Source organism: Phoxinus phoxinus, assembly GCF_949152265.1.
Source record: "Phoxinus phoxinus genome assembly, chromosome: 14".
Taxonomy (NCBI): Eukaryota; Metazoa; Chordata; class Actinopteri; order Cypriniformes; family Leuciscidae; genus Phoxinus; species Phoxinus phoxinus.
This window is the reverse complement of record NC_136889.1, coordinates 6,184,550-6,425,156: the sequence shown is the minus strand read 5'-3', so window position 1 is coordinate 6,425,156 and position 240,607 is coordinate 6,184,550. Positions and strand designations below refer to the sequence as shown.

At 37.1% G+C, this 240,607-nt stretch overlaps 7 protein-coding genes and 2 long non-coding RNA genes across 17 annotated transcripts; 6 read left to right on the top strand and 3 right to left on the bottom strand.

Moving 5' to 3' along the window:
• Positions 1-6,411: 6,411 nt before the first annotated feature.
• On the top strand, positions 6,412-8,686 carry LOC307011028. The gene is made up of 4 exons (XR_013800335.1): positions 6,412-6,556; positions 7,088-7,153; positions 7,345-7,433; positions 8,574-8,686. It is a non-coding gene; the product is annotated as an uncharacterized lncRNA (long non-coding RNA).
• Positions 8,687-21,001: 12,315 nt separating this feature from the next.
• Positions 21,002-120,304, top strand: col13a1 (collagen, type XIII, alpha 1). 5 transcript variants are annotated; one of them, XM_079634140.1, is made up of 43 exons: positions 21,002-21,723; positions 26,448-26,525; positions 68,853-68,879; positions 71,471-71,506; positions 72,953-72,979; positions 75,052-75,102; positions 77,410-77,445; positions 77,903-77,929; positions 78,229-78,255; positions 79,601-79,627; positions 79,761-79,787; positions 79,896-79,922; positions 82,714-82,776; positions 85,730-85,819; positions 86,087-86,128; positions 86,241-86,258; positions 86,745-86,771; positions 87,185-87,229; positions 89,264-89,290; positions 92,211-92,255; positions 97,677-97,721; positions 99,254-99,289; positions 99,377-99,421; positions 100,532-100,609; positions 100,770-100,796; positions 100,922-100,957; positions 101,101-101,157; positions 101,297-101,320; positions 101,983-102,027; positions 102,202-102,246; positions 102,381-102,515; positions 103,166-103,237; positions 103,389-103,433; positions 103,586-103,636; positions 103,856-103,882; positions 104,326-104,412; positions 106,293-106,328; positions 107,314-107,367; positions 107,449-107,502; positions 107,622-107,657; positions 110,670-110,756; positions 114,604-114,642; positions 118,268-119,525. In XM_079634140.1, exons 1-43 carry the CDS (start codon positions 21,439-21,441, stop codon positions 118,298-118,300), a joined length of 2,226 nt encoding a protein of 741 aa, XP_079490266.1. In that variant the 5' UTR covers positions 21,002-21,438; the 3' UTR covers positions 118,301-119,525. The 5 variants fall into 5 exon arrangements, with proteins under 5 accessions (XP_079490266.1, XP_079490268.1, XP_079490269.1 ...); XM_079634141.1 differs by lacking the exons at positions 97,677-97,721; positions 106,293-106,328; positions 110,670-110,756 and adding exons at positions 60,200-60,252; positions 111,237-111,314 and having other exon boundaries at positions 21,105-21,723; positions 26,448-26,517; positions 85,727-85,819; positions 118,268-120,304; XM_079634144.1 differs by lacking the exons at positions 21,002-21,723; positions 26,448-26,525; positions 72,953-72,979 and having other exon boundaries at positions 68,845-68,879; positions 82,711-82,776; positions 85,727-85,819.
• Positions 120,305-122,212: 1,908 nt separating this feature from the next.
• Positions 122,213-139,124, top strand: prkg2l (protein kinase cGMP-dependent 2, like). Of its 2 annotated transcripts, none has more exons than XR_013800234.1 (19): positions 122,213-122,339; positions 123,513-124,042; positions 125,538-125,704; positions 125,797-125,910; positions 126,707-126,812; positions 127,164-127,227; positions 127,339-127,416; positions 128,703-128,797; positions 129,190-129,258; positions 130,062-130,160; positions 130,252-130,402; positions 130,538-130,677; positions 132,191-132,280; positions 132,467-132,608; positions 133,428-133,591; positions 134,376-134,498; positions 135,706-135,802; positions 138,351-138,417; positions 138,884-138,954. XR_013800234.1 is itself a non-coding variant. In XM_079635548.1 (19 exons), the coding sequence occupies exons 2-19, from the start codon at positions 123,555-123,557 to the stop codon at positions 138,977-138,979; spliced, it is 2,316 nt and encodes a 771-aa protein (XP_079491674.1). In that variant the 5' UTR covers positions 122,213-122,339; positions 123,513-123,554; the 3' UTR covers positions 138,980-139,124. The 2 variants fall into 2 exon arrangements, 1 of the variants encoding a protein (XP_079491674.1); XM_079635548.1 differs by having other exon boundaries at positions 135,740-135,802; positions 138,884-139,124.
• Positions 139,125-141,508: 2,384 nt separating this feature from the next.
• LOC307011008 lies at positions 141,509-156,192 on the top strand. The gene is made up of 3 exons (XR_013800324.1): positions 141,509-141,708; positions 142,443-142,565; positions 155,943-156,192. It is a non-coding gene; the product is annotated as an uncharacterized lncRNA (long non-coding RNA).
• Positions 145,178-174,829, bottom strand: LOC307011007 (uncharacterized protein). Its single transcript, XM_079636237.1, has 8 exons — positions 174,467-174,829; positions 166,235-167,031; positions 158,575-158,739; positions 153,005-153,173; positions 152,329-152,456; positions 151,617-151,738; positions 149,082-149,185; positions 145,178-147,728 (listed from the first exon to the last, which is right to left on the bottom strand). The coding sequence occupies exons 1-7, from the start codon at positions 174,543-174,545 to the stop codon at positions 149,092-149,094; spliced, it is 1,554 nt and encodes a 517-aa protein (XP_079492363.1). The 5' UTR covers positions 174,546-174,829; the 3' UTR covers positions 145,178-147,728; positions 149,082-149,091.
• A 12,492-nt stretch (positions 174,830-187,321) lies between these two features.
• Positions 187,322-198,498, top strand: hells (helicase, lymphoid specific). Of its 2 annotated transcripts, none has more exons than XM_079634379.1 (23): positions 187,322-187,448; positions 188,579-188,676; positions 188,783-188,886; positions 189,207-189,329; positions 189,716-189,769; positions 189,856-189,880; positions 189,969-190,030; positions 190,108-190,146; positions 192,378-192,602; positions 192,911-193,093; positions 193,218-193,361; positions 193,694-193,890; positions 194,045-194,141; positions 194,289-194,450; positions 195,713-195,864; positions 195,951-196,095; positions 196,184-196,267; positions 196,860-196,979; positions 197,065-197,181; positions 197,309-197,468; positions 197,592-197,688; positions 197,783-197,859; positions 197,989-198,498. In XM_079634379.1, the coding sequence occupies exons 2-23, from the start codon at positions 188,673-188,675 to the stop codon at positions 198,078-198,080; spliced, it is 2,463 nt and encodes an 820-aa protein (XP_079490505.1). In that variant the 5' UTR covers positions 187,322-187,448; positions 188,579-188,672; the 3' UTR covers positions 198,081-198,498. The 2 variants fall into 2 exon arrangements, with proteins under 2 accessions (XP_079490505.1, XP_079490504.1); XM_079634378.1 differs by lacking the exon at positions 187,322-187,448 and adding an exon at positions 187,784-188,492.
• A 224-nt stretch (positions 198,499-198,722) lies between these two features.
• On the bottom strand, positions 198,723-201,395 carry cccdc110 (coiled-coil domain 110 molecular ruler complex subunit). 2 transcript variants are annotated; one of them, XM_079634375.1, is made up of 3 exons: positions 201,172-201,395; positions 199,285-201,074; positions 198,723-198,857 (listed from the first exon to the last, which is right to left on the bottom strand). In XM_079634375.1, exons 1-3 carry the CDS (start codon positions 201,270-201,272, stop codon positions 198,805-198,807), a joined length of 1,944 nt encoding a protein of 647 aa, XP_079490501.1. In that variant the 5' UTR covers positions 201,273-201,395; the 3' UTR covers positions 198,723-198,804. The 2 variants fall into 2 exon arrangements, with proteins under 2 accessions (XP_079490501.1, XP_079490502.1); XM_079634376.1 differs by having other exon boundaries at positions 199,285-201,195.
• Positions 201,396-201,959: 564 nt separating this feature from the next.
• On the bottom strand, positions 201,960-215,724 carry atl2 (atlastin GTPase 2). The gene is made up of 13 exons (XM_079634377.1): positions 215,592-215,724; positions 212,708-213,045; positions 211,328-211,462; positions 211,134-211,238; positions 210,967-211,017; positions 210,828-210,884; positions 208,652-208,744; positions 208,435-208,573; positions 208,218-208,345; positions 207,386-207,442; positions 207,051-207,122; positions 206,278-206,709; positions 201,960-202,851 (listed from the first exon to the last, which is right to left on the bottom strand). Exons 1-13 carry the CDS (start codon positions 215,662-215,664, stop codon positions 202,732-202,734), a joined length of 1,800 nt encoding a protein of 599 aa, XP_079490503.1. The 5' UTR covers positions 215,665-215,724; the 3' UTR covers positions 201,960-202,731.
• Positions 215,725-218,028: 2,304 nt separating this feature from the next.
• On the top strand, positions 218,029-223,632 carry galm (galactose mutarotase). 2 transcript variants are annotated; one of them, XM_079634459.1, is made up of 8 exons: positions 218,063-218,407; positions 220,530-220,684; positions 220,794-221,000; positions 221,666-221,747; positions 222,131-222,281; positions 222,368-222,542; positions 222,932-223,030; positions 223,207-223,266. In XM_079634459.1, the coding sequence occupies exons 1-7, from the start codon at positions 218,227-218,229 to the stop codon at positions 223,007-223,009; spliced, it is 1,029 nt and encodes a 342-aa protein (XP_079490585.1). In that variant the 5' UTR covers positions 218,063-218,226; the 3' UTR covers positions 223,010-223,030; positions 223,207-223,266. The 2 variants fall into 2 exon arrangements, with proteins under 2 accessions (XP_079490584.1, XP_079490585.1); XM_079634458.1 differs by having other exon boundaries at positions 218,029-218,407; positions 222,932-223,632.
• The last annotated feature ends 16,975 nt before the right edge of the window (positions 223,633-240,607 follow it).

Genomic DNA, 240,607 nt, shown 5'->3' with positions numbered 1-240,607 from the left:
TCCAGGATTTTTACAATACAGATTGTTTCAAAGCAGCTTTACAGTGATAAAGGGAAATTAATGCAACAAAGATTGTTTTGGCTGTACAGCCGCTCTAGAAGAAAGTCATTGTCAAGCTAAAGTAAGTTTTTAATTGATTAATTTCCATTGTAAAAATCCATTAGTTATTAACTTAGGGGGCCACACACACAACACCGTTTTCAACTGAAAACAGAAGAGTTCAGTGCAGAAGACACTGCGTTTTGGCTGCTCATTTACACGACAGCGGCGTTTTGGTGGCCTGAGAACGCAAACTGTCAGTAGGTTTTAAATTGCACGTTTTTGAAAACGGGTTTTGTTATCATCTCCGTGTAAACTTAAAAAATGTGAATCTGAAACTGGTGACGGCCTGCACATGTATATTACGCGTTTAGTCTAGGCATGCGCATTGGAATGTGTATGTGAGCAGGCGTGTAGTCTTTCTTTAAGTGACATTGCCACTTACTTGTCTGTCATGCATAATACAGCGGTTTTAATAATTTCTGTGGGTGCGTGTGAACGGGAATCATTTTGATAACTTACAGAGGAAAAACGTTTGTCGTGGGAAAAAAAAAACATTTTGTCGTGTCGATGAGGCCTTTGCAGGGGATAGTCTAGTTGACACAGTCTCTGCTGACACTTCAGGGCTGCGTTGTCGTTGTGTTTAGGCGCATGTCCTTCATCTGATCTGGATACGGCCTGGATCCGGCTGAGTATGGTAAACCTCGGGATAAACAGAGGGACTAATATTAGCGTAGATGCCATTCTTCTTATGACGTAACAATAGAGAGATACAACCACGATCGGATAAGAGCAATTTATTTCAGAGCTGTCTCAGTACTTTGATACGGCCTAAACCCTGACTGGAAATTCTCACAGCATTTCCTTCTAAAGGAACATAGTTGTGAGAATACTGCCTAGTATCTTTGATCATGAAATAGTTTATAGCAAACTACAAAGGACATTTATAGACACAGTGTTATGTTTAATATAGCGAAATATTATGTTTTTTTAAAGGAGTTAGCTAGTATTATGTACCTTGCTGAAAAAGTAATGTAGAAAACTATTGTAATCTATACCATAAAACGGACACTTCACTACAGGCATTTCACCAGCACAGTTTGGTATTCCTGGCTGGGAATGATTTGTAATCATACCGTTCTGAACCGTGCATGTTTCTTACATTTCTACCTGAGTTAAAGGAATAGTTCACCTAAATATTAAAATTCTGTCATTTGTTATTCCAAACATATATGCTGTTATTTTTGGTGTGGAACACAATGACTGTTAATAGCGGCAATCATGATTCACACAAAAAAACATAAAAGTATTCTAAACTTGGTCCATAAGACTCATGCCCTACATTAAAAGTAAAGTGACAACTTTGTGTTAAATTTTAAGTTGTTATTCGTTATATGTTTAATGTCTTTCAAAAACTCTCCTTTTGTGTTCCATTTAAAATAAAATGAAAGTCATACAGTTTTGGAATGACATGAGAGTAAGTAAATTATGACAGAATGTTTGCTTCAAATTGAATGTGCACAAATCAGCAGTGTTAACGCATTACAAGTTAACGTGAGATAACGTAATCAGATTACTTTAAGTAACTAGTAAAGTAATGCATAACTATTTAAATTTACAACAAATTACAACATTTATGAGTTACTTTTTCAAGTAAGTAATGCAACTGACAACTGAAACCTCTCCTGTCTCCATGTTGAGAGACATCGGGAGCCAGTGCAGAGGTGTCGTGTGCACTGTGTCAACATGATGGTTATTGTAGTTCTACTCTATAAGAAATAGTTATAACAACTCAAAGTGTTGTAGAGGATGAATGTGGTCAGGGTGAATGTCTATATGCTGGTATTTCACTGATCCCCGCCAATCTAATTTGTTTCTCGGGGCGTCTGATTAGGCCTTGAATTGCTGTGATTACAAGTAAAGCTCTCATGTTTTCTCAGCTGACAGTCAGTGGTATCTTGCTCCAGGCTAGCAATTAGACATCCTCTGCCCTCTAATAGTAAAAACATGGCCCAGCATTCAAGAACTGCATTTAACCTGAATTATCTCTCTGTAAAAGGCCATGTTTACTTTATATTGCTAGTAACCTTACATTATAGAGTGCATTGTGTTAATGTAGTGTTTTCTGTTAGCATGATATATCCGTTTGACGAAAGTGAATTTATTCACTTTTTACATTCAGTGTAAAGCCTTATCCTGTTCTAATGTTAATTTTTTCATGTTAATGTTGCAACTTTCCTTTGTGACAACTAGCCCCGGATTCCTCTATTCCCCTGACTCAGTCCTCCTGAGCAAAAGCTTAGAATTGGCCGTTATCTCAAAACCAGCTGGGAACAAATGTGTCCTTTGTCTCTGCTGCTACAAAAGGTGTGTGAAAGTGACCAGGACATTTGTTTATTTTAATTGCTATAAAAATCTCCTTTCTCCCCTGAAACACAAACATTGTTGTTCAGTGCCTATGAAGGGATGAGGTGGGTTTGGTATTTGGTTTTTAGAACATTTAATTTTATATTGCCAAAACTGACTTTCTCTATAAATGTGCTTCTTTAAGGCTCATGTATATTGATGTGTGGATATTTTAAATTTGCCCTTATATATCCTCCACTGACTAAAGGGTGACCTCACAGTACCAAATGCAATTTAGTGTAACTTTGCATAAGGAAATATATTCTTATGTGCAAATTTGTGGGGGTTTTTTCATGTCAAATCCTGTGTGAGATTTCTTTACCAGGCCCTGATTCTTTTTATATGTTTTTTTGGAGGAAAATCTGAGGAATTGATTTAAACACGGTACCATGATGCTAACTACACCCTTATTAATTGCTGAAGGAATAAGTGAATTAGTTCAAATAATAATACATTTTTAGAAACATGCAAGCGGTGGGGGATGTACCCTTGTGAAAAATAGGTTGCTTACTTTTAAAATGAGTGCTTATCATGGAAATAATATTATTAGAAAGAATTGACTTAAGTATAAACTAAGTGTAATGTAGAGACTTAAAGAGATAGTTCACCCAAAAATGAAAATTCTGTCATCATTTACCCACCATCATGTCGTTCCAAACCCATAAGTTCATCTGCGGAACACAAATGAAGATATTTGAATGAAGTTTAGATATTTCTGTTAGATACACTTTAAAAAGTTCATAAAGAGGTCGTAAAACTAATCCATAAGAATTGAGCGGTTATATATTAAGAACTAATTATATTTAGGCTTTTATTCACATTTATCAACTCACACATCAGTTGTGGTGATTGGAAGCTCAGGCATGTTCGCTTGACGTGTGAGAACCAATGAGATTAATTCTCATGTTACGCAGCACGTTTGACCTTCCACAAGATCCAATGAGGTTTGATCTCGCGTGTCAGCCTGCTTCAGTACACCTGTGTGTGTGTGTGCAAGTGATCCTGAAGAGCTTTGCTGTGCGTGAAATCACCTCCTATACCTTTAAATAGGGCACTGTTTGAGGGGACAGCAATTCGTAGTGTTGTCCGAAACCACAGTGGACGTAACTTATCGAGTGCCCTCATTCAATCCCACAATGCACTGCAATAACAACAACCAATGTACGCTCAATGGCTAGAGAATACCCATAATGCACTGTGTGTGTCATGCCGAATAAATTCCCGCATCTGACCAGAAGATGTCGGCCGCAGTTGAATCATTCATTTTCCAAACCGCTGGTGCAATGTGGCTACAGCATAATATCATACAGGTATAAATTCCCTTTTAAATGATTAAATTATCTAATTAAGGTTTATATATCTTTTCACGACAAATTTTGCCCTTGATTAGCTGGTTCAGGTGTGTTTTATTTGTGGAGCAAAACTCTGTTTTGATTTGTGGAGCAAAACTCACTGTGGAGTCCCCAGAAACAGGGTTGTGGACCTCTTAAAAGACTACAGAATTTACTAATAGACCTATCCATCGATGTGTAAAAATAAAACAATGATGCTGCCATCTTTCTAAAGTAATTTTCTGTCTTCTGTAATTTCAGTTTAAATTGTACTGTAAGTGAAAATTGTCATTCTGACCCCCCGCTACAAAATATTTGGATCACTCAGTTAATATCTATTAATGGCATTTCATATTTTGGCTTTAATCACAAGATTTTTTTTTTAGCCGGGTACCTCTGGTTAAATTGACACTGAACGTCCCTAAAGTACTTTTTAAAAGTGTACAGTACTTAAGTGTGTTAAGAAACATAGTTATGAAAGTGTACTCTCTTTAAAGCTAGAGTAGGTAATGTTGGAGAGCTAGCCAGGGGTGCGTTTCCCGTACAACTATATAGCTCACTGCTTAACTACCATAGTACGATGCATCGTTGGAGAAATCAACTAGCTCGTCACGACTGTTTCCCGAAACCGTATGTCGTAAAGTATCGTTCAACCACGTTGGTTTATGACGTCTCGCGCGTGGTGGACTAATAAATTATTTTAATTCATCTTTTTGAGATCGAATTAACGCTAGATTTTGTCATATAAGTTACAGACATGTCATCTGAAGATCATTTCTAATTTTTCTCAGATATTTTGCTTTATTACCAGACTCAATATTTGGCTCGTTCTTACATAGTAGAGCACGTTCGCACATGCGCAGTCTTCACCCTTGTGAAAAAGAAGTGTGCTTAATTGTATTGAAAGCGTACTTTTTGTGTGCTTAATATCATAAAAGTATACTTTTTGAAAAGTGCACTTGCAGATAATATAATATAGTTCAAATTAAATACCACTTAAGTGTACTTAAAGGGAATGCACTTTAATGACAATATTTCTTAACACACTTAAGTGCACTTTTTACAAATGCACTTTGTAATAATGTCTAATTAAGTTGAACTTAAAGTAAGTACACTTTCATCACAATATTTCTTAACACGCTTAAGTGCACTTTTTACAAATGTACTTTGTAATAATGTCTAATTAAGTTTAACTTAAAGTAAGTACACTTTCATCACAATATTTCTTAACACACTTAAGTGCACTTTTTACAAATGCACTTTGTAATAATGTCTAATTAAGTTGAACTTAAAGTAAGTACACTTTCATCACAATATTTCTTAACACACTTAAGTGCACTTTTTACAAATACACTTTGTAATAATGTCTAATTAAGTTAAACTTAAAGTAAGTACACTTTCATCACAATATTTCTTAACACACTTAAGTGCACTTTTTACAAATACACTTTGTAATAATGTCTAATTAAGTTGAACTTAAAGTAAGTACACTTTTATCACAATATTTCTTAACACACTTAAGTGCACTTTTTACAAATGCACTTTGTAATAATGTCTACTTAAGTTGAACTTAAAGTAAGTACACTTTCATCACAATATTTCTTAACACACTTAAGTGCACTTTTTACAAATGCACTTTGTAATAATGTCTAATTAAGTTTAACTTAAAGTAAGTACACTTTCATCACAATATTTCTTAACACACTTAAGTGCACTTTTTACAAATACACTTTGTAATAATGTCTAATTAAGTTTAACTTAAAGTAAGTACACTTTCATCACAATATTTCTAAACACACTTAAGTGCACTTTTTACAAATGCACTTTGTTATAATGTCTAATTAAGTTTAACTTAAAGTAAGTACACTTTCATCACAATATTTCTAAACACACGTAAGTGCATGTTTTAAAAAGGCACTTTGTAATAATGTCTACTTAAGATTTACTTAAACAGTTATTTTGATGTATTGACTAATATACTAAATAAAATAATAATTTTAATGGAAAATATGGAAAATAATTGTTTTTAATTTCAACTCAAGTGTGTTGTCCAAAATTATTTTGTTGATGTATTATAAATGTGTTTAGTCTATAATATATTGTGTGCATTAATGCACTTGAAATGTATTTTTCCTCTAAACTGCAATACATTTGTTTATACAGTATACTCCAGTACAACTTATTGTTGACATTTTTATCACCAGCTTCTGCTCTATGAACTCAATTAAAAGTGTCAGTTTTCTACATAATATTTGACAATAAAATGTCATTTATGAGAGGAGTTCTTAATGTAATATTAACGTATTGTACTTTACATCTGTGTAGAGAATACTTTTAATATCATTATGTTGATCTAATTAAATTAAACACATTTAATTGTGAGCAAAGTTAAACAAATCTAAACAAAATTAAACTGCATTTAAATGCAGTTAAAATACATTTAATTTAAATTAGACTACACTACACTATAAAAATGATTGACTTTTAGTTAGGTGAATGAATCAAGTTTTGTGAACTTACAGAGTCTAACAACACAATGAGTTTGAACAGAAATTAAAAAGCTGAAATATAACCATGCATGACATATATTAGCTTTATTTAATGCGCATGCGCCAGATATACTACGTCACGATGACGCACTACTTCACTAGAGTTTGAAAAATGCACTGTTATGTTTCTGTAATCGCGATTCGTGAGGAAAGGAAACTGAAGCTGCGCAATCAGGAAGAGAACGCCACGTTTGATTACAGATGAGACGTTATACTGCAATAATGAGTCAAGTAAGTATATCTTGATGCTTTCTTTATTTTAACATTTTCACCGTAACATGGCAGTTGTTATTGCGATTAAGACTGTGTAACACATTACATTATTTTAATCGCAGACAGACGCAATAGACTCGGGAGGTGAATTAATCAGGTTTTCAATAATTTATCTATGATTGCATTCTAATAATTTCTTACATCATAATATGTTCGCGTGTGGGTGTGTTCGACGAATTTGGCTGCTGAAAATATATATAATTTAATTAAACCGACTTTTTAAATCATTTAAAAATTACTAAATGACTTAGTCAAATTTGCTAAATACAGATCCAATATTGTAACACTCGAAGACATTTATATACATTTAATACATATAATCAATGTTATAACCACCATAAAAATGTAATATATCACTCTAGAAATAATGCTTGTAATGTAGCATTATTTTTTTATTTTTGCATTTGAAGAGTGAGTTGTTCAGTTACTATTTGTTTTGGAATATGTCATTTTTTTGTGCTTATCTGGAGTTACACGTTCATTTTGCAGGATCAGTTCATATGTGATTGGAGATACAGTGCAAGCGGTGTGGAATCACAGGCCTTTATTGATGAGGTGATGTTAACGTTACATAATTTGTCATGAATTGTTGCACAGACAGCACACCCTGATCAAGCTGAAACACTGCTATCAAGTCACTTACTATCCCTATAGCTTTTAAATACTTTGAATCTTCTCCATTTGCAAGTAATAAATTCCCACCTGTGCATTTACAGATGCCCCTATAATCATCATATATTTTACAGGTATCAAACCAAAGGAAGAGGGCCGCAGAATTGCTGTGTCAACCGTGGTACCAGTAAATACAGGAACATCCTTCATGAAGATGTGCGCGGTAAGCTGAAACTTACCATCCAAGATGAGGAAACATGTGCATGGGTCTTGGGTATGGAAGTAAAATAATGGCAAATGTTTTTGAAACAAAAAAGCCTGTTGAATTGCACTACTTGAACAAAAAAAAAAATGCATTGCATTAACTATGCTTGCATTTTAATGCATTGTATTTTTAGGGCTTGCATTTTGGGTTGAAATTTAAGCTGTGAATATTTCGATTAAAAACATTTCAAACCCATTTTCATTATTAAAAATCCAATAATCCATATTCACCTTTAATATTTTACTTAAAAAATATTCAAATGGTTTAAAAATACAACCTATAATATTTAACAGGTGATTTTTGGTCAAAAACAATTTTCCGCTTCGCAAATTCAGTGGTTCGAATTGGACAGTAAATTCAACTTTAACATCCAGGAACTGCTAGCCTGGAAATCCAGACCCAAATCCGAAAGATTAAGGGTCTGGCATTGAGTAATATAAATCACCCAACTCGAGGGGCGGCACCAAGCATGTATTTGAAAATCTCACTGCACGCAATTGGATAATACTAGTACGACCAATCACAACTAAGCCCCAAACGCCTAGCTACCAGCGGAGCTAACTGGTAGATTAGACTCTTGCCGGCAAAACAGTAAAAACATCCTTCTTACAAAGGAACGTTTCGAGCACCGTCTTCGGTTCCTCTTTTAGATAAAAGTCTAACTCGTTCATTGTAGCGGCCAAAGCTGTTTCAAACAACTGGTGTTCATCCACAGCCATCTTGCAATGTTACTAATGACGAATAATTTGTATCATTATTTTCGTCACCAACATTTTTTCACAGACGAAAACGAGACGATAACTAAATAAAAACCAGTTTTAAATGACGACAACTATGACGAAAATGTATTGACATTTGATTGGGGAATGAATAAACTGCTTCATCAGGGCAGTACTAAATAAAAAGAGAACAACATTTTTTGTTATCCCTCTTATTACTATAATTATTAACATTTTGCAGATACTGCAAGGTGTATATAAACTTTAAAGCGCAACTGTATGTCTATCACTTTCATTCAATTGAGCCAAATATAATAATGGACTGGATCTGTTTTTATAAACAATTGTTTTCCTTCTGTTTTTGTTTTCTTTCTTCAAGGTATTTTTTCTGACTTTCCTGCTTCTCTGGAACATTTCCATTCACATATACTCTGGAGAGCTTCTGGGACATAGACATAAACAGCACTTTCCAACAACTTCAAAACATTTGGTGACAAAAGATTTTGGTTTTCTTGTTTTTATGCCGTTGGAGTTCTTCAGATTTTGTTTTGTTTTTTGTTTTTAGACAAACTTACATTCACTTTAATTGAGTAAGATTTTAGAAGAAACCATTTGGTTCTGTTGGTGCTAGTAAAGGTTTAAGAGCTTTAATATTTTTACTTTAATATTAAGTCTCATTTGCTAACATTAGTTTATACATTAGCCAAAATGAACTAACAATGAACAATTTATTTACTGTATTTATTCATCTTTGTTAATATTAGGTGTGTGTGCGTGCGTGTGTGTGTGTGTGTGTGTGTGTGTGTGTGTGTGTGTGTGTGTGTGTGTGTGTGTGTGTGTGTGTGTGTGTGTGTGTGTGTGTGTGTGTGTGTGTATGTGTATGTGTTTTTTTTTATGGGGACCAAATTCCAAATTACCCCAAAAGTAGTAGTACCAGTAAATTACATGGAAACAAAAACAATATTATATATCATACAGAATGTTTTCTGAAAATGTAAAAATGCATAATGTTTTCTGTGATGTTTAGGGTATTTGAGGAAGAAAATGATTGTGCATATAAGCTTCATTGTCCTCCAGACTCTTTCTAAAGGAGTTAAAGTGTTGTAACTGTTTGTGTTTATGTATAGTGTTTCTTTTGATTGTAACTAGGTTATTAAGAGATTTTTTTTTATTAAAATTTGAAATGTACTAAATTACAAATTTATTATAATTTTTTTAAATTATAAATGTATTTAATTATATAACGAACGATGTACATGTATATTACATTAAAGTATATTTTAGTTCACATTAATTGCATGTCAGTATATTGTGTAGTGCACTTAAAGTATATTTTAAAGACACTAGAAGCTGTAATGAAAGTAGATATAAAGTTGTATTAAAGTCCCACTTAAGTTGTTCCAAAAAATCACTCTTAATGGCAACTTATTGCATTTTATTTCAACTTAATATGTGATACATTTGAAATTAATTACACTTAATGTGCATTGAGTGCGCCCAAAACAATACATTTAATTCACACTTAAGTGTATTTTTAACTGACATTAAAGTATATTTTAGTTCACATTAATTGCGTGTCAGTATATTGTGTAGTGCACTTAAAGTATATTTTAAAGACACTAGAAGCTGTAATGAAAGTAGATATAAAGTTGTATTAAAGTCCCACTTAAGTTGTTCCAAAAAATCACTCTTAATGGCAACTTATTGCATTTTATTTAAACTTAATATGTGATACATTTGAAATTAATTACGCTTAATGTGCATTGAGTGCGCCCAAAACAATACATTTAATTCACACTTAAGTGTATTTTTAACTGACATTAAAGTATATTTTAGTTCACATTAATTGCGTGTCAGTATATTGTGTAGTGCACTTAAAGTATATTTTAAAGACATTAGAAGCAGTAATGAAAGTAGATATAAAGTTGTATTAAAGTCCCACTTAAGTTGTTCCAAAAAATCACTCTTAATGGCAACTTATTGCATTTTATTTCAACTTAATATGTGATACATTTGAAATTAATTACGCTTAATGTGCATTGAGTGCGCCCAAAACAATACATTTAATTCACACTTAAGTGTATTTTTAACTGACATTAAAGTATATTTTAGTTCACATTAATTGCGTGTCAGTATATTGTGTAGTGCACTTTAAGTATATTTTAAGGACACTAGAAGCAATTATGAAAGTAGATATAAAGTTGTATTAAAGTCCCACTTAAGTTGTTCCAAAAAATCACTCTTAATGGCAACTTATTGCATTTTATTTCAACTTAATATGTAATAAATTTGAAATTAATTATACTTAATGTGCATTAAGTGCGCCCAAAAGATTGCATTTAATTCACACTTAAGTGTATACTTTTAAAGTATATTATTTGTGTAATAAGTACACTTTATAAAAGTACACTAAAGTGCACTTTTTTTCCACAAGGGCAAAAACGGTGTTTTAAATCTCTTGACAAACTAAAAGACGTAAATTACATTTGTATGTATTCTAAATAAATAACACGGGTTGTACTGAATGTCAGCTTGCTTATTTTGCTAAAGATAAGGATTTATTCAGTCTATATCTCATGTAAACTAGAAACTATGCTTCTAACCACAGCTCGAGAGCTGTCGTTCCAACCACACAAGTTTGCGATGCTGTTTGCGAACGTTCGTTGGAACGATGGTTTCGGGAAACACCAAATCGTTGAACTATGCTGATAATGACGGAACTTGCGACCATAGTTGGCTAACGATGCTTTCGGGAAACGCACCCCTGATTTGAAAGTGGCACCTCTTCTAAGCTCCGCCCCCTCCTGTCAGTGCTCCGTCCAAAGCTACGCCCCCCCACAAACATGAACGCGCATCCACATTTGGAGTCAGCTGCATGTACCTACCAGTGATGCGCGGGTTGATCCAAAATGAGCGGGTGCCTGCGCCCGCGGTTACGAGTCATCCAAAAATATTTTTAATGATATTCGGGTCGCGGTCGGTCGGGTCGTTTACCTTTGTAATTTATATAGTACTAGACACAATGTTCTATGAAATACATAGGTCTACACTTTATTGTCTGAATGCGCGAGGATGACGCACGAGCAGTCTGCAGATGAAAGTGGGAAATCCTTATTTACCTTTTGAATGTTGAGCGCGTTATTAACTTTTGAATAAAAGCTGACGCGGGACAAAATGCCCGATTTCCCAACGCGTTGAACTGAGCAATGCCATTGTGCCATTTTAATAGGCTACTTTTAAACGCATAGGCTATAGCTCAGTAATGTCAGTTATGTAGCCTATTTGCTGAGAGGGGGCGGGATTTTTGTTGGGAAAGTCCGGGGAGAGACGCACACGTCGATTAGACTGGATAAACACATGCAGCATCTTAATTGTTAAGAAAATGAAACGAAATAAATGAATAAATCAAGCCTTTATTACAAAACACTAGGCTATATCATACAGCATTCTGAAAAATGCGCACCCCTAGTTCCTCCGTCTAAGCGGGCGGGTTAGTTGAAAACGTCGGTCGGGTGCGGGTTGTTTATACATTGACCCGCGCATCACTGCTGTGCACGCAGTGGTGCTCGGGCACGAGACATGAAGTCATCTGATTGGTTCTTTACATTCGCACCGAATGGCAGTGATTGGTCAGAGTTTTTACTGTCCTACAGCTGCTACAGAGGTCAGATTTGTTTCATTCCTTTTTCTGAACACATAATGTATTGACTACTATCAGAATGGAAGGACCATTTCACCCAGTATAAAAAAAAATGTTTCTGAACAGGATTACCAACTTAAGTTTAATTAATATAATATTATTTGCAAGTACAGTTTTTTTTTTAAATACACTGTATACTTTAAAGATTTCAAGTACACAAGTGCACATTCAGTACAGTTAAGCACACTTATTTTTCACAAGAATGTACATCTACACTGCAAAAAAACTCATTATATTTTGTTTCGTTTTTGCTCAAAAGTTGAGATTTTATTTCATAATACTGAAAAAATGCGGGGTCGAGCTGAATGAGACAGTAAAGCATTGCTGTTTACAGTGCCATAGAGATTGTGGATCATAAATGAACGGCGCAGAGGAAAGAGTCACTCGTAATGCATTGCATCATCATCAGAAGTACTTTTGCAGCTCTCAGAGAAAATAAAGTCCCATCAAGATGGTGAGGAAAACAAAAGGGATGCCGTTTCCCTTTATGAATAGATAGACAGATAGCGGTGTAGAGTTACAAAGCTTTCAATGCCCATTCCAGCTGAACTTTGTTCAACTCACAGCTGTCAACTCCGAGATGCAGAGAAGTCTTCACTTCAGCTTTGAAACCTATTATCACTCAAACATGTGTCATTTCTTGTGAAAGACACGGCAGGCCCATAGTAAGCCAACACTCCTACACTGGACCCATCTTCTTTCTGTAATGGGGGATACGATCAGTCAGAAGAATGACAGGCTGTCTGCTTCACGTATCATGGAGGTTAATGTTGGAGGTGCCGGAAGCATCCATTTCTCTGTCCTCCCCCTCTCCACACCTGTTCAGACTGCTTCCTGTACAGCCAAGATGATCTGAGCAGCAGCAGGTTGATGGAAAGCAGCACACATGGTCACACACACACAGCTAATACATTGCATATGGACAGTGTACAGTGCAGGGAGAGCTTCTCAGTGTCTTCTCTTTTTCTCCTTTCACTGATTGGAAGCCAATGCATTTCACACCTGTTCATTAACATGGCTGGAGAGAAATGCTTGGCACATAGCTGAACATTTCACTACACAATGGAAGAGACAATCTAAAGTTTCTAATGAGAAAATGTGTATTACAATGTCACTGCTGTGGGAGAAAAAAAAATCCCTTTCAAGGACAGTCTGTTCACTCGGCGGCCATATTTGCAAAGGCTCCAACAGCTATTTCGGGCATCCAAGGCCAAGTCCCATCTATTTGAATGGGGGAATCCTAAAATCTCCAAAACTGCTTGCCGAACTCACAAGTAAATAACATATTTCAAATCAGCAACAAAATCAGACATGAACTAACCCTAACCCTAACCCACAATGACTTTAGCAATCAGCGATTGGCTCTTTTAGAAGGTGGGACGTGGGGGCGGGAACATGTGTGATGTAGCCATGCACTCTTGGCCGTCTCTAGCGTTTAATTGCTGAGGATGACACTAGCCAACAAGCCTCAGAAGGACTGAACTAGGAAGGACGCAGTCTCGGTAGGATGCAGCCTTCCCTTTGAGAAACACCCAATGACTAAATGGGACACCCTACGATCTCATGGACTCATGGACAGCCATTGTTAGTCCACAAGACCGAAAGGGCATATTAAGTGTGCCATTTGGGACAGTAGCTTTTATAAACATGCCTTGGAAGAAAACATTACTGGTGTGCATCTTGAGACAAAACAATGGCACTGACATAATTTAAGATATGTCAGTCCAAGTTACTTTCAGTTAAAACCGCTCAAACAGGCATTTTAGTCTGGGACTAGGCTTAAGCCTTGTCTGTGAAACTGGGGAATACTGCTCAAAATCAAGTCAAAAGGGTCTTGGACACTTTGTTGTAGTTGTAAAAAACGTTAGTGGATCATGTTGATGGCTAATGTGATGAATTGCACTATTACTCTGCATGTGTGAAGTGAGAGAAACTGGCTTCATACATCCAAGGCATTTCAAATATGGTTCAGAAAAGTTAAATTAGTTCTGAGAAAAGATCTAGGATCAATGTGCATTTTTAAAATTGTATTATTATTTTATATCTATCCAGATGTCAGTTTTTCCAGAGCAGAAGTGATGACAACTTACATTTCCTGTTCTAGAACCCATATTACCTGAAACATAATCTATCATCACCTGCCGTTCATAACCCCTATGCATTGAGTAAACTGGTAATTTAACTGCACAATAACTGCAAGAAAAGGACATGGAGTCATGGGGAGGAGCAATGAGGTGAGAGATCGGAGGGAAAAATACAGCTGTGAAAATAGCCCATAGATCACATGTTACCAGACAAATAAGCAGAGTGATTCAAAGGATGCACTTTGACGTGATATAAAGGATACGCAGTGTGAGAGATTTCAGCAGCATTAAGGCAGGGCTATGCAGTTTCGGGAATTTCTTCGCTGTATTCTCGCTTTTTGCTCGCAGGTTTCTCTATAGAGCTCCCACAGCTTCGGAATAGATTTGACAACACTGTCGAAAAACTTGTTGTCGACTCTCAGATACCAGAGGCTAGTAGATCAACCACATCAAAGCAGGAGGGACATTCTTTAAAACGTCTTCTTCATTCGGTTTCTAACAGCCTGAGGGAGCGCAATAATGACTTCTGGGATACATTAGCGTAATGTATTGGGGCGTAAAGCAATTCGTTGCAACGCGAGACCTGATATCACGCGATACTTCCTGACGCCGCGGCCGGCGGCCCAAACTTGCAAGGGTGGTTTTTCCGCTCACAGGCGATAGGGGGGTGCGAGACGACCACCATTCAACCCGAAAAAAAGTAATATAACCATTCCAATGACTCCGAAGCTGTTCAGTTAAGGTAGAAGACCTTCATAGTTCACCTTTAAAATAACACACTGATCATGTTCAAATGATTTTCACTGCACTGTTTGTTGTCCTTTCTTCATTACACTAACAAGTGCTCCACATTTGCATGTGTACCTGGTTCTAATTTGTTCTAACTCAAACTTTACTAACCCTGTAAAGTCTGACATATGAAACAATAGACCTAAATATGGAACATGCTTAGTTATTGAACCTTTAGACAAAATATATATGCAGCATATTTTAATCCGTATCATATGTGATACATCAGTCTTTTATGGCTGAGCAAAAATAAACAATTAGTTGCAGTTGCTGATATTTATATAGCTAAAAAGTAAGATGAAATTCTTTTATCTTGTGATGTAAATCAATAAGATCTTTATGACTGTAGACTACTTGCATAAAATGCATATAAATATCAGATGTCACTATATATATCCCAAGTAGATGATATTTAAATGCTTAGTTTTATGATCAAAGCTCTATAGTTTTAATTCTGGTGTGGAAAACATGTCTGGTGTCTATCATCATGCATTGATGATAGAGAGATAAACATTCCTCAAAAGCCAAATGTATCATATATAATATTTTTTTAACATGATAGTGTTCATTTTGAAATATTACTAATAATACAAAATGCATTCTTAGGTTTGCATTATAAAAACTAGTAAAGGCGGAATATTTTAGGGTGTTTAACAACGATGTGCAAAAAACCGACACGTTTTTACGCAGCTTTTTTCGCGTACTTGTAAAAACGCTGTATTATTCATGCCAGACCAATAGTCAGCGACGCCACTTTGTTTATGAACATTATACGAGTGCAATTGCAATAGGAAGAGTGAGAACCAGAATGAATATATCTAGCAATGACTTCAGGTGGAGCACCAGCAAAGATGAAGAAAGATGAACAGGTTCATTTAAATGGTCTTTAAAGTCACACACTACAATAATAAAACAATAGGATCTGATTGAATATGCATATGGCCATTAAAGTGCTTCAGGTGAAAAGCAGTGAATGATGTTTTTCCCCTCGCAGTCTTTTTCTTACAGCAGTTTCCAACATGATAGATGTGCCAATGAGCATTTAGTCAAAACCTCCAGATGAGTTTTGAGTCCACCTATTAGTTATGCTGTCGACGCTCTCTTCTGTTTTGCACAAAAGAAGTTGGCAAATGTTCAGAGCACACTCATTTGTACAGTAGATTAAGAGCAGACTGTATTAGGAATCATTACTTTAGGTCAGATTGTGCCACAGGCAGACAGGTGCGTACATATAGTGAGAATAAAATGAACAAAATCCTCTCTCAGGCTTCCCCTTAAAAGAAAAAAAGACGAAATTACCTGACCATAAGTGCTCTACAGCCTGTAATTTATTTGATGTGGATGTCAGCAATACTTTAATATCCAAAAAGAAAAGAAGTTTGAGGGTGGAGCCGGGGGCCTAATTATAGAAGTGTGAGAGAGCCATACAGACTAGAAGGGGCCTGAGGCTTGAGCTAACCACTGGAACCCAGGACCAGCCATCCTTTGCACCTCATGTCACTTAAAAAAGAGGGCAGCTCTGCGTTTTGGCCACTCTTCACTGCCGAGGGGCAGGGGGAAATAAAACGAAAGAGGCGGGCACAAAAGCTTGCACTCATTAACATCTGCACATGGATTAGGACACTCTTTTAACACGTGCAACCCATAACAGTCCCAACATGTAATAATACAGAGCTGGAAGCCGAGGTAGCAATTTTGATATTTAAGAGCCGCAGCTGTTTGATAGGCTGGTTAGCAGTCATGTGAAAACGCAGAGCCAGGAAGATCAACATGTTTTGCATGATGGTTACTCAGCATCACGAGAAGTTCAAAGGAGTCACAAGGAATTTGATTTTCCTTGATCTTTGATAAATATCCGTAGAAGAAAAATGAACAGTGCCTATAGGAGGTGTCAAGCTCCTGAAATGATGGGAAAAAACACCGTAAAAGTATACCACAACGTGATCCAATATGTGAGGACAGTCGAAAAAGGGACTTTTTCACACAAAGGGACTGACGCTCACATTAGCAAAATTTCGCAGGTTCATTGTATCTTGTCAATAGTGTGTATGAAGATCACACAGAAGTCACTTTCAAATCAAGCGGCTTTCTGTTGAACCCGTTGCAAAATCTGCGTGTATGGGGAAATTTAAAATTTTTGGCCGATATTCGTGTGCGGATCTTCCTTCTTCTTTTTGATCTACTTTTGGATCTACGCACCACTAAAAGTCTTTATTCGTCAGTTTGGGACTATTGTTTGGTGCTACACCTGTCCATCTCCTTGCTTTGAAATATTTCACCCTCACATGAACTTTCCAAATTGTGTGGATTTCTATTGAAATGACTGGATTTTGAAAATTTGCTCAATAATTTGAACCTCCCCTTTAAAGGCACAACATCAAAAAGGGAGAGAGTGAAAAATGGCCATGAAAAATTTTGGAACAAAAGATTTCACTAACATTATTATAGGAGTAAAGCATAGCTGAAGACGTATTTGTCCCTTCTAAATATATAGCATCAGAGTCATTAGATAGAGAATACGATTTTTTTTAAATATTAAAAAATATGTTAGTTGACCTGAACAACTAATTTTTTAAGGTCGACCATCTGGGCCATTATTTGTGTTTACAAAGAGCTATTCTTAACAGCGTAATAAGCGATTACATTTTAATAAGATATCATCAAATGCATATGTGGTTAGTGAGTCACTGGCCTGAATTTGGAGGCATAAAAACCTTTGAGAATCACTTCCCATAATATTTATCCTTCAGCACCACACTCTAAAAGATCTCCTGACCACACGATAAATGCACCACAGATCTGATTTCTCAATCATCACCGGGGTGCTCTTGAAGCAGACTGTTTAGTATTAAGTATTAGTTTAGCAGGCAAACCTGTCTTTAGAGACCTAAATCTTTTTTTCCTATTCAAATGCAAACATGACCTGTTCTATCTATCACAAGAAGGATGGAGAAAAATATTAATCCTCCTTCAAAAATGTGATATTGCAACAAATAATTGTAGTATGAGAAATCTGGAAAACACATGTCTCCCTTTAGATGGACGTATAAGCTACATTTCTTGTATATGGTAATAAAGTATAAACACAATAAATGTTCACTCAACAGATCATTACTGCTGGAAAACGTGCTGTACTCTCAGAATAGTAATAGCTTATATTGTCACACACACAAAAAAAGTGAACGCTTTCTTTCTAACAAAGCCTTGGCCTAGATTAGAATATTACAGCAGTTTGGAACTTTGGCAGCTTCAGGAGAGACTTGAAGATTGAATGATATAAGCCTTGTGTAGTTAAGCTAGGACAGTATGACGGGAGATTTAAAATGATATGCATATCTAAGGTGTTCAGACTGGCTGATATAGGAAGTTGCTTGGGTGTTCAAGGTGGTTGCTCAAGTGTTGCTAGGTAATTGATAGGGCATTGCTAGCTGGTTGTCAGTGTTTTGGCTGGTTGCTATGGTGCTGTTATAGATAGAATAATAGATCTAAGATATATCTAGGCCAGTGCTAGGGTGTTCGGAGTGGTTGCTAGGGTGTTGTTAGGTGTGAGGATAGATAGTTTGAATACTTGGGATGGGGACTGACATTGAAAACATAATTTTGTTTAATTTATTTCATATTATTGAAGAAATTATGCAGAGCTGCACTGAATGCAAGACATTAAATTATTCCTCTTTACAGTGCAAGAGAAATTATGGATCATAAATTAAATTCAGATAGATAGATAGATAGATAGATAGATAGATAGATAGATAGATAGATAGATAGATAGATAGATAGATAGATAGATAGATAGATAGATAGATAGATAGATAGATCTAAATTTAGATCGAGAACACACTGAATCTTTAAAGATCTTTCACTGTCAGTGCCCATGCAAGGACATTGAACTCACTGCATGATTACTAAGTAGTTGACCAGAAAATTGTCATGTTCAAATTGTGTCCAGATGCCCTTGCATTATGGTGAACCAGATGAAATGGCTCTGCTTTGAGAATGTGCTGGGATGTACTAGAGAGAGAGAGAGAACAAAAATGAATAGCAGGGGCTTTTCCTCATGCACTGATACTCTCTGCAATATCGAGAATGTAACCTGTCTGTTAAAAGACAAGTTTCCACAATCTGTCACAAATGTATCTGACAGTTTGTGTTCACATTAGTATTGCTTCAAAAGTGATGTCTTTATATTCAGCAGGGTATGAATAATTGTGCAATACATTGCACAACAATATTAGATCATTTTGCACAGGCAGTCTATCACACTCATGATTCATTTTTCATTCCTAAAATCAATTACATTCAGTTGATTCGGCTCCTTGCACTCTCCATTTCACGTGTAATGAACCTCTGTGGGACCATCAGAGCCTCAGATGTGGAAGGACATCTCTTAGTTAGTAGACTAAAATCACAGCTGCACAACGTGGGCCAGGAAATTCTCTATTAGCTTTTTAAAGCTTTCTGTGGGCCTGTGGAAAACGCACTATAATCGAATCTGCCCGTGTGGTTTTGTAAATGTAATTAAAGCAGCCACTGCATGAGGTCGGCGATCTTGATTCTGGAGGTCCAAAGCTCATCTGCTCAGCTAACCACAGGCCCAGTTGCTACAGACAGCGAAACAGCAAACAAATCAAGTAGTAATTATGACTGGCATGACCTTTAATTTACAGATTAATGAAAATCTATTAAAAGAGGTATTTTGAAACCAATGTAAAAGCCTCTACGCATAAATATATGGCTGGCAAAAAAACACAAACACACTCTGAGCTGCTAGTTTGACAGAAAGGCAACGCTCACATCCTTGCGCTCAGGAGCAGAATTAGATATCATTCATACACTCTATCAGCCCGTGGTGCTGAGCCAAACACACCCCTAGCCAACTCGCATGTGTTTTGTGGACAGAGGACAATTCTTCTTTTGTCCTCGTGCATGGACTGCCTTGCTCTGGCTCTTGTTTTAGAAAGCACTATTTTGTGTCTTCTTTCTTGTTTAGCCTAGAAACATTCTTCTTTCGAGATATTTGGTGATTAAAAATGCAACGTTTACTTTGTTTGTTTTTCAAATGAAGAGTCCTTCCAACTCACTCAACACAGATTGCAATGAATGGAGAGAATAATCAGAGTTAGTGGGTGGAGGTGGTAAAGATTGACAAGGTGGAGACTAGTTTTTTACCTCTTGCTTATAAAGTTTTCTCAAACAGATCAACCAGATTCATCAGGAATGTACAGCCACCTGTCAAGAAGATACAAATTGCTAGATGAATGTTTTGAAAGGAGGGACTCTTATATTGACATAAACACAAACTCATGAATCTCAGGTCAAAGCAATGATCTGGCATTTCATTTAACTGTTTTGATGGTCTGACACCATATGCTGTGCAAGGCAGCCAAGGCTTATCATTTTAACATTTGTGTTGGCAATAAACTGGCAGCTTATAGTTACACTATCTAATGCATATTGTGACGCACTGGTTAAAGAGCTGGAAAGGTGGCAGGTTTGAGACTCATAAAGTCAATGAACCATCACTGCAGTGTCACCCCAGGTTGTTCCAAAGGAATTGTCCCTGTAATAAGTGTACGGTAAGTCATTTTGGATAAACGGATGTCTGCTAAAATGACTACTTACTTGTTTCCAAGGCATTCATTAAAAGGAGGGACGGGAAATCAGACATAACCGTTAGCAGTGGTAACCTAACTTTGTTCTTTGGCTACAAAAGAAACCTTTAGTTCCAAATAAACAGACAATTTTAGATTTTGATTGACGGATCTCTCCATCGTTTACTCTCAAGTTTGTCCAAACATGAAAAAAGAAGAATATGGGTAACCAAACAGTTGATGGGCCCCATTGACTTCAATAGTATTTTCCCCCATATTATGGAAGTCAATGGGGCCCATCAACTGTCTGGTTACCAACATTCTTCAATCTTCTTTTGTGTTCAGCAGAAGAAAGAAAATCATGTTTGAAACAACTTGGTTGAGTAAATGATGACAGAATTTCCATTTTTGATGAACTATCACGAAAAAGAAAGATTAGATCCACATTCATTTTAAAGCTATAGGCTACTTTAACTGAATTATCAATTGACAAAGTTTATATTAGTTTAGATATTTACAAGTTAGTTGCAACAGAGCAACTTCTGAGAAATAGATCACGTGGTTATCATGTCCACTTTACGCGTTGATTCAGTGAGTTCACCTAAAAATATGGTATAGAGCAGCTCAGCAGGATCAAAGCCGGGGTCAGCTCCTCTGTCAATCCCGCCCTACCGTTTAGCCTAAATAAACCGAAAGGAGGGGCTTGTCCGCGACAGAGAAGCGAAGGGTCCCGTGGTGAGCGCTGCAGAGCCGTGTAGTGTGTGTGTGTTTGTGTGTGTGTGTCAGGTTTCATTCTGAGAGAGACTCAGGCGCGCAGCAGTCAGAGAAACCCGTCAAATGGCACGAGCGAAGCACTCGGACTCCCACTAGAGCCGGACCTCACTGAACCAATATCTCCATGCACTTCAATGAGCAGCATGCCTCTGTTGAGGTCGTTTTGAAGATTGATATTTTCACGTGAAAAACGGTTCAATTACCTGGAAGGAAAACTTTAATCAGTTTATTTGAACACGAGCCTGCTCAGCCTGATAAAGTGGTGGATAAATATTCAATTGACTATATAAGCTACGTCTCACAGACATGGAGGGCACGAAATTGCTAGTATCACCTCAGTCCAGTCAGGAGAGGACCTGCGTTCAGCATCCCTTCCAAAAGCGCATTTTGACGAACTGGAAGGACGTGTGTGCTATCTGCGTGTGTTTGATCTCGTTTGGAGTTTGTGTGTTGCTTTACCTGAGGACGTCGGATCTGCAGTCCAGGGTGCTCAGTTTGGAAAAGGACCGACATCCCCTTATCTCCAGTTGGATCTCTCTGGAACAGGTGGAGCCCGTCCTGTGGAGTCGACTGGATCAGATATTAGAGGAGGTGAGCGTGACTTTTATTCTTCAGATAAACTATTATTCTGCGGTTTTAATAATATCTAGTCATATTTTATACAAGTTATTTGCATGAGTCATGTGCGAGGGCAGTGAAAAATAACATAGCCTACTCATGTTGTCCCACCTTGTGTTGTGTTTTAACGAGAGGTAGAAGTGCGTTACTCAGAAAGTTTGAGAGACTTTGTGGTTGAAGATGAGGAACATATGTTTGGAATACATTCAGGTGTGTTAAAATATGAATGTAAAGAAACTGACGAGCTAAGCTCTGTCTCCTCGCCCCCGTCTTAGTTTGTTTATTGGTCCTCCTTACGCGCGTTCACTGAGCACTTTCGAGCTCTGGGAAGTTGGAACAAAAGCGCATGCACATGGATCAAAATAATTATTTTTTCTTGGGCTTTTGTTTATTTTTGACTAACAACTAGTACATAAAAAAATGTTAATTCAAAAAAGTACTAAATACTAATTTCTAAAACTAACTATTTACTTACTTTAAAAACAAAAAACTAGATACTATTAATTAGCTTATTAGTTGATATTAATATTTCAACCAATAAATGTAATTCAATATCTCACATCATAGGAAATGATTAAATCCTGATTATTAAATTACGTTTGTTAGGTGCTGTAGCTTTCCAGATGCCAGATCAGACTCTTTTACATGGCTCAAATTTTTCACATCCTATTTAGCATTGCTCTAGAACAAGTGTCTATAAATAACACAATAATACAGCCAAAATTTCCTTCTGGCATTTTGACACATCCATTAGTATAGCTGTCTTAATAAAAGCACACTGATGTGATCCGGTAGCTGCACATGTATTTTTCACATTTGAGCCAATCTGTTCAATGATCTGCAAATCTGCTACTGTAAGCAAACTATTATTTGCTGCATGCAAAACTTGCTGAAGTGAACACATTGTGTCACCATACGACCACCTGTTTTATGTCAACAATCAAGCAGTTAGTGCTCTCACCAGCTTCAGCACTGATGGCTGAGGTGCACGTCGTCTGGATTGAGCTTGAAGTGTTGAGGTGGAGGAAAGTAAGATATATATATATTCAGTGCATCACCTGCGCCCGTGGCCCCTTCACACTGGCCTCTGGTGGATCATCACTTAGCTGCATGTAAAATATTTGCTGTATTAAAAGAATCTTGGGTAAAATTTTGCTCTGGGAAAGGCTACCATCTTATCTGCGGTTCATAAAATAATAGAGTCTGCAGAGGATGATGCAGGTGAATATTAAGTGTATTAACTAGACTAAGCAGACTGTAGAGAAAGCCAAGTGTGAGTCAATCTGAGGTTGAGTTTGAGTACACTCGAGTCATTTACAGGTGAATCTCACTGAAATCTTTCAAGAACATGTCAAAGAAAGAATTAGTTTTGCTTTTTCTTTTGCATTATGACATGACAATTAACCATATTTTGCCACACTATTTTAATCTGCGTATGCAAAAAAAAAAATAAGATAAAGAATGATAGTATTATTGTAATAAGAATCTAATGAGAATTATACTTCAGAATTTCAATTACAAAAAGTAAAATTCCCAGATGCATTACAGTACTGAGAATTTTGCTGGATAATGTACTTAATTGTAATGAAAATAGGCTTATGAATGGGCTACTATAATTTAGTTTTGTTTAATACTGGGCTTTTGAAAGCATCCGAAGTTTATCTCAAGGGTGTTCTTTTATCAAGGGCATATGTTTCTCATAGAGATATTGACTACTGACATTTCAGCATCACCATTAAATTGCATCTATAAGTCTCCATTAAAGGTGAGAAACATATACATTGGAAGTGCCTGTTGAAGTTTAGAAAGGTGCTGATTTCACAATTTATAACAGAACGTGCCAGAATGTCCTTTAGGGGTTTAATCAAGATCTGGTCAGTGGGAAAGTAGCGAAATGAGAGGGAACGAGAATGAAAGAAATGGAAAGAAAGATAGTTAGCCCTCTGGGCACAAAGTCTGTGGGTCTTAGAAGTAATCAGACATTGGAATTGTAAAACGTTTTGTCATCCTTTCAAAATAGATTGTTAAAACCAGATCAAATACTGGGCATCGAGTTACCATTAAAGCTGGGAGGCAGAGAATGTCCCCTCCCTCCTATCTCATCCCTGCAAGCACTGGGGCATCAGCTGTCTCGTGTCATTACTGCAACCTTACCATTTACATCACGTCATCTTAAAGTCCCCATGAAATCAAAATTGTTAGTATGAATATATTAGAAAATATAAGCATTCAAAACTCGTTCTCTCAATTCCGCCAATATGGATCAGTGATTTTCTGTCCAATCAAATGCTCTCTAGAATCTAAAGCGTCCCGCCCCCTACATTATAAATAGACACTAAAACTGCAGCTAAAATCGGTCACTTGTTCACACATACCATTTTCTACATGGTGAATGGCACATAGTGCACTATATAGGGGACATATACCTTTCCATTGAGGCGAATGAAGTCTGGTTTCATGTTAGTATCATGTGAACCGCCGCAGCGCACACACACAGTCTGATCCGGTCCAGAGACACGATAGCGCACAGCGGATCATATGCGTGAGTCGGCGCAGACCAGAAAACAGCGAACCCATTTGAATTCTGCACAGAATGCTATATTTTAAAGCAATAATGGATATTTACAGAGCTCAACGGCTCTGGCCGAGCTGTGATATTAACCAAACGCTATTGGCTATTTAAAAAAAGGGGAGGAGCTGTTCCATATGTCCCGCCCTGTCTTCCTGTTTCAGTGGAAAGTACGTCAACACATTGAATAATGCTGCGTATTTCACGGCACTTCAGTGAGCCTTTAAAGTCAGCAAGAAAAACTTTGCAAACCATTTTACTTCCATAATTCCATTCCACTTTTTCACAATTGGTAAATGACTGGATTGTGAAAAGTGAGTTGCATTCCAAAAAGTTGTTGAAAAACATTAGTGTATTCGTGACATCAAAGTGGTTTCAGAGGTGAGCAAGTTGTTACTTTTTGATGAAAGATTACAAAAAATTCTCTTTGGAATAACAGATGAATCGTGTGCACAATAAGTCCAGAGAGATGGGTATTAAGAGAGTAAAATGGGGTCATTGTTGATTTCATGTTGACTTAAAGAACACGTATTTGAGCATAAAGAAACACACCCTAGCAGAATTAAATGCATCGGAAACGTCATGTGCTTCAAAGTGAAAGCTAAGTCTCTTTCTTTTGATCTTGTTCACTGTGCTTCCACTCAATGCAACTCTTCATGCTAACTTTTCATCACTGGTTATTGTTTTCTCAACGTCACGCTGCATTGCTGTTTATGAGAGCACTTAGCTGGAAGTGAAACAGGGTTTTGCGAGCACTTTCCAACGGTTTGATGTAAAAACATTCTATTTTTTCAAAAGAAACCTTTTATTTGGACATAACCTGGGAATGCGGCACTGGAAAATCACGAGTTAAAGCTCTGGGAAACTGTAGCGTGTGCATTTATCCCTGGACATTGCTCCTGTGGAAAAGCTGTTTACGCACAGCACATGGTTCCTTCCAAACTCTAGTGCATTTTCCACGGCTTTCGTGCTTGCAGAGCAAACGTCTGTTGGTTAACCCCGCTGTCACATGCACTGTATATTTTCATCTTAACATTCTTCAGGTTTTCCTTTTCTTCTTAACCTCCATTAGTTTATTTTCTGTTTTACAATATCTGTGGTGCTGCCGAGTTCAGTAGTGTGGAAAAACTGCTACAAAAGCTTGTAGTGTCTGAGAGCGGTCAGGGTAAAGACTTCACCAGCTGGGAAGAGGCTTTGCCAGTATCAACCAAATAAAGCCCTGGAACGATCGTGGATAATATAAACTGGGGCAAGAAAAATGTCCAATAGCGGCCCCAGAATTATTTAGCTTGAGTGTTTCAATGTTAGATGGGGATGGCGTGACCTATAGTACCACATTGTAGACGTTCGACAAGCTTTACAATTCGGTCATAAATGCAGCCGGTCAGTGATTGTTCTACCATGCATAAAGTGGGTTTGTCTATTTTAGCTGCGGTTTTGTAAGTTTAGGATAAAAACGGAATAGTAGCTCTGTTTAATGTTATTCACTGTTCTCTAAATCCTATTGATCTTTAGTTAATCGTTCACTTTGATACAATACACTGACTGGGGTGTCCGTCTAAAATGTACAGTATGAATTGATTGGTTCCAAACGGTGACCTATGGACATACATTCTTAATCAAATGACCAGTAACAGCAGCACCTGTCAATGCTTCTAATAGAGCGGACGGCTCCAGAAGCTATGCAGAGAATAGACATAGTGCTTCTGATGATGGTTAAAGTGCCAAATTTATATGTTTAGCTTTTGAGGTCTATTCAAAAATACGTTTTCTTTTTAATTTGAATCTGATTTAAATGTCATGTAATATAGTTTTTAGTTTTTTTTAAATGCAGCCTTGATGAGAATAAGAGACTTCTTGCAAAACCATTTGAAAATCTTACCGACCCCAAACTTTTGTATATTCTCGTTTAACTCTACTTTAACTCTAGTTTAACTCTACTTTAACTCTACTTTAACTCTAGTTTAACGCTTGATTGTGTGGGAAATGTTTCCTTGAAAATTGAAGACCGAAAACAAGGGAGACAAACAAACGAACACCAACTAAACTAACTTTTGCATTATACCTTACGTATTACGTGGTTTGTTTCTGCACAGCTGACTTTAATGTCCTGTCTGTTTATTTCCAGAAACTAGCTGCACGTCTACCGAAGATCCGGGCGGCTCGGGATGCACCTCACGGCTGCCTCTGTCCACCAGGTATGCCTGTTAACTCTATTCATCCCCAGCTCACCCTCCCTGATCGCAACACACCTGGGACACTGTGATCCGCCTGTTACTTCTGATATGCATTTGAATGTGTGTTGCGGTTGAGCCTTTTGAGCTTCCCTTTTGCAAAAAAAGCCTTTTTGCCTGCAGGTATGAGGAGATTTTGTTGACCCAACGTTAGATAGAGACGTGATCCCCGTCGACTAGATCTCATTTCCCATGTAATGTAAATGAGTGAAAAGAGTCTCCTCTCCCCAACCCTTTGCTGTCCACTTGTGCCCTCGGACTGGCATTGCTATGGTGGCAGGTGCTGTCATATTTTCGTGTGCTGTTGGCAGTCATTGGCTTCACTTAGTGTTTGAGTGGTTCGTGATGCAAGCCGCAGTGTTGGGATGGCGTCATGTGGGTGTTCTTGAGCGCAGGGAACAGTCAGCAAGGTTCACAGCGTACCACTAACAAGTGACATCCATGTGTTTGACAGCACTAGCCTTGTTCAGTGTTCATAACATTAGATGAGATGTTTTTTCAGGATTCTTTGATACATAGAATGTTCAAAAGAACAGCATTTTTTTTAAATGAGAAATCTTTTGTGACAATATAAATGTGTTTACTGTCACCTTTGGTCATTTAAATGCATCCTTGCTGAACAAAAGTATTATTATTATTATTATTATTATGCAAATCTTACTTATATCATCATGTGACATTGAAGACTGGAGTAATGGCTGCTGATTTTTACATTTTAAATATATTAAGAAAACAGTTTCTGTTACTTTAACAATATTACTGTTTTATATCAAATAAAAGCAGCCGTGGTGAGCATAAGATACTTGTTTCAACAAATAAAAATATTTTCAAATGTATATGAGCACAAATTAAAGTGTGTGTGTGTGTATGTGCGTGCGTGCCTGTGTGTGAATTTACACATCTCTGAGAACCAGGCCAGATGGTACAGACATCTCCGTGTTAATGAGGCTAGTCAGTACTAGTCATTGTTGTGTTAACTGAGTGGGAAGTGACTTCAGACAGCGTAGTGAAACCAGTTTAAGATGGACATGTCGTGGACAGGCACTCTTGAGCCAGGTGTGGGACCGTTTAACAGCAGGAATCCCAGATGATGGTCGTGTTTGTTGTTGTTTGGTCTTCTTTACTGCTGTGCCGTGGGAGAGTGTCTGATCTCGCAATACAGACTGCGCTTTTACTTCATTTCAACCATTTGATCAAAACCAGGCAAAAGATCAGCAGCATTATTTATTTTGTTTGTTTATCTGAAAGCTGAAGTGACTAGATATAGTGCATTGAAAGCACAGTTTGTACATTGTGCATGTTTTTTTTTATAATGCATGTATATAAATAATATGTGTATGTAAAGCAGTGTCCACATATATGTGGTTCTCCATGTCGCCAGCTGCTGCTTGTCAATCATTCCAGCACGCAGTGTTCAGATGGCTTCCATTCCATTGTTTATTTTGAGTGCTCAGCAGTGGGCAATAGTCTGTGACTCCTTCATCAAGCGTATGTATGTGTATAGCATTGATGTAATGTTTGAGCTAGAGAAGAGGCATAATAACTTTTCTATTGGCAAAGGTATAATTGTTTCAGTTGTTTGCATAGTTAGCACCACCTCTTCCAAGTTCATAAAGAATGCTTTGTGTTTGTCATGTGCAGTTCAGCCCAAGGACAGTGCATTATTATTCTTGGCTCGGCGTGTTTAAGTGAAGATGATGTGTGGTGTGACTATCTGTAAGACTACCTCTGGTGGTTTTATTAATTCTCTCTCTTCTCTGAACTGTGATTAGTCTGAGCCTGTACCTTTTGCAGCACTACCACAATCTCAAAACACCTCGCATATGGGCTTGGGGAATGTTTCAACACATCCAAATGAGTTTATTTTTTCTGGTTTTGCAAATCCCATGGGGCTGCAGAGGTTAAATTCACTCAGCTCGTGTTTAAAAACCCATTTGGCCCATTCGCGTTCACTCGGAAATCCTCCAATATTTGTTTTTATTAACAAAGTCAGAGTCAGTTCATACACACAACTGTTTACCCTCCAGCTCTGCACATTTCAGCACTGAAGCGGTAACAGTGCCCACGTTTCTTACTGTGAAGAGAAGCATTTACCTTCTCAGTGTCATCTTTACATTGCAGGGATGAACTAGCCTATGTGGATTATAGAGGATGTGACATCCTCATTCTTAAAAACATTAAAAAATAAATAAATCCAGATCGCATTAAATACGGGTTCACTTGAAGTGAGGATAAACGTGATTTTTGCTGACCACAACATGCTTTGTGTGGTGATTTATTAGCTGCCAAGAGCATGAAACCATTAAAAGAGACATTTAGAAACCAAACACTCAAACAAACCAGTTGAAATTACATAATACTTGAATAAATATTTAAATACATTTCTATGTTTGATTTTGTTTACTTTTGTACAATAAACATTTTTGTTGTTGTTGTTGTTGTTGGTTTAGTCGCCGCATTGTAAAACCAGTTAAGAACTGCTGGTTTATAAGTGTTATAAGTCTATTTTCAGTGTACATGTTGCTTAGCTGTGCCCCTTTGAACAGATGTGTTTATATAAACATCATTATTAAAAAATGACATCTGCGGCTTATCATAGATGTGTGACAGTTCTGTTAACAGTGACTATTTAGTCATCAGAGAAAACAAGAACGTAGTATGTATACATAAAGACAATGATTTATGGCTCTAAAAAATGTTTTTGGAATGGTGTGTTTATCCGCCCTGGTATGGAAGAGTCACAATGACGTGAAAACCAAATGCACGCCGCTCAAGGTGTGAATGAACTGTGTAGACAATTGTGGCATGCTGATGGATATGATGCTCTTTGTTCTAGCAGAGATTTGTAAAAATGATGCCAGAGGCGCTTACTGCCAACAGCTTTTGTCAGTGTACAGGAAAACTCCCATGACAGTTAGATTGAATCCAGGCCCAAGCGTCCAGAACACTCTTGAATCCACACATTGTTTCCCGAGAAGCTGAATGGCACTTTCTTGGATGTAGTAGTAGGAAACCGAGAAAAAGAAAGAGACTGCCGCCCTCTTGGCTTCTATGCATCACACACCCACAATGCTCTTATTTCTGAAAAACCAAAGACCCGATTCCCCAAAGGATTTAGTGCCTTTGTGACTGGATTCCGATCCGCGGGCCAGCATTGGCGGCATTAGTTGAGTCACCAGGGGTCGTAAGGGATTGAGTAAGAGTGCTATCTTTAAATGTGTGCATCACGGACACTGGTTTGACTGCTTGTCTGTTGGTCGTCAGTTGGATTGTTGTGGCTGCCATGAAGAGCGGGATGAGGGGTTTCATTGCATGCTGATCTGAGGGGATTAATCACGAGTACAACAGGAAGGGTGAGAGGCTTCTAAAGCCTCAAGCTTCACTGCAGGAAGTGACATTTGACAGTTTACCTGGATGCAGTCCGAAGAGAAGCCATATCCAGTGTGTGTAATCGGAGCTTGACTCCGGGAACTTTATGTATGACATATTTGCCATATTTAACATCCTCATCATCCCTAAAAGTACAACACAGCCAAGAGGAAGTGTGTATTGCTCATAGGTTAATTGAGTTCTCGGTTGCACTTCAATTATGTATCATCTCAAATGTTTTCCTGAATAGAAATAAAAATACACACATTAGGCAACTGTCGACAAACAGCAAGAGTAAATGCAATAGTAGCAAAGCTCTGGGTGAAATTGATGAGAAATATTTGAGAGTTTTGATTGCAGACTTTGGTGTCTTGACATATCTGAGCACAGTTTGAGACGTTGTTGTGAAACACTTGTGAGATTACTGGGGTGTTTTCTCTTGAGAAACATCTGAGAAGTCAGAGACTTCAGCGAAAGTCAAATTTTGCTCTACATTTAATCTCATAGCTGTCTGTAGGATAAACAACTGAGATATTAAAGAGATATAATTTGTGGGAGAGACTGTTCACAACTCATTTAGGTTTGTACATACCACAAACAAAAACAACTAAAATAGAATAGTTAAATATTGCAAATGCCATGTTTAAGTGTGGTAACTAGAATTGCTGTGATATCAAAAGTTTCTCAAAAAAATGTTTTATATCAATAAAAGGTTCTCAGGACCATAACACAAACTACTGCAACTTCTATTTTACTATTTGAATTTAAAACAAATAAATTCAATAAATGTGTTAATTCATTAATAATGTTAATAATAATTCTAAGTAAATAATACATTATAACATTGGCAAATAGCATTCACTGTCAATCTTTGACAATTTAGGATTGAATCATGCATTTAAATACAGAGATCACTCCCAAAACGTTGCATTGTGTACTTGGTAGGATAATAGTAATTTTGTTGTATTTCACATACAGATAGCAAACAAATAGTCACTGAAGCTGTCAATTGCCTCAGTTCAGCACAAGCTACCTCTTGCAAAAACTCCTGAAAATTAATTTTGAGCGGCATTGAGTGGATTCTGACTAACTTAAACACCTCAGATTGGTCATTGTGTTTGGCACACAGCAGAAATATCTGTGATTGGCTACAACAGGGATGGAAATTAGCACCAGCCACCAGCCAAATGCTGGTGATTTTGTGTTGTGGCTGGTAAACTCGCTTCACCTACCAGCCACTGTGGCGGGTAAATAAAAGTAGCATGCGGTTTCACCCGGACACTTTTAGAGGAGGCACATCTTGAGATTTTACCTTATGGAATAAACGGCTTAAGTATTGTAGATCTTGTAGTATTAATTTTCACATGCAGTTACACATTGTCGGTTAAAAACAAGAAAGTGGCTGGTAAAAACTTTGAGTGGCTGGTAGATTTTGGAATCCACCAGCCACAGTGGCAGGTGGACAAAAAAGTTAATTTCCATCCCTGGGCTACAATGATCAATACTTCAAACGCACCTTGTAAATAGACTCTTTTGCCACTCTTTACAGAGCACTCACACTAATACACAAAAGTGTTTGAAAGCAGCCGATTTCTAGTCACATTTTTTAAATTTCAGTATCGAATTGGTTCTGAAGTACCGGTACTTTTGACAATGCCAACTGTAATTCCTTATACAACATTTATGTAGCAGGATTTTTGATCAATGAGATTTCACTGTGGACGGAGCTACCCAAAGAAATAGAAAATGCACATAATGTCCTACAGCTCATTGGTTCTCTGTCCTGGTACAAAAACTTTGGGATGACTTGCTGCTTTATTGTGTCACACTTGTTAGAATACAGTGTTATGTTATTATAGTATGGCTGTTGGATATGGCGCACATTGTCCGAGTGGTCAGAGCGTCTCCAGAGCTCCCACAGGGAGACAGGGTGCACACGGCACATGGCATTCTGGGCACTCAGAGAACGCCCAGTGCATTGCCTGATGACAGACCAGTGCAGACCCCCTGGACTGGATCAAAGAGCACTGCGGTGTGTGTTGGTTTGAGAGAGAGAAATACACCGAAAGATTAGCGGCGACCTTAAAGTAGCTACGTCTTGCATGCTCAGATTAACCCAGTGCATTAAAACCAGCTGATACTATCACTTGAACAGCACACGAGAAGGAGGAAAGGAAAAACGCCAGAGCAGTTGCAGTTAAAAAACACCTTAATGCTCTTGTAAACAAGAGGCTTCTTCTGATCCTCACAGCAGGGTCAGGTGAAAGGGTCGTGCTGCTGGTTATTTGAGGAGTTCCAAGTTCACCTTGACATGTCTGCTGACAGGAAGAGGGGCTTTGGATCTCGTTTCCTCACCCGTGATTACTTTACACTGCAGCTGCCAGAGAGCAGTCTTACTCGGGAGAGGTGTAGTCTGTGAGTCATGACCGACACAGACGAGAGATCTTCAGATGGACAGAGAGAGTGTAAGGGAAGCAGAGAGGATGAGACTATGAGAGAAACATGGTTGGGCAAAATTCAGAATTAAGACTTTATTTAACTCATTTAACTGTGCTTACGAGGATACTCGACAAAACGGGCATTTGGGCATCATTTGGTGTGTTTTTGTCTGTTCAAGCAGACATTGGGCGTTCTCTGAAGCGCCTTTCTGTGTGTGTGTGTGTGTCACACAGTCAGGAGATTCTTATCTTATCTTATGAATATACTCTTATCACACTTAAATGGTTTAAAAGCATTTGCATGATTAGGAGCGTGATCATATATTGTAACTCTAGCCAAAGGATTATGTGAAAAAGCAATTGTGTTAAATATTTTGAAATGAACTGAAATTAATCATGCATTAACATGTTAATTTTGACAGCACTACTATATTCTTTAAAAATATGGTCCCACTTTATATTTAGTGTCTTTAACTAGTATGTAGTGTACTAACATTTGAATTAAGACAAGTATGACCACGAATACTTTTTATTTATATTTTATGTATTATTTATTTTTAATATGTATTTATTTATTTAATTTTTTACTACCTAAATTCAAATTCATTATGAGTTCAATTCTAAATGATTCCCAACCGGTGACAAAGCGAGAGAAATGCTATCAGTCATGAGAGTGAGTGATGTGTCTGTTTTTCACATACCACATCTTGTGCTGGATATTTATTCCTGATGTTCTCACAGAAGATATTCACATTGTATATTTGATTCTAATCAGTTGGAATCTCGGTCGTACAAATATTTGTGGCATGAGGAATCTTCATTCGAAAACAAAGGAAAATGTATTATGAAAATTCTGTGGTTAAATATCTAGGCTAAAATATTCCATGTTATTCTGGGAATGTTGCTCAAATAAGTAGTTTTAGGAAATGCACGGTCGTTCTGTGGTTAGCCAAAAACGAGCAGCGTTATTTTTGTTTCTACAGATGCATGATAGTGAATCTGTAAGGGTGAAATTAGGTGTAATAGAAACCCAACTCCATTATGTCTGTCATAAAAACATTGTTGGAATGTCTGTGATGAAAAAATCTTTGAGTATTATTTTATTTATAACAATGTTATCTCTCAATTTAAAAATTCAGAGAGGTATGAAAATCGTTTCTTAGAACTGGGTTTACATAAAGGCTGAATTGAAGCATATAATTATGCACGTAGCTCAATGAGAAAATAAACCAAAAGTGCAAATAATTTACCAAAATGTCATCAGTCACTCTCTGCTTGTTTATCCTGATACATAAGGAATCCAAAGATAGACACTTCAAGACAAACAAACAACAACATACAGCGTGATTGTGGTTTACAAACAATTGTGTCACTGTTAGTTTGCTTGAATGAACTTTAAAGTAAGCATAACATGTTGAAATCTTTGCAGACATCATCTCACCAGTCTGCTCTCTCATTCGTAGCAGCACAGTCTTTTTTTAATAATTGAATAATTGAGTTATTCAGGCATTAATGTCTCCAGCTGCTACAAATGAGAATGCAAATGGTGCATATTTTTCTATAAAAAAAATCTCTCACAAATATTTTGAACAAGACAGAAATTCATGCAAGTTTTGATTTTCTTTGGACATGAACCAACAAACACAAACATCTTCCCACCACGTTTTAAATTCAGAGAAATTGTAAGTATTTCTGCAGATGGTGATAAAAATTAGCAGTAAACCGAACCGATAGAATCTCCCAGCTGAACATAGGAATGATATCAAATGCTGCACAAACTCATTGTGGTCACTTCTACTTTTTTGGTTTGAAATCGGACCGTTTAGTCACACGCTGGAGGAATAGTTTCATTTTGGAAACCTGGAGATTCTAAATCTTTCTGCCTCCTAACAGATCATGTGTATTTGCGTCCCCTGCTGAATTCCTCTCATTGCACACACTGCACACTCAGCTTTCGGAAGATACACATAACTGAAGAAGTGTGCACTGAAAAAGCATTTTAGTTGGAAAATAGTTTTTGGCTGTTTAGCAGTAGTCACATATATAATATAATATAAAATATAATATAAACACTGGGATAGGTTCCAGCATCCCTACATATAAAGCGGCTTGGGGAATGCATGGATATTATATTATATTTATATTATATTATCATATTATATTCAGACAGGTAAATGCATCTATTTCTTAAAAGGCAAATTTAAGGCAAAGGCCATGGAAAGGAAGATTTTCATGATTAAATTATTCATTTACTTATAATTAACATTTATATTTGTGAAATTGCATGTTAAATTCTGAATGAATGTCTTTATTTGGTATATCAGGCACTGAGGTCAGAATTGTTGCCAAGGTACAGTAAAGTTCTTGGAAAATGTGGTTACTGCTAATGTCCCTTACGATAGATGTTAAATTGAAAATGTATTGAATGGGACTCTTAGCAAAGCCAACACAGCAAAATCAAAACCTAATGTGTATTTGCATTATGTTCCAGATCATTGAAGCACTGCAAAGCAGTAAATTCCATTGTAGGCAGGCTTGCATTCAGTCCAGGAGTCTGATAGTCTGATATCATAAACCAGTGCGGTCTGTGTGCACATATGTGTATCAGTGTGTGTGTGTGATCCATGGTCCTGCTCCCCCGAGGCCAGGTGTGTGCTGGCATCATCATGAGGCCCCTGCTTGCTGCAGATTTCCTGTGGGCATCAAGGTGCATTCCCTCACTTCTGCTCACAGGGAGCTCGCTCACTTCTTATGTTAACAGCTCTGGGCAGACGTCCAAAAACAACAGTTTTTATTGAATTTGAAAGGAGAAGAAAAAAATCCCCTATTGGACTATTTTTTGTTCCTCGGGCTATTGCCTTAACGGTAGTTGAAATTGTAGTAGCACATTTCTAAAGGTTGTGTGTCACCTTTGAGAGTCTAAGACTAATTAAGTGCTTGAAAGTCTTAGCAGAAGAGGATGTTGCCTCCCGCTCAGAGGCAAATCTCACTCTTTAACTCCTTCAAATAAGTTTGTTTTATGCTGCGTTTAGATAGCATTCACCCCTCCACACAATATTTCTCACTCTACTGCTGGCCTCAAATGATAAGCCTACCATTTATTTGCACAATATAAACCAAAAATGACTGAAAATGCTCAGTCTTGCCAAGTATTTCACTGCCTTTTTATAGTACTTTTCCACAGACATGTTATCAACTCATATTTGTCACTTATGCTCACACGAGAATTATGCATTTGTTTTCTCCTACAGACATAATTTTTTTTTTTTTTATTGACTTCCCACAATGGCGGAATTAGATACTCTTGGGCATATGCAAATATATCATATTATTTATCTGAATAATATAATACAAAAATAAAAAAGGTAATTTCAGATTACTAAGAACTGGAATTTTGGAGTTATCCGGTTATGCATGTTATGGTGATGATGCATTTGAAATCAAAATACACATATCAGTTGATATTCATAATATACTGTATGTATTCAGAATGCATGAATTGTGCTGAGAAATGTTGTGTTTGAGAAAGTTAATTCATGAAGACGTTTGTATACAGTATAAATGTGATTGTTCATTTTTTTTAAGCATTAGCATGAATTTGTGGTCGTGGCCCAGGATAGAGATAGAAAAGTGGCATGCATTATAACCTTTTGTTTGGTACAGAAGCACATGCTTGGCTATTGTGTATTTTGGAGAGACACAGGATCTCTCCAGTCAGAAAAAAAGAAAACTACACAGACTCATAAAACATGGCTTTTTTTGGCTTTGTCAGTAATTCTAGTATTCTAGTCAGAGTATATTACATGCAAAGTACAGATTTGTTTTCTCCTGCTCTATGGAGCGAATCAGGCAAGTGTTCACCTAGAACTAGTCAGATCCAAATCTGATTTCATCAAGCTTCTCGCTAACAGAATTTGATCTTCAGTGACGGAGCAGGTCAGAATCTGTGCACCTTCTGATTTAAAGATTGTTGTTACTAGATGTTAATCTCCCTGACCTGGTCTCTGGATTTTAAACATGCCCTATGCGAAAAGGTTAAAAGAAAAGGTAATTTGTTGTCATATGAAAGTAGAATATCTTCATGCTTAATCCTCCAGTTTTTCAAGCATACATGGTCCAAAATAATGAAGAAATCAGCCCTCTTCTGACTAAACCCTTGGCATCAATGCTGCTTTTAAGCTAATAAGGACTAAAACAGATGGCTCGGTATGAAAAGACTCACGTAGATGACTTACCTCTCTCTTTTATGTCCACATCAGGCACTTATTTGGTAAATCGTCCTTGGAGTCATGCTTATGTCATTTCCTCTGAAGTTCTGAATCGCCTTTTCATATGAGACCAGAACTCATTAGATCAGTGACGTGCATATCTGCGTTATTATTGAGAGGCACTAGAAAAGGATTAGGTCACATGAAGGTAGCAATTTTTAGTTATTCATTTAATGGCATGTCAGTTTAATATGAGATTAATTTGACTTTTACTACTAGCAAATGTATTTCACATTATTCTTACATTTTATTTCATCTACATGTGTATTCTGTTAAAAGGACACAATTTTTGACCAGGATAAAACTAATTGAGGTGTCCAAAAGTACCATGGGATATTATTTACAGTGTCATTAGTTTAGCTGGATAACACTGAATACCAAGAATATGATTTGGCCAATATAAAAACATTTTCCAATTCATTATTCAATATAACATTTTCATTTGTCCCTCAATTCCAACCATGTCAATGTAAAACCAGTTTTTTTCCTGCTATATTTCTTGTGGTAGTAATAGAAGATTTCCATTCCAGAATCCTGTTGACGAAATGATGGCAAAGTGACAGGTTTAATGTTGCACTGGTTTAAGGCTGAAGATAACCACAAAAGACTGCTGCTAATTTAGTAAAACAATATCTGTTTCACACTATAGAAAGCCCTGAAGGCTCACAGTGACCTCTGACCTCTCACCCCCCTGGGTCAGTGCTGATTACTTATAATCCCTATGAAGTATTTATTGGATTGGACAATGGAACCTTTTTATTGTCACCTCGACACAAATCCAACAATTTTTTTTAAAGACCCGGTTTTGTACTTCTTTTGATTAAATTAACTTTATTTGCCCTGCTGTTTTTTTGGACAGTCGCCTCTGTTTACAGTGTCCAGCCCCCATCCACCCCATCCCCCTCCCCAAACCCAAGTAAAGCAATTGGGAACTAATTACGCCCATTAAACAGATAGACATCATTTCCTTTCCTTTGTTTGTCCTGTCAAGTTTGAGAGCTTTTGTCACCTTTTTTCTTTCTATTGTCTTTTACTGCGTTTACCTGAATCATCCATTTTCTCAATCCCTCTACTCGTCCGTGCTTCATCCCTCCTTATCTCCTTGTTTTTTTTTGTTTTTTTCTCTCTCCATCTTTTACAAGCACATATTAAAGAAGATTTCTACCCTTAAGTCAAAACGAGGACAGAATCTTAAAAGAAAAACTTTTGGCTTCAATTCTTGTGATTTGCTACAAAGCAACGGTTTTCTTGAAGTTCTTTGATGTTTTAATTAGCATAACCTTGGGACATGGACATTTTATAGGCAGCGGTAAGCAATAAAATGACCCACATATTTGTTTTTTATGTGTTACACGACCAATTAGTCATGTAATTTCAGACATTTTTAATAAAGTACAAACACATTTATAGACTATGTGAAACAAAAGTGAGCACATTTTAAAATTGTTTTAATTGTTTTTACATTATTTTGTTTATGTAAATATAATTAGAAATTTTGTCTTTTAATTATTTATTTTTGTCTCACTGTTATTATTATTTTTACTACTGTATATGCTGCCAATGGGTGGCTTTATCCTTCCCCATTTAAATGAATATATAAAAAACATAAATTTTTCATCTTTAGGCCAGATATTCTAAGCATGTACGCCAACACGCTTGCTTGGCCAACAAATTCTTGAATACAGTACCAAAACCTCAGCACTCACTGTGCGATAGAGTTACTTTCAAATGTCTGTGCCATTAAACGGATGTGTCATTATTCGGGTTGCTAAATATAAACTTGTTTATGATCTTGTTGCTTCCGAATTACAGTTATTGACCTAGTGCCCCCTGTGGCAACACTGAGATTACAACTAGCGCTTGACGTATACATTGCTCTGACCCATTTCAGAAGGCTACAATGTTCTGAATCGAGCTGCCACTGCTAGAAATGTGTGTGTTAACGTGTTAGAGATGATGGCTGCATTTATCTCTGTTTTCCTGAATGTATTGGCTCCAAAAACATTCTCAAAGTCAATTTTCTTCTTGGACGAAGAGCTGTGGGATTCCTCAGTTCTTGGTTTTTGGATGACCAAATTCATTGAATTGTAAAGTAGCAAGTAATTTAGACCTCGGTGGAGGTTCATCGGTTATATGGAACTATCTTTTTTTTATTTTTTTTATTTTTTTATTCAAGTATGTATTCAAATACTCCCACAAAGAGTTTTTGTCTTGAAAAGACTTTAGAAAGTTCCACAGATCGAGTATGAAGGACACAAAAATGAGGTATATGTGTTTAACAGGGAGACTTAACTTCCACTCTAACGTCAAAAAGCTCAAGACCTCTGGTTGACTTTCTGGTCAGGGAGATGGGGAAAAGAGTGAGGAAAGCATGAGGAAAAGAAAGTGGGAGAGAGTGAGGGGAAAAAGTTGCCTGATATTTTTGGGATACAATTACTTTCAATCAAAGCGTTGAGAGGCCTGAGACTGCCACGTGACTTGGTTTGTCCATCCAACATGGGTGCTTGTGAATGTGTCTATTTGAGAATCAACACACCAGAGCTCAATTAACAGTTAAACTGCCAGTGAAGCAAAACAGATGCAAGCTCAGCGGAGGGTCGAAATGCGGCCAGAGTGTGATCATTTCACACACCCCTGTTGTTTCTCCATCTCACTGTGCAAATGACTGACACTTATCAATGCCAATAGCCCAGACAGGGACGGAGTTCACGAGCTGTGGAATCAGACGAGCCTCCTTCACTGTCAACACGCTTTAGGCTTCCCAGAAATCTGCCCGTTTACTCATTTTATAAGACCCTTGGATCTTGCCAACCGGCATGAATTTTAAGAGACTCTGTGGGAAATTACGTAAAATACTCAAGAAGGAAAATAAGACGGCGGCCAAATTGTACAGAAGTTTGCTTTGCTGAAATAAGGGAAAATCTGTTTGTTAATGCTAAACATTTAGGTATGTCATTTGTCAAAGGGCATTTTCTCAGACTCCTTTACGAAATATTTACTTTAGACAAATGAGCTTTTCAACCTCTTACACAGCCAACAGATGGTTTATCAGTTGCTCTGGAGCAGAGGACCTTAAAGGTGCTTTAAATTTATGTTGTTTATGTTTCACAGGCTCTTTTCCTAAACAACTAGTACGATAGTGGTTTATACTGCCACTTATTGGCATGGAGGCAGCATTGCACAACAGAAAAGGTTTTCAGACACAGCTATTATTATTATTATTGAATAACCCTTTTCTCAGGCATATTTTTCACCCATTATTAATTTATTCTACATCTTCAAATGTTGTCTAATCTCAACATGGTGCTCAGACCACCGTTATGTGGGAGAAAAGTAATTGTAGCACCCCTTGTGGCAACACTGAGAATACAACTCACGCTGGATGTATAAATTGCTTTGACCCATTTCAGAAAGCTACAATGTGTGAAATTGAGCTGCCACTGCTAGAAATGTGTGTTCATGTATGTTGGAAAAGAAAATAACTGAAGTAGTTGTTTTATATCACTAATACGACTTAACCTTCATCTCATGTGAGTAAAGTAGTTTAAACTTACATTTAATTATTTTTTTATCACACTTTAGATTTAGGCCAATTCTCACTATTATCCTACTTTTAACTAAGACTTTTGCCTCAATAAACTCCTAATTACTGCTTATTAATAGTTAATGTAGTTGTTAAGTTTACGCATTGGGTAGGAAGAAGGGATGTAGAATATGGTCATGCAGAATAAGGGATGTGCTAATAAACAGGCAATATCTCAGTAATATGCATGCTAATAAGCAACTAGATAATGGTGAGAATTGGACCCTAAACTAAAGTGTTACCGTATTTTTATTACAGTATGTAACCTTTTCTGTGTGACACACACACAACTCTGGGTTTTGTCAAAAACAGTTTATTATTCGCCTCTGGCTTTTCTTCCGGGCAGTTAATTTGGTGGCCTTGCTATCTAATTGATTTTGTGGTAAGAGCCGTTTAAACTGAAAAGACTGGTTGTGTTTACTCCAGGTTGATTGCGTTCTGTACCTGAGGTCAAAGGTCAGCTGTAGCTCTTCAACAAGCCGCTGTTGTTAAGGCATATCTGATGATGCCCTACTGGGAATGATTTTCCCAGCTGTGAAACAGGAGTGCGAGTCCCCTCTTAGTTTGTGTGTTGGGGGAACCGATAGGAGCGATCAAACATGTAGAGGCCAGAGAAACGGGGAGGGTGTAATCATCTACAACTCCTTAGCCACCCTACCTTCCCCCAGCAGAGCCCCAGTTGGTTTGCTCATCTTGCTGTGAAGCATCCGTTTGATGTCCTCAAGATAAACAGGGTTATTTACAGTGCCGATGGCTTTTACTGAGGGGCCCTCTCTGGGTTGTCAAGCAGAGGTGTGTGTATAAACGTGGGACTGTGTCAGAACCTCGTTCTCAATTGGCTTGCTCTGAGTAGACTAGTCACATATACACATGATCCATCAATGCTGACCTCAACTTGCCCTGTTGACCACAAAACGCTTTGTAGACTTCATTTTCTTTTCATTTATAGAATAATGAAAGGGCGGTGTAATGAGTGGATAGTATTTAGTATGATCTCCCCTTTAATCAGGATGCTCAGCAAATTAGAGCAAACCTCAAATAAGCACCGTAACACACATGAGCAACCCCTATGACAGTAAAGTGTAGTCTGACTACAAAGTACTACTGACAGTTACGGTTTTCAGAGACTACACAAATATTCATATAAATCATAGGCACCTGTGTCGTTAATTTAGTTGTTCAAGGTTTTTGAGTTTTTTTTACTGGTCTTTGACACCTTTTTTTCTCCCAAGTCCCAACATGATGCTAATGATAGAGACATTTCCACCAAAAGGTGGTCCTGTTCTGGAAAAATAGACCTTGCACCTTTTAAACTGGCAGGTACTGAAAGTGGAACCAGTGAGGGCAGAAGTCCGAATAGGGAGCGGATAATATCCTGACAAAGTACAGTGCCGTTGCTGTAATTAAAAAGCAAAACCAAAACTAAATGGTACTAAATTTACAGTGCATTTAGCGTCCAAAATCTTGATTTCGGGAGTAGTCGTAGCATTATTAGAATAAGGTTGTAATGTTTTGAGAATAATCTCAAAATCTGTCTACGCGAAGAAAGCAAACTTTCAAGAATATATTTGCAATATTTTGCTTACTTTATAATAGTAAGACTTTAATATCATAATGCTACTTTTTCCTTTATTTGGATTAAAACACCTTTGTAAAAACAACAAATCAACAAACACTAAATTATTTATTTGTGATTACTCCAATCACTTTATTTCTCCCCTTGTGTAAATATGATTCATTAAAATCTATGACATTTATTTGTTTTATAGTTAACTTTTCACCATTATACGAGAGTCCGCCTATCATGACAAATACTCAGTAAATTAAAATATTGACTTAAATCTAGGAATAAAACCAATAAGACATGTTGCTGTATTGTTTGTGGTAAGTTAAGTATATCCATTATGTCATCATTCGGCTCCCTAGGCTAAGTCAGGGGCCTGCCGGCTGAAACTGTGAGTGCTTGTAGATAAAATCAAGGCTCCAAACCTATATTTACTGTACTCCAGCCCAACCAATGCCGCAGGGGAAGAGAAGGGGATTTAAGCTTGGTCTTTCACAGTCACAGATGAGCTAGTGTGGGGATTGTGTTATCAACTAACCAAAGTGCACTATGATAATCCAGGATTAGAGCACAAAGTGACTGTGTGCATGTGTGTTGCGGCTTTCTTTTTATGTGCCAACCCTCTAGATCCCCCATGTTTGCCTTCTATCAGTTACAGCTCTAACCATGGCAGGAACCTGGTAATTGATCTTAATGCAGAACTGAAGGTAAAGATGGAAAATCAGACTGACAGGAAATTTCTCTGTACTATATGTCTTTCTGTTTTTAATGAATTTCTTGAATAAATGTCTCAATTGCAAGGCCTATAGATAACACTTATCATATTTGTGGCTTTAAAGCAACATATTAACTGGTGTAAATAAATGCACCGTTACACGCTCGTGCAAATATATCTACATCACTATGATCAGATGCTTTCTCACCTCTGTCAATTTTGTAGTGTGTTCATTTTGTTATTGAGAGGAAAGTGTGCAGCACATACAGTATTTACATATTTAAACATCGCTCTCAGCAGCGTGGAATATTACCACTCCGCTCCTTATCACATGTTCTGCTGTTGGTAATATGTTTTGTTGATAACATTAATGGTTGCTCTTGTGATTTCTGCACTAGTGGCACCTCATGGAAACGGTGGATGGCAATTCTTTCCTCGTTAATTTTGTACAGGATGAGTTGATTTTTGACGCTTGCCATATTAAACATGACAAATCATTTATAGCAGTGTCAGTGTCTCATTGCAACGTCTTAATGCTCTGTTCTTGGAAGGCAGAGAAGCAACTCAGCACCTTTGTCTTTTAACACCTGATGCCATAATTTCGACAGACTGTCGAAAATGTTTGGCTAGGGTTCATGGGTATATGTCACACCAGACATGAGAGATACACAAACACCTGCAGTTTTATTTCCAGCCAACACACACACACACACACACACACACACACACAAATAAACTCTCATACACACTTGCCAATTTCTAATGTCAATGTCAACATTTGCTAATGACCATGTGTTTTTCTTTCCTGATGGACGAAGTGATCTTCATAAACTTGAATGAATAGTTCCCCCAAAGTTCAGTGTTGATTCATGTTTCAAGCTGCTATACAGTTTTTTTTCTTGGAGCACAAATATAATTTTATTAAAGAAACATTACACTTTTGAAAAACTCGCATCATAAAAGATTCATGAAAATAGAAGCAATGTTTCTTTTGTTTTTGTTTTTTTGCTGTCAATGACCTTGATACTGTTGGCGATTGAGTGAATAATAAATGTATGTACTTTTAGGTCTTTTTTGTCTTTTTTTTAAGTTTAGCAATCTCTGACTTCTCACTTGAACTGAAGATTCTAAAAAAAAAATAATAATAATTTTGTAATAACCGATTTTCATTTTTTTAGTCCTTTTTATCTTGTTAAGCCTGACATTAAATAATAGTTTGAAAACAAAATTATTTTAAATGCAACAGTTTATTGAACCTTGAATCCTTGAAAATTATGCATCAGGCTTTTATGGCTCGTAAAATATGATAAAAGAGAATATGGTGGGCATACTCGAGAAGAAAAAAACCCACCTCGGTTCTATTCAGAGGGCCAAACTGAGCAAAAATATACAATTTGGCACAGTTGCTAATATTTATATGGCCAAAAAGTAAGATGAAATTCCACAACCTGAAAATGGGATGGAATACCACAACCTAAAGGTAGACCGTTTGAGAATTATAAGGGATTTTACTTGTTAATATAAACTATCAATCAAAAATGGACAAAAAGCATGTAGTAGATTGTGTAAAAAAAAGTTTTTCAGCAAAGTTTTGATCATTTTGATAATTAAGAGGTCTTAGAAATTTGTGTTTTATAAATGATATAGTGGCTTTACAGAGATAAAAATCAAACCACACGCATTTACTCGTCCTGCTGAAATGATGGTGTCAACACACATTCACCTTCTCTGTCAGTCTGCTGTGTTTACAGTCAAGTGACTTCCGAGAGTCTGAACTCTTATTCCTGAAGACTAAACATTGCTGTCTTTGTTAGGAGTTGGTGAGTTTGCCGTCATGGCTGACACCTCCACCTCTCGCTGTCTCTGTGTGATTAGTGGTGTGTGTTAAGCAGGATTTCCCCACGTGTGAGGCCCAGACGATGGATTGGGGAGGTCTCCGCTGAGAGCCAGCGGTGGGCCCGTGCGCTTGAGCAGAATATATTGGCGTCCCATCTAACTCGTATTGTGCATGTGAGGTGCTGTAGTGCAGAGCAGCCGGTCAGCAGTGCTGGTTTTTGGTTCAGAGTTCTGCATGGCTGATCAGAGGGACTGAGAAAAAGAATAGGCCACGATGTGAACAGGGGCTCACATTGTTCTGTGCATAACAGGCCAACAGCAGATGGTGGATGAGCCAATATGGCTTACATACACCCACATGTTGACATGAGCATGCTGGATGTCAGGTATATATTGTCATGCTGCCTGCAGGAATCCAGAACCTGCAACTGAGCAAGACTAGCCTTTCGCAGTTCGATGTTTTTATTGGATTACGAGTTTCACACTACGCACTTTCAGTGCTTTGAAGGTTGATTTTTTTTCCCTGGACTTCATTTACTAGGGCTTAAAATAGAGCCATTCATACTCAGGATGTTGTATTTGAATAAAATGTCAATTCCCATCTGTTCTTTAGTGATGGATTTAAAGGGATATACATTTTAAATTCTGTCAGTATTTATTCACACTCAAACCTCTGAGACTTTCTTCTGTGAAGCACATAAGGAATGTTCACACCACCCTATTGCAAACAATGAAAGTAATTGGGGCCTTTGAGCTCCAGAAAAGCACCATGAAAGTAGTCTGTATAACTTTTGTGCAGTGTTACAAATCTTTCAAAGACAACTTGGAATTTAGAGATGAAGTTGTCACATCCATAGGATTATGATGATAAGACACGCAAGAACCAATGACATTTGGGTCTCTGATTCATGATATGACCATGATATTTCATATTTGAATGAATGCAAAGTTTTATGGGTGCCTTTTGAGGTACTTTTAATTTTTTACAAATTAAAGGGCACCTATTATGACATTTAAAATGTTCCTAATGTTGTTTAGGGAGTCCCCAACAACAGTTTTACATGCATGCAATGACAAAAAACACTTTTGTTGTCGTATAATATGCATTTATTTTTACCTGATTTGCTCACCAACTCCCAAATGATTCGTTCAACGACTCGTTTTTCCAAACCCCTCCTCTGCGCGACGCTAATTTGCGTTGATTGGTCAGATGACCCAGCAGTGTTTACAGAGATAACACTTATTTTTAACACGGAGTACAATGATGCTTTTATCAATTAAATTGTGTTATAATAATGATTATAGTCCACTGCTTTATAGTTTGTAGTAAAAAACGAAAAATAAGATAAATAATTTAATGTTATGTTAGCGAGCATAGCCCAGAGTTCATATTGTAAAAGCACAATCAGTCTTTGTTTGCATTAGCCCGATGCATAAACATAACGTTTTTACACAAAAAAAAATGCAGTTACGTTACTACGAGGTATTATTCTATTCTTTAGACAACTCCGAAAACAACGACAAACACTTCACATATCTCAATACAATTGCCATTGAAGACCTAGAAGCTAAACTGTGCTTACACAACAAACAAAATCATTATTAAGCATGCTACATAAAATATAAAAGCAAAAATTATTAATAACACTTACAGGTTGTGATACGGAGGAGGAAGCTGATGCAAATACACTTGGAACTGAACCTTCCTTCAATATCAGCCGGCTCGGGAATCCAAGTTTGATTGCATTTAAGTTGGTAAAGCAATCGTCTTCAAAATGGCGCGAACAAAGCACAAGGCTCAGACTATACTTCTGTGGTATAGTTATATGAATTGTAGCCACTTAGTCTTCAAATGCTCCTCCTTGGGCAGATGAACAAAGTTGGCTTTTGAGTCGCACTTCAGAACACAGCGTCTTGTCGCCATGATATTTTCCCTGGCCTTGGAGCGCAATAAGTGGGCGTATCGTATTCAAATAACTTGACAAGTTGACGTCATCTAGTCAGAGAAAAAGCTTCGGTCTTCTAACGATTCATAAAAATGATTCAGAGTCGACTCTTACTTTTGAAAGACAATAACTTTATATACGGTGCACTTTCATATTTCAAACTTTGCAGGATGTTTTTGTTCACTTAGATCTATGTTACACACTACATGAAAGGTAAATTTCAAAATTCCATAATAGGTGCCCTTTAAGGGATGCATATTATATCTGTACCAAATTAGATATTAGCTGATATTTCTAAATTTATTGGAATTGTTTGATATTAAATATTAGATTGTGCATGCAAATTTTTCTGTATTTTACAATAATGTTAACTCTGATGTTAACACACACTTAATCTTAAATTTATCTTAAAACAAATAATTTAATACAGTATCATAATACATGCAAATGTATCATTCTTAATAAGATAACATCCTGTACATCCCTAAGTTTTGGAGCTCTACTTTTGTGTTCCACTGAATAATATACAAACATATGGTTTGGAAACAACATGAAGGCGAGTAAATAAGGACAGAATTTTATTTTTTGGATGAACTATTCCTTAAATGTAATGCCAAAACCATGATCTCCTTCAGTAGCATTTAATATAATATACACCGCAGCCTGAACAAATATACCCAAATATGAATCTAAGAGAACTTTTGTATTGACACTGCATGACAACATCTGTCCCTGTGCGTACAGTATATCACACATCTCGTGGCCAAGAATACAGGCACAATGTAGCCATTAGGATGGTGGCGAGGTAGTGTGTTACTTGATTTCTGTGAAGAGCTTTCTGACTTCCTTCGCTGCTGGAATGCCTGGAGGGTAAACATATTGTGGGCCCCCTCGCAAGCTGGCCTATGCCTCTCCACCAAATGTGAGAGCCTCCATATGCTTAACTCTGAGAGGCTCTGGACAAACAAGGCCTGTTCCCCGTTTATTTATGTTGTGTTATGGTTTTTTGAGTATGTGCGTACACATTGTGTATGTGGAAGAGTTCACAGCGCTGGGGTCACAGCGTTTTTCTCTCTGTGATATAGACACCCAAAGCATCTTAAGCGATCAACTTTGTGTTATAAGGATAGTTGAGTCAATAAGGCCTGTTTGCTGATAAAAACTCAAAAGGTTAGTTGGATGAGAGAATTTTCAATCTTTCGAACAATTTTAATTTAAAAATGTGGCTTTTGGTCTGGATCTATTCATTTATTCAAAGAAATTAAGGTAAGATTTTACAATAAAGTCCCATTTGTAATGCATTAAATAACAATTGACTAACAATGAGCAATACATTTGTTTGGAATGTATTAATCCTTGTTAAAATAGAATACATCTATGCATTGTTAGTTCATGTTGGCTCAAGTCCACGAAATAACATACAGCTTTTGATTTTAATAGTGTATTAGTAAATGTCAAAATTAACATTAAGATGAATCAATTATTTATAAGCATTTTTTTTGTTAATTCATGTTAATGAAATAATGTAGTTAACCCTTACGTTGTGGTCTGGTCATTTTTACCCGGATTTGATGTTCTTTTAAACTGAAAATGCTATTTATCACATTGGACTAAAACGTACTGCTTTGCTCACACATGGTATAACAATTCCTCCACAATCTGTGAATGTTTGTGAATTTTTGTTTTGAGAATCTTGTTACACTTGTGGTGTTCCGGGTCTAAAATGACCCGCCTTAAAAAAATGCTTATAAATCTCCCGTTATGCTATATTGTCACCAAATATTGGATTCAATCTTTCTGTCAACTTGTTTTCTTTCAATTAGCTCTGGTTTAGTATTTCTTTTTGGAGCTGATTTGTCATAGTTCACACTGATCTGAGCTCATGCATCTCAATTTTTTTGAGGTGAATAAGCTTGAGTGAAATTTCTTCACTCATAAAGTGCTGCGGATGAGCTCAGATCAATGAGGCCTGCAATCAATCAGTTCCAAAAAGAAATACAAAACCTATGCTGATCGAAAGAAAACAAGTTGACAAAAAGATTGAATTCAATATTTGGTGACAATATAGCATAATGGAAGATTTATAAGCAATTTAAAAGGTCGGTCATTCCTTTACCAAATTAGGTAAAGTATTTTCAGCACAGCACATGGGTTAAGGAATGTTAACAAATGGAACCTTATTGTACAGTGTTGCCCAAATTATAATGTATTCCTATAATGGTCAGAATCTCTCTGTGATTAGCATGTTCCTGAATTAACAATATTTTTAGGGGGGCATGAAGTAAAAAATATCATGGTGCTACAAGATAAAGACCCCTGACCCTCATTACTGTGTGCTAAGTTCAGAAAGTCTCTCAAAACATCAGGCAATTTAATCTTTTTAGCTTAAGTTCAGGTTGTAATGTGGTGCAATTTTTCCCAAAAACGTAATGAGATTTTTTTTTTAAAACCTTTTTTACTTTGAGAAAAATGTCAAAAACTGTTTGAAAATGAATGATTCATTGGGAGCGTGAACTGTAACACGCTGAACTTGATTGGCTCTTTTGGAATGTTGAATTTCATTCCATCATCTTTACACCCACTACACACTGACGCCTGTGTCTGCAGTAGCTGTTGGCTCTGGCACCCGCTCCAGGTCTGGTGGAGAGAGGACGTCCTGGCCAGTTGTACAGGCAGGGATGGTTTATGCCTTCAGTGAGACGGCGTGTTTGGATTTCAGGGTCAGGGTGGCACGCAGTGGTGTAGGGTGACCGCTCGGCCAACTGAGCAGTGAGTAGCGTCTGGACATTGCTGGAGCTTCCAGTGGGTCTGATGAGCAGATGGACTGAAGGCAGTCTAGAAAGATCAGCGCTGATCCGAGGCAGGCAAAGAGAGGAAGATAAAATAGTGGAGGGGGGGAAAAAAGAAAAAGATGGGGTTCATAGGGTTGAGGTGTGTTTGTGTGTGTTGTTGGAGCACGTTCTGGGAAATGGCAGTGTGTGTGTTCTTGCAGCATGTGACAGGAACTGAGCTGAATCAAGCCTCTCCAAAGCACAGTACATCTCAGACTAAGTACTTCCCCTGCTTGAGATCTCCATGGCAATGTAACATACAGTATGTAAATCAAATAAACACACATGCATATGCACGAGTTCTCATATCATGCTTGAAAAAAATACTATATTCATCATTTTAATAGGATTTGATGTCTTTTAGCATAAAATCTTAAAGGAATAGTTCAAGCTAAAAAGGTTCTGTCATGTTGTTCCAAACCTGTATCCCTTTCTTCAGTATGGATTTACATGGAAAAGCATGCGCTTTTAATAAACAGAACATTATTGTCCTTGGGGTGTAAAATAATATAGTTACTGGTATAGTTATTTTTATAGTTATCATTATTGTTGAATGGGCCTAAAGAATGGGCACTGTATTCCAAGTTTTTCTAATAGCTTTGTGTAAGAAACAGATTTGTTGAAATTCATGTTGATATATAATCAGTATAGCTAATGCTGCCTTCACGTGCTATTGTAATTATCGTAAATACGAGTTTTATAATCGGAGATTGGACATGAATTCCCAATTAAGTCGTATTTACTGTTGGGAAACTGAGATAATTTGGATACCTGAGTTTCCGAGTCTTCAATACGTTTTGTCCATGATTACTATTCTTTCCGACAACAAAGCGACAAGAAGTGGAGAGTAGGAAATTTCTGATAACACGTGAAGGCAGCATTAATCTTCCACCAACACATTAATTACATTGCAGATATGGGTTCATTTGGAGTGTTCACATACAAAATTGTGTATGCAATTCTTGCAGTGTACCCTGAAACTGCCGGAAGCAGTGAGTAATCATGCGAGCCCTGTTTTTTTCACATATTCTTCATTCTGGATGAACGTTTTTGATGTTTGTGACCCAAACAGATTGTGACAGTGCAACGAAGGATACTGGTTTTGTGCCACTGAATATTATTTTGAGGCGTAATAGAGAAGGGTGTTGAAAAGTCCCTTGTCCCCGTCAACAGGCCATAACTTCGGCGTAAAGATCCGAGCACACCGCAGCAACAATTTACAAGCACATTGCACATGCCTCAAGTTTGATTATTTGGGCTTTTGATTCAGTTTAGTCTCACTTCAGTTTTGTTCCCAAATGTAAATCCTGGATAAATGGGAGTTACAACACCACACTTACCAGCTTTGGGTTTGGGGAATAGAGGAATGTCGGTATTCCGGTCGCTCCTGACTCATTGGATGCTGCTCCGTGTTTGTGGCGGTGCCTGTTTATCTCATTTGAGTTAGAAACATATAACGGAAACACAATCCTTTGTGATTTCTCCCTTTTATTCCGGTTTATTCTTTGTTCGGCCATGTCATCTTTCACCAAGACTAGGTTTATTTTGATATCCTGTTCGGTTTATAGATTTGTACATATTGCTGATTGGGGAACAAACTTGAGGTTTCTATAAGAGGCAAAGTTGTTTACAGTTTCCCCAAACCTTTATAGATTTTTTTTTTTTTTTCACATCTGCTTAATGTTTTATATTTTTGTATCACTTTAAAGTATGCATACTGTACATTCCCAATTTGGAAAGTACTCCACTTCCTTTCTGGCACACATGGAATTCAGATCAAGGAAACAAACAAAAATCGGGGGAACTAAGCTTATCACAAAAATGCATTTTACCGTGGAAAGATGCGTTTAGTTTCTTTCCCCGAGTTCAGAACCGGAAAGCATTATTTTATTAGTTTTGCAGATATAATTACTCTTCCCATTAGATAATACTTGAGTTGCTTACTTTTTGTTGAACTATCAACAATTTCTAAAATGCATAATTAATTTGTCTCTCATAACTTTTCATGTAAAAAAAAAAAGTATTTTTTGTTTCCTTTTTCAGTATTCTGATTGGTTGACACATGAAATAAATCGGTTAACGCTTTTGTAACATGTCTATAAAGTAATGAAGAGGACTTGGAAATGTTGTAACTAGGTAAAAATATCCAGAAATTTTCCTGTAATTGTTTTTAACCTGTGTTTTTTACCAGTGGTAAACTGGGACTTTTAGAGTTGCCAAATTGCCAGAAGATACCAGAAAACATGTCCTCAGTGTATGGCTAGTTATTTCAATTTCAGGGCTTTATTTTACACAAAAAAAGGACAAGCTTATAGTTTTTAAGTCACCCATTGCTTTTTGTGTTATGTTAACTATTTAATTATTTGTTTTCGTACCATGAATAGAAACTCATTGTTTATTGTTTGTATGGCTTAGCTAAACTTTAAATATACCTATACCCTACACATATTTTATATATTTATTTTCTTCTATGGTTCCATGAAGCATCTTTAATGTCCATGAAAATTTCCCAATTGCACAAAAGGTTATCTATCATAGAAACAGTTGTTTTGTTGTACAGCTGTAAAAACCCTCTATCGGAACCTTTATTTTTAAAAGTGTACTTCCATAAATAATGACTGGACAATTCGTACATTTTCCAGGTGCACTTGAAAGCAGCATAATTCTGTGTTTTCTGGCTGCATTATTGTTGTATATCACTTTTCCTCAGTACCATCACGGGTGTGTATGAAAGGTGCAGTAAGCAATATATATAATTTTTTTAAATGCCATGCATACTAGGCTACGGTATGTCCCTGATTGTAGCCTTATTTCAGGTATGATAGAAATACACAGGTCTCTCCTGCCTAGTAACCCGACATTAGCCCCGTTAGCAAAGCCAGTGCATGGGTATTTTAACATGTTTTTAGCTGTGTAATGTTTATTTCAACAGTTCTGCTTTTGTAATCAGCCGACAGGCTGCATTTATTTGATGGCCGCTTTTGACACACAAGCCACAGTGTGTGTTGAGAGCCGCTGGCCAAACGCCAGCCCTGTAACACATATGGTAAAGACATTGAGCTGCTCCCTGTTTATTTCAGCAATGCCACTGAAATCTCCTTGTCAGATTTCTGTTTTAATAACTCTTGGCATGGCATGCCTTTTTACCCTCAGTAACCCAATATCGGCGGACGCCGGCTCTCTGAGCTCTCATCGCACTTCATTTTTTCGCTCTCGGCCGCAGCGTGAATAGGAGCGGTAAAACCCTCAGCAAGGAGGTCCTATGGGAGTTTAGCAGTCTGCAGTTTTTCGCTTAACCGATGTGACAACGCTCAATAACGGATTTGTCTGCCTCGAGTCTCGGGAGAAAACTGACGCCATGTTGGGGGAAACCTCCCCTTTTTAAGTCAGTTTTTAAATTTATTTTTTAAGAATGTGTGGTAAGTTGCAAAGCTATACAGATTGATTGGTATTTATGAAAGGAAATTGTGCTGTCCTTTTGCAATCATGAAGTCAACATTAATAAATGTGTTGTTTCTTCATTCTGATGAATTGTGTTTTTTTCCTTTCAAGCAAGTGTACTTTACTGCAAGGTCAGGTCTTTTTTCAAAACAGACACACCAATCTTGCCCTTTTAACACCATTTTCATATACAGTAGTTGTTGCATTCAAAGCTCCCAAAGGTCAAAGGTGGGCTCGCAAGCGTATGCATCGCAATTACAATTGTCAAGGCAAAACCATAAAACATCCCTTAAGCTTCCCTCAAGTGTCAGATTTTCTGTTCACCAGTAGTATAGGTGTTGGTTTAACCCTACCCTGATGACCATTTGTCTTGCACAAGTAACGTGTTTGTTGCTTTGGAGGATATGGGCAGGGTTGTGCAGAGAGTTCCTCAGTGGCTCAAATGTACAAAAGGGTCACCTATAACCATAATTCAGATATATAAGGGGCAAGTTCGTATCACCATTTTGCAGTTCTTGACCGGCCTACATTTCACATAATACTAGGCCTATAGATGGCACTTGAACTTAATTTAACCAACTCTGATAGTTTCCTCAAACAATAAATCAATATGCAGTACACAAATAAGAGTAAACTGAATACTACTTACCATTAACGTGATTTATTTTACTGCATTGTTTTGTCGAGTGCTTTGTAGTCAGTTCACATCCAATTTTTAAGCGATGGAATTCAATTGACCGTTCGCAAAGACCCGCCCCCTTTAGTTACTGTTGCTATATCCGACAAGCTACACCATGTTCTCACGCAGTGAAAAATACATTGTAGAGCAGAGAGGACACTGCGCTGACAGACAAGACAGACCAGGTTACTTTTGGGTTACTTCTGATATTAAACAAAGTCTCACCTTTCAAATTTGGTAAAAAAACAAAAAAAGAAATTTAAACATAAAAAAAAACGTTTTTTGGCTCTTTAATGTGTGACAGATCGCTGTAGAGCCTCAGTTAAAGCTGCTCGTGAACCGATCATCTCTTTCTTCTAGTTCATTTATAGCATCAAATAAACATGAATGAACATAAGAAGGAATGTTGTTTTAACCGCGGAAAGGCGTCAGTACACTCCGTTTTTCCGGAGTTAAAATCCTCCCATGTTAATCTACTAACCCTCCTGACTGCTTTGTCGGACAAAATGGTGGATGGCGAAGTATGATTGGTCAGATCACCTGTCAATCAAGCTCCCTGCGAAGGGCCAATTGTAAAATGAGACAAAACGCGGATCCAGTTCGCTCCCGTAGCAACACATTATGGCAATGACATCTCAAGCCCATGTCATATTAATTATAATTCAATTGCTTTTGTTGTGACCATAATGTTGTTGTTGATAATTGTTGCAATTTTGATACATTTTGAAAAAGGGGCTTTATTTATCTATTTATTTAAAATTAGTTTCCCCCACTTCTGGATATATAACCATTTTATTGTAAGTGTTTTAAACTCTTCATTTGAACAATCTTCATTTTGACCCTTTAAATCACAAGATTGATCTTTTATTCAGTGCCAGTGTTGTCCTTGCAATATTTTTTTAAAGTTCCTGTTTGTTATCAGTAATTTAGCATTTTGAGTTATTTTTAGCTGTGCTGAATAAGCCCAGACGAGACTTTCTCCACTGTTACTACCCACACAGCCTGTCTTCCGAAACTCGTCCTGCTTATTGGGCAGAGATCCAAATTCACACTGGATATTTTCACACCATAAAGGCTGTTTGATGCTTTCTCACGGTTACAGTGAGCATCTGACACTCTGCAAACAGCTCTGAGGTTACTGGGTACATTCAGCATTCTCCTGGTTAGTTCACGCCGGGTCAAGATGTATCATAATTTCAAAGAATTGCTTCATAAAGTTGCATATGTGAAAGTTGAAAGTGTGAACACCTTTTTTTTCTTTAGACACATTTATTCACATATTCATCTAGACTGACTGACTGTAACACACACGTCCACACACACGCACACACATTCTTTTCATTTCATAGCACTTTTGCTACTGAAGTATAATGACTTCAGCATCTGCGAAGGCTGGCAGGTGTTAATGCAATTCTCTCTTTATAATCTACATTTTATTTGTAGTAGATAAGATGACCTCAGGGCCAGTAACAGAGGATTTTTCCAATGGGTGGGGATAAAAAAAGTGGAATTCAGTCGCTCTCAATGGCCCTATTGAGATTCTTGACGCTTCAAATCCGTCCTGTTTCTGCTAATGAAGTCAAATGCTTGTCCTGCTGGCCTTGCCTCTGTGATTCATTGAACAGGACCCAACAAAGGTTCAGAGCAAATAAAAGCCAACCATATCTGCTTAAGTGAAATGTCAGTGGATCTCAATTCAGTCCAGCAAATTGGCCAATTAAAGAGGAAATAAAGCAAACTCTATTTAAACCAAATGCCCCTTGCACTTCCCGGCCACACTTTTACTGTGCATAATAGCTCAAAGAAAATCCTCCCCTTGATGAATTATCCTACACTACTGCTTTGTTTCTTTTAATCTGGTAATTAAACTAATGAGTGTGGGATTGTAGTTAAATTTATATACATTTACAGCTTAACCAAAATGGAGAACTAAGAGTGTATTAATTTAATGGTAATATTACTTTTAGACAAAAAAAGACTCTCCGAAAGTTAAAACTGCTGCCTTTGGTAGGAAGCCATCAAGCCACATCCGAAATACAATGTTGGATCTGAACACTGCAGGTAGTTAGATTTCCATGACCAGTATTGGGCATCCCTGGTCTAAATGTATGTTTTTGACCAATGTTTTTATTTTTTGTCATTTTTATCAAGAAATTAGTATTGTAGTAATTCAACATTTGCTTAGTTATCGCCAAAGCTCTCTCTGTTTTGTCAGATCAATAAACCGCTATGCTTCCTCAGAAGTCTGCCTGAATCAGTTTCAAGAGGTATTTTTGTGTGCAAATGCTGCTTGCAAAGTCATTGACTGATAAGGCAGCGAGGAAACAAGTCAGCTGCCTAACCTTTCATTCGCAGCCCAATACTTTCTTTGGTTATTCAGGTTATGCCAGCATTGCTATGCTGACCAGCTCAAACCAGCTTGGAAATTCATACTGATCTACACTGTTTTTTTTTTTTCAGCAGACTAGTCAATGGTAATGCCTCTGTTGGGCGTTTCTCGGATTGCGAATCATGAATGAATTTATTTGGGGCCAAATTTCAGTCGATGACTATCTAAATCACCCATTTAGATGGAAAAACAGCCAAAGAAAAGTCACTGAAAGATTTATGTGGTGCACTCCAATTCTCCACTTCACCACCTGGTACAATTGGAGTAGGAAACCTTTCTTCTGCTCAGAACGAAGGAGACGATGTATATTGATGTATATTTTTTCCTCCTGGGAGCAATTTGGGAGAATAATGGTAAAGTCAGTGTAATAGTGGTTTTTCTGGCAGCATCACAAAAGAGTCTTTGTAGTGATCTTCTGTAAGTGGCTCACCGTAATTATTTAATCCCGCCCGTAATGGCGCACTTTTTCTGCTCTATGGATTGTTGGGGAAAATATTTCTCCAACTAGCCTCATCTTGGCATGCGAATGAACAAGAACTCTGCACCAATTCAGACTTTCTGGGAACTCTACAATTGGCAAGAATTACGATAGACAGGGTGAGGTGCACATTGACTTGGCTTAGAACTGTGTGCCCTTAAGGAAGCTTGCAAGGTTAGTTTCCCAGCCTTCTAATGTTGTATGTCTCTTTCTCGATTTTATTAGCAAAATACTCTAAAAAATGCTTTTGAGCCTATTGTATGCATGTCAGATGTTTTTTATTGACCGGTAGGTGCAAGTGTTGTCAAGTGTTTTCCAAACTCTTTCAGCAGAGAACTGGCTGGTGTGCTTCTGAATTTTGAATCGTGGTATGAGGTTAATACAGCAGGGGCCAGGAGCGAGAATGAAAAACGACTTGTGCTGTGATCCTTTTTCAAACTGTGACTGCAGTTTAACGAGGCAACAAAGCGGCGAGGGATCGTCGTGAATGGGCCAACTGTCATCAGTGGGCAGACGGGAGCAGACACACTGCCGTTCGGCTCCTGTAACCGAGCCTGCGCTCTCTTTGGAGTGGGAGCTGTTCAATGAGACGTCAGTCATCTGGATTGCACCAGGTTCAGCATGGGATGGAGTGTGTGATGGACTGTATGCTTCTCTAGGCTTGAAACTTTTGTGGACCTATTGGAACTTGATAGGGCCTTTGTTTAAGGTTTATTGGTTCCCTTAGGATACTGGAGGTGCATAGAGCACCACATCGCTTTTTCAAATAAGTCAACTAATCTTCTCGGCCTTCTGGAATTGCCACATAACCGTATTTTTATTTGGAGACCAAGAGAACTTATATTTGACAAGGTTATATATAACAGTTGTGAAAAGTCATGAAATGCATGCAGCGATTTTTCCAGATTTCAAAAGGTGTGGGGAAGACTTGGTTCATCTTAGTAGAACAAAAGTGCAAAAGTTCATTTATTTTCCTCTGACAATCACACAACTGAAGCAGACCTAGTTTACTTTTACTAAATTGTAGATTTATCTTTCTTGAATTACTCCTTCCATTATCAATAAGATTTAAGATTTCATAAAAAAAAAAACGTTTACTGTGCATTTTAAAGCGTTTATTGGTGGTTAATGTGACCTGTACATGTCCAGGTACATAAACATCATAAAGTCATTCATAAAATGCATATGTGTAACATTTGTGGAACTACTTGAGGGAATTTTCATTTTGGGGTATCCCTCTAAGGACACCATATCCCGTCACAGAAGCAGTGCTTCTGCACTGAAGTTATCCATGTCTGAAAAGGAATCCATGCTTTGTTAACACAACATTTGCTGTTTTATTCATGTCCCGGTTTCATCCTCTGCTTGGACTTTGCTGTGCTGCGCTTGCAGTTTGGAGGTCTGGAAGCTGAAGCATTCATTCTCGGGCACTATGGCATGTGTACTGGGGCAATCAGAGGACAGAGCATTTGGAGAAATTGGCAGATGATAAGGGGAGTGGAGCTGGCAGTGGATGGGTATTTTAGGTTGTATGGTATTCTTGAGGTTATTCCTGGGTCTATATAACAGTACTCAACCCAGCTGAAATACTGTCTTAAGATGATCTGAGTGTGCCTCACACAGAAATGGTTAAATGTATTCTGGACATTTTGAGATTCACAATATGGTTATGGTACCATAGTGAATATTTTCCATTTCTGTACACTATATAAAAATGATCGTGACTTATACCGCAGAAAGATATTTTTCTGCAAGCCCCGTCAGTGTGCAATCTGAATGCAGCGTGCCTAAATCTAGCGCGAGAACAGAACAGAGCGGGTTTACTGTTATGACATGGAAGAAAGCACAGAAACAGGGAATGTGAATTCAAGGCAGAATAAAGACTTGGCCAAAATAAAAAAATCAACATCTGTGGTTTTGGAATATTTGGATACAGGAAAGATAAATATTAATAATAATCGAGTCAGATAATTTGCAAGACCTGTCAAACAAAAACAGAATGGGGCCATTGACACAGAACGCCGTCAAAAACACGAGGCGCAGGTCTAGAGACTGTTTAAAGGTTGAATTTTTACCTTGTGTGCCGTGTAGAACAGCACGTCAACAAACGGGATGCTACAAAAGACGTGAACGCAACGGTTAAGGACATCTGTCTAGTGTGTATTTACATAGAAAAACAATGGCTCATTCCTAACCAGGTAAACAAAAAATCGATGATACAGGTATTTGCGATGCACAACATACGAAAAGAGTTCAAAAAGGCATAAAGATATAACTGACACGTCACACGTATCATTTATTCAAAGACATGGTGTTTATCATCATGGCAAATATCATCAATAAAGCCAGCTTCCAAAAAATATTTATACTGTATACGGAAAAGTACAGTATGTGTGTTAGGAAATCGTGATTAAAATCGTAATCACAATATTGGAAAAAATAAATCATGATAGTGTTTGTTTTGTCCATATCGTACAGCCCGACTATCGATGCAACATTTTGTTGCCAGAGAAATCTTATGAAAGGGTTTCCAAAGGTCTATGCAGTACCATAGAAGTTTTTTAGGGGGAAATGATACCAAACTATTTGGGTGGTCCTCATAGTTTAATATTCAGGGTTCAGTACTATGAAAAGGGGTGGGGCCGGTGACTCGAGTGCCTGCGTGTCAGCATTCAACAGAAGATCTCTATTTCCTATCACTTTCCAGTCCTCTTGCATAAGGACGGTAACAGGTGGTTGTGATATGCGGCTCGATATTAATACTTTAACTGGCATAGCACTGCCTAAACATTTAATGAAAGCATTAAATGTTCCTTGTGTTTATAGTTCGGTGTTGTTTGTTGTGTGTACCACCTCTCGCTCTCTCACACAAACACACTCCCCTAGACATGCATAGTTTTACACCCAGAGTCCTCTAGGCATCATCACATGGGGTATTTTTGACGCCCCGGCTCAATTGGCCTTTGGATGAAGGTTGTCTGTAGAGCAGGAAGTGGACTCAAGTCCAGAATGCGTCAGGAATCAGAACACATGCTTCCACGTGTCTGTGTGCTCGGTTTCGACTTTCACTTTGGGGCTTTAAGGATCTCCACACCCAGTATACAGTCTACCAAAGTGTCCACTCATCCTGCTGCTGGCTGCACAGGCACAGTTTTTGACACGTTATCTGCTTCTTGCTACTGCCGCTTGCCGCGACTCTGTGGTGATGTATTTTTAGTCCCGTTTTTGCCTTTAATTATTGCAGCCACGGGGATCTTGGTCCAAAGAATTGTGATGAAGTTATTACTAACCAACATTATATAATGTTGGTTTAAAACGTTATATAATAAAGTTTTGAAATACAATTCTTAGCTCTGCTAGTAAAAACCTTGCAAAACCTATAGGGGTGCAACAGTTTGTCACTTGGGTAGTACCCTTAAAAGGACACGTTTACCTTATCTACCCCTAAGGCCGTGTGTCCACCAAAGCATTTTTTCACGCGGCTGGCCTGTTTTTTCAATTGTTTTCAATGGGAGCGCCGCGTTTTTAAAACGCCATGAGCGTAACGAGGCGCTGAGCGTCTTTTTCACGCTGAAGCGCTGAGCGTTCTGCGTTTTTTACAGGTCACCAGGAGTTAAAGAATGTTCAACTTTGGGTAAAACACAGCGCTCATCACTGTCTTTTTACCCAACCGTCCAATCACAGTGGAGGAGGGGAGGGACTAATACCACACCGACCAACGGATATTCTGTATCGTAGCAACGAAGTGTCTCAACTGAAAAAAAAAAATTGCGCTACCAAAACGCTCTCAAGCGCACATAGCTCTGTGTTTTCAGCAGAGCTCCTAGCGTTTTCAGCTGGCTAAAAACGCTTTGGTGGACACACGGCCTAAATGTGAATTTTTCACATACGAGTAGTAATATGTACACTTAAAGTACTGTTAACCTTTTAGGGGTATATTCTGTAAGGTGCAACATTGTCCCTCTAAGGGTACTGTCCCAGTGAAAAGCTGTTGTACTCCTAAAAAAATTTTTTGAGACTGTAGCAGGGTAAGGCTTTACTATGGTGTAGAGCTATTGCTTTCGAGATTCTATAACTTTGGGACTGATTGTAGGTTGTTTTTCAATCAGGACCTGGTTTGAGGGGAAAGAAAGGCCGTGATGGGGCTCAAGGTAGGTCTTTAGTAATCATATGCCTGTGCCTGCAACTCAATGGATTGCTGTTTTGTATAAGCTGCTACGAATGTGCTTTTAATAGCAATAGAAGCATGAAAACAAGCTTAAAGCATTCAGAGATGCTAGCACTATACAGAATCTATTTAGAGATTAATTGAGTCCTAGTGCAAAATTAATATATTAATACAAGAGAAACCTTTGGACGCAACACTGAAAGGTGTTTGGGGTCACTTCCATCAAAATTGTATTTTTATTTCACACGATTATACTGTAGGAGTTGATAGACTTTTGACTTTTAAAAAAATGAAGACCGTTACTGTCTGCAGCTATAACTTTATTAGTTAACTTTTTATATACCCTAAAAGGTTCATATTGGTACCTTACAGTAATATGTACTACCATGAATATGTTAAGAGTAAATAAGATATTTACTCTTACCCCCTTAAGGATATAATGTAAAAATAGCACAATAAATAAAATAGCACTAATTTTCATTTTCGTCCCGCAAGTTGCATAAAGCCTACCAATGAGATGTTTTTGTGTGCAGGACAGTCTGTAGCTGCTCCATTTGAGTCTGCTACTATACGACCTATAGATTCCTCTATATTTTTGGCTTATGAAGTGGTTTCATGTAAAGAGTCATGGGATCACATGGGTAAAACGAGAGTGTTTATGATGACAAAGATTGATCTGGAATGTTCAGAGAGCTATTCTTGCGTGACCACACATATATTGTGTGTGTTGTTCACTTGTTCTCTGACATTATTCTTGCTTTTAGGTCTAAAATAGGGCTTGCTGTCTCAGCAGCAGCTTTGATAAATGCAGGTTCTAATTTCTAAGAAAATACAGACTTCTCAAAACAGGAAAGGAAAGAATAATGATGGACCCATAGGAAAGCTTCGTCACCAGTGTGACTGCACCATTACTTAAGGCTGCCATATTTAATGCACCATTCAGACTCACGGCGATCCACAGAGCTCAGTTCAAATGTAGATCTTCTTCTTGTTGAGGAATACAGTAAAAATTTGTTTTAAATGAACTTTTGTTCTCTCTTGCATCCATTATAGAGTTTTTGTTTTTTTCTCGAGTCAAATATTAAAACTGTTACTCCCCTAAGTTTCTGGCCACGAAAGAGAGAGGTGTTACCTTTTCAAACTCTTTAGAGGAACAAAAAAGTTCCTGGATGAAAATCCTGGAACGAACCCTTATGATTCTGGTCAAATAGTTTAATAGTTCTGTAAAAAATTGCTTCGACAGACTGATTTCATTCTTGCAGTTGTCCTGACTTAAGAAGCTATAAAAGAGAAGTCCTGGGAGATATTAAGTTAGATAAGCGTAAAAGATTTGTCATCGGCAATTTTGTGTTTGCTCTTCCTTGATAAAGTTTGAAGCTTGAATCATACTTGAAGCTATGATCTAGTTCTGCTTCGATTGAAGTTTCTTGGTTAAAGGATGTAAAAGAGGCTGTAAATCCTACTAATGCATGTGCTCATAGTTTGAGCTTTTATAATACTTAACATATGGCTATCTAACTCATTTTGATCAAGCTGCATCATTGTTTGTTCAAAGCCAAGATATCCTGCTCATGATTTCTACAGGATTGGAACAATGTTTTTCACAAAGTTCTCACCCTTGCGTGTTCGTTTATTAAATATTGAAGCATATTTTCATTATGCTTTCAGCAAACAATAAGAGTGTAAAACCATAGTTTTATTTAACACATTTTCCCATAGGTTTTAATCTATCCCACATTTTCCACCAGAATCACTGTGGAAAACTGTGTTTTTAACCTTGTTTTTGACTAACGATGTTAATGAAATCTGTTTCCACTGTGTACTACGCTGCTAGTGTATGATTTAGCATTAGTTATGAAGGAGATGGACAGTTTGTGATGTCTGGGTGGGGTTCGCGTGCACAGAACAGGGGTGTGTGTGATTTATCTGTGCCGGCAGTCTTCCAGTGATGTGGCGTATTCTCCCACTCAGTTCTCAGTGGTCTGTTGCTTGCGGACTGACTGCTCATCCCTGTTCCAGAGACCGAGAGCTTTTCAATCCTGTCATCTACTAAATTATAAACATATTTTGTAACGCCTTTTTTTAAACGCTGTGACGCACTTCGTTAAACTACCTGCATGTGAGCTGTAATCTTCCTCAGAGATTGTCCTACGGTAAAAGAAATCGGAGGCGGTGTTCATCAGTTTAGACTGGGCTGAACAGCCAGAACACCCACTTCGGATTCTGGTTGAACTACGGAAATTCAGACTTGCGTGACGTTTTTCTTTTCCTGTTCTTTGGGAAATAATATCAGTCAGTGTCAAATGTTTGATGTAATGTGCACATGGTCCAAACAAGATGAGTGTCTTTTTTTTTTTTTCAGTGTGACTAATCTCTCTTTCTCTCTGTTTTTATTGCAGGTCCTCCTGTAAGTAGACGTTGTCCCTTCATTGACTGGATTGTGGTAATGTGACCCAAACTCTGTGGCTTTCTGTGTATTTGTGTGTGTTTTGAGAGTGAATTTATCTTTCATGCGTTTCCTTATTGTCACTGCTGATGGAGTGCTGATTACACTACTTTTATTTACATAATGGAAACTGTTTGTTACGTTTCCTTCCGCCACACATATAAACACCCACACTTCCATCCGTCAGAAGAAGAGCTTGTGTTCAAGGTGAAGTGGGCAAGTTTTAGATTTTTAAATACTTTCTTATATTTCTATTAGCTGAGATTCTGTGGCTCTATCAAAACATTGCTTTGATTGTTTTAGGCATTCTAAGCATCACAACATGGCAACACTGATTCAACCAATAATGTGAATGTAGGGCAGGGTTATCTGTTTGGGCAACCAATGACATAGAGGGAGACTATTCAGAAGACTTTTCAATTTTGTTTGGTGACTCTAGTGCCTCAAAAAATACACTTTTCCTTTAAATCGCATGGCATTATCTTGAACATATCAATGTTTTCTTCTCCCTCTTGGACGTTGGGAATTTGGCTAGACACTAATATAGAAGACTACAGCATTGGTAGACACAGTCTGTTCAACTGAATATATCTTTTGAGGGCTAATGTTGCTGAATGAGTTTATAGTGAGAAAGAGAAATATATATATATAGTAGAGGAGAAAAGAGAGTTGGGCCGTATAAAATTAGGTGCGGTTGGACAGCTGCAGTAAGAGAGAGAAGGTCGAGCTTGAGTGATTAATGAAATAACAGCAGCCACAGGCAAACACTCCTCACAGAAAAGACAAATTACAAATAAGGTCTCTTTAACTGTTTCTAATAGAAATCAATGAGAGTAAATGAGGAGAAAATTAGACTTCTGCTAAAACCTACCGTTAAAAATACTCCAGTAATCTCACATTTGTCCACAGTTTTAGAAGACTTCACTGTCTCAAACTGCTGTCAGATTTGTAGATTCTCCATAAACTATCTTATTCTTACCCAAATAGGAAACTCTGTCCCGCTTTATATTAAGTGTCTTTAACTACTATGTAGTAACATTTAAATGAATCATTATATACAATGCCATTATTGTGTATGGAGGTATTTTTTTTACTTTTTATAAGTACAATATAAAAACATGTATGTATTTACAGCTTCATTTCTGTATTTACATATACAATTACTCTGTTGACCCATCCCTTGCACCTTAGCCTACCCATACCTCCAAACCTGTCCCTAACCTTACCTCAATAGCAGCAAAAGTGTTTTGCAGTACAATTTGAACACAACAGGTAACCATTTTTATGTACTTATTAGTTAAAGACACCTAATACAAAGTGTGACCAGAAACTCCCTGTCATCATTTACTCTCTGTTGCAACATATTCAATAATCAGTGATGTTCATTATCATTGAACCTCAAATCTGGCATGACATGTCTTCACGAAAAGACCCCTTTTTATGGTGTTTTTATGTGATTGTTGGATCTGGAATGAGTGTGTCCCCTCTCCCTTTCACTCACTTTTATTTTAGTTTTTGGGTGAACTGTTCTTTTAAGTCTTCTGAGTTATGAAAGTGAAACTTGTGAGCAATAAACTTTCCCTCTGGGTGAGCTACAGTTTCCAGAACCCAAAAAACACACATTAGTATACAAACATTCCAACACCTGCTCGAATAACCCATAAATTGAAGGTAAATTGAAAAGAACTGAAAGGCAGGTGAAAGTACTGTCAAACAATGCATACAGACTTAAACATTAAGTTGATATTTCTACTGTTGTCAAGTGAGAATGTTTAGATCTAGTTAGTGAATTCTTTTAATCAAGTCAGTCTTCTTTAAACAAGTTTGGTGATCTATTGGCAATCAGTGTCAGTATGTCTTTAACTACAGTGTTTGTTTTCAGTAAAGGGAGTTTGGCAAGCCTGGTCCCTGATCAATGGCCCTATAGAGGGCCATCCTGTTACACTGACCTATGGAAATTCTTAGGAGAGTATATACTGCAGATTATCCAACAAGAACACTAAGACAACACTCTTACTGATGTGATGGCAACTGTAAACTTCACCAAATTGGCCTTTTCCTGTGCGCTGAAAGTGAATACTAAATGTTTAAATACATAATAGTCTGGGGTTCTTCACAGGTCACCTCACAGGAGCATAGGCCTTTGCCCACTTTTGAAGGCACGGCTGGCCCAACCCAGCCTTAAACAATTAGTAGTGACACGAAACATTTTACATTGACAGAAAGCACTTTCGTTAGTGTGTTGAAAACTCCTGTGGAACGTTGCAATGGTCATGTCAAGCACATGCTGAACTTAAGAGGTGAAACACTTGAAAATAGGGGTGGGAATCAGCAGGGACCTTGTGATTTATGAATAATGTCAATTATGATTTTTGCAATCCTTAAAGGGATAGTTCACCCAAAAATGAAAATTATGTCATTAATAACTCACCCTCATGTCGTTCCAAACCAATAAGACTTTCGTTTTTCTTTGGAACATAAATAAAGATTATTTTTGATGAAATCTGAGAGCTTTCTGTTCCTCAATTGACTGTTCCTGCCGCTTTTGACGCTTCAAAAAGTTCATAAATAGATCGTAAAACGAATCCATATGAATTGAGCGATTTAGTAACTAAGGAGTAATTAGTTGAGTAATTAATGACAGAATTTTCATTTTTGAGTGAACTATCCCTTTAGCACATTTGTTTCTCATTCACCTGCATTGGACTTTATATATGGATATAATATCGATTATATTTTTAGGTGAGTCTGTGTTTGTTTAAAAGAATCAAGTATACACTGACCTCCACAATAATGCGTCCGAAGTCACGTAATCTCTGAGTAGGTAGCCTACTTCTTTTGTACAATTAATTACCTTGCGATCGTTAAAGAAAGTATGTTAGTATTGTAGTGTGTGTATTGTATTGTAGTATGAATGTAATTCAAACATACTACATTCACAATGCTGACATTGTCATGTGATTTATGGTGTCAATGCGTTGCTTCACTGTTTTTTACAAATCCTCTCCAGTGGCCTCACAGGTTAGTTACGTGTTCATCAAATGTGCATCTTGGCGGAAGTACTTTATGTTGCTTTGTTTTAAAAGAACAGCATAATTAAATTCGTTTTCCCTGGTGATGTACTTGATGATTTGTCCGCTGAATATCTCTTATCCATGTAATGTTGGGCTCTAGGGAAGCGTTCGCCCCCGGTTTCCTCTGGGGTGCCCCTTCATTTACCCAGCAGCGCTGTGGGCTAAATGAGAGCCACATGTACCCTGCTACCGTGGATCTCAAATGAAGTGTTCTTCCGGTGGGTGACCTCTGACCTCGCCAGACGCTCCTCTGGGCCGGCCTGAGCAGTGCCCAGCGGGCCACAGTGGCCTGCTCCCACTCACCACCTGGGTCTGCACCTTAGACCTGCTATGCATACTTCAACACGTTCATATACAAGCCAGCTCACTCGTACGCAGCATAGACCACTATACACACTCCTAATGGCAGCTAAATCCAGCAGAGATCTGTTCCTTTCTCTACACACACCGCCGCTTATAAACACCTTCCAGCTGCGTCCAGGTCCCATATACCTTACATGTGTGCCTATGACCTTTGAACCTATAGATCCTATTAGTGGTCTTTCATTGTTTCCCACAAACTTCAGCAGTGATACAAATTAGATTTAAAGAGAGCAGGATTTTTGTGATTGCCCAGGTACATAAATACAAAATAATAGTTTTTTTGCACTTTAAAGGGGTACTTCACTGCTGACAAAATGGGGTTTCAATAAAAATTATTTTCGCCTTTCAACTGCATAGGCGAAAGGCGAAAATAATTTTGAAATCGGTGCTACCTGACTAAAGAAAACAGAGAAAAAGTGCTGTTGTCTTCCCCTTTTTGGCAAATATTAGGAAAACTTCAACACCCATAATGCACTGTGCATGTTGCCGTCAAAAGCCACTCCCAACGTTTGTAGTCAACATTTTAAACTGGATGACCATGAACAAAGTGTTTAGTCAAACGGAGGGGAAAAACTGAAAGAAACTGGCGTTTTCACGAAAAGCCTGGAGTTGTCAAATAAACGTGTTTTAATGTGTTTCACACTATCTTTCAAATGTTTGGGGTCTGTAAAATTTTTAAATGTTTCTTATGCTCACCAAAGCTGAATTTATTTGATTAAAAATACAGTAATAACAGTAATATTGTGAAATATTATTACAATTTAAAATAAATGTTTTTTATTGTTAATACATTTAAAATGTAATTTATTCCTATGATGCAAAGCTGACTTTTCAGCATCGTTACTCCAGGTTTCAGTGTTACACAATACTTCAGAAATCATTCTAATATGCCAATTTGATGCTTAAGAAAACTTCTTAGGAAGGAAACTGTGATAAAAAAAAAAAAATCTGAATTATTTGATGAATATGTTTGTAATGTCACTTTGGATCAATTCCATTCATCCTTGCTAAATAAAAGTATTATTTTCTTTAAAAAATTCGCTAAATATTTAAAGAATCAGTAAGATGAATGATACACACACACACACACACACACACACACACACACACACACACACACAGGTTTCCATGTTTTGTGGGGACTTTTATATAGACATAATGGTGTTTATACTCTACAAACAAACTATATATTCACTGAAAACTTTCTGATAGATGCTGTGTGTAACAAAAAAGTAGTTTTTCAAAGTTTTTTTTCTGCATACATTAAACAACACAAAAGAATATAAAAAATGTGTTAACATTTTTTTAATATTTGAAAGGTGTATGGTCAAATCAAAGTGTACAGACAGAAGACAGTGCCACGGATGTTTTTGTCCGTCTGCAATAGTTTCCTCCCCGGGGCTGAGGCTTGATAGATGGCTTCCCTCTCCACACTGTAGTCCAAGAGGAAAGCCAACACACACACACACACACACACACACGCACACACACACACACACACACACACACACACCCTAGTATGCAGTTTCACCGGCTCATGAAATAAACTATAAATGCATCATCATATAATGAAGAGCGTCACGGTAGTCTTAACAGAAAGGATCTTTCTTTGAATGATCAAACAGCTGTCAGGTTTTTACCACTAAACCTCTGTAATGACAAAATGGAAGAAGAAAAAAACACAGTGATGCAATAGCTCACAGTGAAGGAAGTAAACTTATTTGATTTGATTTAAACCAGAGCGATCTCCTCAATTGACTCTGAAGTCAAGCATGATATAAAGGATTCTCATCTGTGAAACTGTTTTTCATGCATGCTTGGGCCCCTAAATGAACATCTTTTTTAATCAGACATGTGGTACTGTTCATTGTTCATACTAGCACTAAATGCTTATTAAATACACTCAAATGATCTTACTCAAATATCAATCATGATTAGTCATGACATGAACTGAATTTACTTTTACAATGAAGAAAATCAGTATTTTGTCTTCTTTTACAATTCTTACACGTTTAATAAAAATATTTTACAGGGGAAAATTGTGAGACAATTAGGCTTATTTTCAGGAAATATTGCATTTTTTATTATTATTATCCAGACAATATTATATATATTTGTATCTCATTGGCATGTTTTTTTTATTATTGTTTTAACCATAAACATCACTAAATTTATAATTAGTAATGTTTAAAAAAATACCAGTGGAGTTATAAAATTAAACTTAATTTAAGATGTATTCTTTGAAAAACAGTTTTAATAACTTATACAACGTTTGTTTCTTTTGTGATAAAATCTTGTTTTACAAATGTGTATTTTTACTGGGGAAAAATATCGATTAAAATAATTTTGTGTGATTTTCTTTTTAAAAGTTGAAAGCCATTTAATAAAAAGAAACATGTCATTGATATTAAAAAAGATTTTCTGGGGTCCAAAGAAAATGATGTTGTAAAAGCATTTGATGGTGTTTGCATTTGTGGAATGCTTCTTTGGAGTGTTTTCCTGCTGCTACCTTTGAGCCTTGCCACAATGAAATGTAATGCTTGATCACAGAGTTCCTCAATAATTGTCATTATTCAATTTTGAAATCAACATCATTTGTAAAAGCAGACTGAATTTTATTATGGCTTGGCAGGGTGTTGTGTTCTTCTTAATCAGTAATGTTGACTCGTTCTTTCTTTATTCTGTACCCATTTCTCTCACCCCTTTCTCAGGGTCCACCTGGACGATCAGGCTTTCCGGTAACTGTCTCATAACGTGTCCTATTGTCTGTCTTGTTTGGTTTTCTTGCTCTTTACCTTTCTGTGGTAGTGTCTGATATTTAAGAAGCTGTATCGAAACAATTCAACCACAAAACGAAAAATACAAAATTATTTATGTAGCATATTCTTGAAAAGCATATCATATACAGCTTCTTTATTAGGACACACTGAGACTACCTTTTAACCAAAGGACTTAAGAATATACAACCAATGTATTACGTTGAGAGTATTTTGCTTATTTTCTTAAATTCTTAATATTGCCAATGAGCGAAAAAGCCTACAGTGTATGACTAAATCTAGGAATTTATATGATGACCAGATAAGCTAAGCTAGACTTAATGCAATGAGTCTCTTAGCTTGGCTTTGTGGACGAGTCTCTTTTCTTTCTAGTTATATTGTATTTTAAACATTATTGTATTCTCTCTGGCCCTTTGGTGTCTGTCTGGATCCACTCTTCTGAATTTCTGCTGAAATTCTAATATTACTAACCAAAACTTAAACACATCTGTCTTTCATTATAGCATGTTAGAAGAAGTCCATCTCATTGTATGTGAACTCTAGTCCTACCTGCCAATTATAACCTACAAACCCCCATCACTCATAACAGCTCTTCTTGTGAAACTTTGCCATAAAATCTTTTTTTGTGTACGTTTTGTTTAAATTGTTGACAGGTCTGGTCAAAGTGTGAATGTGATCCCTTGCCAAAGCTTTTGATTGATTGCGTCGTCAGGAAATTAGTATTTTTGTAGGATGGAAGGTAGGGGTAGGAAGGGGAGGGGGCAAGTATTTTACACAAAATGTGTCCATTAGATTAGCACTTCAAAAAAATATTGATATTGGCTTTCACGCTCTGTTGAACTATTAGGGGATACTTGTGGTTTGTATATTTAAGCTTTGCTGCACATTCACATGTATATATGGCTATTTAACACTAGTTAAGGACTTTGGGGCTCATTTGGATAAGTCTGGACTTTGTATTGTACTTCAAGCTATTTCTGATTTAAAGCTCTAGATATATCTATCTACAGTTATTAAATAAGTTATACTTTGTTATACTAACAGTTCAAAGTGTTTCTAATTAATGCCATAAAGCTGTATTAAGTTTGTCTCAAATCAGCACCTTGGACAGAGCCAAGATTATTCAGTCAAGTGACTTTCCTCCTGGGACATTCAGCGGCACTGGCAGGCAGTGAATTAACTCTGAAGGTCAAACTAAATGGACACTTCTAGAAACGTTTATCTGAACAGCTTTAAAAATGTAAAAACTAGGCAGGCACCTGCAAAGCTACAGTCCAAGTGCTCAGTCATTGTTTGAGCAAATGTTTTGTTGACTTCTGATGAGCTATGGAGTCTTACTCGCCTCATCGCCCATCCCCCCCTTCCATTACGTGTTACTCGAGTGAGTCGTCAGCAAGCTGTCAACGCTCCCAGCCCTTCTAATACACTGACCTGCAACGTCAGGAATGCAAATAAAAACAGCTGTAGGAATGGACAGCCTTGCATAATAAGTCACTTCAACATTGCAGGAGTTTATGGCCATGTTACATAGTGTAAAATGTTTGGAAAAGCATTAGTCTAGGACTACAAATGGTGAATCCGTATGACCATTTATTATATTAGGATCTCATTTCCCATATATTCTGGGGATTTTCTCCATAGTTAAAAAAAGTGGTGGGATGTATTAGTGTGGATAGCTAATTATGATAGGATGGGTTGTTTTCATAGTTCATAGTTGTTAAACAGATATTTCACCCCAACATGTTTTTATTCTGTCATCATTTAGGACTCTAAATGTTGTTCTAAGCTCGTATGGATTTCAATGGAACTTAAAAGGAGAACATTCTATTGTTGATTCCATTGATCATGATACCTTTTATAGAGCTTTTGCAAACTTTTTCAAGCTTGATGGCTTCAGTTTCTTTGTAATTGCATGGAATGAAGCATGGAAATCCAAGTTTTGTTTAGTGGAAGAAAGAAATCATGCGGGTTTAAAGTGACATACCGATGAAGAAATGATGACAGGATTTTCATTTTTAGGGGAACTATTCCTTTAAACCCTTCCAAATGGAAACTAATTCCTTTAAACCCTTCCAAAAGGAAACAAACTGTCATGCTCCCACACTTTTTCAGTCACTTAATCATCTGTGATATGGTCAGCTAGCAAACATTGTCTAATGCAAGCACTGTGAAATGGCCCTAAAACAAATATTTGCTGCATTAACTCCATGCTTTCATTGGGATCATGTAATCACTGATGACCCTTGATGTCTGTCGGCTACATGTTCATTTCAAATTCTTAAGTAGTTAACTTTTAGATTTTGAAGAAGTCTGGCATGCGTGCATCATCAGCTTTCAATTTACCAGTAGGTGAATGTTTAGTAATATAGACATTAAGTTGGCGTCACACTGGTCAGCTTAACATTTCTAACTCTCCGTAGCCATACCACTTGAATATGTGGCTGAATGTAATTTAGTCTCTAGCGGAAGTGGTAGTAACTGCAGATTGTAGAGATTCAGTCTGTCAGATTTATTGTTCCTGATTTTCCTCTTGACTTTGCATTGACCACTAGGGAGACAAAGGATCAATGGGCATTCCTGGAAGAATGGTGAGTGATTTGATATGCACTAAGCCCAACAAGCCTTTGCTTTGACACCAGTAATTTATGCCAAAGGCCATACTGATTCTATCAGGTCCGATTGGACAATATTTATGTTTGCTTTTATTGCTAAAGTATGCCATATACAACATCCAGTATAATTGATTATCACTTCCTAATTTGTTTTGACCTGTTTAAGCTTGCACTGTGAATGTAAGCATTCACAAACTTTCACATGAATTTCTTCCAAATGTGTAATGTAGCTTTTCAGCGCAACTATATAATATAAACCAAAAACTAGATCTTATTTATTCAGCCAGAGAATGGTTTCCACTTCATTGCCACCATTGATAGTTAAGGAAATGTCTTACTGAGATGTCTGAAATATTTCCCTGTCACATTTGAACAAGGGCTGAAGAACAGAGTTCTTTCTGGCTGCATTTGATGAGAAATTCTCTCTCCTTATTACTCAGTTTGTTTTGGCTGCTCAGTCATGTAAAAATGATTTACTTGTTGAACTTTAAATAGAAAATAGACCTCAAAAAGCACTTTTTTTTCTTGTCAGTTACACTCTACATGCTGAGAAGGTAAAATTTGCAGCCAAACCTAGAGGAGATCTTGGAAGAAAAGTTTTGTATGTATATATATCCACAGAGAGACAATATATATATATATATTCAAAACGAGAGAAACAGATTTGAAAACCACAGACAGTTGTGAGCTCTATTTTACCTCCTCATTCATAAGATTTGTGCATTTGGAATTGGATATTTTTCAGATTAGCACAATACATGATGTGTCGCAACACAATTCAGGGTCATCCAAAAACCACATAGTCATATAGATGTCCCCCTAGAGCATAGCAGCTACTCTTCCTTAAACATTTTCACTAAGAAACCGATAAAACTGCATTGTCCTCAAAGGAGACATTCCAGAATCTTGACCCTTGTATGGTTGCATACTCTAAGCTCACCCTAATGCTTTCTCTTGAAAAACAATCCCTACCTAAAAGCAGTCAGCAGCGTTCAGCTCAAACTGTGAGCCCCAAGCCGAGTTTTCCATATTTCACCCAGTGTAAAGCTACATTGTGCTCCATTAGATTCTCACAGGAAGCGTTTTTTTTTCTTCACTCTTCATGGCTTATCCTTCCCCCCTCCAACCTCCTCCACTGACCAGTCTGTCTGTGAGAAAAGTTAGCAGCCCCCTCATCTACTATCCATTACTCCCCACAGGCCAGCAGTGTAACACTCCAGTGCTTCCGTTCCCTTGTAGCCTCCACCCCTCAACAACCAAAAATGCTCCAGTACGTCAGTGTGTCCCATTCCCCAACCTCCAAACGCTCCGTCTCAGGCTGCTGCATGCCTGTGTCCTCTCAGAACCTCGCTAACCCTGGTTCCTCTTTCTGTCTCTCTCCTTCTCACTGTGCATGTGACTGTGTCTGCTGTGACTGACCAGGGCTTAAAGGGAAACCTGGGGGAGAAGGTAAGTGCAGGACGTCAGCCTGCATGTGCAGAATTGAGACTCTCTCACTGTGGGTGGCTGTGTTGATGCGGGTGGGGGGGAACGACCTGAATCCATTGCACAAAGTGCATAGGTATCGTGATTTATATCAGGAAGGCTTCAGGCTTTATTTTGAAGGGCCTTGGGGGTCACATTCGGAAGACGTTTCCCACAATGCTTGGATTACCTGTGTTTATTCTTGTAGCACTGTGAAGTTTTAAGACTCCCCAATCTAGACAAAGAGATGTTTGGAATGAAGCAGCATTCAATATCCTACCACTTCGGCACACGTCCAAAACTATCCAAATGTTGTGTAGTCACTAGAAGTCTCTTCAAGTCTGTATTTGGTATGACTGAGCACTCTAGACGGAATTTAGTACATAGAGCTTCAGTTCCTGTTGTGGCAAATGTGGTTTGAGCCATTCTTAAACCAGTCCCATTTGGAAGCTTCGCTCAGTGTTTGTACAAGCCAGCAGTTCTGTGGCCTCCCTTCATCAAGCTGGAATGATATGTAATGTCTGAGGCCGAACAAGCAATGTGAGGAGAAACATATTCTTCATCCTTCATCATCACAGAAAAGTAGTGAAACTTCTGGATGGTTACCCTCGCTTGCCAGCAAAACACTGTGGTTCTAAAGAACTTGGATGGGAAATAAATAGTGATGTGACCACCGGGCCGACAAGTAGAGAAGCAGACAATATACGACCTTGGAAAGACCCACCACATTCTCATCCAGAATAATCAGTGGGCTTCCCTTGTTGTTTCAGGGGTTTACTTTTATCCCCTCTTTTTAAGTGCGGTCATGTTTTACCTTCCAGCAAGGGTAAGCCTTGACCCAACAAATTTTGGGTGAAGAACTTCACGTCATTTGATATCAAAACAAACCCCCTCAAGATAAATGGGCACTCTAGCCCTGAAACTGGCAGTCTTAGCGCCTCAGTCCTCGAGCAAATAAATTCAGTTGAATCATAAGTGGTTGCGTTGGAAAGCTCAAGCCAAATGAAAATCAGGCGAATCGGTGATTGATTGGTTGAACTTAGCAAGGACTGCAGAACTTGAGACAATGTATTCTTTAGACAGAAAGGATTACTTGTTGAACGAAATGAAATCTGTGAAGATCGTATCATTCATTAGTAAGACCAATTCTTAAATATCAGCAGAATTTGCTCCTGCTTTGGCTGAATATATTTGGACTCTTTGTCCAGTACCCATACCTAGCTGCCAAATGCTTGTAATGTAAGCCTGTTCAAAGGGATATCTCTAGATCTTCAGTTGTCCTGTTGCACAGATCTCTGCAAGATTCTGTGGGTAACCATAAACCTTGGGGGCAAAGCTTAGGAGTCCTTTCCTTTTCCACAACCTGAAAATTCTTGTACGTCACCCCTTTCACTCTCTAGTAACCTTTGTAGGTGACTCAAAAAAGTGCTAAAACAAATACTCCTTCGTCCCCTGATAAAGTGGGCATTGAACCAGAACAATTAAAAATTGTCCACAATTTGATGGATGGCTGAGTCATCAAAGGTGTCTTCCTGATAAAGTTTCACATGAGAGAGCTAATTAGGGAAAGTGCTGGAAACCTGAGAGCTTTCCTGTCTGACCACAGAGCGTAGCGGGATTGCGCTTGGATGTTTGGTGCAGTGCTGCGGACAGGCAGACACCGTGCAAATCACCTAGTTTACGCCAGATAACCAGCCCGCAGGGCCGTTTGCTGTTTACTCAGCAGTGCTCCCTGACCCTCTCAATTCGCTGTCAAGATGTAAACTACAACTCTGAAATGAGAACCAGGGTCTGCTGACATTTTACTTACAGACCAAAATACAGTGTTCACCTCTGAGCCACATGCAAGCGCTCTCCGCGAGGCGGCTTAGCGAAAGAGTTATGTTAAACAGATGTTATAGGGTATTTCAGAAAGGGTTATTCTATTCTGCAGATGCAATATATTCACTGATACGTTTTGGCTTTGTATACTAGGTGTAGTTTAGCGGATATCATTCTTTCTCTTTTCTGTCACTTCCTCTCCTCACTGTCTTTCTACCTCTCTTATCTGTCCGTAGGGAGCGCCAGGAGAGCCAGGTCTGTCTATCATTGGCCCACGAGGACCTCCTGTAAGTGTTTGCTCTGTCACTGCTTAAACTCTTCTACATCTTCCTCTAATGTCAGATCTCCAGAGTAGATACAGGTTATAGGTGCAGATTTTAGCAGCTTTTGGCCTCAATCCTATGATTCCAATAGTTCTTGGCAAGGGGTTGTTCTATTGTTTTTCTTTCCGCACTTAACTTACAGACCACCCCAAAGTGAGCTCGATAAATATATGGTCTAGGGTAGATAAGCAGGATCAGCATCATCTAGCACACTACTGTATGTGGAGAAAGTCCAATGAATCTTGTCTAATCAAGACTTGATCTCTAATGTGCACGAATAGGACAGGAATCCCACTGCAGCTTGTATGGAAGCACTTACACTTCATCAGTGTATTTCGGGGCTGTGACTCCCACGTAATGACGCCCATTTGGAATCTCATCTTCATTAGCAAGAAGGAATGAAAACATCCCAGCCCTTGTCATTATAATCCAGACATTAGCGTGCAGATTGGGCTGTATCTGTTAATGAGTGGTCAGTCATCAGGCGAAATGGGGCTTGTCCCCAAACTGGCACTCTTTCCCTTTCTTTGCATTCCATTCAGCAAGACAAAACTGTAATGTTACGCCGTCAGAAGCGCAATTTCCTTGTTGATTATGCCGTGCAAAACTTTGTCCTGTGGTTTCCCCATTCATCCAACACACTCTTATGGCAGGGCCGTCAGACTGTTCAGACATCTGTTTTTCTGCTTGCTGATTATACACTTTTCTATACCTCTGACCCATCACCTCTAATAAGGCGTCAGGAGTGGACATCAGGCATAGAGAACTGGTGACAGGTGAAGTTTCATTGCAGGGCTGCCTCAAAGGGAATGTCTTCAGCAGTTGTTCTGAAAGCATAGGCTTTGTCCTCACCTCCAAAAGGGTCACAGAGGTTGATTTGAGGCAGAAGTGTGGAGAGGCCAGCAGAAATGACTGCTTTAGCCAGGCAGGTAGACCTGATAGGGCGGTAAAAGTTTCTTTCTCACACATAAGTGGAACAGTTATGGAGTAAACAGAGCGATCATTAGATGATGTGTTGAGTTTTCATTACATTTACAGTTATTGTCTTAGCTGATCAGGTCAGGGCCAATGTTTTTGGAAGTTATAAAGATAAAACATAAATACAAGCTATTCTCGAATACGCAAAAGGAAATAAGAAATACTTTTTATTTCTTACTGATAAAAACTGAGGCTATCAAAACAATGAAATAAATGTGATTATTCCTATGATTTCATGATATCAGTCTTTAGAAGGTCAATTAATTACATTAGGGTAAGGTAACATTATCACTTTGAAAACAAAAAATGTTTTGCAAAAATCCTGTTTGTAGATTCCTTAGTACCACTGGACCCCAGTTTGAAAACCCCTGTCTTACAGTATTTGTCTTTGTTTTTGTCATATTTTGGTCAAAGGTGCACTTAGAAAAATTGTGTCTGTCCTGAAAACGACTGAAAAGTGATATTTAATCTGGGTTTAATTCCGAGATCAGATTGCGGTCAGAAAATTGTTGTTGTATCACTCCTGAAGAATGTTATGAATTGCGTCCATAGTGGATTTTTGGTTTAGAGGATTTTTTTTTTTGTTTTTTTTTTTACTGGACTTGTATTCAATTGTTTTCTATTACTTTTTGTTACATTTTTGTGCCAACAAAATGAATGTTGTCAGTCCTGTTTTGGGTGATTCCGAGGGGGGCACATGCTGCTACTTCCATTATTCCAGACCTTTAGGTTCCCAAGGCAGAGAAAATCAGCCATGTTCCAATAACTACCTGAGACCCAGACACACAATCCCCTTCATTAGCTCCGTTCACCTCTTCCTTGTAATTTTCTCTCAGGTTGCTCCAACGCGGTCTTTTTTTTGCCAGGCATATTGAATGACTTCCTTTTTTCCCAAGGGCTGCAAAAGTTTATTCAGGAAAGCAAACTTAGTATTGTTCACAGGAGAATGTAGCACTAATGATTACTGACATTTACTTATTCAGAATGTGAGTGCCAATAAGGCAAATTAAATAAGGACAACTCTAATGTCTTCCAGTTAGTTCTTTCCAGTGTTGAATTTCAGTCAGTGTCCCACAGTTTTTAGAGCTTTATTTGTCTTTGTCTCCTCATCCCACACAAAGTGCTTCCTACAGAGCAGGAAGGCTCCTGTCCTTCAACCTCAATTACGACACAAGTTTGGAGGAACAATACTCCGTCTCTCAACACAGACCTCCTTTCATCGAGTTCACATAATCCTCATGTTTTTCGTATAGAAAATAACTGCTTATCTTTTTTCTTTCTGTCTCCCCTCAGGGTCAGCCCGGTACTAGAGGATTTCCAGGCTTTCCGGTAAGTGACTTTTGTCTGAAGCCAACGGGACAAACCTCTTGTTTATTCGTGAGTTTATAAAAGCCATCAATTAGCTACTGGTTGCCTTGATCCCTTATTTAATTAATGCACATGGAAAGGACTCAAGGAAGTGAGACTAAATGTACAGTAGGCTTGTGCAGCTGTCATATAAGCACTGTAAGGTATATAAATGTCCTAGAACCCTTTCTATAGGCTGTCTATCTCCTCTGGATATTAAAGGCCCTTTTCAGGTGTTTATTACCCATGATCACTGTTCAGCAGGACACATTGTTAAAATACAGTACCCTCAGTTAGTGTTATACATTGACTCAAAGCAATTGTTTTTGTTATTTTTTTAAATAAACACTGTCATATTAGCTTGTCTAGACAGGAGAATTTGAGCTGTTTTGTGTCTTTACAATTTCGCCAACCTGCTGTTCTCCCTCTTCTTTTCCAGGGCCCCATCGGCTTGGACGGGAAACCCGTGAGTTTCGCTTCATTCCTTACAAATGTTTGAGTAATTGACACTCATGCAGGTTTGGAACCTCCGAACCCTTGCACCAAATTATTTGGCAGTAATTGATAATTGACGGTCATTTTGGCAATGAAGAGAATAATTATGGTAATAACAATTATGCCAATTATCGTAATAAATTCACTATTGTCGCCATCTTGACAGAAATCAATTATGATATGTGTACAAAGAATGAAGTAATTTGTGCTACCTAAAAAGACTAAAGAGAATGGATATTTTGCCTTTGCCTTTTTTCCCCAACCTTACAGGGACAGAATGGTCCAAAAGGTGATTTGGTAAGTATTTTTTTGTAACCATTTTAACCTACCATTGTTAACTGGCTTGAGAGATCCAGTGCTAAAACAATTTCCTATAAATGTGTTCCTAAGAAAACACACCTTGGCTGGAATTAATTGAAGTGTTAAAATACAAATCTAAATACTTTTAGTTTAAAGGGACACACATAATGAGATCTGTCATGTTCACTTTTACTAGTGAAATACCGCTGGAATAAAAAACATTCGTCATAAAGAGAAATATGTAAAGAAGTAAAACATATCATAAAGAAAAATTTGTCAGTGTCCATAAAACTCACCAGTAGAGCCATTTGTTTTCAAGATGGCTTGTTACACTGATGTTTATCTAGGCTGTAAGCATGGCCATATAAATTCACAAGAACAACACTCTTGTAGTTTGATTTATGGCTAGAGTGACTGAATGGCGTGTGCGCGTGTGTGTGAGAAAGAGATGAGAGACCACGTTTCATTCAGTGGGGTTTGTCAAAAGTAACTTTAAGTGTAGCCGCCTGTGGTATTAAAACAAGGACATTGGGTTGGCTCTGTCCTCTTCAAAATGAACTTGAAAAATGCAGTCAACAGTTTTCTTTTTCGTGATGAAAGACAATGGGCAGATAGTTTAGGCTCCCAGGCTGTGCGCTTTAAACCATTCCTTATGAAATATAGTACAACCTCTGTGTTCCATCTTTTATAGCATCGTGAGAAAAGGCAAGCGTAGAAACTATAAAAGAGAAGCACTTTTCTGAAATGACACCTTTATAAGACGGCATCAGAGCTGAACGACCCCTGCTGAGCTTTTGAACATGCCTCACTGAGCTTTCAAAGTAATACAGTACATAGCTTACACAAATATACCCTAAGATGGATTTATATATATGTATATGTATATTATATATTTATATAATTTCATTGATAAGTTTCTTCTCAGAATCATCACACTCCATATTTGATTTTAGCCTTATATGGAAGTATTACAGAAATTGATTTGTTGCTATTTCTGAATGAACATTATGACTTGGAATCAATCTAACTGTCATTTCTAAGGCTGTGGGTTACATGTTTTTCAGAAGGCATGATGAATTGTGGGGCATTGATTTATTAAAAGCAGCCACTGATGCTCTCCATACACACAATGATACTTCTAACCTACTGTAGTAAAAACACTTAAAAATTGTGTTTGTTTTTAGCAATTAGCCTTTTTTGTATTTCATTTTCATCATAAGAAATTAATTTATAAGGAACTGGTTTGCGCATGTTTTGACTGAGAGGTTTGGCACTGTTGGTCGTAAACAGGAAAAGATAATCCAGTTACACCTCCGTATTGTAATTGTGATTATTTCCACAGGGTCCTCGTGGTCCTAAAGGAGTACCAGTAAGTATTTGCTTAAATATATTAATATATCATCATAATTCCACCAGTTTGAGTTTTTATGTGGCAGTGGAATGTCATGCATGAATTACGTTGGATGTATTTTTAAGTGTTTTGTTCAAATCTTATTTTTCAGGGTGAACCTGGTCCAAAAGGAGAGAAGGTAGAATCATGCGAAAAATTATTTAAAATAGCAGCTAGTTTTCTTATAATTTGTGAGGACGACACATGACAGATTTTGTTTTTCTTTGTTTTTCTTTTTTTATTCTAGGGTGTATGTGGTGACTACACTCACAGGGTGAGTGAATGTTTTATTTAACTTATTGTTTTTGCGATATCATGAACACTGCGAATGTTTCATTTATGGTTTAAAGTAAGCTACCAAATATGCTTCAAAGGTTGCCTGGTGTTGAAAAAGCCTAAGTATATGTTTTCATTATAGTTTGTCAAAGTGATTTCTCTTGTTTACCCTCAAAAAGACATGTACAACATGTTTTGCGGTTAATTTAGAGACATTAACATAGAGGGGGAAAAGGGAAGGAATAATGGATTGGCAGCTTGTATAGCCTCAGATAGGCAACACATGAGCACATGCCAAGGCAGGGCCTCAAATTTGATCAGCCCTCTCTCGGGGAAATCACAGTTTCTTGTAAACACAGCAATTTTACCAACAGCCTGCTGAATTAGATTTGATAAGACTCTCTGTTAAAAGGGGTCTTGGTAACAGCCCTAGCCTATTTAAAAGTAATTTTGGCCTTTTGAAGCTATATCAATTATGTAATCTCAAAAACAACACGCAATATAGAAGCAGATAAATAGTCTTGGCAGTAGATGTTTCTACTGAAAGTACAGAAACAGCAGCAGGACACGTACAGTTGATAGATTTGTTTCTAAGAATGTAATCACTGCTTTTATTGTGTAGTATTGTGTTTATAAGTGTAGTCAGTGTACCATACAGATATATCACAGTTATTTTTCATGCATGTCAGTCAGGCCACGTGCACTATTTTAGAAAGCTGCACATAAGGGAGGTCTTTTTGGGTGGTTGTAGTACTGTATTTGCAGTTAGGGTTAAACCCATAGGTCACTGCGTTAGACTAAAAGGATACACCCTGCAGTGATGGAACAAAAATGGGTATTATCACTTGAATGTGTGTGTGTTCATGTATCCGTATCCATGTATTTGTATGTTGGGCCGTTTTAAACAGGGGCTCCCAATGAAAACGCTGGCAGCTTTGCGCTCCAGTCAGGCTCTGATGTTGAAGGTTTGTGGGCTGTTCGCTGTCCCTCATCCCTAATACCGTGATATGTGTGTTACAGTCCTGCTGCAAAGAGAGACATAGCTGAAAACTGTGCTCTAGTTTATCCACATGCACTGTTGGAGGTGCAGAGAGGTGCCTGTTATTATAACTGATTGAAAACTCTATAGGAATTTATAATGACACATTTTAACACACAGCTGTTTTCCTGCTTTTTCTTTGGCCTTCTCGATGAACTTTTATGGTTGTGGTATATCATTTTAAGGTACACTATGCAGCTGTAACTTTATATGTCATCGAAAATGCATCCAAATGTTTTTTGGATATGTTAAATACATAAATACCATGTGTCTTTTATATTTTGATTGGCCTCCTTATGCATAGAGTACCTTAACACAATGTAACATTCTGGTTAAATTGGTGAACAACCTTCTGCAGGGAGATAATGATACTCGAAAACACTTGCCTTCCTTATTTGTATGTATTTTTCTCTTACTCGGACATTCAGTGAGACAATCGGTGCGCTTATATATATGATATTATAGATTGTGTATATTGCTTTTTTATATATTACGTTTATATATTGGAATATGTACACTACGTTCAGAAGTTTGAGGTCAGTATGATTTTTTTACAAGGATGCATTAAATTGACATTTATGTTACAAAAGATTATTTCAGATAAATGCTGTTCTATTCTATTTATCAAAGAATCCTGAAAAAATTGTGCCACTGTGTTCACACACATTTTAAGCAGCTCAAGTGTTTTCAACATTACAAGAAATGTTTCTTGAGTAGCAAATCAGCATATTAGAATGATTTCTGAAAGATCATGTGACACTGAAGACTGGAGTAATGATGCTGACAATTCAGCTTTAACATCACAGGATTAAATACATTTTTTAAATATAGTAAAATGTAAAAAAAAAATATTTTCTTTTTTAAATAAACACCATCTTGGTGAGCATAAAAGCATACAGACCTGAAACTATTGAACAGTAGTGTATATTCCATGTACATTAAGGTCCAAAAGTCTGAGACCTCATTGAAAAAAAGTTTAAATTAAATTAGATTAACTATTGACTTTTGGAACCATAGATGTACATTTTTATGTGTAATTCACCGAGTAGAAATATGAAATACAGGCAATTAACAAGAAGGCAAGTTGTATTTAGGGTAATATCAACTGTTAGTGGAATATCTATGGGTGAATAACTCTTCAATCTGTGCTTTGCAATGATGCTGATCTCAACAGAAACGCCGTATTGTCAACGTCTGTGCTGGAGGACAGGCCACAGTAAGTCTGTTGCGAAACTCTCTTTGTGGCAAGACTGAATCCAGCCTGATCTACACAGCATTGCTGCAGAGTTACAGGTGGAGATGAAAAATGGAGATGAAGCATTATCATTGATAATGTTTGATATGTGAATTAAAAGGGGTGTTAGTCGACTACAAATGATCAAATCGAATCTACGGCATAGTGTGTATAGTCTTTTACCTGCATATTACTAAACATAAATCTTTTATGTTTAATTTGAGATATTAATTTGATAATTGTGAAAATTTTTACATTTATAAATAGCAAACCTACAGTACTCCACTCCACTGATGGACCTGTGACTCTGTTCAGTGATGCTGAATCCCTTTGGCTCTGTCTCTCTATCCCCTTGCCTTGCTTTTTCCTTACTGTTCACTTTCTTTTTCATTTGTTTTTCTGTTTTTCCCCTCCTCTTCTATCTCTGGCCCGTTTCCTTCCTTTGGCCTCCTGGTGAACTTGTTGGCCTGGTGGTTTTGTGCACTGTGGCCCACCTGTGCTTTGTGACCTCGGCAGATGTTACCCATCACCGTCCGCAACATGCCCTCAATAAGCCCTCTAATCCTAAAGCGCCTCAAGGTACATCTCTCTCTGCCACCCTCGCACCCTTTCCTTACGGATGCCAACCTCCATCCACCCACTGCCAGCCAGGCCTCTTAGTGCCACCTGTGTTGAGTTCATTAACAAAGCTCGAACAAACAGCCGGGGTTGAATTATCTTAGCCAATAGTTGAATTGTCTTGATATGACATAGTCCACTTGAAATACACTTATTTCCTAAAGTAATGTCCAATTCACAAAATTTATAGGCTTATAAACTCTACCCCACAGCTAGAACTTCTGTCAGGCCCTCTCTTTCTTTTATGTCCATCTGGACATTATCTCAATAAAATTCTCTAATACATAATGGATTGTCCTCATATGTCTAGTCCTATGGTAATGTTGGGTTTAAGGATCGTTCAGGTATTTTTGAACTGATTTCGGATATAAAAGATTAATATAACTACTAGAGAATTTTGGATGCGATTAAATGTTTAGAATGATTCAAATTTGGAGTCTTTTAGTCCATGTCTGTTTTAATCAGTAACATTTACAATAATAAAGTTTGTTAACATTAGTTAATGCATCAGATATCATGAACAATAAACAAAAAACAATTGTAGCATTCATTATATTCATAATGTATTAAAGGCCACATTTGTCCTGGTTACGGTGTAATTACGCAAATTAGTTCTGAGTAATATTAATTGATATGCATTTACTGTAGGTTCAGGTTTAGGGTTTGTTTTAGTGTTAGTTTCTTGTAATTATGCATAATTTACTGTTAGTACTATAGTAAACGCATTTAACATGTATTTAACACATTAAAATAGTGTTCCCATGTTAACTAATGTTAGTTTATGCAAATTGTTAAAAATGTATTTGTATAAGTTGGAATTAACCAAAATTAAAGTATTTTTCTTTATTTAATTTTAGATATTGCATTAACTAATGTTGACATATTATCGTTGAGTGTTAATAACTGACTTTCAGACTTTCAGAACATATGCATTTCAAATGAACAGTCTTTTTAGGGAAACAGACCAACAAAATCTTGTGACATCAACTTGCACTCATAGGCGTGTCCAATTTGTTTGTCCAATCAGATGCTCTAAAGAAATGTTTACAAAAACACTCGTTAGGCCATTTCATGGGGTGTTTAAAAGTTCAAATTGTATATATTTTATTCTTCGTCAGTCTACAATGACTCATCAGATTCCTTAAGAACAGTAAGCAGGGCTCCAGACATAATAACAAAACAAACAGAAGTTTAAAAAAAAAACAATGACAGTCAAAAGATAACACAAAAATTAGACAGCTCAGCAGAAAAGTGAGGCTGTCTGTTTTTACTGCCCACTCCAGGAAGTGCCCCTGGCACAGGTTGACCACGGTTGGCACCCGTCCTCCATCTTAATTCTGCAGGTGTGCACGCCAATTTCGAGTACCATGCTTGGAGACAATGGTACATACTGTGGAAGACAAAAAGTGTGAGGGAAAGATCTTTGCAGCTGATTGGATGGGTCTCCGAGTTGGGTCGGGTCTGTGCATTGGATGGAGATCATGGAATGTCTCCATTTAATGGATCTACATCTGGCCTCATAAATCAAATCTCGACAAGTCCTGTCAAGGAATAAATGGATAAAATATGGATCTGAAGCTGATGGATGCGTTTCGGATTTCTTTGAGCTTCAGACTTTGCTACTGAACAGAGACCGTGTTAAAGAAAGGGTTTTCTTTGTCACGGTATCTACTCTCTTTGTGGTTAATCAGTCTTGTACACGGTTGCCAGTATGTAGGAGGTCTTCATTTTCTGTCTATAGTAGCAGACTTAGAAATAAATGCTTTTAATGGGAGGAAAATTATAAGTTCTAACACCAAATGTTCCGTTTTGCAGACTAAGCCTCTTTAATGTTGAAAACAGACATTTAAAAAATTAATTACACAGCAGAAATCTTAGATAATCAGTTTTCCTCATGGTCTCTTCTCAGGAAGAGTAGGATATTGTTTAGTCGAGTCTTATTTCCTATTTTCACATCCCTCTCGCTGTGTAAATACTGGACACTTTCCTGTAGATGATTTTGTTTAGTCTCTTTTGTATTGAAGGTCTCGTCTTGCTCATAACTGAGAAGTACCCGAGATAGTTTTAAAACAGCCATAAGTGGATCAGGTAGAGCAGTGGTTTTCAACTGGTCGGACACCTGGGAAAAGCTATGCTAAATACAATTGATCAAATAAATCGGCTTAATAACCTTTCAAAGGGAGGAGAAAAATCTTCTCATATATTTTTGTTCTTTGTTCTTTGCGTCAAAGGCTGTGCGTCCAATCGAACTCACCGGAAAAAAACATGACCCAGACTACATGGATTTTGAGTTCACTTACAGTGAGGATAAAATTCGAGGATTCAATTTTAAACAACAAAATATTTTGGGTTGCCACTTCATGTCCAATTCTTAGCATCTTAAAAAAAACTCAGTTGGGAACCGCTGGTGCAGACCTGACTGAAGAAGATTTGTGAGACCACTAGCAACATTGTAGGGTTTGTTAAGTTTGAGACATTACTGTAGTTAATGGTTAGTGGGCCACTAAATAGGTTCTTAAACGCATTAAGTGAAAATTTTCCTAACTTTTTTCCCTAAATTCCCCCCCACTATCTTCCAAACATGGTACTCTATAAACTAGAATAACATCAATCATTTCATCCTGACACTTGACTTTCTACTCAACCTTCAAACTTGGGTTCCTCTCAGCTTCAAATCCATTGGTTCATCATTTAATTATTGTAAATATTTTTTTAAAGAAAATCAAAATCACATTTTATCAAAGATTTTGAGTAAATATTCCATCAACAAATTTGCTCATTCTTTAATTTCATATCTCATTATTGTGAATTACTGGATTTGAATCGGAGTGGATCATGCCACTGATGTTATGAATTGTACTTTATATCCAAATGATTTCTTTATCTCAGATGCTAACTTCCTGTCTCTCAGCAGGGCGAGCCTGGAGCACAAGGACCACCGGGACCTCCTGGCCCCCCAGGGCCTTCGGGGACTCCTGGTCTAAATGGTGCTGGTGGCCCCCCGGTAAAACTCACTATTTATTTATTTATAGCCTGGACAATGTACAGTCAGCTTTTTTTCCTTTTTCTCTTTTTATTGCAAAATAAACCCCTTTGTGTCATGTGCGATGAGGAAACCAGCTTATAAATCATTCTATATGATGTTTTACAGAAAGTTTTCTCTGAATTGGTAGGTTTAGGGGACAGAATATACAGTGTGTACCGTATAAAAAAGTGAGTGTGTGTTTTAACTATCTACCTACTTTTTTTTTTTTTTTTTTTTTTGAAAAAGGGTAAACCCGGAGAACCTGGAAAACCTGGAAAAGACCCAAGGGTGAGTATTCGAATACATGCATTGTCATCTTTACCTTCCTCGCACGGATACTCGACATCAGAAATCTATAATCCTTCAAACTGAAATGTTGTTTCTTTTTCTTTGATTTTAGATGCTACCGGGGCTGAAGGTAAGCTTGAAAACCACACAGCTGTCCAGCTGCACTGCAATGATAGTATTTTCCACAGGCGAGTCATAAACAGGCTCACATGAAGTTCACACACAGTTCAGCAGCCTACAGGGTGGGTCCGCTCTGTCTTTGCCAGTACAGAAGGGGTGGATACGCCATAATTGATTAACCGTGTTGCCGTTGGATAAGTATGTATTTCCCCTGATGCGTTAATTGCCACTGCGTTTATACTGGGGAATATTAATTGGGCTCCATTTAGGAGCACTAGTCCCTTATAGGAGCGTACTTCAGCTCTCTATAACGGTTGTGTGCTGGCGGTCTATATAAGAGCTGTAACTGGAGGCTTACTCCTTTGGACATGAAGTTCCCAATAAACGCATACCACTTTGCTCATAGCCCCTTTTAAACAAATTCACGATAAAAGCCACAGAGCAAATAGGTCTTGGATGGATATCTGATTGTTTTTTATTTTTATTATTTTTATAGGGTGAACCCGGTGTACCTGGACATAAGGTGAGTGTGTCCATCAAAGTTCATGAGTAGACATTTATTGTTTGTGTTATCCGAAAAGCCATTTTTTAAATCCCACATCTTAGAACTGGAAATTTGGCTCTGCTGCTGATTGCTTAAACAAAACGGATCCTCCTCCTCAGAGGAACATTCAGGAATTAAGCAGAATGACGTATCAATTAATCATTCGGCAGAGTGATTGAAAACCTCTAAGTTGCAGGGCAGAGCTCTGAATGTTAGGCTTATTAATCGCTAGATGAAAAGTTTGAAACTTGGAGAAAGAAGCTTGGCACGTCATGCTAGACCATGGATAAAATATTAGTGGATTAGAAAGAACACAATTCATCTGGTCAAACTTTACCATTTGCTTCCTGCATGGGCTTTTTTCTCGTACTGATTTTTTCCTTATCTCTCAGGGTGATCGTGGTGAAGGAGGTCCAAGTGGACCTGAAGGCCCCAAGGTAAGAATCTGTAACCTTTGACTGGTTTAAGCAGCTTAAATAATTAACCTGCTCCACAGGTCACCCATCACTTCTGGGTCAACCCATTACATAATCCCATACATCAGATTGACAGCCCCCTTTGAGTCCGATTCCTGTTGTTTTGTCAATCAATGTCTTGAAGTATGTAATTTGAATACTCCTTTTTCTGCACCCAAACTTCATTTAATCAGGCCTCCAACAGAAGAGAGGCGGATTTCATCTAAGAGTGTCATTAGGTGTGACATCAGATACCCAAAACATATAGTTTTGATTAAGCCAGTGGGACGGCACCTTTATTGGTTGAGTTTAAATACCACTGGAGCACTAGAGGATTTAGACAAAGTATCGGCTGATAACAGCATCTGTTTGGGGTTTTACTGTCTTCCCCTTCAGCAATGTGCTTAACTCTAAAGTCATTGAGTGCATTATCCCTGAGGTAATGAAAGATTAAATTAAGATAGTAGATGGGGCTTAGTGTAATGCTATGAAAAGCGCAAAACACACTAAACTAAAAAAAAAAAAAAGTATGTTTTTGAAAACGGCCTCCTATGCTTACGAAGGCTGGATTTATTTGAACAAAAATATAGTAAAAATGGTAATAGTGTGAAATATATTTAAATCAATTGCTGTTATCTATTTTAATATATTTTAAAATGTAATTTATTCCTGTGATGGCAAAGTTGAATTTTCAGTAGCCATCACTCCAGTCTTCAGTGTCACATGATCCTTTAGAAACGTTTCTTATTATCAGCAATGTTTCTTAATATGTTTTTTTTTATTTTTTCAGGATTCATAGATAAGAATTTATTTGAAATAGAAGTATTTTATAGCATTACAAATGTCCGTACTGTCACTTTTGATTAATTTAATGCACACTTGCTGAGCATGTAACCATATATTGTAGAGAAAACTATCTTTTGGTCTTTTTTTCTTTCTTGAATACTTTCCTGCTCACAATCAATCTTTCCGCACTTGTTTCCAGAATAGCACAGAACAGTGGGTCAAACAGCTTAGCCTGTGTGAAGTTACAAGTGCATTGATTGACACTTTGTGAGGGATACATGTTGGCACAAAAACCACATATAATTTGTTCCATGTGAAATTGAATTTGCTTTGCTTTGAAACTACCTATATAGTTCGCAATCTTGGATTTGTGTTTCGCTTTTACCCGTGGGAACTCTGGAACAACCTGCATATCGATTCCCATCCAATCTACCTTAGTGAACTTGAGCTTTCTTCCATCAGCCACATAGTTCGTGTCCAACACACGCACCCAGTCAATATCTAAAGCTAGATTGATAGTAAGCATGTCACACAGTGAGATTATGGAAAATAGCTTATGGAAAATAGCTTTGTGTTTGTCACTTTTTTAATCTTAGCTCAGGTGAAATGTTTTGTGCTACAGCAGAGAAGCAGTTATTTTGCACAACTGCACCACCTTCTGGATACTGGCAAGTGTTGCGCTCATAAAAACTCACAAAACCAAAGATTTATGAAGGCAGGTTAAAATGCTTTCTCCCCCTGTGTGCTGAGGTTGTCTCCCGTCAGGCCTCTCGTTTCTATTCAGAAAAGAGACGTCTTTACATTCATCTATGAGAGAGGCAAAGGGCCAAGTCAATGGCTTTACAATTAAAAGGTTCAAATCAGAGGAGACATGTTATCCGGCACATTACCAACGCCATTAATCAACATCGTACTTTGTCTTCCTCCCACGAGACTTTATTTCTGAAATATTACTGTCTGTCGCCTTCATGGTTGTTTAGTTATTTACTCGGCACAGCCAAACCACACGGCATTGAATAGCACAGAAAAGAAATGATTGTTCGAATATTTCCTCCACTAAACAGGAGACTGAACTGGTTGTTTAGATAAATGATGTCATGGACTGAAACTGTTGTCCTGTTGCTGTGATAGACGTAAATTAGTTGCAAGTTAGTTGTTTTTGGGCTGAGGAAATGTTTATTTTGCATTTCATTGCATATTGATCACTTTATTTGCTTTGTTTCTCTTTAGGGAATTAAAGGAGATGAAGGACTGAAGGTAAGAAACGCATTTGGTTCTGCTTGCTATTTAAAAAAAAAAAAGTTTAAAAGTGATGTAATTTTGACATGTTAAAATACTTTCAGCGGTAAGTAAATTATTCGTAGGTTGATTAACTCCATAAAGTGTAAACACTGTCCTTATGGTGCTATCAAATCATTGATCTGTTTGTTTGGTCTTGACCAGCCCAACATGGCAACATTGACTCAACCAATAGCATGGGTTTGGGGGAGGGGCTAACTGTTTGTTTAACCAATGGCAGGCCAACTTGCAATTGCGTGTGGTGGTGACACATACACTTCACCTTTACATATTTTGTTGTTGTTGTGTGTATGCAAATATTATATTTGCATTCAGTTTTGATTATCATGTCATCTTTGTGGTTTATTAAAGTGGTTACACTTTACAATAAGGTCTCATTTGTTAACTACATCAGTTAACATGACCTAGCAGTGAGCAATATTTTTACAACATGTATTCATCTTTGTTTATATTAGTTAATAAAAATACAGTCGCTAATCTGATTGAGGCATGAATGCGCAGGGAGTTCTTGCCCAGAACGGGACCATAGGCCTACCACCACCCATCCAAACTGTATGCTAATTAATCATCTTTGACAATAGTAGTCCTGACAGAATTTTACAGCCTAAGCATACATTCATGCCTATGTATAAAACAAATTTATAAGGAAAAAAACTGTAAATAATAAATCAGCTCAATAGCCGATTCCAAGTGATCAAGAGCTTAGGGATTTCCATTTAAATACATCACAAGGGTTCCAGAAGTAGTGGTCACTTGTGCAACATAAGCAATGACATACATCCGAGTGAACGAGAGGGAGGGAAGTTACAGAGGGAAGGGCATAAAAAATGGGATTTAAACACTGCCTTGTTAAACAAGTGCCAACTAGTCTCTCCCCTGTGAAGGATCCCTTTACCACTCTACAGATAAAGCGTTGTCGGGATCATTTCAGTTTCGCGTATCCTGAAGTGATAAAATTCTGTAAAATAAAATTGAAAAACAGACAAGTAGTTTGTTACGGCTTGTTTGTAGGGAATTACAAACCTGTGAAAATATATTCAAATGCGCATAACTATAGAACTAATTATTGATGCGCACGTGAACGCTTAAAGTCTGTGTCGAGAGAACGGAAATTTAGGGAAAAAAGTTAGGACAACGATGTCGTCTTAGCGGTCTCTAATTTAATAACTAATGATCGTTGCGACGGAAGGGAATCAATCAAAACTAACTTTAGCTGGAAAATATCTTTATTCAAGAGCCGCTATAAAGCCAAAACAATCTCTGTTACCTTAAATTATCCGTTTATCACTGTAAAGCCGCTTTGAAACAGTCTACATTATTAAAAGCGCTATATGAATGAAGAAGACTTGACCCTGTGCTTTGTCTGAAATCGCCTCCTATACCCTCATTCACTATTCCCTACATTAGTCCACTAATATAGTCCACTTGAAGGAGTGAATGAAAACGAGTGCGCTCGATAACGTCCGCTGTGGTTTCGGACACCACTACGAATGGCTGTCCCCTCAAATAGTGCCCTATTTAAGGGTATAGGGGGCGATTTCAGACACAGACACAGTTTTCAAATACTTCTGAAGGACTTGGTTTGCTGGATCAGGTGAATTTAATTAAGGTTGAAGCTAAACTTGCCCTCCATGAACTGAGTTTGACACCCCCGGCTAAAGCATCTTGAAGGAGCAGTATAGAGTATAGAGAGTATATAGAGAGTAATCTAAACATCTAAAGATTTATGTTTGTACAACTATATCACATGTCTGAGGCATTTGCTTCTATTGAAGACATGCATCTGCTGGAGTGATTACACTGTTTCTCACTGGGGAAGTTTTGGCCTGTAAAGAGGAGTGGGACGCACGTAAAGTTTACACCTGCTGATACACAAATAGTCCCTACAGGATACCGCTATCCAGACTGTCTAACTGCTTAATGCTGAACGCTGTCCTCTAAAGCCAGCAGTGATAGACAGCCTCACTGAACTCATCTGGCCACAAATACATGAGAATGTATTTAAAATAAAAATGCAAAATGCCTCTGTTTAAAAAAATCTAAATAAAATACAAGATACTGTGTGAAAAAAATGTATCAAAATAAAAATACAGTATTTTGTCATTTGAAAATACACAAAATACGTGTAAATTGGGCCATTCCATGAAGTATCACTATTAGGCTGAAATGTATCTGAACCTATTATGAATGCAAAGAACATTTTAGATACTTTTGTTTTCATTTCACCCACCTCTTCCCTTTCCCTAATTATTACAAAATTATAATAATATCGTGGTGTGACATAAATAAAGCCTACTTTAAAAAAAATATATATATATATATATATATATATATATATATATATATATATATATATATAATGTATGTCCCACCCCAAACTTCCTGTTTCCTTTAGAAAATACAATACAAGAAAGAAAACTGTGCTCTCTAAACAATTTCATGGTGTGTATAAATAAACCCTGTTCAGATGAGAGAGCAAGCTGAGGCTTGAGTTCATAGGCCAGACATCTTACGTGAACTCCCTGTCCCACCGAACTCCTTTACAAGCCTGAGTTTGATGAAATTTTCATTTCCTCTGCACATCCTCTCCTCCCCCCGACGTCTGTCTCAGGACCACCCTAGAGCCCTATAGTCAAACGTCCTGATGCTCACAGGGTCAGACGCTTACTTTAGATCATCATCCTTATATTGATTTATTGTTTTTGGCATCTTTATTTGGATTGTGCCAGAAGAAAACACTTTCTCATCTCATGATTTTGTTTGGGATTACACAATGTCTGCATATTTTCTCCGGTTGGCTTCCAGCAGTTTGTGTGCATTTGTGGTGTACGGCATATTTTGATCTGCTGAAGATGTTCCCATCTGTGCATTTGTGTAGGGCGAACAAGGGATGGATGGGAAAACAGGAGAGAATGGGGAGAAGGTACTCTGAGCCTGAGAGATGTAGTTTGTAGTGCATTTAACTTCTGGTGTGTGTATGACGCAAAAATCTAACTATCATGATATTTGCATGGCATTGCATGATCAATGTTCTCAAACTTCTTGGATATAGACTGCAACACGATATAAGAGACTTTGAGATTGAGAACTAAAGTGGACAGGACGTTTTTAGTGAACAACGTCTTAAATTCTGGTCTGTTCGTTCATTCATTTTCGGGTCTCTTTCTAAATGTACATTCTTATAACTCATCCACTTTCATTGACGTGTGCACCACTGGTAGACACCAGCTTATGTTACTAAAGTGAGGACTCGCAAGGGCTGAGGGCAGGACATATGCTTTGCAACTGAAACCAGGATGTGCACAAAGACATATGACTCAGTACCGGAGTCATGCTGGGAGACCAGAGGGATTGCACGCTAAGAGAAAAACAGGCCGCTAGCTCAAGACATTCCCTCCTTCCTTCATCTGATCACCTGTGCATCTGATTTACAGGCTTCTAAACCTGCTGTTTGTGGAGAGTCCCCTGTTACACACAGCTTGATGGACTTAGCACACTTATTTTTGCTACCTGCCGTTGTCCCTGCCAAACACATGCTGCCATACTCTTCGATTGTTAGGTCTGTTGTCATGACAGTGCTTTGTGTTTCTGTATTTGAGCGGTCTGTTTAAGTATGAATGTTTTCATCATCAGACTCAGCAGATGTGCCAGCTGGGGAACTGACAGATGAATAAGCACATCTGCAGCAGTGCTATATTTAGTATTTTTTATACGTTTATATACATACACAACTTGATCAGCGCCTCTAATTAAATGCAGAAAAAGTTTGGGATATGATTGAGGTTGCAGGCTTGGGACCAGGCTATTGCTTGTTTGAACATTTCATTGAGGGATTTACATGTAGTTGCTATGTATATCCTTTGACACTGTGCCCTTTAACACAACACTGTATGTAACTAATTAAGGCAGAATCAAAAACGAACCAGAAAGTACCATGGTACTTGCATTTTTTATTGGACATGGTTGTTCTAATAGTTCCATGATATTCTTTGAAATACCTTGAAATGTAAATAACATGATAGTGTTTTTTTAAAGAAGCATTTATAATACAGTAAAAGCACAATTTACTACAATTTAAACTGATTTCTATTTTAATATCCTGATGTTCAAGCTGAATTTTTAGCATCATTATTCCAGTCTTCAGTGTCACATGATCCTTCAGAAATTGTTCTGATATGCTGATTTGGTGCACAAAAAAAGAATTATTAGCATGATTTTTTGGGGAAGTCGTGACATTTTTTTCAAGATTCTTTAATGAGCAAAAAGTTCAAAAGAGCAGCATTTATTTGAAATAGAAATCGTTTGTAATGGTATAAATGTCTTTACTGACACTTTTGATCAAAATAATGCATCCTTGATTAATAAAAGTATAAAACAATTGAATAACTTTTGAACATACTATGTATAGTGTACATAAATATAGTACTATGGTAATAGTCAAAGTTTTGGACAAACCTATTATACAATTTATAATAAAATAATGTCGTGAAAACTATTAAATAGTGAAAATTATATAGTGACCAACATTTTTAGACAAAACTGTTTCTTGTAACTATATTTGAACTTAATCTTTGTCTAGATTCCAGCTTTACTCGCTATGTTCATTCTCACAACTGACTTCATGAGGTGCATCCTGGGATACTTTGCAAACTGTATCGAAGTAGTTCACGTGTGCAATATGATGATGACAGTAAAATGTCTTTTAAATTAAAAGTTAGCTTCATAAAGAGATTCTTATGTTGTTAAAATGTATGTTTGTCTAGATAACTCATTTCAAGCTTTTCAGCACTATAATGAGAACAGATTAAAACCTGTGTGTCAGTCAAAACTTTGAACTGGTATTATATTAACAATGTGTACCATAACTTTACTATGGTACCGACACAGCTCCTTTTTGTTGGGGAAACTGCTGTCTTCCATCAAAAACATCTGTCTTTCTCATTAATAGGCAGCACTAGGTTTTGTGTCATGAAAGCCAGTGAAAATTTATGAGATAAAAAGGAGATAAGCAAACGCTAAATTTACTCCTTTTACCCCTGCAGCCAACAGTTGGTGAGCCTCATCTGTATTAAGTGAGGCTGCTAAAGACTGTATGCATTTCCTTCCAACTGGACGAAATGTAACACACATTTACAGAAACAATCAAACGTGCACACACACATAGAGAGTAAAAGACAGATGTGCACCCACGTAACACGTGTTGTCCCTCTGCCATTAGACTCTTATGTCAAGTAGGAATGAGAGATGATGACATGAATTTAAAGAACCGCCCAGTGAAGTGGACCTCCAAGATCAAATGAGAGCGGCTTTGTTTCTTTCTCTTTGACATTGGCTCTCTAGACCGAGATTGCTCAAATAGAGAGCCCAAGGGCTATTAAAGCAATAAGTCAGAAGAAGCCATGCATTACAGTGATTTTACTGGGTTTTTAGGCACTACATAATTGAAGTTGTACTGAGCACTTTTTTTATTGCTTTAAACATAAATCCAACATAAAACAAGAACATTAAAAAAGAATTGGATACAGAATTGTTCGGCAAAACAGACAGTCCTGTCCCAAACTCAGGCCATTGGCTGGCGTGAGTCTGGCCACACCCAATCAGAATGTTCAATCAAACAGACTGCAATAGAGAGCCTAAGTCCCTCCCCTTCCGGTTGACCACCATGGGACCTTACTTCGGAAAAATATTGTATGGTAGTCAATGACGAGAGACAACAAATATTTTGATCACGATTGAATTGTGCCCTGAATTACACATATGATGTTTGTCAATTTAAAAGATACATTTTAAAGTCAAGAAAGTCGCAGTTTGATGTAAAACTGTTGAGGTATAAGACTGTGAAAATACGTAATTACAAAGACTACAAACCCAAAAGGCGCACATGTGACGTCATACCTTTTCTCTCAATGAATGAAGCTAACTTTACTGAAGCTAACGTCTGTCATATTTTTCTATAGTCTTACGTTATAATTGTAACGTTATGCTGTCATGCCTGAGTGTTTTGTATCAGACTGCACGCATACGAGCAACGGTGACGTACAGTGCGAGACGAGAGATGTAGTTCATTGAGCGATTTTCACATAAAACTAAATGTTACTCTTCTGTTTTATGACAAACTGCAAGTTTCTTGACTTTCATAATTATCTTTTAAAATGACAAACATCATATGTGTAATTCAGGGCACAGTTCGAACGGAATAAAAAGATAAGTTGTCTCTCGCCATTGACTACCATACATATTTTTTCCGAAATAAGGTCACATGAGCCGGAAGCGGAGGGGCGGGACTTAGGCTCTCTATTACGCTTGGTGCTGCTAGTGCCTCAAAAATCACACACTGTGTCTTTAAAAGTCAGAACTGAATTTTCAATAGTTGGTTTTCTCTTCAAACAAGCATCCTTTGTGTCTCAAAGAACTTGAGCAGTTCATGATGCATGTCTATATATAAATGGAAATTATTAGGTTTATTTTGGAAATTCCTCTCACCCGTCTTCCCTTTATACCTCGGGCCAAGAACGTATACCAAGCTCTCGTATTTCATAGGAGTCAAAGTAAGTCATTACTTATTATGAACTGTCCTGAAGGAATCACGTTTGTCAGCAAAGATTGCAGCCACTTCTTCTCAGTGCTGATGACTGTTCTCTTCACCTTCCCAGAGTGCCCCTCAACTCCAAAGGCTCCGTCCTCATCATTTTTAGCCTGAAGATTAGCACTCCCATAAATCACTTGCAGCCTGTGTCAGTCCACACACTAGCCTCTGCTCCACCAAGTGCTCTTCACTCTAAAATAGAAGCAGACGGGGTAGAATGAGACATGACGATGGGCACCAGGGCCTAATGGAATGGTGTGAGTTGATTGGAAATTAAGAAGATCAAAGAGACTTCCTGTTTTCAGCATGGGTCCAATAAGTCTCTCTTTCATGATCAAAGTGATCAGCCATCACTACATCGTTCCATTCCCTAAACGGGACGGGTACATGCAGTCGGACTCTTTCATCTACTGGGAACACGCATAAACTCTCATACGACTCTCTGCCTTGTCCAAACCCAACCGCCTTTCTGGTCGCTGATTGGACGATGTTTATGAAAGCAGCTGAGTATGACAAGCAGTCTTGTCTCAAGCCCAAAAGCACACCAGAGTGCCTTGGATCATTAATACCCTCTCAAACCGCACACACGTGGCGTCTGTCTCTCTTGATAACCTGCAACCCTCTCCAAGGTCTGACCACTGCACCTGTCAAAGCGGGTTATGCCAAGCTAGGCTCTGCCATCTGCCCTCTGCTCAGACTCACTGGAGTCTTCATGCCATCTTTGACTTCTGCCCTCGACTGCCTGTTGTCTGGCCAGTCTTCGAATGTCATGCGTTGTTTTCTGTAGAGGCTTTCTGGACATGTTGTAAAATGCTTCCCTTGAGGCGCTACCATGTAATGTAATGATTGAGGACTAACTAATCTAACTGTTTGTTTGTGTGTTTGATAAACCTACTAAAGAATCCAGCTTGGTTTTCATACTGGTCAAAGCCGGTTTATGCTGATTAGGTGTGCTTTGTCTAGCTGGTTGACCAGTGAAGTATTGCTTGTTTACTGTGTTGGAAAAACTTTGCTTTTAAATGCAACGCATTACTATGTTGCTTTAATTATTATAGAAAGTAATTGTGTTAATTTGCTTCTTTTTGGTGGAAAATGCTATGTTCATATTGCCTTACTTTTTCTCACTGTCAGCTGACTGAAAATATCTTTCCTCCAGTGGAAGTTATTGGCTTAAAGTCATCTTTTACATTAGAAATACATTGGAAATGTATATTTTATATTGGAAATGCTGAATTCCACTGAAACAGAGGTTTTTGGTGTCAATTTAACAAGTAAATGTTTACTCATTTACTCTTGTTCACTGTTGAAATAGTCATTGCAATCGAAATCTGCACTATCAGATATTTTGCTTGAGGGCGAAAGATTTTCCAACACAGATTTCACATCTGGTTCTATTTGGTTACACGCTTTGACCAACAGAAAGCTGCTTGCTTTGAAAGTGACTTCTGTGTGAGCTGTGCTTCATGCATCGCTAGATTCACTACACTGTTGACAATTGACCAAAACATTACTTCATTAATGTGTCTATTTGACACGTTACAAGTCCCAACACTGCCACCATGCAGAGCACAACTTGCAATACAGTGGTGAGCAGATGTGCTGGGCAATTCTGGTTTGTCCTCATGTCTAACAATCTGCTGAAGCAAAAGTTTTTCAGTGGTGTTTTGCTTGTGTTATGAGTGCAATCTCTGGTTTTGGCTTGTTAATGTGTGACTGCTTAAGTATTGAAATGATGAGTAATTGTTGATGATTTTGCAGGGTGAGCTAGGGATGCCTGGAATGCCTGGGAAACAAGGAGTGAAGGTAGTTCACTTCTACTGCAGCCTATATTTAACCCCATTCCCTGTTACCCATGATCCCCAGCATTTTATAAAGAACCATCCTTTTTTCCCAGAACCTTGCATGCTCTTCCAGAAGCATTGCATTGCTAAGATGCTCCTTTGAGAGCTCAATTTTATCTGTTAAGATTTTATGTAGAACTGCTTTCACACCAAAGGCTATTAATAGCTCATTATTACACGGCTCTGTGGAATACTTGATTCTGATTGGTCAATCTCAATAACAACCGCTGAAAACAGATAACACAGGCTCATCCGGGTTACTGAAGTCAGCAGCGCTGTACGCTTACTATGAACGTTTTTTTCTTCGTGGAAGTTTTGTATGTGGTGAGCAATTAAAATATTAAAACTATTTTAGTTTTAATACAGTTATTTAATTATGCCAGTATCGTGGACTCGCTCTCTCTTGTTTCATACAAACACAGCTGCTGCCATTTTGTGACTATTGTTTTGTACACTGTTGGATTTTAAGATACAAACTAAAATTCCTAAAATTTTAATCTGAAATCAATATCTCTTATCTCCATAATTATTTATGTGGCGAAATGCTGTGTAATAAGTGACTGTTTACCGTATCTCTTAAATGTCCGTCTAGTTTGAACTTGCAACTGCTCTCTCCGCAGAAGCTTTGCGTTTAAAGACCTAATAAAATATTTCAACTCAGATATATTATTGAAATATACAATATTTCGTGTCTAATTATTTACTTACTTGGCAAGTAGCCGTGTAATAAGCCGTATAATGTACATCCAGCCGGTTGTTATCTAAGAATAAACCCCCTTCAGGCTGATGCAAGACCGCTTCGCGTCTGGGTCTTCTTTACCCTGTCGGGGGTTTATTCTGAGATAACAACCGGCTGGATGTACATTATCCCTTACTTATACATGCACATAACATATAACCGTCTCCCCTTCTGACACTGTAAAGTGGCGTCTGAGACTTGAGGAGGGAGATGGCAGGAGAAAGACGGATGGTGCCACAAGCAGTCACCCTCGACCCCAATGGGTTGAGTGTCCTCATGCAGCCACAGCTGTGTCTGTAAATCACTGCCTTCATGTCTGCTCATTAGTAGAGATAACAGACATGAATTAAATAACTGTCATGTGCTCTTTACTATTAATAACAAACCAATTGTAGGGAGGTGGCTCATTGCGGCGCTGCTAGTGATCAGCTATTTGCGTGCCTGGAGAGCACAAACTTCGACATACAAATCTAAATATTGATTCCAGCATGTGCTTTCTAATTGCTTCAATAGAGATTATGACATCTGATAGAGATAGACCATTGGGGGTTTACGATAGATGTAAACAGTGTTTGGCTAAATAATTACAGAAAATAATCTTCAGTTGAAATGTCTTTTTCAGGCAAAATATACGATGTTGATTCCTTTGTTGATTTTCAAAGGTCAGCATTTGAGGATGTGTTTAGGTCTTTTCTCACTGTTTTCCTTTTCTCTCTTTCTCTGTTTTTCTAATGTTGAAATCTTGAACCCTTCAGGGAGAGCCTGGTTTCCCAGGCGTCCCTGGACGAAAGGTAAAGGCCTGGTTTGGTGTGGCTGTATCTTTAACACATTTGTTGAGCATATGAAATACTTAAAGAAATGTTTCTGTCACTATGAAGGGTCAGGCTGGTATTTCTGGTATCCCTGGAAAACGGGGCTACAAGGTACACCTGAATTTGCGCTGTGGTTATGTCTTGCATAAGTGCTTGTTCTGACAATATTTAGGGTGAATTTTACTCACCCCTTTGCAGTTTCAAACCTGATGACTGTGTTTTTTTCCATGGAACACAATGATTCATTTAAGATTTTAAATCTTCATAAATAAAGCATCATAATAGTGACATACAACGTATGCACCTTATTCCAAAAATGTGAGTGTTATTTTAGTATTATTGTATTTATTAATATTTTGATTTAAAACAAAAAAATGTTTTTATGTGAGACATTTTATTACATGTTTCTATTTAGTGTTAAGGTATTTTCGTTTAAGTTATACTACTTTAAAGTTTAAGTTTTTCATTAATAATTATATTTTATTTCAGCTTTATTTCAAATACCGAAAACATATTACGGTAATATGGAAGGGAGGCCTTTAATGCTATTTCTAAAAAAAAATCACCTTTTTTGTTCCAGAGAAAAAAAGAAAGCCTTGTGGGTTTGGAATAAAAAGAGGCTAAATAAAAATAGCAGCATTTTATTTGTTGTTGTTTTTTTGGGGTGAATTGCATTGATTTGACTTTAATTATACATGCATGTCTGAAAGACATGTGTGAAGTGGTGAGCTGAATGTCTGCACTCAATGGTGTTTGTACACCTGGATTTATTATTTGCGGTCAAACTAGACTTTGTGTTCCATTTATTTACATTTATGCACATGTAAATACAAACAATCATTACATCTGCTTGGTTTACAGTGTTGCAACAAATGGAAGAAGACAGTTTGTTTTAACATTTTTAAAAGTTGTGATAAATTAATAAATGAGTGTTTCTGCTACACAGAAGCCCAACAAGGGAGGCCTCATATCCTGAAGCCCATATTTGTTGTGGTGTCTGAAATAATTGAATCTAATGTGACCACACCTTTATCCTTGCTCCCTGTGTTTAAGTACCACATCTGTTGTGAATTAAATACGCTAACTGTAATGCTTCAAAAGCAAATGGGAACAAGATGCTTACACTAGAATGTTGTATACGCCTTCATTAAATAGAGCTGTGCCTTGAATCTTTGAATCAGTCAAGTCATGGTTAACTCCTAAATTTGTATGTATTGCCAGGGAGAAAAAGGTGATGCTAATGCTGCAGGAACTGCCATTAAAGGAGAACCCGGTACCCCAGGACAAGCTGGACCCAAGGTAGATAGCCCGCGTTCTCCACCAACTAGCTACAAGTAGCCTTTTATATCTGCTGCTAAATTGCTTTCTTGGTGTGGCATGACATGCCCAGTCTACCAGAATCTGCTTATGGTTTAGTAAAAAGTGAATATCAGGTTCATTATTGCATGTCTTTTCACAGGGTGATAAAGGTGATCATGGCATAAAGGTGAGCAATTTACATTTTATTACCCAAATTGAGTGCTTGCAACTCTAGATGACCTGGTATCATTGTTATATTTTAAATACGTCTTTGGAGAACAATAGCACAAATGAATGCATTTTGCCTTGCAGGGTGAAACTGGCCAGGAAGGCCCATCTGGACCAAGGGTGAGTAGAGGCCATGTGCACAGTGTAAGGTTTGTCACTGACACAGAGAATGATGCAAACATGTCTGGTTTGTTTATCGTGTGGTTGATATCAGAAGTAACGTTATATATTAATTGATTGATTGTTCTCCCATCACTCAACAGGGACCACCAGGTCCAACTGGGGAGCCAGGAAAAACTTTAATCAACAATAATGAAAATGTATGTCTTTATTTTTTATGCATACAAATGTTATAATTTGGTCAATTTGCATATTCCCTTCTCTGCCTTATTGTAAAAGTTTCAATAGGTTCAATAGATTTGTAATGTATGAAGGCACTAATTTCATTTTGTTTTTCAGGATATTCGCAATGTGCATTCAGTGGTAAGCGTCAATGGCCTTTTCTGTATTTGTTGTGTTGTTAGGAAACTGGATAACATTTTGTTTGAGTATCCGGCCAAAAAAATTATAATCGCAGTTTGGATTTAAATAAACAAATGCTTAAGAGTCTATGATTGGATAATTTAAAAAAATGTATGCGCCTCTTGATGGAAATACATGTTGTGTTCAATTTTTGCTCTCAAGATCTTGTATTGAGAATGCAAGATTCCAGCACTCTGTAAAGTCTCCTCCAGCACATCCCAAAGACTTTCAATGAATTTAAGGTCTGGACTCAGAGATGCCGATTCATGTGAGAAAATAATTCTTCAAGCATTCAAGCAATCCTCCCAACCATTCCTTATAATTCGAGCCTGATAAATCTTGTCATTGTCATCCTGAAATATGGCCATGAAACATCTTCCTACATGGTTGTTTAAGAAATGAAAAGCTACACACCATCAATCAGGGTTAGAAGAACTGTAGCCAAACATATACGATGCCAGAAACATAATAATCACTGCAATTATGATCCAGTCATAGACTCTTAAGCATTTGCCTATTTAAATCCAAACAGCAACTTTTTTGTGTGGCCGGTCGGTGTATAAACAGATAAACAGAGAACAACATTTAAATGTTTATTTAAGCATCTATTTTGGTCATTTTAGGGTCTACCTGGGCCTCCAGGGCTTCCTGGGACCCCCGGTTTGAAGGTATAGCTGATCAACTTCTCTCATTCTTAACTCTTTTATCCTTGATTTATAACATTGGGAGAATTTCATACTAAATTCTGGTTAGATTTGAGGAAGTATTTTAAGAAGTGACATATCACTGTACTCCACCCTGTTCTTTTGTATTAAACATCACAACCCCTCTCACCCTCTCAGGGTGACGTTGGACTTCCAGGTCCCCCTGGCCTTGATGGGGAAAAAGTAAATAATAATTAACATTTACTATAAATTAATCATATTTTAGCCACTGATCTGTGAGTAGTCCTTTGGTCGATGTATTTACTCAGCTCTTGATCCTTACCAATGCTGAGTGATTGCATCTGTTTACTTCTTAGGGTCCAAGAGGAAAGCCAGGAGACCAGGGACCCATCGGCCCTCCTGGACTAGAGGGACCACGGGGAGAAGGAGGAGTCATGGGCTTCCCTGGCCCAAAAGGAGACAAGGGAGACATGGGCCCCTCGGGATCACCTGTGAGTGACTGCACCAGCTTTCCCATCACAAGTAGTCTGTCTGACTACACCTGAGCTGTAAATAATCACAAGGGTCTTGTGTCCTTTAACCCCTGCATGAAACAATATTCTGATATTACGCAACGTATCATAATATTCAAATGTACATCATGTACACTCATTAAACAGATTGCCATTACCAAATTAAGCCAATATTTGTTTTTCTAGAAATTTAAATTGATAAAAATAATAAAAAATAGGCAACTCAATAAAACAACAGCATCTTCGATACTTCCAGAAGACAATGTATTTGTATTAGTGTGTTTGGAATATTGTGAATTGGAAGAACATTGGAATATTCCAATAATTGTGGAGCATGTAAATATCTTTTTCAAATTAAAGGCTTAATCAGAAAATGATTTGCATGTAAATTTGGTTTTGTTTCTTTGAGCTAGTGGGATAATCCTGAGTGGTTTTGAATTTTGAAATAGTTTGTGGTGAGTGGGCAGCATTGCATCCTTAAAAGCCTACAATTTACTAATCATTAGTCCTATGTGTTGGATGTTATGAGTTCAAAGGTCTCTTGTTTGTGGACTTTTTTTTTAAGGATGTCCCCCCCAACTTTTCTGTTCATTTTAATTGCTATTTCACATTCTTTCCTCATTCTGTAGGGTTTAGATGGCCCTACTGGAGAAAAAGGGGTTTCAGGGCCCCCTGGCCATATTGGATTGCCAGGCCCAATGGTATGCAATGGTGCCCCTCAATCAAACGTCATTGTTGAAAAGACATCACATGACTTTGGGGTGCAGTGTGTTTCATCATGCCAGTTTTTATTCTGTTGAATGAATGGTAAAGTTGAGTATTCCTTCTTTTGCTTTTTCAAAACGTCTTCAGGGTCAAAAAGGTGAACTTGGAGAGAAAGGAGATAAAGCAGAGCTGGTATGTTCCACATTTTTTAGCCTTTGATTTGCACATTTTGGGGTTTTTAATAGGGTTTCAATAGATATTAGCTTAGCCAATGGGTTTTCAAAATTAGGAAATATTTAGAATTCAATATTTTAATGGTAACTCTCCTATCTGTGTTGTTTAAGGTCTATGGACCTGCTGGGCCTCCAGGACCTGCAGGGCCAGTTGGGCCAATGGTGAGGGCATTGTCTACTCCATAAAAGCTTAAGATAACAGCAGACATATTACAGACGTATATGTGGACCTAAGGAGCATCAGTGCATTTTTTTTTTTTTTTTTTTTTTCATTTGATGGTGCATTTATAAATAGGGACTCATTTTAAACAACACAAAATGTTTGAGGTTTAATGCTGATATCTCTTTTTCTTTTTTTTCTTTTCTTTTTTTGCTTATCAGGGAACTCCAGGTTTGTCAGGACCAAAGGTAATTAACCCAGCCTAAGTCACTTTTATATTCCAGTTTAACTAACTTTAAGGGATTGTTCGCTCAAAAATAGAAATTCTCCAATTATTTACTCACCCTCAAGTCGTTTTAAACCTGTATGTTTCTTTCTTCTGCTGAACACAAAAGAAGATATTTTGAAGAACATGGGTAACCAAACAGTTGATGGGCCCCATTGACTTTCATAGTATGAAAAAAAATTATACAATGGAAGTCAATAGGCCACGTCAACTGTTTGGTTATCGCATTCTTCGAAATATCTTCTTTTGTGTTCAGCAGAAGAAAGAAAGTCATACAGATTTTGTAGCAACTTGAGGGGGGAGTAAATAATTGGAGAATTTCTATTTTTGAGTGAACTATCCATTTAAATTGAATTGTTATGTGTTAAACAAGACATTAAATCTCATTTGTTGTTTCTGGTTCAGGGAGAGCCAGGAATAGGCTTGAGAGGAGAGAAGGGATCACCTGGACAGAAAGGAGATAAAGGAGACAGGGGCCATCTTGGACTCCCTGTAAGTACATTTCTGATTCTTATTATCTAGTGTTTAATGCTTTGCATGTATTCTGCAATTACAGTCAGAACAATGTAAGATAAAATAGTCAGATTCATCAAATCAGTCCTTATGATGAATAAATGATGATGAGTACAGCATACCAGTGATAACAATGAGTAATTCATTTGATAATATTTATCCAATCTTGTCTGCTGAACCAATATATGTTTGTCTTTCCTGACTGCAGCATTAGTGGAAAAGCATGTTTTGTGTAAGGTTTGTGCTTTAGACCCGTTAATACAAATATCATTGTGCTGCTATTTCATGTCTTTGTAACTAGATGTCATGGTTCATGGCTAAGTGTCACATTGCATAAATCAGTGGATCTCAACATTTGGCAATCATATATACAAGTGTCATCATGTAATCATCTTGTCACGTTGTTTTATACACATTTTAATACATTAACAACGAGTTCCTGATGGTTTCAAATGACTGTAACTGACATCCATGTTATTATTTCAAAATACTGTATGTGGTTGTTTATAAAATGTTTCCTCTCTGTTCGTTAAATAGCATGCTATAGGTTATGTTACTGTGAATTTCAGGGGTCTTTTCCTGACTTCTGGTGTATATTTGTGGTGTCAAAGTCATTGATAAACTTGTTCTAGTCACATCATCAATGGCACAGTAACTCCTTTTAAATGATTTTTTTTTTTATGTCAAGAAATTCTTTAGAATGCACTCAAAAATAAATAAAAAGTATTTACCTAATTTTATCTAAGCATAAACCTCACAATGTTGATCCTTAAGAAAAGCAAAGAAAATGAGAAATTAGAGCCTTATGCAAGTACATTTTAAGTAGAATGAAAATTGTTTACAGATTTTCACTGGAAACCAAGATAAAATGCTGTAAGAACATGAAAAAAACAACGAACCGAAGCTTTTTGTGTTGTGTAAGGGCAAATTTGACCCAGTGTGTTCCATAACCTAGTGAGCTGCCTACCTAGACATCATTTCAAGGCATCATAGGTACACTCCTGCCACAAACACTTGGCTGCACCAATAACTTTAGATTGTTTTGTTAGCTTAGCAAAATGCTATCATCAAAATTTACTTATAAAGATATAGTTCTAAAATCGTCCATACCACAACTTGAACTATAACGGCACAGAGAAAAGATATCGCTGGAATCCATTTCAGAATTTTTTTAACATTGACAGCGAATCAGAATCCATCCCGCTTTAAAGATCTCGAGCATTTAAAGCGGGAGACGACAAAACTGCAACGCGCCGCTTAGACTAAACAGAACTATATCGCCTTATAGATATCTTTGTAGTTATCATTCTCTGTGTGAACAAGCCTTTAACTTCAAGTCAACTCTCCTATGCAGAGATTGGAGCGCTATTTGTGTTGCTGCCTATGTATAGTGTTCCACTTCAGTCACTTATGAGGTTGCGTTTCAGTTTAACGTGCCACCTTAGAAGGTAGTAGACGGCAGTGCAGCTTACTAGGTTTTGGAATCGAGCAACTATTTACAAGTATTATTTTTAGTTTTAGCATCTCCTCTGGAATTTAAAACCCACCTGTTGTTATTTTATCACCTTTCATAGAGCTGAAAGGAATGATTGAAAACAGCATGCTGTATTAAAGTCGTGTTCACTAGCAGTCGCACTATAAGAAGCTAAAGTCACATTGAAAAGGAGTTACTGCCCGTCTCTTACATGTCATCTTCAACATGTCACCCCTCCATCAAAACTAGTGTTGTTTTTATGTGGCACACAAGTCACTGCTTCACTCACCCACCCTCTCCTCCCCCCACACTTCTCCTCTCCCTCCCTCCCTCTCCACCACCTCCATCTCTCCTCTCGCTCTGTAACTCTTTACACACTGTCCAGGGGGCTCATGGTTTAGACGGCAGGCCTGGTCCAGTGGTGAGTGGCGCAAGACCCGTTCCCATCATCCACCCCTCTATTTCCATCCATCCCTCTCTCTTTTCCCCCTCTGCAGTCTGCCTGCTTCACTCTTTGTGTCTGTCTGCCTCTGCTTGAGCCGTTGCTTGCTTGTCTTCCGCGTTTGTGTCTTTTCTGTGTTGTCTAACGGTCAAGGCCTTGTTTAGATCTCTATTGAGGTTGCATCGGCATGAGTATGACTTTGATTTGACTTTGTCCCTAAGCCTGTTTGGCTGTTGCCTCTTGCTGTTTCCAGAGGTACCGCGCTCAGTTTATTTCTCAACCTGTCAACACGCGAGTGAGTGAAGGGGAGCATGACCAAACACTTATAAACATCTCGCTCGCTCTCTCTCTGAAACGCACTTTCTCTTTCTTTGAAAAGTACGTACAAATCCCTTTGCATTTCATGCCGTCGCAGCCCTCTTTACCTTTATATATATATATATATACTCGAACATGCCTGACCTCTGTTGACCTTTCAAAGGCTTAATTCCCTTCAAGCTTCAGAGCTTTATTTCATTCCAAGACAAGCTTTGACTTTGTAATGTCATACCAGGAGAGAGCATGATGGGATGCGGCTGCATGAACAATGATTACTGTATGGCATACGACTGTACAAATGGCTGAGAACAGCAAGACTCCCGAAAAAGCAAGATGTCTAACAGCCCTTCTCTTGAATCCTCTCCAAGTCATGAGAGGAAAATGGAAGATGGATTCGCTGTTATATTTACTTGTGTGTCTGTTTATTTCCCCTTAGATCAACAAACTTTGGAGTTTTTTCGAGTTTGGACCTCAGATTGCTGTTTTCAAACATACATAAGGAGTTAAAAACTGCTTTTATTCAACTCTGAAAAGTTTGTTGATCTATTGGTTCTCAACACTGACTAGTTTCTCTCCCTTTCTGACCTCGTCACCGAACACCATCCCCTCTGTTGAAGCTCACGCATGTCACTTTCTTTGTTCAAAGGGTCTGATAGGACCAGCAGGAGTGTCTGGGCCTGCAGGACCAAAAGGAGAAATGGTTAGTGCTCCCATCCTCATGACAATTGACCAGATGTAATATTTTTGAATGTACATCACATGCATTTTTTTTTCTGTACAGGGGGAAAAGGGCGATATGGGAGTAGCAGGACCAATTGGGCCTCAAGGCATCCCAGTAAGTGCTGTACCAGAGCACACTTTAACATTTTAAATATTGTAACGTTTCCAAACCACATATAAGTGCATTCAAATGAAAAGTAGACCATCATTAATGTCTCTCCCCCTTTCATTCAGGGTTTAGTAGGACCACCGGGATTAAAAGGAAATCGGGTAAGATTATAAATGCGTTCTTGATCGTAGTTTGTTTGCAGAATGTTATTGTGACTTTGAAGGACAATAACATGAGTCCACTTTCTTAAAATAAAGGGATGGACGATATTTCTAAACCAGCATGAATCTGCCAAACTTTTAAGCATTAGCTACTATTAAATAACGGTTAATTTGTCATTATTATGCAGTATTTAGCCGGGCTCAGACTCGGACTCAGACGCAATTCTGAGTCCAAGTCTAAGTTGTTTTCGCAATTCTGACTTGTTTTCTTAGAGTTTATATCTCGTAATTCTGAATTTTATAAGCAGAATTGCATATCTCACAATTCTGACTTTATAACTCGCAATTGTGTGTCACAAAAGTCCGAATTGTGAGATAAAAAGTCACAATTACTTTTTATTTATTCATTCTGTGGCAGAAACAAGCCTCCATAGAGCCCGGCTTTATCGATTATATTTGTTATGGAGGTTTTTCAAAGACACGAGCAGAAGCATGCTGGGTAAAAGAAATTAGAATGGCTACTGCTCACTGCTAGAAAACATGTGTATATTATATACAGTGGGGTCTAAAAGTCTGTGAAAATAAGAAATTAAAAATCTAAAATGAACAAACCTGGAAATAAACGTCTTAGGATTTTGAAGTTTAAAACGCAAAAACGTTATGACAAATAATGAGGGAAGATGTACGTTTCTACACAACATATTAGATTTTACACACACACACACACGTCAAATTAATATGTTAATAATAAAATTTATATTTTATAAAATGTATTAAACACAAAAATGCTAAACAGTCTTTTGGATGCCGCTGTGTATGTTAATTGTTCAAGATATAATTGTTTAAACATATATTCTTACTCCAGAATTGTGTATTTGCCTTTATATAAATATATATGCAATTTATATATTTTAATCATTTATTTGCAGTATATTTAAAACATATTTCTGCATGATTAATGCAACTGACCTATGATATAAACTGCTACATTTTAAATGTTCTTATGAGTTATTATTATAAAAAGAAGGACATGTGAATTGACCATTGCTTTTCTGTGCTTTTCCTGTGCTTTCATCCTCCTAGACTGTACGCCTGTCTCCTATTAACACTAATTTCCTCAGTTAATGACTGAATGTCTCCCACCTTGAAAGTCAGGACATGTCAGTGCTCCTCCCATCATCTTCCACTGGTTTTGATAAATCTGTCAGTACGCTGCCTCTCAGTGGAAGGTGCTGTGGAGGACCCTTGGACACGGTGCTGTTTTTACTCTTGTCCTTTCCTTGTCTTCCTCTCTTTTTTCCACAGGTCTTCCTATCCCCTTTTCCTCCCCCCGCACCCTAGCCTGTGTCCGTGGCTCTTTTTGCCGAGTCGGGCCGGGTCGTCCTCTCGTTCCCCCTCTCACTCCCTGGCCTCCTCCTGCTCCTCCTGCATCCTAATGTCGTAGCCTGGGTTAATACTCCTCCTCTTCCTCACCTCCTATACTTTTTGTTCATATCCTTGACTTACCTCCCTACCAACCTGCATTGATTTTCTCCCAATTATGCTAATGCACAGAGTTCTTATTGTTCCACGAAAGCCACATCTGGATCTATTTTGAAAAGGCGCATAACCAAGCAATGTGGGAAATGGCATTATGTCGGTGTTGAGCTCATTCGGACATCCTGATGAGAGTATTTAGGACTCCTGATGTGAGCCAAAAGTTCAGAAACAGTCTTAAGGAATCAGTATTTGTCCAACAGGATTAGAAAATGAGCTCCATGTTGATTCATAATATAATTTTTCTTTCCTCCATTAAGTGTTAGAATAACTATCATGATGAGGGCTATTCGGAATGTTAGAACTCTGTATTAAAGCATAGAAAGATCCCATTTATATAGCTTAAATGTAATAGTTTCCTCCAAAGAACCCTTAAACTTTGCGTGCAGCCTTGAAGATAAATCATGAAACACTCTAACAAGCAAAGCTGGTCTTAATTAGTATAGAATAGGGATGTTGATTAAATGGTTTTAGTGCCTCGTCAGCTTTTGTACATTAGCCTTTGTAATTTATTTCATTGTTCTATATGGAATCAATCACAGATTGTCTACTTATTAGAGCCAACATTTACTGCCAAGAACAAGGGATAAAAATATATTCCCTTCAAAGGTTTAGATGTAGGGATCATAAATGATGTTCAGTCATCATCATAACCCAATACCTTTATTCAGCAAGGACACATTAAATTGATCAAAAGTACCAGTAAAGAAACATTTATAATGTTACAAAAGATTTCATTATATTTCATTTATTTCTATTCGGTTTCCACAAAAATATTAAGCAACACAACTGCTTTCAACAGTTGATAATAAAGGTTTCTTGAGCAGTAAATCAGCATATTAGAATGATTTCTGAAGGATCATGTGACACTGAAGACTGGAGTAATGATGCTGAAAATTCAGCTTTGCATCACAGGATTGAATTGCTTTTCAAAATTCAGTATATTAATAAAATAGAAACATTTTATTTTAAATAATAATAATAATATTTCACAGTATTACTGTTTTTACTGTATTTTTGATCAAATTAATGTGCCTTTGTGAGCGTAAGAGACTTCTTTTAAACTATTAAAACATCTTACTGACCCCAAACTTTTTAATGGGAGTGTATATGTAATTGATGCTTAAAAAAATGGCTCCAAAGAGTATGACCTTTTCATAAGTCAGTCGACTTATTTAACCTTATTTATTCATTTTTTAATATTTAGTAAATGTGCATTCAGTATTTTTTACACAAAGTTAGTAATACTTCAAAAAATATTTTTAAATCCCACACTAACCACACTGGCTGACCTCCTTTCTCCTTAACCCCTCCACTTACCCTCCTTAAAGTATCCCAATACTCACTGTAGCTCAGTTCAAAAGCACATCTACTTTAGAGTGTCTTATAGTTATTCTCAGTGATGGTGCTTTTCTTACAAGTACTGCTAGTAGACTAGGAGGTCTGACTTTTTTCCGAATGCACTGTTGTTTGCAGGGGGAGAGGGGCAAGAAAGGCAACAGGGGGGCCAAAGGGGATAAGGGAGACCAAGGAGCCCCAGGATTAGATGCCCCGTGTCCGTTGGTATGTCTTTCGTTCAACGTGCAGCACTAAGGCAAAAGGAGACTTCACGAAAGCCACGTCTCCTTATGTCTTTGTGTAATAAACACTAACAACTGCCCAGAAGAGTTCTGGTCGAAGTCTTAGAATTACAATGCATATACATATAAAGAGACTTTGTGCTCATATATTACTCATAAGAACTATTGTTGATAAGGATTTGAATTAAAAATGACTAGTAGGCACCAGAACTCTTAATGGGATTTTTGCTTTTCAGGAATAGGACTGACAGGAATTTGGTTCTGATGAACACAGTGGGATGGAGCCACTATTCAATATATTCTAGTTGAACTTGGTGGTTTTACATCCCTGTGGATGTGGTGAACAAATTCCTGTCAGTCTCAGGTCCAGTGTGCTCTGGACCAATCAGACGCTGGAACACAGCGGCCATTGTGGGGGTGTGGCTGGACGACAGGATGTTTATTTGATTGATTTCGTAAACAGGGTTTCCGAGGCTTTAAAGGGGAGAAAGGTGAACCGGGGCTGCCAGGCCTGGACGGGCTAGATGCCCCGTGCGCTGTGGTATGCTGCTGTCTATCCCTTTCCTTATTCCGCATGCTTCCTGCCGTCCTGAAGCGAATGCTGCAGCATTGCCCAATCGGAATGGAGAACAAACGAAGAATAGAACAGAAAAAATGCTTGCATGGTATCTCAGCATTAATATCTTTAACTCTGTTAATTCGACATACTTTCAAGGGGTCATGAATTCAGGAAAAAAAATGTCCTTGATCTTATGACAAGAAGTCGTTGTAATATAAAAATATCCTGTGAAATTCCTTGTTAGTTCAAAAAAGCTTTTATTGAAACCAAGCCCCCAAACCGACTCGTTTCAGAATATGTCTCTAGACTATTTCTACTTGTACATCATTGCCTCTTTGGCTCCGCCTACCGATTTGCACGTCATATACAGTAGTAGTATAAATGCGAGAAACACGCAAACACAGTACTCGGTAGAGGATTACAAGATGTTTTGCAGTGCCAACTGCCAAGTTGTGGAAAAACAGTGTTTGCATTGCCTTCCTTGTGATCCTAACATTAAGAAAGCGTTGATGAACTTTATTTTTAACGGCGTTCCGGATCGCGTCGGTTCATGTTCGCTTTATTTTACTGCGGATTAGTTTTTTAACCAGAGACTGAGAATAAAAGATGATGCAGTGACGACTATATTAGTTCCGACAGAAATGTCACAACAGACAATCTTCTTTACCATGTGTCACCATTGCTTTGACTCTTTCAGATCAGATCATATGTACTCACTTTACTGAAAATTATGAACGATGAATATAAGACATTCATTCATAATCCGTTTACACAAAACAAAGTTATCCTTTGTCAACTATAGCTGTGGTAGCTCCAAGTACTTAAACTGTATTTGCCACAACAAAGAGTTATGAAGTACAGTATATGTAATATATGCATAAATATTAAACAGTTGGCAAATGTTTCAATTAGATAAACACTTTTTTACTGTAGCGTCTTTGTTTCAACACTAATATAATGTAGCCACAACAATACTATCTCACAAATACATAAGGAATACATATAAATAAAGATGATAATTACCATACCACGCTATCACAGACTGGAGTAACCTTGATATTTGAGGTGTAGGTTCCTTGTCTTGTGATTCGAGATCAGACTCTGGCTCAAACATATGGATGAATTTCACTGGTTGGTTTCCAATATTCAACATCGGATGGTTTTAAAACAGATCCACATGTGTAATGGCTGAGACGTTGCAAATTATTTTAAAGTGCCCCTATTATGCTATTTTAAAGTTTCCTAATGTTGTTGTGGAGTCTCCTACAACAGGTTTACATGCATCAAAGGTAAAAAAAACGGTTTAATTTTCTCATACTATACCGAGGCTTCCAACACTGTAAACTAAACACAGTAACAAACAATGACGTCGATTTTACCATAGCAATCCGTGCGTGAGTGCGATGATGAAACATTGAAATAACTAGTTATTAAACCCGAACCTCCATCGCAAGGACGACTCGAGCAGGACGTTTCTATACGCTACTCAGTTATAGGTACATTACATAACAGTGCATACATTAGCCGAGCTCTAGCGTGAGTGACTGATGTAACAAACGTTGGTAAAACAAATCTTGCTCCATGCTTAATCTTTCCTCAAAGTAGTGAGAACGACAGACATTAATAGACACAGTTCTAGGTAATAGTGGCCCGCAGCTGATTAGCAGAAGTATTTCAGTAAGACAGTAATAATGTGAGTTAGCCGTCTTTCAAGAGCAAGTGGTTTGCCAATCCTGCATTGAACTCCAAGATTTGAGAAGCAGTCGTCAGCAAAATAAAGGGAACACAGCAGAAGTTTAGGATTATACTGCTGTGGTATCACGGTAAAGATGAACTTTAACCACTGATTCTTCACATGCTCGTCCTTGGGCAGTGAAAAAAGCTGGCTTTACCTTCACATTGTAGAGCACAGCGTCTCCTCGACATGATGCTGTCCACAGGAATCAGTTGCCGGTTTGAGGTTCAAGTTTTCCCTGGTGTCTGCGCTCAATAAGTGGGCGGGCAATATGCTAATGTTTCGTCGTGATGTCACAACGAAGCGGCTTATGACTCATTTGAAACGACTCTTACTTTTGAAAGACAATAACTTTATTTACAGAGCACTTTCAGATTTAAAACTTTGCAGGATGTTTTCATTCACTTAGAGCTATGTTATACATGAAAGGTCCTTTTCAAAAATCCATATAGGGGCCCTTTAATATGCAAAACGGTTCCTCAATCATAGCAGTGGGCATCTACTTCAAAGTCTTGAATGCGGCATGTTGCGGCAAAACTGAGTGTTTCAAAGAGAAGGTAAAAACAGGATGGAAAATAGATTATTACTTCTAAATTATGATATTTTTTATGTGAAAATCTTGCTAACATTATAAGTGAACCTCAGAGAACATTATACAATTTTATGAAAAAATGCAGTTCGTGACCCCTTTAATTATTAACCATTTTTTAAATCTGTTTCAGAAAAAAAATACATTTATTATATTACTAAAATAATAAAAATCTAACCGTTTGTTTTTACCAATACGTTTTTTTGTGTGTGTGAATTTAACACTTGCTTAATTTGATTTCTGTAAAATATACATATTGAGACCACTTGTAAAATAAAATAGTTGCTACTTAATCTGTTTTTTTTATGTTTAACATGAGTGCATGCATTCAATTTAATTTTTTACTCATCTGTGTATCCAATATTCTTACACTAACCTGCATATTAATGAAATAACACTTTTCACCACGTCTGTTTTCATCTGGTAAAATGGGGCACCCTGGATCACCACAAATATCTGCATGAAAGAAAGTGTTCAATAGAAATGACTTGTTGCAAAAAGCAGGTTTGACTGCTCATTATTTTCTTACTAATTTACCCGATTGCATTGTTAAGAATGTAAACACTTTGGTTTGAAACATCCAGGTACATCATCTTTGCATATATAGCCATATTATTATAGTATTATATATTCCTTCTTATATATCTTATATAGTTATAGTTTTGAGTGCTGCTTTGTAAGTGTTTATGTTTGTGTGAATGTTGGTTGGTTGGTTGTTTGGTTGGTTGATTTACTGATAAATTGATTGATTGGTTGGTTGATTGACTGACAGATTGATTGATTGGTCGGTCGGTCGATCGATCGATTGATTGATGAGGGGAAATGTATGTTTCTAAAGTGCTACTGAAATGGTTATGTATACTGTATGTGCACGGATACTGTTATGTTTCCCATCTCAAGAAAATGAAATGATTTTGACTATTCCTCCCCTCTCCTCTTTGTTTTAGGGCGATGATGGTCTGCCAGTACCAGGGTGTTGGAATAAAGTGAGTTCTCTTGGCTGATCATATTAACATTTTGCTTTTGAAATAATTGCGTCCATGCCATCCTTACTATGATATAACTTGTGCAATGAATTCATGATATGGAGGTATAGATTTAAAGTTACTATATTAACTGTCATCTACAATCCGTTTGTAATATATAATCATAATTTAATACAAATTGGTTTATCATTTTCAATCTGCTGCAATAGTACTTTATGACCAGCTGTTTCGAATCTGATTTGAGCTTTATTAGTGATTACACTCTTTTATTTCTATACAACATCTGATAGGAAACCATCTATGCCTCCATTTGCTTGAAAGATGTGTGCTTTGAAAATAACATGTGGTCTTTTGCCTCTTGTCTTGCAGTGATGTTAATTCCTGAATGCCGTGTGTGATTGTAAATAGAATATTTATTTTTGTACTTTTTTTGCCATTGATCTGATATAAGGATGGAAAATACAGCAACCCATAAAAATATTGGCAGGACTTTTGTACAGATGTTTATTTTTATTACTGGTAATGTTTTTTTTATGTAATGGACTTTATACTGTACCTATGCATTATGTCAAAATGTTTTGATCAAGGAAGAAATATACTGTGGCAGCATATGCATGATATTTGTGCATTATGTTAACTGATACGTGCCTATTAACTTATTGTATCATGGTGTTTTAATGTGTTGTGTCGGACCACGCTGCACTGATTTGTGGGGCTGGAGTTACAAATTGGCCTTGTGTGTAAGAAGAAACCCTTTGCTCTGAGAATAACATGGACATGTTCACACCAAACCTAATGATCTTACACTGTAACTGCATATGTTTACTGACAATTAAAATGACTTATTTCAAAGTCCATTCTACATGCAGTATAATTATCAAGTCAGTAGTTTCAGTGCATAAATTATAAACATTTGCACTGCATGACTTATTTAGTGAGCATTTCAAACTGTTTTGACTCTATATTCACCTGCCAAATATATTATTGCAAAAACTGAATTATTCAACTGTTCATGTAAGGGGAAAAAATTAATCTTCATGCAGTGCTTTGCCTTCGTGGGCTTTGTGTAAATATGCCAGAATCTTGCCCTTTCAGCAGTTATTTTCTGTTTCTATTTCTATTCTTATCTCTGACAATTTCATAATAGAGAGAAATTAAATTTACAAACAACTTAGTGCTTTTTTAAATTGATCTCATATATTGCTGCTCACTGTCAATCACATCTTTGTGTTCGCTAATAAGCATCTACACTACTGTTCAAAGCCTTGGGGTCAGTAAAATATATATACTGTATATATTTTTTACAAAAATCTGTTCAGCATGGATAAATACATTTAAGCAAATGTGACACTAAAAACTTTTAAAAATAAAAAAATGTCTTTGAACTTTCTATTCATCAAAGAATTCTGCATAAAATCAGCATGATTTCTGAAGGATCATGTGACCCTGAAGACTGGAGTAATGATGCTGAAAAGTCAGCTTTTCCATCAAAGGAATAATTTTTATATATATATATTACAACAGAAAATATATTTCATAATAGTACTATTTTTACAGATTTCTTTTTTTTTTTTTTTTTCAGCATCTTTGAGCAAAAAAAAAAAAAATCTTACCGACCCTAAAATTTAAAAACAGTAGTGTATGTCCCGTTTTACCTCAACTATCAAGTACAAATGAAGAATAAAAGTTAGTATTAAACTTGCAATTTACATTATAATATGTTGATTCCCGAGAAACCTTCGCTAAAATGGTTTTGTTTTGTGTTCATTCAGTGTTGAAGTCATTGAATTGTGTAGGATTGCTGCTGCTTTGACAAGCTATTCGGGTTCCATTTTGCCTGTTAATATGGAGTTAAGCATGGTTTGTAATCATCAGTGTCTATAAACTCTTTACTCGTCTGTAATACCTCATACTAACATGTGCCTTAACGCTTTTACTCTGCCAAAGTAGTTTTGAGACATATCAACCATAATGTAAAAGAAGCTATGCTGTCAACATGAGGAATATAAGACAATAAATGGCTGTAAAAAAAAAAGTTCAGCCAAAACGTTTCCTAACATGTCTTTTTTTAACTGTTTGTTTGCATAGTGATGACATGTTGACAAATTAACACCCTCTGGATGTTCACATGCTGCAGGTTTGCTTGTTACCGTGATTTGCATCTGACTGAAGTGTGAAAACTGCATCTTTATTCAGTTATTCTCAGTGTTGGGGAAAGTTACTTTTAAAAGAAATGCATTACAATATTGTGTATCAGGGATGGGCTTGTTTTTAATAACAAAAAAAAAACTAAAGTTCTGTTTTTGGCAAATGTGAAGGCCTTTCACACCAAAAGTGAAATGAATAAGCCTCAGGCTGAAGGAAATGCAAATTCACTCCTGTACAGTAGAGGGCGCCGCTCAAACAAAACGTTCAGCTGTGCTGCCATTCTGCCATTCAGCTTGCAGGAGAAGAAACTCCAAAGCTGCGTCCAAAATCGCATACTGTCTGAGTATGTACTACATTTTAATTTGAACTCATGACCTCTTATATACTGTCTATGCTCATGACCGTTATAAAAGTATGTTCTAAATAGTAAAAATATTGTCATTATCATGTGACCTACCAGCATCAGTTACGTAGCTTCACTGCCACTCATAAATCATCTCCCGTTGTCTTTTGTCTTCCGGTCTGTATTTTTACAGCGATCTCGCGTATTTATGAATGAACGGCTCGTTTTAAAATCTTCACGGTCTACTGACATTTGTTAAGACATCTGCTTTAAACATTACAATCCTCGTGATAACTTTCGTTAACTTTACATTAAGTAAATCCACTTCAAACGCTAATTAAGTTACTCCTTGACAGCAATGTCATAGAGATATACAGAGCGACCGCAAAAACGGAAGTTCAAAGACAATATTCTAAAGATGGCGGCGCCCTCGTTTCTTCGATTCTGGACGCAGCGCAAGGCTGTATCTGAAATCGCATACTCTCTTATTACGCTAAAAAATGTACATTCTATATATGAGTGTGTGTAGTATGAATGTAATATGGACATACTAAATTTGCCATATTGTCATTATCATGTGACTTACCAGCGTCAGTTACGTAGCTTCACTGCCACTCATAAATCATCTCCCGTGGCCTCATGGGATAGTAAAGTGTCCATATGCACACTTCAGAATGTCGCTGGAGTAGTAGGTCATCCGGAAACTTTTTTCCTACTCATTTATGTGTACGGTGAATGCGGTCCATGCGGACACACTACTTTAGTCACATACTGTTTTTCCGCCTATTATATAGTATGCATACATTTAGTCTAAACTACAGTAACATCATGCACTTACTCCTGATTTCTCTCAATATGGGGACAGGAGATCTTTCAGTCAATAAATGGGAAAACAAAGTAACTTGCTTTACTTATTTGAAAAAGTAACTTCGATATCGTAAATGTATAAGTAGGCTAATGCGTTACTTAGCCTACTCTTTAGAAAAAAGTAATCTGATAACATAACTTGCTTTTCTTGTAATGCATTACCCCCAACACTGGTTATTTAGATGCATGTTGTCTGAAGCGTTCTCTATTACCAAGTCAGGAGTAAAGTGTGTCAGTGTTACAAATGTGTGTTTCTTTCATTAAAAGGGTCAGAATCCGTTCCAGCTAGCCAAGAAGTAATCCAGCGGTGAGATTCACATGTTCTGGTTTGATTTCCTTCATAAGCAACACAAAAACTTGAAGAGGTTTTGGACGATCTTTGAGTTTGGGCTGCTCTTTGGTGGCTGTTTGGAGGATTGTGTTTCCTGTATAACCGTCCTGTAGTTCTGGAAGGCCCCAGCGGGCGGCAGACATGAACAGACTAAAACTGACAGAACTACAGAAAAGACGGTAATTCAGAAGTAGCCTGTCATTTCTCCAAGTTTTACACTCTTTTCTTTCTCTTTTATATTATTCACTATGTGAAAGAAACATTTTAGCACATCTCGTTCCTTTTTAATGACAATGTTATGTACAATTGTTAATGTTTGTGAGCAGAGGATTCAGCGCAGCTCATTGAACATGCAGGTGTGGTGTTATTGTTTCCAGACAAACCAAAGAAAGAAAAATCTTTGATGATTCCTTATTCAAACTATCACTGCCTTCTGTTGAGAGTTGTCGGTAGAATGTAACCTCACACTTCACTCATAGTACACATTTATGCGTTTTATTTGACATGTAGGTCTATGTAGCCTATATAACGGTTGTACAGCATAGTGATCAACCTTTAAAAATGAGAATAAAATCACTTATACAGCTAAAACCAAAAAGTGAACATGAAGGACTATCACTGTAACTGAAATGCTGTGTACCAACTTTCACCATAAACCTCCTAAAAAAGGTATCTAGCAAAAACCGTAGGCTATTTAAAAAATGTTTTTAAAGCTAGTTGCAACAAGGGCATTTGATGGTGTTGCAACATGCATGTACATTTCACTGCTGTAAACATTAATGTCAATGCTAACTTGATCTGTATATTTTGCAAACTCTTTGAAATGAAATAACTGAGCGCAGTGTTTGGGTTCTTGTACAGAACGGCTGTAATTTTAAGAATGTATGAGGCAGCTAAACAAAAACAAAAACAAAACAAACAAATTAACCAGCAGTGATGCATTGGCCATTTAATTTATTGTTGGTTCACAACATGTGTGACCTTCAGATAAACTATTTGTTTATATGAAGTTGTATGGCTGCGAATGATTAGAGTAAAACATCTTCAACTGTTTTTGGTTGTCCAGTATATGCAAGTTATTGTTATAAAATTCACAGAATATGGAGTACTGCTGGATGACAATATCACTGCAACCATAGTGGGGTTTGTAAGGGAAAATATATTAATGTCCTTACAATAATTATGACCTAGATTCAAAAAAAAAGGAAAGAAAAGTAAAATTAGATGTGGTATGTACCAGCAGCTATTTTTAAAGTAAATGCAAGCATTCCTTATGTTATATTTTGACACCTGTTTCAGACAAAAAATGGTTGTATATAGACCCATTGTATAGTTTCATTAAATCTTCTATTCTGTCAAGTTTTAATCGTTTAAGAAGATGTTATACAGATAACATATAGATAACTCATTTAAGCCTAAAAACACCCATTTTCTTATCAGTATGCCATTGTTTCCATGGTCACTCTTAGAGGATAAGTCAATTAGGCCTAAGTGAGAAATGACAATTAATTTTAAAATATGTCTATTTGTAATATTGTTATTGCATTATAAATGACTGAGGTCTACTTGTATTTGATTTTGAAGACATTGTGTGATATATATGTGTAAAAATGAACATTTCATAATGATAGGCCTACACTCAAAAATAAAGGTTCTTCAATGGGTTTATTGGAACACATTTTCACTGTATAAGGTTCTTGAGTCGATTATGTCAGTGTTTCTCAAAGAGTGTGTAGTCAAAGAAACAACGACTACAACAAACAAAAACAAAACTTAATTCAAAATGTTTTTCTGATGTGAGACTTTTATTTTGAAAGACGTGGGTGAACGCAAATGAGATGTTGTCAGGCTATATGTCAGTGTCATTATTCTTCTAACATTATTGTTCTTGTTAGGAAATAAAAAAGTCTCTCGCCTCATAAAAACGAACTTACCTGTTCTGTTAGACTTTGTGCTGTGCTCGCGACGCTTTATACGTTTTTTTTAAAGTTGCCTACCAGGCTGTAAATCATGCTGGTTTATGGCATCAGCCAGTAAAGTCCTTCTCATTGTAACCTTTATTTTTAAGTGTTCACAGCTGTATGTTTAAAAACATGTATTCTATGTGTTTTTTCCCTTAGTTATAATATGATATTGGTTGCAAATATGCCTACTCATTTTGTTCTGACGTAAGAAAATCTACAATGCTCAAAAGAAGAATGAATCAGATCTTATGCAATCTGTATTAAAATAGCATTAGGTGCTTTTTAAACTTTGGGGCATGCCATGTTATGAAGTGGTTTTCATGTTATCGTGCACAAGGCTTCATTTCTTTTTCTCAGTATAATTTTGCACATTGAAGTGTGTGTGACTTTTTTTCCATGTCTTGAACAAGAATATAATGTTTGTACTGTAAATCATGTATTTTTTTATACATTTCCCTGTTGACAAATGTTTTGATCTCATGTTGTCCGACTTTGTACAGTGTACTCTTCAAATAATGTGTCACTCCGACATAACTATCTTGACTAAATTCAAATTTGTGACAGCATTTTTTTAAATGCTTTATAATCAGTTATTTCCCATATTATAGGCGTATACTGACCTTTAATGAGGAGTACACTTTCAAAACAGCTGTCGAGCCCATAGGAACATTAACCAAACTTGCCAGTTGCAGTTTTGAATGCCAGTTCATTCTTGGATCATTCTGATGTCCACATCACACACACACTGCCCATATTTGAGCACTGCTGTCTTTGTTCACATGCTGCTCACAGATTTCTTTCTTTTTAGATCATTTACAAGTGTGTTTCATGCCAAGAACAAATTATCTGACAGTTTGTGTGTTATCTTTGATACTGTTGTTGTTGTATGTAATGAACATGGATATGAGGGCATTTATTTCAGTGCTTTTACAGGAAGTGCAAATGCAAGATGAATTGCAACCACTTGCATGGTTATTATGCGCCTACTTGTATACATTTACATTTAAAGTGTCAATCTGACTAACATGTTACAGTCTGTTTGACTAAAGGTTGGCTTTAGAGTTATGTTTATCTTTTCCTTCCATTTCCCTTCTTTGAATTGTTTAAAATCATGCATTGAATGAATATGTAAAATGTTATTATTGCTGATTCAGTATATGCTTTTGAAGACACCGTTGTTATTATTATTTAAAGTTTCGTTAAGTTTTTTTTTTTTTTCATAATGACTTTCTTTTTTTAAGATAGGCTATCTAGCTTTTTGTTTATTTTTCAAAAAGACATCAGAACTGTATTATCCATGCAGTGAAATAAAGGAAATTGAATAATGCAAATGCACCGACTGAACTGTTTGGGAAACAAATGCTGGTTTTAAAGAAATGACAAAAACAGAGTTAAAGGGATAGTTCACTTACAAAAAAAAAAAAAAATCTTTCATCATTTACTCACCCCTAAGTTGTCCCAAACCTGTATTAATTGATTTCTTCTGCTGAACACAAAATACGATATTTTGAGGAATATGCCTAACCAAACAGTTGGAACATTTTTCCCCATATGGAAGTCAATGGGGCCTATCAACTGATTGGTTACCAACAATCTTCAAAATATCTTATTTTTATGTTCAGCAGAAGAAAGAGGGGTGAGGTTGAGTAAATGATGACAGTAGCCTACTATTTTCATTTTTGGGTGAATTATCCCTTAAGGGATGCTGTAGACACAATAAGAAAAAAAAAAAAATTGAAAGAGAAAAAAAAGAAAATTCTGAAGATGCCTTTGATGTATTCAAAGAGAACATTAATCTCTTATGACAAGATAGCTGAAAGTTCCAATGAACCGTTTCTCGTGTTGTGTGTAATGCTACACTGCCACCGCTAGATGTCAGTAGAATCAACAGTTCCGCATCAGCGCTCAGTCTCGTGAAGACAGTCCTGCATGATCCTGTCAGCGCGCGACTCACACTCAGACTGATCGCTCATGAGGACAAGCAGCGTTCCTCAATTATCCACAAATACACATCTGTGGAAACTCTATTACACCCTGACAGGTGGTGAGTAGTAATTCAACATTTGCCTGTCCGCTGCGTTTAATTTCGTTTAATATCAAATTTTCAGAAAATGTATTTCATATTTTATTAAATTTGTTCGTTTGTAGGTCTTTCAAGTTCATAGTCTTAAATGACAGTCTAATTGTTCCTTCATCTTAAATCAAATCTCTCGCTAATGCCAGGTGTAGTCTTGATTAATTCAATTTTGAATGAGCATATTCAGCTGCTCAGTTCAAAGAATTATCCTCCATTCATAGTCAGTAATGTTGTTGATGGTCTTTTTTTCCATTAATGTCACATGATTATTGTCATGTGTTTTAAATGTTATAGGCTATAGGCTATATTTACACAATTTATTATTTACGATATGAAGGATATTTTCCCCTGGACAATAGCAGTGTAAAATTACAGTGTTAATCGTTTTTTTTTCATGCAATATTTACACAAAATTTTGTAAAACATTCAGTCTCATGCTTCGAAATAATATTTGATACAAACTTTTTTAATTAAGTAAACTGGTAACATTTTATTTTACAGTCCTGTTCCGCATGTACATATATGTACTTATTATTGGAATTACAATAACTGGATTATAACTAGGCACTAACCCTGAACGGTTACACTTTATTTTAAGGTGTCTTTGTTACACTAACTATACTTTTAAGTATTAAGTAATATTGAGTAACTACGTACCTACAATAGGGTTAGGATTAGGTTTGGTTCGGTTCGGTTTAGGGTTAGTTGCATGTAATTATGGACAATTTATAGTTATTACTATAGTAACCACATGCAACATAAGTAACAATGACACTGTAAAATAAAGTGTTACCCATTTTATTTTAAGGTGTCAGTATTACAGTGTATTATGAATTTAAGTACTGTGTAATAACAATTAACCACATGTACTTACTATAGGGTTAGGGTTAGGATTGAGGTTTGGTTTAAGGTTAGCCGCATGTAATTATGCATAATTTATAGTTATTTCTACAGTAACTACATGTAATGTGTAACAAGGGCACTAAAATAAAGTGTTACCAAGTAAAGTGTAACCAGGAAAATATTTAAAATAATTGTATTTATATATAATTTAGAAGCATGATACTTAAGTACTGTAAATTAAATTGGCATGCCCTGTCTAGATAACCAGAAAATCTGTATTTTGTCTTCTCATGTCAGTGGCCAACCAGTGAACAAATTCAAAAGCCCAAAGGCCTCTCTATGGTTCCTAGTCACTCTCTGATCATGGGGAACGGTTCGATCAAAGCTCCTCGGCTAGAGGAGACCTGCCTGTCCTCCGGTATAAAAGAAGCCCCTGTTTGGGAATCTTTGGAGCCCCTGAAGATGAGGATCGCCCATCTGGAGGAAGAGTTGGCACGGAGGGACCAGGACTTCCGTGCACAGGAGAAGCGGTTACAGAGCCTTCAAAGGGAACTAGAGGCAAAAGTATCCCAGATCGATAAGCTCCAGGATGCCATCGGGTATAACAGCCTCGGGCGCTCCCCGCCGGCTCCACTGAGGCACAGCCGCAGACTTCTGAGTGTGATCAACCAGGGCTCCACACGCTTTCACAGGGTGGCTGTGGAGGTGCATCGACGCCTCAAAGCTAAGGAGGGCGTTTCAGCCGAACCTACATCGAGGCACTTCTGTCATGACCACAGGGTCCATCACATCTCCACTGAGAGACCTCACATCCGCAAAGACTCCAGGTGAGTGTGCGGAAACTGACTGCACCACTGGATTGTTTGTTTCATTATGGAGTCACTGGAATACTGACTCCCCTGGAAAGGTGGAGATAGGAGTAAGGTTTAGCTAAGCCTTTGTAGTGTCTCCAACCCCAGAGCGGGCTTGAAAGCCTTGATTTCCATAACACACTCTGAAGGGGATGGAGTGGCTAAAGAGAACACAAACCGTGGGCTATTTGTATGCATGGACAGGAATCATTACTGTTTTAATTAAACACGCTCTTGATGGCAGTCTACAAATCTCCAGCACTAATTCATTCATAAGATCCATTTGAGGACAGTAGAGTTTCAGATGTGATAATGAGAATCAGCCATAGGATAGTCCTGAAGACAAAAAAGCATCTGAAACTGACATGTACAATGTAGACGTGTGCCCAAGTCAAGAGTTTTCAGCTTTGTTATGCCACAGGAAGTACATTTACATTTACATGTATGCATTTGGCAGACGCTTTTATCCAAAGCGACTTACATTGCATTTCAGGGTGTACATTTTACATTCTTATCAGTTCTTTTGTACTAAAGTAAATTTATCTTTATTAAAAGTAAAAAAAAATCTAAAGTAAATTTATCCAAGAATTAAAATACCCCACATTAAGTCTATTTACACATTTATACATTATACATATAATTCCAAACTCTTATACAGTTGTTTTTCTGTCAAAAACACCATTAAGTATAAAAAATTGCCCATATTTTATATTTATGTACTGCATTCCAAGTCATATGATGGCTTTGTGTGAGGCACAGACCATAACTGAGTAAGAATGAATAGGAATTGTTCTTTCTTAATTTCTCACTGATCATCTTCCCCTCCGCCTTATCATGTAGTTTCGTTTCTAAATTAAACATGCGCTGCCATATAATATTTAGACATTCTTGCACCAGATTTGAATGTTTTACTTAAGATTTCAGTTTAGTCTGTTCCTCACACAAAGGTTGAGAACACTTGAAATGTAAAGCATGTATCATAGCGCTTTATACAATACAGATTGTTTCAAAGCAGCTTTTTTGTGATAAACAGGAAAAAAACAATCAATGATGCAAACTTCATCAAATATGAGCAAATTCTAATTCTGCTTTAAAGCAGCCCTAAAAAGACAATAGTGTCATTATTGAGCTGAATTCAGTTCAGTGTTGATTCAGTTCAGTCCAATAACTGTAAAGTTCACCAAATATTAAATGAGTTAAAGTCAGATATAAGCAGCTCTACAGAAGACAACAGTGTCGTTATTGAGTCAGTTCAGTGTTGATTCAGTTCAGTTCAATAACAATTTCGATGTTGCAAAATTCGTAAATTATGAAACAGTCAATCATGAATTTAGATAGATAGATAGATAGATAGATAGATAGATAGATAGATAGATAGATAGATAGATAGATAGATAGATAGATAGATAGATAGATGGATGAAGTGTTGGGGTTTTTATTCTCCAAACTCTTTTTGCTTCATTTCCTGTAGCACTAAGAAACTGATCAATGAAGCCATCATGAACAATGACTTTCTGAAGAAGCTGGAGCCTCAGCACACTCGCGAGATGGTGGACTGCATGTACGAGAAGATCTACCCTGCTGAGCAGCTGGTTATTCAGGAAGGAGAGCCGGGGAACTTCCTCTATGTGCTTGCTGGTAAACTCCAGATGTTTTTGTTACCTGCTTTTCATACTTTCGTATTTTTGAAATCAAAATATTTCACTGTACTCCACTGTATCTGTGTTTAGAGGGTTTATTAGAGGTCATTCAAAATGGAAAGCTCCTGGGTCAGATGCGTCCTGGGACGGCCTTCGGAGAGTTGGCCATTCTCTATAACTGTAAAAGAACAGCCACAGTCAAAGGTGTGTGTGTGTTCCTGTTTTGGTGTATTTTTGTACAATAGTAGCAAGTAAAAAAAAGTATTTTTATTTTATTTTTATGGACTGAACTATTCCTTTAAAGATCAATAAGTAAAAATTATGTCATCTTTTATTATCATCAAAAATATCAAATGTTTGTTTTTGCAATGAAAGTCAATGTGGTCTAGTGTTGTTTAGGACCACAAAGTCTATGGACAAAAACAATAACAATCTTCAAAATTGTTATCAATAAAATTAACAAATTCATAACAATAACAAACAAAAAAACAATCTTCAAAATATCTTCTGTTGTGCTTTTAACGATCCTTTTAAGAATACTAATAAATCTGGCTAAATGTGAGTGTAGTTCATAATGTTTAAAACATCAAAACTTCATATAGATGTACTCATGTTTTGATCTTTTAGCATATGTGCCTTGTAGACTGGTTGTGTGTATTGCGATGCTGCGGTGATACTGGTTGAAAAGCTGCTGTAATGATGTTAATAAATATTGCAATGTCAATGTAATAATTAAATCCTCATTTATTTATTTTTTCAGTGAAATTATTTTGTTTCCGTTACCTAAAAACTGATAGGTGCATTTAAAAAAATAAAACATTTACTTTACTTAATACAAAGTCCAAAGCATTACATTTGGATTCAGTCTGTAAAAAATTGGGTTATATCAAACTTGACCTTTTTTTTCTATTATTGTTGACCCAGTTTTATTGTAAACATTGGATTTGTGTCATAGTTATAGATTTGTGAAGTGGAACTGATGGTGATTGCATTTCATTAGCTGTGACTCAGTCCCACATCTGGGCTCTGGACCGGCAGACGTTCCAGACTATCATGATGAGATCCACTCAGGCCAGACATGAGGAATACTTCAGCTTCCTGCGCAGGTACATTCATGCCACTAACATTTGTGCATATTTATCAGTTGCCAACTTCACACACACACACTAACAAACACACACTTCTCTGCTTGGCTGCTTCAAAACACATTCAGTGCTTATTTAAATGCGTATTGTAGACCTAGTCACAAATGCGTATCTGTGCATCATAAATTGATGTAAAAATGTAACTGTTAAAGTAATGTTGGTTGGCGCAAGGGTTGAATTTAGATGGGTGTTATAATGAAGAATTTCTGTCCTTATTTTTTTGTGCACCTTTTAACATAATTATTACGGATTCGAGTGCATGCTGTTTACCTTCAATGCTGATTAAACATATTGCTAAATGTTTTTTTTTAGTGTGTCTTTGTTGAAGGATCTACCAGAGGAGAAACTTGCCAAAATAATTGACTGTCTAGAAGTTGTAAGTTTTCAGCATTTTATTGTGTCTATAGCATCGTCATTTGTTGGTAAAGCATATTTATTTCTGAAATTAAATAAAACCAAATCATATTCATGTTTCAATCTTTTTTAGGATTATTTTGACAAAGGAGAGTACATTATTTGTGAGGGCGAGGAAGGAAACACTTTCTTTATCATTGCTAAAGGAGAGGTATGCATTATTGCATTAAGTATTCATTTATATATAATCCATTAAATATTATTTTATTTTTTATTTCAATATTGTAGCATTGTGCAATCTATCTGCTTTGCCAACATGAATATGACATGTTGTCAGCAGACACACGGCCCATAGAAGCCACAATGAACTAGTGCTTAATGAACTAGTTTCCTCCATTCTGAGACTGGGGGCCACTTCCAGGTCCCTCCTGGAGCCATGCCGTGGAGTCTGTTCTTCCCTGATCCGGTAGAAGTGTGCTGGCTCATCCACCTTATCATGGAGCCATCTCCCACGCTGGTCCCCACCCCTGAACTTTTCCTAGAGACTTCTCTAGATTATCCTATTCTCTCTGGTCACCTGCCCACTCCGTTGTCCCCATCACCATTGCTGGCTCCGTCCAGTACCCAGGACTCACTTGCTCCACTGGTTTCGCGCAGCTCCTTGGCTCCGCCCCCACCGCAGATTCCCACCAAGGCCTCCAGGCCCATGACTCGACCTCGGCCTGTCAGCCCGTCGGCTCCACCGGGTTCCTCCTTCCTTCTGGCTCAGCTTTGGTCCTCTCTCTCTCGGGTCTCTCCGCATTCTGCCAAGCCCCCATTGTTGCCTTGGTCCCTTAAGCCGTCTTCCAGCCCTGCGATCGGGTCCATCGGCCCTTCAGTTATGCTGGGGTCTCCATCTTGCCAAGCTCCGCCTCCGTCAGTCGGCACCTAGGCTCTGTCCATGAAACCCAACACAGCTCTGCCTTGACTCCTCCCTCCGCCAACTCCGCCATGGTGATCCCTTCGATCATCTTTCCTTTCCTTCGCCCGCCCCTCGTCTTCCTCCTAAACCCTCTCCCTGGGTTCTGTCAACCTTCTGTCAGGGTTCTGTGTAGTTTTATTGTGTTTCTTTTCATGTGTCTTGTTTTCTTCTGTATCATTTTTAGCGTTTTTCATGACCTCAATTACTCCCCGTTTGTTTATATAGTTACTCATTATTGTCAACTGTGTCTCGTTTATTTAAACCGCTGGTTCTGTTCAGTTCTTTGTTGGTTCACATCTAATGTTACGGTTGGTAGTGGTATTGTCCTTTGTGTATTCAACTGATGTACGTATTTATTAAAAGTATCTTTAATTGATAGTCTGCATCACGCATCTTCTGAATATCACTGCGTATGGGACAGTAAGGAGATTTTAGATGTATGACGGTAATTCCAATTGTGATGGCGGTGAGTTTTCTTAGTCATACAAACAAGAAGTAAAATGTACAGTAAGATGTTTTTGTGTGTTCTTTTCCAGGTGTCTGTAACACAGACTACAGAGGGCTTTTCAGAACCACAGGAGATTAAGACTCTTGGAGTGGGTGACTACTTTGGGGAAAAGGCTCTCATAAGGTTTGGAGAGTATATCATTTTGAAGTGTTTTTTACAATATTGAACACAACCAACAATGACTCCTTTGTGACTGTGGACGTCCTGTAGGCCAGGAAAAAGACTAATTACATATCTCTACAATGTCCACACATTGTTTGCTAAGAGCTGTAAGAAACAGAGATTCTGTGGATGTGGGAGGTGGAATGTCAGTCATCTGAAAAGATGTTCATTCTCAATGTACCATTGTTGAAGAGCACACTCAGCACTGAAACAACCACAGAGATGCTCGCATAGGCTACTTAGACACATATTCACTAATTTGTTATAATGATTTAGATTCATTTAAAGCTGAGATGAAACTGAAATCTCCAAACTGGCACAACATCATTACATGTCTTATAATTCCATTTCAGTGAGGATGTCCGCTCGGCTAATATCATTGCAAAGGAAAATGACACACAGTGTTTGGTGGTGGATAGAGAGTAAGTGATGATTCTTCCACTAACAAGTAGGGTTGTCACCATATCATAATTTGATTATCACACATATCGTAAGTTGTCAATACCAATTTTGATACCACGGGGGAAAAAAATAATATATCATTAAACATCCTGTGTTATTTAAAAAAAAAATCTCAGCAAAATGTCTTAATTAGGTATATCTTGTTTCAGATTTTTTAAATAATTATCAAAGAAAACAGTTTATTTTACAGTAATAAAATAAAAGAACAAAAAAACAAATAACTAGAAACATAACAAATAAAACAATAGAAGAGAGATTTAAATTAAGTGGAAAATACAAATCAAATGTAATCAAATTAAAAATAATAAATATATAATAATACATAATACATAATAATAAAATGATCAAAATAAAAAGATGAAATTGTCATTGTTATAACTCTATTGGATACATGCCACTAATAAATTGGTGGTTGTCTGGCATAACTTTAAAATGATTATTTGATAGATTTTTACAGCTTTTAAATTAGTCTTAATTATTAGGAATCACTGACCAACCTTTTTATTTTAATATAGACTACTTCTACATCCCTACTAACAACATACAATGAAAAGAAATTGTTATAGGATTTACTTTGAAACAATTTTCCCTCAGGAATTGAAAGTAAATTTTACGAAAAATTACAAAGAAATAAAAAAAAAACATTGAATTAAACTGTAATCTTTGTTTTATTTACAACTTTGAAACATACTTTTTTACAGCATACTATTATTCTACCTATGACTAAAACGGTTACTATCACTGTCTCTGGATTTGTAAACAGTAACTTCAATCAGATGGTGGGAACCTACGAGGAGCTGCAAGCCTATCTGAGGGAGTATGTGGAGCAGCTTTCTCTGAGTGATGAGATGAGGAACGCCATGTAAGAACACACCTAATGGAAACAGACACGGCTAACTACTGTAGGCGTACTCCATTCCTGTATGTGACAGTCAACAATCATTTCCCCACAGGCCTCAGTCGCCTCTTTACGAACGCTCTCCAGAGGCAGCAGAGTTCAGGAGGCTGAAGGAGAAGGCAGCTGGTTTGTCCAGTTACTCATTCATGAAAGAACTTCGAGTAGTGGCCACACTAGGGATGGGAGGCTTTGGACGAGTGGAGCTGGTTAGATTTCATTTATACAGCATACATATCACTCTGATGCATGAATATATCTAGTCAAAAGTTTTGCACCAATGGCATGTAGTAAAAAAAAAAGAAGTGTTTTATATTGTTTATTGCATGCATTTTATGTCTTAGGTCAAGCTTAAAGATTCAGAAGATACTGCGTTTGCTTTAAAGTGTATTAAGAAAAAGCACATTGTGGACACCAGGCAGCAGGAGCACATCTATTCAGAAAAGGACATCCTCCAACAGACCCGTTCTAACTTTATTGTCAGGTCAGTCTAATGAGCATATCTGTCCTGCCGCATACTGACATATTGTAATTGGAGAAGTGTAAACACACAGGAATAATACTACAATTTAGATTCATGTAATCCTCAAGAGTGATGAAGGTTTCTGTACACAGATTGGGCTCAAGAACTACAGTAGACTTAAGTTCCCCCTGAAGGCCACTAAATGAATTAATTAGTTAATCAATATGATGGACTGAATGAATGGCTTGCTGCTAGAACGCAAGACCGGTGGGAGATACGTAGGTAAACAGACTGTTGTTTGCTGTTTGTTAATTTAGGTCTGATGGATGAACTTGCTCTTCGATTAGACTTGTTTATTAGATAATGTTGTCAATTATTATAAGACTTTCCGGTGTTTTGGAAGCTGGCAACTTTGATATTTACTTCAGTCACTGTCACTAGGGCTACAGACACTATCTATGGCTATCATAGCTGTACATAGAAAATGGTCTTAACTTTGATTATCTGTTCATACATGGGTCAATAACATGATGCTAATTTTTTGTTTGTCAGGATTTATTAATTTACTCAAAAAAACATAAAACATGTTGTTCATCATACATACAATGACATAAACACACTTTTAACAAATAGTATACAAATATTTTTATATAATTTTTTTGTATATAAATTCTAAAATGTCTAATTAAAAGGATGATTTTCTTTTTTAAATAAAACCTTGAGTAGTTTGGCATTATAATTTATTATTATTTATTGATTACTATTGATTTCATATTATTGATTATTATTCCTGAAAGCAATTAAGCAGTATTGTTCAAGTTGTATAAATAGTTTTGGTTATTTTTTTATTGTTTGCCAAATCTGACGTTACATTTTTTTATTTTTATAAAAATGCCTATGATGGTCACACCATATTTTAGAGCCATTAAAATAAACTTGTTGAGAATGATATAAAAGCTTTCAACACGTCAACTGGTACATTTCTACAAACTTGGCACATTTTAAACCAAAAGATTTGTCCTTTTCTTCATCTTTTTTTTCCACAAGATTGGAACTGCTGAGTGTGCTTAATGCATTCAATCTGCATTCAATCTAACTATTTAAATCTACACATTCAACCTGAAATTTGTCGTTTAGCAGACACTTTATCCAAAGCGACTGGAGGCCACAGTGGTGTCAGAGCTCAGTAACCTGCTCCATTCCTTCAAACAATGTGGTGGAGCGGACAGAGTCATACTGACACGACATTTGTCTTATATCTGTCACAGTGGTCTCAGTGCCATTGTGCTTTTCATCTGTATCAGAAAAGGGGCTTCTACTTTGCATGTTCCTAGGAAACTCCTCAGGGAATTTCAAACCATGCTTATATTCCTGTCTGAGTGTGTGCTCTAGCTCATTTTATTGCCTCTCTGGCATTTGTAGACGAAAAGCTAGCACAGCTTTACATGCAAGTCTAGTTCTCTATGAAAGCTAGCAGTAAGAAATGCTAAAGAGACACTAATCGAGTGTGTCAGGCTGCCCTTGTGTGTTTCAGGTTGTTCCGGACGTTCCGGGATGATAAGTATGTTTACATGCTGCTTGAGGTTTGCTTGGGAGGAGAGCTGTGGAGCGTGCTAAGGGACATGTGAGTGTAGGTTGTTTTGACACTGTGCATATTGCATATCACAGCCCACCATCTTTGATATACATTTATTCTGATCACATAGACAGTTATTACTGACTTATCGCTGATTGATACATAGCTGCTAATAGATGTAGAATACGCAAGTCTCTTAATTTAGGACGTCATGATGTTTTTGATTTCATTTAGGAGTTGCTTTGACGAGCACACTGCCCGGTTCTGTACTGGATGTGTGCTGGAAGCTTTCGATTACCTGCACGGCAGAGGCATCGTGTACCGAGACCTGAAGCCAGAGAATCTTCTTCTGGACGGGGAAGGCTATGTCAAAATGGTCATTTTACATACATCACTAAAACCATGGTGAAAAGTCCAAAAGTCTGAGGCCCCATTAAAAAAATGTTTTAATGTGGTAATAAAAATGAAAGCAAAAAAAAAAAAAAAAAATGTAACATGAATAAGAATTATTTCCGATTTTTCACTATTTCAAGGCCTCGGAGCCAGTGATGGTCTTATTATCGGGATATACGAGGATCCGTGGCTCTAGGGTCGTTGGAGAAAGCATAACAGTGTATAAACTGAATAATACCTGTCACACAATTGTCTGTGACCTCTTTTTTTCAGTTTAAACTCTAAAAAATAAATTAATCCAAAACGAACGTTTAAGAGCAAGCATGTTGAAGATTAGCCGATGGGCTGTCGATTCATAAAATAAGCAGTTTTCCAAAAAAAAAATTCAACGGCCTCTGCGTACCACAGCGTTTTTTTTTTTTTTTGCTAACCTTGCAGGCTTGCCTTTAAAGTTGCTTTGTCGCTATTCTACTAATTTGTAACTAATCATGATTCACGTGACAGTACAGATGGTAAGATGTTTTAACTTCTATTGAAAAACAAGATTCTCTTTGGATCATTCTCAAATAATTCTGGAGAACATTATCATCAGGTTTTACAAAACAAACAAAAATATATATATATATTTTCAATTAAACATTTCAAGCAGATATGATCATATATCTTGTGATTATTTGTAATACAATAATTTTCACTAGTGGTCTCAGACTTTTGTACCTCACAGGAGTCTGGAATATGTAGCGATATCTCAGACTTACACTGAGCATCCTTATTTTTTGCGCTGTTTTTTTTTTTTTTTCAGACTGATTTTGGCTTTGCAAAAAAGATCGGACTAGGTAAGAAGACTTGGACGTTCTGTGGCACTCCTGAGTATGTGGCTCCTGAGGTCATCATGAATAAGGGTCATGACTTTGGAGCTGACTGCTGGTCCATGGGCATCCTCATCTTTGAGCTGCTAATGGGCAGGTAATCATGTGTGTTTCATATCATGTGTTTCATCCACCAAACGCTTCCACAGGACTGAGTTCCCAAGGACTTCCCAAAAATGGGAATATTGAAAAAAATAGAAAATTTTGAAGCAACTTCTGGTTCAACCAATGCTGGGACGGACAAACAATGGAAAGTGTTTAGTAGAAATAATCAGTTTTGCAAATCCATTTGGTGCCACTAGTGGCGCAGAAATTACACATTTCACCTTTAAAGAGCACAGATTTCCCAGACCTTCAGAGAATCGGTTCTGTTGCTGAATTGGCACGGCCTTCCTTGTGCCTCTGCCAATACTCTCTGCACCATGTTCAACATCCGATTTATAAAGGGCAGGGCTCTCTTGACCAGAGCAAACGGTCCTCGAGTGAGATTAGCCATCATGGCTTTCACTGTGTACTTCAGTCAGCATCACCATGACAACAGAGTATTGAGGATGGGACTATGTAATTTATGCAGTTGCAGTGTGATTAACCAGCTGGATGAAATCTTTATGATGTAATCCACATGAAGTTTACATCTTCTCAAAGCTTACTGGTGCATACTGATAGCTGAACTCATTTATTTAGATTATTGTGCACAGTTGCGTTATGCATTTTTTGTGACATTAATCATGTATTGTTTAACTCTTAATTGTTTAAGTGAAATACATTTGACCTAAAGACCATTTGCCTTATGGTTTAATTTGAGCAGTTTTAGTGGCTTAAATTATGATAAATGACCTTTGAGTGTGTTTGAAATATAACATCTCCCACACGACTGTCAGCCCTCCATTCACAGGCTCTGATCCGATCAGGATCTACACTATGGTTCTTCATGGGATAGAGAAGGTGGACATTCCCAAGAGGATCAGCAAGCGTCCAGAGGATCTCATACGGAGACTTTGCAAGTATGTTTCTCTCGTTTTGAGACTTTTTTCAAACTCATCTCAAATATGCAGCAGTTCACTGATCAGAGGTTTTGTAAACACTGTAAATACTGTGCATTTCTTTTGAAAGTGTTGTCATGTATTTAAATATATTTCTAATGATAAAGTTGCAAGATTACATTTAATATTATATTAACTTTAAATGTAATATCAAACCTTATAATCAAGTACTTTGCATGTGCTTTTGTATGTTAGTCAACCCATCAAAATAAGTGTGCTTCTTTAAAGCACAACAAATGATTATAAAAGTATGATTTAAAATGTAAAGTAAAACATTTAATATGCCATTTTTACAAAGTGCACTTTTTAAAAGTGTATTTAAGTGTGTTAAGAAGACATTTTGTCATAAAAGAGCTAATTTAAGTGGCAAGTTATAAGTACAGTTTCTTAAAAATATACTTTTTAAGATTTGAACTACACTACAAGTGCACATTCAGTACAATTAGGCACACATCTTTTTCATGCGAGTATTTATAAACCACATCCCTCTTTGTCCACCAATTTTAATTAATTCTTTCTGAGCTTCTCGCACTAGATTGCTAACTTGAAGCATACAGTATGTGCGATGCTGCCATAGAATTTGGCATAACATAGTCTTCTTGACTGGAGTGTGTTATTGATGCTTTTATATGCTGCCTATGTAGGGAGTTTACTAGATTTTGGAACAGAGCCTCTGTCATCACATGCTCCAGACATGCTTTCACTTCAGATTTGATGATCTGTACAGATTATATTCAAGAATGAAATAGGATTTGATGTTCACCGTGGTTCCAGCATGTCCTGATTTTGCCAAGTTAGACAGGTTCCTGGGTCAACATATTTTTGTAACTACATTCCTGTCCAAAAATGTAATCCTAACCATATCCCTACTTCTAAACCCAACCCTACCCATAACTTACAACCCTAAAATCAGAGGGAAATGGTAGGTGAACAACACTGATGTAGAAGCACCAAACCCTAACCCTAAACTTGACAAACTGTAAACTCGTTTCTCAAATCTGATTGGTTGATTAGAAGGTTTGTATCAGGATCAAAAATTAAGTTGCACTTGGTGAAATCAGATTCTGCATGTATCATGCATGTGTCAGTATCAATATGTCCCTGTCAATGTATGTTATATACAGAATATTCATTGCTGTGACTCTTTCTCTTGCTTGTGTGAGAACAGTCAGAAATTCACTCATCTTCCTCACTGTCTCCAGACTCAACCCAGCAGAACGGCTTGGGAATAAAAAGAATGGCATCATTGACATCAAGAAACACAAGTAGGTCAATTCACAAGTTCGCTTGATTGTATAATCATGTGGAAAATATAGGTAAACAGGTTAGGTGTGCTGCCCTTGGTTAAAGGACACTACAAGTGAACATTAAAGGGTTAGTTCACCCAAAAATGAAAATAATGTCATTAATGACTCACCCTCATGTCGTTCTAAGCCCGTAAGACCGTTCATCTTCGGAACACAGTTTAAGATATTTTAGATTTAGTCCGAGAGATTTCTGTCCCTCCATTGAAGCTGTATATACAGTATACTGTCCATGTCCATAAAGGTAATAAAAACATCATCAAAGTAGTCCATGTGACATCAGTGGGTTAGTTAGAAGTTTTTGAAGCATCGAAAATACTTTTTGGTCCAAAAATAACACAAAATAAGACTTTATTCAGCATTGTATTCTCTCCCGGGTCTGTTGTCAATCCTTCACAGTTACGCTGATGGCGTAAGACGCTGATGACGTGTTGTCTGGTGCGCCCGAGCTTCATTTATAGACTGAGGGAAACGCACGCTGTAAAAGTGTCTCATCCGCAACATGCACATTTACGCACCATTAAAAAAATTATATCCACGCAAACAATGTAGAATAGCTTGAATATAGCGTGCGTCTCCCTCAGACTGTAAACGAAGCTCGGGTGCACCAGATAATACGTCATCAGCGTCTTACGTCAGCAGCGTCACTGCGGAGTCCTGAACGCAGATTGACAACAGACCCGGGAGAGAATACAATGCTGAATAAAGTCTTATTTTGTGTTATTTTTGGACCAAAAAGTATTTTCGATGCTTCAAAAACTTCTAACTAACCCACTGATGTCACATGGACTACTTTGATGATGTTTTTATTACCTTTATGGACATGGACAGTATACTGTATATGCAGTTTCAATGGACGGACAGAAAGCTCTCGGACTAAATCTAAAATATCTTAAACTGTGTTCCGAAGATGAACGGTCTTACGGGCTTAGAACGACATGAGGGTGAGTCATTAATGACATTATTTTCATTTTTGGGTGAACTAACCCTTTAAATACAATTAAGCGTACTTATTTATTGAGTAAATAGTGACTTTTTTATATTTATTCCTTAAATGTTTTATACTCCAATGTTATGAATCCACCAATCCTGCCCATACATTATTATTAATAGGCCTATTAACTTTATTTGTCTCACTGTACACTGCAGGCCTTACACTCCCATATTCTCATGTAAGTGTTTCATTTTTCAGCATTAAAGAACATTAGACCCACCCGGGAGTAGACTGAACCACTGATCCATGTGTCTGATCACGGGTAGTGCATTGTTGAGTCCGCTCTTTTGTGTGTCACAGCACAATGGGTAGCTGAGCTAGCCTGCCAAATTAGCCTCAATGCATTCACAGGGGGAGCAATTAGTGACCAAAACGAGACGCACAGCTGTTGCCATCTTCCACAGAGCAGTGAAGCCGCAGACAGCAAGGTGAAGCGCTGGGCCCGTCCTTTAACTGTCACACAAGTGATAGCGCCTAAAATGCATGTGCACTGATGCTGCGCACTGGACCAATAACAATCAACTGGGACTCACCACACTTGTTATGTTACTAACTCTGTGTGTTTGTACTAAGAAGCTGTTGTTTTTATATTCATTATGCTTGAGTATTCTTGTCACGCAGGGGTGATTCAGGTAACGTACACACAAAGAGCTCAACATCATTTGTATTATGTCACTAAATTATGTTCAGAGCATTATGCAAATGAAGGCGCATGCTCTTGATACAGGCATGAATATGCATGTGCGGGTAACAATTTGTCGTCGGACGAGTGAGATCTGAGATATAAAACCGTTCAAAAGTCAGATCATTTTTACAAATAGCAAATACAACCCCCGAAGGACACGCTAAATTGATCAAAAGTGAAAGTGAGAACATTTATAATGTCTTTATACTGTTTCATTCAGCAGACCAGCATAGAATGATTTGTGACGGATCATGTGACTCTGAAGACTGGAGTAATGATGCTGAAAATTCAGCTTGCGTCACAGGAATAAATTACATTTTAAAATTTTGTAAAATACTGATGTATCTACAGTACCAGCCTTGGTGAGCTTCTTTCAAAAACATTCAAAAATCTTACCAACCCCTAACTTTTGAACAGTAGTGTATCTTCAGAATGTTATGGTCATATTATGAGGAATCAAAATGTTTGTCTGTAAAAATATACAGTAACTTTCATAATTCAAAATATCCTCCCCAGTCCAAAAAGACCATTAAACTGCAAACATGCAAAGAGGCTGTTATGAGGCAGTTAAAAACTATTGAGCTTGTGAATAAGTACTCATCTCATTTCACGTGTGAAGAGAGCGATTGCGTATGCCTCTTAAAGGAACCATACAGTAGCAAAAAAAAACATTTTCTAACAATAATAGTGGGGAAAGAAAAATAATAATGTACAATATTGAAACATTTTCTCACTACAAGGAAAGTGCCAGATGAGACTGAAGATGTGTGCAGATGCTGTCACCGTCCTGTGGAGGTTTAGTTTGTTCCATTGTTAATGTTTTCTCACAGGTGGTTTCAAGGCTTCAACTGGGAGGGACTCAGACGGCGGAAGCTGACGTCTCCTCTGAGGAGAGAGGTGATGCATCGCTCCAACAGATTTTAGGCTGTATCCCAAATCGCATACTCTCTTGAGTAGGTACTTATTTTGAATAAGCAAATACTTTGCGAACTCTAAAAAGTAAGTTATATGCAGAATGAATGCAATCCGGCCGTGCTGCATTCGCCATGGCATGTTGTCATTATCATGTCAGTTGTGTCGCTTCTCTACCATTCATAAATCCATTCCTCTCCCATGGCCTCATGGGATAGTGAAGTGTCCAACGTATGCACACTTCAAAATCCCGCCGAAAATAATAGGTCATCCAGGCTTTTTTTGCCTATAGTCTTTTATAAGTACTGAGAATTCGGACACACTACTTTTGTCACATAATTTTATTACTTACTATATAGTAGGGAAATTTGCAATTTAGGATGCAGCCAATGTTTTTACATATGTCTTGAGAAATGAAAGGCAGTTATCCTAAACTTGTGGTATTTTCCAGCTGAAAGGGCCTCTGGATCACAGCCATTTCGACATGTTTCCCCCTGAGCTTGAAGAGCCTCCAGATGAATTATCTGGCTGGGATAAAGACTTCTGAAAACAAGCCGTTTCTATGAGCATCGCTGTGCTCTCAACTGACTATTTTCAGACCGCTTCACTGACCAGTTTGCCTTTATAAGACGATCTAATATAAAGTGATGGTGGACAGTGTCTGGACTGGAGAAGTCTCAGTATTACCTCGATGTGCTTTATGGAGCATTGTGCAACCTACTGACTTGTTCAGATGGACAGGAATCTTGTTCTATCTCATTTTTAAGACCTAATATGGCATTAAGTCACTGACAGATCAGTCAGATGTGTTTGAATATGATTCATTTTGTAATCATTCAGCCGGAACTTTAAGTGCACAAATAATATTTGAAGAAGCTGCTTTTATACTCACTCCTGACCATTTTATTTTGGTGTAGAGTTGGATATGGCTTAAAACATGATGTTTTCAAGAGGAAAAAATGGATGTAATAAATAACATACATATTATACCATATTACTTTCTTTAAATTCTAACTTTATAATACTGACGATATTTTATGTACAGATATAAATAATTTATTTTCTGTTGTACTTATTGTGGTTTATCTAAATGAGTGTATTTCATTCTTTGGATCAGAGTCTAGATATTATGATAAAAACAACACTGTCATCTACTGGTAAAAATCTGCAAGTACAAGCAAGAGTGTCTTCACCAATGTGCTCACTCTGAGTAGCACTCAAAGTAATCAGTGTTCATAAAGGTTGTGCAGATGCATCACAGATTTAACATTAAATAGGATTTAACATAGTTGAATCGTGAATCACACAAAAAATCTTACCAAGTCAAATATCATCGCAAAATAAAAATGTATTAATTAATCAATTTAAATTAAGCACATTTTCCCACCAAACTAGATTATTGTAAAATGCATCCATGTAGCCTAATGTTTCCCTTTTGTCTAATTCTTAAAAGATAAAAGCGAGAAAAGAAGCACTACACTTGCTAATGGCTCCGAATAAATACAATACAATAATGCAGACCACGTGGTTAACCTTTCGATTAGTGATGAAGACTACTGTATGAGTTAAACGGTCTGTCATTAAATATTTTTTGGAACAATATTAATATTTATCACAATAATACAATAATATTGCAGTATTAAAATTACTGCAATCATTTTAAAAGACGAAAAACGACATTGCTTGTGTAAACTCAAACTTCATAAACTCACATGACACCTGAAATATCCTCTCAGAGCACCGAAGACTATCAGGACAGCCACAGGAGGGAGACACAGAGCAAAGATGGCATGTTTACTTCAGTAAAGTACAGTGTACTCCTCCACTGTGGAGACTAATGGGACCAATACAACAGGTAATACAACAACAATTATACACTCACCGGAAACTTTATTAGGTAGCCTGCTGCATACACACTGCTAGTACCGGATTGGACCCCCTTTGCCTTCAGAACTGCCTTAATTCTTCGTGGCATAGATTCAACAAGGTGCTGGACACATTCCTCAGAAATTTTGGTCTATATTGACATGATAGCATCCCACAGTTGCTGCAGATTTGTCAACTGCATATCCATCAATCAAATCTCCCGTTCCAGCACATCCTACTGGTGCTCTATTGGACTGAGATCTGGTGACTGTGGAGGCCATTTGAGAATAGTGAACTCGTTATGATAGTTCAAGAAACCAGATTTGAGAGGAATTTGAGTTTTGTGACATGGTGTGTGTTATCCTGCTGGAAGTAGCCATCAGAAGATGATACACTGTCCTCCAAAAATCAGATGAAGGTATCATGAGACAGGAAGTGAAACTTACAATGGATTCAGACAGGCCTTAATGCCTTCAGACCTGGGAATGCATCTTCCAAAGGCACAGCCCATGTCTACTAATGCATTGAGTTGCTGCCATGTGATTGGCTGATTAGATATTTAACCTAATAAAGTGTACATTTATTCTGCTGAGCAACATTTATTCTGACTGACTCATAAAGTATCACTGTAGGGATATCATGTAGCTATCTGAATGACTTTCTTTCTAAAGAAAGAACATGCACATACACAAAAGAAATAATGGAAAGAGTGTGATGTTTTTTTTTATTTATTATGGGGGAGCTATCCTTACTATGACAAGGTCAATGTACCGGTATGTCAATGTTTGGCTGACATATTTGTGCCTATGCATGCATTTGTTTTTGTTTTTATGTGCTAAAAAATGGCTTCCTGCATGTTGGTTATACATTTAATTTACATTCTATGAAAAAATATATGAATATTATCATTTTAAATATGAGTAATATTTTAAAACAAGTGTTTAATAAAGTTTTCATTCCATTTTACAGTCTTAATGACACCTTTTTTTTTTTCAAAGGGGCTATGAATTCAGAAACCCTTGTGATTAGTGACTGCAGCTTCATAGTATTGGTTTAATTAGGCCGTTAAGTGAACTGGAGCCAGCAACTTATTGTTCGTGCTTGCATTCGCACTCGTGCACGTACGGAACGTGATTCAAGTCCACGATATATTCACGCGAAGTTCTTTTTCGTTCTTTGCTTAGAAGTAGGTTAGAAATAGGCCTACCTTTGCAGCGACATTGTTAACAAACATCCAAACGCTGTCCACGCTACATGGGAAGGTAGGCTACGTTTAGATGAATACCGGTATGTAAATAAATATGTGCTGTGCGCTTTCCTCTCATTAACAAAGTAAACACAACAAAAATGGCAGCGATGAGAAATCAGCATAAATCTCTGCAATTCACTGGGATCGTGTCGACAGATGAGGTATGATGAGGCTATGGCTATACGATTTTTAAAAAAATAACTTTTTATATCGCCAATGTGTGAGCAGCTTGTAACAAAAATTTAAAAACGAGACCGAATTCCCCCGACTTCCTATAATTGTCTATGAAAGCCTGTAGACTGATTTTTTTTTTTTTTTTTTTTTTTTGAGAAGGAAGCGGGACGTTTTTGCCGGGAAAATCAAAAGCCTCTCTCGTTTTATGACACATGATTGATTAGGCCTAGTGTTCAGGATAATCACGAAAGAGCTGTTCTATACTAAGTGTCATGCAAAGAAAAGGGATTGATTTAAACTATAGTCTCACATAGCCATATCTGTATAGTCTATAGTAACAGATATAGGCTACTTTATTATCAAACTTTCAATTAAATTGTAATTATAATCAACAGACAGGCAAATCACTTTGACATGTTTCCCATTATGTCGTAACATGCTCATCATAGAAAATGTATTAATTTCACCGTCTATTTTGAATTATACTTAATTGCATAATGTTATTTTTTAAATAAATATAAATGCAGAGAATTAAACAGCCTACGTGTCACATTGACCCATTACATAATAAGGATTTCATTCTGATCTCCACATGTTCTCTGTGGATATGTCTGGAAATCGTTGCTTCAGGGAAAAACCTTATTTGCTCCCTCAATGAAATGCCACAGCAGTCTGCAGCTGGATCTCAGCCAGTGTGTGTGTGTGTGTGTGTGTGTTTCAGGACAGTGATGGCCTGAAGTGGGATATGCTTTGTGACATTAGTGGAGATCTCATCCAACTGGCCAGCCATCCTTGAGGAAATGCCAAGAGGCAGGGGTGAGCTGTTGTCATAGCGATGCATCAAGTATGTCCTCTTTCTACTATTCTGCCAATCAGTAGTGTATTAATCACAGTATGACTCAGTTCTGCTCAATGAGCAAATCACAATCTCCGGCACAGGAGGAAATTATTCTCTAGACATGTCTAGATATAAAAAAAATCTGTGTGCCCTGGATGAGGAAACATCCACCTCCTTTAACACTAACAGGACATTGTAGATCTGACTGCAGTGTTGTTATAAGTTTATTTATTTATTTTATAAATGTAACACTTTCATTTAAAAACAGCAAATCAGAATCTATTTTAGTTGTGGGAATTATGACACACAACATACGCAACAGTGTGATTATAATTATTAATTTTAGTCATTTAGTAAGGCACTACTATTATGATAACTGCCTAGTGCGTTCCGAAATGCAAATAGTTACAAATAAATCTATGCATAATACATATGCGTAATGTTTTGTTATTCTGCAAGACTTTAACATTTATCGCAGTTTTGTCATGGACTCCTTTTCAAACACAGATCAGTCGGTCTCCTGTCTGATTTTTTTCACCTGCCCTGACCTACTTTTGCACGTTCTCTGTATTAAACTACACAAAAAGACAAAAAATAATAATAATGCTACCCCGGTGAGGCCCCACTGAGCACAAGAATGCGTTTCTGTAAATCATCAGTCACTGGCACACATCCACTTTATATTTCCCCGAGTCATTCGTCTGTTTCTGTGGTATCTGTAGATGCAGAGGGTGGGTATGACATATTTTATGACTCCATTGTGTTGCTGGAATGTGTGCAGCTACACCGGCCCTCCTGAACCTGAGGTAAAGAGGGCTCTTATGTTCAAGAACTCTCTCAGCGCTCATAAAATGTTCTATAGACTGCCCCAAATACATCAAGTGACAACTATTTTGTTGAATTCAATTCAAATGTGCTGTATCATGTTACCGCAATTTGTTCTATTCCTGGTTGGAAATTAAGAGAGGTTAGAAAATTTGGCGTTAGTAATATGACCTAGCTCATAAAATGTTCTAGAGACTGTTACTATTATCACTACTAATATATATTTAGTATTTACTTCAATGCTACAATTCATTCATATCCCTCTGCTGCTTTTAACCATTGCTACACAATGACTAAAGTTGATTGACTTTGACTCGTGCATTACCGCTATCTACCAGATGGAGGCGCTAATATCAAGTGTGCTCAACTTTGCCATGCTGATAAACAGCTTGACTCTCAAGAGTTGAGATTTTATAATAAATTTTTACGAGTGTGGTGCACAATTATAGAGTCTATGACTTCATAAGTCCCACATATGCTATGATTTTACATTTATTGTTTACTGTGGTGCGGAAAATCACATTAGACCGTTTATTTAAAGCTGTTCTGTTTTTGCAGAAACCGCTTGAACTCTGCCGTCCTCTGTATTAAGTGAGAGAAATCTGAGATTCCTCACACTGAGAGTAATGCTTATATTTGCTGTCATTCTGCCAATGACCTCATGACCTAGATTCTGATGTTTTCTCACCTGATCCCCTTTAGTCACTGCATATAGTCTAAATATTAACATTGAAAGGTGTACCTCCCAACATTGTTATCTTTTGTTAAAGAGGTGGTAAAATCCCCCTCTACACAAAATGTAAAGTGTGTGTGTGTGTGTGTGTGTGTGTGTGTGTGTGTGTGTGTGTGTGTGTGTGTGTGTGTGTGTGTGTGTGTGTGTGTGTGTGAAGTTTTAGCACAAAATACCCCACAGATATTTTTATATAGCATGTTAAAGTTGTCACTTTTTGAGGATTTGCAAAAACGCACCGTTTTGTGTCTGGCCCTTTAAATGCAAATGAGCTGCTGCAGAGGGCGGGGTTTCAAGAGCTCGTGTGTGTGTGTTAGCATCTGCGATTACCTCACGCAGACACACTAAAATGACAGAAACTGTTCTGTCTTTAATGTCAAAACGGAGTCAGACAAAGATGGAGAGACTCAAGAAGAAGTGACAACACGTAGAATGCTACAGGACGTCTCTGAATGGTTAGTTGATGAATTTATGTTGCTGATGTGGAGTTAACTATCTTCAATTAGCATATTCTGTCACGATAATCTATAAATCGCTTGTATAGGAACTGTTGTGAGATGCACACAGAGTGACTTTCTATTGCATGTGAAAAGACGGATGCTAAAGTTTGAGCTGACTCACAAATGTGCTCGACTACAACAACTCTTCCTCTTCTCAACATGGACTGTGTGTTCCCGGGGGCGGGGCTTATGTACATTTTAGGGTTGCTGATGTCACTAACCCGGGAGGAATGTCGTGTAGTCCCTACCAGCCGTTTGTTGTAGTCCTTTTCTTTAAAAGCAAATATCTTCCTTTGCTTTGAACTTTGAGTGTTGTTACTTTGCAGATGTTGTTTATGCTCAAACAGCAACATTACACACTAACTAAAGTTAGAAAAGTGAAATCATACTCAACCACCCCTTTAATATTATTTTGAACTATGACAAAATATTACAATTTTAGTTCAGAATCTTCAAATGGGGATATGAGATGGGTGAAAAAATAATATTTCAATGTGTTTCGGTTCACTCACAAACACTATTTTTTTAAGTGCAGTACATGATGAAAGAAATTTGAACCAAATGATGTTATTCAGAAATATCTTATTTATTAAAAAATACATTTGAATAACAATGCAATATGCATAATGAATTATTCCGTCCATTTGGTACACTACAATACACAAGATAAGTACAAATCGCTCGTCATCATATCATTTGTCCCTAACAGACAAATAATTCTGCCATACATCAGCTCTCATAAATTTTTACACGCAGATCAACACCGTTACTCAGAAGAACAGTGACTGAAACGATAGGTCAAGCGTACATCAAAAGACGGTACTAAATGCTTTAATACACTTTCCTGGCCAGAACAATATCATGTTACAAAAGTTTGATTAGAAAATGTGTTTCATCTTTCACACGGAAGGCTGCAAGTGGTCTGCAAAACAGCTAGACCTTATCTAGATATTTTAGTACCTCACTCACCCAGCTGTCAACAAAGACAGTTAAACACTTAATGCTCTCTTTCGGAGCTTAACTTAATGTTGTCCAGTATACCTGACTGTATTCACTGTGGATTAACTTTAGAGTGCAACAGTCGGGTTCTGGAAGTACTCCATTCATTTTCTCCCTTGGGAAATTGATTTTGAATGATAAGTTATAAACCCTTTAAGACAGACCGAGTCTAAACTACGAGTTTGTTACGAGTTTGCCTCTCCTGAAGCCGTCAGCCCGCATTATTTCAGCTTATTTTTAAAATAATTGTTTAACAGCAGAATTTCTGGTGAAAAACTACTATACGGAATATTACACCAGTCAGAGAGTCAAAAAAAAGCAATCCTTGCCAAAATAGCTCTTTAACTCCACCCACTCTCATGAAGCCCTGAAGTAGGGAGTAGTTGGTCATCCGTGGACACTTCGCCTGCTACTTTTCGAATACTATGTTTCGGACATACTACTCTTTTGTCACAATGTTTTTGGCACACTATATAGTAGGGAAGTATTTGATTTCGGACACATCGAATCACTCTACAATCTCAAAATACTTTATATTTTGCAATTAAACTCAAAATATATTGCTTTTATATATAAAATAAACATTAGTAAATGAGTAGTTTTATATTTCCCCATCATTTTTATTTGATTATGCTGTTCGCAATGCTTCGTGGGATTGTAGTTCTTTCCCTCACTAAAGCTGTTATAAGTACACAGTCTTGTACCTTTGTCTTTTTGTCTGATTTTCAAAAACTTTTTTGCATAAAAATCAAAGTTTGTAGTGTTGTGATTCAGCTCGTAGCTGATTGGCTTGGTTCGTGGCATATAACTCTTTAACAAAGACAAAATCCCTGTGCGAAAAAAAAATAAGTGGAAGAAAAATCTTCCAGAACCAGCGCAGCTGAAAAAGAGAGTGGACACTGTTGCACTCTTCATAACTTTTTAATTTCATTATTGTCCCTGAGGTCCACTAATAACTTTAGTAAAGTTTATGACCATTGAACTTTTCCAACTTTTTGTATTGTATTTTATCTATTTATTTTTGAGCCATTTTCAAACTTTTTACATTTTTTACTGTCATTAGTTCTTCTGGTGTTTATGATTAGCAGCTCTTATCTAACTCACATTAACTCACTATGACTGGTTTTGGGTTTCTGATGTCAGAAATCAGAGGAATTGGTTTTCATTTTTTTAAAGGAGTTTTGAGAGTGACAGTATGATTTACAGTATGTAATACTGCTTTAATCCAGCTCGGTTTAATAGTTCACTGTATATTGCATTTTATTCGGTTTAATTAACCATTATTTCTTTGGACTTGTTCATTCATAGTTTAGGATGATATTTCAGGTTCATACTCTGGGCATTGCTTAATTTTTAGGGAGGCGAAAGCCCGCACACATTATATAACATCAGACAGGCGAGCAGCGTACAGAACTGCCATAAGTCATTTACATGTTATCATAAGCCCCGTCATCACATTGATATCTAGATGGAGGAATTCACATGTGGGAGCGCCCCTCTTCCACTCTCATTCACACATACTGTATGATCCATGCATCATACATGCATATTTGTTATGTCTGTATATACACACTTACACATGGCAATTCTTATAATTGTGGTACAAAAGAATGTATATAAATTTATAGCATGCGTGTTCAACATTTGTTATAATTTGGGTGTATTTCAAGTATTTTACAATTAGGACAGTGTCTGGTAAATTGTCCCAGACAGAAATTGACATTAGACTATATTTAAGAATTTACTGTAATTCCCTTTTTTTTTTGGAAATCACTTTCTGTAAAGCTTCTTTCCACGTTTATATAGTCTTTAATAGTACCTCATTAGCTGACAAATCTAATGAGTGCTTTATAGAAATGTCACGTCACTCAAACAAACTCCATCAACAACTTAACACTTGCATTTACATATAAACATCTCACCTAGTATTATATACAGTACACACAATACCAGTATTTTTCTCTCATTACTCAAATCCTGTTGGTCTTTTTTCTTGTGCATTCTCTCCCATTTTGTTCCTCGGTCTGGAATAACCCTCTGCAAACTGCAAAAACCATCACTTTGTCCTTTTGCTTTTTGGAAAAGCTGCCCCATCGCCGGCCATCTGCTCAATGTCTGATGAGAAAACAAAAGCTGAGAGTTAACATGCTGCTCATTCACCGTGTGCGTGATATCAGTTGTACTGAAACAACACTGCCGAGAGATAGAGCCTTACTGTCCAAACAGTGCTAAAACAACAACTGACCTGGAACACAAACCCTCCTCTGCACACTGGACATCACTGGGGACCAAGCACTGAACACTTTGTTGTTTCTGTTTTATATTGTTTCTGTTCTGACCTCTAATTCTTCTTCCTGTGCTATGGGAGTCCATGACAGACCAGATATAACTGTATGATGAAAACGTGTGAAATTTGGTTCACTAATTAAGGTGAATAGTATGAGCAACTTGGAACCAATTCGGACCCTTAGGTTCCTTTAACTTTTTGTTTTTTACAACTACTCAAATTTTGTGACCCAGTCATTTCAAAAGGTGAAACTCTCACCAAGCTGAAAAAGTAAGAGTGCAATGAAATCACCAGTGCCATTTACAAACAGGAAATTAGGCGATATCTCTGCAACGCTTGATAGAAACTGCCTTTAATGACTAATTTAAAGCTACACTCTAAAAAATGCTGGGTTGTTTCAACCCAATTTTGGGTAAAATATGGACAAACCCAAATGTTGGGTTAAAAATGTAATGTAAAAATTTAACCCAACGGCTGGGTTTGTCCATATTTTACCCAAAATTGGGTTGAAACAACCCAGCATTTTTTAGAGTGTATAGTTCATCCAAAAAAAAAAATTCTGTGATAATTTACTCAGACTTATGTTATTCCGAACCCATAAGACGTTGTCTTTGAAACACAAATGAAGATATTTTTAATATTCTCTCATTAAACCAGTGAGATTTGTTCAAATGCCATTTATCATATTTGATTGGCTCTATGTATGTGCTGATCAGTGTTTATATGTGAAGAAAAGCCTCAATTAAATCAGTTCATCCTATAAAGCATCATATAAATGTTTTTCAGAAGACTTGGATTTAAAACTACTAAATATAAAACATATCTTCATTTTTGTTCTGAAGATGGTAGTATTTTGGGTTTGGAATGTCATAAATGATGTCTATTTTAAGGTAAAATTATAACATTTGCAATAATTGGCATTGAAACCTTACAGTTTTTCGGAAGAATGCAATGTACTCAATGCCATTAATGTGCTTGGCCACAATTTTGCCGCTGGCAGCTATATTTTACATTTATGCATTTTGCAGACACTTTTATCCAAAGCGACTTGCGGTGCCTTCAAAATTAATTTTGTCTATTTACTAGTCATAAATGTTATTATTAAATTGTCAGTTTTTGATCTTCATGTTCATAGTTATTGCACTAAACTGAACTGGCAGATGATGTGTTTTTTGGCCTACCTGATCAATACTACTGTGGCCACAGATAGTCAAGTTTCTGATGGCCCAAAGCGATCATGGAGTTTCTGTTTGTCCTGGGGCGCTCTGCTGACATCACATCTGGGCTGTGAGGAAGATTGAAACCATTTTAGCAATCTTGATCGTATCAAATTCTGACACATTTGCAGTCATTTGGGATTGGATTTCAAGCATGCTTTCCTTATCATTGCAAATATTGGGAAACTACTCCAAATATTTTAAATATGTTTTGAATAACCTTTTCTATATAGCACCAAAGAGAGTGTTAATGCCTCATTAAGTTGGTCATAACTAATGGACGACAGTCTGGCCTCATTTTTCAAATGGCATTGCACTTATGCAACACACTGAATATTACGAAATGAGAAAAACAAAGACTGTCAAAATACAGTAAGCGTATTGTATGAATCACCGGTCCGTATGCACTGTAAAAAAAATTGCTGCGATTATTTATCACAACTTAAAATCCAACATTGTTTCAACTTTAAAAAGTATGTGTTCATGCTTGACTTAAAATATTAAGTTTAGTTAACTTTAGTTTAGTTTGGTTAAGTTGGATATTTAAGTTATCTCAACAAATTTTAACTAATCGCAGCCACATTTTTTACAGTGTGGATATTCCTCAGAAAATATCTGCTCTCGGGAGGAGAGTGCGTTTAGCATAGTTCCCATATCTCATCTAATGAGTGAAAAACATGGGGAATTCTCCTACTCCCACCAGCATACCTCCAACCTGACACTGCAGCCCTGGAACTATTCATCTGAGCCAACCCGCGTGTGGGATCACTGCTAACTAGTTGAGATTCAAGACGTCTTTTGTAGAGGAAAAATACATTTTTAAGGTGTTCGTCCCTAAAACGCTGTCACAGATAAAGTGTCTGTTATTAGTTCAGAAAGTGATATAGAGCTGCAATTTGGTCAGCAAACTTGGATCCATCTTCTAGCCTTGCAGAAAACGAATAAATATCAGTATCGCAGTATTAACCGATTTATTAACATTGTGAAAAATGCAGTTATAGATGTACTAACAGCAAGTATAGTGACTGAATCAGGGTTGTTATTTTTAACAAACTATGAAAAATCATAGTTGACATAAAGCTGAAATTAAGTTAAACTTTAATAAATGAAAATTAGAAATGTTGCTTTGGCAACTGACTGAAATAAGTTCAAGTTTAAGTAGGCTACTAAAATAAAAATAGATTAGGCCTAAAGCTAATTAGAAAAATTTAAAACGGTGACAATACAGTCGCACTAATATGTATGAATTCATGCTTGACTAATGCACAGATAATCTTGAGTTCATGTATGACTCATGAAGAGCTATTCCTGGTATCCCGTTGCAGACAGCTGAAAGTTGAAATACATGGCTTCGACCCATTGTGAATTACACAAATTTTCATTATTAGTTAATACTAAATGTTTGAAGAGAATTAATCTTTGATGACACAGACTTAATCAATCATTAATGAATGGCTTAGTTCTTTGTGAGTCATACATGAACTAGAGGTCGTGTGTGCATTAGTTAAGCATGAATTAAAGGCGCAGTACGTGATTTATAATAAACGCTGTCGAAAGAGAGAGAGAGCAAGAGGGAGAATTGAAGAAAGACTGTAGAAAGAGAGATGGCTGAGAGACATTACAAAAGAGAAAAAGTCAGAGGAATATCACTGGAAAAAGAAGTATTCTGATCAGGCAAGAGCTTAAGGACCCGTGTTAGTATTAGAAAAGCTTTGCAGCGCTGGAGAGACATAAGTGGGAAGATCTGAGCACGGACGCCAAGGTTTCATAACTGAGTAACATTGGTTTTGCTTTTTAACAGAATCAAGATATGCTGCTTTTGTAATGCTAGCTATAGTAACAGGACAGTTTTGAGGGTCATTGTTTGTCTGGAGCAGCAGACAAATTACAAAAGCACATTACAAAATCATTAAAACTTCAACTTATCTTTAAATGAAAATAAAATAATTCAAAATACTAGAAAAGTATAAAAAACACTAAAATATTACTGGACTGAATGAGATCCAATACCTAATCAGTGTTCTGCTCTCTGTTCATTCATACGTGGTGCTAGTCACCGACTACCACATGAGTCCAGTGCTGAGGTATTTAAGAGGAGGCAGCATTCAGCCGAGATTAGGACGCCCAGCAGTTTACCAGCGTTCGCTTGTGATGAGAGTTTTATCTTGCATCACATGGACACACAGTGAGTCATAACATCAAAAGAGCAGATCCATTAGTACTACTTGTGCAGTTTCCTAGAAGTTACCGTAGTTTCAATGGGAACAACACAATAGGGCAGTGTGCAAAGCTTGAATTAATTTCCTTTCTGATTAATTTTTAATATCAAAACTAATTGTCTGTGAAATAATGTAGATCAGGCTTTTAGAAATAATATGTATTCTATTTATTTATAAAATAACATTCAATGAGCCTTCAGAGGGAGATCAAATCTGACCATTGTTTTGAGTGCTAATGATCCGAAACTCCTGAATTATTCTGAAAACAGGGATGGCGTACCGGTAAAGCTGCGGACATGATCTCTTCAAGGAGCCTGAAGTCAGTCCCAGCCTGCTCTGGTTCCTCAGTTTAGTCTTCTTCACCAGTTCCTTCACTCTTCCCCAAGTATAGTTCTCACTCAACTACAGACACACAAAGGTACAAAATTATTATTTTAAACAGTAAAAATTCTATGGTTAAAACCTGTTAATTGATTAAACAAGTTTCTTTATATATGGCGAAAAACTGAAATAGATCTAATGGGACATTTGATGTCATTTTTAGTCATTTTGTAATTTACAGTGAAAACCAATAATTGACATTCCCAGAATCTTTTTTCTTTTGTCTTTACCACCTTTTTAAAAATTCTTTAAAGTTACAAAACAGATTTTAGTACTTTGGAATATTAACATTATTTATCAGTTAATGAAATATACAATCGTTTTGAACTACAGTATCCCTCTTATGTCATAATCTCCACATCCCTGAAGTGGAATGCTTTGTCATCTAAATAATTGTCGCTAATGTGACTAACAGTTTCAACTGCTCTACTTCCATTCCTGAGCAGCTTCATTTTCATTTTCTGTTGACTAAACTACCACAATCTGCAATGTAATGAGTAAACCAATGCGTGAGACAGAGAGGCTTGACCAAACATAATCCACTTCCCCTGAGTGTTGAAAGATGTGTGTTTGTCAAAGTGAGTCAGTGTGTTGAAATTCAACCGCCTCACCCGTCTGTGAGGAGCAGAGAGGACCTCAGCGCTGTCACTCAGGTACTTGGCTTCTCCCTCTGTGTAGCTTCTCCGATTCAGACCCCTTTTCCAAACGGGAAGAGCGGGTTGACAGCCCATCTCACCGTCTGTACAGGAGAAAACATGCTCGTATATATATAGTAATCTCTATGAGAGGAAATTACTATGTACTCTTATGAATCCGTGATCTATGACTTAAGTCCTCGGAAGGTTGTGGTGCGTATAGATACTGAAACATACATTAGCTTGGTTTTCCCGCCCACAAAAAGTCCCAGAATCCCTGAGATATGTTTCTTCTCTCTATATGGAATTCCAGAAATTCCACCTATCACTAAAGTGTTCATTTCCCATTTCTCCAGAGACTAATGTTTGGTCGCCCACCCACCTGATGGAACATGAGATGGAAGGAAAGCAACCAGGAAAAACATGACTTTAGTGCTATGTGGAGACAGCAAGTTTATATGCGGGACACTTAGAGGTTATCTAGGTAGGTAGATAGATAGACTGTTCTGTCTATCTGTCTATCTTTCAGTCTGTCTGTCTATCTACATAATCTTCTATAATATTCAAACTTTCAGCCATGGCTTTTTCAAACCAACCATCAGCATTTGTCAATGTAAACACAGATTAATCTTGTCCCTGTATGCACACTGACCTCTCACGCCTGTCCTGAGGGGGGTGCGCGTGACCTCCGGGATTGTGGTCAGGTCAGACAGCGTGCTGCTTGATGCGGTCAGGCTGTAGTGGTCACTGTGAAAGTGTCTCTTGAGCTCTTGGAAGGCCAAGCTGGCTGCTCCACAGCTGCAGTGGTGAATGAAAAAGTCCTGAAAAAGAGTTTGAATTGAGAATTTGTCTCATACATACAATATTGAGGCCATTTTATTTATTCATTTTGTTAGTCATCTATTTATGAATGCATATACATTGTAAAAGTACACATTTGTAAAGCTTTTGTTTTGTATTGATGAAATGCTCCAAAATAAAATTTAAATGTGGTCATTTGGGATAGAAGAGCACTCAAAATAGTTCACTTTATGAAATCTAAATTCAATTTGTTGATGTTCACGCCCATGGGTCAGGGATGATAGCACATGCTTGGCCCGTAGATTAGACATCTGGTTCAGATTTATACAAGTGCAAAATTACTGAAGCCCTCAAACATGTCCATTCACTGACTAAATCTATGTGAATAGATTTTTATTTCAATATATTTGGGGTTTTCTTGCTGCTATATAAATGTTACATAAAAAAATATGGTTAATTTCTAATCCTACGTTATCTGATGTTATATTTATCTTACATGACATGATTTATCCAGATATAGACCAGAGTAAAACTATCATCTTAAAGGTTAATCTTTTCGTATCCGTCATATTTCATTTAAATATTAAGGTTTACTTCTAAAATATCTTATACGAAAGTCATTTTCACTTTTGTATCTTTTTTCCATTACACAGTCTTTGTACATATAAAATAATGATAGGAGCTTAGGAAATTAGGTCTTGAAAGAATTTGAAGAGAATGTTAATATTGAGAAGCAAAAGTCTCCATTTGTTCTACAGTTCAAGTTCACTCTCAACAGTTAAATCATGAGACAAAATCAAAATGACCGTGATTTTGCTTTTCCTTTCGTGAATGTCTTTATCTGGGTCACTCATTTTCCTCATGTATCCCACATCATCATTTGGACCACCTTAACAGCTGAAATCTGCTGGTGTCATTTCCACCCATTTTTCTTTCTACACATTATTTTCCAAACTTAGTAGTACTTATGCATATTAATACACAATATTCAAAATATAAGAGTTTCAGAGTTTTAAGCCTCTGAAATTCACATGACAGTGTTTTGTGTAAGTGATAAGATGTTTCCCAAAATCTGTTTACCCAAGATTATCCTATTGTTTCCATTACATCTGTGTTTGTATGGTAAACGCTTTCTGCCATGGAGGATCTGTTTGCTAAGGATTTTGTTGTTGGCACTGAGAGCAAAGACATGCTGAACACTGAAGTTCCTCTGTAAGTATCAATGCATCATAAAGATCTTTTGATGTATTTGAAAAGAAAGAAGCATGCGCATTGAACATGGACTGAAGATGAAAGAATTCACCTTAAATGTCCCATAAAGCAAAACACCAGATCCTTCAACATATCTTTTGATCGGATTGGTCACGGCTGATAACTGAAGAGATCAACATGTGGGACTAACAAGAGAGTAAGAGGACGCTACAATGGTGGTAAATGCATATTGTTTGAGTCCTGAATGCTTTTTATGAGTACAGATGAAAGCATCCTGTGTGGGTTTAGGGGTAGGTGGGGAAAACAGCCAGAGAGGAGACTGGCGAGACAGCTTGGTCCATTATAGTGGAGACTGGGGCACGTTTCAGGAGTTCCCCTGCCTTTTGATGTGTGTAACAGCATGTTGCTGCCTGTTGCTTGTTTCCCAAAGACACACACAGCCCAGGGAATCGAAGACCCAGGGAGATCAAGCCGTGTGGTCCATAAACTATTCATGTGTCACAGGTTTTCTTCTTGGGATTTTAAGGAATAAAGAATTTGACAGTTGACATTCAACTGAACAATTTTGATTCCTTGACGATTCCTCTACTTTTACTACTGAGCATTTCACAGAGTGAACAAGTTGTTTGATTGATTCAAAGAGATAATTCATAAGTTTTAATTATACTTGTGGCCTTATTTATAAAATGAGCACACAAAAAAACAATACATTCGATCTTACAATCATTTCTCAAATGTGCTTATGTGTGATTCAGAGAAAAAACCTGCAATACTGTATGTCTCTTCTAAAGTGAAATTTATAAATTGTAAATGATCAGTGCACAGCTGAATGGTTTCAGATCTCTGTCTTGTAAACGGCCCCTAATTAATGTCATTAACGTAGAAAAGAGCAACGTCCAAATCCTTTATTTGAGAAGGGTGAGCAGCAAGAATTGCTTAGATTTACAATACCTCCGACTCTCTACAACAAGGAACAGTGTGTACTGTACGTCTGCTTAGACCCTGACATGGCACTAAGCACTTTTCCACCATTTTTATAAATATCCACCATTTTTATAAATATGAAATATAAATATGGCTGTGGATTTTAGCGTACACACACTCAATTCTTCCCCTGATCTCACAGGGAAAAATGGATTAGATTTGTAAATCCAATCCAATCCTAAACCCCTCAGTGGGATATCGTACAAAAAAACGTACACATGCGTTTTTTTATGGATTTATACGAAGTTGCAACAAATCAATATTAGTTGTGAGACAGTGTTGGATCTTTTAGTCTTTTGACCAGGTAAATAAATGGAACCAGTTCTGAGAAAAAGTGATTCCCAAAACCTAAAAGAAAGGCAAAAATATTTCATGCATGCATGGTTTCTGTCAAAAATAACACTTTTAAAATTTCCTTTTTTTTGCCCGTCTTTCTCTCGTGCTTTCTTTGATGACTTTGAAGAGCAGGCCCCCACTGAGCTCACTCACTGTGACCATGTAAAGTCTTTTCTGGCCCCAGGGTCCGACCTGACAGAGCCAGTTTAGAGTTGACTCTCTGAAAAACCATGAACAAAACTCTTCTCATCCAACAGCACAGCATCCAGAGGTCAGGAAGACGTCTACTCAAGATACTGTCACAGCCTTTTAGTCGGCAAGCAAAGGACTAGCGAGAAGAGACTGGGGTGAAGGACTGGCAAAGGGGAAGGTATATTAAATACGTTAGCAAATTTCACTCAGGAATGATAAAAATGGGTTTTATCCTCCATCATGTACAGTAATAGAAAAAAGCAAGAACACGGAGTGATATTTAAACCTGCCACAACAATGAAAGTATTCTCTCAACCTATAGCAGATTCAGTGGCTGCTGCACTCAAGGATTTGTGTTACCGTGATTTACTGATTTTATTTTGAAAATATAAAAAAAATACATAATTTGCCAAATGAATGTCATGAATACATTTGGAACCTTTTCAATTATTTTTCTTTTAACTCTTTCCCTGTCTTTAATTTTATTGTTATACGGTAGAAGCATTGCTTATCAGTGGCGGTACTAGGCCTGGGCTTGCTTGGGCTAATGCCCCCTCTGTAAACCCGAATAAATTGCCATTTAACTGATTACGTCAAATTTTTTAAGTTAAGAAATTCAAAGTTTAAGTAAGCAGAAATGGCAGGTTTTTATTTTGTACTTATACATTTTAATGGCTCTTAACTTGAAATAAAAACCATAGAACCAGACAGAAACATCTAAATTAGTATGGCAAAATATGAAACACTACTAAATCACACTTAACATTAATCTTGCACAAAACAACATTATATAACACTTAATTTGAGCATTTACTCACCCTTACGACTAGTGTCATGGCAAAGCATGCTGGAAAATAGAAACCCCAGCCCAGTTTCAGGTAAATTTACGTTTGTCTAAATTAAAAGACACAAGTTCATAAAACACAATGGAACAATTCAGATTACTTAAAATGTGTCAGTTTTTGAAACTCAAAACAAAAATAAATTTAGGTTTACCTTATTCAAACCAATTAATTATTTTGAGTATTAGGGCCCACAAGGATTTCCTATAGATTTTGTCAATGTAATTTTCATTAAAAGTAAAAAATTTAAAAATAAATTCAAACTAACTAACTCGATCATCAAACATTACACCACATATAAATCAAATCTGCCTAATGTTACGAAAATAAATGTTGACCCATGAAGGGGTATGTGGAAGCTTTGGGGGTGTTGATGGAAGCTATCTCCATCTATGATCATCTTTCTGAATCCGATACGGACAGCTTTTTGTTCAAAATGTTGCTTTTTGTATGAAACTTATTTTATGGAAAAAAAACATTAAGCTAGAATAAAATGGTGTTTGTTTGTATGTTTTATTTTTAAAGCAAAGACTGTTCTTTCTTTTGATTTATTGCATGTTCAGATATTCATAAAACAAAATATTCTGGGGTCTCGTAAACGTTTTTTTTTTTTTTTAAAGCTGGCGGGGAAAGAGTTAATATAGGCTTTATCCCATTTCTGGGGGTTGCGCCCAGCTTTCTAACTCGCATCCGCACTCAACAAAGACAAGCTCCCTTCCTGGTCTCAATATTTTGGAGTTATGTTACTAATTCAGGAGAGGTACAAACCCAAAGGGAAAAACAAAGGCCGACATGTTAGAAAAACATCCATAACTTTATACAAAACGTTGTAAAAGTGTTATGTTTTTCCTGTAGCATTTGGCTGATAACATTCAAGCCAGATGCACTCTTGTTCTTGTTCTTGTTCTTGTTCAAGCACGTTTGCTGAGTTCAGATTTTTATGGGTTCCACATTGTTAACTTAATTGAATCTGAACAGCTTTATGATTTACCAGAATTCATTCACATGTTGGCATTTTTCAGTAAATAACTGCTAAATGACATAAGGTAACACTTTAGTGTCGGGTCCAATTCTCACTTTTAACTAGTTGCTTATTAGCATGCATATTACTAAGATAGTGGCTGTTTAGTACTTAATACCTACACTTAACAACTACCTTACTGACTATTAATAAGCAGTAAATTTATTTATTGAGGTAAAAGTCATAGTTAATAATTGGTTAATAGTGAGAATTGGACACTAATCTTAAGTGGAACCTGTCATAAACCTTAATGTTTACCATTTTTTTAACCATATTTTGTTTAGCAAATTTATTTTTGTTAGCTATCCTATATATCAATGCTCGTCTGCTTTTCAATCAGGCCTTTCATCAAACAAAACACATTTCATGACTGAGAGAGCTTCTCTCAATGACCCACTAAACAAAGACACAGGAAAAGACTTTCGTCCTGAATAATGTCAACATGGGACGCATAAAACCAAATGAAATCCATGTGAGGGGACATCAGGTCCTTTGAAACGAATACCCCATCTGTGTGCGGGTCGAAAAGGGCTGAACCCAGCAGCTCTGTTTATTAAATACACTTTTATCCGTCATGACTGAAAACCCCTAAACCCCACTCAAAACAGCTGGATTTACGCTGACGCAGTATGAATCAATAATCCTTTGCCCCAGGCATCAATATGGGGCTTTGACCCACAACAAATTATAATTCCAAGATGTCATCTTTCAAACCCAGACCTACAGCAATGTCTTTAACCAGTTTCAAATTGAGAAGTATGATGTGTTTTCAAAACTTGATCTACTCTGATGACTCTGGACCAAGCTTATAAGATGAGTGCTGGCAGGCATTACCTCTTTAGTCTTGATGACTCGGCCGTCCTTCTGCAGGCCACAGATCTGTTTCTGTAGTCGGAGGTTGTGTTCCTGTAGCTGACCGATCTTCTCTATAAGTTGGCAGATGTGCTCTAGGTACCCCAGTCCAGAGCCCAGTGGGTTGGACTGATTGGCCTGGTTCACCTGGTTGTGACAGAGAGAAAAATCATTACGGTTAACTACTCGTTTTATTTCAATTTTCATAAAACAATGTAAAAATGGGGGCTGTAAACATATTCACACTGGCTGGGACTGTTCCCTTAGGTCAGGACCCCCCACCCTTCTCTGGACAATAGGTAGGCTCTAAATAAGGGGATTACCCGAGATGTTTATGTACACTACAGGGGGTTAAGCAACTTTTGTTAAATAAGTCAACAAGAACAGTGTGAACTGCATCCTATTGTTTGAAAGCCAATGGCTTATGGGCTAATGAGCACAGAGCAAAGCAAAGGTTCCCACAGTAACTGATAAAGATCATTCCAGGACCACGACTGCATGTGTTCAGGTGAACCACAGGGTCTTAAACTGATGACATAATCTCCATGATCTCCACCCATTATTTAACACTAAAAGTATTTTTACTATCTCAGTGGAATCGCTAATAGGATTTATCAGCTCTGGAAACACGTTTAGAATAACAAGATGAGCATAAACTACAATGGAAATTGATTTACCAAATAAATTCCTCGATGCGCATTAAAAAAAATCATGTGATTTTGCGAGATGGGACGGCATATCCGGACTAACCAGCGGGCCGATCTTTTTGCACCGCATCTGAAATACTGGTTGTTCTGAAATGCCTGAACAAAGTCTTTCGGCAAAGTGGTTCGGTATAATAACCTCCCAGACCTCTTACAAGACTGGGTTTCCAAACATCTGCCTCCGAAAGTACGATGACGCGTTTGAGTTTCATCCGCACACTCTGAGATGCAAGAAATTTATCATAAACGACAATTATTATATACAGTGGCTTCTCCTACTTTTCTTAGCACCATTTTATCAGGAAGTGCCATTTCATTCGCAAATGTTTTATGCGATTTTCCAAGTTGTGGATGGAAACATAATTCACAACTTTGGGTGGAAACATACTGTTGCTTAATGAAATGGAAAAGAAATCCAAGTCTCAAGTGTTTGGACACCACACAACTGAAAGCTTGAATTTCCTTTTGAAACTGAAGGTAATAGTTTAAATGTGTGATTCATCATTAGGAAACGTGTTAGATCCGGTTTCTATTGTTTATTTGTTGACTCATCCTTCAATTTGTGGTTGTAGCTGCAGATGCTCACGTTTTTAAAAAAAAATTCAAAGGAAATTTTAAACAAATATTTATTCAATCATCAACATTCCAAAAAGTGTCCCAACAAAAGCAGGATGTGAGTTCAGGTCTCGGGCTTTTCCACCCCGAAAGCTTTTCCGTGCCACTTGCGTTCAATCCAGTCCCAAAGCCCAGCATTAATGGAAACACAGGGGCTAAACAATAGAGGACATGACGGAGATATGAAATACTAGGAGCTGACATCACTCGTTTCCTCAGAAAGAGTGTGAGATCCTCGGCGGGTCACGCTTCTGCTCCCTTGAACATGAACTTTTCTCATGCTTCTCTAGTAACACGGCACTATCACACCTCCATATTTAGATGGATCATATAAGACATTTCTTATTTAATTTGATGTCTACTTATACTCTGTAACTTTTTTACACCAAAAAATTATACAAGACTTGTTAAAGTGTCTCTTTGAGGCTCTTTCAGGCTTGGACTTGCTTAGATCATGTACAATAACTACAATATTTCTCTATGTTTGTAGACAGGTGGCTCTCACAACCAGGTGCTCTCTCATAAAGCAGCAACCAGCACTGATGCTTGATGATGTGGGGAAAGGAAAGTAATTGTTCCAGGCCTTTATGACTGCAGAAACATGACAGGTCTTATCTGCTTCCCCTTGCCCAGGATCCCTAGTGACCCAGGAGAAGGGAAGACACAAATGTTTGGGAAAGCACCACTCCCTTTCTCCCCCTGCTTCTCTTTTCAATGTGAAGGATCAGCGTTTCTCATGTGCGTTTCTGCACAGACCCTGAAACAAAGCGGGGAATGTTTTCCTATACACAAAAAAAAAATGGAGATGATTTTCAATGTAGCTGTTAACACTTAAGCGTGACGTTGTGGTTATTGATGGTGTAGCTCTTTCTGCTGTGAGGATGTGGTTTTTAAACCGTACACCGAAGATCAAAACAAACTGGGGGAAACAATTGTGCATGTGCCTCTGGGTTGGATTGCAAAAACAATATTTTTCTAATTACGTAAGCTCTGTATATGAGGGAAGATATTATAAACCCATTAAGGCGTGTCTGAGAAAATAATCCTTTATTATTTGAAATATTTCACTGGGTCTGTTTTAAAGCAATACTAAACGTGACACCACTGGAGAGGAATGAGGAACCAGATGTGTATTCAGAGATATGGGAAAAGGTATATGGATTTTTATGGTGGTAACCAAGAACATTGAAAACAATGGTGAGGTCAACATATAGATATAGAAGCTGATTAGATGAGATTTAGAGAGAACAAAATTGTAACTTCATGGGAAATTGGCGCAAAACATCTATAACAAAAATGGAAGTTGCTGCAATCGGGGAAGAAATATCCTAAATCATAAATGCGCAGACGAAGCGCAATAAACGCTGTCATTTTGTCTTGCGTTCAGATGCTGGTGTTTGGGAACGTGATCATGTGAGACGCTTCTGAGAGGGAATTAAACCAAATCATTCAGATGACAGACTTTGGCTCAGGCATTTTTCAGAATGATCAAACCGTTTGGTTCAATGCAATGCGATGTTTCCGCTGGTTAGTTCAGTCATCCAATCACATCCTCTGTTGAGGAAAAGTCACATGAGGGTTGTTTTGCGCACCGAGGGATTTATTCGGTAAATGTGTTTCCATCATAGGTTATGTGCATGTTTTCTTATTGGATAAAAATCAATAGAGCATCACATTACGTCTTTTATGTGCTTTTTTAGAATTTATGCACATCTTGGCGTTTCAATTTAGTGTTTAATTTTATGCAATAAATAAAAATGGAGATGGATGGAAACAGCTGTTGTAAAACTACAGAACGCATAATTCCTCTAGAGTCAGACGATTATTCAGGTTCACTTGTTTTTTCTAAAGACTCATTTACGGCCCATCACAACCCAATACAGTGACCTCAGGTGATACTGTTAAATCCTGAGGGAGACACATGGTGCTTGTGTTCTTCTTGAAGTTAGCACTATATTTTCATTTATTGTACCGGCGGTTATGAGCCTTAAACAAAGCTGAGAACTAATATTGTTGGCTGATATGATCTCTCACAAAACAAGCTTTGTGTATTTATCCAAAGACGTCCTGCTAGATGTGTTGATATATCCTGTGTTTTTCTGTGTATCTGAAAACTATTGAAAATCCTCGAAGTGTCACGACCTGTTACGTCCCATTCCAGAGTGTCAGCCAAAAGTTTGAGGCTAGATGTGGCACACACAGCGCCGGTCTCCACGTCTCATCTATCATTAGATTAAAGCCTAACACTCGCATTATGGAAATGTTGGCGTTATGACTGTGTTTATGTGCTACAGCTGAGGAATTCAACTCCTCAGCTGTAGCTGTCCTGGGGGTGGCTGAGGAGCTCCAGAAGGGCAACAGCAATTACGCTGTCTTCATTCCTCCCTGATACCATATTTCGCTCTGCTCCACACATCCGTCAACTGAGACTCAAAAATGCTTTTAATGTCCCATTATACCACATACAGAGAGACTAACATATTCAAGCTAGCTGGCAACCAGCCAAACACATGCATTTGATTAACATATAAGAGTCTAAATCTCTTTTACATGTTTTATAATTCCCAAAGCCATCTTTAAATATTGTGAATGAGCCTTTCTACAAGCTGTCCCTTCGCTGGTCCATGATTGCTCAGGGCCACACATAATTTGAGCTCACACAGAACTGGAAGTTGTACATCATCTGCCCCCTTTGCATTCATTTCTGAAATATTTTGGCTAATTTGATTATGCTTTCATCTATTGATAATAAATTACAAGGAGTTTTGAGTTATGGCTGTATAAAGGGTTCATTAAGTGCAAATGTTTTGGCATCTGCTCAAAATGTGGGGTGTGCAAAGTGTGCACTGGATAGCACTGGAAAAATTAGCAATAGTCCATATCTTATTGTTCAGTCTGTTTACTTTGTCAGATTAAAGCTACACTGTGTCATTTTTTAAGTTGATTCTTAGCAAAAAACACTTTGTTCTTTCAAAATTATATGTGCTCATTAATGTCTAATTACTTCTACCAACTAATCAAGTATTCTCGTAAGCGTAGGATCGGCCATTTATAATACATACGGGTGAGCTGCTCGAAGAAGCCATGTTGCGCCTCCATCTTGAAAATACATTAGCCAAAAAGGGACATACCTGGAAATTCAAGCTTCGCCTTTCGCCTTTTTACACTCAGTGGCACCGTGACGAATGCGGGGGGGAGATTATTCGCGATTTGAAATAATACGGCCACCGTAGGAGTTAAAACGCCCTCGGAATGGGAGGGGCTAGTAAGTAATATTCAGTTGGTAGTCATATGCAATTTCACCGCTAAATGGGAGTAATTTCTACACAGTGTAGCTTTAAGAAAAAAATACATAGAAATTATGGAGGGGGGGTTGGAATGCTGAAACACTGAGACATTTTTCAAAACATCTTCTGTGTTTCACAAAAGACACAGTCATACAGGTTTGGAATGACAATGAGGGTGATTAAGTGATTTATTTTTATTTTTGAGTAAAATATCCCTTTAAAAGCGTAGAACTGTTTCCTCAATTTCCCGCTAAATAAGTGCAGAAAATATGATATAATATAAGTAAACAATCACTCTATTGTGATTGGCATACACCTGCTGTACAGTTAAATCTTCACTGTAGCTCTGTGTCCTTCCTACCCTCATAAGTTAGGAACAAATCAGATTAGGAACGAGGAGGAGGGAGGCCCTTTGAAGTCGCCATGTTTGAAGCGGATGGGAAAAAAGCTCATAGTCCCTTTTCAATATCCTCTTCCTCAGGCCACAGAGCTCCATTTAACAGGCAAGGGAATTAGCTTATTAGCTGTGGTGACAGGTGATGATGAGGGCCGAGTTTACCGCCCTGGCTACCTGTCATCGCAGCTCCCATAAAGTCGACCATTCGTCAAAAAAAAAAAGTCCAGTCACTGGCCACCAAAAGACCTAGGAGCTATCAAAGAGGCATTATTTGGATAAATATGTGAGTAATTTGAGCTATTTGACACCTGTTTGATGCATCCAGGGAGGCTTGGACGAGCATGGTGGACTGAGGGAAACAGTCCAGATGAGAGGCATTGCATTGGCGGTTGCAGCTGTAATCGACTCAGCCATCTGCATGCTCTCTCAACACAGATGAACAGGTGCTGTGTGATGTGGCGGCCACGTTAAAGGGGAGAGATCTGTACGGCACACCCCGCAGAACATCTTCTCAGCTCTCAAAACTGTACACACATCTCAGGCCCTGTTTACACCTGCTCTTAAGATGCGTTTTGGTCGATCGGATCAAAAGTAGACAAGTGAGACTCTTACCCGGTTACAACTGGCATTTTAATACGTCTCTTTTGTCCACTTTAAAGTTGAAACCACTTCTGTCCTGTTTTCTTCGAGGGGATTATAGGCTGGTAAATGTATGGATTTTCTTTTTCGATCTAATGGACAAAATAAGCTCATGCAATTTACGAACATTGACGACGGAAAAAAACACACGGAGAGTATCAGCTTTCTGCTCTAAGCCGCAAGACCTCGCCGAACACTGACTGCGTGTTAGAAATCAGGAATGGTGAGAGAACATTGTGCTTGGTACGTTTTTCGTCTTTAAACCAAACTTGGGTGTCCAGCCGGCAAAGTTTAAAGTCGGCATGAAATCAAAATTGACCCTATTTACTTTGTTAGTGGATATTACTAGTCTTGTGGTGAACAATTAATCCGTGCAAGTTAATACAGTTAAGTTCTTTTTCTGATGACGTAGGTTTGATGGCTTGGGTTGCTTAAACGCTTAACCACTCCCTCAAACCGTTACTCTGCTATGGGCGAGAGATGGAGAGGAGAAGCGCTAAAGTAAAACCCTGCCCTCTGTTCAATATTCCGTTTCACTCGAAAATGCGTCACAACACTTGAGAAAAGCCGTTTGCAACTTTCGGTTCACGCGGACTTTAAATCCAGTCTTTGTTAGTGTACTTCCCATAATGTTTACGCATTAAGTCCATAGGCAGAGAGTTTGCCGGTCTTTTGCGGCTGTTCGAACACATTCGACCACACAAACGTCTACTATATGGAAGCAATCTGGTTGAATGCGTTTTCAACTAACTGGAAGTGGTCGAAAGTGGACAAGCTCAAAACGTTTTAGACCCAGTTTACACCTGTATTTGGTGTCGTCCACAACTGTATTTGGTGTCGTCCACTTGTGATCCGATCAAACAAAATACATTTTTATATCAGGTGTAAACAGGGCCTCACTGAATGACCTTTTGTGGCTGCCACGGTGGTAATCAGCAATTGCATTTAGAAACCATTTGAATGTCTCCAAAACAAAATGCAATATATTTTACTTTTTTTTTTTTTTTTTTTTTTTTTTGTATCAGTATTGTGTCACCAATGTGAAATTTGGGCCCTGAAGAAAAAACTGTTGAGAATCACTTACTGTATGTAGACCAACCAAATATTAATATGAATATTAAGGGCTGCTTGGAAGCGAGCTGAGGTGTGCTCATTTTTCTGTGCTATATTTTCATTTCGTGGGGAAAAAATCTTTACAAATCAGCAGAAATGCTAAAAGAAGAAAAAAGTTATACGGAAACACTGCTGACAGGAAGGCTTTTATCCTGTTTTCCTTTTTGGTCATAGCATACACGCTCAGTGATGAGCTGATGACGTCAAGCTGCGGAAAGACCCTCATTACGGCTAATGAGAAAGGATATGTGTGCGCTTCTAAACTGTAAACAGAAGCTATTCATTTTACCATGTTCACAATGAACATTTCACTGACACTCTTCGTCTCTCAAACAGCTTAATTTCACATTCTGCACTTGCATCTTACATTTTTAGTACCCAGGACTGTTTTCAGTTCACATAATGTCAATGAAGTGCTTAACTTTGTTCTGGACGCAATTACCATTATGTTGTGTTTACCAGTGGCAAACGATCATTGTGAACTTGATTGACAGGAAGAGCATTTCACTCTGATTTTCCCTGAGGTATGAAACAACTTCATTTCAAAGACATTACTTAGACTGCTGATCTCATAATCACACTGCAAAACAATCTTAATCAGTGTTTTCGCCTTGTTTTCCAGTAAAATAGGTAAACACCATTTCAGATGTTTACTTCTATTTGATAGACATTTCTAAATGTCTGTAACTGTTTTTACAGTACACGCCTTTGTTTTTGACTCCCAATACATGCTGTGTAATTCATAGCAGTGAGGTAAAAAAAGAGCATAATGTGCTTGTTTATATCACATTTAAATGCTTGCTATATAATTGATATACATTGTTGTTTATATAAAAGCAGACATAACTTCATGATGTCAAGTAAATAATAATAGACATTATGACTACCTCACTTAGCCTGCAACACTCTTCCATGTACTCATCCAAGCTGTCGCTGGTTGTGCTTTTCCTCAAAGGCTGTTGCTGAAATTCAGGTCCTGTTTCGCCGTCGTAAGCTTCAATAGAACACTGGTTCCTTGACATCGTGTCCTCAGCCATTGCAGTGCTTGTTATTTCCACCTGTGCTGATATGATTTCAAGTTCATCTTCACAGTTCTCCATGGTATTCCTCAGGGTTCTGTCCTCGGACCTCCCTGAATCTGCTATCAGGTCTATTAAATCATCATCAGCATTCTCGTCCTCTCTTCTGTCTCCCAGAATGGCAAGAGTATCTTGTTCAGCACATTTACAAGACATTTGTTCAGTTTCCAAAAAGACTGAACTGTCTTCAAGAGGATTGTCAGCAGGTACATGAGAGTTCAGGTTGCCAGAGTCACATGAAGACCCTCTACTGTGGACCACAAAGCTTTGCTCTGAACCAGTTGGGGTGGATGGGGAAGTTGCTCCACTAGTCATCTCTACCCCAGAGTCCTCAGATTCAAATTTATACAATCTTTGAAGCTCAGAATCAGCAAAAATAGAAGATAGATAGTCTGTTTTTGATTCAGTCACAGTTGTATCTGGAGCAGCGCTATGGATGGAGATCACCTCATCAGCCTGGAGAGGCTCTCTGTTATCCTGCTCAGACACTGAAATGGAGATTGTTGAAATTGAATCCTCAACATTTAGCAGTTTCTCAGGGAAGTTGTTGAGGAGCTTCATTTTTGTTAGTACAACTTCATTCTCTAAAACAATATCCCCTTTACCTGCAAAACAAATAAAAACATTTTAATAATTTTGTATTTTCACAATATTAAAATCATAAAATACCATCAATTCATAAAATCCTTTAGTCATTAGCCCTATTAAAGTTATTTTGAAGTGTATTTTATGTGCAAATATAGTACCACCAGATGGAAATGCCAAAAATATGATTATTTTCAAACTGGTTTCCAGAAAACTCCCTGTCTACCAAACAGATTGCTCCACCCAAACTCACTCCATCGGCTGGACAAGATGCTCAAACAAACAGCAATATTTCAATATCACCACAGAGCCACAATGTTTACACTTCTCAGGGAAGCCTAAACCTTAAATTGGGATAGGGGAAAATATTTGAAATTGCACACAAAAAAAACACACACACACACACTTTAGCAGCTTTAAAGCATTGGTATTAGAAAAATTCTCACTTGTGTAGAGACAATAGTAAAGCTAAATTTCACTGCATACTTCAGCTCTCATTATTCAAATCATTTAAAAGAATTTGTATGCAGACATGCTTCATATGCTGAAAGAAGAGAGCTTATCTCACTATAAAGCATTCTTTAGCGTCAGTTTTCCACAAAGAGTCATATAGTTCTGTCCTGTTCTAATCTTTGATCTGTGCATTAGCTTCATGATATTATGAGGCTCATCTCTTTCATAGTATTAGAAATCTAATGCATTTCAGGTGTCATTCATATAATTTCTTCATCTCACAGTTTTCATAATAAAGTAAGTGCTTGCTTCTTCAACTGAAAAACGTGGAGGACTTTTAAATGCACTTGTCAGTCGAGTACTGGATAGAAATAAGACAAATTAAATATATATATATATATATATATATATATATATATATATATATATATATATATATATATATATACTGTAGATATATTGCACAGTTCTTTTTGAATTTGTTGTCCCTTGTTTTGTTTTGTTTGTATCTTGATTGTCAGGAAGAGGTGTGGCGAGAAGCTCTCAGTGGAGTGGAAATGAATGGTTAATTAGATGATTCACAGGATATTCATTCTGAATATTTTCAGAAGGAAATGCTTCACTAATTTACATAATGTGAGGAAATTGGCTTTTAAATGGCTTTTAGCCTTGACCTAAAAAGTTTGACATACTCTTCACACCGATACAATGTTAGGTTAGAAATCATATAGGCTAAGTTATTTCATGAGGCCTTGAAAAAGATAATATAGCCATTCCCAGCTCAATAGAGTGTTTTTGTGTCACTTTTAATAATAAGCACTCCCATGTGTTCTGAGAGAAAATAATTTATTATCTTTTTTTTTTCAGATTGAATAGTAACTGTGAAAACACTGATAGTGTTTCAATTACGTGAGGTCATACCACCTTTGCTTCTGCTCCAGGTTTTTTCCCATTCAAATCAGTGCCTGTGTTTTTACAGTCCTTTCTCATAAACCCATGTGTGTACACAACACCTGGACTCCAGTAACTCCTGTGTAAAATCAACTACAAACAGATTTCATTGTTCAACTTTATCTAATCTAAATAAAAAATATCTTACCACATAAAATGTACCATTTATACGCCAAAAATAGTTTTTTGCATGCAAATGATATGCACTGTAAACCCATTGGGTAGGATTATGGGTGTGGAGAATGTGTGCGTATTACACGCCATAAAGTGCGTATATGCACGCGGAAACTGTGTATCATATATGTTTTTTTTGCGTATGAATGGCACGAGAAATAACATTTGTGCTATAGATACGCACTTTTATGAGGTCGTGTTGAACAAACAAGTTCATATTACTCTGATCCTTTTTTTGCTAACTAGGTGGAACTCAAGTTTTCAGGAATGGTAATGTGTCTGTCCATGATGAGTGCAAGAAGACACTAAACATATCTGAAGAAACATCCATGAAATACAGCAGCATTTTAGTCTAATCAGAGTTTACTAGTGGGCTTCTCTGCACCATGCCATACAAATATGAAACATAAGAGACTGAAAAAACTGTATATTGTCCGATAATTACCTACAAGCAGTCCCAACATGAAACCCAAGCATAAAGTAATTGGAGTTCTCTATGTGAGGCCCTGAATAATATTTTAGCTAATTTACTTCAACAGGTCAATTAGACCGACCCATTGGGTCAGTCTTTCATACACCCGTGCTCTCCAGCTGAGACTACAGAACTGCTGATGGTGGGACATTTTTGATGCCACTCAGTAGGGGCAAGTAGTCAGCATCTAAATCCCCCTCGGTTTTCAATTAACAACGCTCAGACGTGGCCGCTTGTAAAGAGAGATCAAAAAGCCCTCGCTAGCCCCTGGCAGCCAGGAATGCAAGTAATGCTAAGGTCCTTCATTCTGCAGAGTATAATGTATTCAAAATAAAAACAGGTCAGTGATAGTGTTGGCGGGAATCAAACCCCACATATTTCTGGTCCTTATCACTCGGGAGGCTGCAAATATCTGATGAGGGATTATTTCAGGAGTAAAAGGCAGGTACCGTACAACTATATAGGAATATCGACTCATCATTTTGCAGACAGCCTTTGTCAGTCTTCTTTGGAAGCCACATAAGACAAAATACTGCTAAGTCCATCATTATACTTCAATAAAAATGTAATTATGTCATAAAAAGTCTAAACTATGAGATACTAAGTGAGTATGAGATAAAATGTCGAAATTACAATATGCTGTTATTTGTAAGATAAAAAGTCAAAATAATGACATACTAAGTGGAAATTGAGAAAAAAGTCATAACATGAAAAGTTGAGTTTTAATTTATGTAATAATTAGGATGTTTTATCTCATAATTTTGACTTATGTTATAGTTATAATTGTAACTTGAATCTCTTATCTTATAACTCAGTATCTCATCATTTATTAGTTTGACTTTTTATGTCATTGTTTAAACTATTTTGACTTAGTATGTAAGAACTTTGACTTTTATGTCATAATTTTATCTTTTATCTCTCAAATATGTGAGTATGACCTAATTTCAACTTTTTAATCTCAAAATTATGACAGTCACTCTAAAAAATGCTGGGTTGTTCCAACCCAATTTTGGGTCAAATATGGACAAACCCAGCCATTGGGTTAAATTTTTTAATTACATTTTTAACCCAGCATTTGTGTTTGTCCATATTTTATTGAAACAACCCAGCATTTTTTAGAGTGTATGTTATAATTTGGGCTTTTTGTGTCATAATTATTATTTACCAAAGCATGATTTATTTTCCTTGTGTGGCTGAACTGGGCCTCCATAATCTTTAGAGGTTGCTTTGTGCATATTTTCTCATTCACTGATTTCTCTCTCTCTCTATTAAAGCAGCACTGTTAGTCACATGCCACCTGCAGTAGTGTTTTTCTTATAGGTCAGCGGAGAATGTTTTTCTCTGTGTACAACTGGCAAGTTCCTCACATTTTTGAGCTGATAAAATACTCTGTTCACATTCAAGGATCCTGGAATCATCTGCTCCAGTGTTTTTTACAGCTGTATGTAGATTTACTAGGTTAAAAACACTGATACGTTCCAGATGGATATTACAGGGCAGTGATGTTTTTAAGGCAAGTCTAATAAATATTTAATTTGAAGAATTTCTGCGAGACATAACTACTCAAAACATATTGTGTCAATTATCTGTCCTGAAAGGCAGAGGAAAAGTCTGCTTCAATAACCAAACGTTGCTGCTATTCATTTGAGATGAAGAATGTGAGAATCATTAAAGGCCCTCGATAGAAACATTCACAGGGATGAAATGTGAAGAATTCACAAGCTTCGACGAGAACATGTTTACTCCATCTGGCCTCACCCACTCATGTTTACCACATTTCAACACTGCTATGTTTGTGAGTTCTGCTTTACTAACACGAAATTACAGCCTACACTCAGTTTAACTGACATTATCAGTATCATCAGTCAGTATGATGATATACAGCTACACACTCTTGACAGTGATGGGACGTCTGATTCATTTCTCTGAACCGGTTCATCAGTTCTTTTACATTATTACGTCTGACATGACGTGCAAGTAAAGCCATATGCAGGCACCCTATTTTATCATAATTATAAGGGTGTTCATTGCCATAAATATTACGTTCACTGATTTACTGCTCATGACTGATAAATGGTCTTGGATAAATACATTTTGTCTACTTTCATGAGTAAAGCCTTATAGCATACTGAATGTGGTAGGTGAACTCTGTTTAGGAATCTTCATTAAAGCAAAAATAGTTAAAAAAAACCCCACAGCTTTTGTTGAATTGAAGTGCAGCGTTTTTTTTATGAGTTTCGGCTACTTGACAGTATGTTAGGGGGATGCTGTGGGATAAGTATAGTGGGACGGTCTTGTCTGCAGACACATCCATTGTGATTATGGGTGGAGAGGTCAGAGGCAGGCCAGGGCAGGTCTTCTATTTTTACAGCCAGGAGAATGTCAGAACCCTGTTAGCACATGGGTGGCCAGACTGAACGACCCCGAGAGCACATGAGCTAATAATCGGTTCGAGAATATGGAATGTTTTAACATAGCATTGAAATTCTGGCCTTACAAGCCATAAGACAGGAACCTATATATTATATTTAATAAATAAAAAAATTAAGACTTGCATCAGTATTACTAATTCTAATTTTTTATATTAAACATTTTAAAAAAATTCACCCTTTGTGTGAATAATGTGGTTGAATGGAAACTGAAGATCTGCATCATTTACTCACCTTCATGTCGTTACAAACAAATGGAGATATTTTAAATGATATTTCTGTCCCTCCATTGACAGTCTGCTTAACTTCAAACGTCAAAAAATGTACAAAGGGATCGTAAAACTAATCCAATTGAGAGGTTATTCCAATTTTTCTGAAGAGACACAATCGCTTCGTAATCACAATCGGCGAACAGATTGAATTTAGGCTTTTATTCACATCAGATATGTAAACAGAAGCTCAAACAGGTTCGCTTGACGTGAGAGAACCAATGAGGTTTCTGTTCATCATATCAAGTCTTATGGGTTTGTAATGACATGAGGGTGAGTAAATGATGACAGAATTTAAATTGTTGGGTGAACTAACCCTTTAAGTTCATCTTAACTTTAGAATTACAATATTGTCTTTGAAGTTTATGTACTGACAATAATTTATGGTAAAAATATACATTAATATAATTTCTATTGAAACTTGTATGTCATATATTTAAAATGATGAACTTTTGTATAATGAAGTTGCGATTTAGTTCAAATGTAACACTAAAATTATAATCGAGTATGCACAAGTGCTTTAGTATGTTAGTCAACACATCAATATGAGAAACTTTAATTTAACATTAGAGCATTTTTTTTAAAGTGTACTGAAGTGTGTTAAGAAACATACGGTACTCTTAAGTACACTTAGGTTGCCTTTTATTTCATTATCTGCAAGTATAGCTTTTTAAAAATATACTTTTAGGATTTGAAGTACACTACAAGTGCAATTCAGGACAATCAAGTGCACTTCTTTTTCACAAGGGGCAAAACATTAAAAAGAAACACCCCTAGCGTAATTGAGGTGACTTTCCTATAAGGGCAAACCGCACATTCACGATTCCCAGATTGTAAATAAAGTTGTAATCCATTGACTTTTCTGCCTGAATTGCTCCTTGCTGAAGGAGGTGACAGAGGCCAGATGTCAGGTTTGATGAGGTGTGAAATACAGCCCTACACCTTTTCTCCCTTCTTCCTAATCTAAAGCCAGCAGACCTTTAGTGCCTCACACTTCTCTGTCTCTCTCATCACAATGCCAGAACATTTTCCCTGAGCTCCACCAAGGCAATGGTTTTGACCCTAAGGAGTCTTTCCAGAAGCACATTATCAATGTGAGCTGAACGGCCCAGTCTTTCATTATCTAACAGCATTAGGATAAGGCAAGAATGTGCGGGAGCAGTAACATCAGTCAAGCCTTCAGGCAAACTCACCCAACTCTTCTCCCCCACAACCCCATTTTGTTGAGAGAGACTAAGATTTGATTTTCTACTTACAGTTTATGACCACAACCAAGGTACAAGTAATGCAGAATTGACAAACAACAGTGAAGAGTTATTTTTCTGAGACCCTCTCAATCTGAATGTCACTAATGGTGACATCTCTCGTCTCGTCCCTTCAGGACAGCTTCATATCCGTGTTACCTGACTGAGTCATGTGTGTCTGTGATTTCACACACTTGCTGATCCTACGCATGAAGAATTCGACTCAGTGCAGCTGTGCCTGGTTGCAGTTATGAGTCACGTATAATATAACTCAAGTAGAGGAGAAGAGCCCCTCTCAAGAATCTGTCACCACTGAAACATTCACATCTGATATCACTCTGTTTCTTATGTGAGTTTTGCAAACACCTGTGTGACACTCTCCTCTCACTGTCTTCCTCTATGGTAACACTGATCATCTAAACTGTCATATATTGAGAATCACAGCTGCTTATTAAACTAATTTAGTCTGTATGAGACAATCCCATTGATATCTGTTCTGCAAGGTTCAAATTACAGCCAAAAAGGATTTATAGATAAATATTTGATTATAACTTTTTTAAGTTTTTAACACAAAACTCTTTATTCTCTAGTTCTTTTGAAATACAAACGTACTGATGCTTTATACGCCCAGAAACCAATAAATAGATGACAGACTAAAAAATAAAATTTGCTGATTTAAATTTACAATGAACTTGGATGTTTAAGTCATTTCAACTTAAATTACATTAAACTGAGTTCAATCTTGTATAAAAAAGTGTAAAATTGCTTAACTTATTTTTATGAGTTAAAGCAATACATAAGTTGTCATAACTTACTGATCATATAATTGTTTTTTACAGTGAATAGAAACATGTATTCAATTCATTTCTTGATTTCAATTTTCATATATCTGATATTTTAGGTTTTGCTATATGTTCATAAACTGTTTCAACATGATGTGTAGAAAGGCATCTGAAACAACAACCCTAACAACCACAATTAATTGCATAATATAAAGTCTAGACAAAATGCTTCTTTGATTTACACTAAAACAAAACAAATGGCTTATAAATTGTTTCTCATTAAGCTGATGTTTGATTTGAATTTCTTGCTAATTAAACACAAATCTGCCCCTTGTTTTGCCAGATGTTTTTCTAGTTAACACCAAAGCAACACTTACAACTGCAGTTAAAAATAACACTGTATATATAATAAAGTCTGTGGCTAAAGCTTGTGGGCTTTCTATATGACTTAATTGAAGTGACATCAGCCCAACTACCTGTGGAACTCATCTGATGTTATTTAAATGAATGTTTCTTTGAAGATAACACTAACACCTATAGAGTTCAAATTACAGGTTTATAAATATCCTCCAACACCTCAGCCAGACAAATTACTACCTGTGCTGCAAATCCAGGTGTTGCGTGGAGCCGACTGGGTGAAGCAATGCATTCAAAGGTCGCATATTGAGTCACACGACTTACCTTTTCTCCAAGGGGCAAGGATAGCAAAAGACTTCTGCCAGCTGAACACCATGCTTGGTTTCCTCTTCTTAAGACTCATTGTTGATGTGCAAAACTTCAGTAGCTTTCGGTGTCAAGAGGAAATAACCCTCCTCAGTGGCTTATTCAAGCACACCTCATACCTTAATGCTGGCTGATCTTCCTTCTCCTCAACTGAGTGCTCAGATTGTTCAAATGTTCCAGAAATCTGTGATGCTCGGGGTATATCCAGTTTTGAACATACTGCCGGAAAGGTTTCATACACGAGTGTATGTGAGAGAAGGAGGCTGTTTGTGAAGGAGTGTGTGCTGTCCTCTCACTGAGGAGAATGAGCAGACCATCAGCAGCTGGAGGAGGAGGGGGGACGGACTGCCAGATGGAGGGAGGGGAAAGACTCCGGAGAAACCTTTGTGTGCGTGTGGAGAGAGAGAGAGAGAGAGAGAGAGAGAGAGAGAGAGAGGGAGAGATAGTGGGAGAAGTTGGAAAATGTGCAATCATATACCAATGAATAAGATTTCTTCTCAGAAGACATTGCTCGAGGAATCCACCTCATTAAAGCTAGCATACTGTTATTGTACAAACTTGGGTGTGAGGTCAATCTACATCCACTAAACTTTGCACAGACCTTCAAACTGTTCTGAATTTTTTCTACATGTATTTTGCCTTATTTTCTTGTGTCCGCCCCCCCACACATTCATGACTGTTTCTTAACACGCTGAAGTACACTTTTTAAAAATACACTTTAAAGTGCTTTTTAAATGATTATTTCAATAATCGTTTGTCAAGTTTTATAGAAGTATTTTAATTAGTTGGTTAGCATACTGAAGTAGGCTACATGTAAAGTACTTGAAAAATGTTATAACTTTAGTGTGTTATTCAATATAATATAATTATATAATTTAAAGTAGCTATATACAGTGTTAAAAGTACTAAATTGCAACATCATTACAAATGTGTAATTACAAATATTTTTTAAATATATGACTTATTTCTATTGAGTTTCAATAGAAATGGTCATACACACACTTCTTTAACCACTTTTCAAAAACAAGGGATTAATGAAATGATATATACAGGCTAAAGATGTACAAAGTCCTACTTAAGTGGGTCAAAAAAACTCTAAAATTTGGCTAACTGCATTTAATATAAATTTAAGCTATAATACATTTTAAGTGTCCGAAAACATTATATTCAGTTCAAACTTAAGCTTATTCTCTTAAATATAAGTTCCCTTTTTCAATATGCTTCAAACTTCAGGGCTTTTTAAACCTATTTAAACTTGTAGACAAGATTTTGTCAAGCCAACATTTTACTAAAAGAAAATACACAAGAAACATGAAACTGAAAAAATTTCTTCTGAGTAATATACAAACAGATCCGGGCACATTAAAGACTTCGAGATGTAAAGAAAATGTACTATATTTATAGTATTTTACTATATATAAATTTACTCTTGATTATTTACTATAATCAAGAAATTGCTCTCAGCATAAACATCAACCATGGTTATTAAAACCTATCTTTTTCTAAGTTGTTCATATAGCTAAATTGCTTATATTTCATTATTCAATACTGAATTGTAAAGATATGTCCAACTTTTCTTAGAAAAGGATGGAATTCAGATGCACCCACACACTACAGTTTTCAGGGTCACAATGAAAGGCTTTCTCAGCCGCTCCTCAGTTCAGACGTGGGAGGGAAAGTTAGAAAAGTAATGCAGCATTAAATGAAGCGTCCCATTGTTCTGTGAAAATAATTTGTCATTTGTAATGTTTATCACAGCCTTAATAGCAGATAAGGTTGTTGTTTTTGACACTGCTGCTGACATCCGAAGCCGTTCTTGTTCTCAGTTGTTTTGGTAAAGAACAGGTGAGGACATTGGTTGGGTGACAGGCACAGTCGAGTGGTTAGGGATCGCCCTGGGCTAGAAGATGAAGCTAAGAATGGGTAATTACCTCAGACAGGCCTGGACAATGCTGAGGTCTCCAAATGCAGTCTCTTTGTAAAACCAAATGAAGAGCATGAAAGCCTCAGGTTCCCTGGATTTGTAATGCCTGTTGAATATGATTATATACTTGCCACTATTGCTTGCATGAAACTTTTGTTATGCAGTCAACCATTATACAAAATTTGGCTTTTTACTGTAAAGAAAGATGATGTTTTTTAGTTCCCGACCCCACGCAAAGTTTCCAAAACAACTGTGACAACAAAACCACAACTCTAAACAGACATCATTATTTGAAATTTTATGTACAAATAAACAGCTTCTGAATTAATATGAGGTCTTAAAAAATTGCTTTTGTAATAAGTAGACAAATTACCTGTCTACAAGAACAATTTTTTACAGGATTTTCTCAACTACTATCTACAAGTGTTATTTTCGTTAAATTGACTGTAAATAAATATATTACATTAAAAATAACATACAATCAGTAATAACACACAATCCATTACTGATTCCAAATTACATGACAAAAATTGTGGTGACGTACCATTACATTACACAATTTAGGTAGTTTAATCTAATGTAATCTTTTTGATTACTTTTAGATCACTTTTGACCTCGTATCTCTCAATGAATTGAATAGGATAATATTGTACCACATTGAGATAAATATACAAAGATAAAAATATATATATTCTCCCTAATTATTATTTTTTATGTTTTAGTTTTTCCTTTCAAAAAAACATATTGCTTATATATATTCAGAAAGTCTTCTAGTTTTGTGAAATTGCATACACAGACCAGATACTTTGATAAATTGAGAGGCTACAAAGCACTTGACCACTGGATTTACAGAAATAATTTATCAACATTGCAACATTGCATATCCAATCAACTCTTGACACAATAATTATTATTTTAATTTTCACTCAGTACATAATTCAATCATGTATTGCTGTCTTTGGAAGCATTTTTATTTCAGACACATTTTTTTATTTTTAAAAAAATATATGTTTAGGATTTACTTTTAACTTTTCAGTAAACTCACAGTTCCTTCATGAACCCCACTGGAAAACCCTGATGTAATGTAATGTTTAATGCACTTCATGTTGTTGATAACAAACAATCAATAAATTATGAATGGTTTTACTGCCATTGTGTGTGAATAAAATGTAACCATGTAATCGATCAAAAAGTAACCCTGATTACTTAAAGTACTTGTAATCAGTACTTTTTTCAGTAATTGTAATACTTAAATGTAATCAGATTACATAATCCAGATGTAATCAGTTACGACACACAGTTCCATGATGGGAACACATCTCTGAGACGTCTCCCTGCGGACTGTGCACAAATACATCTGGTTGTCTTTTGGAGCCACACATAGATAGGATGTATAATAATAAGGAAAAGTTGGACAAATGCATGTTTACTTGGGAACCTACAATGTGATTTTTTACAATGTCTTGTTGGTCTTGGATTCTGCAGACATCTATCTCTCCAGATTCGAAGCTCTGTATTTCGTATTTGTTATATAAGTCTGACTTTGAAAGCGTTGTAGTGGAACATTTCATGCTGCTTTGGAGCTTCATGGGTGTGCGGCGTAGCTTCGTAAAGACTCACAAGGGGGTACGGAAGCATTCCTGTCATGAGAAACAGCTCTGAGAGAGAGGAATGTTTTAACAGTGATCTTATATTACATCATCTATTTGAAGATTAAATATGCAGAGGAGTAGTATTTCCCCAATGGAAACTAGTGTGAACAGGTGGGTCATTTCAAAGCCAGAAGGTCACAGTGATTAGACAACGCTAAGTTGTTATGATTTCACAATTAACAATATTTATTTTCGCTCAGAATTATATACAGGTGGTCAGCTGTCTGAATCATTCTTGTGTTTTGATATAATCTGAACCGAAACCGAAGGTGAGCAAAGTCTGACATGAATAACGCGTTCTTTATTTCTGCTTATTTTCATACCTTTGTTTTCTCCAGAGGTGGAAATATGAAAGTTCATAGGAAGTTTGAGAGGTTATTCATTCTGATTTGCGGAAGTGACGTATATTGAATATTTTCTTTAGATATTGGTTTTGCTTCACTGCATGTCACTAACAATGATTCACTGATTCAAAAACTGTGAGTCTATAATTAAAAATCAAAATGTGATGCATGATGCAGGTGTGAGTATTATTTCAGAGGAGAATCGTGGTTAATAATCAGAGAGAGTAAATGGAAAATAGGTCAGAGGTGAAGGGAGATACAGAGAGATCAGAATCACCTTTCTTGTTTCAACCTGCGCAGTCACCCCTTAGACCCCTTAAAATCAAAATGTATAAAACGTAACATGGTAAAAGGGATGCTGCTCAATACAGTTTCAGCTACAATGCAAAATATACACCAAATTTCCATGAAGATTTTTGTTACGGAACAATTTTCGACATGTTTTTAAGATGCTTTGTTAATTTTCTTAATATTTTGAATTAAAGTTTAAGGGAAAATGTAATATTTAATATTCATATAAGGGAACATTCATATCACATTTTTAAGTACAAATGATGCAAGGTCTCTCAATTAATATGAGGTCTTAGCTTTTATAATAATAAGACAATAATTATTTAATAGAGTGCAACAGTGCCTGTCCCCGTATTTTTGGAATTTTAGAACTACTTTTTAGTGTTTACAGGATTTTCTCAAATAATACTACATTGTTTTGACCAAATTACATTGTAATTTTGCCCTTGTTTATCTCACAACGCGTGTTGGCAGACTCTAGGTAGGATTGTAGTTCATGTCATCTTAAATCTCCCTCCAAATCTCACATCGGCCTGTGGGAACAACAAAGCAGTTTTATGACTGTATAAGAGCGTCATTCTCCTGCGATTCTAACATCTCAGGGAGCAAAATGTTTATAAATGACTTGAGAGCTGTATATCTTGGCATGTTTATTAAATATCACAGTCCAAGCTGATTCCTGGTAAGCAGAACCATATGGGCCTCCAATCTTTTGAATTAATACTTTTTTTGCTGATAGTAAGGGCATATCTGGTTCAGATGTCCTAATTTTTATCCTGTTTGACACAATTCCATTTTTCTAAACTTATATCAGATGCTTTTCATGGTCCAGTTTCAGGTGTCCCCTGTTTTGATGAAAACCAGAGGTATGTTCCACAACAACATTCACGCAGCCTTTAGTCACCAAGCCCCAGAGCACCTTCACCCTGTTTGATATTCTGTCGCATGATTTTAAATCAAAGTTTCTTTGATGAGGTCAGACAGCTGCGATGAAGCCGGACAGACCCCCCGTCACACCCCAAACACCATTTTCCCTAAACTCCCCAAACATTTTCCCTAATCTCATTTCCTCAAATCGAGGACCGTGCAACAAAGACATCAAATGAAAAGCGGGCATCAGTTGAAAGTTGATTTGTCCTTCTTATGGTGACATGTCCTTCAGCACACTGCCAGAAAGGATGTATTTTTCTTCTTTGGGGATTTGTTTAGCAGATTTGGGGTTTTCCTTTTTATTATTTTGTGGAAAGGCATCCTTTTACATGTGTTTATCAACCGCTCAGATCTTCTAATTTCTGTGTAAGTGCTTGACATTAAAGAGAAGAGGATGTTGCCTATACCAAGAATAACCAAATTAGTGGTAATTTACTTCCAGAAAACTTGCCACTTTGGGTGATCGGAAATATAGTTGTTTTGATGTTTTTCTCCTAAGAAAAAACATGAGAGCTATCAGTATTTCTGCCTTCTCAAATCTGGCATGATTACATTTGGCTTTTCCTCCATTTCAGAGGTGTTGACTTTACTTCAGGCCAGTGTTTACATGAATATAGCAGGAATTGGGTCAGATGGGGTGGGGGCTTCACACACTCTGTTAGATATCTGTGACCTTACTTATTAAATTATTCTCTATGTTATCTTAACACTGAGCACTTTTAAGAAACGTGTCTGCTGACGGCGTTTGAATGGATTAAAAAAAGTTTGGATTTTCCTAAACTTCAGGATCATGACTTCATGGTCGTGAAATTCTACATTCCAGGGAGCATCAAAACCAGAAAAACAATCTCTCCCCAAACGAAGAAGTCTCTCTTGAAGCTGAGAAAATGCTGAAAATATGTGGTATAAATAACTGTGGCTTGCTTTGTTCTGTCAGACTTTGGCTGTTTTCATTGTGCTAAAGTGATAGTTCACCCAAAAATTAAAATAAAATGTACCATCACCATCACGTCATTCCAAACCTGAATGACTTTCTTTCTTTGGAGGAACACAAAAGAAGGTTTTCGGCAGAATGTCCAAGCTGCTCTTTTCCACACAATAAAATCAAACTGTGTAATGTGTCTCTCGACCTTTTGTTTAAACATTTTAAGTGAAATATTCTTTTTTTTCTGATATTAACTCTTTCCCCGACATTAACAGAAATTTCCGTCATTTATGACACAGCGCTTCTCTGCCTTTGACGGAAATTTCTAGCAGTCCAAAGCCGCTTTTCCACCGCTGGTCCAAATGGTTATAAGAAAGTTATAAGTCCACTTATATTTTCTCTTGAGCTTGGTTCGCACGGCACAAAAAAACGTTCTCGACGGTTCTCAATATTCCAACGCATTCTCATCCTAGGGCGTCATATACTGACACTTTTGACATTTCGTCTACATCCAACGCACATGGCACCCTTTAGCGTCAATATGACACGCACAGAGCTTTGTTCGGTTATGGTTGGGTTTGGGTCTGGGGTAGGGTTAGGGTTAGACCGGAGGCGACTTCTGGCCCATATCTATCTGCGTCTCATATTGACGCTAAAGGGTGCCATGTGCGTTGGATGTAGACGATATGTCAAAAGCGTCAGTATATGACGCCTTGGGATGAGATCGGGCTGGACATTCTGTTAGAATGCATATAGTGTTTTACGCTATACGGTAAGGCATTTTCTAAAATAGTACAGAATCTCCTGATCAAAACACAGGTGAAAAAGTCGAAACAAGTGATAGAAGCATTGCTTACATGTAAAATAACGCAATCATCAAACATTAAACAGCATATAATCAAAACTGCCTAACATTACAGAATGGGCTTTCCTCCTCCGAGGAGGCAGTGCCTCTTCAAAAAACTGGATGAAAAAAAAAAATCTCAATAAAAAGTAAGTAAACAACTCAGCCATCGCTTTGTCACGTCAAAATCAAACTTGAAATGGCCTGAAAACATGACAACTGTGGGGTTTTATAGTAAGCAATCAGCTTGATAAAAATAAAAGTACATCTTCGTGTCTGTGACCAGTGTTTATTGAGCTTGATGACTGATGAAATAAGTTGACTATTAAAAAGGAACAGCTGAACATCAGTTCACATTGCTTAAATTGTTACTGCCTAGTTATTATTTTGGAATAAATGTAAAATGTTTAAAGACGCTAACTTTTTAATACATAGGTTTAATTAAAACATTAGTTAATGTAAAACATTCAACATAAAAATACAAAAAAGATTTGTGGTTTCTCTTTTTTTTTGTTCATTTAATGTTTGTTTATATTTAAAGTGCAATTCTGAATACTTTATGAATGAATGTAAATTACATTTAAAACATATGTAATTTAAAATGCATTCTCAATTTAATTCAGAATAGCGCAGAATGTTATTAATTTAGTCAACATTCAAAAGAGAATTGAACCAGATCTCAATATAAAATGCCACAAAACTTTGTTTGTCAGGACTTATTTAGTCCTAGTGGCAACAGCACAGAAGAGTAAGGTAAGAGCTTTCCCCATCTCCCAGTCATAAAACAAAGACAGGAGAAAATAAAAAATATCTGTGAAAATCTCCCTGCTGATATGCACATTTAAAAAGATGATATCACTGGCTACACCTGCGTGCTGTTTTCCTCAAGCATCAACACGTGTGTTCGTCACATCGTCATTTGATCTCTTAGACAGTGAATAAACCTATATTTATCTCCAATGAGAGGACAATAAAAGCCGGCCTTTAAACAGGATGATTTATGATGAGAAGCCTACAGGAAACCTTGAAGTGTTGGTGACAAAGACTCAGACAAGTTCCCTCATGTGAACTCCCTGAGTGTTGCCACTAAATCAAGGACAATGGCGGCGCTACGCTCTAGTAGAAAAATAAAGGCAGGGAACAAAGTGAGCTGACATTGGGCTGACACCTCTTTAAACAGCAAGAAATGCAGCAAGAAAAAAAGTTAAAAAGTGTCTTTGATACAGAATTTTTCCCCATTTATTTTCACTTTTCATCAGGAAAGTCCCTTAAGGATAAGTTTAATTGTATTGAATTGTACTTGTAGTGTACTTTAAATCAAGTATATTAAAAAAGGTACACTTTCAATATTGTTTCTTAGCACACTAATGTACACTTTTTTTCATTTCAAATGCAGAGTTTACTTTAAAGTACATTTTAATATTTGTGTTTTATAATCTTTTGTCAAGCTTTGAAGTACACTTTTTTATGTGTTGTGTTGTACTGTGTTGTTTGATTTAACATTTCAAGTTAATATATTTTAAATGTACTAAATTGCAACTTCATAATTTCAAATGTTTCAGTTTATTTTAATAGGTAGACATACAAGTTTCAATTAAATTACATTATAGTATATTTCAGTTTACCATACTTGTGGGTATTTGCCTGTACACTTTAACCATTTTTGAAATGACAAAAGATGTACTTAAGTCCTACTTAATGAGTCAAAATGCACTTATTGCATTTAATATAAATTGACTATAAAACATTTTAATTTATTTGTAACTAATGTCCGAAAACATTACATTCAGTTCATACTTAAGTAGGCTATATATTTCTAAAGTTATTTCCATAAAAGTGTGCTAGAGTATAGCCTACTTCTTTTTCACATTTCATATTACAGGTCATAATTACAAATGTAAATATAATTTTGTATAAATTACAAATGTATATATACTCCAGTGAGAGAAGAGTCAAATAAAGTGGCACACTTTAAAGTCTAAAATAACAGACAGAGAGCTGCAATGGAGGAAATGGGTTAATAGGTCGTTTCCATATGTTTACAGGCAGCCAGCTGTCCATGATAACCTTCCTGATAACCCGGACGGATCCCCCATACTCCAACTTAACACGCCCTGCACATGCATGACCACCACAATTTCAACCCATACATGCTATCATCCTGAAAGAATTCATAGCTGAAAGTCTCCACTTACACTCCATTGTTTGGATATCACCCCGGCCCTCCTACAAATTTCGGTCAATCATTTGCTAAGGTGACATTACCCTCTGCTGACCTCACTGTCAGGTTCTTTGTGTTACACCAAAATATGTAAATCATCTAGTGTTTGGTCAGTGCAAATTGCATTGACAATTGAATTTTTCAATTGCCTACTTAGCTGAATGTTACGTTTTTATGTCTTTGTTTGTTTGTTCTTATGTCAATCAATATTGGGGGGAAAAAACAATGTTCAAAAATGTTCCATTACGAAATATCTCACCAAAAATATTTATTGATTTATTTAAAGGACAATTCCGGCGCAAAATGAACCTAGGGGTAATTAACACATGGTTACTGAGTCGACCGTTCTCTGGGATGTGTTTTCATGATAATCGAATGTAAAGAGTTTTATCTCTAAAAACAGATTAGCTTATAACGCTAATATGGGGCATAGAATAAGTCAAAATAAATCACTAGTTAATACCACTAACAAGGCTCAAAATAGCTTCACACTAACACGGTAGCATAATGAGGGTCCCTACATGCAAACCGAAGCATTGAGAACTTTGTAAGTGTACAGACAGTTTAATAAGAAGATACTTTATAAAGACAGTACATTACGCGTATACAGGAAGGAGCCATCTTGGAAAACAGTCTCGACTAGTCGAGCCACGAACGCCGTGCTACGTGAGATGAACTGTGACTTAAACCCATAGACATGTATAAAGGCTTTATACATGTCTATGCTTAAACCTATCGACCAGCTCACTTAGCACGGCGTTTGTGGCTCGACTGGTCAAGACTTTTTTCCAAGATGGCTCCTGCTCGAATATGTATATCGTGGTTTTACTAATTCGTTCCTTCGTTTTAAGTAAATCGTGCGCACAATATAATAATTTCTTCTTTCGTTTTAGTAAATCGTGGCCACATTGTAATAATTCGTTCCCTTGAGGATGAAGCCATGATTTACTAAAACAGCAGAATGAACTAATAAGTCTGTGGTATCTGTCAGGAGTTAGTAAGCAATGAAGCAGACGAGACAGTCTTGTTTACTCATTCACTTCTGTTCTCACACACATGACATCATTACATCACTTCAGGTATAACCTCAACAGTTCTGACTTCCTTCACAACACAATTTAACCATGAACACAAAGTCGTGGGAACGAAAGATTAACACGACAATTAGACCTATGTACGAAAAAAGGAAAAAGACGACAACGTTGTTAAAACGGTCCTCGTTCACGCGGGTCCCTGAAAATTCTGTATTCTGTTGCCAGGCCAGTAGTTGGCGATGTCACTTTGTAAGGAAACACCAGGCGTCTATAAAGTTTTTTTTTTTTTTTTACCAGGCGTCTATAAACTGAAGACGTAATAAGCATACAAACAACGTCACTGTTTTCACAAATTCATGTTTTTGTAGTTTACGGTAGGCCGATAGCCTAATGGTCTACTTTTCAAAAACACAGTTTCAAAAGTGTGCGTTTTTTCAGTTCAACCCGATTTTTTTGGAATGATAAATAGCCTACATATTACATCCATTTATAACATTTATCTTAGCAGGTTTGCCAAGTCAGAATATATAACCCATAGCTAACCCCTTTACAATAAGGTTTCATTTGTTAACAAACAGCAGTTAACATGAACTTACAATAAACCATATTTTACAGCATTTTATTTTATTTTCAACGTTTACTATATCTGTTAATCATTAATGCACTGTGAACTAACATAAACACTTGTATTTTTATTAATGAACATTAACAAAGATTAAAATATAGATAAATACTGTAAAAAATAAAAATGTTAATTCATGTTTGCATTAATTAATGTTAACAAATGAGACCAAGGTGGTGATTTTTCTTCTTAAAGAAAAAGAGGGACAAGATATAATAATTGGTTGTGGTAATCAACGTAATGCCACATATCCTGTCACTTGAACTTAACTTGTATATTGAACCCATAATATTCCTTTAATATAGACTGAAATGTAAATTGATCAAAAGCCACTCAGGCCTATTGTATTTTTATTTTTTACATTTTACAATGACCTGAATGAATGAAAACCTGACACATTCTTTCCTGTCACTGGATGTGAGGCTATTGGATTTCAAGCATAATTTGTGCAGGTTTGGCCGCAGGATCTGTGGCATCTGCAGCGCTTCATTCTTCAAGATGGAAGAAAGGAAGGAAGGCCGTGACGCAGAGCACACACTCTCCCAAAGGAAAGATAAGACTGCTCTGGGACAGTGCTCAAGTGGGAGTCCTGTCCTTTGACGAAAAGCTGTTTTGTAAATGGATCTGCTCTTATCAAGCGTGAAGAATTTCAGAGCCACCTTTGTTTCACTGCTGTTGGCTGATGCTCAGAGTCCACTGAGTGTGCACTCAAAATCAAATTAAAAGCAATAAAGCATGAGTTGACGTGTTTTTCAGCAAAGTTCAATTATGTTCATTGATCATGCATTACTAAGATTGCAACAACAAAACAATCTAAATGAACATGTGTTAGATTAACTTAAAGAATTATATTGAAATGTATAATCCAGAAACACTTTATTACACATTGTGAAGCACATCCTCAAATTGCTTTTCTGAATTAAACCTTTGGGGAAAGCAGGACAGTATTAATATGCAATAAAATAATTAAGCCTGCAATTAATACAGATCAGAAGTGTAGACAGTTAATTACCTACAGAATGTGAAACAAATCAAGAATAGTAAGTGTATTGTGTTTATAAGAGTTTGTCCTTATAAATGTATCTGCACTACACAATATGGGTTCAGCAGCCAATAGCAGGGCCAGGATCACCTAATTTGAACTCAACTGGGAATCCAAGAAAAGCAGAAAAGCAACTCTCTACTGACACTTTGTGGTTAATTCAGATCATAGCATTAGATGTGTTGTTGAAAAACAAATATCTATCTATCCATCCATCCATCCATCCATCCATCCATCCATCCATCCATCCATCCATCTATCTATCTATCTATCTATCTATCTATCTATCTATCTATCTATCTATCTATCTATCTATCATAAATATACACACACACATATGCAGTGGATATGCAATAGTAACTGATTATTATATAATGATGAGATTACATAGCCTAATCAGAATCCAGACAGTTGAAAATATATTTCCAAATGAAATATAGTAGCCTAGCCTAGCAGAAGATGAATTAGAATGTTAATAAGCTTTTTAAACGTGTGTGTTTTTTTTTTTTTTTTACACTAAGAACTTTTCACTAATTTTCAGATAGTGAAAATGCATTTGAATGTGTGTGAATTTTCAGACAATTTGCCAAAAATAACTTCTACCCTAGGACAAAGTCAGTTGTAGCTAAATGACGGCACGGCACCCTAAAAAAGGTGTAGAAGAAAACTAATTTTAGAAAAGTTTAGCAAATATTATTGTAAAATATAACGTCTTTTTTTTATTTAGCTGTGATTAATAACTAGTCTGAGGGTTAAACGTTTGCTTTCACGACGGTAGAAAATAGTTTATTAATCCTACGTTGCTTGGCAACCGTAAACGTCATACTGTTTAACGGAGGAATAATTGTTTATTATTGTGAACAAACTGAACATTTTCAGGTTCGTCATTTGAGGTTGTACTGTACATAAGTGATTTCTAAACTTGAGCAAAGTGTGTTTTGGGCACGACGAAGCGGAGTCACCTCTCGTTTCTCTTATTTCCCTTTCATATCAGCCTATAAGTTAGCTAATTTTACATTATAGTGACATTCATACGAGCAATGTGTGAGATCTGACAGAACGTGACCAAGGTATTCGAGCTCTGACCATCTACGTCATCTTTATGCCACAGGTTTGACTTTTCTACACCCAAGTGCTGTTCAGTCATGAAACTACCTCAGGAATTTCATATCACTTTTTATAATAGCGGTTTTTAATTCAATAAGGTTTGTGGACAATTTAAGAAATTGCACGTTTTGTTCTACGACAGAAATGATACTTACTGTACTTACAATTACATAGTCATTCACACAAATGGTAAATTAAGTTAATCTGAAGCGCCGCCGTTTCTAAAATGTAAAGTTGCCCAAATTACGTTCTTTGAGGAAACCCATCGATTAAAAAAGCGAATTCTCCTCATGGTGTTTGTTAGGACTGAACAGCTCTATATATACATACTGTGTATGTGTGTGTGTGTGTGTGTGTGTGTGTGTGTCGGATAGATCAAACACGCTCAACATTCACATTCCTCTTTGTTGCACTGAATGAACTGTACTTTCGCGGGAAATATCAACTAGGCTGTTTGCATTCGCAGATTACGCAACTCAGTAAAAGGGGTTCAAATAATTAATCTCAAGCACCTAGACTTGTTTAAAAGCTTTCCTACAAAAAAAGAAGCAAAAGTGAGTATTCAAAAATGTAATTCAACGTTTCATAGCAATATGTTTATATAGTATTACAATAATAGCGAATAATTAAACGACCAAAGTTTAGACGTCCACCCCTCCAAATGTGAGCTGTAATGGTTTGTTCCACCGTGGCGCGAAACGCCTCGCGCCCTACTGCAAAGTTTCACGTTACAGGCGCGCGGTTGGTGAATCTGCTGGCGGTGTGTTTGGGACTCGTGTGCTTTTAGGAGAGTGTTTGTATAATATTAGTTTTTTGCAACGAAAAGGCCCCGTTTCGGGTACATGTATGCTATTTGCATTCCTTTTTGCAGTTACAAAACGCTTTCTTATTTTTGTTGTGTAAGGCATTGTTGTATGTTACCTAAACAGTTCATTAGTTAGACATTTGCTTTATCTACTGAACTGCACCACAGCTAACTTATTTGATAAGGTTTCGGAAAAGTTTAATTCTACACCTAGTTTACCCAGAAAGCTGCAGAAATGAGTGGGTAAGTGCATTCTTTGTGCATGAAGTAGCTGCTATAAGGTATTGGGAGAGCCATATGCTTTAATTGACTTCACTTTCACGTTGCAGCATTGTCAAAGAAGAGACCCGCAGTGTTTCTCCTCACTGCCCCAAACCTAATGAATCTGAAGAGCCAGAAGGTACTGCAGTGGAGGAGACCACTATGGGTGGGTAAAACTGATTACACACATTCACAATAAATCGTTTAGAGACGGTGACAGACCTGCCTGTGCAAGTCCATGCAACATTCAGTTGATCTCTTGCATGTTACAGAAAAAAGCCAGCCTGGAGATATGGTTATTACCAAAGAGATGGAGGAGGAGGAGAAGCATTTAGTGGAGGAGGGAGAGAAGAAAGAAAGAGAAATGATGAAGGAGGTAAACCGTTATATAAATAACCTTATTCATATTGATATGATTCCACACTTGTGGGAAAACCTGGAAATATAAGGGAAATTTAATAGATCCTGAAAAAGCTTTGAAATCTAGTTGTTCAGCTCAAAAATGGCATTGTCTTTATGAGTGCAATTGCAATCCCTATTAAATAATTTTTTGTTCTTATCCATTAATAACATACTGTAAATGTAATGGAAAATACATTTAAAATGTCTTGTATCTGTTGCAGTGTTTTGCACAAGTCACTATTTTTATCAATTAAAAATAATTTATATAAATGTATAATAATGCTGTTTTCACAGGCCAGGCAGACGTGGGAAAAAGATTCTCAAGACATGCGTTTTAAAAGACTTCAGCACCTTTTGGAGAAAAGCAACATTTACTCAAAGTTTCTGCTCACAAAGATGGAACAGCAGCAGCAAGAGGTGTGTATTGTTTCTAAGACAGGAAAGAGTTGTCTTGCAGGGGGTTTATGATTTCCGGACATAAATCTTACTTGAATGTGTTTATCTGAAGTGAATTGTAACGTGGTGGAATGGCACGGATGTTGATGTGTGTCAGTGAGCAGAGAACTGTGGGCCAATCAAATGCATGGTGGTTGCTCTGCACCACCTGCCCCTTTTGTACAGTGACTTTAAAGGCATTTAAGAGAGATTTAAGACCAGCTTTTTTTCTTCACTCTTCATTGAAGTGTGATATCCACCACACTATAGAAATCTAATGATTCTGTCCAACATAATCAACATTATGCACAATCTTATTGATTGCTCCATTTTAATTCAGTAATTAAACACTTTTTCTAAAAATGCAGGAAAAACTTAAAAAAGAAAGACTGGAAAAGAAAGCAACTAGTCAGAAGAAAAAGGTAAGTTTGATCCTGCTTTATTACAACATTTTGATCCATTTAAATAAAAGTAAAGGTGTAGTAATTGATTTTCATGTCTTCCGCAGGGCAATGATAAAAAGATTGTGAAAGGTAGGCACCTCAGATTGCATTTCAAAGAAATTAGTTGATACAGTGTTTGGTGTGCAATACATTAATCTGTTTATTGTTACTTGTGAAGTTGAGAGAAAGAAGCGTGAAAGGGAGGAGGATTACAAAATCGCCGATGTCATTTCCAAAGAGGTGAGTCTTCAATTTTGATTGTTTTTAAATGACACCAAAAAATTTTTTATTTTAATTACTGTTTTCTCTATTTTAAGGAAATTCTGTCAAAAGCTAAGAAACCAAAAATGGAGGAGGTAAAGTTTTATTCTTTATGGCTTTTGTTTTCAGGCATTGTTAAATCGGTTTGACATTGTTCCAACTCTAAAGCTCAAATTATACTCTAGTATAATTGTGCACACAGTCAAAAATAGCCTTTCAAACTATACTTCATTTGATAGCGTGCCATGCGCAAACACATCCGACTAAAGTTTATCCTAGTCGGCTTTTAGTTAATTTAAAGGCCGTGTTGCAAGTTACATTTTTCAACGAATTTGTGCAATTTGCTTGTTGGTAATGAACATTTAAACTGTTATCCATTGTATTTTATGTTGTTGGGTATCACAAAACGGAATATAATACGAAAAAGTAGGTACTATCTTACAACGCCAACGATTCTCCTTTCCGCCACAATGCATTGCATGACGTCACCTTGGGGAGAGAGTTTACCAAAGCCCGCCTGGAGAGCGTTGAGAGTGACTAGAGAGACGAGTAGTAGACGAGAGTATTCAGATAGCGCAGATTATAGAACATGATCATTGTCTATACAACACATCTAGAGTCACCTATAACTGTTTAAGTTGGTTCATAAGACTTTGTGAAAAAAGTAAACAAACAATTAACATACTCGTGCGTGCTGGCTTGAAGGGGACCATGATCCTGCCTGAAATGTGTGTATGCTATCTTCAGCACAAACGGATTCAGGCAGCATGCATTCAGCATTCAGTCACATCTGGTCGCGGGAAGAGCTCCTCGACCAGCGACCAAAACGCACTCACTGCCCTACAGCACAAGCTTTCCAACGCAGTTTCCACGGGACGGCACCGCCCGCGTGAGCACCTGCCGAACACCACGACAGACACGCGGCGGCTACGTTTGCAACAACATTTTCACCGGAGGAAGAGATAAACGCTTAGAAACGCCCATATAGCTAGCACGAAGCCTTCTATTTATAGATAGATGACAAAGACAAAGTTTACCAGTACTATGACAAAGGCTACCGGTAACGTTACTTATCTGAACTAACGTCATGATCACCGCCACTATAAAGAAAACGTTTTCACTCGGTGCTATTCAATGACAGTAAAAAAAAAAGTCGTTATCTCATTGCTGCGTTGCTAAATGATAGCAACTCACCAGGACACTTCACCAACTCTCCACTCATTCTCCTCGGACCATGCATTTCATTGGCTTTGACGGCCATCAGGCTACCTTTCCTCCACTTCTCCCCAACGTGACGTCATCACCGAATTGCGTGAAAAAAACCGTTAATACCAAAAACGTAAAAAACTCGTATTTAAGACCATTTTTGAGACATTTTAAAAATGATATACATATATTGAGTGAATTATGTACCCATTAATCGACAGTGGTGATTAACCTGCAACATGGCCTTTAAGTAATTTTTTGGGTGGTGAAATTCTAAACCATAATAATGAGCATCTAAAATGTGGTTTAAATTTGCGCTCCAGCACGTAGATAAAGTTTGTCGCAGCTTCGATGGTAAACATCGCTTGAACTTTACTGAGATCAGAATGCATATAAATAAATAGCCTATAACATAAATAACAACAGCTTTATCTTTAAAAAAATACATTTCATGAAAATATTTTTAAATGTAGGGCATAAATTATAAACAAATTAACAAATATACAGCAAACTGAAATACTTAAAAGAGAAATATCAATGCAAACATTATCAGGCCAACCGACAAGTAGCCTTAACATTGAATGAAAACTCACAGGTCAAAATAAATATATAGAATATAAAAATGAATCAATAAAATATATAGTCATATCATATATGTCATGTTTGAGGTTTCACATTATACAGTGTCTACACTGATTCTCTCTAAAAGTTATAAGTGATAAAAAAACGTTTAAACTAGTTTTATTTATCTTTTTTCCCCTGTGATCTACTGTTCTTGGTGTGTCAGTAATGTGTTGTCCATTTCTTTCTTGACTGTGAAGCCAATAACGTTTTACTCACAATTAGAAAAATCAAGCTTTGCGCCTACAGTGTGCGTGTACTGTGCTGTTGGTCAAAATCTGTGTCATGCACACTGTATGCATATCCTAGCATACGCGTAGAAAACATACTTGGGTATCCTTTGGACTTTAACTCTGCTTGGATGAACAGCATTTGAAGCTGTTGTAAAATTCTGATGAGCGCACTTTTTGTATTAAGGCCAAGTTGCAACATTGCTTGGCAACCATATAAAACCTACAGTTAGACTAATAAACTACATTTCTTGATCTGTCTTGTAAAGGAGGCACATGCATCAGTAAAACTGGAAGCTGAGGATATAGAGCAGCTGAGTGACACAAACTCGGATATTAAAGGCAGGCTGTCTGAGACTTTGCGGGAAAACAGCAAGCAGATGCTGGATCCAGAGAGAACTGTGAACGGCCAACCGGTACCTGCACAGCAACCCAATCTCTTCTCTGGGGGTGTGATGAGGTGGTACCAGGTGGAAGGCATCGAGTGGCTCAGGGTAAGGGCTTCCTGGAGGCATTGAGCAGTCCTGAATGAGTAAATGACCAGCAGGGGGCAGTAGAGTAATCCTCGATGTCTGAAGAGAGCTGGGCTGTTTCTCAAAAGTTGATCGAAGAGACCATTGGTGGCAATTGTTCTACGATCAACTTAAGCTCATGCTGGTCAATTTAACTGTGTATGCTGGTTAAATTTTAACCAAACACTCAAGTCGTAAATGCTCTCATACTTGTAAGTTGGAAGACAAGGAAGTTATGTAAATGTGTATTATGTTTGTATAATGGCTAATAAACAGTGTCTGCTTTGCAGATGTTATGGGAGAATGGCATCAATGGTATCCTGGCTGATGAGATGGGTCTTGGGAAAACCATACAGTGCATTGCCCATATTGCAATGATGGTTGAGAAGAAGGTCCTTGGGCCCTTCCTAGTTGTGGCTCCTTTGTCCACTCTTCCAAACTGGATCTCTGAATTCAAGCGCTTCACCCCAGAGGTGTGAATCAATAACTGTAGTTCATCTTCATTGATTTTTTACTTTAAGACAAGAGCTAACAATTTGACAGCTTTCATTCATTTGATTATTGATTGTCTTTTTTGTTCTTGCTATCAATGTTAAGGTGTCCGTCCTGCTGTATCATGGGCCTCAAAAAGAGAGGATGAACCTGGTGAAAAAGATCCGTCAGCACAAGGGTCCCCTCAAAATGTGCCCTGTTGTTGTTACATCCTTTGAAATAGCCATGAGAGACCGGAAGTCTCTTCAGGTAAGCGATCTGGAATTGCATATTTGGTACTCTCATACAAACATAAATCTGCAGCTGGTCATTTAACTGGCCTACCTTGAATTTGAAAAGTAAGACCGGTTAACTAGTCTGACCAACTAGCAGTTAGCCAAAGGCGTCTTAACATAATGGCTATGTTTATGCCCCTGGTCTTGTTGTGCACAATTCATCAGGACAAGACTTTTTGTACGTTAAATCTTTCATCAAAATGTCTTTTCTCAACATGGAAGTATGTGCCACTTAACCAAAACTGCTTGGTCCTGCCCAAATCTTTGAAGTGAGTGAATGGAGGGTTCTTATGTTTGTCTCCTCAGCATTTCCACTGGAACTATCTGATTGTGGATGAGGGCCACAGGATTAAAAACTTGAACTGTCGGCTGGTGCAAGAACTAAAGATGCTGCCAGCTGATAACAAACTGCTCCTGACAGGAACACCCCTGCAGAATAACCTGTCTGAACTGTGGTCTCTCCTCAACTTCCTCCTTCCAGATGTGTTTGATGACCTGAAAAGGTAAGTCACATGTGGCTCCTTTTAATGCAAATGTAACTTGACACTGTTATCCAGCATGTCATCCTGCAGATTATTCTTGAATAGAATATTCTATATTTTTTTTAATGTAAATTCAAACTCTTTATTTAATATTTGACAACATTTTTCTCCACAGTTTTGAGTCTTGGTTTGACATTAGCACCATCACTTCTGACGCAGAAAATATTGTGGCTGGTGAGCGAGAGCAGAAGATCCTTCACATGCTTCATCAGGTATCTTCACTTGACTTTAATAAAGATTTGTAGATGTTGCTACAGCTACACAATCTTAACTGTTCTTCAACCAACTAGCTGTTTTGTAAGTATATCGTTTTTCTGTTCTTTTGCTTTTGATTCTGATGCCATTTTTAACTTTTTCAGATCCTCACACCCTTCCTTCTGAGAAGACTGAAGTCAGATGTCACACTGGAGGTTCCACCTAAGAAAGAGATTGTTGTGTACGCACCCCTCACCAACAAACAGGAGGCCTTTTACATGGCCATTGTTAACAAGACTATAGCAAAGATGCTGGGTCAGGAGAAGGTTAGTTTTATGCAGTTTTAAAGGTGGGATCAGTAGTTTTTGAAATATGCTATTGGCCAATGTTGATTTTTAAAATCAATCCAAACAAACACATCCCTTCATTGCTCCGCCTCCAAAACATACAATCCAATCCTATCAGCCCTGCTCCGAGTCGGTCTCGAACCCCGATCCCCCTACAAGCAAGGCGAGTGCACTAACAATGACGCTATACACCACATTCGCTAGCTCTCGTAAGTGCGACTTTCACTAACTGGCCTCATTACGCACACAATCCAAGAGTGGATGTCTGTATATATAGAAGCACAACAGAATAATGCTTGACGAAAAATAAAGCACAGATGATGAATGACAAGGAAGCACAAAAAATTAACGTTCACTACACAATAGTAATTACAAACAAGAGTTGGTTGTTGTTTGCCAACAGCACAGCAGCACCAGATACACAATGACTCTCAAACCCAGTGTTACTCACGTGTGGACCCGAATCAAAGCAACCTCCGCGTCTGTTTTCAGGCCTTCCCGTCTCCGCTCTATCCAGCGCTGGACGGTGTTTCTAATATTAACACTGGTCCTAAGCTTTTCCTAAGACATAACCCTTTATTTTTCAGTAATTTCTTACTTTTAGAGTTTTTTTCTTTGGGTTGTTTCATCTCCAAAGTCTTTCTTCAGTTCAAATCTCCCTCTTGCTTGTTCTCTCTCCTCCACCGCCATATGCCCCCTAATGCTGATTGACTGACAAATTTCTTGTGTCAGACCGACTAACATCCAAACAGCTAATTTTAAAAACTACTGATCCCACCTTTTAAGGCCTGTTTACACAAACATGAATATTCAGCATGAAAATGCAGTCTGATTTGTCATGCAATTTATTCAGACCCATACGTGAAAAATGGCTGAATGAAAATGCAAATTCATTCTGGTGATGCTTATGGAAAAGCCTTGGTTACTCTGCTACACAAAGTGCTGTGTAACTTTGTTTCTGTCGCCAGAAGAAGAACGCCCTGCTGTATTTACATGTTTTCAAACAGCCGCTCAGATTTGTGTTCGCTAAGGTCTTGTCATTCATCAAATACTTGACACATGAACACCAAATGAACAGATGCTTTAAGATGCTGTTCATTTAATTTAAAATGTTTATTGTGCTGAAAATTCATCTTGTGAACAGGGCTTTTAAATATTAAATGAAAGTAAAAAAAAAAATAGATTGTGGTTGAAAGTATTTCTTCATGATTGATTAATGTCTTGTATTACACATCTTTAAGGATGATTCGGGACCTGTGCAGCTGACGCCCAGTGGCCGGCCAAAACGCAGGTCCAGGAGGCCGGTGGACTATTCTGAGAAGGACACTGACTCTGTGAAAGACCTTGAGAAATATCTAGAGAAAGTTCAGAAAGAGATGGAGAGTCAGGAAAGGTCAGTTTACTAATTTTACCTCTGCTCTAAACTCTGCTGTTTAATGTCACAATGTTTTTGACATGACATGGTTACTTTCTCTTTAGCCCCAGTCCAGTGATGGATGTGTTTGTGCCGGTTGATGCTCAAATCAACTTGAAACTGCAGAACGTACTGATGCTGCTGAAGAGGTGTTGCAACCATGCTTACCTGATAGAGTATCCTCTGGACCCCGCCACTGGAGACTTCAAGGTACTTCACTTACTAGATGTAGAATTATGAGTGATCACAATTGTACGGCAATAGAACAAGTGCAATAATGTTCGTCTCATTGGGACAGATTGATGAGCAGTTGGTGGAAGCATCAGGGAAGTTTCTCATCCTGGATCGAATGCTTCCTGAACTGAAAAGACGAGGGCACAAGGTAATGATCACTTCTCATGCATGCATTTTAATGATTAACCGCTCTATCAGTGAGTGTCAAAATCCATTGTGGTTGTAAGCCAATTGTGTGCACATTTAATTGCCTGTATAAAATTGTTGTATGTGTGGATTATATGTAGGGCTGAGTGATGCATTGGATATTTTTAATGCACACAGCATTTACAGCCTTTATATGGCCATTGAGTTTTGTAAAGATATTCAATGCTTTCTGAATTAATTTTGTATCTGCACTACCATTCAAATTTTTTTTTAATGTCTAGTCTCTTCAAGTCTGTTTATTTGATCAAAAATACAATAAAACAGTAAAAAAAAAAAATTCAATATAACTTATTCCTGTGCTGAAAAAGCTGCATTTTCAGCAACATTACTCAAGTCTTGAGTCACGTGATCCTTCAGAAATCATTTTGATATGCTGGTTTGCAATAAGCATTTCTTTATCAATATTGAAACAGTTGTGCTACTTAATGTGTGACCAACTATAATAAACTAGTGAATAAACTATAATTCATTATTTTGGTTGTAGCTGTATTAACCGGTCTTAATTGCATCCACATCCTTGTTTGTTTCAACAGGTGCTGATTTTTAGCCAGATGACCTCCATATTGGATATTCTGATGGATTACTGTTATCTCCGGGGTTATGAGTACAGCCGACTGGATGGCTCAATGAGTTATTCAGACCGAGATGAGAATGTGAGCAGCAGTTTGGTTAACACAATTTGCCATTGCATTAGTTAGTGTGGGTTGTTCAGTGAACGGTTGACTATTTTTCATGCAGATGAAGAAGTTTGCTGCTGATCCAGAGGTGTTCCTCTTCCTCCTGAGCACTCGAGCTGGTGGTCTCGGGATCAACCTCACAGCTGCCGACACAGTCATCATATTTGACAGTGACTGGGTATGAATTATAATTTTTTTGCATGCTTTTAAACCACTTTAGAGTTCAGTTAGAATTGTTCTTTCAATTGTGTGCATGAAAAGCCTCTTCAGCATATATATAAATATTTTATGAATTTCCTCTTCAGAATCCTCAGGCAGATTTGCAGGCACAGGATCGGTGTCACCGTATTGGGCAAACAAAGCCTGTGATGGTTTACCGCCTCATTACGGCCAACACCATTGATGAGAAGATCCTGGAGAGAGCCTCTGCCAAGAGAAAGCTAGAGAAGATGGTCATTCATAAAAGTATGTAGCTATTGGCCACATTACCAACTTTTGAATTTAATGAAACTGTTTAACGATTGATCTAGTTTTAGCTATGACTGACTTTTTTTTTTCTTTTTTTCTCCCACTTATGTTTGTCATTAGATAAATTTAAAGGTTATAAAGCAGATCTCAAACAGACCAAGAGCTGCATGGATGTAAATGAGCTTGTAGAACTGCTGAAGTCCAGAGACTACGACGGGTACGGATATTCATTCTGTATATCTGTGTTGCCAAATTCTGTATTGTAAGTTGCATCATTAGATGCTGTCCTGACATGATTCATGCTGTTGCAGGGCTGTGAAAGGCACTAAAGGAAAGGTCATCAGTGACAAAGACCTGGAGATCCTGCTGGACCGCAGTGATTTAACGAGTAAGTGGATCAATGTCCTTCACATCTCAGATCTTAAGGTTTCTTTGTCTATGTAATAGTAGTGGTAATAAGTAATGATACTTGGATATTGTAATGCTCCGCTAATGTGAATCAAATCTCCCTTTTCAGATCAAGCCAAGAAGCGTTTGAAACAGGAGAAGGACAGGGTGTTTAAAGTTATCGAGACCAAAGATGACAATGCTGACATCAGTCTGTCCTGAGAGCTTGGACACTTGAAGCTTGCCTTTAGGCCAAAGTTGAGTTCTTCCCACTGCTTAAACTGATCAAGCAACGTTTACTGGTATAAAAGCTGCCTGCTGGTTCTACAGAAAGATTGAGATCTTTTCTATTTTAGACGTATGTAAACCACCACTGCTGCTTTTAATCAGTCCATCCTTGGTCATGAATTTATTTTATTACTTTTAACGTCGTTTTTTCGTTTCATGTCTTTTGTTTGTGGGGGGATTTGCACTAACGAAAAGAATCCCCTACTTTGGCTTCTCTGTAAATGTTGCATGTAGTTGACTAAATAGGATTCATTTACATGCTAACTGCTTCAAAGCACTTTGACCTTCTAGAACACTGTTGAACATTCCATGTTTTTGTTTTATGTCTTCAAAATAAAAATTTTGTATTCAGTATTTGTGAGGTTTATTTAATTAATTTTTGCCTTCAGAAGAATATGATGCAGAAGTGTGACTACATTGTTACATTGTTTGCATGTGCATACAACAGCTGTGATGGTAACAAACCAACAGATGCCTGCATTCGCTGATTCATTGGTACAGATAGTTGATAACCTCTGAGAATCTTTGCAACTCCCTCAATAACTAGGAAAAGTTGTTAATGACAATGTAGCATGCCTCCATGATAGATAAGTGCCAGTCACATTTTATAAAAGCACCCACTAGCTCAGCTAATGTCCATCAGAAGACAATAAGTTGTTCATTTTTCCTGCTTGTTCTCCTCTTCTAGTTTTCTTCTTATATCCTGGATCACTGTAGGAAAGAAACAAGTAATTGAACATTTTTCAAATTACAATAATATTTGCATCCCAAACACAGTATTCATAGTTATGTCTTTGTGATTTAATGGTCATGTACATTATGTAACCATTTTTATTAACATTGTTGAAAATGGTTATGCTACTTTATTGTAGAAACTGTGATATATATATTCTTTAAGATTCTTAATGTTTTATTTGATTTGTCAATTAGAAAGTGCAAAATCTTGACATGAACAAAGGGTCAGTTCATGCAGCTCAAGTGCTGCTGTAATTAAAGAAAATGGACAAACCAAATACTAATACATTCAGAAATGTCTGCTAATTTCATTGATGACAATTTGCAATATGTCTGCCATTAAAATAAAAAAGCAACATTTCTACCAGTGGTGTCAGATTATATTAAGAATCAGAAATCATACCATCATCAGTAGGGGAGAACTTTAGTGTGTTTCTTTGATGTTTTGTTGTGATGTCAGTAATGGTCATGGGAGGATCAGCTGCATCCATGTGGCCCATTTTCTGTGTGATCCTGTCGCTGATGCCGAGGTAATCCTTCCGCAAGTCTTCCATCTCCGCTAACAGCACCTCCCTCTCTCGCTCCAGCAAACCAATGGCCTCTTTGAGTCGGTCCCCCTCCCTGGCGCTTGCCATCTGAGACACCACCTTTTCTTTATGAATGGTCTCCAGCTTCCCTGTCAGGACTTGCTTGTCTTTCTTGAGTTTATTGACCATCTCCATCAAGGTCTCGCACTCTCGTCTCAAACCATCGGACTGCTGCAGACAGGCTTTTTGCTGCTCCTGTAGTTGAAGTATCTCCACTCTCTGCTTGTTGTGAATCAATTTCGATTCATTCTTCATGGTCTCCACCTGCTGATGTGCTTTGTCTCTTTCTGTACGGCACTTCTCCAACTCAGCGTTCAGTTTTTCAGCCATGTCCTGAAATTCCTTTACGTTCTTTTCATTGTGGGACTCTTTGGAGCGAGTCGACTGAATGAGCTCTTTATTCTTCTCCTGAGCTTTACGTAAATGATCTCTGAGGTTTGCAGATTCGCTTCTTATGGCCGAAGCCTCCTCTTCGAGCCTCTGATTAATGCCGATGTTCTTCTTGTGTTCAGCATCCATCAACTGCAAGGTCTCTCTACACAAGGCGAGATCTCGTCCCGCCACATCTCTTTGCTCCTCTAGTAGTTTCTGCTTGGTTAGCAGCTCTTGAGACATCTCCTGAAGCTTCTTTAATGATTTCTGACAGCTCTTTTTCTCATTGAGCTCCAGGTTGAGCTGGTCCTTCGTCGTGACCGCACGTGTTTTGAGACGCTCATATTTCTCCATCAGTGCTTTAAGCTGCTTCATCGAAGTTTTGTTGTTGCTTTTGGCCTCAGCTAGTTCCTCCTTCATATCTTCACAGATATGATCGAACTTGGTGGTGATCTCTGTATTTTTCTGCTCCTCGCGTTTCAGCTTTTCAGTAATAAGTTGGGTTTCTCTCTCCTTCTGCTTTGATTTCTCTTTCATATCTTTCAGTTCTTGTTGCTTGACCAACAACAAATGGACAAGATGCTGGTTTTCCAAATCCTTCTGTTGCAGTTGTTCCTTCACGACTTCAAAGAAGTCAAGATGTTTGCCCTTGAAAGGTGAACTTTTGTCAGCTCTGCTTTTTTCTCTGCCCTTAGATATTTCCTTCAAAATGACTTTGGGTGGGTTTGAGGAACATTCAACAGATCTTGTTGAATTAGACCTAATCAGGTAAGCGAATGGTAGGTGTAAACCTTCCGAGTTACTGCCCATCTGTAAATCATATTTTGACCCGAGGATACTCATTGTAGCCTCTTCTTTTTTAAGCAGATCTGCTCCTGCTAGAATTCTGTGCAGGGATTCCATTGTCTGCTCATTAAAATCTTGATTGACATTTCCATTTGTGTTTTGCAGTAAACTCTGTCGCACTTTGAGGAACCTGTTCTCAAGGGTATCCACTGAAGCATGTTGTGATTTAGCACATGGGAGTTCATGTCCTTTCTTCCACCCACTAAAAAGCATGTCATTTGATTGCACTTCACTGCCGATGGCTCCCGGCTGATGGCTGCCTAACTTATCAGGAATTGGTCTGTCTAAGCCCTGCTGTGTGTCTCGAATGCCATCAAGTTTACACTTGTGCACAGACCTTCTGGTCCGTTTCACGTTCAAGTCCATTTGAGATGAAAATCTATTTGTACTGCAAGACATTCAGGCAAACAAAGCTTTACTTGTAATAAGAAGCACTTTATTGATTCTGAAATGAAATAAAAATACATTTCTTCAAAAGCTCTTACCTTACTTGCATTACTTCCCACCATCCAAACGAACTGCAACAGAAGCCTACTGTGCAACTCAATCCCCATTGTTTAAAATGTTTTAAAATGTCTATCACCATAGAAACAGGACCAGTGCTGGCAACGCCAAGCGCTTGAAAAAAAAGAAAAGAAAGACGTTATAAAAATGGTTTTGAACCAAACCAGTTCCGCTTGAATGGCTGTAACGTTAGAGCTGCAGCACAAAAGCTTCTTTTATCACTCTGGTGAGATGCAACACTTGGAAAGTCCAACAGGTTTTGGTGAAACTTAACTGAATAAAATAAGAGCAAATATCTGATTTTTTAAGTTCCATTTTTAGTAACTTATTGTAAAGTATTAATTATATAAACTAAGGTTAAATTAGTTAATGCATTAGGCATTATGAACCATAAACAATACATACTTAACATTGACTTATCTAGGTTAATAGTTAAACATACTATTGTTTATAACATATTCATGTTACTCATAATCCATTCGTGGTTTCACAGAGAAGGCTTAAGCCTAGTCCGAGACTAAAATGCATGTTTGAGCTGTTTTAACAAAGCAGTTTGCACTGCTACCTTAAAATAAGTCAGTGCCACTGTTTTGTCTCAAGATGCACACCAGTAATGTTTTCTTTTTTTCTAAGGCACAAATGCTATCAGGTTTACACTCAAGTCTGTTTGATTTCCGGTTCCATGAGTTGAAAATTTCTTTGTACTGCAAGACGTTCAGGCGACTCAATTAGGCCACAATGTAGACAACAATACTGAAGGAGTCAGAAACAGCATTTTTAAATATTTTAATTGTTTAAAAAATAAATTAAATGGCATAACCTTAAAAGACTGACAAATCAAGTCATCTCATGAGCACTCCAATAGGTCAGAAGACACAAATGAAAGGGGCTCTGATCTTAAAGAAGTACAACAAAAGGCAAATAGATCACATTCATACACATCTCAAAACATCCTCTGATGATCTACAGCTGATATTTATATACTCATTTACATGCATGAGGCTATGATACAGTCAAAAACGACACTGTACAGAAAGAGGCCCAGTAGAGCAGTGACTTGGATGGATTTACAACTTCAGCATTCCTTAAAAAGCTCTAAAAATATCTCACAAAAAAAAACAGTGAAAAAGCTGGTATGTTTTCACACTGAGTAACTGGATGTGGAAGAAGGCCAAATTGAAAATGCTACAGATCATCCACTGAGAGCAGTAATTAAACCGTTAAGCATATATAAAGGATTTAACATCTAGTTTTTAAATGACCTTTCAGATTATAAACCAGTTGTAGTGCTTCCCTGATAATCCCTCAAACCAAGAGAAATCCAAAGCTGCATGTATATCTGCTGACTTAAACCTGAATTGATAAGCATTTGTAATGATGTTCCTTGCCGTTAACAGCGTCATATTGGTGGTGTGGATATTGGTCAGGGTAAATTATGCTGTAAACTTTGGTTAGAGTCTACATGACCAAACTTCAAAAAAACTACACAACATAAAAGCAGTGATTGTTCACACACTAGGCAGATAAGGCACAGCAAACTGTCAGTTGGTCTTCAACTTCGTAGCTTGTGTCACCTGATCTGTAAGCGTGGCTCTTATAGAGTTCACAACAGTCTGTCGGACATTTTCTTCCATGTATTGCTCAGTAAGTGGCTTCAGCACCTAGAATGAACAAAGAGGAGAAAACATTAACATTAAGAACTTGATTTTTTTTTTTAAAGAAAATGTGAACAGTGCTTATCTGAAAATGTTTCGCCTGTTGCCAAATGGTTGCTTGCTAGGGTGTTCAGGGTGGTTTTTAAAAGTAAAAAGAAGTCAACCAACAAGTCCCAAAATATGTAAATCTATTGGATTTTTTTTTACACACATTAACAACAAACATTGACCAGTTCAATTACTTGAAGTAACCTTGCCTAAATTGCCTAAATTAAAAAAAAATGTTAAAAAAATAAACTAAATTCATATTTACAACTAAAAAAATGTCCACGACTTGATATTATTAAGTTATTGTATATAATGTGTTTTCTGTTATTATGAGAACCCTGGACTTAAGGTTATGGGTTTGTTCAAATTCTTACAACTTTCACTCATCTTCAAAACATAAATGATATTATTTATTTTTTTAATCAATAAGAGCAATCTTGTGGAAAGCTTAAAGGGTTCACCCAAAAATGTAAATGACCCTATACAAACACAGTTATATTTTTAAACATCCTGGCTCTTCCAAGCTTAATAATGGGAGTGAATAGAGCCTGAGTTTTTGAAGCAGGCAGTAAAGTAGTCCAGTGATTATAGTTTATAAAGTTATAAATATGGATATTTTTCTTACAAAACTGCACCATTTCACTTCAGAAGGCCTTTATCAAACCCCCTGGAGCCGTATGGATTACTTTTGTGATGGATGTGCTTTCTGGAGCTTCAAAAACTCAGGCTCTATTCACTCCCATTATACAGCTTGGAAGAGCCAGGATATTTTTTAATAAAAATCTGTTGCGTTTGGCTTATACAGTCATATACATCTAGGATGGCGAGTAAATTATTGGATAATTTGAACTAACCCTTTAAATGTGCTTGCCTAAAACAAACACAAGCCTCATTGGTTCTTGCGCATCAAGCAAACACATTTGAGCTTCTGTTCACTAATTGATGCGATCTATGCTTGTTGACCAATGCTTGTATGCGAATAAAAGCCTAAATTAATCTTGTTTATCATATAAAGCGATGCATTCATATGGATTACTTTGACATTTTGGTGAAATGCACTTTCAATAGAGGGAGAAAAAGCTCTCAAGTTTCATTTAAAATATCTTAATATCCGTTTCGAAGATCTTATGGGTGTGGAATAACGTGTATCCCTTGTTAACGGGATAATGAACTATATTTTGAACAAAGCAAGACCTATAGTAATAATACAAATAAAACCAATTGAAATGCTAAATTCTATATGTGACTCTGGACCACAAAATCAGTCATAAGGGTCAATCATCTGGAAGCTGAAAAAATAAGCTTTCTATTGATGTATAGTTTGTTAGGATAAGACAATATGTGGCCGAGACACAACTATTTTAAAATCTGGAATCTGAGGGTGCAAAAAAAAAGTGAAATATTGAGAAAATCGCCACAATTTTTTTTTTTAAAGATATTATTTATGGTAGGAAATTTACAAAATATCTTCATGGAACATGATCCTTAATATCCTAATAATTTAGTCATAAAATAAAAATCTATAATTTTGACCCATACAGTGTTTTGTTGGCTATTGCCACAAATATACCCGTGCGACTGTGACTGGTTTTGTGGTCCAGGGTCAAATATAGTATTTTAGTCTAAACCCAGAACAATGCAGAAATCAAAAGCACTTCATAATGTATATAACATATGAGAATAATGTAGATTCACCATGTGAATTCACATATAAAATCAAGCCCCATCTAGACACTCCCAGTAAGACACAGGATGCAAATCAGGCATTAGAATCAGGACTGGCTCTAAAATTCATGGGTCTTATGACAACATTTTTATTGGAGGAACCTCTCTTCCCTGGACTCTATGAGTAAGCTAAACTAAAGAGGAGCTTGATGGGCCTCACATCATCTCAGGGCTTAGAAAAATGCTAAGAATTTCCAGGAAATGGGGAGTGAGATTACAGTCTCACCTTTAGAAACATGGGTTATGACAAGACTAAAAGAGAATGATTTATAGGATGAGACCGGAAAGCAACTGAAACAACAATGGGCCTCATTCATGAAACATTCGTAAATATACGAGTAAATATGTGAGTGATCTGCGCGTAAAGAGACCTTCCCGAAAACTCTTCTCCTGATTCACAAATACTTCGTAAACGTCAGATGTGATAGTGAAACGTGTGTGTGTGTTATGAATTCCAATCTGTCGTAAATGGGACGCGCGTTCACGCTCATTCTCAATTACCATAAATCCCGCCCATTAAATCCGACTGACAACTATATATGGGCATCATACTATGACACCAAACGAAGGATTTCAACATGTCTTCTTAAAAGCGAATGAAAAATAAAAATTTCTCATTATCAGATAATATTTTATTATCAGAAGTTCATTCAAAACGCCACATAACAGGGCCGGATTAACCATTGGGCAATTGCCCAGGGGCCCAGGACATCTAAGGGGCCCTGGGCACCGTCAAATATTATGTCAAATATTATGATTAAAATGTCTCCACGATCTGCTTTTGAATAAATATCGTAGGATCGTGCATTCTATCAGTTTGCAGTTCTGGCGCCTCCGTCTCAACATAGCCTACTGTACAGCGCGACGTATATTCACATGAAATGCAGAGGAACGGGACACTGTAGTTTATAAAAATTAATTATTTGCATGTGCTTTAAAGCCTTGCCGTAAACATGTCATTCGCTGCTGATGCGCTGTTCTAACGGGCGCTTTTCTGAGCGCAATAACGTTACACCCGCCGACGCGCGCATGCACTAAAAGCCAACAGCGCCTGTTATTTCAAGCGTACATAGTGGCGTATCAGGTCCTAAAAAAAGCAAGCTTGGCAGATATTACAGATGCAGTTACTGGAGTTTCATCTGTTAATCGAACAGTCCCAGAAGTGAAGAGAAAATGGTTCGACATGAAGCACGACTGCAAAAAACGAATTAGTTCACTTCGAAAAAATATAGCCGAGCCGTATTGAGCAATTAATTATGTGATTAAAGTGTTCCGTTTGCAGATGCTATTACTGGCTCTTATAATAAAAGTAAAAAGAAAAAACATATGTAATTAATATAATAGCTATTTTTTCAAAATGCTGTGTAAATATGTCCCCGATTAAGGTGAATTAAAATGCAGCCTTATTAATGAGCAAAACGTTCGGAAGTTAAACGCACTATTTACACGTGGTTGGGAGCAGGTGTAGATTTCTTTCGTACCAACTAACATTTGGAAAATACGAACATTTTAATGAATCCGAAAATTTACGCCAGAACCACTTTACACACGATTTACACAAGAATTCGTTCTGCTCGTGTTTCATGAATGAGACCCAATGTGTGGGGCAGTGGAGAGAACGTAGAATGGACCCAACCAACATGTGGAAGCATAACTCACCTGTTCCCACAGGGCCTCTGCTATGAGGTCTATAGCCACGCCCACTTCCCGATACTCTCCTGAGTATCTGACATACGCCCAGGCACACAACGAGAGCAGAGCCACCCCCATCACAAGACTGGCCAGAGCCGCGATTACTGATAAACCAATGAAACCTGTTACAGTGGAGACCATGTAGGTGACAAACATGACAGCAAACAGAGTGGCCGGAGTTCTCGCCGCATAGAAAATGTTCTTGCTTTCATTGTGCTTCACAAAATTTGTGTACGCTTCATCCAGCTCTGTCTCTAACTGCTGCTGGTAGCGCTGACAGAACTCCACACCGCCCATTTTCTTCACAGCGCAAAACTTCTCAACGGAGGTTTTCTTAAACTCTTCGTGATAGCGCTGGAGGTCAACTGGGGCGATGTATGGTTTGTCTCCTCCACATACCTGTGACACACAACAAAAGCTCATTTCCTAATCCATCTAATCACCAGGCGTAGATTTAACTAAACCATAACAGGCATTTTCTTTCAGTTATCTAGGCCAAACCTACTATTTTAGTGCAATGGCCTCAAGTTATTTTCAGTTATATAGGCTAGCTCATCTCACGTCACGATCCTGCTATATTTAAATAGAATTTAGGTCCCTCTCCATCCATGATCCATTTAGTAGTGAAGAATCTTGACTGAATGCACTTGATATGCAGGATGCATTTGCTCACTCTTTCCTTTTTGTCTGCATGTATGCTGTCAAATAGAAGAAATAATAGTGTCTCAAAGTAACTGTACCTGCTCCATGGCTCTGTTATAAGTGTCTTTTGCTCCAGCGACAGCGGTCAAGTTGTTTGCTTCAGCAGTTGCCTGAGTAAAAGAGGCACAGTGAGCATTTAATATCTTCCATATAAACAACCATGTTTTGGGGTCAGTAGGTGTTTTTTTTTTTTTGTTTGTTTTTTACTTCGTATACATCAAAGAATCCTGGGGGAAAAAAATCCCATGGTTTCCACAAAATTATTAAGCAGCATATCTGTTTTCAAAATTATTACAGTACTTTTTTTTTTAATTACCATCCCAAAACTTTTGAACAGTACTGTAGGTGACTTTAAAGATGGAGAGGAACATACCTGCACCATGGATTTAGGATGTGGAAGCTCTTCCCCTTGATAGATTTTGATATATGCCTAAAAACAAAGGAATATAAACATGGGCATTTTACTGGATGTTCATAGAGAAGAACATGTTATGGATCTACAACCTGATTGGATGAGGCATGTTCAATGGTACTGTAAAAAAAGGCACACCCGTGACCTCACACCAACTGAAGTCAATATTAATGCATTCATGTTGCTTGACAGCTGTAAACAGGCCACGGTCATGCTAATTAACTATATTACTTGAATTGTTTAGTGTGATTAATCATTTACTTAAAGGATTATTTCACCCAAAAATTAAAATACTGTCATCATTTCCTCACCCTCATGTTGTTCCAAACCTGTAAGACCTTTGTTCATCTCCAGAACACAAATTAAGATATTTTGGGTGAAATCCGAGCGCTTTCTGACCCCTCTATAGACAGCAACGTCATAACCACTTTCAAGAACCAGAAAGGTAGAAAAGACTTTGTTAAAATAGTCATTGTGACTACAGTGGTTCAACCTTAATGTTATGATGAAGCAACGAGAATACTTTTATTGCGCAAAAAAAGGGAGAGAAGAAATTGTGTAATGTCACTATTTTTTTTCAGGTTCGGAACGACATGAGGGTGAGTAATTAATGACTAACTCTTTAATGAAACAGGTTTCTTGCCTTATTATCAATAAAGACTTGCATCATTTGCCACACAAATTCTACAGGAACACCTGAATAGAGCCTCTTCAATTTAAACCCCGACACAATTTACAGCTAATCTGATTTGTGTTTACAGCTGTTAGTGCAGCTAAAGTAATCACATCTGACCTTAAAGTACTCCAGCAGGTCTCTGCATGTGACTTTAGCTCCACTGATCTCTTTCTCTACCAAGTTCTCTGGTGCCAGCAGTAAAGGCACTAGATTCTGCAGCTCCTCCTTAAACGCATCATCAATGTCTGCAAAAAAAGAGAAGAAGAAGTTTGTGATGAGCCTTGAGTTCGGACGTTCATGTGCATTTCGGTATCTGAGAGAAATCGGTCCTGACCTTTCAGTCTGCCATCAAAGTGAGGGTTGGTGGCCACCTTCAGACCTGGATGTGGCAGCAGAAAGCAGTCTATGCTGGAGAAACAGCTGTGAATATGCTTCCTAACATTCTGCAGCTCTTCGTGTTGATTCTGCTTCACCTGCATAGCACAAATAAAACATTCACAATTTGTTCAACATGCTGATGCCGTGTTCATCTATTCTGTGCTTCATCTCACCTGTAGTCTCCTCTCCAAGAAGTGATGTCCTCCTTTGAGCCCATAGTTATGCTCGTAAGGGAAACACCAGTCTCTGATCAGAAACAATAGTTTCTGCAAAAAAAAAAAAAAAAAAAAAAGTGAATCTCAAGACCAAAAAAAAATTGGAAAAACAAAAATACTGATGTCTAATCGATGCCCAATTTATAATTCAAACTTTTTTCAGAGAATAAAGAAAATATTAATTTCCAAAATATTATTCTGAAAAGAATATTTCATAGTGAATTATTCTGGTATGAAAAAAATTGCTGTTATAATCACATTAGACATTGTGAATAATTAAAAGGACATTTTATGCTCACCAAAAATGCATTTATTGGATAAAAAATATAAATTATTATTACAATTTAAAATATTTTTTTTCTAGTTTAATATATTTTAAACTTAAATGTATTCCTGTGATGCAAAGCTGAATTTTCAGCATTATTATTCCAGTCTTCAGTGTTACATGATCCTTCAGAAATCATACTAATGCTGATTTGCTGCTCAAGAAACAACAACGTTGAAAATTGTTGTGCTGCATGATATTGTTGTGGAATTATTTGAAGGATTCTTTGAGAAATAGATAATAGTAATCTTTTGTAACATGCCCAATGTCTTTACTGTCACTTTTGATCAATTTAATTCAGTTAAATTTTTATCAAGTCCTTGCTGAATACAATTATTAAAGATATCCTATTATGCCCTTTTACGAATTCTTGATTTTGTTTTTTGAGATGTACAGATGTTTGAGATAGGAAAAATCGCATTATTTTTACATTATAACAGCCCCTTTCTCCCTAGTCCAGGCGAAAGCGCCATTCCGATGAAGACCCTCCATCCAAAATACGAAATGTGCTGCAAGTAGTTAGCTGGGCCTGTGTGATTGATTGACACTGCTTAGACTGTGTCCAGGAAATGTCCCTCCCCTTCATAATAGCGAGCTCTACTCACTCAGATGTCAATTTCAAACCAATTCAAGCCTGATTTAGACTTGATAATAATATACAAACAAGAGGATCGTGCAGAACGGATTTCAATCACAGACTATGCAAGCACAGCTCTTACAGTTTCAGAGTGGTATGTTTTCTTTTTGTAATTTTTTAGATACAATGTTATACAGCATGTACTAGTGATATTTGTCAGAAAACTATGGTAATCTATGGTATAATATATATGAAATATGGCCACCAGTGTCTGAATTTACCACTTAGATCACATTTCTTAAGCGGATACACCAAGGGTGATTATAGAATTATTTTCAATATTAGGGGGGCTCAACATCCCCCAACGAGGGTGATTAAAAGTATATATTGTTTGTATACTAGGGTAGGAATGAACAATACAGTAGGTTCTACACTCAAGTCAATCCCTGAATATTACTTTAATTTCTAATAATTTTAAATAACCAGCTAATATGCATTAAGAATACAGACAAACCTTATATTACTGTAATTGTCTAGATTGGTAATATGTGGGTAAAATTTAATGTTTAACACTATTATTTTTTCAACTTTACATTTGTGCAGTAAAAATAAAAAAAATAAAAAAAAGTCTCACAAAGTCTCATGCCATTTAGATGAAAGGAATATATATATATATATATATATATATAAGAAATAATTTAAAAAACAGTGGATGGGAAATCGTCTTCTATTGCTCCCGCATATTATGTAAACTGCATTTATGACAAAGAACTAGTTATATACGTCATGACAATCTATCAATAAATGCACACACCTTGTCCTCTGCTTCTGACGTTGGCGCCGCGCTGCTGCGGATTGAAGAACACGCTGAATAACATGGACTAAAATACGGGGAGGAGCCAAGCCTGCCGCCGTTTTCATACGAGTTTTAAAGGGGACTGAGGCGATCACGAATGAATGTACATATTATTAAAGAAAATCGCTAATTTTGGGGGGCTGGGTGGAAATTTCGGGGGGGCTAAAGGCCTCATAAAATGGGCCTAGTGACGCCCATGAGATACACAGCACAAATACATTCCATACAATCCATCAAAACAAATGATATGATTCTTAAATAATGGCTTTAAAGTGGCCTCTGAAACAACATCTGTGGCATGTGAGGCACTTTTTGCCCTGAGCGTAGGATAATGTGTGTCCATGACAAGTACTCAGTATAGAAATAGCTTTTCTACCTGAAATGGTTTCTCATAGATCTCCTCCATTGCAAGTCGACCGTATTCTGTGAAAAGCTATAAAAGACACATTATGTTATTGTCCCGCTTACACTATAAACACACCACTACAACATACACCAACAAAGAAAGTTGCTACCTGGAGATGCTGCAAATCATCTTCTTGGATATTCTGAGAAAGATTATAAACCTAAAACAAACAAGGCTGTTGGGTCACATAATATAATAGACCACAATGTATGACAAAGCCCCATGTAATGTCAACCTTTACTTATGCATGTGCATCACTAACGTGCTTCTACATACCTGCACAGAGCTGGTCATGGTGCTTAGAGCAAAAACAGTGGCACAGTCTTTGATGGTGGACTGACTGTCAAAGGCTCCCTGAGTGTCCACCAGCAGCACAGCCACCTAAGGACACACATAGATTAGTCTTATCACACAGTCAACATATCTTGACGGTGACATAATACACATCTTCAACTGAACAACCCATTCACCTTCGTTCCATCTTCCTTTTCCACAACAAACACCTCACTCCAGGCCTGTATTCCTATGGTCTCTCTCTCACAGCCTCCCCTCCAGGAGAAACCAGTCAACGGCACATCATCTCCTCCCATCCATGACTCCGATGACTACAAAGAAACAAAACGGGATTGTTCATATGAATGTACCGAAATGCACGTAATAAAGCATGCATGCTCGCACACATGTGACCTAGCTGGTTTTATGCATAAAGGACGCAGCCCACACGTTTAGACATGTCAAGGATAGTCATCGGGAACTTGTTCTCAGGAATAATGACTCAGATAGACTTATTTTCAACTGATGTGTTGGAGCTCTCATGTCTTACATATTGAAAATGCATAAGGGTAGTTGAACTATTACTTTACAGTCCTCCTCACAGATAAGGGCAAATAAGCTTTAAGACTTTGTTTCATATTAAAAGTAACAATGCACAACTTTCAAATTCTGTCAATTTTTTCATGAAATTCAAACAATAAAAGCCGTTTTGTCACTCTTTCATATGCCGTGACAGATCACTGTAGCGCCACAGTTCAAGACGCACATGAACCAATCATCTCTTCCCGTTTAATACTACTTAGCCTACAGCATGAAAGAAAAATTAATGAACATCAGAAGGTATGTTGAAAGAAACAGTACAACTTACTGAAATGTACAAAATGTACTGAGATTATCATGTCTTATGTAATCTCTTTATCAGTGTTTTAAACAGGGGAAACGTCAACAATTTGAACAGCTTGTATACCGTTTATATATTGAAAGCTATTTAATGACCATAAACTAGTTAGTTAGAAAAAAATAACTCTAGAGGAGCATTTTGATAAATATATGCACTATATCAAATACATACATATTCACTTAACCTGTCAGTGATGTCATTATTTTATGCTTGAAAAAATCTGTCATGAAAACAAGTTATTACAGTTTATTATTGTTTAAATGTTTATATTTCACCAACAAATTGGAGTAGAAATATTTATGTTATTATTATAAATATATTATATAAAAACCGCCTTATGTGCCATTTAAATGTTTGTACAACTCAGTTTGTTCAATTTGAGTGTTGATTTATTTAAATACATTTGATTAACTGATTGTTATTTTGTAACGTTTTTGTTTTCAGCCAAGTGTATTCTGAATTTTCGGTTTCAGCTCAGAATTTTTATTTTTTTATATCAATCAAAAGTAGATTAAAAAACAGAAGAAAAAAAGGAATAAAACCGTGACCAATTTTAGCATCTAAAAATACACAAGTTCTCATTTACAAATATACACATTTAATCTAAAATTCAAATTTATGTCCATTTGTCAACTACCCGATATGCTTACATCACTGAAAGGGGGTCGGTTCTAACCTGATTGTGCATGTAACGAAGCATGAAATCCAGCAGGAAGGACTTTCCCTTGCGGAAGGCACCGGCCACAGACACCACAACAACGTTGAGATCTTTGATATGTTCCTGCATCAGGATTTTTTCCAAAGCAACAGCATCCAACTCAAACTTATGATCGTCCTCGTTAGCGATCACAATTTGAATGGGTCGAGCCCCCTCTGGAACCGGGTCCTCCTCCGGCTCAAGCTCTTCCGCTACAGCACATGGTGCCACAACATTAGTGTCAGAGCTGAACTCCTCCAATGAGCTCAACGCCTCAACCGGCCGGCACAATGGGACATCTTCTACACCGGTCATATCTGTAGGAAGAAAATTAAATAAAAATTAGCAGGGTTATCATTAACTACAACCAAAATACTATAAACATTTTTGTTAATTGAAATAAAGGTAAAATAACAAAATGTAAGTAGTATGTGAAACACAAAGTAAATTGAAATAAGAAACTGAAATTTAAAGTTGAAGTAATAAAATGACTAACTGAAAAAGAAAGAAAAAAAAGAAAAGAAAAAAAAAAGAAAACACAGATAAAGAAATTACTAAATTAAACTAAAATTTAAATAGAGTTCATTCAAAACTTTAATAAAAACAATAATAGTATATAAATAATACTAAAATAATAAATAGAATAATTATATATATAAATATAAAGGTAGCTTTGAATTTGTCACCGTTTAAAATGTCAAAAGTAATCGCCACCATCTCAGCTTATGTTGTGCAAGGGGTTGTGGGCAATATTGTGGACACACACTGAACACAGTCCTTGATGGTTTTCTGACGTTCGCAACTTTGCTTTTTAGCACTCAACTAGCAGCTCATTACTGTGTTCACTTTCTATTCCAGGAGTGTGTGGGTCTCTGTTCTAACCCCATGCACTTTATCCATGAGCTGTGATAAGCCTAGATCCCTTCGGCCGCAGGGCTAAATTTGGTCATTTTTGTCCTCTAGTTAAGACATATGTAACACAAAACAAACACCCTCTCCCCTTCACTTTAGTCTCCTCAGGCTCACGGCCAGATGAACTGAGCCCCTGGATCAGAGTCAAGCAGTGTCAGAGTGAGTTAACACACTCCAAGGACACACTGGACAGGAGACAGTTCATTCAAGACTGCTTTATATACACATACGCACACTATTTATTTATTTACATATTTATTTATTCTGGATAAATTGAGAATATTAAGCATATTTTTTTAAATATAACAGCGAATTTATTAGAGGTTGTGATGTTAATTTCTGCAGTCTATTTAAAAAATATCGAATTGTTATATTTTTAATGAGTTTGAATTAATGATTTAAAGTGATAGTTCACCCAAAAATTTGAAATTGTGTCAATTTACTCACCCTCAAGTTGTTGCAAACCTGTATGAATTTCTTTCTGTATGAGAAGATATTTTGAAGAATGTTGGTCACCAGACAGTTAGTTACCAAGAAAGAAAGAAAAAAGAGAAAGAGGAAAGAAACTCATACAGGCTTAGAACAATTTGAGGGTGAGTAAACGATGACAAAAATTTTAATTTTTGGGTGAACTATCCCTTTAACGACTCTCTCATAAACTTCTTGTTAACTAAGAATAATAAATGCAGTAGAAGTAGGGTATTGTTTATTGAAAGTTCATGTTAATAAACGAAACCTTATTGTAAAGTGCTATTACCAACATGAATATTTCGGCAATATATATTTTTCCTCCGATTAATTCCAAAGTGAAAATGTTGCTAGTTTTAACAACTAACACAGGTAAAGTAGACATTGGTATCTTCTATTGAAAGGCCCAATATCATTGATGCAGACTATTAACTTGAGACATACAGACAAATCAGACAGGCAGACCTTTATCTAATACAATAACAACATGCATACATATGTCTATCAGTTTCTTATCAGATTTTAACTGACTGATATGTTTGCCCAGATAAAAAGGTAACTTAATACAGTTGTCCTGTGTCCAGTAATTTAACATGTTATGATGTTGATTTACTAGACACACCAGCGAAACTCAAAGTAAAAGTAAATTTACATGGCAAATTACCCTGGTAAGTTCTGAGACTAAACACACGGGCATACAGGACATCCACCACCCTTAAAGCTTAAAGGAGCAAACAAAACGCACAACTCATGCCAAAAAAAGAGTTTGAGATGAATATGGATACAAAAGATTCCTTAAAGCGAGTTTGATACAGTTTCCTGTACGAAATCTTTGAAAACCGCGTGCGGTTTCGTTTCTGCGCGCGAGCGCGCGCACGTCAATCACAAAACAACTGCAGAATTCACTGAAATACTAAAATAATTTAAAATGACAAATACATCTCCACTCAAAAATCTATATTTATATTGGATTTTAACACATAACGCATACTGAACGGCCATGACAAAGCAAGAAGTGAAAAAAGCCTGGCTCCAAAGTTTGCACGGTTGCAAATTAAGCCATCTAATAATAGCTAGCATAAAAATAACCGAAGAACTCACCGAGAACATTACAGTTTACCAATAAACATACGCTTAGAGGGTGTATTTCACTCATAAAACCATTATGGTGTCACAATGACAGGTATTTCAACTCTCCGAAGTGCGTCTCACGAGGCTTTTAATTCCAGTAATGCGAGTCAACAAGAGCTAAATGTTTGTCAAACTCTCTATTTCAGCTCTCAATGCAAATGCGATCTATTTTCGGGCGCGAATTGATACACACCTGGTCAAATTTGACCGTGACCAGTAATAACACGAGTTCAAGTCGCGTTTTTAACTTTTAACGTGTCAATAAACACAGACAAACTCAAACTTACAGTGAAACACAATGACTTTAAAGAACGGCTTTTCGATAATTCACGATATGAAATGAGGTAGTCACCTTCATCAAAGTTGTGGCACTTGTGGTCCTTTGCTGAGAAATGCCGATTCCTCGGTCCGCTGTCTTCCGCCATCTTGGTTCTGTTGAAACTTTGCTGCGTGACGTAACAGCCCCAGTTTCTCTCGTACTGTATATCAACTTCATGCTCTCATTCAGAGAGACGTTTGGGGAACTAACGAAGATGGGTTTGTGTTTGTTGATTATAAACTTACAATACAATACTTAGAATCAATCATATGTTACAGAATAAACAAAACAAAAAAATATATTAAAAAAATCCGTAAAATGAAGAAGGAATTGCCTAACGTTACTCATGATTCTGCCTTAGCAAATTTGTAGCATTAAGCATCTGTGACTCTACTCTAACTCTACTCTTCATAAAGATGACCAATTTCTTTCTCTGAAGCACACAATGCTCTTTGGATCATCTCAAATCATGCAATTTAACATAATTTTTTCATGAGAGAGAGAGAGAGAGAGAGAGAGAGAGAGAGAGAGAGAGAGAGAGAGAGAGAGAGAGAGAGAGAGTTCATGAGAGAGAGAGACTTCATGAGAGAAAGAGAGAGAGAGAGAGAGAGAGAGTTCATGAGAGAGAGAGAGAGAGAGAGAGAGAGAGAGAGAGACTTCATGAGAGAGAGAGAGAGAGAGAGAGAGAGAGAGAGAGAGAGAGAGAGAGAGAGAGAGAGAGAGAGAGAGAGAGAGAGAGAGAGCATTTGCATGCAATGCATGGCCCTGGACTTTTGGGGCCCAATGTGCACAGAATACCATAGTGCAATTTTTTTCTGAGAAAATTATTGGAAACAAAAGAGTTGTTAAGATTTAAAGGATGAACCCGCAGAGAGACGGCATTTCTAGGACTTTTCTATTTTTAGACTGACACAATTCACATCCATTTGCACACATTGTCTCGTTTCATAAATCTCCAGGCCAGAATGTCAGAAAATAATTATTTAAGAAATTAATTAATGATGGTTTCATGGAAATTGAAAAGGGAACAGACATACTAATGTCTGATAATCATTAAATGACACTGTGGTTAATGTGGTTTGTGAAACAGTAATTCTATTACAACAATTACTGATCACTATCCAAATATTAGGCCTATTATAATTATGGTCATTGTAACAGTCAGGATTCTATCAGATTAATATATTCAGATTAGACAGAGCTTCAGTCTTTAGTCTGTGCAATGTCCAAAAGTTTATGATTCTATGAGTTTATTTTATTTTAGCATCAACGTTTAGTCTTGCAATTAAACATGGTTGGTAAATGCATATTATACAGTCAGAACAGCAGCACCAAACGGGCCAAATGTTCTACATAAATGCGCAGTACTGCCCCAATCCAGATAGTGGCAGTATGACACCAACAAACAGAAGCGATTTGGACGGTAGTGATGGGAGAAACGAAGCTTTTCGTCAATTTGAATCAATTGAACCAATTGACCAAAACGATTCACTGATTCGAAGCGCTCGAAACGTCACACGCTGGTGACCCCTGCTGGTCAGAACGAGATAATGCAACGAAAACTCAGCCCAAACATCCATAAAAACCTGATAAAAACACCTTTTACAAAACAATTGCAAATGTTTTATTGAAGGTGTAATCTATTAGATGCGATACAAATAACCTAATGACTTTAAATATCAAGTATCTTTGGTAAATGCATGTGTTATTTTATTAAACTGTTGGGCTTGTTTTGTGTTTTATGTAGAGTTTTGGTTAATCATACCAATACGAGACTTCTAATAACAACTCTTCCTTTTTCTTATACATGTGTCATTAAATGTCTACAAATGTATAAAATCGATACGAGATCAGATACAATCTGGTTCATGGGTTTACATAATCATAAACCATTGATTTTGTAATAATAATAATTATAACTGTTTACAGTCTATGAATTTATGAATAATAATAATTATTATTAATTATAATTATGCTTTAAACAAAAAAACAAACAAAAAACATTTCAACATAGACTTTGGAGCTAGGTGAACAAAAAATAAAAGACACACACAGGCACTACATTCAAATTGTATCATTCAAAGATTTTGAACTCAGAACAGATGAACAGTTTAGTTTAGTTTAGTTTAGTTTAGTTTCGTTTAGTTTAGTTTAGTTTGATTTAGTTTTAATAGCTTTTCTATTAGTACTAGTTTGAATAGTAGAAAAGTAATTTTCAAAATTCTTTAAGGACTCATGAGAAAACTTATGAATGTGAAATTGGACTTAAAGGTAACAGATTAATTACAAAATTAATTATGTTTAAAATTATTTTATTAATTATCATAGCAAATCAAAATGAAAGACACATAGACACATAATACCATAACTTTTTCACATGACTACAACCATCATTTACATTTCGAAACAGTAACGAAGCCTCGTTTACTGAAATCACGTGACTTTGGCAGTTTTATAGGCGCTCCGAATCACTGGTTCAGAACAAAATGATTCGCAAAGGTTTTGAAGCTTCACGGAGCGTGTTTCGAAAGCGTTGATCACTACTAGTGGGCGGTACTCTGTCTGTAGTTTATTAACTCAACGTGTAGTCATTTGTACTGCCGTGTTGTAACTTTCTTTGCAATGGTGGACTTGTAAATCCTGTCTAGTGCAAACGGGTTGATTCATAATGACCGAGGTGTGTAAAGAGGAGATCGCCACTGCAGTGGGTCCAGTGGAGAAATGGACCCTGCTGTCCGGCAGTGTGTGTGTGGAGATCATCTCTCTGGGCTGTGTGATAAAGTCCATCACAACAGAAGATCGCAGAGGTCAAAGTGCGGATTTAGTGTTAGGATACGATGATTTAGAAGGCAAGTTCTATCATTCAGTTAATGAGAGCTTTTCATTATTGTGCATGACAGGTATTTTAGACTGACATGTTGATTAGAGACAGCTTAAAATAATGTATTGACCTGTTTGCTTATTCCTGCCAGATGTATCCTCTCTGTACTAAAGAGAAAAAAAAGTAAGAAACAATAATGGTTCTTTAATATAAACATGTTTCTAGAAATTGTTTCTTATTAAATGGAGAATACATGAAGGCTTTTGCATTTTGTAATTTTATTAGATTCATTCTAGTTTGTGAAACATCTAGTTTGTAGCCTATAACATTTCAGAATGTAACGTTCAGTCATGCATTTCTCATGAAATTCTCCCAAAAACCATACAATCCAAGCTGCTAAAATACACATTCATTTTACAGTGTTAAACTTACAGTGTCAACAATTTGTGCTTTTAAAAGGCCAACACTACAGATATTGAGAAAGCAGAGTTGCTGATGCCCTTTATGAAATATGGGTTTGTATTATTAAATGAACAATTGCACAACATTTACTAATTTCACCAAAATCTTTGAAAACCGATGTTCACTATTCAAGATTGTTCATAGATTTTGAAATAAACACAAGGGGAACAATAATTTCTGTTATACAGAAAATCTGTAATCCAATGCCATATTTCCTCATGGGGCCTCGGCAGACTTCCTGGGCCTCAAGATGACTTAAAATTAGACAAACAAGCTTTTTAAACAACAAAGATATTTCTTTATAATGGCGTGGCCATTTTTATACAGAATATAATTTGGTCCCACTTTATATTAAGTGGCCCTAATACCTGTGAACTTACATGGTAACTACATGTGTACATAGTATGTAACTACAGTGTAAGTACACATTAGTACATGGTATCTACAACTGTAACATTTGCGTAACTACACATATGTAACAACCCTCAGAATGGTATGTGTAAGTACAAATGTGTAACAGGACATTGGTAACAACATTTTTTCACTTCAGTAAGTACACATGTGTAACAGGAATTATGTAACTACATTTTGTAACAACAATATGTAGCCTATTTGTTGTTCCACTTCCACATGCAGTTTTAGATTTTTACCAGTTTTTACCAGTTGGAATACATGTATTTATGACTGGCAGGACTAATGTTGAATTACAACTAAAGTTTCACCTTGTGATACCAGTGTTACATGGTAACTCCTCAGGAACTGTCCACTTAATATAAAGTGTAATTGTTAAGGTAATTTTTGTGTACATCAACTGGTAACTGCAGTATCTAAGACTGCATGTGGAAGTGGAACAACAAATAGGCTACATGTTGTTACAAAATGTAGTTACATAATTCCTGTTACACTGAAAAAAGTGTTGTTACAAATGTCCTGTTACACATTTGTACTTACACATACCATTACGTGGGTTGTTACATACGTGTAGTTACTCTAATAATACAGTTGTAGATACTATGTACAAATGTGTACTTACACTGTAGTTACATACTATGTACACATGTAGTTACCATGTAAGTTCACAGGTATTAGGGCCACTTAATATAAAGTGGGACCTATAATTTTTCTAGCAATGTCAAGCTCTAAAATATTGTATTAGGTAGATAAATATATTTTTTAAATCCTTATCCAGTAAATTAACATCTATAAAAGTCATGCAATGATGAATCCTGACTTTGGCCGTTGGTCTTCAAGGGTTAGGTCTCCCCAAAATAAAAAACTAACCTTCATGTTGTTACAAACCAGTAAGACCAGTAAGCATATAAAAAAGCTATTAGATTTCATTTAAAATATCTTTGTGTTCCAAAGATGAACGAAACGGGTTTGAAACTACATAAATTAACCCTTTCAGTGCACTGCTATGCGACTTGCACGTGGCTCTGTTAACTCTGCAATTCACTCCGTCTTGCTCAGAAAAGCACACAAGTTGAGAGAAATCAAGATGAACAAAAACACAACATGAAAAACAACGCCTATAAATCCCCAAAAATACTTTCTGAGTAGAATTTCTCAGGACCAGAGATATTTTAAGAGCATTCAGCCCTTAAAGCTTATCAGCCTTGTTGACATATCTGTGTATCGCTAGAGACACTGAATGAAAATAATGATTCATTTCCTTTATTTCACTCTAGGTTATCTCTCAAACCCTCGCTACTTTGGAGCTGTGGTAGGCCGGGTTGCAAACCGCATTGCCAAGGGCCGGTTTGTGATAGATGAGAAGGAATATAAACTGGCTATAAACAATGGACCCAATGCTCTGCATGGAGGACTGAAGGGCTTTGACAAGGTTAACAAACGCATATATGTCTGTTCCTTTTGTCCCAGTATATGTTATTTGTCATTTCTTTAATTCGAGTTAGCAGACATCGTTGCATTTAAGGATTTGTGTGTTGTAGGCCGTGTGGACCACAGAGGCTGTGGATAATGGAGTGAAACTGCGTCACAGTAGTCCCGGTGGTGATGAGGGTTACCCTGGAAACCTAAACGCTTGTGTCACCTACACACTGGAGAAGAACACACTGAGTGTGCTGTACCACGCACAGACTGACCATACTACACCAATCAACCTCACCAACCATTCATACTTCAACCTGGCTGGACAGGTAGGACTACATGCTCAGAGATTTTGGGCTGGTCAAGACAAAACATGATCAATCGTGGCGATTTCTGTGGCCGTGGCTCCTAAATAGTGGTCCTGCATCGTACAGTGAGAAAGATAGCCTGCGATACTTTTCTGACTGTCTCTGAAATTTAGCATGATCATCTCACAGTGTGTTTGCGGCCACGACACACGTCTACTGACTAGCCAATAAAAATGCAACATGAAATGGCGTATTGATCAACGCAACATGGCGCTAAAACTTAAAATGACTTACCTCAAGCTCCATTTGCAAGATTGACCTCTTTTCCCTAGCCACGACCGCGTCCATATTCTCCTCTTTTGCTTCATCCTCTTTTTTTAAAGCACACATAAAAACCACAATTGCCAAAGTGCGATTCATCTAGCTCTATTTGTTTACCACTAGCACAAGCGGATTACATTTTATTCTTCTATAATAACTTGCGTCGTAGCCTACGATTCAGTAGGTGTCATCATCGTACAGTCTACATACATGTCATATCCAAGTTTATTAGATCCATGTCGTACAGTGTGATTTGTTATGAACTTATAGGACTATATTTAAGATTTTATTAATCGTCTTTTGTGGACACAGCTGGTGTATTCCTACTATCAATAAATGCAATTTTAATGTCCCACGTTCTGCAGGGAACACCAGACATTTACGAGCATGAGGTGACCATCTCAGCGGAGTCGTACCTGCCTGTGGATGATACCATGATCCCCACAGGTATTGTTATCACATTGTTTATTTTAGAGAATTAGATCTATTTAGGGGTTCAAGCATGAAATGCTGAAACCCTATTGTAATTGTAAGGATTTGTAAAACTGATCGTGCAGGCCAAACCTTAAGGCCTAGAGACTTGAAACCTGGCCAGATGGTAGGCCTCAATTTGGGGAGAACCTATCAGAGTATGAGCCCGATTGGCCCATAGGTGGCGCTACAGCAACCAAAAGTACGAAATTGCTCATAACTCCTAGACCGTTTTTCTTAGACTCAAGGTTTTTACACCACTGTGATCCTTGGCTCAAGACGGACAGATTTAGAAACAACAGTTCTTTACAACAGAAACGGTCAAACGTGGTTTTGTGTGGTTTCTTTACTATGTACAGGGGAGGTGAAATCTGTGGAGAAGACGCTGTTCGACCTGAGAAAGCCTGTTCTTCTTGGCTCTAGATTGAAAGAGCTGCCGGGTCCAGGGTTTGATCACAACTTCTGTCTGTGCTCACCTGGTGAACCGCCACTGGAGAGAAAATGTGCACGGTAACGTGTCATTTGTATTGGAATATTGATTTCATGATGTAACACTTTATGCATTTTAATATTAGCACACATGTTGGTCTCTGTAGAGTGGTGCATCCTGGGACGGGCCGTGTCCTGGAGGTGAGCACTACACAGCCTGGGGTTCAGTTCTACACCTCCAACTTCCTGGATGGGACATTGAAAGGGAAGGGTGGAGCTGCTTACTCCAAACACAGTGCCTTCTGTTTAGAGACCCAAAACTGGCCAGATGCTGTTAACCAGGTAATTTAATTAAAAAATAACATTTTCATTCACTTGATTAATGTACACTACCACTGATAATTTGGGGGTCAGTAAGATTTAATTTTTAATACTTTTATTCAGCAAGGATGCATTGACATGCAGTCAATTGTTTTAAATTGTAATCATATTTTTCAATTTTATTTTATTTTTTGTATTTTTGATCATCTAATGCAGCTATAGTGACTTCTTTCATAATAATTTAAAAAATCATATAAACTGCAAACTTTTGAATGGTAGTGCACATTATACTATACATCATATACAGAGTCTATTTGTGAACATGTTTATATTTATGTAATGTGTTTGCTTAATTAAAAGCATAATGGTTCTCAATGAATGAGATGTTCCTGTTCTCTGTCTCTCATCAGCCTCATTTTCCTGATGCTCTGCTGAGACCAGGAGAGACGTACACACATACAACACGCTTCACATTCTCTGTGGTGTGAAACTACATGACATGTGAATTTTACTTTTCCAACATGTACCGGTATTGCTACTAAGAAAATAACACAAACTTTTGAGATATCTGGGTGAATACTATAATAGAGTTACCAAAAAATGTTGTCATGTAATGAGACGTCTATAACATTTTGACATATGCACAAATTATATCAACATGATATAATTAAACAAATGTTATTTTGTTACACAAGTGCCAAAAACTGTTAGAAAATGATTACTGTTATTTTTTAAATAAATAAAAAAATATATATCCACAGATCTAATATGATGTTTTATTTTATATATAATATTATAATTTTTTCTGAATACATTTGATAATGCATTTTTTGCAAAATGACATATTTCATTGTATCTCCTACATCATCGAAGAAGTTAATTATTCAAAACTCTAATAATGTATTATATATTTGACAATTCATACTTGCATATGCCATATATTTAAGATTCATGCACATGCCTGGTGTTGTTATTTCTGTAATATTGCATTTAAGCAGTCCAATAGGAATCTATTGAAAAGAGGCCAAAGCTTCCCGAAACTTTGCTTGTATATTTTCTATGAAATATCACTAGGGAAGTGACAGAAATAAACTTTCCCATCGATTCCCTTAAATTTATTTCCAGGGGCATTTTTTCGTGACATGACATTAAGGCCATGTATGGTAACCCATACTCTGAATTTTCCTCTGCATTTAACCCATCCAAGTTAGTGCACACCAATAGTAGCAGTGAGTAGTGAACACACACACACAGGCATTTTTGCTGTGGCGACTGAGAGCGATTGGTGGTTTTGCCTTTGCTCATGGGCACCTCAGTCATTTCCTGCAAGTATTGAGACTTGAACCCGCAACCGTCGGGTTACAAGTCTGACTCCCTAATCACTTGGCCATGACTATATTAAACCCCATGTTTAACATGTTAATGTATACGTAATCTTAGAGGTGAATGCATTTACAACTGTATAAATAATGTTTTAAATACACAATTTTGAATATAGAAAAAAAACTAATTATGAAATTAAACCTGCCAGTAGGTGGCGGCAAATCACTGTCTTAATGAGTAAAGCATTCATTCCACTGGTTTGTTTTGTTCAAACCGGTGGTTTCATTCTGGAACATGGCAAGTGGGTGCTTCTCATTTCTTATTTTTGCTTCCTTGTTTACTTTCCTCGTTTCCTTTCCTTGTGGTTTTAGCTCCACTCCCTTTGCATATGAGGGAAGAATGCACATGTGTATCTTTCTTCATAACTCCTCAGGAAGCTTCCTCACTCCTTGGCTGTGTCCGAAATTGCCCCTATACCCTCATTCACTACACTACGCCCTACATTAGTCCACTAATATAGTTTACTTGAGGGAGTGAATGAAAACGAGTAAGCGAGTTCGGACATTGAGTGTGCAAGAGGGGCTGCCGCTTTTGCATAGTTTGTGCTTGCTTTTTAATAATTATTTGAAACTTAGCTGTCATGGAAACTGTAACATGGGAACATGTATAAACCTCAATTAAACAATTTAATAATTAATTTAAAAGGCATTTATACCTGTATGAATTTACGCTGTAACCTGAATTTCGGGTGCAATTTTATGGAGCCCCTAAAGGGACATGGTGATGGGGGGAAATATATCAAAGCTTTTTGTGAGTCAAACAAAAGGAATAGTTCAGCCAAAATTTAAAAGTTCTGTATGTCATCATTTACTCACATTAATGACGTTCTATCTTTCAACTCTTCAAAAATTAGTATGGGAAACAGAATCTATTATGCATTGATGCAGTTTCAAAAAGTAACAGCTACATTGTTGTCACATGACCTCAACATGTTGTGAGTGATTTCCAGTTATCATTATCTGGGTGGGGAAAAAAATAGCTATTTTGCATTTAAAACATTTTTATGTAAAAATGCCTTGACAGCAATCTGAGCAAATAACGAGTCATGGAATAGATCACAATATTACTTTCTTTCTGTCTCTGGAAATGGAAGGTTGAGTTGAGCACATTGCATAAAGCCTACATTTTTGCATGCAGTGCTGTCTGGTTGTAAAGCCTACTGCAATTTATTTGCAAATGACTTTCTAGTATACCAGTATACCAACATTAAATTTCCTGCAAAAATAAGAGTATGAAAGTATGCCATCACAGCCAACCATAGCCTTTTTAGCATTTCACACAAAGCTGTACTGAATGGGTTTGTTGCATTTATTTAGTAATTTATTTATTTAGTAAATTATGCAGTTCTTTTTTCTTTTTTTTTCACTGTGCATTTGAGAATTGAAGTGTTCTCTGTGTTTTCCTGTGGTTTATAACATCAAAGCACCGAGATAAAAGAAGGCACGGATAAGTAGTGCGAGAAGGAATGTTACTCCAAGAAATATACAATCCACTTTTCTTTATTAAATAAAAAGGCAAAAGTGCCTATTCAAAACTGAAACATTAGTGTTTTTGCACTTGAATTAAAAAGAGGGCAAATGCTACTGAGAAAGAACAGAATATTTTCTCTCTACACATTGATTGGAATAATAGAACACTTAAACTGTGAAAGGAAATGAAACATGAAGTTGACATTTTTAATCTCGATCACAACACGCATTTCATTTCAAAACAAACAAAACTGAGGCTTAACCATCTATTTATAGCTCGTGCTGATGAGTCACTAGCAGTCCCACAACAGAAGATATAGAGGCAGATATAGAGTGGTGCAGGGATGACGGCAAAATCCGGAACACAGTGGTTCCCTCAAGATTTTCCTATATGATGGGGTTTTTCAATTTATGAGTCAAATTAGATCTGGTAAACATAACTTACGCTACTTTGATGCTTTGCTCTACACCGTAAATTACTATCTTTAGGGAACCACTGGCGAATTAGTCTTCTGGCTTTTGACGTCATCTTTGCACCACTATATTACTGACCTATATGTGTCGAGTTTAAATCTCTCTCTATCTGTACAATCAAGACTCCCTCTTCTCCACCTGCAGTTTTTCTCCATTCATTTTTTTTACCACCATAATGATCAGTGCACATAAAAAATAAAATAAAAAACATGCATTTGTTAGGCAGCCTATACTGAACATGAAGGACAGGATTGGAAAACTAACCAGAGAACAAAACATTGAGAGCTTGTGCAAGCCAGCTGAAGTGCATCCTAGTTTATTCTTTTTGTTTTAAATACATCAGCGCATGACAGATTTCAATGTTCAGAACCAATATATGAACCAATCACATAAATCATAAATTCTGACTAATTAGCTGCAGGAAATATAATTTTAAATGGTTATTATATACATTTAAACATTTAGCAGACACTTTTATCCAAAGTGACATCCAAATGAGAACAATATAAGCAATCAAACCAACAATAGGGCAAACATGTGTAAGTCCTGTGACCAGTCCCAGTTATATAGCACAGTACACGTAGCAAGTTTTTTAATTTTTTTATTATCAATTATATATATGTATATATTTAGTAAGTGTTAGTATTAATGGGTCAAGTGTATAGATTCTGTTAAGCAGGTCATTCCACCAGCTTGGAAAAGTCCAGGTAAAGGTCTGTGAAAGTGATTTTGTGCCTCTTTGGGATGGCACCACAAGGCGTTGTTGCAGAACTCATGCTTCTGGAGCGGACTAGGTCTGAAGTAGTGAGTTGAGGTATAGGGGTGCAGAGCCAGTGGTTGTTCTGTAGGCAAACACAAGAGGTGTGACGTGCGCTCTCTTCGGCTTGTTAAAGACCACACTTGCTTGCAGGATTCTGGATCAGTTGCAGAGGTTTGACAGTGCAAGCAGGAAGACGTGCCAAGAGAGCGTTACAATAGTCCAGTCTGGATAGAACAAGAGTTTGGACAAGAAGTTGTGTAGCATGTGCCAATATGAAGGGTCTGATATTCCTAATGTTGTATAATAAGGCAAATCTGCGGGACCGAGCAGTTCTAGCAATGGGGTCTGCGAAGTTTAACTGATCATTAATCACAACTGGTTCCTGGCTGTAGGAATTATGGTTGATGAGCCTGAATGGAGAAGCTGTGATGAAGTGTTGGATTGGCTGAGACCACAAGAAGCTCTGTCTTTGCAAGGTTGAGTTGAACTTGAAGGGTGGTGGTCCTTCATCCAGCAAGACGTGTCAGGCAGGCTGAGACGCAAGCAGACACCGTCGGATCATAAGTGGCTTTCACACTGCACTTTTTGTTCTATTACTACTTGAATGCTTTAAAAAAACTGATTGAGTGGCCCATCAAGTCAGGACAACTTTCACTGTAAATCCTAACGCACAAAATATTTAATTGATTTGAGGGTAAACTTAAATTAAACAAATTAGTTCAATCAAATTCACTTTTTTGAGTTTTTAATTAATTTGAATTGTTCCATTGTTTTGAGTTTTATGAAAGTTGAGATATTTGAGATTACATTATATTTTTTAGTTAAATGAATGAATGAGCTTACTCAAATATTTCATGTTAAGAGCAATTAAAATATCTAAGTAGCCTACCAAATAAAAATATGCAAGTTCTGCTTACTTAAACTTCTCTTAAACTTAAAAAAAAAAAAATGTAACTTTGAGATCTTGTTGTAATTTATTACCTCGATTTTTGTCAACTTATTTGGCTTCACACAGTGTGCAATACAAATATAATTATAAAAAACAAATAAAGACTGTTTAAAATCAACTCCTGGGAGATAAAAGTGCCCCAAGTTTAAGAAACACCTCACATCTAGTGTCCAGGGAATCAGACAAAAGATGAAGAATGTAATCGCTGGAAGAACAGTGAAAGTGTGTCAAAACAAACCAAAATATACTGCTATTTGAGAAGAAAATATGAATACAAAACACATTCCTTTTCCTAGAATTTTGACCTAGATTTTAATGTGCATATTTTACCCCTCAAGTATTTCTCTCAAACATCCCCCTGGATAAAAAAAAATCCCCCTTTTAATTTGTTCCTTTCATAGTTTTTTAGCAATAAATGTTGCCTAACCATTTCCATGTTCAGAGGCTCTGAAGATGGGACTAAATATAGTGACCATAACAAATAATTAATCTAATACCAGCACACTATTAATTATTTGCATGAGAATGTATCCATTCAACAAACCGCTAATTAAAAACAGATTTGATTTGAAATGTAGATTAAGATTAGAGAATGTGAATGTGTGTTCAGACTTGCTGAGAGACGGAAACTTCACAAAAACCTGACAACCTTTATACATGGCAAAATAAATGCATGTCCCCATAGCAACTGTGAATCAACTTGCACTGCATAGATAGACGGTACACATGATATTCAATGTAGCCTTCGAAGCCTAAAAGAGATGTTTTCCTATAGGTTCCACACACGTCAGACAATTTTACATCCCATAATCTTATATTTTGTCATCCAAAATATCTCTTTGGCAGAGAATGTCCACACATCTGCACTCATGAGTTCTTTGTCTTATTAAGCGTAGATTTCCATCAGGATCATCTGTGAATATTTAAAGCCTGTGAGCATCCTGTCATACAGGGATTACCGTCAGAAATGTAGGGCACGGAAATCCTGTAGGTGTAGAAATGTAATAGAAAATTATTTCAGCTTCACATACAGTTGTGCACCTGCACAATTTGGTACAACTCTTCCGTCTTTAGCCTCACGTTGCTTTGAAAACTCAGTTATCAGACCTCTTATTAGTTATCAGACGCATGCTGTTGTGAACTATCCCATTACTGATCCATAGAATTAAACATGCAATTCAGGTTTTTGTTTTTACAGTGAATAGAGAACAGAACAATCTTACCAGAAAAAAAAATCAAAAGCAGCTATCCATTTTTTTACATGAATAAATGTATGTGTTGTTATTGTTGTATTTCTGTTGTTTTCTTGTTTCATTCTCTCTAATGGACAAAATAAACACTGAAGGTTATTCGGGTAGATCACATGGCTGTATACAGGACCAGTACCAAATGGAATTTAAAAATGCATCGAGGTAAAACGGTTAAATATGCAATTAAATATGCATTATCAAATCTTCCATGTCTACTCGACCATGATAGAATTTAGCACGCCACACTCACTTCAGGCCACATATACATTTATTCAGTCATGTCACCTTTCCAAGCCTTTTCTGCAAGTCTTTTATTCAACACATTAGCTGAAGGCCGCAAGTGCATGTGAGTTTTAAATGGACATTTACAACACCATCAGTTCTGAAAACACCATGAGATGAGTTGATGAGAGAAAGCACGACATGAACGGATGTGAGACCTTCACCTCTGATTTCTGCCATTTGGTTTAAATTTTGTATTTACATTTTTTTGCACAGGATCATATTTTACAAATGAAGTGCATTTTAATCTGTTCATTTGGAGCAATATTATAATATGCTTTTGAGGTCATTATGAGAACAGTGCCATTTGGAAAGATAGAAGTTGCTTTTTTGCCCTCACTTTATGTTTAACCCCATTATGCTTTGGCATTTCAATACTTAAAAGGCTATAGGCTAGTAAAACCGTAACATCTTTTAGCTTTTACCCCTCTAGAACATTTAAAATGTATTGGGGACGGCACAAAACACACCTTTTATCAAAAATATAATGGTTACAAAGGACCAAAAACAAACTGTTTTTGAATCACAGCCACAGTATCAAAACAAACAATCTTTTACCAGAGCGAAAATATATTTTTCCTCAGAGGGAACATAGCAATCAAATGTCACTCATGTTTTCTTTTCTTTTCATTCCAGATCAGGCCGCATCTGTAAATATCTTCTTTTTTCTTTTCTTTTCTGCATGCATAATTTTGAAGCTTCCTGATCCCTCTGCAAACACTTCTTGCCTCACATCCTTGTGACATTTGTCTAAATTACAAACTTTGCTAGTGCAGTAATCCAGACTGATAGCATTCAGAAAGACAGGTGATCACCCCTCTAATTCTATGTGGATATCATATGTCATAACACACTCGAGCATCAAGTAGAACATACATTTTTTAAGTGACTATTTCTGCAGGTTATATAGTTACATCAGTAGGTGGCAACAAATGGCTGAGCGAGTCATTCATTAATTTGTTCATTCATTCATTCAACCGAATTAAAAAAACAAAACGATTCATTCAGGAACAATGAGTCAATGACTTTGTCGGAAATCGCATACTCTCTTCAGTAGGTACTTATTTTGAATAAGTTACTACTTTGCGAGTGCCAAAAAAGTCGATATAAAAATGATATATGTGAATGTAATCCTAATGTACTACATTTGCCATGTTCTCATTATCACATGACGCAGCGTCAGTTACGTCGCTTCACTGCCATTCATAAATCCTCTCCCGTGGCCCCATGAAGTGTCCATCGTATGCGCACTTCAGAATCTCACTGGAAGTAGTAGGCCATCCGGGTACTTTTTGCCTCTTTTATGAGTACTCAGAATTCGGGCATTCTTCTTTTGTCACATATTTTCGCCTATATAGGGAAGTATGCAATTTCGAATGCAGCCATTAAATCTTTCCCTCAACTGATTAGTTCAAAAAAGTGATTCAATCATAAATGAAACACGGCATTCATGAGTGAGTCATTGAATCGTTCACTCAAATGGTTTGTTCAAGAAGCATTCGGATTCATTCGAGTCTCGATAATAGAACATCTACTTGAAATATATCACACAAATATTAATATAGAGCTTTTGCATCACTTTTAAGTTTGAAAACTACAATTTATGTAGAAAAAAAACCTACCAGGCCTACCCTCTTTTTGTGTTTGACGAAAGTGAGAGATTTAATGAATAATGAGAGAATATTCATTTTGGGGTGAACTGTTCCTTTAAGCATCCTTGTGAAAATCCTTCTCTTGCCGAGTCACCATTTGTCTTGATCCGCATTACTGCTTTACTGGTTGCTTTTTCATAGCTAAGGAGACTTAACAAAGTTCACAGTTATGTTTTATTTGTGATTCAACTTAGTTTCAAAACACTTTCTTAAAAAAACAGACAAATGGGACAGTTGACATAAGAGTAAGGAATAACTATAACATAAATGTATAATTTAGTAGTGGGAGAATGTGATGAGAAATGTCGAAATAGTTCATATTGAAATCTCTTACTTTGAAATGCAAATTTTAGGATCTTTCCTAATCTAAGTAATTTAATTTAATGTTGAGAGTATTGATATTTATAGATAATTGAGATATTAAGATTTAATTTGTGATATTTATTTGATATAAGATGCATAAATTACTTCAAATGTCTATTATTAATCAAATCTGATCTCAAATACTATGAGGGTGTTTTTGAGAGGGTGGCTTATATTTTCAGCTTATAGAAAACAGTAAAAGTCAATTTTCTCTAAGAGACTCAAAATAGTCTTCACATGAAAAGAATTGACAAAGATTCTTGGCACAAATATGCTTAGCAGTTTTAACACTTTTCCAGCAATCCGTCTTTAATCCCTGTCCACGGTAAATCCTCTGATGGGCTGCTTAAGAACTGAATGTTTCTTAGTGATAACAGATGTTTCACCTGAATGCTCCACTTGTTTATCAATGATGCTTTCTCTGTTCAATATTCTGCCTGACCGACTTCTCAACTGTGTGTGTAGCCTACTGAACACCAGTCTCTGTATATACTAGCTTTACATTCAGGGGTATGAATTCCTGTTGTTAATGTTGAATTTTCATGGACTTTAATTTCATCGAAAGGGAAAAAAGCAACATGCTTTTAAACTAACAAGGTGCAATATGTTTATGCTGTTTGTGCACCCTGCCAGCAAACCAGGAAGATTCAACACATCTAAAGGTCATTAAAAGCAATATGCAGAATATTTCTTGAAGCTATTTCCCTGACCAGAACCGCCTGCTCTCATTAATGACGGTTAGTGAAGGATTGTAGCCAAAAGTTTTTCATGCATTTGTAAGTTGTAAGTTTTACTGTATCTCAATATGACTTTAGGTGTTTACAGACATACAGAATGGATCTTCAAAATCATATGCATTCAAAATAAAATATTACAATGCAGAACAGCAGATTGCTTTGATAGTTTTATTAGTGCACACATCACTAGAAGTTTCATAAGAAATAAAGCACATATTTGTACCTTATTTACCCCTAAAATATTCTTAGTAGTACCTTAAGGGTACATATTCAATTAAATTCAGTTTATTAATCAAGCACATTCAAAATCAACCGGTACTATACATATTACAAAACTTTCCCTTTAAAGGGTTAGTTCACCCAAAAATGAAAATAATGTCATTAATGACTCACCCTCATGTCGTTCTAAGCCCGTAAGACCTCCGTTCATCTTCGGAACACAGTTTAAGATATTTTAGATTTAGTCCGAGAGCTTTCTGTCCCTCCATTGAAACTGTATATACAGTATACTGTCCATGTCCATAAAGGTAATAAAAAGATCTCAAAGTAGTCCATGTCACATCAGTGGGTTAGTTAGAAGTTTTTGAAGCATCGAAAATACTTTTTGGTCCAAAAATAACACAAAATAAGACTTTATTCAGCATTGTATTCTCTCCCAGGTCTGTTGTCAATCTGCGTTCAGGACTCCGCAGTGACGCTGCTGACGTAAGACGCTGATGACGTGTTATCTGGTGCGCCCGAGCTTCGTTTACAGTCTGAGGGAGACGCACGCTATATTCAAGCTATTCTACATTGTTTGCGTGGATATCATTTTTTTAATGGTGCGTAAATGTGCATGTCGCGGATGAGACACTTTTACAGCGTGCGTTTCCCTCAGTCTATAAATGAAGCTCGGGCGCACCAGATAACACGTCATCAGCGTCTTACGCCATCAGCGTAACTGTGAAGGATTGACAACAGACCCGGGAGAGAATACAATGCTGAATAAAGTCTTATTTTGTGTTATTTTTGGACCAAAAAGTATTTTCGATGCTTCAAAAACTTCTAACTAACCCACTGATGTCACATGGACTACTTTGATGATGTTTTTATTACCTTTATAGACATGGACAGTATACTGTATATACAGTTTCAATGGACGGACAGAAAGCTCTCGGACTAAATCTAAAATATCTTAAACTATGTTCCGAAGATGAACGGAGGTCTTACGGGCTTAGAACGACATGAGGGTGAGTCATTAATGACATTATTTTCATTTTTGGGTGAACTAACCCTTTAAGTAAACTGCTCCAGTGATAAGCTGTTGTACTCCTAAACGTCAACTTTTTCCATGTTTTTTCCTGACAGTGCTGTCTGCTGCATCAAACACCATCCGGGCATAATTTAATTTCTATCCCGGTCAAAGTTCTTGAACAAAATCTCATAAACAAGGCATTGTGCTGCGAGTGTGATCTGACATTCCTTGTGTTGAGACACGCTACTGCAAAAGGAGTGATGCATATTTGATGAATGATATAATCTTAGCTGTTTTTGATCAGTGTTCTCCCTCTATAAGCCCTCTCTCAACTATGTGACCGGCGCTCTTTGAAGTTTACTGCATCATCATATTCCCCAATTTGCCTGTTGATCACTGATCTGTGAAATTAGGTTTAGAGCTGGCTACTTTCACAGTAATTATTTTGATCCTCCTAACCTTCTGCACTGCAATCGATAGGAAAATACCTTTTTTGCATGCCCATGAAAACATTTAATATGGAAAGAATACATGCATAACCAAGGAAATGTACAACTGAGCAACTGTGATCATGCATTCAAACACTAGAAATTAACACTTCTAGGATGCATTAAATTGATCAAATTATACAGTAAAGACTTATATTTCACATAAATGTTGTTCTTTTGAACTGTCGATTCATCAAAGAATCCTGAAACAAAGTTTCCACAAAAATATGAAGCAACACAACTGTTTTCAACACTGATGATAATAATAACAATGTTTATTGAGCAACAAATCAGCATATTAGAATGATTTCTGAAGGATCATGTGACACTGAAGACTGGAGTAAAGATGCTGAAAAGTCAGCTTTGCATCACAGGAATAAAGTACATTTTAAAATATATATTTTTAAATTGATATTTCAGAATATTACATTTATATATACATTTATATTTTTTTAATGCAGCCTTGCATAAGAGACTTCTCATACAAAATAAGTCATAAAACACCTTCATAAAACTAAAAAAGCAACCATAGTGATCCGTTGAGGAAATCCCAGTATGTCACATTTGATCAAAATGAAGAAAAATATATTCTTGTGCGCAATCGCTGATGGTAATGAAGAGCTGATGACAGCTGTCTGAAATGAATCCTGTTATTATGCCATGCATTGCATATTAAGAATAAGATCAGCGTTAATCACATTAATAATCATGCATGCAAGGATGCAGTCAACAGAACACAATGGTGCATAGTACTATGGCAAGCCGTTTTAGCTTTTATTCATTTCCAGGATATGAATTCTTGATATCAACAATTACATTTTCACTAGTTAAAATTAAAGTTATTGATATCAGGAATTAGATTTATACTAGTAACAATGGCAATTTTTGATAGGAATTACATTTAGTAACAATGCTAATTCTTGATATCAACAATTACATTTTTACTAGTTAAAATGTTAATTCTAGATATCAAGAATTTTATTTTTGATATCAAGAATTTAATTATTGATATCTGTAATTGTATTTTCACTAGTGAAATGTCACCATAGGCTGCCATTCAAAATCAATTGTTGATATCAAGAATTGATTTCTTACTAGTAGAAATGCAGTTTCACATATCAGAAATACAATTCTTACTAGTAAAAACCTTTATTTTTGATATCAAGAATTCAGTTGTCACTAGTTGAAATGTCTATTCTTGATATCAACAATTGAATTGCCACTAGTAACAATGTTCATTTTTTATATCAATAATTCCATTTTCACTAGTGACAATGTTAATTTCTGATATCATGAATGTGATTGTTACTAGTAAGAAAGCCATTTTAGATATCTGAAATAATATTGATATCAGAAATACATTTTCAGATATCAAAAATGAAAAATGTTACTAGTAGCAATTCAATTGTTGATATCAAGAATAGACATTTCAACTAGTGACAATTTAATTATTGATATCAGTAATTCACATTTTTACTAGTAACAATGTAATTATTGATATCAAAAATTATATTTCTACTAGTAAGAAATCAATTCTTGATATCAACAATTGATTTTGAATGGCAGCCTATGGTGACATTTCACTAGTGAAAATATAATTACAGATATCAACAATTACAATTGTTGATATCAAGAATTCAATTGTTGATATCAAGAATTCAATTGTTGATATCAAGAATTCAATTGTTGATATCAAGAATTCAATTGTTGATATCAAGAATTCAATTGTTGATATCAAGAATTCAATTGTTGATATCAAGAATTAAATTGTTGATATCAACAATTACATTTTTGATATCAAAAAATATAATTCTTGATATCAAAAATGTAATTGTTGATATCAAGAATTCATATCCTGGAAATGAATAAAAGCTAGCCTGGGAAAACCCAGACCACTCTCAGTTGTAACTGAGTAAGGGTCTGGCAAAGCTCCATAGACAATTAATTTCCACAGGGGCGTCACCAACGGACGTCGGATAGATCTAAAACCAATCAGAGCGATGAATGACATGACGTATGCAGAGCGACGGAGAAACATCTCGAGACTCTCAGCAATTCTGTTTGTGTTAACGAAAATGACAATTTTAAATCGCTTGAAACAGACGCGATAGCTGATTCGAACGAGTGATGTTGTGATGTTCCACGGCGGCATCCATCTCTGTAATGTACAAAATCTGCGTCACCGTCTCTGCTCTGTCGTCATCGTGTAAAGCCCGCCCCAACGTTTCTGATTGGTGCCGCGATTTCGACGGATTGGAAATGGGTTTCAATGGGCTCTTTGCCAGACCCACTTGCAGAGCAAATCTAAATTTGCCGGAAGTGGTCTGGGTTTTCCCAGGCTAAATAAAAGCTAAAACGGCTTGCCATATAGTACAGTACATGCTGTAAACAACCTTGCAAAGTTTCCTTCTCATCAATGCAGGACTATTGGCATGCAGAAAGGACAGGTCACCCACCGGGCCGGTGCATGCATATTCCTCATTACTATGCTTGCCGGCATATAGAACTGAATTCGACAAGCTGAGCAAGCAAATCATTCCCACAACGCCTCCGGAGGGAACCGAGTCTGACAGAGGAGTGTGCTGTGTGGATTATCATCCTTAATGTCAAGACATCCTCTGCATCTCAATGGTGCTCCATGGCGGTTCACCACGAAACTATGAGAGGATGTAATCCGTGATGCTGAGCTCAGAATCACGGGACAGGGAAAGGAAAACTAAATGGATGACATCAATGAGAACGTACAACATAAGAGACGGAGAATTAGAGAGAGATCAAGTGTTAAAAAAACAAGATATGTGTTTCAGAATCAATCAAAAACCTTTTTTGCTCCAGTATGAAGTTGAAGGTGACAGAGGCTCCAAACAGCAGAGCGAAGCGTGAATGTCTGATACAAACTAGACAAGACAAAGCACTTTGCTGTCTTCACAACTAGATGAACTTCCCTGACACATGAGAACAGCAGAAACCATCACAGTCTTCAGGCAAAGACTACAGATTCACCTCAGTCACAAACTTACATTTAAAAATATATACAGTGCTATGCATAAGTTTAGACACCCATGCTAAAGTTGACTAAAAAGAGGAATAAAAAATCATCTTTTGGAAATTGAAATGCCTTAATTTAAAAAAATAGGAAAAATCCAACCTTTAAGGACACCAATTTTCTTTGTGAATGAATAATGTATCGTAAATAAATAAATGTTCTTCCTTAAAATACAGGGTGCATAAGTTTGGACACCCCTATGTTAAATTCCCATAGAGGCAGGCAGATTTTTATTTTTAAAGGCCAGTTACTATATGGATCCAGGATACTATGCATCCTGATAAAGTTCCCTTGGCCTTTGGGATTAAAATAGCCCCACATCATCACATAGCCTTCACCATACCTAGAGATTGGCATGGTTTTATTTCAGTTAGCCTAACAGCTGGTTTGATTTGCATTGAGAGATGATCTTATGGAAAGTACTCCATGCCAATCTCCAGGTATGGTGAAGGGTGTGTGATGATGTGGGGATATTTTAATTCCAAAGGCCAAGGGAACTTTATCAGGATGCAGAGTATCCTGGATCCATGAAATAACTGGCCTTTAAAAATAAAAATCTGCCTGCAAAGAAAATTGGTGTCCTTAAAGGGGTGGTTCAGGATTTTGGACATCGGACCTCATTTTCAAGTTAGCCTGGTTGTTATTCATCAGTGGAGACAGTTTTCAAAAAATTTCATCCAGTCCTTCCAGTTGCATAGTTCGCCGATGCTAGGCTAGCGCGAGTCAACGGTATAAGCTAGCCTGCCATTAAAAACAGTTTTACCCACTCCAAAGTACACCAAAAGCAAATAAATTATAACGGCAGACTGTCGATGTAAATGTCTGTTGAGAGAATAATGTTAGAAATCAAACTACCCTTTCATTGCATTGCAATAGTTACACTTTGTTCCCTGTATTTATTAGCACAGTCTACAGCAGCGGCGGAGTGATATTAAGTTACCTAGGCAACCGAGAGAGTCTCCACATGACGCAAGTGTATTTACCTGCCGCTGACACTCATCACTACAGAAGCAGAGTATATTTCACTAAGAAATCAACATAGGACTATGGCCACGTTTGAAAGCCATGCCAATGTTTCAGACTTTGGAGACGAGGAATGTGTTTTATTCAACGAACCGTACATGTATGAGCCGGAATACACAGACGAAGAACTAATCGAGATAGATACTAAAAGGGCAGAAATTGAACTGTAACGTTATCTCCACTAACGCTGTCATTGTCATTCTATAAGTTATGAAAAGGGACTAGCTTAATAGATAGCTTTAGTAGCCTAACAAAAGTTATTACCTGTTTATCTGCTGTTGGTGCATATGGAAAGACGGCTGGAACTGCATTCCTTGTCAGTGACTTATGAACGTTTCGATTATGGGGTTTTTCAAAGTCGTCTGGTCTAAAATAATCACTACAAATTCGCAACTTTAATAGTCTCTGCCGGTGTCTCGTTGTCCAAGCCAGCAGAAAGAAGCCACAGTTGGTTCCTTTCTGGATCTCTCAATGGAAATTTGTGGAAACTTTTTGCATGACCATCTATTTGGTTTATTTTTACAATTTCGAAATGCACAACGAATCACCATGTTGCCAATTCCTTAGTTTATAATCGAATGTTTTTCAATATCGTTGTTCATGGCTACTAGCTAGCTAGACGTCCCGTCTGTAGTGCGCGCTTCTGTTCTGTGTTTACTTTTCGGCGCAGTACTACTAACCGGAGCAAAGTAAAATTCCGCCGCTGCTGAGAAACTAGTTCCTGTAAATGTAATGCGATCATTGAGATGTAAGAGTACCGGACCGGTACTTTGATTTCTAACATTATTCTCTCAATAGACATTTACATCGACAGTCTGGCGTTATAATTTATTTGCTTTTGGTGTACTTTGGAGTGGGTAAAACTGCTTTTAATGGCAGGCTAGCACAGATACCGTTGACTCGCGCTAGCCTAGCATCGGCAAACTATGCAACTGGAAGGACTGGATGATTTTTTTTGAAAACTGTCTCCACTGATGAATAACAACCAGGCTAACTTGAAAATGAGGTCCGATGTCCAAAATCCTGAACCACCCCTTTAAAGGTTGGATTTTTCCTATTTTTTTTAATTAAGGCATTAAGTTCAATTTCCAAAAGATGATTTTTTATTCCTCTTTTTAGTCAACTTTAGCATGGGTGTCTAAACTTATGCATAGCACTGTATCTAAATATATATATCTATTTCAAGTTGGCTTGAAATATAGAGGGCCTATTATGCTTTTTACATTTTCAGCTTTCTTTAGTGTGTAATGTTGCTGTCTGAGCATGAAAATAAAAGGTCTGCAAAGTTACAAAGCACAAAGTCACAGTGTCAAAGTCACATTCAACTTAAAAGGTGAAACTATTGCATTATATAGACTCATTACATGCAAAGTGAGATATTTCAAGACTTTTATTTGTTATAACTTACAGCTCAATAAAATATCTCACTTTGCATGTAATGAATTTAAAAAATAATATAGTTTCACCTTTTAAGTTGAATTACTGAAATAAAGTAACTTTTTCACTATATTCTAATTTTCCGAGTTTCACCTGCATTAGACTCCAGAAACAAACAAAAAAAGAGTTTGTAAAAGGGAATAATATGGCCTCTTTAAAGTCAGTACTCCTTTATTCTGTGGACTGAATGATTGCAAATTTTGAGTGCTTCTGATTTCTTCAGTGTTTTCTGAACAGCCAATCATGGACTGACGCTGATGCAAGTTTTTTCCACTATTTGATTTGAGAGAATGCGGCCCTAAATGGCATGAGATTTTTTTAGTGGTTTGCTTTTCATATCAGTCAAATTATGAGGTATGCAACTTTGCATTTACATTTATTCATTCAGCAGATGCTTTTATCTAAAGCAACTTACAAATTAGGAAAATCAAAAGCAATCGGTCACTGGTTTTTCACATTTTGGTCGATTTAAAACACACTTTTGTATGTCCTTTTTGTCCTCTCTATCCCCTTATGGTTGAAACATAAATTATGAGTTATTTGCAGCACTTCTTCTTCTTGGTTAAATGTATAAATGTAAATCAGTAGGCTTGCCATAAATTGGTACACTGATGTTTTATGTACTCTTATAATAATGGAATTTTGTTCATTTTTATAAAATTATATTGTAGGCTATATAATATAAATTGTTTAAAAGAATATAAAAACATCTTTAATATGGTGCGCCTTTAAACATGAAAAAATACAATAGAGAGATAAATGTATACAATTATACACAATTTTATAATATAAAATATTTAAAATAATAATAAAAATCTTCCATATTCCACATTAAAACCCCTAAAAAGACAAAACCTTTTGTACAATATACGATATTTAAAATTATATTTTAAAAAAATCTTCTAATGTGCACCTACATAGGCTAATCTAATCTATTGTCTATTTGTGTATATTGTTTTGTTTTTTCATATTTTTTTGTATATTGTTATTATTTATTATATTTTATTCCTTTTTTTTATTATGTGTCATGTCACTGTCAATCTGTTTGTGCTGTGGAAGCTCTGTCATCAAAACAAATTCCTCATGTGTCCTCAGATTCTCATTCTTTAAATATAAAACACCAAGAATGGGTTGTAGGAATGGTAACGCTCCTAATACAAAATAAAAAATACCCTGACATTCAGACATAAGCAGTCAGCTAATAAAGGTCACCCTGATATGTCCGCTTATGACTCTCAGTTCACCCTCTCTCTCTCTCTCTCTCACACACACACACACACACACGCACACACACACACACACGTTTGTAATGGCAACCAACTCGACTCAAGCCCATTAGAGCTGATTGGATCACTGGCATGATGAACCCCAGTTCGGGTTTCCTCTTTGACCCTTATTCATATTTCATCTACCGTCATTGACTGAGAGATCAGTGGAAACTCATTATGTACAATTCTGCTCACGTATCCAATTCCAGAGCGGTGCTCATGCTGGGGAATCAGGGCCCTGCCTGTGTGATACAGTCTGATAACAAAGGCT

Bases quoted from the DNA above. Each gene is read 5' to 3' on its own strand.
- col13a1 (XM_079634140.1), top strand. From the start codon at position 21,439: ATGGAGGGCACGAAATTGCTAGTATCACCTCAGTCCAGTCAGGAGAGG. The intron at 75,103-77,409 runs GTAAGTGTTTGC...GTCTCCCCTCAG, and splicing joins TTGGCCCACGAGGACCTCCT to GGTCAGCCCGGTACTAGAGG. The intron at 99,422-100,531 runs GTACACCTGAAT...ATGTATTGCCAG, and splicing joins CTGGAAAACGGGGCTACAAG to GGAGAAAAAGGTGATGCTAA.
- prkg2l (XM_079635548.1), top strand. From the start codon at position 123,555: ATGGTTCCTAGTCACTCTCTGATCATGGGGAACGGTTCGATCAAAGCT. The intron at 130,403-130,537 runs GTTAGATTTCAT...TTTATGTCTTAG, and splicing joins GCTTTGGACGAGTGGAGCTG to GTCAAGCTTAAAGATTCAGA. The intron at 132,281-132,466 runs GTGAGTGTAGGT...GATTTCATTTAG, and splicing joins TGGAGCGTGCTAAGGGACAT to GAGTTGCTTTGACGAGCACA.
- LOC307011007 (XM_079636237.1), bottom strand. From the start codon at position 174,545: ATGAGTCTTAAGAAGAGGAAACCAAGCATGGTGTTCAGCTGGCAGAAG. The intron at 151,739-152,328 runs GTGAGGCGGTTG...GTGTGTCTGTAG, and splicing joins TCTCTGCTCCTCACAGACGG to TTGAGTGAGAACTATACTTG. The intron at 149,186-151,616 runs GTACGCCATCCC...TCTTCCTCACAG, and splicing joins TCATGTCCGCAGCTTTACCG to CCCAGATGTGATGTCAGCAG.
- hells (XM_079634378.1), top strand. The intron at 188,677-188,782 runs GTGGGTAAAACT...TGCATGTTACAG, and splicing joins AGTGGAGGAGACCACTATGG to AAAAAAGCCAGCCTGGAGAT. The intron at 197,860-197,988 runs GTAAGTGGATCA...CTCCCTTTTCAG, and splicing joins GGACCGCAGTGATTTAACGA to ATCAAGCCAAGAAGCGTTTG.
- cccdc110 (XM_079634375.1), bottom strand. From the start codon at position 201,272: ATGGTGATAGACATTTTAAAACATTTTAAACAATGGGGATTGAGTTGC. The intron at 201,075-201,171 runs GTAAGAGCTTTT...AATGTCTTGCAG, and splicing joins TGGGAAGTAATGCAAGTAAG to TACAAATAGATTTTCATCTC. The intron at 198,858-199,284 runs GTATGATTTCTG...TCTTTCCTACAG, and splicing joins GTTCTCCCCTACTGATGATG to TGATCCAGGATATAAGAAGA.
- atl2 (XM_079634377.1), bottom strand. From the start codon at position 215,664: ATGGCGGAAGACAGCGGACCGAGGAATCGGCATTTCTCAGCAAAGGAC. The intron at 211,463-212,707 runs GTTAGAACCGAC...GTTTCTTTGTAG, and splicing joins TTCGTTACATGCACAATCAG to TCATCGGAGTCATGGATGGG. The intron at 210,885-210,966 runs GTAGCAACTTTC...TGTCTTTTATAG, and splicing joins ATGATTTGCAGCATCTCCAG to CTTTTCACAGAATACGGTCG.
- galm (XM_079634458.1), top strand. From the start codon at position 218,227: ATGACCGAGGTGTGTAAAGAGGAGATCGCCACTGCAGTGGGTCCAGTG. The intron at 221,001-221,665 runs GTAGGACTACAT...CACGTTCTGCAG, and splicing joins ACTTCAACCTGGCTGGACAG to GGAACACCAGACATTTACGA. The intron at 222,543-222,931 runs GTAATTTAATTA...GTCTCTCATCAG, and splicing joins GGCCAGATGCTGTTAACCAG to CCTCATTTTCCTGATGCTCT.